Source organism: Larus michahellis, chromosome 6, assembly GCF_964199755.1.
Source record: "Larus michahellis chromosome 6, bLarMic1.1, whole genome shotgun sequence".
Taxonomy (NCBI): Eukaryota; Metazoa; Chordata; class Aves; order Charadriiformes; family Laridae; genus Larus; species Larus michahellis.
Window position 1 is genome coordinate 28,497,531 of NC_133901.1, and position 237,732 is coordinate 28,735,262.

General features: G+C 45.0%; 3 protein-coding genes and 1 non-coding gene across 14 annotated transcripts; 2 read left to right on the plus strand and 2 right to left on the minus strand.

The window, feature by feature from the left end:
- Positions 1 to 265: 265 nt before the first annotated feature.
- On the plus strand, positions 266 to 10,307 carry UTS2B (urotensin 2B). Of its 2 annotated transcripts, none has more exons than XM_074591932.1 (5): positions 266 to 556; positions 2,847 to 2,948; positions 6,473 to 6,510; positions 7,826 to 7,919; positions 9,673 to 10,307. In XM_074591932.1, the coding sequence occupies exons 1-5, from the start codon at positions 433 to 435 to the stop codon at positions 9,696 to 9,698; spliced, it is 384 nt and encodes a 127-aa protein (XP_074448033.1). In that variant the 5' UTR covers positions 266 to 432; the 3' UTR covers positions 9,699 to 10,307. The 2 variants fall into 2 exon arrangements, with proteins under 2 accessions (XP_074448033.1, XP_074448032.1); XM_074591931.1 differs by having other exon boundaries at positions 406 to 586; positions 9,673 to 10,305.
- A 1,872-nt stretch (positions 10,308 to 12,179) lies between these two features.
- Positions 12,180 to 116,589, minus strand: OSTN (osteocrin). Of its 5 annotated transcripts, none has more exons than XM_074591248.1 (5): positions 116,430 to 116,589; positions 21,778 to 21,876; positions 18,740 to 18,957; positions 15,010 to 15,089; positions 12,180 to 14,691 (listed from the first exon to the last, which is right to left on the minus strand). In XM_074591248.1, exons 1-5 carry the CDS (start codon positions 116,496 to 116,498, stop codon positions 14,669 to 14,671), a joined length of 489 nt encoding a protein of 162 aa, XP_074447349.1. In that variant the 5' UTR covers positions 116,499 to 116,589; the 3' UTR covers positions 12,180 to 14,668. The 5 variants fall into 5 exon arrangements, with proteins under 5 accessions (XP_074447349.1, XP_074447348.1, XP_074447352.1 ...); XM_074591247.1 differs by lacking the exon at positions 116,430 to 116,589 and adding an exon at positions 66,476 to 66,789; XM_074591251.1 differs by lacking the exon at positions 116,430 to 116,589 and adding an exon at positions 66,476 to 66,661 and having other exon boundaries at positions 14,993 to 15,089.
- TRNAV-AAC (transfer RNA valine (anticodon AAC)) lies at positions 69,671 to 69,743 on the plus strand. The gene has a single exon. It is a non-coding gene; the product is annotated as a tRNA-Val (tRNA).
- A 56,739-nt stretch (positions 116,590 to 173,328) lies between the features above and the next one.
- IL1RAP (interleukin 1 receptor accessory protein) lies at positions 173,329 to 223,509 on the minus strand. Of its 6 annotated transcripts, none has more exons than XM_074591889.1 (11): positions 223,397 to 223,509; positions 207,024 to 207,091; positions 193,865 to 194,150; positions 192,913 to 193,105; positions 190,933 to 191,098; positions 189,884 to 189,955; positions 188,599 to 188,728; positions 187,499 to 187,647; positions 185,016 to 185,165; positions 183,916 to 184,059; positions 173,329 to 174,625 (listed from the first exon to the last, which is right to left on the minus strand). In XM_074591889.1, the coding sequence occupies exons 2-11, from the start codon at positions 207,088 to 207,090 to the stop codon at positions 173,901 to 173,903; spliced, it is 2,082 nt and encodes a 693-aa protein (XP_074447990.1). In that variant the 5' UTR covers position 207,091; positions 223,397 to 223,509; the 3' UTR covers positions 173,329 to 173,900. The 6 variants fall into 6 exon arrangements, with proteins under 6 accessions (XP_074447990.1, XP_074447988.1, XP_074447993.1 ...); XM_074591887.1 differs by lacking the exon at positions 223,397 to 223,509 and adding an exon at positions 223,015 to 223,172; XM_074591892.1 differs by lacking the exon at positions 173,329 to 174,625 and adding an exon at positions 177,601 to 181,248 and having other exon boundaries at positions 223,397 to 223,507.
- Between the last annotated feature and the right edge of the window lie 14,223 nt (positions 223,510 to 237,732).

Sequence of the window (237,732 nt, forward strand, 5' to 3'; positions counted from 1 at the left end):
ATTAACCTGATTCTGTCCAAACTGGTGACATACAGCAACTGGTACGTTAGACAAATCTTCCTCGCTAATGTGGGAGTCCTCATGTCTGAACTCTGTTAAAGCAGTAGCCCCCAAAAAAATATTTTTAATGTACGTAGGTATGGAACGTATATCCGTGTGCATGGATCGTGCGTGCCTGTGGGAACATCAGAATTCATTAAATCAGTCTGATATGAGATATATTGAACAGGTTCCATCTGACGTCTGTTACTGGGTTGTTCTGTCCACTCCCAAAGGAGTGAATCATATTGACAGGTTGAATTATATCTCAAGAGATATTTTTCTCCCCTCCTCCAAAGGCCATTTGCAATCACGGCACATCCACTGCCTCTTAAAAGTGAGCTCATCTGGCACTGGGTTGCATTGAAGTCCTCCACTGTGCCTGAAGGAAGAATGCTTTTGGGTGGTGGGAACATGGAGAAGATGTGGTCTGTCCAGCTGTCCCTTGGAGTGCTAACCATCTTGACCATGACTGCGTATCTCCCATCTACACATGGGGAGCCTTTTTTACTACAAGGTAAGCTGGAATACAGACTAGATGACACAGGTAGGTGGTTATCTTTTTGCTTTGCTTTGCTGCTTGTCATGGCCATGCAACACTTGCTTATCCATAAAAGAAAAGAAAATGAGCTATACTAAACAATCAATTAACTTGGGTACTACCCAGAGACTGGTTCATATTAGCATGAGCTAAAGCTGTCCTTCTGGTCTGCAGCTGGTCGTATGACACATTCTGCTAATCAGTAAAAATATCAGATCTGGTGAAATCTGGTAAGGGTAGCTCTTTCTTTCCCAAAAGAAAATTTCCAAGGAAAAACATTAAAATATCAGAGAGTAGCAATTCCAGTATGCACCATATGAGATTTGACAGCTCATAAATGTCAGTAGTAGGGTGCTGCTGAACTTTTTTTATTCACAAAACTTCTTTTTATATGTTCTTCTCCCATAATTTAAATTAATCTTAGCTTGAACTTATTCTGCAGGGAAATGTCAATCATTAATCTTCTTTCTTAAAGAGACTTGGCAGTACAAAAAAAAAAAAGGAGCAGCTAAATATAGGCTTGAAAATAACATTGCTTTTCAAATGATTTTTCCCGTTATATCACCTATTTATTTTCATAATGACAACCAAAACATTCCTGAGGCCACTCTATCTAAATACTGCTTCTGTTTAGTTTTTACTAGAGTGTTTATGGGGTGTTTTTTTTTTTCTGTAGCAAATCCCCCAAATGACTAAAAGTAGCTATTTTAAAATCATAACTGTCTTCCAGACTTAGGAATGAGGTTTACAGCACTCCACGCTAACTGCAAGTTTTACATAGTGTGTAGCTCTGCTAATTCCCTCAGGTTTATTTCCAGAGATCGCAATCAGGATCAGCGGCTTCAGCCGCAGCGTGAGGCAGGGTTGAGGCTGGGCAAATTCTTGGAGCATCACTTTGGCCAGAGCCCCTCCGCTTCTGCAGATTTATGTGACTTTAGCTAACGGAGCTGATTATGTGACTTTAGCTAACGGAGCTGATTCCCACATACTCTTGAGCATCCTTAAAACTCATCTGGTACAATGTTTTGTCTCAAGTGTACCAAAAATAATTGCATCCATCCCGTCACAGCTATGTAGGGCTGATGGCTATACGAGACCATTTTCTCCTTTTTCACCTCCTTGAAGGGAGTGAGAGGAAGCCCTAAAGATCCTGGAAGAAGACAAAATAAGCCTTTCTGCATAATTTCCTCGTTTTTTCCATGGATTCCGTTGGCATCTTCTAGGGCTTTGTAGCGTAGGAGTGTTCAGACCAAAGATTTTGGGGAATGGTCGTTCTCTCTGTAAAGTGTGGCTCCCATTCTGTCATTCTCAAAATTGAATGCAATACTCAAGTTTCAGATAATTCTGGAAATCTGTTCAGCAGAGCTGGGTGGGTCTCAGAGCCTTCGGAGCTCTGATTAGTCCCATCCCCTGTGTCCGTTGGTTTCTGCTGAACCCTTGACCTTCACAACCATTCATTTGAGGGCATAGCCACAACCACTAAAGCAAAACCACTGAGAAAGCTCCCTAAAGGGGCCTCATAGAGAGGTCCAAATTGCTTTAGGACAGCAGCTTGGGGAGGTTTTTCCTGGAAAACAGAAAAATTCTGCGTGGCCTACAGCTACTGTAAGAGGCTTCCTTGGGGATAAAGATGCTCGCTTTAAACTCCTCCACACTTTGGCTCTGTTCAGGAAGAATCCTTTAATACCACTGGCAATCAGATATAGCAGCCCCAAGGCTGAGTAAGTGCGAGAATAGACTGTGGGGCTGTAGGGCTTTTCAGCTGTGGTACCCACGCATCAGCCCTCATGAGGAGCGAGTTCCCACCTCTGTTGGCCCCGGGAAGGTGGATGGTCTGAGTCGGGGGAACATTTGCGGTTTTGAGAAGAGGATCTTGTGGGTCGCTGTCTGGCTTTGCAGAGGCATCAGCTACATCTGCCTTGCAGAAGAAGTCAGGACTCTCTAAATCAAGGTGATGTCTCCGTCTCTCTGCAGCCAGCCATGTTGATGAGGCTGCAGTGAGACTGGCCAGCAGCCCAGAGCTGGCAGGGATGGCCGCCCCATCCTGCAGCCTTTCACTGCGCAGCCCTCACTGCCTGGACATTTCATTCTGTTCTCACACATCTTCCTCTTCCCCCAGACTCCTTCCACCCTGACAAAGGGCTGACAGGAGACTTTTCCCTTCCACTTCTTCGCCTTCTTCATTATTGTTTTAATGCTGGGGGCTGGAGGGTGCACCCTTTTTTTTTCATTGGAGATTGAGAAAGGTGTGTTTTATGTGCCGCAGAGAACCGAGTGCTTCCGGAGAGAGAAGACACAAATCATGAGGACACACTGCTGACTCTGCTTCTTAATAAGAAACTCGCATGGCGGAGACCGGAAAATATTGGTAAGAGAAGGGGATGGGAGATTTCAGCTTCTTGAATCTGTGTTTGCATGAATGCAAGGAACCCGCTCCTCAGGTTCCTCAGAAATACCAGCTGCTCAGAAAGTGGAAGCATCCAGCATGGTGCCTACACATGATTAATGTCAGATGTTCTCCATCACGAGGATCCTGGACCTGCCTTTACAATGCCACGTAAAACTGCCCAAAACCATGTACCTTAGATCCTCAGACACTCAGCACTGAACTGGGAAGGGAACCGAGCTGGGAAGGGAGCATGTTTGTGCACAGAATAGCAAGAAGAGATGCTGCTGAGTCCCTGTGCCTCTGCTACCCCTGAGACGTTTTATGCTATGCCTGGGGCATGGGTCAGCCTTGGGAGTCACCTCTCCACCCACACCCAGTACAGCCCCACGCGCCTTTGAGACACAGCTCAGTGTCTTGCTGGTAAAACCAGCAGCATCTTGTGAGCACACAGGGCAGTGCGGCGGCATCAAGATTTTGCAGAGATCATATGGCTGAGATCCCTTGGGGTCAGGTGTAAGTTGGGACAAGGGTGGTGGCAGCTCCTGTCTGAGCCAGAGCCTCCGCTACTGCTGGAAGAAGTTGAGACAACGGGCTTTTCCCACACAGCCAAGAGGAGGAGGCTTTTCCTGTCTGTGGTCTGTGAACAGACACCAAATTTAAAGCCACTCACACGTGGCTAAACTCAGACCCGCTGAAGAGAAATTTGGGCTTTCCATGACACTACGCACAGCCATCACAAGCACCATGTGGATTACAGGGGTCAGCTATTCCCACGGCCACCACAGCCTGGGGAGGGTTTGGACCATATGTGGTGGTCTCAGAGCGGGAAGCTGCTCTTTCCTGTGAAAACAGTCGAGAATAGGGCTCGGCAAAAATTTTATTATGAAAATCCATTCATCAAAATCACTCAGTGCTCTTCTCCAGCCCCTTGTTAATGCAGTGAGGCAGTGGTTGGACAATCCTGGGACAAATAAACAAACACAAATAAATCAAGTCCTTATACTAACAAAGGCATTCTTCTTGCAAAGGGGATGCATTCAAAAAATAACATTTTTATGATTGGTTTATGGATTATTGCACTTATTACTCCTAGAGGAAAGGCTGCATTTTATGCCAGACAATTGAATATAATGAATCTCTGAGCAGAGCACAGACAGAGGATTTACAGCAGGCAGTTTCTCAAGGCTTCATCCATAAATTAACTTCCTTCTCCCTGCCTGAGATAATCTGTTCCAAATTTTGACCGCTGATCATTTCCTATTCATAGCAGTCATTGGCGAAGCTTATGGTTTGTGGAAAGCTGAGCCAAAATCGGCACTTGAAACTCTGAAAGAGGTAAAAATGTGTAGAATAATAATAATAATAATAATAATAATAATAATAATAATAATAATAATAATAATAATAATAATAATAATAATCTCTTAAGCAGCACTTTTCACTTGCAGATACGCAGGCCTGGCTGCCTCTGTCTTACGGATATGTAAAGACATGCTTAAAAGGAATCTGCCTGAGGTCATTGCTGGCAGTGCCAGGAACAGAGCCCCCACCTCCTGACTCCCAGCCCATCCCCGTCCCCGTCCTGTCTCTCAAACCGAGCCCTGATGCAATAGATTTGTTTAGGAACTGCTACTTTTTCTGTTGGATTAATATCTGTCAGAAAATACTCAGGATTTTTCAACTGAGACGGAGGCAGCTCTTTCTTGGCACCCTCCTGCTCAGTTTCAAACATTAAAAAAAAAAAAAGCCCAAGTCTGGCAATGTGTCAGTGTGCTGCGGTCTTATCTGAAACCTATCTTATCTGAAATCTTATCTGAAATCAAGGGGAATTATATCCTAAATCCCCTCGGAGATGCAGACCAACGCCTGCTGCCACGTTAAGAGCAGACAAAGGAGGCAGCTCCAGGGCTGTTTTTTGGCTTTCTTGTGGGGCCCAGCAGAGACATTCTTTAGCTCTTTTCTGGCTCTTCTACTTATTTTAGTGCATTTTTTTCTCAAACTGGCACTTAAAGCCAGCTGATCACTTTGCGTTCCCCTCCCAGGAGAACTGCTGTAGTCCAGTCACTCAGTTTTGACTGAGCTCATTTTGCCACGGTGCTTTCCATTGTTTCATCTATCTTATTAAAAAAAAAAAATACCTGTTTTTGACATCAATTTGAATCTGGAATAAGGTCCCCCAGTCCTCAAGAGGAGTGAGACTGAAATCCCCCCATCCCTTCCTGCAGCCTTCCCTATTGCTAGTCCAATTCAGCCAGAGGTTTTAGATCCCATTCACAGGCACCTAACTCTCCCCTTGTCCTGGATGGGATATCTCAGGGCAGTTTGTTCATCCATCTGCACAGTTTTTTGACAATCGTCTAGTATAGTACTGCTCCACCTTGAGATCTCTAAGTCTGATCTATGAAGCTGGTCCCCAGGCCCCCGTGCTCCCCTAACATTTAGAAGTGTGGAGTCGGTGCACTCACTGCTATGTTACTTTTCCTGTTGTTCCACTCTGCCAACCCTGATGTTTGCTTACTTATAAAGCAATAAGTTATGCTAGGCTAAATCTGTGTCTTCTGACTTCTGACTGCGTGGGTGACGTGAGGATAAACAAGTCTTAAAGGAAGCAATGGGAGTTCATATAAATGGGAGTTCTGGGCTCCCCGGTTCAAGAGGGACAGGGAACTGCTGGAGAGGGTGCAGCAAAGGGCTACCAAGATGATTAGGGCACTGAACACCTCTCTTATGAAGAAAGGCTGAGGGATTTGGGTCTCTTCAGTCTGGAAAAAAGATGACTGAGGAGGGATCTTATCAACACTTATGAATACTTTAAGGGTGGGTGTCAGGAGGATGGGGCCAGGCTCTTTTCAGTGGTGCCCAGCGACAGGACAAGAGGGAATGGGCACAAACTTGAGCACAGGAAGTACCACCTAAACATGAGAAGGAACTTGTTTACTTTGAGGGTGGCAGAGCACTGGAACAGGCTGCCCAGAGAGGTGGTGGAGTCTCTGGAGATGTTCCAAACCCGCCTGGACACGTTCCTGTGTGACCTGCTCTGGGTGACCCTGCTCTGGCAGGGGGGTTGGAGCAGATGATCTCCAGAGGTCCCTTCCAACCCTGTGGTTCTATGTTTCTATGATATAAAAGGCCAGTGACAGAAAAGCCAGCATTAGGGATTTGCTGTTACCAAGATAAAAATCAAAAAGCAGCAGAGAGGTTCACCTGAGCTGGTATCACACAGTATGTGACCTTGTTGGGCCAACTCCCCTAGAGCCTGGGCAATGATGAAGAAGCCTCCCTTGTAATGGAGAATTAGGATAAAGTCCCATAGAATTCAGTAGAAAAAGCACACTATTCTGCCACTGTTTCTGCTACCATAGATTTGGAGATCACCATCAGGAAATAAATGGTAACTAGGTCTTTTTTTGTCAACAACTGAAGAGCTTAAATGAAGAAACTGTTTTGGATTTGAACCTTGGGAAGCAATGCAGATGCTGATGTTACTCTCTCCCTTCTTGCAGACTGGGAGCTGGCAAAGAAGTTTGAAGAGCTTGAACAGGTGAGAGGAGCAAATGCAGAGACACATATATACATACTGTTGCATGAATAGCTAAACAACTGTGCATGTTGTCTTTATGCCCTATTCTTCTGTCTTTACATCCTGCTGCTCTTCACTCTGCAGCTATAATGTAAGCGTGTATCACACAAAGGGAAAAGCAGAACTTGGGCTAAATAGTTGTGCAAGCTGGAAAAGATAAGAAGCAAGTAAGGCTATAGACCAGTGCAATAAAGGCTGAGGCAGCTCTTGCCTCTGCCACCAGTGAAAGGCTAGCAAAGGCCAAGACAGGAAAAAAAGAGATGCCAAAGGAAGTCTCCATGGAAGAAAAGAGAGGGAGAAGGGGAGGCCTTGCTGCCTTCCTAGGCGTTGCAGCAGCTGGATGCATCTGATAACGGGCTGAAGTTAGAGGGATAGCCACTGCACACTCCATCCAGACTGATTTTCATTTGGGCTCTTCACTAGTAAGGGAGGCGCTGCCCGGGGTCAGAGCCCTGTGGTGCTGTGTGGAGTGTGCACAGACACAGATAGCAAGAGGATGCCCCATCCCACACCGCGTTCACAGGAACAGGGAAAGGTGCGCAGCAACCTTGATACGGGCCCCACCGTGCCCCAAACCCCGCAGGCAGTGGAAACCTTTTTTCCCCTTTGTCAAGCTAGGTCCAGCTGTTTGCGTGGATCCTGAAGGTCCTGCTGGGTTCCACTTGGCACTTTTCACTTCAAACTGAAAATCCACAGTGCGGCATGCCAGACGGAAGGCTGCCAGCTCCTACCCTAGCCCCTTGCTCCAGTGCTGAGGCTGTGGCTTCCTGGCAGAAATGCTGCCAGAGCAGAAGTCTAGATGATGGCCACAGATGCTCCCAGTCTACTAGAAAAGAGTAGCTACAGATAGAGAAGAAATACTGTGGACTTTCCGCATTATAACCCAGGGAAGTTAGCGAGGGCTGGGGGGAAGGAAGGGGAGGGACAACCCAGAGCAGTGGAGAAGCGATGCTGTCTGCTGCAGTGGGTGGATACCTGGAGACCTCCTGCCCCAGCACTGACTCGACTCTTACTAGTGCAATATCCTTCTACACAGCCTCTTCTCCACAGGGGTTTGCACCCTGGGGTGGAGGGGAAGAGGAATGGGTGCCTACACCCTGTGGTGCTGCCACAAAACAAGTGGCTCAGTGAAGGAGCACGTGCTCCACGGCAGATCCTCCTGGAATGATCCTGCTCCACGGAAAATCCTGTCCCTTGTGGTGCTGCTGGCAGCCAGGCTGCCTGTACCTCCTGCATGATGGGGCATTTGTTTACTGCTGTGTTTGTTTTTAAACAGCTGGAGAAATTGAAGGATCAGCTCTCAACTGAGGAAGGGTCAGAGGTGGCCTACGCCTTGGAAAGTCTCTCCGCATCCCAGCCCAAAAAACGCGGTACGTTTTGGGTTAGAGCCCTGCAGCCACCCTGTCCAGCTCTCATCTCCAGGGCTTCCTTTGTGCAACAAAGACAGGGACAGTAAACATGCCCCAAATATGCTGAAAAAACAGGTTGGCAGCTTTTCTAGCAGTCCTGACCCTCTCTTATTAATGGCTGGCTGGTTTAGCAGCTGGTGAGGAGGACTGTGTACCCAGCCCTGCCCGCTGTCAGGGCAGATCCACCGGGTCTGCTCACCAAGGACCCCACTGGAGGCAGTCAGCGTTGCATCCCCCCGTTCACAGCGGAACATGGGGCTATACGGGCAACTAGTGCCTGTCCTGGAGGAGGTGAGTTCTGTAGGAACACGTCCCCGCAGTGGAATCCTCACTTCGCTCTGGGCACAAAGCTAGTCCTGCAGGCATAATGAGGCATGTGGAGTGCATGCATTCCCCGCTGCCAAGGTCACTGCCTTCCTACAGACTGAAAAGGAGAGCTTGTTTGTGCTGCTGAAAAGCAGCTAAAAAGGATGTGGAAATCAACCAAGAATGCAGGGAGCTAAGATCTGCTAGGTCCCCCAGTTGGTCTCCAAGCTTTGTCCAGCCTGTATCCAGCAACTCAGGGGCATATTGCACCAGTGCTCCTGCAAGGCTGCTCCTGACAAGCGCATGGACAACGCCATTCACGCTGGCTATCAGTGGATTCCTCCACAAAGCACTGGCAGCTGTAAACCAGAAGTCACTGATGACGGATCTCGCCTAAAAACAAAAGAGCTCGTTCTGCCCTTACCCCACACGCTCTGTGCATGTGCAAGCTGACAACCTGCCAGACAGCCAAGAGAAAATCCCTTTGTGCGAGGCTTGCTTAAGTGCTGAGGTGATCCTTGGGCAATCTGCAATTTATAAGCAAGCCTGGAGGCTGTCATTAATTTGGCTAATCTAATTCATGCCCCCACCAGTCTGAAAGGTTCAAACATAGATAAAACAACTTCCCTCTGCCAGGTTTAAATCATTCTGCCAGAAATTAAAGCAGAGAACCTTCGCCTTCATCTGAAGTCCTTCCATTGTGGCAGGAGCTCGTGTCTCAGCATGAGCACTGCTGATTCAGTAGAAGCTTCCTCCCAAGATCCCGCTTTCAAAAATCAGGCAGAAATCTCTTCTCATACTCGACAACAGGAGACCCACACAGGATTCAAAGAACAGGGAATGCTGCTGGTACAGCTGTTTTTTCCAGCACCAAAATGTGTATCCTTCCCCTATCTGTTCTTCTTAGAAGATCCCACAGAGATGAGTGTTGTTTGGATGACAGTTAGCGGCAGAACGATAGAGTGACTGGGTTTTTAAAAAAAAAAATTGTAAGGACCAGATCCTGTCTCTCCAAGTCAGTATCCTGCTCTTCCAGTCAGCCACAGGTGAAAAACCCTGCACGCATCTCTGAGGCAGCAACGCTGCTGGCCAGTAGACAGGAAAGGAAAAGCTGATTCCTGATATTGCTGAAGTAAAGCAAAAAGAGGAGCAAATCCTTGTAAATCAAGCAACACGGAAACAACTTTTAGACCCCTTCTTTACACTTTAAGCAGCTAAAAGAAACACCCTCTAAAAGTGTTATATGAAGTCAAAGCTGGTGATTGAGATGTGCCCAGAAGCCACAATGCTGGCTTCACGCCCCAGCTCTCTCAAGACACGGGGCTTTTGAAACCCACTGCAGGGCTAGAGCGGGAAGCTGGAAAAAGTCCCTTGGATGCTAACATCCTTCTCTTGTATCCTTTCCCAGCCTGCTTTTGGAAATACTGCATATGAAGGCTTGCCAGGACCAGAGGATGAAGATGAGCCCTTCCCCAAACTGTCTTGCTGTGTTAAGAGTTTGTTCTGTTCTCTCATTGTGCTGCTAACTCAGATGCCATCCTCCACCATCACACCACAGCCAAATATTACAAGGATGGTGGCAGGTAGCCCGCTACCACTCTCCAGCTTTCCTCCCTTCCAGGTTTAACCTGCCATGATCTTCTACTTGGAACATGCTTCCCAACTCTCCTTGCTGTCCTGCGTGTGCCATTCAGTCTGCTGCCACTGTACATTCTTCCCCTTCTCACCAGGTGCCCACAGGCACCAAACACTCAGTTCCCTGGAGCTTGGGCCTCTGCCCACATCTGCAGACGTTGCTCATGGTCGTGTCTGGGCTTCCCGTCGCCTCCTACGAGCAGGTCTGTGATGACCTAAGGCCCGCTGTTGGGACAGGAAGACAGACTGGGTGTAATGGGAAGGGCAAAGGGCTGCCTGCCTCGGCTTGCTGAGCCACAGCTGTTCCCCGTTGTGTCCTGTCAGCATATACAGTAGGTTTGTGGGAAGACAGGCACGGAAGTCTGGATCCTTTGGATATCTTTCCAATAAAGATTTTCTGTTGCACAGAAGCATGTGCTGTTTTCTTTCTCACCTCTTGCAGAGGCCCAAGGGGCAGCCGCGTTTCCCTTGATGTAGGGTCTTGTTACCCAATGGTTCATGAGAAGTTTACAATGGAAAAAAGGCTCCCATTAAACACCTAGCTATAACAACACAGGCCTGTTTTAACGTGCCTGAGGAAAAGGCACTTCCTTCTGACCAGAACTAGGAATGAGAGTTTGGTCTTCCCCATGGATATGTGTGGGCTGCTGTCCTCGTAGGACTGGGGCAGACCCACTGATTTCTACCTACTCACCCAAAGAGATGCTTTGAGAAGAGTTTTTTGGCTCGCCTGGCTGCTCAGAGCAGATGCTAGCTGGCTTTTTCTACTGCAGAATTACGTCTGCACCGGTCCAAAAGGGAGATTACAATCCATTAGTGGTTCCCACGTATGTTCATCTTAAGTCACGTTGCCTACATTTATTTGCAAAAATAACAAACCATGTTCCCAAAGGTGTAAATTCAGAATAAATCTAAAGGCCACTGATGGTAACTTTGGGGTTTCCAGTGGTGTAAATGAGAGCAGAATCCGGTAGCCACTGTGAATGTGTGGGCTGATTTTGACTGGATTTGAACTGTCTCTCCAGCCCTGTTGAGCTATTTAACTGTAGCCTGCATACTACATATTCTTCAAAACTTTACCTCTCCCAAAGGTGTAATTACCATGTTACATTAATTGCCTTGGGCTCCGGCAAGATGTGCATACACCACAGCAGTACCTTGTATGTACTTCATTAACAGGAGATCTGTTCATCCTATTACAGGCCAAAGCTGGCATCTATGGAGTAAAACCAGCTTGATTATATCAGTGAGGTCTCATGACATGCAAAATACAGTTTGCTGTTAACATTAATTCTTTGCTATTTCCAAAACACATTTCCCATTTTCTGTTGCTTTTGTGGAAGTGAAAAGGTATGCGGGAGCATAATTTCACATATCCTCTCAACAGCACCAAATTCAGGGAAAATTATAGCCTATTGCCAAGAGAAGGGTCTCTCTTTCTTTAAGATTTTGGTGCTGCAGCCGAAAGGGAGGTGTGTTACAAAAGCTGTGTTGAGTGCCCCAAGCTGGTGTTCAGCTCAGATTCTTTCGGCTTGCAGGAAATCCCAGCGCAATGAAAGGCTCCATCTGTCACCTGCTAGCTGTAGCCATGCCTTCCTGACCTGGTGTGACAACTCATCAGTGAGTCAGGAAAAGGAATATGTGGTCTGTGGCTATATAACAGCTTGCTCTGATCCTGAACACAGGAATTCCCTGGAGTGATATGCACCATGCTGCTTAGCAGTGATTTTTATCTCACATGGTGTGCTATGTCCTATCAGCAGTTATTTAAGAGCTTATGGTACCCAAACTACCTGGCTATTTCCTCACAGTCACTATATGCTGCTGTGTTAGCTGCTTCTGCTGGAGTGATGAATGGGTGTTGAATGCAATTCATTTATTAATTCGGAGCAAAGGCGGGGATGCGCTCTCTAGTCTCACTCTCAGCATGTCACTGGAGGGGTCCTGTCCTTTCTCCTAAACACACAGAACAGAAACTCTTCCTCAGGTGCCACCTCCACATCATGGCTGCTCACACCTCACCCATGCTTGGGCAGTCACTCTTGCTAAAGTTAATGACCCACAGGCAATAATTAAAGGGATTTCCCTTAGACATTCTAGTAGACCATGTTGATTTATTAGCATAAAATCCTCACAGGCATCTGAATGGATTTGCAAACAGCCAGCACAGGGCAAATCTAGCGTGCAACGGATGCTGGAGTATATCCTCATTTCACATTTGTTGACTTTCATGCTATGCATGCTGACTGAAGCTATCATCTATGAAAACAAATTGTGGGTTTCAGCCTTTCAGACACCATCATATTTTAAAGAGCATCTGCCACTTTATGGATTTTAAAGAGCTCTTTTTGAGCCACAGGAGGTCTCAGTGTGCTCTGTGGCGGATGGAGCAGAGGAACAGAAAGGCTGCTGCTTTCTCCCAAGTAATCCATGCCGTGAGGTGGGAGCCAAGAGCAGGACTGACGCTTCCATCTCCCAGTCCCAAGCGAAACCATCACAGACACCTCTGTCCTGCTTTGCTTTCACATCACCCTTCAGATGGAGGGCATTTCTGCACGCAACTACAGGCTTTAAAACCCAACTTTATTTGGAAGCCCAGGCTAACACCTGCCAACTGTTACAATACTTTTATGATCCAGCAATGCCTTTGCAAAGCTGCTGTGTCAACATTGGATTCCTCTGATCTGAGTCTCCCCAAATATGTCAGGCAATGAATCTGTCCGTGCTGCTTTTGACAGACAGCTGTATAAATGGCCAGGTCTACAACACTTCCATAATCTGCCCTTGCCCCATACATATGGCTGCTTTACAAGCAGATTATTTTCAGACTAGCTGGATGAGCTCAGTGCAATGAGATAACTGTTTACTAAACCGCAGGGCGGGCTCGGCATAGGTGGTGGCAGTGCACTGCAGAGGACAGGGTCTGGGCTTGTCTGCATTTGCCAATTTGCTTCTAGCATGGACAGAAAATCTTGTCTCGCATCAGCCAGTCTACACGCACCCACTCAATCCAGCTCTCAGAGCCTTCACCTGCAAGTTTAAAGGCAGAAAACGAGCAGTGGGACCAGCGGAAAAGCAGGGAGCAAAACCTCAAGATGACCATGGACTTACAGCTCTTCTTTCTTTCTACGGCTTTCAAGATCTTGGTCTGGAAAGCATCTGCAGTGCTTCCCCTCACGGCAAGCATGACAATTCACCTAACTCAGCTAGAGAGTGCTCTGTTTGATGGGATTCACTGGTTTGTGAAGCTGCTGTCAGCAGCATTAGCCTATATCGGAGATGTCAAGAAAAGCAAAGTTTTTTGCAAAGTTTCTCTGGCTGGGCCAGTCCTGGTCTCAGGGCAGGGCTCTAAGCAAGAGGGAAAATGGGAAAGGTCCCTGCTATGGCTGAGCACTGCCCCTCTCAGACATGTATTGGATGCTACCTGCCCTTCTGAGAGGGATCCTCACCTCCCACCATGGCCTGAACAGGAGCAATTGCTCCAAAGTCCTACTCCTCAGAGCAACTTTAACTTCAAAGACTCATTGAATTCCCAACTCCTTTTCTGTAGCTGACTGAGAAGCTGACTGTATTTTTCACCCATTTTGCTAGCCAACAGCCAGGTGCTTTGTGCTTCACAGAAGATCAGGAAATTAACACTTACGTCCTATCTTCAGCCTTACTGGCTGCCTAACTCAGGGTGCTTGGCAAGAATCTTTTTTTTTTTTCTTAGTGCCGCATAATCCCTTTCTCAATGGATCTTCTTTGGTAATTCTAAGGTTGATTTATACCTAAGAATAGCAATCCAAGGAATTTAGCTGACATCGATCAAAGCCCAAGAAGAAGCATGTGAGGTTTAGAAAATGTCAGCTAGGAATCTGAGCATTGAGATGTCAGCAAACAGCTCTTTTCAGCTATATTTTATAATCTGGAAAGAAGTGAAAAGCATGAAACAGGATTTAAGATAACCTGTTTTACTCTGAAGTGGAGAGGACATGTTTACATTTTACCAGAGTGAGAAATTCTTGAACTTTAAGAGTTGGACGTCTGATTGTGCCCCATGCGCTCATCAAGAGGCTAAAATAAGGCATATGATGCAGATGGCTTAGGAAGTAGATGACTTCATATTTGGATGCTATCCTGTGTTATGCCTAGGGAGGAGTGAAATGTATTCGTCAGCTTAGAGGAGGAAACTAGAAGTCTCACCACATTTCAGGATCTGCCATACGATGAAAACATGTCTAAATATGGCGCAGAGATAAGGGAAAGACTACTAAATCACGAGGACAAATACTAAGGTATTGTCATAGTTCTTATTCAAACTCCTAGTGAAGTCAGTAGACATCTTCTCCCAAACAGCAGTTCAAATAATTCTAGGTTTGTCCCATAACTGTTAAATCCTCCCTTCATCTACCACACAAACACCTTCTTGAAAGAAACGTGCAAAGCAAACTGTCTGCTTTTCATGGACTGCTGTTGGCATCTCCGGAAGTTTTATTTTCAATCCAAAAAATCTAACAGTCCTTGCTAGGATAATGAACTTCTGCTAGTTTAAGAAATAAATGCCATGCAACTAAACTATATACATATTTTCTGTTCCCTCCTATCAGTGGCACAGTGCACAACTGTCAGAGCATTCTGACCTGATGAACTGAATTTGTTATTATTTGTAAAATGCAACGTGAAACAGATTTTGCAGGACGTCAGTTCCTTGCGTGTTGAATCTTTAGTCAATGACAAGACATGCTGTGATGCATCTTCTGTATTCCTGAAATGTTTCCAATACAGCATCAATCATTCCGAGCAGAAGTACCTGTAGGCAGAAAAGCAGTAAACATTACATTTTCCCATACCAGAAATGCAAGGCTTGGATAAAACACACTGTAAGGTGATCTACGGGAGATGGAAAATGTTAGAAATACTTGTTTTCTTGCAGGGGGTTTCTAATTTAGGGCATTCAAACTAAATTGACGGTCACAATCCACATTGTAAGAAGCCGTCATTCCCCAAACCATCTTTTCCAAGACCTACTGGCATGACTTGAGTACCTCCACATAACTGAGAAGGGGGGGAGGTTCTCTGAGCCTGCCCACACCGGGAGTACTTTGGCTTACTTGCAGGAACTGCTAACCCTTGGTGTTGCCGAGACGGCTCACTCCGATTCGGTCGAGAGGAACTCCAAACCGTCTCTTAGGCAGCTCAACCGCTTTCCTGCATGGGTTAAAAAAGGAAAGAAGGAGGGAAAGAATGGGGGAAAGACATCATAGGAATAATCAAAATGTTACTACATCTGTGATTCCTCCATTCACCCCACTAAAAACTTTATTGTTGAGGCAGAACAGCTGTGTAGGAGCAGCCAGAGATGCGAGTGTTTAAAAATAAGATGCTTCACATGTCTTACAAAAGAGTAGGCAAGATTGCACCCATTTTACAGACTGGCTGACATTGATCCACTATCCCTGTTTTTATTTGGCAGCAAACAATTCTCAGGTTAACTGCTGTTCATAAAAGAAAGGAGATACACCGCATGTATAAAGAGGAATTGTTTTGTGCGTAGCATCATATAGTTCAAGTGACCCATTAGCGTGGGTCTTCGAAATCTCCAGGGCCAACTGAGGCCAAGGTAAGCAGGGAGGTAGAAAGTGTCGCACAGTAACCGAGGGGACACGTCGGAGGAGCCCTAGCAGGATTTTCCTATGGGGTCTCCTGAAATGCACTGTTCTCAAAATTGTATAGTAGCAACCCTTCGATGAGACAGAAAATGGGAGGGTTTGTTTTGGTTTTTTTTTCCTCCATATGGTACACTTCCTGATGATTTGATGAATGAGGGCATGAGGAAAGTGTGAAAGAAGTTCTCTGCAGGAATATTTTGTTATGATTTCTTTTTAATACAAAAAAGAAGTTTTCCCATCTTAATTCAGGATTTTTGAGCATTTTTTCCACCAGCAGAAGTTTTATTTTAATTAATTGTGAAAACGGTGAGATTTTCTGCAGCTGAGAATAACCTCAACTTTTGCCCTTGGAAATACTTGCCAGAAAAAACGCAGGTCCAAGAGAAACCCTGGAAAACGAACTCTGTTCTCTATCAGCCCTTGTCAAGGAAAATAAATAAGAAATTTTGTTCTTTAAGTTTGCAAACACAAAGTAACTACCAGGAGAGCGTGCTATGGTGCACTTGAGTCCAACTTTAACTGCTAGCACTCCCGTGCTCACTCAGCCTGTGGCTTTGGAGGCTCTGCACACCCTTCACAGGACTATCCGTCTAGTCCATGGTCTCCTCCGAGCAGTCTCCTTCCCTCACACCTCTCGGGCATGGGCCCAGAAGCATCGTTCCAGCATCAGCAGCCCATTTCACGCTGCCCCTTTTCTAGCTACTTTCAGATGAGGTGAAGAAACAGGAACTGACAGTGTAGCACGTACGCAGGGAGCACCACAGGGGTCATGGTGGAGCAGCTGCAGAACATCGCAGATGAAGGGGAGACATTTCTGTAGCCCTCACTGTCCCTTCCTCAAACATCTATGTATCATCCAGCACTGTTGCGCTAAGCAAAGGGCAAGCAAAGGGCAAGCAAGCAACAGGCTGATCCCTGATCCTCAGTCTGTTCCCTCCAGGCCAGCGCTCTTACTCCCCACCCAGGTGTAGGCACAAGCTGGTGGGGGGCAGGTGGGGACAGGCTGCTGGACTCATACTGAGCCTGACTTGATATACAGGGGAATTAATTTCCCAGATTGGATCGGGGGTGGGTTCCGCATCATTAGTTGTAGCATCGCCGTGCTCTGTAGTTAAACAGAGACAGAAATTGTAACCCTGTGCCAAGGGGAAAGGCTGAGCAGGCAGGTTGTGCAGCGGAGCTTCCCCTCTTGCGGCCATCCCGAGCCACGACAGGACAGTCACCGCTCCCTCCCATCTTCCAAACCAGACTGTGCCTATTTCAGCACTTACTGGCGACAGAGTGATGTTTTCTATTTAAAACATCCTTTTCTAAGATTCCCAGAATCTCTTCCTTTCCGTCTGTCTATGGATCTTTCTACATCTTCTGAAGACTTGTGTGTTCTTGCATGCTTTTCCCATGCTTTCAAAGCTTTATAAATCAACGTTGATGAGCAAGATTAGGATCTGGACCCTCCTGTAACTGCTGGGTACCACAACGATGTGTTAAGTGAACTTATATTTCAACTGTACTTTTCCAAAAGTTTCTGCTGTGTTGCCAGGCACCACACACGCTGTATTAATCCAGGGGGCTGAATCTATTTAACAGCTTTCACACTTCAAAAGTCATTTTCTGGTCTCTAAAGGTAACCCTCTCAGCTGGTACAGGAACGGGCCGTTATATACTGTGTGCACGACAGTGACGGGGTGCTCAGTCCTCTGCTTTCCTCCCCTAAGGGCAGCAGCCTCTGCCTGTTTCCACCAAAAGGCAGAGCCTTTCCACTGCTTCGCAGCGCTCATCTGATCTGCGGCCCGTGCTGATGGTAGTGTCTGACTACCAGTGCGGTGATCAAGGCAGCTCAGGTGGTTCTAACAGATGAGTCAACCCCAAACTCCAAAGCTAATCAGCTCCCCCAAAGTGACAATCTCAACTGTGCTGATGAAGCTGGGAAAGGAGGAATTTTGTGCAGTGTGTCGCTCATTTGCATGAGGCTCATTGTTCAGAGAGAAGCTGTTAGAAAACTTAGACAATTTTCGCCACAATTTCCCTTTTCCGTGTTTTTTTTTTTTCTTGTACTGCACGTAGAATGAAACAAGATTTCCACCCAAAAAGCGTGACACAAAGGGGGAATACCACGTACTTTTGCAAAAAAGGCACTGCAGCTTCAAAAATGACCTTGTATTTCTTCCCCTGAAAAGGGAAAACATGCTAAAAAGCAAACAGAGAATGAGCTGATCCTGATCTCTTGAAGACATATACAGAACAGAATAGTTCTACCCAAGGTTTTAAGAATTTCGTGTTTTATCACTTTTTGGCTGCAGTCAAAAAGTCCTAGTAGCAGACCGGGTGGATAAATGGAAAAACAACAAGAAAATATTGCAAAACTCTGCCTGAAAAAAAATACTTGTAACGTTGACTGGCTCTTGTGAATACTTTCCACTTCCAGATTAAGCTTTAAGCATGTTATTAAATACTTTGCGGCATTGGGGATTCCATCCAAAAGAAGACAGTTACCAGAAGAAGGGAACAAGACAGTTAAGCTCTTTCAGATATAGCAAATGGCCCCTTGAGCTTTACCCCAAGCTCACTGGTTCTCCCCAGCCATATCAAGTGTCATTGCTCAGCCCTGTTATAAACATGCTTATTTTCAAACCTGTACTCTGACGGTATTGCTGTACTGCTGTATTGATCAAACCCTGGCTTATCATAAATTGACCAAGGTCTTGAAGCCCATTGTATTAACCGTCTGCCCATTTTCACAGTGTGTTCTTCATCTTGCTATTCAAGACGTGCACACCGTACCTGTTCTTCACCCCAGCCTCGGGAACACCTAGCCCTGCCCCTCTGCTTTTGAACCTCAGGCATATTTTTGCTTGAAATAATCTCATGATCAAAAAGGCCGTTTTGAACTGAATGTTAGCTCACATCAGTGGAAAGAAATGCACTAAAAATGCCTATGCTTGAATGTCCTTTGTTAGCTGTATGGCACTGTAGGGATAAATGAACAAGTGCATGTATTATTCATCACAGCTGAAGGATTACACACCACGCAACCAGAATGGCTTCTGTAGAGAATCTGGTACGCTGATAAGAGGCACCTCACAACAACAGTAAATGTGCTGGTGGCTAAAGCTAACCCATATGTCTCCAGGACACCTACCAACGGCCTTCTGCCAACTTTATCACTGGTAGGAGCACCTAAGAACTTACCTCTGTTTGCCTTTAGCATCCACAGAGGTTGAAGAAATCCTGTCAATCGGGGAGCCAAATCCTGGGAAACTTCTTTTCTTCTTGGTCTCGGTCACCTCATTCTCCAGAGACACCAGCTCATCAAGAAGGAATAGTTTGGCTGCCAGGTTGGTGGCTGACTTCTCTTCACTGGCAGTGGGATGTGCTCCCATGCCTGGAGCAGCAGAAGGTTCCAAAGGCTGCAAAAGAAAGGGGAGGTGTTTGCTTGTTGCCCAAGTTCCAGAAAAACCATTTGAACCAGTGTCACAGCAGCAGTCCTATAAATACAGAATCACTAGGATACTAAACCTGGGCCAATGCTTTAAAACAAAGTTCCTTCTGTGAAACGTGGCCATTTTCCACTCACAGGAGTTTGCCATAAAAGGTTGTGATATTTTTTTGATAGAATTACACTCATCTTCATTATTATTACAAGAATTATCAAAACGTATTGCTTCACAAAGCCTGTTTTTGTAGACCAGCCCACTATCCCTCTCTCAGCAGTGTGATGAGTATCAGTTATAGCATGAGCTGAGTAATTTAATCCTTTTTAAAAATGCAGTCACCATTACCAGACTCCAATATCCGTCCTGATATTTTTCAGAAAACTGATTTTCACTTTTTAATGCTAGTAAACAGTAATGAAAACTTACACAGAACTTTCCATACAAAGCTGACAAATTAATGAATTGTTATGCAAAAAATATCCCAAGATAAACTTACTCAGCACTGACATTTAAAGAATTTATGCAGTAACACTATGGGGGGAGGAGGAAAGGAAAAAACAGTATGTTGGTTTAACACAGAATTTTGAACCTTGGTTATGACATTAGGCTTAACACCTTTTCAAAACTAAACTAGATTTCGCTATCCAGAATAGCTGAGAATATTGGAGTCTATCAAGAGAGAAATGGAACAAGTCAAAGTGAAATATTTGCTTTGCAAATGACAGAAAAATATAGGGCAGCAGCTAGTCTATGAAAGCAGGCGTCAAGCTCAAATCATTCTCTCTTCAGACGAAATGTTTGCTGTCTTGCTCCACTTCATCTTCATGGAAATAGAGAAAAATTTCTAATCAAAACTTTTATTGTATGCCTTGAAGCACGTTTTCCTCTATCTTTAGAAGCACACCACTAACTTTCTTATTCATACACAGTGAGTTCAGTACAAATGTAAAGCAAGCCATTGCACGGGTGATGTAATATGCCTGTATCTACTGGGTCCATACCATAGTTGTGGTGACGACATTTCCCACTACTGATGGGTGGCATAACTGGTGGTGGAGCGTATAAAACTGTGATCTTTACGTAAGGAAGAGCATATGCCCACGATGATCATACAAATGATGTCGCACTGTTAGTGCTTTTGTACAGAATCTCATATTGTCGTCTGACTTTACTTTTTACGAGCCTCAAGTGCACTGAACAATCCTTTCTGTTCCCTTTCAGGGTTATAAAACTTTCATAGAGGTTTGCAACAAAATTATGCCTTTAAAAAAGGCTGAACTCTCCCCTCTGGTTAGTGGGGATAAATATCTACAATAACACTTGAAACTATAAGGTAAAAAATAGCCTCTGCTCTTGAGTACTTTGTGCAGTCCCGCTTACTTTGTCTTAAAAAGGATATAAGAGAATTATAAAGATACAGTTAAAATGACAATCAGAAGTAGACAACAGTTTTCCCATGGTGAACCACTGAAGAAAGCACGACTTCACAGACAAGCAGAGAGATGAGTGTGGGGCGCAGGGGATAAAGTGGAGGGTTTGTAAACTTACAAACAACAGAGGTGAATAAAGACTAGTAATTTTTTCCTGAAGAAAAAGAGCTCCCCAGTCCACCCAGTGAAGTCACCAGATGGTGGATTTAAAATAAATATAAGGAGCTACATTTAAACACAGCACATGGTGTTTGCCAAAGGACGTCATGGATACCGAGATTTTTAACTGTTTCAAAGACAAATTCAGGCCCATCAGCAGCTAAAACATGCCCTGGTCCAGTGCATGTCTCTGGATCAGGAAGTTTCTGAAGATGTTCTTGTATTTTTTTCACAAAAACCTGTCACTGATAGAGACAGGATACCAGACCCCTGTGGCACCGGAACAGCAGCCGCTGCAGCACTGCTGTGGGGAGTGGTTCCCCCAAGCCCTATTTTCTATAACAAGTATTATTTTGTACAATTAGGGCATGCTCACTTGAAGACAGAGAGCAAGGCAGAAGGATCCATCAGTATTCTTCAGTATGCATTTAACTTTAAGCTGATATTAAAAACCTATGTAAAGACCCTTCAGCCAAACAGTCCTACTTTGGTAAAACTTTTAAATTCCTGATATTTTTATGGCATGAAACCGTTACATAAATACCTTTCCTGTCAGACCTGCTTTATGTCAAGATGACATGAAAAAAGAAAATGCATTAGAAGCCTTTTCAGGTGCAACATCTGCATATCATATTGGATGAAACGTGAGACAGTTCTTCCATTTCATCTGCCGCTTTCCTTCAAAGTTTAGGCAAGTTATTTTGCACCTTCCCTTTCCTGGTCTATTCTGTCTCCTTTAATTTGTAACTTTAGTGTAGGTGGTCTTCTCTCAGGGATCTCCTCATGGCTTCTGAAAGCTGCAGACTTCTCCTGCTATTATTTATCTTTAAGAAAAATGAAACCTTCCTTTCAGTGTTAGAAGAGTTTGCTTCCCCCCTCCATCACCTCCTTCCCCTCTTTGGGAAGTTTTCTATCCAAAGTCACTGGACAATGTTTTAACACACAGAAAATCCCACGGTGCTTCACGAGAGGTTGAGTGAATGTGAGTGAGACTTCCTTCTGTCTGTCCTCCCAGAGACATGCAATTTGCATCATTCTTTTCACTGGGGAAGTTGTCCTGCTCCTGCTTTGCCCTCACTGAGTCAATACTGACCATTCACCTTGCGGCACAGTTTGGAGACCATGGTGTCTTCCACACTCTGTGGCCAAGAATAACCAGTGGAAGAGCAGCCTTATGTGACAACAACCAGAAACATTCACCTACCTCTGGCGCTGCCTCCGCGAGGAGCACTGAGCTAGAGTGCCACTGCAGCAGGGTAATCACAAGGGCCAAATGCACCACGACAAGCTGGAACTGCAGCATCTGCAAAAGAGAACAATCTATTAATGGTTTCACAGATGCATTCCCAACTTCCCGGAGAAACCTTCTTCCAAAGGTCTTTAAGAAGTGCAAGCAAAGGGACATTCTGTTCCCATGGCTGTTAATATGCTTTATTTTACAGAGCCACTCCGTAAATCCCAGATAGTGCCAGTTGAGAGCCCTTCACCTCTGGGTGCAGAATCAGCTCCCTCCTCTTTGCTCTCTTACAGCCCTGTGAATCTTTTCATTCCTTTTCTGCACAACGGCCCAGTCCTTGCAGTGGTAAGAGTGATGAATGCAAACATGCGTTAAAAGCAGATGAACCAGACACTTGCCTGTAAGCAGGGGACTTTGGCTTGTAGCCACCCGGGTTGACCCTGACCTCCTCGCGTGCTCGACAGGTGCCTGAAGCTGTTACAGAAATCACGCACCTCCCCAGCAACATTTTGAAAGCAAGGCTACATTTCACCAGTTCTCAACGTGAGTTAATGGTATCCACAACTTCCAGGATTTTCTTGGGATCCTGGGGTAAAGTGATTCAGCTCCCACACCTGGGAAAAACTGACACAGGGATCCATTGCTTGGACTGGTGGTGTTCTGACCACCTCCCACAGCTGTAGAACTGATGTCAGTGAGAACTGGGCTGGGACCTCTAGTGCCAAAGGCATCTGCTAATTTGCTGATTACTCTTTCTCCAGGTCCTGCCCCAGATTATAATTCAAGCCTGATCATGCTGACTCTCTCCTTGGCAAAAGCAGAGATAGAGAGAGTGTATAAATACATTTCTGTGATGTATGATAGTTGTTTTACCCTCTGCATAGAAAATTTCCCATTCGATCAGGTAGAAAACACATGGTAAAAAACATTTGGCTTTGTACTTTTTCCCCACACTGCAAAGGAGAAAAGCCACAAAAGTGTTTGGAGTCCAGTTTTAAAAAGTGAAGATATGACATTTGTAGTGTTGTTTCTTGAAACTCCGTTTCTTGCTTGGCTTTTAAAATACATTTTACATGTGTTTCTGTTATTTGGTTACCCCGTTATAGATTTTTTTTTTTCCCTCAATATTGTCCATGAGGGATCAGCAGCGAGGAAGAAAGCTGCTGGTTATTCTGTAGGGGCGAAGCAGACACAGTTCACTGGAATCAAAGGACAAAGACAAAGCAGTAAGCCAGGTGGTACTGCTGTCTCTCAGTCCGATGGCAACAGCCATTAACATCAGACAAGGGTCTGTGTGGATGTTTTTAAAGCTGAAACCCTCTACAATGTATATTTTTGTATGTGGGTGTGCATTGAAATTTGAAGTAGTCGTCTACTACCTTCACAGGTAACCACATCCTGATTATCTGGATACAGAGACATAAAAATAAATGGCAAGGTTAAAAACACATGTTTCTTATGATTTAAGGTCTATGCTGGTATTCATTCAACCCAAAGACCAAAGAGATAAAAATAGCAACTGGTACACTAATCAAAATAAACATTAAGGCACCTGCAACACAAAAGACATTTGATTAACTGGTCAGAACTTGACGCCAGCGAAATTAGAAGCAGAGGAAATTGCAAGGACTTGAAGCTTGGCTCTAGTTCCCATGGAAATAAGTAGCTAAGAAGCAATGTCACTGGTTTAAAAGGGAGCAAAACTTAAGTCCAGCAAGATCCTGTTGTGCTGATTTTCACATGGTACTGCGACCAAGGTGGGAGAAAGAAGCAGGTTTGGTCTAGTGCAGCAGTTTAGCTCTAGAAAAGCATTTGCAAAACTAAGAGTGCAATGAGGACTATGTAAACACACGTCTTCTGCCAGTCTGTCACTTTGCTTTCCACCTTCAGCCATGTCATAGGCTCTTTGTTGTTCCAACCAGTCGTTGCTTTTTCTCCTTGGGCTCATCTGTTGCAATTGGGTAAGCAGAGCCCTCCTGCCAAAAGGGGCCTTCCCAGCCATGCCCTGGTTATTGCTTCACCCCATCCGCGTTTTACCTTGCCCCATTCCAAGAGAGACCTACAGCAAAGCTTGGCAGTATTTGTTACTGAAGGAGAACAACCAAAGCTCTGACAGCCACCTTCTTTCTTGAGAAACCTTGAATTTCCAGCTTTCTTCTGAAAAACTCTTCATCACAAATTTCACAGAGCTAGGTCAAGGGATGGGGGTATAATTCCATGTCTTTCATATCTCAGGGTCTGTTGTTATCTGACATAAAATATGGTTTACCCTTCACTAAATGCAACTGCAAGTCTGAGATTCAGACATATTTATGTGGTTTAGTGATATTTGAGCTTGAAATGTGTCAAAACTAAAATTCCTCATATAATTAGGTATCTTTGTTGCAAGTCCAATTAAAATAAAATTAAAGATAAAAGAGAGAACATTATTCTACCTTATCAAAGCAGGATAAACATTCAAAACTTTTTCTTAGGAATCTATGCAGAGCCATTTTCCAAGAAAAGATCACAAGAAAGCAAAATTCTTTACTAAACAGAAACTGTTAAGTGCCCAACATCAAACCAAAGGACTTAAAAGATGTTTTTCTTTAAAAGAAAAAAAAAAAACAACAACAAAACCCAAAATGACATCCTGAAGATAAGTGGGCTGAACAAACCCCAGACAGCGTGCAATTCATCACCAAGCTCCAAACCCATTGCCTGTCAAAAATGGTAACAGCTGTCATTGTTCTTACCCATTTGAACTATCATATTTCACATTACTGTGGAGATTACTCCGCAAGTATAAATCACAAGAGCTTTATTTTTCTTGCTGGCCTGTTAGCAAGAGAGCCGAGGCAAGACATCATGCCTTGCACTGTAATCTTTCACTTCAGCTGCTGCTCTGTATTGATGACTCTGCTCGGCTTGTTGCAACACCAGCAGGGGACATGCCGGAGCTCACCTGCAAATGAGGACCTTGTTCTTGCAATAAGCACGTTGTGGCTGAGCCTAGAAACCCTTGGGTTTTTGTGCTGCGTGCTCTGATACTGACCCGATGCAGAGCCAAGGCATGACTGTCCCATAGGCACTGGGAAGCTCCTGGCAGCGCTCATTAGGACTCCAGTCCTTCTGCTATATGAGCACTGGGATGGTACTGGCGAGCCTCCATCACCTGGTAGCCATGAGGGTTTCTCACACCACACAGATTCCAGCCAGCTGGGGGAAATCACGGCTGTGTCTGCGAGCCCATTTCTGAGATATTCTGTTGCTGCTTCAAAGCCACAAAATAGAATATTAACTGCTGCTACCTATCTTAATCAAAGGCACCACTGAGTCATAACTGGCCTCACCAGGCTTGGATTGGACACCTGATGGGACTCTACTTTAGGGCAAATAAAATTATGATGGATGAGTATCTTACCAAAAGAATAATTTATAAATAGCTTGTACAAAGCTCTGAGAATAAGTCCGCTCTGGCTGAAACAATTTTTTTCCACTTTTAAAAGTTGTAGCATGGATACTCTGAGCGTATTCGTTACCACAAAGCTGAAAATATACGCATACCAGCAGTCTTGGTGATTTCAGAAGCTCTTAAGGGACCCTGTATATCTCAAGTATCATTTTCTAGTCATGTAAATATCAAAGGGAGAAAAATCAAAACAAATCCCACCCTTAGAAATAAAAAAGCAGAGTCCAAAAATAGGTTAGAGTGGTGTTTTTGCTCTCATCCCACAGACGAGATATGGAACGCTTTTTACACAGTGCTTTCTAAAAAGATACTGAAGCAAGACATTGAAGCATGGGACTTAGTGACAAAATGAAATGTAAGCAGTGTCACACACTCTGTGTTATTAATAATGTGTTTTCTGGAGTAGGTGTAGATTTTTAAACAATGCCATATATTTTATTAGATGTATGGTACCATGTATTTTATGAGATATATGGTACTGACACTGTCAACTTCTACAATATAAACTTCCCTCTATTTTCATTTTCCTGACTATGTAGATAAATAGATGCAGGTAGGTTTCATCGGATGTAAACAGAGGGAACTTAGAATTCATGAAGTTATGCAAGAGGCATAAGACTAGTGATTTTGAGAAAATGTCTAGGTATTTCTGTGTCCCACGTTAAACATTTTGTCTGAGAGTATTTCAAGGCCAAGGATGTTCCACTTTCTGAAATGAAGCTCCCATAAGATTTCTCAGGAAGGCACTTCAGATTAGTCATTGCTTTTCAAAGCTTTCATTTCAATAACTGTGTTCACTGTAACGATATAATTTCCAGTGTTTGGTGATATGAAAATATGTTAGGACCACGACAGTCATCTTTGCCCGTATTTTACTGAAGTATCTACTGTAAATGCTGACTCAGCTGTTGATAGCTGCACCTTTTGTAGACGCAAATGCGGTCAGAGGATGCTCAAGTATGCAACTGTTCCTACCATCTGTGCTCAGATAAAACAGATTCAACGATGGCTTAGTCCCTGCAGGGCTTGACTAGAGTCAAGACCCTGCCCATGGAAGGAGCAAAGGTTGCGGGAGCAGCACACAGATCGCACGGCTTGTGCGAAGAAATGCTGAAAGTGTGGCACTCGAGTTCCCATGCAGAGTACAGAAACTGTACAAAGGAACACAGACCTACTGGGACGCATTCTTTTAACAGACACAAGCATGAATCAAGAAACAATTAACTGTCACACGTGCACCAACACTTGTGGAAGACTAGTCAGTCACTGTCCTCATCTCATTTGAATAAAGAGCATGAAACCAAATGGACATGCAGAACAAATAAGGAAGCTTCTCTTTAGAATGGGCAGGAAGGAGACAAGTTGGACACCTTGCAAAACCGACTACACTGTCTAATAAAACCATTTTTAGTTACAGATTTTAGAAATTTAAAACCCCAAACTCACTTCAATGCCATAAAAGTAGGAAACCATGAAGCAGGAGACACAAACAGAAGTGGTAAAACCCATCTAGAAGCCTAGGAACTATTGAATTAGGACACGATAAAGTGTATGGAAAACAAAACATTATTAGACTATTTTTCATTGCCAACAGACTCTCAACCCTATACTATTTATGTATATACACTGACTGAACATGACAACTTTTCTTAACATTTCTAACAACTTTACATTTAGCTTCCTTCCTTCATCTTTAGCATGAGAACTAAAAACTATTCATTGTTAGAGTGCCATCTTCAGCATTTAAAGTAAAAATAAGAAACCTTTCTATCAATAAAAATCAAGAAATATATTGTGTTTTTCTATATTAGAAAAATCATCTCCTTTCCCAACAGCATTGGAGTGATACGTGGAAGTTCTTCATACCTGGTATGAAGAGTGTATTATCAGAATATGTTATCTATATAAATACATAGCCCATTTAAAGGCCAGTTAAAATAGCCTTCAAGATATGCCTTCAAGATAAGCTCTTAGGAGACAAGAATGGCATTGGAATTTCTTAACAAGAGAATCAAACACCGATGCAGATTTACTGGATAAACACTTAAATGTTCTGATCAAGGATATCAACTGAAGAAGCAAAGTCAATTGCTTGGTGAAGATGCATTGCAAATGGAAATTAGGGAGTAATCTGTTTCTCTGGGCTGACTAAGATGAAAAGGAAAGCTGCAATCACTTGCAATCTTTGGCAGGGTCAATCAAGACACCTCTTACAACTGTTGTATGGTTCAAATTTTTAAATTTGCTGTTTAAGAAGCCCAGGGAAGTATAGTTGTCATTCACTCAAAGAGTGAAAATGCAGCCCTAATCTGCTGAAATCAGCGCAGCAGGTATTTGTAAATAATGAAGAACACCTGGTCCAGCCAGATATATTTTGCTGCTTTCCCATCATTAACACCATAGATTTCCGTGGTTGTTTGGGTTTTTTCTCCCTGATATTCAAAGTATTTTACAAGGAAAGTAAGTTGAGCTGCATTTTGAATACAGGTGGGCAGAGACAGATAAATGTAATAATTTGCTCCAGGCTTCCTGAGTGAATCAGTTGGTAGGGGCACAAAATGTCCCTGCGGTTCCTCTGCTTCCAGCTCTGCACTCCCCAGGAGAGGACAGCCATTCCGAATTGAAAAGCCACGTAAGGAAAGCTAAAGGCACTGTGAGCTTGTACTTCAAAAATTAGTGGATTCTGAACTTTATTGTAGCCTCTGGACATCTAAACCAAAGGTTATTCACATGTATTTACTTGTACATCTCCAGTCTGGGAGGCAAAAAATCCCCACTGAAATAGTTTTGAACTCCAAATGGAGAAATTACAATGATTATCACTGAATCAGAATCTGCCTTCATCTACAGTGGTACAAAGCTGAAGTAGTCAGATCACTGGATAATGATAATTACTCTGTTAGTGTAGGAATGTTTTTGCAGGGTTATTCTATTATTGTAGGAACGTGGCAGAATCTGGATCTACACTTATCTAATAAAACCCTTTTGCAGAACCATAAATTATTTTCCTAAATGGTTTATCTTGTGCTTTAAAATATATTATATGCAGCCAACTTGTCTACCACATATGGTATTTAGTAATGCAAAGGAACTACTCTGTCATAGTTCTTCAACTTATTTTAAGAAGTAATATGCATTTGACAATAACATATACAGAGGAAAATCCATAACAATACATACAGACAGCACAACAGTTTACTACAAAGCACTGCAAAAGCATGAAACTAACTAGTCACCGTGGTAAAAAGCACTAACACATCTTGTTCAAATATTGGCTGATTAACTGAAGGAAATAAGTTTCCACTGAATATTATTAGTTCAGTTTTAGTAGCAAAAATACTAGGTGATAGGCATCTTATTATCTTAATCTCAAACTGGAAAAAGAAGCTGTGCTTTTCCCGTCAGACATGGGCATGTGTATACCTTGTGCATGCCTGTTAATGCAAAAAAACTTGAAAAAAAAAAAAATAAAAGGAAGAAAGCACAGAAGGGAAGAAAGCTTCTGTAAACAGAGCAGAAGACACAAAACATCCCCAACCCATCTCTGTCCTCACTCCTCTTACCTTGCATTGGATACAAGCAATTCCAACCTTAATAGTCCTGCTATGTTCTTCCCCCTAACTTATCCCTAATGTTCAGCTTGCTTTCAGAGTTTTTATAGTCTCTGCTGTAGGCTACAAACTCCAATCCCTGCCTTTGCTTTCTCTTACATCATTTCTAAAGATTTTCCACTGATCCTTGCCCTAAACCTTTCTCTGTCCTGCACTCTCACACACATACTTGCCTCACATTTGTTATATTTATTGCTCTGATCAAGATGATTAGGTTAAAATTAAAGGTCTAGGGTTTTGTGTTGGTTTTTGTTGTTTTTTTTTTCTTTTTTCTTTCAAGATTCAGACAGTCATGGGAGTAGAAAGATTTTCAGCAGCATCACCATTCCTCTAACCTCTCACTTTTGCAAACTGTAATACAGAAACTTGATGTCCTGATTTATTATTTTTTTGAGCTTTATTTCTTTGGGACAACAGGAATAATTTTAGAAGGACGGCATTAACATCAGGAAGAAATTAATTAGTGCATTTTTACTAGACCAACACTATTGTGAGATAAGCATTAGAAAAGGAGTGTGTTTTGTAAAGCAAGCCACAAGAACTTAAGTCTTTCAGACACTTCATTTCAGTTACTGAAATGATTGTAAAGTGAGCTATGAAGCTGCCTATCTTCTCTTCCCTGGCGGTACCAGAAGACCTATTTCTTCCCCTGTTTGCCTCACTAGGATATGTCTATCTTCTCTCTTGCCTTCTTTTTTTTTTAATCTCAGTTTTTAATTGATTCACACAGCAATTGTAGATCCATTTGGGGGTCTAAAATTCCGACCTGTGCAGGCTCCTTAACAGTTAATTCATAGTGACTTTATTCTCTCAACAGATAGGCACAGTACTGTCAAAATAGTTTTCACTCCAACTTGCCAAAAGCTCTTCCTACAAGCAACTGACAGTAAAAGCAAATTTCAAATGCAGCTTTGCAATAAGTGGGAAAAATTTGCCAGCCAAGGAGCAAATGCTTTGATTTCAACATCTGTCTTGATCAGAGTGATTAGAGAAAGACAAGAGTTTAATCATATTATCACACAGCTCATTTCCCAGATGAAGATGGCCACAGAATTTTGCAGAGCTGACTTCAAGTGCCAAATCAGGAAAGTTCATTGCAAAGCATGTTTTTGCCACACTCCCTGACTGAGGTATCAGAGATGGGGGGGGTGGGGAAAGTCAACGGAGAATGAGAGCCTGGTTTTGATCATGAGCACAACACAGATGTACAGTCCCAGAGAACAAGGAGAGGCAAAGCAAGTAATTCTACAGCATCTCAGTGCAGGCAGGTGTAGGACTATGGCCTAGCGTAGCGCCGCAGAAACACGCATTAGCCACGTGCGCACCCACCTCAGGCTGGAGCAGGCAGGATGGGACTGTTGTCCACTGCAGGGCAAAACAGGACAGGGATGGCAGCTGTAGAGGTCCAAATGGGCTCTGTGGACACTACAGCCGCAGCAGAACCAAAAGAGCAGAGCTAAACAATGCCAGACGGCTGAAACACAGCTAAAAACTCTACCACTGGAGGAGAACTGGACTATGCTCCATTTTACAGTGCTGCCTCTGTTTAAACGGAGGCTTCTTGCTAGAAGTCCAAGGACACAGCAGTACTTGCCTGATCTGTATAAAACATGTGAGCAGGATCTCAGGAAAAAAGAGAACTATGATCTAACTACAAGATATTATTAGATTTATGGGGTACTTCTGCCACATACGACCAGGAGGTGTTGCTGACCAGCCACTGCAGTTCTGCGTGCTCAGTTTCTTTTTTTTTCTTTTTTTGTGTTGGAAAGACACAAGGCAGAACTCGCAGGCATCTACTCCTGTTGGGAGGTTTTTCCAAGTCCTACCTCAAGCTCTTTAGAGCAGGACCTCTGTAAGGCTCCATTCTGCCACCACATTTAGCGTTGATGAAGCTGGTAGGAGGCATGGCCTGTGCCACAGTGAGTAAGCTGATGACAGACAACCAAATGCTGGTAAAGTAGGCATTTCAGTATTTCACAATGCAGGGTGAAGCCTGGAGGATGGCCAAGACTCAGCCAACTGAAGCTTAGCGCCTCACAAGAGTGAGTGTGGTGGTGGGCTGCAGAAAAAGCAGGAAGAGAAATGCAGACATATTGTCATCTCCTTTGACTCAAAGAGGATGTCTAAGACCTGGTGCTAAAATTCGCTTTTAGGCCCTCCAATGATTGGTGATCCTATAACAAAGCTCCAGCCACTTTTGTACCACCTGGACCTACTGTGAGGTTGTAGTTTTTCCTGTTAGGTAAGTAATACAGACTTTTTCTATTTCCAAATGAATTTATCACCGTTCTCTTCCTACAAAATCATACAATCTAAAGGATTTCAGAAGTGGATGCTGATAGACACAACTATCATCATCTCTGACTAGGTGTGAAAGACTCGTATCTGAATAATAAGCCATCTTCATGGACTGCTACTTGACCTTAGAATAGAACATATGTTACCAGCACACTGTTTTTTTATGAAAAAAAAAAAAAAAAAGAATAGAGTGTTAGTGTTAACATTTAATTTCTTGCTCTGCATTGACTTAGATTTAGCAAGAACTTATAGATAACTTTTGGACAACTTCTAGAGAAGGCTGATAAGGAAGCTTCCCAGATAATGAAAAAAGTATATGGTGGTTACTTAGCTGGCAGAGTGCACAAGGAACAGACATCCTCAACGCTACTGTGGTTTAATTATACTTACAATATAACTAAATTAGGGCAACCAAGAGTTTGGAAGGAATCTTTATTGTCTCAACCATAAATGAATAAACAAACATAATGTGATTTTCTCAACTATGAAGACAAAACCAAAGAAAGCAGAGGAGGTAAGGATACAAGCCATGATGCTCTTTTTGTTACCATCCAAGAGAAAGACAAGCTTGCCTCCCTGCCACCCTCATGCTCTTGCAATTATTTTCTGTAATTCTTTCAATATTTTTGCAAATCAATTGAGTTAGCTCAATGTTTTCCTTAATTCCTTTCATAGACAAGTTCTTATTCAGAGAGCAGGAGTTAGCAAGGGTTCACTTGTGTAAGTGTTGAGCAATCTTGCTCTTCGTCAGCCTTGCCTCTGGAAACTATATTTGGGTTTGTCACACCTCGTCTTTAAAACCTTAGGAATAACACAGGAATATGGTGACACGCGCTTGCTAGTTTTGCTGCACCATACTTTTAATCTTTTTCTTCCACTAAAACATGTACCAGTACTGTTACGTCACTGTGGTCTCAGTCACAGAAGTCAACCCCTTCTGTCTCTAAGTTGTCCCAAGGCAACTCCACCTTCCAGCCTCTTCAAATTACATCACCCTTTCCACTGATCACTGATTGCTCACACAAGGTTGCATATTTGTCATTTATAAATCAACAAGAATAGTGCGGGGTCCAGAAAGCATCGTGGACAAAGTAGTAGACCTCTCATCATGAATTTTAAATTGAGCTGGCATGGAGTAAAGGCGTGTGACTTGATAACGTTCTGATTGCTACGATTATTCAGAGTTTCAGTGCATCATTAGAAATAGTTTAGTACTGGGTTTAGCATGGGAAATAAAGCCAACATTGCAGCTAGAAAAAGTGGATTTTTTGTTTAAGTTTTGAAAGTTTTGCCCCCAAATTCCACGAAATAATCCAAGAAGTGTTTTCTTTTCAAATGAAAACCCTAATTTATTTTTATTTTTTTATAAAGAGCTGATCTCCACAAGTCAGGTGCTCAGCTGATACTGATTCATGTGGCTCTGAGATAAACAACTGACATATTTCAAATTATGATGCCTTCAATCTATTTTTATTTCTTGAGACAATAAACTCTCCTGATAAAATTGGCCCAATTCTAACACCAGTCTGAAAGTGGATTACTGTTCCACCAGCCTAACCAATACCCAGCATTTTATAGCTCCGTCACTGGTTCAGGGAGAACGTCCAACATCACTTTTGTGCACGTATGCTCATATCTTGTCTAAAGAAGGGGAAACATTTTAAAATAACCACCACAAATTTTTAGTCAATATATAAGAGGGAATTTCAGAAACCAAGCTGATTCCCACCTATTTTCATATAGATATAGAGAGCCAGAGAGCAGATGACTCACTGTAAGACAGAACTACGGAAAAGAGACCCTGCATTAACAATGTGCACACAGGTTTTCCAATTAAAGGTACGTTCTACCTTGGAAGGAAAAACTATGTTAAGACAGTTATTTTAAAATCTGCAAGCTATCAAAGTAGCTTTTGCTGTGTCACTTCCATTTAAGATGACTCCTTGCAGCTACATAGATTTTGAGAAGCAAAACCCACTAAGTGAAGGTAGCATATAAAACTGAAGACAGTAACATTCTTCAGGAATGTTAGGCTTCCTACTAGCAGTTTCTATATATGTACTTTTAAAAAGTCCTTTGTGCTAGAATTAAGTGCTTGTGATAGGAGCTGGGTCATGACATCTAAGAATCCATAAAAAGCACTCGCAAAACAAAGCAAAAATCCCAAATAAGGACGGTTTATTGAAATGCAAGCTTTTTTTTTGTAACAGTCACGCTATGATGCAGAAGGATGTGTTTGGAAATGAAAAGGACAGTTTATCTTTTGTGCCATGCCATTGGCTTCCAGCCCAAGATGGCTGTGAGGAGTGAAGATGGCCAAGAAGAGTGACAGGGCCTTTTGTGCTATGGATACAGTGGTCCACAGGCTAATGGACGAGAGGCAATGAAACCATACAAAGGGGTCTCAAAGTACTAAGCAAATAGTAATAATTCTGGGCCAATATGAGCCTGATCCTAATTCAGACTGGCAACACATCAATTAAAATCAGTGGATTGTGTTTCCATCCCCTCTAGCTACGCTACTTGGAGTCAATGCTAAATATAAAGATAACAAACTGAGAACCAGCCCCATCTTTCTGTGCCAAGAGGGAAGCGAGGGAGAGGTGCTGGTGTTTTCACACTGCCTCCCTTGTCAAAGACACATATCCTGATGTCGCCTGTCACTGAAATAAACTCTTTTTGACCCATGAACCCTTGTAGCATGGCACATAAAGCACAGAGCAGCAAAATGTGCATCTTGGCTGCGGAGCACATATTTCAGCTCCAGAGCTAATTACCAATGTGGTAACGTAGCACAGCACTGAATGCACAGCAGCAACTTAAATTCAAAGACATGCTCACAAGAAGAAAAAATGTGTCTGTCCTGAAACTCTGTCCTGACTTCACACTTTTTTTTCACACAACCGATCACCGTTTTCTGTGCGGAGCTGAGAAGTAAATGGGAGTCTGGTTCATTGGCAGCAGGGGAAAGGCTATGGAAGAATTAAAGAAAGCAGCTAGGCAGCAAAATGATGACAATGGTCTGGGGGAAAAGGAGAAGGTGAGTGACATTCTTCAGACAGAAACCAGTGGTGTGGGAGCTGGGCAGGGCCACGCATGGACCGCTCACAACTTCAGAGGGTGCTGCAGGAAATGTTGCTGCTGGTTTCTTACCTGAGATGCAGGTAGAGGAAGATGAAGTCATGTGAAAGGTGAGGCTGGGCAGCTGTTTCTCCCTGGAAGCAATTCCTGCACTAAATTATGTTAATAAGAAAGGTACCATCCCCCCATTCCTGGCAAGCCCATCTCTGGGATGGGACCATTCTGTGCTGGAAGCCAACCAGAGCAAGCTGCTAGTGTAAACCTGGGAGGTTAGAGCAATTGATGCTGACTGACTTGATTTCCTTAATATGTACTTAATGTACTTAAATGTACTTATGGATTGGTTCCTGCAAGGAACAGCCCAAACAACTGCTGTTCTAGAAACGATCTCTGGTATTTCTAAGAATTAAAGATCTCATGACAGTTTGTAAATTCATTCTAATGCTTGGGCCAAATTCTGCTACATTACTTGGCCACGTTTCCTCTATCACTTCAACTGGACAGAAGTCTTTCCTTGGTAGACTCTGCACCTTTCTGCAACAAAGCTGTAGTTTGCTAAAAAGCTGCAGCATCGCAACTGGATTAATCCAGGATAAACCAGTAATCATCTTCAATTACAGCACAAGCATTAATCAGTCAATCACCGCCCTCTAGAGGTGGCCACTTTGCGGGTAGAGCTGCTTTGGGTTTGCTGCAAATGAATCATCTGACAGACCGAGCACTTCTGTATGCGGCAGGAGGAAGGTATTTGCTGATTAGGGTCGATCCGCGTACCGTTACAGGAACAAATTACTGAGCGCTGATCGTCAGATGCTCGATTATTCCTTCCCTCTCTTCCCTGGGAGGTCACCCAACTTGCAGCATTTTGCATTCGTGTATTTTGCAGTCATGGTACTGCAGAGAGGAGTGAAACAGACAGAGAGCTAGCTAGCTATATGACATAGCTGTAATAGAAAAGCAGTAAAAATAACCCCCAGGCTAACTTCTCTTTTCTTACAGCTTATTTTTCTCAAGCAGTGTGCATAAACTAAACCAGTGGCACAATTGCATGAATTAATTGTGTCCACACAAGCTGGATGTGTTGGTGTGACAAAAGCAGCAAGCCTTTATGTATAAACGCAACTACGCATTCTCATTTCTTTCCCTTGACTGGAATAGCCAAGAAGTTTTAAAGGGAAGATTATAAAGAGTGATGAATAGCAAGTAACGCACTATATAATCAAGTGATTAATATACCATTTTTGGTGTGCAAAGACCTCGTTTGAATAGGTGAGTATTTATTTTAGGAGAAACTTTACAGTACAGGGACTTAGCGCAAGATCCTGTAGGCAGGAATAGCTTATGGCCAGGTTTCCCCAGACACGTCCTCTTTTCCAGCTGGAAATTCTGTCTAGGTGGAATTCAGCAATTTTTCACATTTTCTTCTGGCAGGCTGTCCAGATGCGCTGGCTTGCCTGCATATGGAGGGATTCTCCAGGTATCCACACACACGCACAGACCATCTGCACGTGTGTAGCCCAATACCTGAACATATATTTCCATTGGCAACATCTAATCAAAATAGAGCAGATGTCCAGGATCCCAGTCACCATTTTATTGCAAACATTACCCTGGGATTCAGGAGAGCTGTGTTCTGTTACAGAATTGCAGCACAGGGGAGGCTGGAAGGGACCACTGGAGATAGCCTAGTCCAACACCCCTGCTCAAAGCAGGGTCAACTACAGCAGCTTGGTCAGGGCTTTCCCCACTCAAGTTTTGAATACCTCCAAGGATGGAGACCCCACAACGTCTCTAGGCAGCCTGTTCATTGTTCAGCCACTGCCACAGTCAAAAAAAAAAAAAAAATTTCTGATGTTTAAATGGAATTTCTTGCATTCAGTGCTCATTGCCTCTCGTACTTTTACTGGGCACTACTGAAAAGAGTCTGGCTCCATCTTCTTTACTCACCCATTAGGTATTTATACGCATTGATAAGATCACCCCTGCTATGCAATCCCAGCTCTCTCACCCTCTGCTCATATACCAGATGCTCCAAGATGTGGTCCTTCCAGTAGGTCCACACCTCTCTTTTTCTGGGAAGCTCAACACTCCAGGTGCACGCACACATTAGCAGCCTGGGATGCTGTTTGTTGCAAGAGCACTACTGGCTCATGGACAACTCGTCCACCAGGATCTTCAGATCTCTTCTAAAAGCTGCTTTCCTATGTAGGTGCATGGTGTTAGTCTCAGCTTCGCTTCTGCCTTGACTAGATGACCTTAGATTCAGTTCTCTGGACCCTACTGTCCACAGTGTTGATGTAGCATTGTGGCCTCCTTTGTAAAGAGATTTCAAACTTTGGTTACCTGAGGTGTTACTTTCATTTGTCCTTCATAAGTAACTATCTTAACCTCTGGCAGCACATGGTCACTCATATTGACAATGTTCACTTCCATGTGGGTTCACTTCCACTTATAGAAATCACTGTCCTGCTGCCCAGGTGCCTCATATTTTATTTAATTTACTTTCTCTGCTGCAGTGTCCTTCCTTCAGGAGCTTACACACACATACACATTATTCTACTACACTACAGGTCTAGAAACGGAGACAGAACACTGAGCACTGTGTAGTATCCTATTGCCAGGGGCTATAAAGTCCTGTTCAGAACATTATGACATGGAAAATGCCCTTTCATCTTACCAGCTTTTTTCCTTCTGTGCCTGCTGTATCCTAGCCTAGCCAAGAAGCCAGGAGGAAAGCCTGATTTTGCTCCCGTAGGGAGCGCAGGGCAGTGAACGTTATCCAGTCCCTTCTGCATGGAACTGAACAATTTGTGCTTGATTAAAACTGAGAGACTGCCAACTTCAGAAAGCTCAAGCTCCTAACATTGCCTGCTTATTCTTGCTGTATGTTTCCTTGTCCTTCTCTGCATCGTGCCAGCCACACGGCCAGATCCTTCCCCTCTGCAGGCCAAGGTTTGTCTTTGATGAGGATCTCTGCTCTGAGGCAAACTGGATTCCTGCATGTTTATTTTTCTATCCCATTTGAAGTTACAGTGTCCAAGCACTTTGGAAATAAACAATGATTCATATATTTTCACCACACTTTCAGGGGCAAAGAAGTACAATTATCCCCTGCCAAATTTCAAAGCCTAGCTCTAAAAGTGCAGGTTTGTCACAGCTTCGCAACATAACTCTTTCTCTAATCATACGCCGCAGAAAGCAGGCTTGTACCATGCACAGCTTTAAGTCACTTTAACTATAGGCATTGCTGCTGGCATACTAATGAAGCTGTATAAATCATTATTGATTCATGTGAGCAATGTAATCCTCTGGGCTTCAGTTACTCACACCAAGCTGGGCTATGTCCAAAACCCACGTGCTGCCCTCCCTAGGACGTGGCTGCTCTCCGGAGCCTGCTCAGCGCCTCTCCCTACCTGTCCCCTTGTCTTCACCTCCACAGAGGGCCTCCGCATCTTACACAACGAGCTTAGAAGAAGGGACAAAACCACCTTCCTTCCACTTGGGCGGCCCCAGGTGCGAACCAACTGGATCGTGTGTGGGAGGAGGTTGGCCCTCTACCTCCGTAAGGGCAGACATACTGGATTTGTGCTTACTTTACAATTAGACTTGGAACCCAGGAGCAAGAACGTAATATAGTTTCTTATGTAACCATATATTTATTTTGGTTACGTGCGGCTTCAAGACAAATCTAAAATGGTGCTGGACCGTGCTGCTGCCCTCAAAAGAAGTTTGTCAGCAGAGTAACAATAATGTTCTGCTTCTGAAAATGATGTGCTGGGCTTTATGGTCAGCTTTTAGGTTTGAATGCTTTTTTTCCACTTTGATATTTGAGCCCTCCCCTCAAAGCAAATCCTTCGAGTGTGTACATGGCTCTCCAAGCAATGGTCATGGGAGGACATAGACAAGCACAAAAAAAAAGATGCTGACGGCATCTGAAAATGATTTGCAATCTCTCAGCCGCATGAGCTCAGCCGCATTAACATAGTGATTTAAATACCGTGGATGGCTTTTCTGATGTTCTTTTAGAAATTTCTTATTGGAATTATTAGGCATCCAAAATATATTTAAAACCAACCAACCAACCAACCAGTGGAATGAAACGGAGCAGATAATACTGACTAAGCACTCCAAGCCCCATCTTGCAGCCCCAAATCAAGCACGTTGCCACCAAGCACAAAACTCCAGTGACCAGACAGGAGAGGATCTGGATCTGGGCTACTGTCACAAAGATGGGACATTGCGTCACAATAGGATCCTTCATGGGTCTGAAGCATCTACACTCCCCACAGCCCAGCCTCACCATAGCAAAGCCTAGTTGTCTTTGGGAAAAAAATGACATTGTGAGGTTTTCAGTGCCTTGCACATCAGATGTGCTCAAGGCAAACACAGAAGGAGTGGCTGACTTTTTTTGTAAATACTCTAATAAAATTACAAATAGTAACAATACATGATAAATAACGCAAGGAACGTTTTGAACACAAAAAAGAGGTGGGTTGCTAAGGCTGCCGCTAAAAAGAGCCACAGACGCTGCACGCTGCCACAGATACCTTGGTTCTGCTCACCCAGTGGGGCAGAAAACCTGCCCTTGGTGGTGCCGTGCCATGGCTCCATAGGGCTGGAGCATGCCAGGCTGCTGAGCAGCACGGGACTGGTTACACACAGACACTACTGGGCACATAGCAATGCCACTGGTGTAAATCCCACAAAATGCTTGGAGACCTCCAATGCTGTCAGGAGCAGGGAGCGCCCGTTTCATTGAGAGATGAATTTTGTTCTCACTAGACCGAATAGAGATCCAACAATGGGAAAACATCCAGCTACCAGCCATTCCTGGTCTTCCCATCCCAGATAGAGGACTGGCTTCTATTCAGCCAGGTTATAAGTGGAAAAACTGCTCTCAAGTCAGCAGCCCTGATAGCAGAGAGTGCTGTCATTGCACTGAAGTCAGTGGAGCTGTCTGTGATTTACAACAGCACAAAAGAAACCGAAGCCTGGCTGCACAGGCAGAACGGAGAGAAAAATCAGACCCTTCTTCTTCAAGGCATTTATCACAGGCAACCACGACCTGAAGCACCTCAATCCTGCCCTTCTTCCATCCCTTTTTTCCACCTGGTCCTGTAAGTTCCTCAGACCAAAGGCTTTCTTTTATTATTCAGTGATTCCCCCCCCCCCCCGCCCCGACTCCATCTCAAGCAAGTCCCTTGCTCTGCTGCCACTCGGACAACGCAATGTAAGCAGCACCCCCTCGGGAGCAGCCAGGGTTAACGAACAGCACTTGACACTGAACTGCAAACATCTCCCTTCGCCTGTTGTCTGCACAGGCTCTCAAGGCTTCAGGCAGCTGGACACACCAACCAGAGACTCTCCCAGGTTGTTTTCTGGGGGCTCTGGGAAATTCCCGGTGTCAGAAAAAGGAGTTTAAGCTAAGCGTACAGCCACATGTTTAGAAAGCAGGGAAACCTCAGCCCGGAGCTGACAGTGACTGACGACTGTAGGTGCTGCGCGTATTCGCTGCTCCTCATGTTACCCAAATGTAAGGGTTTTAAAGTGATGTTATTAAAGCACCACAGGAGTGCAAAGATATGTGTAAACTGAGAGGATAATCACCATGCAAGCAGAGCATGAGCTGTTTGACTGTGTTGAAATTATGTTAGTTGGTATCCCTCTAATTTGTCACATGACTTGATACACTAAAAAAAAAAAAAAAAAATCATGTTTTTATGCTCTGGATCCATGACAATTGCTTTTCCTGCAGCAGACAATGATTTGTAAAGTGACTTTTCTTATTCCCAAACCACTCAAAATTTTGCAAATTGGTTTCCACGAACTAGAAGTGGTTTAGAAATAGCCTTGGCTTGAGGACTGGCTCTATTATGGGGCTGTTGCTGCCATGACAGCTAGCTGGAGGAAGATAGTTATTTCTAAATTACTCTATTTTTACATTAATATTTCTTTTAGAGCAAAACAGCAGTAGAAGCAGCATTATTTCCGCTGCTTGCTCTGAAACAGGACTGGTTCCACTGTAGCAGCAGCACTGTTCCTGGCAGCCACAGGAACCACAACTTTTCATCATCCGATGACCCTAAGCATCCCTGGTCATTTCATATGGAAGTATTTCTACTGCCTCCCCAGTCCCAAGCCCTGGGCTCACTGGGGGGTGCAGGGAACAACCCCTTTTCTCCCCTGTGCTAGGAACTGGCAGCAGAAATATAACACATTTTACAACAGACAGCCTTGCATGGTCAAAACTCTACAGCCCGATATCATAGAATGGTTTGGGTTGGAAAGGACTCAACCCCCTAGTTCCAACCCCCTTGCCATAGGTAGATGAAAGGGGAGAACCCATCCTGGGCTGGGCTTAAATCAACAACCTTTTGATTAACAGCCAAATGCGCTGACCAATTGCGCCACAGAGACTTCATAGTTATAATTATCTTTGTAACAAAAAATCATTTCCTTCTGAAAATAAAAGACCAGGGTGGCCTTTTTCACGACATTAGCAATGCTTCAAAAAGATCAGGCTAGGAGTTCTCATTTCCCAGCACCCATCAGCTGGCTATGAAATGGTGATCACTGGTGCTCGCCATAGCTTGGGGCTAGATTTGAATCCACAATGCAGAATTTCAAATTGCAATACTTGACTCGCATATCTAAGTCAGGAGCAGTGATACTCAAACCACAGGTGTCCAAGCTCAGAGGGGTTGAAGAACGTTTTTGTGTGAAGCTCTACAACACAGATTGATCCAGACCTGTCCTGTCCCTCTCCAGTTCAGCCACATTCTGTTTTGAAGGGTACGGAAACCCTGAACAGAAACGCCTGAAGGAAGGTCCCCTTGGCCACTATCGTGGTCCCTTTGCTCCTCTTCTTCTCTTTGGACTGCTCACTGCCTGCTACAGTCAGAGCTTGACTTTGCAGCACACTAGAGATGGCAGCAACAGGGAAAGCCAGGAGGTGCTGCCCATCCTATACCCATCCAGGGTGTGACACCCCACTGTGTGCTGAGCACTTCCCCACCTGCAAACAGACCAGTTTAGACTGACAGCTGTGACACCTCTGGATTAAGGATTAGATCTGATATTTTCAAGGCTCTTGTTGCAGTAGCAGGGACCCAAATTCAGTGTCTTCTGAGTGCTCTGAGGACGCAAGCACTAAAATGTCTTGGTCATTTCACTGGGATCGTCACACTTCAGGAGATGGAATGTGCAATTTTAAGGTTTTTAGAGAAATCGCAAAAGTGATTTAATAGCTCACTTATAAAATTTAAAATATTTGTCATGAAAAGAGAAATCCAACGGCTTACTGGGGGGGAAGCAGGAAGAGGGGAAGTGAAAAGGTAAATAAATCAGGAGAGGCACAAGACCAAACTGTATTCCAAGCACACACAGTGGAAAATGCAGGCCAGTGCCAGCAGCCTGATAATCCAAATTCTCTTTCTACACACCGACCTCTTTTGAGAAAAGGAAAGAATTTAAAGGAGCATAAATGATAACTGTACACATTCTGGAAGCAAACCTAAAAGCGCTGCCAGGAAAAATCACCCTTCTAGTTACAGAGCCATTAACACATTCCCTTCCCCTTCCGCCCGGGCAGCAGAGCTCACACCTACTGCGGGAGGGAGGGAACGCTCCTTGCCCTGCACTGCAGTCAGTCCTCAGCACAGCAGAAGGATGGACGCTAAATCTGAGGGGCAAACATGGATTACAGGACTGGCAGGATAGAGGTACAGGACTGGGAAAAGCCACTGTAACACACTGAAAGTCAGCAGCTTTCCGGAGAGCACGCCAACAGGGCGAGCATCTCAGCGCGGGAGTTCCCAGCAGACAAGGTGCAGGTTACTTGCTCCTTCCCCTCCCACAATGAACAACAAGCACTGCTTTAGGGACTGCCCTCCAAAGAGCTAGGAACTAAGGAAATTCTCCTAAATGCTTTTTAAAAATCACAAGCTTCACCCCTTTTGCATGCTCCAGATGGCTGTGGTAGCAACAACAGATTCACCACAATACCGACAGCTAGATCCACAGATAACATAAATCTGCGCAGGATTTATTTTCCCTTGTTCTTCATACAGCTACATCCCCACACACGTACCCTGCATTACGCTTCTCCTTTTATGCTGTTCAGTACCTCCCACTGGCACCAACGAAATGAAAGTCATGTTTATTTTGCACACCCACGTGTTCAGACACTTTTTTTGGCCAGCTTACACACTGATTAGGTCTGATTTGCACAGGTAAACAGGACTGCAAAATCTGTCCCCAAAATTTCCAATGGAGGATATTCTTGCCTCCCCCAACTTTGTATTTGGCCTATTTGCCGTAGTTCTTGCAGGGCTGAGGTAGTGTCAGCATCATGAGCAATGAACTAAAAGTTCTTTAGTGCTGATGAAAAGCCTGAGAAATTAACTAAAAAAAAAAAATCAATGGAGATATTCCAGATGAGGGAGGTGTATGGCTCAACAAAAATAATGGAACAAAAAACACCCACGGATGCAGGAGAAGATGTTGTCCAGATGGTTAAGCTAGCCTGGGGTCTGTCACGAACACATCCCTTAACACCCATGTGAAAACCTTTTGCACTGCGGCTTTAGCCCGTGACACTTATCTTCCCTGTCACTGGCCCAAAAGCGCTGACTTTGTTGGCTCATGCCAACTTTCACCGGGTGAAAGCTTAACCACTGGATTTTACCTAGAAAACGTGCTTGGGGGGATGTTCTGCACGGCTACCCTGAGTACCACTGCTAGCAAGCTCCAGAGCGAACCCCGCCGGCAGGGTCAGAGGGCTGACTACAGGGGGGAGGCTCGGGGCAGGAAAACTGGGGCTGATCCCGCTCCACGGGGACAGGGTGATGGACACACAAGCACAGGGTGAAGGATAAAGTCACAAAAACAAGTAAAAGGTTTCTTTTATCTCACAGGATTATTTCGGTGTTAATAGCTTCTCTGTCCTCAGTATCATTTACTTTGGTGTAACTGAAATGAAGATATGGTCCAGGAGAATTACAGGACTCTGAGAGCAGCCGAAATCAGAGGAAACACCACTTTACTCCACCAGCTTAAGCAAGTTTCCAGTGGGGGAAGTGAGCACGAATACCCCGAAAGTGGAAACAAATCACTGTACAGAGCTGCACAGATTTTCACAATGACTTTAAATCAACTAAACTTTCCAGCAGCTGAGAGTTTGGCCAATAACCTCAGCTGGAAGCCAAGCCAACCTATGTCAGGCTGGGATCCTGCCTTACAAGTTCTCTACAAGTCCTGCACAGAGCGCTAGACCCACCTGGGCCAAGTGTGACAGGTACGCTGCTGTCGGGATGGAGTCTATAGCCAAGCCAATAGCTCCGAAGAGAAAAGAGAGATTTGGCTGCAGCTGCAAAAGGAAGGATACACCGAGTTGGGCGTTTAACCATCAGCCTTCTTTGGACAAGTGCACCTGGACTGGAGAGGGTAGCTGGTGGGCTCTCCCATTTCCGCGGCGAGCAAACATCTGCATTTAATGAGCACACTTTGCTCAGATTTGTCTCTCAGAACATTAATCCAGCACAACAAACAAATGAAAAGCCCAAGTTACCAGCCGTGGGCCTGCTGAAACCAGGCCCTTTGGCTACTTCAGGGGGTTTACTAGGTGCGTATAAATAAACATGGAAGACTCCAATACTGCAGCAGTTTAACAAAGTGCTAGAATCCCTTCTGAAATGTTTATGAGGTGAAAATAAGTAAGCAACCTCTGCAAAACCAACTGACATTTTTCAATTTATGAGGCTTCCCATCTCGCAACGTCTATTATTTTACATGAGGATTTTAATTTAAAAGCTGCCTTTCTGAGCTATGCTGAGATGGGAAGGCTGCTGGGATTCTGGGCTGACGTCCCAGGAACCGCAATAGATTGCCTGGTATTCACAGTCGAGTTTTCTAATAAGGCGGTGCACATTTCCAAAATGTCACTGCACAAGTGGCCATTGGTGGAGTTATTTTAAGGCAGTGGTTCAGGAAGGCGCTTAGACGACTTGTGCCTGTTCCTGAATCGACAGACACGCATTCCTTAAACTTTCTTAAGACCCTGCTGCGAAGAAAGACTTTAATGGCAAAGACAGCTCCACGATCGCTTACTGGAAGAGATTTTTATCACTTGATTTTCTCCCCTTTGTACTGGTGTCAATTAGAAAAAAAAAAAAAAATACTGAAATTCAAGGAGTTAGTCCTGGATGAAAGCAGACTGAAGCCTGAACTAAGCCATATAAAGCAGCTTCTGCCTTACAGCAGTGGCATTTTCCACTGATAATCCACACAAGAATAGAGGGAAACAACGAGGTGTACCACCTCTATCTGTGAAAGTTCCTTCATCTCCCTTTCAAACACCACACACTCAGGGACAGCTTTGAGATAGACCCATTACAAGCGCAGTCAGCCAGGCTGGTGGGTGCCATGAACAGTGTTTATACCGTCAGGCGCTTCTGAAAGGCGTTTCCAAAGAATCTCTCCTGCTCCTTGCTTTGAGGCTCTGAAAGGCACATACCTTCATTCCACCATCCCTCAGCTCCTCTCTGTGGGAATCGGACTTGTTTTTTGCCTTGATTTCTCTTCCCTGAGCGCTTTTAAAGTTAGATTTAATGCTTATGGAAGTTGCTACTGTAGGGGATTGATTTCCTTTTCACTACCAGGGCTGTGCAAGATCCTTCACACACTGCTGCTAAGTCTTTGACACAGATGCTCAAGAAGGTCAAAATGTTTATGTTCCCTATGTGTGAGGTCAGAAATCTGAGGAACCTCCATTTATTTCCACACCTCTGGCTAAATAGGTGGTCACACTGCTGCTGCCTGCACGGCTTTATGCCCAAAACAGATAGCAGGGCTGAGCAAGCCAGGGCAGAAATGAGAATGGTATGTCCTTGCTCACACATAGTTTTGTGATTCTGGGGGGCAGCTAAAGCCCCAATGAACGCATCACCCAGGTCCTGCAGTTTGCAGGCAGGAGTCGCAAGCACTGAGGCACGGAAGAAAGCAAAATACCCTAACGGCCGTAACCAAGGGATGATCGGAGCGTGCTGCAGTACAAAGGCAAAACCCAACCAAATAAAAATTGTTTCTGAAGGGAACGGGTCCACACCCTTCGCCGGCAGAAAGCTAATTGACTTCAGTTATGTGAGCATGCTCTGAACGAGGGCTGGTGGTGTTCCAAATGAGACACTGCCTCTCCTGAACCTCCAGCAAGTGTCAGCAGTGGCACCACAGCTCCTTCACACAGGGTGGCTGCACAAGGAACATGGACGGTGCCAGCATGGACCTGGCTGTCAGGAGCACTGTAGTCCCTGCGGAAGGGATTTCGTGGGTTCCAAAGGGCTCTACGAAGAAAGCCTAATCTTCTGAGACTCATGTTACTAAGTGACTTAAGAGAACAGAGCTTAGAACACACTGCCCAGCAGAGATCCTGTGCGTGCTGGTATATCGTGAGACACTACCGACACAAGGCTGAGGAATTTCTTTTTTCTTACAACTAAATCTTCTCCAATTATTTCCACTGCCTACTGCCTATTTTTGCATTACTTTGGTACTTCAGAACCTTGTCCCTGAATTGAGACCCCATTGAGTTGGGCCCCTCTGAAATTAGTCATAGTTTTCCCTAGCTGTGACTAACCCAAATAAAATAAAGTTAAATCTGCAAAACTCTGCAAGCTTCCTATTTGTCCAGTCTCACAAGAACTTAATATGTTAAATTTTAGTACTGAATCTTGAGGTATCCGTTGTCCCTGAAGACACATTGAAAATAATTTTATTTCTTTTTTTGTCCATTACCCAGTATTTTATCATTCCTTCCTGACTACTCAGCTTCAGTAAGAACATTTTGTGACTGACTTTGTCATAGGACTAAGGGTGCTGTAAACAAATCAGATCAGCTAGGCCTCTTTTAATTATTATTTTCCAACAAAGAAAAGGTAATTCATTGTCATTTATGGAAGAAAGTGCTTTACAATGTGCTCTGGTGCCTTTCTCATCTGTGTAAGGGTAAACCTTGATTGTCCTCTACTGAAGATGACAAGAAGTCAGAAACAGTGAAAGTGTAGCTTGTTATGTGTTCTCCATTCTCATGGAAATGGCTACAAGAGATGCGTGCTTTGGAGATTGAAGACCCATGTCCCATCTGCACTCGAATTCTGCGTGTGCAGAGTCACAATCAGTATCGAAAGGACGCAGCAGCAGTAGAGGAGCAAAACCCCTTCAGGACTTCCCTCACACCCCCTGCCTGTGCCTTGCCACCCTACACATTTCTTCTCGGGTAATTTATATTCTGCTTCTTTTATCCCACGTAAAACAAGCTTCCTGCCTCCCCTTATCCCTGTTTCTACTGAACTTCAGTGAAATTTGTCTCTCTTCTGTTCTCCCAAGAAATTTAACAGAAAGAGACTGATGAGTGGAGGGCAAAAATGACACACTGAAAGGCGAAACGATAGCTGCTGGGACTGTAAAAGGAGACCCTTCGGACTATTTTCATTCCTTTTCTAATAACTGGAATCTCCTACTTCTGTTATTATTGGTTTTTGTTTTAAGTTGGTGAAAAATTATCATCTGAAGGAACAATGCCTCCTGGCACACTTCAGAATTCCCTCTTACTGGCAGCCTAGGATTGAAGTGTCCGAGTGAAAGCTGCTGAGAGCTGACAGTTGCCTCTTAGGAACTTCTGAGAATCCCATCTCTAACAAAGATATCCACTACCTTTGCAGCTGGAAAGGTTAAACTGACTCAGCAAAGGAGCTATTATTCTGGAACAGATTTAACACAGGATCGGAGAAGAGGAGGCTCAGTTATCACCGCTAGGGCAGAAGGTGGTGGGTGTGCTGCCGTGCAGTCCCTCCTCCTTTATCCAGGTGTTGCTACTTCTGCCTGACAATCCTACACAGGCAAGCCAAGTGCCACAGAAGCCACTGGGATCCTTTCATGTCGGACTATCTGGAACAAGGAATTTCTGATCTGTCAGAAATTCCAACATTTTGAAATTTGTTTTTCTTCCAAATATAAATGAGAAGCCAAAATTCCATGGGCTGTGTGGAACAGATCTCCTGGAGAGGAACAGGGGGAAGGAATGGAGAAGATTAAGAAACTTTATTTTGAAAGAAAAAAAAGAAAAAAGTTCCTGCTGATACTCTTTTTTGATGAGCTTTGCCACTTATTAACTTCAGTGGGGAACAAACCGGAGCCCAGAGAAGACCCACAAAATTCTGCAGCTCACTGGGAATCTGGGAGAGATGTACGAAAAAGAAGTAAACAACTAACTATCAGTCAAGGTTGACAGCCAGAAGCACACTGATAAATAGGTTATTTTCAAATTGGTCATACATTTCAAACAATTCACGTATATTCAATATTTACAGACAGCTATATAACTTCTCAAGGGGTCCAGCAAAGCACGCAAGTACGGTTTTCAATTTCAGAATATGTATCCCCGCTGAAAATATTTACTCAAGCATGTACAGTTAGACATTCACTTAATTGCATTCCTGGACTAATTTCTATTCATTCTTAATCCAGGAACATCATTTTTACATCTGATACAAGACCCTACTGATTTCTAAGCAAGTCTCACTCGCAGTTTCAGTCAGTGGTGGGTCTGCTCTTTAATTCTTCAGCCAAAATCTGCTGACTCTTGGTATCTAAAGTCAGCCCTTTAAATAAAGGAGAAACTTTAAAGGTGAAACTGAACGTCCCCAGTTTCCTTAATTGTTGTTGAGCATCTGCTAAGTTCCCTTTTACACGGCCCATGAAATTTTGGGATGCTCATGGGCATAGCAATACACAATTTCCTGACAATCTTGACTCCCACTTCCTCTTTTTTATTATATGGAGTGGCTAGAGCTGCTCAAAGAAAACTGTTAAAATTGCTAACTGGAGAAAAATAAGCTTTATGCAGTCATCTAGAAAAGAAAGACCATAGTGACAAAACAGTTTGCTACCAATAATCAGATATGCAAAGTATTAAGGAATGATTATGGAAAATTTCAGATGAAGGTGACAAGATGGAGTGTCTGGCCAGAAAAAGGGCAGATGACACTGACTGTCAATAAATGCAAAGTAATGCACATGGGAAGAAACAATCTTAAATACTTCTAATTTGCCTACATAGCAAGGGGCTCTGAGCTGACTGTTTGTATTCCAAAATGCGGACCAAGAGGGGTTTGGCAGAAGCTGGCCTTCAAAATGATTGCTTCCAATATAACAGCTTGGGATCTTCAATTGCAAAAGACAGGAAATAGGCTCAAAAACCAGAAAGGACCTCTTTTCAGCCAGTGTGTATTTAAACAGTGGAACTCCTCACCAAATTACATTCTAGATGCCAAAAGCTTACACAGATACAAAAACAAAGTCACCAAAGGAAAATCCCTTAAGGACTATTAGGTACAAAATATTGTGTCTGCTTCTAAAATCCCTCAGCCACAAATTGTTGGAGGCTGGGAGAATATTTGAAGGAAGTGTCAAATATGCTCGCAGTACTGGCCACTGTCAGAGCGAGTATCCTGAGCTAGACAGACGGCTGGTCTGACCTGGTATGACTGTTCTTGCACTTTTATATCACATTTTCCTTTCCTAAAAAAATTCGCTGAAATCATCATAACATTTACATACACATATCATATTGTGTCCGACAGACAGAGTTGGCACGGGCAAAAATTTATAAGCAACCAAAAATAGGTAAATGCTAAATGTTTACAACTTTAATAAGAGACGGAGCTACCATCTCTACCTTTAATTCAAAAAATATATTTGGAGTTCAAGTAGACCGTACATATCAGCAATTTAGGGTAATATACAATACAGCGATTATACAACTATCCCTGAAGTGAGCTTTTTATACTAAAGGGATTTAGAGCTCATCTTAAAGTCCAAAGAAACTCAAATATGCTGAGATACAAAAACACATACATATTATGCATCCAGACATAGTGTGGTAACATTCGCAATGTTTCCCACAGTCTAAAAGACTCTAGTGGTTTTAGAGATATTCTTTACAGTTAAAATACAGAATCCTAGTAAACCTGATAACATTCATCAGTTTAGTTGGAATTTCTCATGCGCACACATACGTGCAATATCTTTGTTTGAGAGGTCGGCATCAATTAAATTTAACTGCTTCCCCTGTGGACTTAAATCAAGGCTGGATACTAAATTAATATTTTACTATATATAGTCTGTTTATAAGTCATTCTTGTTTAGCAGTTGCACCTTTTCCATGCAGTTTAGAATAGAAGCTGCCCTTGTTCTCTAGCACAACCTCTACCATGAAAGCATCAGAAGAAAGTAATTACATTTAACAGGCACCGCCCTTGTTTAATGGTGTATAAATATCCCGGTGCCAGTCCTGTGCTTGGCATACAAGGAAAGGTTAAATACATTAAACATCTGCAGCTCAACTAAACACCAGTGAAATGCTGGAGGGGACAGGATAACTGTAGACAAGTACAGAAGAAATGGAAGCCCTAATGATGGGAGAGCATTGTTCAGGATAATATCTAGTCACAGAATGATGCTTTAAAAATAAGCACAGGGAAAATGATATTGGAAACATTTCCAAACGGGGAGACCTAATAGGCTGTAGAGTAATCACCCAAGGGAGACGGAGGAAGTCCTTTTGACTGAGTCATTTCTTTCTGGACTGGGCAAAGTGTTAAGCACACCGCAGGGAAAAAATGTGCTGGCAGATGGAAAGACTACCAGGTCTACTGCTCAGAAGCCTAAGACATTTCTGTTCTCAACAGTAGCAGTTTTGTTCAAAACAAACCCAAAGTAATCAAAAGCCTTTTTAATTGTGCGTGAAGAGATGGGCGACTTCTGTAGCCTCTTCCACGTCTTTCTCAAATTTAATACAGCTACGTGTATTTATGACTCCTCCTTAAATTACATTTCCAGAACAGAGTTTTCCCCTTGTGTGTTCCCAGATCTGCAGTCACGTATTGCCTTTGCCCATCTGATGCTGTGTGGCAAGAACGGATGCAGCTTTATCGGAAACTTGTCCTGAACAGGCTCTTGCCAAGCGTGACTAGTTTAATGTGACAGATTATAAAATGAAAGGAGAGTGAAAAGGGAGGAATAACAAGTGCCAGGGAAAGATTAGATCCTCCACACATTTCTGCATTTATTGACCTTTTCTTCTTCGATATACCATTAGTTACCCAGATTTACAGCTCGAGATGGCAGGCAAGCTGTCAGGTGCACTGTTTAGGTCATTGATGATGTTATGAACTCTACTGGAAACTGATTTAATTAAAAAAAGTATGTGACTTGACGTTTGACATAGCAAATATCTAACTAACATTTTTAATTGGTCCTTGTACAATTCCTTTGCAACTATTGTGATCTTTTTAATAACTTCTTAGGGGCTTAAAAATTAAAATATGTCTGAGAAAATTGCATACGGGGTACCAACAGCCAGTATATAGCATCCACGCTGAAGAGTCATTATATGCAAGTGCAGTTTGGCATCAGCGTACATAAATCTATAGATCAATCTGCACAGAAGCAATGTTTCATCCTGAAGTTTCTTGAAGACTCAACCTGGATGGTTTTCTTTCAGCAAGCTCTACATCAAATTTTTAGTCGTAAATTGGACTTAAGTTGCAATTTACTCATTAATAAAATACTACCTCTTGGACTTGATCCAGAGAATCTAATTACTGCTGGCCAGCAGTAATTAGTAGTAGCAGTACTGTAAAGAACCTAATTACTGCTGGCCAGCAGAAACACAGTTCAACACACAAGACGCTGGTCTGAGCAAAGTTCTGCTTTGGGTTCTGATTAGTTCATGAACAGTAAGAACTGCTGCAATTGTCTACAATAGCGCAAGCGAGATTTGATAACCTTCAGACCTGTGTTTCTGAAGGCAAAAGCTATACTACACTTAAAATAATGGAGCAATGGAGGTCCATATCTTCATTCTAAGGTCTGAACTCAGGCTCTCACAGTGCATTCGCTTTACTCATTACATTAGTTGAAGCAATGTAATCCCAAGGATACACAAGATCCCCACCACTGGAACTGGGGTAGGAGTTTGATCACAGTCCATAGCATGTTGGAGTTGTCAACACATTTATCTTTTTAAAACATGGTCAGGCTACAGCAACTGTCTCCTAAGAAACTCCTCTTGCCACCTGGTAATGCTTTACAAACACAAGCACTTAGAGGAAAATAATTGTCATGCCTGTTCATGGCATAAATCCATCATGCAGTGTCGTGACCTCAGTGCAAACAGGGAATAACATCATGAGAATCAATCCAGCAACTTTGACTGAGGTAAAGCTGATCTGAATGAGATCAGGCTGCCCCGGTTTATCTCCCTTCTGTCAGCTAGACGCAAAGACTTTGATAGACATCAAATCCAGACTGGTCCCTCATTCCATAGGAACAGGGACTCATCCCAAGAGAAAGTGGGTTATGGAAGGCTGCCCCTTTTTGCACTGAGTTAGCAGCTCGGTGCAGCTACAGCTGTAGAGGAATCTTATCCATCGGGGCTGCAGAAGGGACCCTCTGCACCAGCCACCCCTGTCCCTGGAAGGGATGGCTTGTTGGTGCCTACCAGGCTCTAGCAAGAGGCGTGCAAGTGTCGTTTACAATCTTCAAAGAGTTAAGCACAATGATCAGCCACCAGCTCCGCACTCAAGTCTGTTCAACTTCAATCTCTGCGGCTGTGTAATGTGGCCTGTCATCGGTTTTAGCACAGCGAGAAGAGCTAAGCCTAAACTCTAGGACTGTTGTTGCTGATGACAGTTCCATGCAGCCCTTGTTTTCCTCACGCTTATAGACCTGGCGGGCTTTGGCACATCCTGCCTAACGGCTGCTGAGTGATGAGGAAATATTTGCCTTGAGCCGGAGCACTAAACACCTCCTCTGTGGTTAGGAGAGATGTAGCTTTCTCCATGGTGGGGTGGTGATTAGATTGAACCGTTACCTCCATTTTCCACCTTTGCCGCAGTAATTGCTTTCCCTTGTGCCCCTCACTGGACAAACGAGCTAAGGAAATATTCTGGGAACAGCAAGGAGTTTTGAACACCGTGTAATGTGAGCACACTGTCTTTTGGAAAAAGGGGTTGGCTCTGTGTATGTGTGAGTGCAGGAAGTCTGCTATTCCACCCTGAGGCAATAAATTAATTACTATGACTGTGCCCCCTCTTTGCCATGTATTCAGCTGGCAAGCCCTAGCCCATGACCACTGTGTGGGGTCGCCATCTGATTCTGGGCTTGTTTATGCCCTGTTCTTCACACTAGTGCTCCTGTACTCCAAAGGAATGTAACTTGCAGGGCAGAATAGGTTCCTCTGCCTCCACAAAAGAACATGGGCTTTAATGGGCAACATGGATGTAACTTCTCTGTGCAGAAAACTGAAGGTGACAAGCCAATCTTGCCTGCATGACAGATGCAGAAGAGCAAGGTGCTCATTAGAAGCTAAGCTCTGCTCCACCTCCATGGCAGGGGAATGAAGATGGTTTGTTGCACCTCTTTGTTGGTCTGTGTTTGTCCATGGCCATGTGCACCTTGGGAAAGCCTTAGCATCTGAAGTGATATACCAACAAGGTAGGAAACCCCGTGTAATCAGGCTTACAGGGACTCACGAAATCCAAAGAAGATGGACCATGAGGTATTTTATTATCCCTAGCTTCTGAGCTTCAGAGAAATACTGCACCTGAGCTGAGATGGGCTGCAGTTTTAAGCAAAACACAGGATTAGATTATCACTCACTGTGGTCCCACGTACAGGTCACAAACCTGCCGTAACAGGAGCTGTATAAACAGAAGAGAAAGGCCCTCTCCTGTCTTTTGACAGCCTTACAGTCAAAGGATTTGGGTATAGTTAAGTTAACCCTACATTAAGCTGACTGTGGTATTTCTTGTTTGCGCACTCTTAGTTTACAACAGGGTGACCTGGTTCAGTTTAACCTTCCTCCATTGCAGACTAAGCTGAGCTGGGCTGCCTCCCTGCAGCCCCGGGCTTGGAGTGCACTGGGCAGACAGCATGTGGGAACGTGTTGAATTCTGGAAGGCAGACGCACGTCTGGGTACCTACACGTACAGACAGACAATAATACACACAGGATGTGAATGTTACAGGAGAGACATCGCCCATGTGGCAGAAAGCAAACAGAAAGCCAGGGAAGTGTCTGAAGCTGGCACACTGGCTGCCACCCCGTTCAGGAGCAATGAAGGCATGACTTATGCTTCCTGGTTTACCAGAGCTTGAGCCTCACCAGTTCCAGGACTGGTTCCCAGTTCCAGGATGAAAAGCTGATGTGGTGATTTGCCTTTTGTACTTGGCAAAGGGACAGTCTTTCCTCGCTGCTGATGATGGAGACAAGGCTTCTGAAGAAAGGAAGGAAACATTACATTCCCTCTCTATAGGGACAGAAGCATCCAGTCTGCATGACTCCTCTGGATCCAGAAGACAACATGGCATTTGAGTTAGGAGTTCTGCTAACTACAGCACCCACAAGACCGAGGAACTGAGCTGCACTTATCTTTTTACGACACCGCATGTGCCTTCCAATGGATAACCCTCTTGCCATACCCACACGTTACAGATGGAAAAGACCTCTGATTTAAGATTCCTGCTCCAACTCGGAATGCCGCACGACTTTGAATTTGCTCAGATCTTCAGCCAGTGTGAATCAGCATAGGTCTACTGAAGCCTGACTCATCAACACTCTGTCTGTTACCTTCGCAGAAGAAAGCTGATACATAGGCCACAATGATGCCAGCAGCAGAAAAAGACATACATTTTACATTTTGAACAAAGTTAAATAAATTATTTCAGAGGGAGTTACTGCATATCTTAGTTGCACAAATCCTTCACGTGCGGCACTCCCTCAGTGATACACTCCAAAGTGTTTAACTGGAGTTATACAAAGAAATGCTGCAATCTCAGGATAAACTGGGGTTGATATAAAAGCAAAGACTGAGAGAATGAGTCCAAGGAATGCTTAAAGCAACTGAAGGGAAAAGTAAATTGGAAGTTAAAGTTGTAATCTGCTGTGGCAGGCAAATAGCCCTATCATTGAAAAGGCTCACAGGATTTTTAGTAGCCTAATAATTTTGATAACTTCCTCAAATTGCGATTATTTTTAATGGAAAAGAAATGCAAGTTCCAAATTTTGGAAATAATGCAAAGTTTTCTGCAATGATTTAAAATGCACTTTCCCTTCCTCTGTGGAAACAAACTTACTTATTTTCACATTAATCAGCTTTAAGATCTGAAAAATTTAACCCAGCTCTTACTGTATTTAATTTTCATATACCACACAAAGAAAGAACCAAACTAAACCCAACAAGTTATGTCTACGGAAACCTCACAACGTTTGCTTGGATGTCAACAGGAAAATGCCTGTACATTACTGAAGGTGGAGAGAAACTTCTGAAGAATTAAGAGACTCCTAGAGCATCAGACCACCAGATCGCAAGCTGATCTCCACGGGTAATGTTTACATTTTGCTAGGTCAGCATCCATTAACTTGTGCTAGGCTAAAGCAGAAGCATCCATTTTGAACACATAAAGAGAAAGAATCCAGCACTTCCCTTGACAGGAAACCAAGGAAATTATAAGAAACCTACTTTGTGCAGCTGCAATATCAGTCTCATGTAAGAGTCGATTATTAATGTGATTTACATGACTTGCACATTTGCCTTTTTATAATCAGATAGTAATTCCAGCAACCTGCAGGGGAAGACAGGAACTTCAGTTTCTGGTTTTCAATGTTCCTTCCTTCTCTGTGAGGACTCTGACCTAAAGACCTAACCAAGAGAGGATTTATACTGGATTTTTAGTGACTTCGAATGGCCCATGGATGGAAAAACCTTCATCCCAACGTTCTAGGTTCTGAGGGCAGCTCACTCAAGGCATATCACTGATGAAGAGCAATGTTTTCAGGGGAAGAGGGAGAGGGCAGGAATGGGAGAGCGCCAGGCAACAAATCCATACTGTGGAAAATTCTCACCCTTTTTTTGAAGCAGATGGTGAAAAGAGAGCAGGACATTTACAGAGGGAATTAATATAAAGAGGGAGCATGAACTGCCCTAGGACTTAATCAACATCACCAGACAGCTGCCTGTTTATTTGGTGAAAGAATGCTACTGCCAGCTGAGAGGGAAGAAGGTGTAGATGGCAGAAAATGTAGAGATATTAGGAAGCAGAAAGAGAGAGGACTTTTGAATCTCAAGGCTGGGCAGAGGTAGTGGTTAACAGCTGTGGTACCACGCTCCATAATTTTGTTAGCTTCTCTCATATCGCCACATTCAGTGTCTCTTTCCCAGGCTAAAGTGTCCCAGTCTGTCCCATCAGCCCTCATAAAGGAGCCACTCTGTTCATCTGGTCATCTTCAGTACTCTTCTCTAAGCTTACGGTGGTTGTGAGGAGCACCCACACACCTTGGAGTAACAGGGTGCCTGCAGACAGCTGTTCTACTGTTTTAGTATTGCTGTCAGGTACGTGCGGAGGGTCTGAGGGAGAGGTGGTATCCACAAGTATGCACTATGAATGCACTGGAGGCACCATTAAGACTTCCAGCAAGGAGACAGATGGAGTGCACTACCCCACATGGTAGCTGAGGTACACGTACAAGTGCCTTGGTTGCCTGTGGAACTATCTCCTTACTAAAGTGGCCATAGCATGCTTCCTGAATGGGGATGGAAGAGAGGAAGGTAACACCTCTCGCCACACACACACGTAAGAAAAACCCTTCAATCGAAGCATTCTGTTAGAGGGAGGAAACTCCAAATATAGGTAACATCAGGATTCCTTTCTAGGCAGAGTTCAGATTTGTTTAAGATTGGTTTTGCCTGCATATCACTGAACTTTCAAGAAACCTGCCAGAGCTGTAAAGGGAAAATATAGCTTACAGTACCAGAGGAGTATCATTCTCTGTGTTGTCTTCCAGAAGCTGAAGGGCTATGATTTTATTAGAACACTGCTGTTGCAAGACCACAGAGTAATATGCTGACATTTTGAGCTGCATTTAAACCCGATATGTATTTTTAAAACTACATTTATATTCCATCATAAACTGACACTGGACAGAACAAGTCACTGCTGCCACTGTGACTGCACTTGAACTTCAAATGGAAAAGGCTCTGCTATGCGGAGCATTGCAAAAAGCCCTTTTTCTATGTCAGGGTCTACCTAGGGTTTTGCAACAGCGCCAGTCTCTCTAGTTTCAGACCACCTCCCTCTAAATTAGACTACAAAGCAAGCAGCCAGTAGAGCTTCCGGAAGCTTCAGCATCTTTCCTTTCTCCAGTTGTAGGGACTAGTGAATTCTCTAGTTACAGGGAGAGGACATGCAACATTAGGGACTGCAGTGCAAGGAGAAACCCAGCCCTTATTCAGATGCCTTGTCAAAAAAGGAAGCTCCTGCTGCATTTCATAAGGGTGGTCAGATTCTCTATTGGCCTTGTATAGCAGTTCTCCATCCCCAGGAGTGCTTCAGTTATGTTCTCATCTGCCTTGTCTGTAGCTGCCAGGGCAGTCTGGTGGTGTGGTACCCAATGGGAACTCACATGGTCAGAACAGGAAGAACAGAAAAAAAGTTTGTTAGAAATGAGATCATGCAGAACTGAGAAGACTTTCTATTTCTGGTATCGAAAAGCCACAGAGACACACCTTTCTTCTTTGCTCCATATTTCAGGGTGCCCTCTATATGCTTCCTCACACATGGATTTCAAGGTGCATATTCTTAGCAATATTACTTATTCATCCTGCATTAAAAGCATGAGAACTAAGCCAGGAATCACGTTCAGTCTCCTAAGTTCTCTACAGATACATACCAAAAAATCGGTTGATGCCCAAAGCAGCCTGCACTGTTGCACATACTTACTTTGGGGAACTACACAGTCAGGCTGGTATGAGTCCTCCCTCCCTTTGTGTGGAGTCAAGCAGGTACATGATCTCTTGGATCAGACACTGTCTTCTGGTTGTGCAACTAAACAATGAGATCTCAACGGACAAGGAGGGTGCTGGGACAATACAGCAATTTAAGTACATCAATAACTACAAACTAGATGCCCAAGACAACGTAACAATTGTGTATACAATTAAAAAAGAAGACCTAACATCTTGTTAAACTTCCTATGCCTTCTTGCTGAAGCGTTCATCCTGAAGTGATAAAGTATACGTTCCTAATTGAGACAGAAAATACATAATAAAATACAATATCATGGCCACTTTCATCATATGCAGAAAGGAACAACACAAACTTAGAAGAGGGCTGAAAATCAGATCAAAGTACTATTTCTAAAGAAATTGGAAGTGTTCTCAGGATTGCCGTCTTTCCTATTAACATTTTCTGACATTCATATTTCAGTCCTCCCAACAATTTCATCCAGGGAACAGGATTGCACTGAACAATGTGTACGCGCACCTATCAAAGTAAGATAGTCCTTGGACATCAACCTTATCCTCTTGACAGAGTATTTATTGCTGCTAATTGCTTCCTCCCTTTACCTGCCAAATAAGACAAATAATCACACTATCCACCACAAAGCCAAAAAGATGACAAGAAAAATGTTTTAAAAAAAATAAGTATCTTATAGCATAAACCTGGAAAAGGAAGAAACCTCACAAGGAGAAACGAACCATGCAGCAGATACATGACCTAACAGAAGAACAAATTTGTCACATGAATAAGTGTGGTGTGTTCCAAAAAAACCCCAATCAGAAAAGAGCAATATCCTCTTCATGGCTCACTGGTACTCCCTGAGGAATTTTGGAAAACATTCTAGTAAGACATGCTTTGGCTGATAGTATCATCGGGTTGCTGGGATTTGATTTGATGTTTTCATTCTTTTTTCTTTTTGGTTTCTGTTGTTTTGATTTGTGAGAATGAACACTTGTCTCAAAAACAGGATCTTGGTTACTGAGGAATCTGTTTATTTCGGGCCCTTTTTCCTAACTTGGTATCAGTTGGAACCACTCACTGCTCTTGGTATTTTAGGGACCTAATTTTAGGCCCTGGTTTTTCAGATGTTGGCCAGAGGCCCCACTCAGTGCATCTATGTAGAAAAAGTATATTGAAAGATTTGCTTTTATCTCTTGTGAGGATCCAAAGCTTCTGAAGACATATGGATTTTTCCCCCATTGAGTTCAACAGCTCTAGGTCTGGCCTTTCATTTGTGATGCCAGTTGGTTTGAACATCTGTGAAGGACATGAGATGGACATCTGACCTTGGATTTGATTCACTTTGCATGGGGCACTTGCGAAGTGAAGAGCTGCCTCTGGTTAGCTGCAATAAATCTAGTGTCTGTGGCTGCATAAGCTGGGACAAGGCAATTCCACTGCCATCAGGACCCAACATCCCAGGACCCACACAACACAAAGAGCCAACACAACACAGAGAAAAGACAAGAGAGTGAACCTCCATCCTCTCCTGATAGACTTGGCATGAAGTCTGTGTGAGTTCTCTGCATGACAATTTAGCTCCATACCACCACTGGTAGCAAGAAACTTCGTAGGGATTAGCTTTGCATAAAAGGGTCTGCTTTCTGACAAGAACAACAAAACTTGCCCATAACAAGCAGACATCATCTTAGATATCAGTGGCAAGTCCTGCTTCCCAGGAAAAGACATCAGGACTGGCTTCTCATCTGAAAGCCAGATCTTTAAACAACCATATCTCCCCAAAGCACTGATATTCTGCTGGTACTTCTCTACTGTTTCATCCTCCACGCTGTCTCTCAAGCTACACAGCAGCACGGGTCAGCGCCCCCCGGGGCACGGCTATGCTTTCTCCTCTCACCAGAACATTTCACAAGGTGGAAGATCTCATGAGGCAAATTGTGAGTCTCTCAGGGCTTTCCCCATGCACTAGCAGCACTCGCTAGTGAGGGTTGGGCTTGGTTTGGGTTTGCCGCACAGAAGCTGAGGGCTGTTGACAAGCATAACCACCTGCTCAGGGGTGCTCACTAAGCAGCACACATATGCTAAAGATGGGATTACGCTAAGGCAGGAAGAAAAGACACATTTGGAATGCAACTGCGTTGTAACTAATTTACCTGCTGCTATTTTCCTTTGTAATTGCAACCATCACATCTCTGAGATATCGTCTGTCAGGTTACTCATATGCCATAACTACTTCCCCCCCCCGCCCCAAACAAGAGGCATATGGACCACTGATAACTAACAAGTGCTGAGAAGGAAAATACCAAAGGCCCCACTTATAACCAGAGGAGAAGGGGTGGTAGCGAGGATTATTTGCACAGAATTCAGCTTGGGTTTTCAAACCAGTATTTATAGGTTTGGAAAGAGCCAAGAACAAAAACTTTAAAATAGTTATTAGGGGTTTTATGGAAACTGGATGAATGGATGGTTTCAATGGGAAGCCAAAAAAATATAAAAAAGATAATTTAAGCCTGGCAGGAGACTTTAGGATCTTGAAATAATAAAGCTAAAAAAATAAGAAAATAAAGCTTTTGAAAAGTGACACAAAGCCTCTGGAGTCCAGAACAAACCCTTCTATCTTCACAGTAGAGACGCTGTGCCTGAATCAAGGGACAACAATTGTTACCATACCGGCCTCTTATTTATTATTATTAACACAAACGATGCTGTCCTATGCATTGCACTCTAACCATGGCAATACAGTCAGATAAACCATCCACTAAGCACAAAGATGGCATTTGAGAAAGAAGCTAGGATCATCCAAAAATAACACCAAGTTATATCCACCGAGTGGCTTCTCCCACTTCGCTTTATCTAGTAAGCCACGCGTATGCATTTAAGTCCTTAGATGGTCACAATGGTGCCTGTCCTAACCACAGTAAAATCCCTGCAGTGGTGACCCCGTCTTATTTGGAGCTGTGTCTGCAGCGCTTCTGTAGCTGGACACCTCTCAAAACCAACCTACAATCCATGGGGGAAATGAAAAGCTCCTTGCTTTCATCCCTTTTCTAGAAAAATCAAACATCGATTCAAAGCAGTCACTGTGGCTTCTTTGTACCTAGACGCCTACAGTTTAAATGATGCCACGGTCCCTTTATAAACACAACTGTTGGGAATGAGCAGAGAGACTCATAGACAGAGTTGATAATCCTTATGATACAAATAGGTTTTATGCCAGCAAAAGTGCACCTCTAGTGAAGTTTCAAAAGCCTCTTACAAAATCAGTAGTTGATGCAGGGTGAGTTTTATTACTTTAATTAACTTAATAATTAAGACATCCTCAGTCTATTATGCACTGATAAATAAGGGAAACTGAGGCAGAGAACAGTGAAGAAATTGTCCAAACAGTGGGAACAGCAGGAACCAACCCAGAACATTTGACTCATGTGCTAGTGCTCATTTGGCTAATGCTCCTTTCATGTAAGCCAAATCCTGGTTCTGGTCTCATTGAAGCCAACGGTAAAACTTCCATATATGTGAATGGAGCAAAGATTTGAGACTTCAGTCTGTCATCTGCACTTTATAGGTCTGTGCCTTTATAGATGGGGCAGATATTTCATTCTGCTCTGTGGTTCAGCCAGCTGGACAGTACTATGTATATTTAGGGCACAATGAGAAAACTAAATAGCAATTAAAAACAAAACAAAACAAAACCTCTTTCTTCCATATGGAAGATTTTAGTATTTTTAATAGCAAAATTACTCTTCTTCATTTATGGCACTTCCACAGAGAGATCAGTTGCTTGTAACCATTAGCAGCAACAAAGGCTGAACTCGTTCTCCTAGAGGTCTGCTACAGCACCCCAGCAGCTCCCCACGGCCTTGGGAGACAACTGTTTGTCCCCATCCGTACCACCCACAAGGGACTCCGCTGTGCTCAGTTATCTCTTCTGTCATCTTCCAATCTGACAGACGAGCCGACAGCATCCCGCAGCACACAGCAGCTAAGCAGGGATGAGGTCAGGAGGCAGGGCAAGGTTTTCAGCACTAAGACGGCACATTAAAGACCTGCTCACCTTGCTCTCACGTGATGCTGAAGTGAGCACCACGAGGGAAATACTCCCTTCCTGAGAGACACAAAACTAATCCTGACCATTTGGTAGGTAGCTGTCTGACTTACAGTCTGTACACTGGGGTTCCCAGTGCACATCTTTGCTGTCTGTTCCATGACCTGCTCCAAGGTCGACCCAGATGTGACGTGCCAGCACTATGTAACCTCTAGGGCAATGGTCTGGGAGCTATACCTCACTGGAGCAGAGAGCATGGCCCCTCTGCAGGAAGGGTTACAGCTACTCACTCTCCTCCCTGCCCTTTGATATCTGAGTACTCCTCATAAAGAATGAGACTGCAGCTTTGGCCATCTCCCCTTCAGGGAGCAGGGAAATGGGGAGCTCAGGCTGTAGCTGTATTCCCTAAGATCTAGCCTTGCTTGGGCTTTTGTCAGCCATTATGTGCTGTAAGGCTTTTCTAAACTACCAGCAGGTGACTACTATTACCATCGAAAAGAAAGAAGCAAGAAAGTTTTAAAGCTCATACAAGCAAGAGATGAAAGAATTGAAGATCTGGTCCCATCTATACATCACCTGCAATGAAGGAAAGAGGAACTGTGTATTTGATAGAACTTAGCTCTTCTCCAGTCCCTTCACTCCATCGGTGCAGAAACACTGATGGTTCAGTCAGGGGTTAGCTGCACAGTGCTCTACCTTCCCAAAGAATGCTCGACTATTTTATTCCAGCGTATACACCAGTCAGCACCACTACCACTTGGCCACGGAACACGGAGAATAAAGAGTTTATTGTGAGCAAACCCCGACAGACTGAAAACCAATGTCCATTGTAATAATCCTGCATTGTGATGATAGTTTCTGAAACTTTCCTTTTTAGGGTAGAAGTTTGCTGTACCTTGTCACTCCTCAGAGATGGTTTCTGTCTCCTTTCTTTTGGAAAGACTCCCTTGAAAATCCTTCCTTAGTCAGTTTTAGGAGGATGAGTAAGGCATGAGGCTTCATCCAGTGATAAGAAAGCAATTGTTAAACTGGGAGAAAACTATCATAAATAAGACAGTTCAGTTTTTTTAAAGTGTATTAGCTGATACTTCTTAATTAGCTAGTTACAAACTGTCAGGTGCTGTCTGATGTAGATTCAGTGTATCTGCAACAGTTGAATTAATTCAAAAGAGTCAGTACAGAAGAATTAGCTGTATCTGCTGTACTCTCAATACCTTTCCAAAGAAGCCGAAAAGATAACTGCTGAACTAGACATATTCTTCCTGAATAAGGTATGCAGAGGAGGGATGGCAGGCTGCTGCCAGGGAAGACCAGGTTTGGAATACTTTGTTTGAAATCAATGCTAGAGAAGTCTAAGGGGAATTCTCTCCTTAACATGGGAGGGAGAGGAAGTGATTTTGTCCCATATCATCATTTTAATTTCTGCATACTTAATTTGCCCCATCCTAAACTCTAATCAGCTAAGGTTATAATGGGCAGCCTTCAACTCAACCATTTTGGAGTGACCCTTCTTGAAACACAACAATCACAACAGCATCACATTCCACTGTGTTGGGAAGTCCTGGGCCTCCCAAAGAGAAGGGACACATCTGTTACTTGCTTGGACAGTCCGTTCTAGGCACCTTCTGGAAACCTAAAGGTGAGAGCAAACTCAGTGTAACTGCTTACCCCGTCCAGTCTGGAAAGGATGGGGAGGCAGGGGCAAGACTGCTTTGTGTATAATGGATGCAAATGGAACGGAGAAGGAACAGATCCTTACTGCAGACGAGACTCGGTCACCAACAGATCACATCAACAGTCCTGTTGTGCATGCTGTCTCCTATTTTCATAGGTGAGGCTCCGGTAAGCGTATTGCCCAGGTTTGGTCCAAAAATTAAGATACATACAGACACAGGTCTCCCCATTACTTCTCTGCTCCTAGATACAGAACATTTGAGGCAACCACAAGTAACTTCCCTCGGGTCAAACTATGTCATGATGTGAAGCTGAACATAACGCACATTTTATTCCCCCCTTCAGAGGAACCACCAGCTTTGTACCAGAACCCTGCAGGTCAGCAGGGGGGAGCTGGCACAAAGCAAGGGGGAGCTGGCTCAAAGCAAGGGGAGAGACTTGTCACCTGAGCTGTCCTCCCCCAAAACGCACCATTTCATCCCACCAGTTCCCAGACCCTCAGAGTGAGGAGATGTAGGTGAGAGTACCCTTCCTCAGCCCCAGGGCAGATGGTTTCAGTAATTGAACAGTTCAGACTTCAACAAAACAGAGTGCGTATGTGCAAACACACTCACACAACACTAACCTCCAAAGACTCCCAAACCCAAATGACATCAAGATTTTCTCTAATTATTGTATTTTTAAACCCTTGATTTTCTTGTGGTGGGGGCCTCAGAACCATTGGAGACCTTGGGGGGTGGAGGGGTGCCAAAGACAATTGTGGCCTGGGAATATTTGCCAGCTGGACTATGAGATTTATTTTTGGTTCTCAATTCTTTTTTTCTGTTCTCCTTGCAGATCCTGCTTTCTGGCTTGCTAGGATCTGCAAATGCCCAGGCCTTATGAACTGCAGACCTAGACTGTGCTGGGGTGTCCGTCCCCGAAACCGAGAGGGCTAACGCAACAGCGAGCAGCAGTTTGATATATCAGGAAGCCTGCGTTTTCACAAACTGCACTCACTAGCCACAATTCCTATTGAACTTTGAAGGACGAGTTTTGCTCCTGTTTACACCCATTCAGCTTTAACAGCTACTGCTGATTTACATGAGGAATTCGGTTTGGAATCTGGGATTCATTTCCTATTCTAAAGAAAGAAAAAAAAAAAAAAAAAAGAAAAACACACTTTGAATCCAGCTATCTTGCAGGCCGAAATTCTGCTCTGCATTTTTTCCTTTCAATGCCGCAGCCTCCTGTGCTCTTTCTGCCTACTTCCCATTTTCAGATGAACTGCTGAGATACTGAAATTCAAACTACGTGAATACACATCGTATAAAACAATCACAAAGACTGTGTTGTTCAGTATCTTCCTACCTATCCTTCAAAACAAAATCCTCTGATTGCCTGACACAGCGAAGAGTATCTTGCAAATACAACTGGAATTCTGCCCAGAAGTGGGTAAGCTCTGCAGGAGCCTGAGACTGCTGCCTACCATGAAGATGTGCAAGACTGTCTTGAACTCAGTCCCCAGCTGAAATGCCAGCACAAAGCACCAAGAACCACCCTTTGAAAACAGCTGAGAATATGTTGTGTGATGTGAAAGGTGCCGATCTCCTCCACCTGGCAAAGGCAGCACTATCTACCAGCTGCATACAGAAAGGGGAACCAGGAGAATATTTCGGATCACACAGGCTCTCACCATGGAGAAGAGTAGAGAACACAACCCTTTTATGTAACAATCATGAGGCACCATCAGCAGCAGAGGTTTGAAAAGAATGGCTAAAGCAAAAGGAGGACATTATAGGTGCTAATAGGTAGTAATCACATAAAGGTTCAGGAGAAACCGAAGCTGAAGGAGATGAGTTCCTAAATGGAATGTCATTAACCTGAGCTACCTCACAAGGGACTGAAAAGAAACACACAGCCCTCATGTTCTCAGCGCAAGACATGAGATAGCATAGGAGGACTGTCTGAAAATTCCCATATCCTTGCAAAAGACTGTCTAAGTCCACTTTGTAATCAATCACCTGCCATGTCCTTTCTTAACTCTTCCATACTTTCCCCATGAGTTAGCTCCTGCAGTACCCAAAGCAAAACAGATCCACCATTCAGATAAGACAGATATTGCCCTATACACGGCTTTTATCTTTAGTAACCAGAGCTGGCCAGATAGCTAAAAACCAGATGGATTTTCACAGTCCTGTTAGAGAGCAGGAAGGTAACGACTTACTGGAAGACAAAGTCTAGATAAGCGTTGCATAGCACAGCATGTGCATCTTTCCCCCACCCGCCGTTGTCCCCAGTGACTTTTCAGATCTTGATCTATTAACAGGACACAGCAGGCAAAACGCTTGGAACCCGTGGTCTTCTTTGGAGACTTTGTCTTATTCTTCATCCAAATTAACATGTTCTTCTGTAAGTCTTACTGACAGTGCCCCAGTTTCACAACACTTCAGTCACTTCTTCCAGAAAGAAGGAAAATACTCTATCATCTGGATATGCTACAAACATCAAACGAGGAACAGCTTGCACGAACAAAAGCAGAAGCATGCTACATATGTGCTTGTCCAAATTATTTGGCAAACAACAAGCATACTAGGAAAGAACAGATAGATGAGGAAAAATAGAGAAGTTATTTCCTCACGAACATTATTCTTAATAAATAACTGGACTCACTTTGCTAAGAATAATTTAACTGGAACATGATTCTATGGAACTTAAACTGTTTAAAACTTCTATTTTTTAATTGCTCTTGAAGCACAGTTTTTGTCAGAAATTAATTTGTTTTACCAGATTAGGGAACCAGAATTATACTTTAGCATTGCACTAGCAAGCAGCAAACCTCCTCTTTGCTCACTGTTCATCTTGTGTGCCTCCTCTTTGTTTTAGATTTCTTCGCTGGTATGTAACGTATTTCTGTCCACGCTGAAAGCCTAAACTGCAACCGTAGGATAAGATACAAAATGCCCTACGTGGATAACCAGGACATGAACAACCACAGCAGAAGTTGCTTGCTCGCCTCCTACCACTCAACATGAGAGGTGAGCTCAAAAAAAGGCATCCCCTCATTTTTCCTTTTCCTCCACTCTACACAGCGTCAGCGCACACAGTTTGATTTGCAGAAGTTTTTAGCTCATCCGTCTGGGTCACACATCTATGGATGATACCAGTAGAGGACTAAATACCCTAGCAAGAATCAGCGGGGGCGGGGGTTGCACTGCATGCCTCTTCAGAGCAAAGCACCTAATGGCAAGGCTAAGGCTTAAGCACACGAGCAGGATTTGGACATGCAGGCTCCATCAGCAGCCAGCACACCCTGTGTATAGCTGCTACTTAGAAAGCAGATTTCCCTACCATCTTCTGGGTCTTTTTCTCTTCATCCCCTGAGATCTGTTGTCAGAGGAAGGGAGTTCAGAGCTTCTTTCTCTCTAACAGCAGGTCGGTTTCACTCTGTTACATTAATGGGAATTGCAGGTGGACTTCAGCCCAAATGTTAATTTCTTCAAACGGCAGAGAAAAGGCTACATGCACTTGGGGAGGAAGAACACACATCCGTTTGTGCAATCTTAGCTTTCAAGGGGAAATGTGCAGTGGAAAAAGAAGGAATGATAGAGGAAATTAAATTAAAATGCAGGAAAAAGAATATTAGTAACAGAAGGGAACTTTTACCTGTGGTTCTGGCCAAAATGCTTTCAAGATGCTCAGTGAGAATACACGGGTGTACAGGAAGCCCAGCAGACTATCTAAATATGATGCTGGGTTGCAGGGTTCTGGGGAAATTGTCCTGTTTCTACAGTCTAAGAGAACGTAGCTGCTCTGCCCAGCTCTGACCGTGGTGGCTCTCTCATCCCTTGTTTCTCTGGGTTGGCAGGAGCTCATCACAGAGGCATTCCTGCAGTATCTCTCAGGTCTTCTGCCAAAAGGTCTGGGGCATGTTCAAAGGCACCACAAGTGAAGAGGGGAAGCAGAGCAGCACCCTGAATGACATGGCATGAGTGTGTTCTGGTAAGATTTTCTTAGATACTGTGTGACAAAGAACATGGGAGGTTGTTTCCACTTATAGTCCAAGCTGTTTGCTCAGACCTACAGAACTGACCTCGCCGAGCCCAAACAGACCTCTACTAGCCTCAGAGAGGACACTCACTCTGTACAGGCTGTCATCTCTAAAGCAGGCTGACTGAGAACTGCACACCTCCTATTTTTGTTCCCATCTTCTTGGCCTATCCAAGGCTGACTTCCCACTTTGGTCAAGGGAATGATATTTATCATAGCGCCACAAAGAGAACACAGGATGGAGAAACCCAACCTGAAAAATGCCTTTTGACACTAAGAAAGTTATTAATCATTAATGATTTACACCACAGGGATCTCAAACATGCTTCCAACTCCTTCTGCCCCTGTAATGATGCTCTTCTATACCCTCTCAGAGTCTTACCTTTACCTGGGTTCTGGCCCAATCTCTGTTCCTCAAGCTCTTCACCACAGGGTCAGTCTTCTCATCCAGCCTACTCTGCCTAGTTGGTCGCTCAAGAAGATTGATCAGATCAAGTGGAGGAGCTGTTGTCCCAACTGGCCACTGTACCCGGCCAGCATCAGTTCTCAGTCTGCCCCAGGTTCCTCTTGAGATCTGTCTTCCTTCGTTATCCTTTCCTGTCCCAGTAATTCCCCATCCCAAACACTGCCAGCCTGCACTCAAATAACTTCCAGAGCCTTTCTGCTGTGCACTGCAGCCCCATTTCCAGATATCATTTACTACCAGTACCTTGTACAGCAGCATTAAAACATCCCTATGTTTTAGGTCAGGTCACCCGCCTAATACACCTGGGCTGTATTTGCATTGCCAGAGTACAGCTACCCTATAATCACCAATGTTTGAACATCCAAGGCTGCACTGTTGATATTTCAGTTCATTTAAAAAAAAAAAGAGAATTAGCTAAAAACCCAGCCACACATAAATGACTGCATAAAAATTCTTTTCGCCCCTCCTTTTTCATTACTTCCCATAAGTGCATTAGGGTGGCAAGATTTCTGATAGGAACACCAACCCTTTGAATAAAACTTGGCAGGTTTCACACCACTCATTTCTCTCGGGCCAGCACAGGGCTGCATGACATTAACAGCTTCCAGCCAGACCACTGACAGGAGGAAAATAATTCCTTCTGTTAGCAATGACCTTCCAAACTAATGTGCTTGCAAAGCATACTAAGCACTAGCAGCTTTTCTTTACTTCATTGGTTTTCCCAAATCTTTGTTAGAATTTCAGTAATAGGTTCACTAGTCTTACAACAAAGAGATGATGAACGTTATCCACCAAGAAGAAAACGTGAGGAACAGCAAAGAACTCAAAGAACACGGAAGCAGTGTGATATAAATGATAGATCAGCTTGGGGCACAGTGGTGCTGCACAGCTGCACACCTCTCCCCTCTGTGCTGTTATAAACTGGGATGCAATCAGGCTCACTCTGATCTGACCTACGGACACTGCCCATCTTGGGGCTCTGCACACAGGATCTCTTCTTGAAGATCCCAGAGTTTTATCACTTGGCTCTGCATAATTCATCTCATCACAAGCTGCTTGCTTCTACCCAATCAAGCGCTATTACTTTTATTCTCCACACTCATCTCTACTGATCAGCACCGTCTTTAGCACCACTCATTCACATCAGAGAGAAAAATGCTCTGGCATACTGAGGGCACACCCATGCGGGGCTACACAGTCCCACAGTGGATGCCCCTGAATCTGGAATAACACATCAGTGCTCTATTCCGCTTGGGCATTATCTGAAGTCACTGTTTTAACATTTTTATCAACTCCATGCCATTCCCCCCCATCCGTAAGTGGCTATACTAGCAGAAAATAAATGCCTCTTGATCAATATAGTTGCTTATCATACAAAACAGTAAAAGCACACATTCATAGAAATTATGTCTTACATTCTCAAGTAAAGAGAGGAAACTTTGACTACAGTTTACTGCCAACAAAAACTGGTACAAATAGTACTATAACAACAATTGCTCACATCACTGTATTGTAACCTCTTTAAGACCTAGATTGTTTAATAGTGGAATTTGTATGGCACCAACCACATTAGCCATGCTTCATTTCTTGCAGATTTCGTGTTTCATTCTCCCATTCCCCTTTTCATTCTCCCTTCATTTTCCCTACTGGAAAGTTTCAAAAGTATTATTTATCCATTTCTCTTATGTGATAGTAGCAAACGCAAATCACAACAAACTCTGCTGTTTATCTCAAAATCCAGAAGAGACAGGAGTATGTCCAGAGTAAGAGGCCCCAAGCCCAGGGGATTCAGCAGTAGCTAGGACCATCTGTGCTACTCTCTTCTCATGGTCATGTTTAATGCTTTTCTGAAACTACACCTGCATGCCAAACTGGACAGATTCACATCCTCATGACCGGAGAGAAGCACAGGTTTAACACTCTCGTGCAATCTTCTCTGGCTTGCTTTTGCTATTTGTAGTATCACTAAGGAAACCAAATGGGAGACTGGTGATCTTTATTCAACACGTGCATTTCCCAGACGTGATCTCAGCTAACTTATGTATCATTTAGCTCCATCCCATTCTTTCCTATGCAAACACCCATGAAATACATTGAAATGGAAGATAAGCAATGATAGTTGTGATTCTGAGTAGCTTTTTATGTGCAGTACACGAAGAGCTACAGTGACCTCTAATGGCAGCCTGCCAAGCCTTTGGAATCACAGTACCTGTGATGCTAAGCAACGTGTGCTGTATATTTGTTATAAAGATAATGAATCACACCTAACACTCACAGTCTCACAGCGCTTTACAGCAGTGGCATGTAATTACCCACGGGACACAGACACACCATGGCGCCAGGGCGTTTCCGTAGTGTAGTGGTTATCACGTTCGCCTAACACGCGAAAGGTCCCCGGTTCGAAACCGGGCGGAAACACCACGTGCCAGGTTGACGTTTTTTTGAGGGAGCTGGACGTATTTAGCTTGGACAAGAGGAGACTGAGGGGAGACCTCATTGCCCTCTACAACTACATGAAAGGAGGTTGGAGAGAGGTGGGTGTTGGCCTCTTCTCCCAGGTGAATAATGACAGGACCAGAGGAAATGGTCTGAAGTTGTGGCAGGGGAGGGTTAGATTAGACATTAGGAAGAATTACTTTACTGAAAGAGTGGTCAGGCACTGGAACAGCCTGCCCAGGGAGGGGGTTGAGTCACCATCCCTAGAGGTGTTTTAAGAAATGTCTAGATGTGGCACTTCAGGGCATCCTCTAGTGGCAGAGATTGTAGGTTGTTTGTTGGTGTTTTTTTTTGGTGTGTATATGGTTGGACTCAATGATCTCAAAGGTCCTTTCCAACCATGAAGATTCTATGATTCTATTCTATGATTCTATGTGATTCACCTAAGATCAGGTACCTGGTCTGGAACAGCCAATAAATGTGTCATGGTTTGGGCCAGGTTGGCCAATGACAAGATGATAGATGCTCTCCTCCACCTCTCGCTCCAAGGAGGAAGAAGAGAAATAGAGTTATGAGTTTAGAAAAAACTAGACTACTTTAATGAATTATTAATAATAATTAAAAAAAAGGAAATAATGCAATAGATACAATACATACAAATATACACAAAGCCACATCAAGCTCCCAGGGAGATGCCACCGGCAGGCACTGGGGAAGTTCCACACTGGACTCAGTGACAAAAGGGAACTGGAACACACTGACCGGGATCAAAAGGCAGATGAGCTGACGGGGTCCTCCTCAAATGTCAGTCACTGAAGAAAGAGAGCCACTGAACCAGCAGCCCGTTGAAGAAGAGCCACTGGAGAAGAGCCCACCTTTCGGTCCCTCAGCTTTTATACTGAGCATGGCGGACGGGATGGAGCACCCCATTGGTCAGTTTGGGTCACCTGACCTGTCCCCGCCTCCCAACCAGGTCAGCTGACCCTGGTTGCCACAGCGACGAGTGTGGGCCAGGGCCTCCCACTGAGCAGAGTTGGCTCTGCCTCCCCCCAAACCAGGGCGTTCCGCCCCTTATTCCATACCATTTGCATCATGCTCAGGTCACTAATACTTCTTATCTGTCAAATATATACAAATACATGTACAGATATATACACAGATCAGTTATTTATGATTTATCTTTATATGCAAAAGTTCATTAAGTCCATTTAGTTTGTAATTACAGAATTTCATCTATTATAGCAGATTCAGGATTGAGCATTCTCACCAAGGGTTAAATTTCCTTGAGGTAGACATTGAATTTCTTTATTCTGCAGCATCGCCCACCAAGTACATCCAGGTCCTTGAGCAAAAACAGTCCCACGAATGAGTTTGCCTTTGCCTGAGTCAGGAAAAACCCTAACAGTTTTCCCTAGCGTATGCCTTTCAGGCACCACAGGGACTTTATCCCCTCTACAGTATGTAAAAGGTCTGACTGAGCAGGACCAGCTCGATTGATGGATCCCCTGGTGTTAATGAAGCAGTTCAGGGCTTTTGTGTCCCAATCCAATGCTTTCTCCAAGTGAACATGACAATAAAACACACTGGACTAGATACAAACACAGCCAATTCTGTCTTAAATCCAGGTTCTGCTCTTCCCTTCCATGGCAGCTGGTGCTCTCTTTTCAAAGCATTCACCTTCATTTCTGAATAAAATGATCTCTGTGTGCCAATGCTTGGTGCTGGTTAGTGGCTGTGGAAAGTCAGAGTTTTAGTGTGGAAAATCAGAGGAAAAAACCAAAACTCTCTACTTTTGATCCAAACTTCTCCAGGAGTGACTCCTGCCTGCTCTTTAGCCTATAAGCTAACATGGGCATGGCATGAATTTTTCATGGCAATACCAACAGAGTACTTTTAGCAGTTCTCTGATCTTGACGTTTTATGCGCTTATCCTCACAATTCAGCTGTTTGCTGGGGATATGTGACCTTCCCCAAGTTAGAGGTGGAAAACCAAAGAAAGGATTCACACTCAAGGCCAAGCTGCGATCAGCCACACAGCTACAACTCATGCTCTGGGTGCAGTTTGAAGTTCAACTGATTCACGTGGACAGAGAAACACAAGGCACACAGGGCACAACCTTGCCTTATATTCAGGCTGGCGCTCCACTGCATCTGGCTCCAGCCACATGGCATAGCAAACGTGAACTCATGCTCAAAATACATTTCACACAGAGAGACCAGAGGCACCAGTAAGCTACCATGCAGCACCCGGTTTGGGTGAGCCACCTCTATGAAAGCTCTCGCCTCTCAGCCAATTCGAAGTAGTAATATTTAGCTTAGCACGCAATAAAGGAAGCTTCACTAAGGCAGCATGGCCTTACATAAAGAGAGCGCTGAGCACCTGCATCGAGACAACGACCACGACTCAGATGACATGCAGTAATTTCTTGAGCCACAGCAATGCGAGCATTTATCCAAATCCAAGCAATTTTCCCATAACCACAAAAGAAGCCCAAAGCACAAGAGAGTGCAGAATTTAACTTTTTCCCAGAACCTCAAATACTAAGCCCACATTCCCCTTTCTCATTTGATAATGAAAAATAACATTCAGGTGTATCCTTTTATCAGAAAACTATTTCTCTAATTGTTCCAACATGAGATTTTTTTAAGGTATCCTTCATTTAAACATCTCCTGAAAGCATTGAATCTGTTCTAATGAAGATTAATAGAAGATTTGCATTAACAAACCTTGGAAAGGATACTTTTTGGAAATTAACATCATAACACAAATAAGTTTTCAGCTGTGTATAGCTAATTCCATGGTTGTTCACTACAGGGTTTCTTGGACTTCAAAGATAAACATATTGCAGGCCATGGACTAGACAGGACTAGATGGGACCTCAATCTGACAGTTCCTCTGCAAGACAAAACTTCTGTCATTGGATTTTCCATTATATCAAAGTACTTGTGCAATACCTTGAAAGGGAAATATAGGAGAGCTTCACATAACTGAGAATCATTATTCCACCTTGCACTATAAAGCTCCTCTGCACAGGTAAGTCATCAATGGGAAGAAAGCAAGCCTGAGATTTCTGGTGAGATTTGGGTTCATAATGCTCATTCTGTAGCATATGCACATCTAAGCGTAGCTCAGACTTACAATCTCCTCTATCAAGCACTAAGAGAACTGTGATTTATATCAGTCAGAAGTCAGATGCTTTTATCACAACACAAAGTTATATGAGGCCATGAATTGTCTGGTGCTGTGAATTGTCTGGTGCCAGTATTTAGAGCATATTCTAAATGGTATGTGACACCTCATTATTTACGTATATTCCTTAATGTTTGCAGGAACTTAGCACCTGAGAGCTCCCTGTGAAATCCAGCCCTACTATACAGAGTGTGCCTGCCCCTCCTATGAGTCAATGGCCTGCTCAAAGGTGCATTTTAGACAATGTTTTCTCAACCAAAATACAGCCATCGCTTTTGAATCTCCAAAAATTTGAACTTGGAAGTTTCAACAGATCTTGCAGAAAGTAAAAAGTGATGGTAGCACTCCTAGAAGTTGCTAGTTCCAGCATGAATCCATACTGCGCTCTCTCCAGTTTACTCTAGCCCAGCAAATGGGCGTACAGTGCAGTCTGGTTTGAGCCAGTTCTCAGCCTCTGTTAGGAAGGGGCAGCAACACTAACAAAATAACATTCTTCAGGCAACTTCAGGACACTCTTCAGTTGCAGGTTCAGTCTTACTTTGACTGTATGCAAAGATGGTGGGTCTTGTAGCAAACTGTTACCCTGAAGAGCAGGCAGTGAGTGGCTGGCAGGACACAGTGGAATCAGTGTAAATTTCTAGAGAATATGACTCTCTGTAGTTTTCTGTGCACCTAGGTATGGCATAATTTAATCCCCAGGAAGCTCTGCCACGCAACTTCAGGTAGTGAACCCTACATCACTGAGAAGGGACCCGTGACAGCAACACAAGGGAATGGGGCAACTCGAACAAGTGCCTATTCCACTGTGCACTGCACGCCCTGAGCAGCTACTGCATGTATGAGTCCATGATCATGTGGCCACATAGTGAAAGATGACAACACTCAGAGAAGCCTACCTCTGTGTTTCAAATCTGCTCTAACTGCAGAGATCCTACACAAAGCAACACCTGCCCAGTTGACATTTACCCTTTCCGGTATTCTGCCCAAGAAATATAGGTACAAATTATGGGATACGGCCTGGAAAAACAAAATACCTCTAGATAGTAAGGTAGAAGCTGATTTCCCTCTGTTTCTCTTGTTACAGAGGACAACTCCACCTGATTTCTCCCACATCTTGTTCAGCGGGTCTGGCTGACACTTGCATCACTCGGCAGGTACCTGCAGCCAAAGAAGCGCATCAGATTTGTATTCTTCCATGGAAGATACCCATGGAAGCCATAGGCATATAACCATTTTCACAACAGTGAGGTTGACTAAATGACCTCGCTAACTTTTAATTTACATGTGAGTTGATGGAACTCTTACACTTTCAGGCGATATTAAATACCTCATAGAATTGGGCCAATAGCCAGGTCACAGATCTGGCACATGGAAAATAATAAGCAGAATATGTCCTTGTTACCACAGCAACTTGAAAAACACAGTGAAAACAGCGCATATCCCTGAAGAATTACTGAGGATGAACAGACACGCACTTTTGAAATACTGAAACAAATATTATAACGATGCTCCTGAATTGCAGAATAAATCCTACTTCATGCAGACGTGAATGTCAGAAAGCCAGATGTTGTCTATCGATACTGAAACTTCCTATAATCCCCTAAAATCTGTTGGATAACATACAAGGAACTGATTGTACCAAAGCTTAAAGGAACAAGAACAGCCCTGACAGTTACACAACTAAACATGGAGAAATACCGATTGTATTTCGCAACTTATTCTTCAATCAAGCTTTTGTTAATTTTTTTTTTAATAGGCATATTTATTTACTTCTGTGGATTGTGTGGCAGACACCTCATCTTGCCATCTTGGTGGTCTTGATTCAAAGATTGTTAAGCCAAGTGAAAGAACTCCATTAACCTTGCTGAACTCTGGCTCAAGGCTTCAGACAGGACCGTGGTTGAGCCAAGGGAGTCAATGAATCCCTTCTAGCTGAAGTTAAAAGAGGATCAAAGACAGTAGTTTGATAATCTCTTCAAATGCACGATTCAGACTGAGGGGACACTACCCCTGGTGGAAGACCAGGGTCTTCAGCCTCTACGGTCATATGAGATATTACACAAACTCGTGTAGGATCTAGTGGGTTTTCTAGTGTTGATATCCATTTTCTCTCTTATTATAAGATATTATAGAAGTAATTTGTTTATAGATAAAATTACTTTTCCTTCAAATAAAAATTCTTTTTATGCTTTATGATAAAACAAACATTCTGGGCTAGTATTGTAGATCTCCCTCTGATGCCTACCATGGGAAACCAAGGATTCAGATTCTTAGTTAAGAATGCTTTTTATTTTTCCCTTTGGTCTTGCAGTACCAGCCCCAGTCCCTGGCATTTAGCAATAATCAGAAAAGGCTATTTAACAAGGCATCACATTCCTCAGTTTAAAAATAAAAAAAGGATAATTACTTATAGAGAAAACTTCTTAAAACTAGAGATGCATTTTATTAATATTGACACAGTATCATAGTAGATTTTCCTGCATTACAGAGGTACAAGAAAATATTTGAAGATTATAAACAAGAACAGGCTAAGTTTATACAACTCCATATTATTATTTAAGGAACAAAAAGTTCCTAATTTCTTGGTGTGAAGATGTTATTATCCACTCTCCAAACATGTCATCCCCCCCTTATTCACATTACTAGAGTTTCCACTAAGATAGATATAGCTTTGTAATATAATGCCAAGACAGAAAGGTAGTTGAGTGTCTTTGAGATAGCAGCTCTGATGCAGAAAATCTGAAATCAATATGGACTTCAGCAAGTTCATCACAATGACTACAAAGCAGAAACTATAAACTAACTCTTGGAGATAAAAAAAAAAACATAATCGTAGTAAAAAATAAAATAAGAACAAGAGTGTGTGTGGTCAGAACCAAAGTGACAATGGATAGTGCAAGACCCTCTTGGGTCTTGCTGATTTACAGCCTTTCGTGTTGTCTCTACCCAATCATGAGGCCAACTTTAATTATTTTCCGAATCAATCAGATACTACAGCAATAATGAATTTATTCTACCAAAAATTACCCACTGAGACTATCTGATTTTTACGTCACAATCAGGGTGGGAGCGCATTCAGTTAGAAAGAAGACAGAGCCGAATCATTATCCAAAACTTGAACCAAAGCTTTGGGAGTTCGTGGACTGTTCATTAATATTTTCTTCCCCAATGGCTGAAATCACTGTTTGCATTTCACTGCCTTCACGTATTGTTGTTCTTAAAGGTAGATATTACCCCAAATCCAGGATATGAATAATATCAAGCTGTGAAGAAGTTTGTGGCAGTACAGAGTTCTTAAATCTGTGGCTATCCCCAGTGACTGAAAGGAAGAGTTTCAAATAAGCATAAAAAATTAATGATAGTAAATAACCTGTGACAAGTTCAGTTTCCAAGAAGAAAGCCCAGTATGTCAAGGCAATCCATTTATGAACTGCTTCATGGTAACGGTAAGAGAACCCGGGGGCATGGCATCATTATGCTCATCACTATTACTCTTGGTTTCGCAGAATCCAAGATTAAACAAGCACCAGGAGGAATCCCAGGAGGTCAATCCCATCCAAACACATGCACTGCTGCAGATACCAGACCTTTCTTTGTTAACCCATACCTGGTCTTTGCTGCCTTTCTGTAAGAAATCTTTGCTGGGAATTGCAGTTAGACACAAGACAGCTATTTGCACATACTCTTTGCTGTTTCACACTGGTGAATCCACTCCAGCCTCCCCAGATCCTCCACAGAAGCTAACAAAACAGTACAGAGATCCCTGCTTTATGGGAAGAGGACCACTAAGAGATCAAGTGAGGTGCCCAAAAGCAAACACACAGTCTGCAGCAGAGCCAGAGAGAGTCATTGAAACTAAGTGTTGTCAGGTGTATATTGAGAAACTGCAGTTGTGTTTCCCACTGGAGAGCTTCTGATCATAAACCAGTGATCTAAGAGGAACATAAATGCCACAAGCTGTTAACAAGGTCTGTTCCCATCATAAACATACATTTATCTAATCACCCTCACTCTCAGACCTGGATTTTTTCACTATAAGTCACTAACATGTCACAACAATTACCTGAATTGATGCCAAAGAAAGTGTTGCTTGTGATTGCTTTGAATAGCTCAAAGCTCTGCCTTGCTTTTTTTTTTTTTTTTTTTTTAAATAAATATCCTTTGCCAGGTAGCTTTTACCTTCGACTTAGCGGTTCAGTAAGAAAATACACTCAAAAGAGGGGGGTGGGGGGGACGGGATGGAACGACACAAAATGAATAAGACAGCCCCCCACAACAGCTCATTTACTTTCTAGATAAAATGATACTATGAACCCAGTAATGACTACCCAGTAATTTAGAATAAACTACATTAGAGAGACCTAGTAATGGTCACCTAACCAGGTGGTAAAACAACAGAAAAAGAGCATTGTAGTGAGTCAGCTGAAAAAAATTCCTAACGCGTGGAAAGCTGAAACTGTGCAGTTAGGGGAAAAATGCCTCCAAATGTACCTCTGGTCCCACATTAGATTACATGGCAACAGAATTGTCATTTTTCCTTTTATTGATGCTGTCATTGAAAAGGCTTGTGGATCGAGGGAGAACTGACTAGTCAAATTTTGGAAACAAAATTGGGTTGAGGCAAATAGACCACAGAGATGGCAAAGAGTCAGTGAGGCTTAAAGAAAAAAAGCAAAAGGAGTTTATTTTAGTAATACACATTAGGAATGTTAATATAGATATATATCTCCAAACTAATATATATAATGATTTTTCATGTTGACAGCATCTGTTTAAAGATGACTTCATGGCTGCTAGCCAAAGGTTTGAAGAAGTGTTATTTGGCCCTGTAAGTCACTATTACGGAAACAAACCACGCTCTCTTGGGTTATTTGGTGTACATGACAGCACAGATACGATTTTTGCAAGGCTGGCTCTGTCTTTCTAATTAACTCCACTCCAATGCAAAGTCGATATCTACCAGTGCTCCTTTATTTTGGTCAAATCCCTCTCAGAGTTGATGTTGGCAAGCAGCAAATTTTCATCTTGCTGCTCCCCCCATAAAGCATTTCTTTCCTCTGTTTTTCACCTATGAGCAAAGGGGGAAACCTGAACCTTTCATCTGCCTTAATCTTCCTGATCTGGTGAAGCGCTCCATCACTCCCAAGCACTAGCGGATCTAATAAGCTAAGCAATGCCAGCCCTCTGGTGTGATAGTAACCCTTCCCACATAAACATTTTCCAACACTGATTTTTCCATTAGGTTCTTGATCCCTTTGTCATGAATTGTTCTGACTTACATAAAATGAAATGCGAAGCACACCACCTCTTACGGAAGATTTTGCGTGTGCAAAACAAAGCATTATTGTTGCAAAGGGATGGTGTTGGTATATGCATGTATCCATATGCACATATGTGCACCACCTCCCTCTGCCAGATGGCAGCAGGAACATCCAGCAAGGAGCCATATGTCAGAGATCCCAATGTAGCAAAGAAAAACATCCAAGCTATCTAGGCACTTTCTGCACCTGAAGAACCTGTATTTCACTCTTGGTCTCCACTTTGAAAGTTTTAGGTGTTATACCTGCATGCCCAGACGTGCAGAAGTAAAGGTAGCTCTTTGAGCCGGAGTAGCAGCTTTGGGAAGATGACCATGAAGGACTGTCCCAGATTTCTGTAGGGTGGGACATGGTGGTCATCTGGGAACTCTCAAGTGCATTCCCGCTATCTGGATATGGTGAGGACGGGGTTGCAAGCAGGAAGAGAGAGAGGTAAAGAGAGCAGGAATTGACAGATCTGATCAGTTCAAGGCTAATTTCAACCACGACCAGCAAGCTGGGTCGGGGCCTCCATTGTAGACAGCAAATCACTAACCAGACTAGAGCTATTTCTTCCCATTAGTTAAAGGAAAGCCTGAAGAACAAGAGTTTATTCCCCTTCTGTTTTTCATTTTCTCTTTGTGGTTAGCCTTGAAAAAACTAATAAACATTTAGCATGTCTACCACATAATTCTATGTTTGCCTGCATGTATTTTAACAGTAGGGAGCAAACACTATCACTCCCAACAACAGACCTTAAATCAAATAGACAGTTCTCTGTCTGCGCTAAAGAAATCACTTTTTCCTTTGGTGCCAACAGAACAGAAGAGTATATGTCTGCTTATATACGCAGATTCAATACAGGGTGAAAATCTTTCCACAAGTAAGTCATTACAGATGTTCTTCAGTTTTTAAGAATATCCTGCATCCTCTCCTCCTGCAGCAAGTCCAGCCATGCAGCAGAAGGCTCCTGAAATTATACCAGCCTATTTCTGATCGCTTCACACATATTGATTCTGATACTCTCTTAAATTATTAAGATGCTCCTATTTTTAAGTAGCCTATAGGTCTAACGCCAGCCTAACAGCCTGCCATTCAAATGATCTATGCTTAAGCCCATTACCGGCCAAAAGCCCAGGACATGGTTTCCCTTGGCTTAATACCCTTTCTCATTTCCAGAACTTCTCTTCCTCCATCACTCATGAGCCTAAATAACATACGACAGTTCAGATTAAGCTGCCTTTGTGTGACAGTCCTGAGATGATTTGTCAAAGAGCTGCGACTCCCTTTGCGCAGCAGGTTCTTAATGAGCTTTAGGAAGGGCTTTATAACCGCTCAGAATCCATATGACCCCTTATAAACACTCCCCAGTGACCTGCTTTTCAAATAAATGCTTGTGCTTTTTTGGTTAGGAAGATACGGGTCTGTCTCGGTTATCTAAGCAGGTGTCGCAGAGAGGAGGGCATGTAAACACTGTCCCAGCCTGAGCTGGCAGCTGTGCTTCCCAAAAGGAACACCAGGCAAACCACGGAGCGTGGTACAGAGGGCTCCGTAGGATACAGAAGCCTGAAGGACAGGCCCAGTGCAAAGGGATGTCACTCAGCCAAGATGTTGCCGTTATCTCCAGTTTCTAGGAAAGATATGCTGCGTACACATGGGTTGCAGAATATCCTGAGGTTCTGCCATGTGCTGCGCAGGGAGAGGGGCTGGCGCGGGAGGTGAGTAATGGGATACAGAACAATTTGTTCTAGAGTCCTGGTTTGTGTCCATCGCATCTCGTTAGGGACCTTCGGTGAAATTACTGCCTTGCTGACGTCAATGGCAGAACTCCCGCTATTGTTAGCCCGGGCCAGGAATCCCCCACAAGTGTTTCTGGCGCCTGAGAAAGACTTAATAACCACACAGGTGGGTCTCCCCTCTGACTTGCGGCAGACAGTTCACTGTCATACCCAGTGTGACATAACCCATTGCTAACTGCTGTATGTGCGAGAGGCGGAGGTGTGTGGCTAAACGACACGATAGTGTATCAGAAGGGACAGACCCTGGTTAAGTACATATGCACAAAAAAAATTGTGCTGTTGCTGAAATTGGGGGGATGGGCTCTAGAGCTGGTTAGGGCAGAAAGCTGAACAAATCCCAGTGCCAGCTGAAAGAAAAGTCACACCAAAAGCAGCTTGTTTGAATAAATATTAAATGAGCATCAGAGTTTCACTAAGCATGTGCAAAAGATTGTTTTAAAAACAAAACCAAACCCAGTCAGTATTCTCTGTGTTTCCTGCACTTGGAAGAACCAGCATCCAAACAATTCCCCAGTAAATGTGCTGCCCCCCTCTGCTGAGCAATGCTGACCCTCTAAAGCCCTTAAGCACGTACATGCCTTTGTCTGGCTTTGCGCACGCCTGCAAACATCAAGGACAGATGCCAAAGTAACAAACCTGCATGGTCCTACACTGTGCAGTGCTGCGCTGCTGTTTTTCTTTGCTCTCGTGGAAGGGAGAGGTGCCCAGTGGAAAACTGGCTGGTTCCTGGCCAGATAAAGAAGTAGTGAACATAAATACCCATGCTTTAAGATCTTAGGTCTTGGCTTACTTAAAGAGCACTACCAGAAAAAAAAAAAAAAAAAAACAGACAAACAAACACACAACCAAACCCAAACTATGAGACCAAGTTTCTCTTCCTTCTGTAGTGAGCAGCACAGGGATGCTGCATGCAAACTGGGGCATGTAACTGGTGGCTGAGCTAAGAGAGTTTCTACCACCACCAGGAGCAACAGCAGAAGTGGGGCAGCAGAGACACACCAGGGTTTATGGTTTATTTGCCCCAGCACAGCACTGTGACAGTCTGGCCGTTCATCTTTCAGACTTCGGCTGTATCTCCGCACATCGCTGGTTTGGGTGGCTGAAGGCACTAATGAGGATGTTTCTGTTCCATGAGCCATGGTAGAGTGCAGACATCTTCCTTTTACAAGTGAGACCAACATCAAGCAATCTTGAAAACAAACCTGTGGTGCTTCAGTTTCCCCCACTGTAACATTAACAGCATTTGTCTGCTACTTTGTGTTTCAAAATCTAAGGTATCGATCAAAAATGCAACGTGACTGTTAACACCCATTTGCAATACTTGACCAGACTTACAGTAAGTCACTGTAACAACCTAAATATAATTACAGCGCTAGAAGACAGTGGTTGCAAATAGTGTTGGGCATTCATCAACTAAGTATGCAATAAAGCATCTGCACCCAGCCCCAGAGCTCATACCCCGTCATTCCCCAGAGCTGGATGGAGGCAAAGTCTTAATTACCGTGTTAGATTAGAAGGTCTGCCGGTGCCTAACTGGCCAAGAAAGCATTATGCTTTGTGTTACTGAAACTGATACAAGTGACACATGTTACAATAGACTATTGCCACACAGAGAAAAGGCCAATTAACTCACAGCTGTAACTACTATTCCATTCTGGAGTAGGCTGTCTAGCAAGGAAGCAGAAAAATAGGGCTGGATACTTGACCAGTCCCCAGTTGGACGTATCTACGAGGTAAAACATCCAAAATGTTGTTTGCAGGGTTAAAGCTGCAGTGTCCTTCCCATGGCTAATGCAGACCATTGCTCTGCCTTAGCACACAACGGACTTATGCCCCTGCCTCAGTATCCCTCATGCGAGAGGGCTAATAATAACTGAAGCTTGTTATTGACAAAATAACAGCACCTGTATTAAGCTACTCCCTGATTTTTGTGCAGGATTTAACCCTGACTGCGTGTAAAGGCTGCATCTGAAATCAGTCCCCAAAACAAACCTGTGTGTTTATACTGCACGTGATTCCTCACTGCCTGGAATTTTGCTTTAGCAGTTATACGTATGCAAAATGAGCCCATAATTTGGGAAGTGCTGTTAAACTCTAATACAGTTTGATCTATATTTTAATATATGTTATTTTCGCAGCTATGTAAGTGTAAGGCAAAATGAATATGCTTTTCCTACAGAAGATACAGAACAGTGAATCAGGTTTGAGTACTGATCACTTTTTTTTTTTTTTTAAAAAAAAACACAATTTAAACCTATGTTTACCCTAGCCAGATCTCAGTGGACAGCTGAGCAGCGAAAGCCGCACAGGATTCTCTCCCCACCCCTTTCACACACACATATACTTTACCGTGGAACTGCACAGCAGATTTCACCCCCTGGATTTCCACTTGCAGAGTTATAATCTGAGATCACGTTAGTAAAATATACAGAGGAATTAAACTCTAGACTTAGTGGTCTGCGCCAGGAATATTTATTTCCTGACAGCTTCCTGCAAAGTAATTGAAAACCCAGGATAACTGTGTCTTGTATTGTCACGCTTGGATGTGCCAGATTTAAGTATTACTGCACATGGCCCCATCGCCGGGGGATGGCGGATCCTGGGGCACTGGGTTTGGATTCTGATGGTCAAGTACACCTGAACTCGTTTGCTTGTAGCAAAGTCTCTACAACCTCTTTGGGATTACACAGCTCCTGCACTCCTGATTCCCAAATGACATCAATTGCCAATACGTGGAACTTGGTACTCTGCTGCCATCAGAAGGAACACAGCAAGGGCAATCATCAGGGGCTGGGCAGAGCAGGGGGGTCTTCCCCCTCCATCATTCTCCCACTAAACAGGTATCTTACTCCACTGCAGCTCCGCCACTCTGAAAGCCCTGGTGATGTGTTAAAAAGTAGTCAAAAGTAATTTAAAAGAACAGGCAAAAATGAATGCAATAAGCATGCTTGATAAATAGCACACTAAGGTGAGAACAGCAGGAAAAAGGGTCTACATCAATTAGACTTCCAGCTTCTAAAAACAGTTACTCTGCCCTACTAGATTAAACAATTACATTTTGTAGCACTCCAGGAAGAAGGCTTCAGTTTTCCAAAATTGTTACCATGTCCGCTAACACTCACATGTGGTATTTCAGTCATTTCTGTTGATACTTAAGGATCCAGCATCACACAGACTGCTTCCAGGAAACATGTGTTTCTGTCTCCCTAACTGTCCACAAATTAAAATGGGGTCCCAGAATAAAAGAAACCTGATCCGTGAGGAAATTCAGACCCGGATTTGGATTCAGGTCCAAACATCACATCTGGTCGAAAAAATAAAATAAAATAATTTTTTAAAAAAATCACACACACATTACACACAGAGATCTGCACTCCCCTGGGGTTCTACACCACTGGCTAGAATGTATTTTACCTTTAGCTGATAGTCTTCCTGGATAATGTATTTTCTATTCCTTCCTTTCTTTCCTCGCAATCCTTTTAAAGAAAGTGGGATGTGTGTTACTGGGGGAACCAGGAAAAAGCCACGGGAGCATTTATACGCTATATTAAGGAGTTCCTCCCCCTCCACCATGTGCTGCTGCAGGGGTCCAAGCCTGTGCCTTCAGAGCCGTTGAAGGGGTTTCTCTCCCCAGGACTGCCAGGCTTGATCATTCTTCCTAAGGCCACAGAAGAGACAAAGATTGTCCTCTTGAAACCCACTCACTCCTGGAAATGACCCGCGGGCGACTGTGGCTGGCAAGCTCCGCGCGGGGCGAGCTCAGGTCGTGCCGCAAGATGGGGCTGTCGGCGCACGGACTGGGAAGCCACAGGGACAGCAAGAAGCTTTCCCAAGGGACACACCGATGCCGGTGACGAGGCATAACAGCGCTGAGGGTCACGTCCCACCTACACAGGCAGACTGCCCTGAGGCACCTTCAAAACTGCCTGAGGAAGCAAAGAGAAGGCATTGCTCTGTGCATGCCAACTGCGTGGTCTCGCTGCCCGAGAAATAAGAATCCAGTTTTCCTGCGGAAGTTGTAACCGGGAAGGTAAGGTTCACCTAGGAGGAGAAGCAGATGGGAGCTGGCTGCTGATGCTGAGGCCTTCCAGCTGAGTCCCTGGCAGGAGATGGGATGCTGAGCAGGCAGAGGTGTCCGAGGGGTGTGCCAAAGCATAAAGCCAAAGCATAAAGCTGAGGGTGAACCTTGCCTGGGTGTGTTTTGAAACAAAAAAAGAGCATCTGTCTTTAGAAACAAACGAGCACATTCACCAGCAGAGAACCTTGCAGACAGAACCTCTGGCTGGGTCAGACGCAGCAGAGAGACGTGGGGCTTGGGACCTCCAAGGGGAACCGTGGGCCTTGCCCAGCTGGAAAGCAGCCCGACCTAAAAGCTGCTTTTTGCATAAAGGAGGGAGCAGGATATGCGTAATGCTCTTTCCTATTTTAAAAGGTCTTGAAAGAGCTGGGAGGATACATAAAGAGGAAAAATAAAATGCTGCTAAACCCAGAAGGCTACAGATGCACTTTTCTTTGGGTGTCCTTGGGGGCTTGTGTACAGGACAGTTGTCCTGTAGAAAAGAAATATGAGCAAAATGCACGGAAATAGCTCCAAGACCAGAGGAGATGTCTCCTGGCTCTTAAACAGGCTCCTGTGGCAGAGGCAGGGCCACAAGCAGCCCCCTTGTAAAGCAGACACTTAAACTCCCTTCTGAAGTCTGCTGTGGATAGTGCCCTGCAACCTGCTTCCTCCTGGGTGCGCCACTGGCTCTTCTCTTGATGACTGCTCACATTCCTGGCACCTGCACGGAAGGAAGAGCTGAGCCCAGATGATCTGCTACCGGACTGAGCCGTGGTGCACCCAGCCCAGCACGTGCTCCTGCCCCGCTGGAGCAAGCATGGCTCTTCCAGGCAGCGCTCAGCCCGAGCATCTGCAGGCACACAACCCGGGCTTGTAGTTTACTGACCACGTAAACATCCAAACAGCCCAGACATCCAGGACTGCTCACAGAATGTGGAGTCCCACCTGGATTTGGATACTACACATTGGTGATTTCATGTGAGGGGTCTGGTCTACATAGAAGAGCTCCCCATTGACAGCAGTGCACAGGTGAGGCTTTAGAAGGCATCTACCTACACACCGTGATTCTGCACTGCTAAGCAGACTGGAGAAGGCGTCCTTAGCAATCTCAGAGTTGCCTACAGATGTATGCATCCACCTTTGAGAGCCAGTGAGGGTGCAGCTGGAGTAAAACGGGACAGAGACCAAAGATCCCTGCGAGAAACAGGAGCACAAAAGAAGATTCAGCAGTGAGAGACAGTATTTCCTCTCAGACCAAGGTTGAGCCAGTAGGTGCCTCCTAAGGAGAGAGGGGAGGACCGGTCAGGGTGCTCCTTTCCCTTGGCAGCCAAGCAAGTGCATCTGCTGATGAATAGGACTCTTAGAAAAGGCAAGGAATTTTTTCCTCCCTACAGACATTCAGAGAGGCAGAGGGTTTTTTTGTTGTTTTTTCTTCTCCCCCCCCTCTTCAGGATTCTTTCATTTGTGATTTCTAATCATCATTCCACTCTTCTTTCCCTGCTTTTCTTCACTCCCCATTCGGTAGCCGCCCCCTGGGTTTGGCACCGCTCCAGACCCAATGAACTCCAGGAAGGTGGGTTTTTTTTTTCCCCTCTCCTTTCCCCACCACCACCACCTTCTCCTCCCTTTTCAAACTGAACTTGTGGATAAAATAAACGCTGGCACTAGGTCATTGTCCTTCCCCTCCCCATCAGAGGATTAAACTAATCTCATACATTGACTCACTCCCGGGTGCTGGCCTGGACTCCTGCCATGCAACGAGATGGCATAGAGGGCAACGTCTCGGCAACATGTTTCTGCAGTAACGTCCTATGCAAAGGCAGCGAAAGGACCCCATACAGGAGCGGGTGGTTCTATATTGTGCAATGTCAACACAGTCACCACATTTAACACATTGCCTTGATTTAAAAGGAAAAAAGAAAAAAAAAAAAAGAGCCTAGAAGCCTCAAGGGAATGGACAGTCAACCCAAGCCAATCATTTAAGTGCTTCTGGATTGGCTCATTTGTTAATTAATACTTAAGCAAAGAGTACCAGAAGTTGTGTTGTGATGAGAGGGTGGCTACGGGGAGTGAGACTGCCTGGGATTTCTTGGACTCTCCTCCCATCTCCGATACACACAGATGGTCAGTCCCGCAGCGACCTCCTGGGAGCCGACAGTGCCTGCCTGCAGAGAGCCCGGCATCAGCAGATTCCGAGGGCTTCGCAGAGGAAGACAACCATCGCTACTGGCATTCAGCAGGTGGGGAAACTGAGGCACTGCAAGATACAGTGCCTCCCATGAGCCCTCACTACTAAACAAAAGGGTTACTTTGGTGCTTTAGTTGCTGAAAATACCAGCTCACTGCTGACACCTCCAAAGAGATACTGCTAAGGCTCATCTGCTTGGATAGCTCTAATGAAATAAAGCTGCTGAGCTGCATGTGCAGCTCCATCATCCTTCACTGCCTTGCACAAAGCTGCTCCTGGCCAAGGATGACGTTCAGTAGATATCAAGGCCCCAGCTCAGCAGAATGCTGAAACATGTCTTTGAGTCCTACGAGACAACATGACTTGACTTTGATGCAGCAAATTTTTTAAGTGCCAGTGGTTTTTAACTGGTAAAATTAACCCAACCTCAAGACTTCCAGAGGTAGGTAAGAATTATAGACAGAAATGCACAGATGATTGAGGATCATAGTTTGCCGTCGATGGGGAGTATACGTAACATATTTCTGGCATACAGTGACATTCATGCAAGGCTTGGAACACCAAGGTGCATGGATATACATGAGCTATCATCAAATAGCTACAGTGGATGCGGTAACAGCGTGCTCCATAGGGGCACAGACTGGGAGCAAGCCTGTGGAGCTGTGGCAGGTAGGCTGTGCTGCTGCAGAGCTAGTGTAAAGCTCATCTGCACGGTCAAGTCATCCTGGTGGCTCCAAGTCAGAAACTGTGGCTATTCCTTGACCTGTCACAGATTATCTCTGCATCCTTCAGCAAGACATTTAACCTCTCCATGCTACAGCTTCTCATTTCCAGGTGAAGCTAATATAGCCAAGTACATCTTCATATCCCGTTCACCACCACCCTTTACGAGCAAGCTGGCAGAAGGGGAAAGGTTGCTGGGAAGAAATAACTGGAGAAAAATGTAAGAGGCAAGACATGACCAGAGGGTAAACCCCTTCCTGACCCATCTCAGACAGCAAGTGCTAAGGGAACAAATTCTCATTCCCACCTCAGACTCTCAGTTGATGACTGAACAGCTCTGAAACAATACACAGATAGCAAACAATTCCAGTCACAAACACCCAGGCACAAATGTCTAGGTAGTTTGTCAGTGAGCAATTAAATCCTTTGCTGAATAAAAATGTTAAAAATGCATCACATTGTGGCTTTAAATAGCCTCTTGTTGGAGAGATTGGTCTCACTGCCAACTCGCGCTTGGGTAAACTCTGTTTTTGCCACTGCTGGGATTCTCTGAATGTCCATCAGGCAGTTGCATCACACACTGAATAGTTTGGCATTACCTCATGCCTTAAGGGAAAGGCAGAAGAAAATGAACTAGCAGCCTGTTTTCTCTGTCTACTTATTTATTTACTTTGGTGAGGGGCTTTTTTATTTGCTTTTGTTTGTGAGGTATTTTTTTTTTTGGTCCTTTTTGCTCCTGAGCTAAGGGTAACTTGAGTGCACGGTAATAAAAAAAGGTGGTGAGGAAAGTACTTTGGGAAGTGTAAGTGGGGATGTGGAAGGCAGGGGAGAGAAGGAAAAACGTGAGTCAAAGGATTAAATCCAAATTCCAGTCTGGGACTTTTTAACGAAGACGGAATACTGACTAGTTGAGCAAATTAAGCTTTTTCAAGGGGGTCTGGGGAAGCGATTGGTTTCTATCCAAGCAGAAAATGTCATTCTTCCCCATCGGTACCAGTGAAAATAAGAGAGACAAAACACCCCCAACCCCGCTCTGAGAAATCTGAAAGGATGGGAGAATAGACAAGGACAAACAAGCAATTAAAAAGAAATTGCTTCTCCCTCCCCCCCAACCTTTTCTTTCTTTCCAAATGAAAGTGGAAAAAATTGATTAGGGGGGTCAAAAAGAGGAAGGACCGAAGAACTGCATCATGTGCAGCGCCACGTGAAATGGCCACTCTGCTCCACCAGAGCGCGGGCAAAAACGTGCTGCAGCGATGGGGCTGAAGACCCACAGGAAAGGGCAAAACTCATTTCTCGACCCGTTTTGGTTGAACCTTCTTCTTACAGTTTCTCTGCCCAAATCAACCACATGAAGTCACTGAAAACTTAAAATATTTTCATGTATGTTGTTACTATCTCATCAAGCCACCAGGCAAGCATTTTATTCTTCCTTCTCTACCATCTTGCTCACTGTGGTTTCCCAGAGGGCAGCCGGTGTCCCGGCAGAGCTAGTACACACTGACCAGTAGCTACTCAGGTCTTCTGCTGGAAGACACTGCCTGCATAGCAGGTCAGCAAAGGGGAAACGCGCCCTCATCTCTGTCACTGCAATAGGTAGTCATGTATCCTACTCAAATCTGATTTAATCAATGGATTAACTAATATTAGGCTGGCAACGGGACTAAAAGAAATGCTCAATATTTGTTATTTGCTGCCCTTCTAGGGCACAGTAGCTTTGTTAACTGTTGCTGTAGGATTCACGCAGAGACTTACCTTGGAGCCCAAAGCATAGCAGCCACACAGGAGAGGTGGCATAATTCATGGGACACTAAGTATTTATTTTTTTTGCACTAATAAGTACTTTTTGAGGAAGCAAAAACTTCCCATCAAATATAGATTCACTTGTATGTCCAATGGTCTGCAGCTTCAAAGGATTCATTCAGCTCTAGATGGAAATATTCCAAGCCATACCCAAATCATCTGAAAATTCAGTATTCACTATAACTAGACTATAAAGCTATGAGAAAAATAGGTTAATAGAAAGAAGTTTTATATAAAATCTATTAGTGTTTGTTGCATTGTATCAGAGTGAATACCTACCTAAGCAAGCAACCCAGCCTCACCAGTGACCACAACAGTTGCTAGACAGAGCACACATGTATGATACTTCTCCCTTAAATTCCTCCAGTCTCCAATTATTTTCATCCCAGGAACTTGCGGAGTCAGAGGGGCATTTTGTATGATTAGTAACCCTTGATATATTTGTCTTCCATTGAACACATGTAAAAGTTTAGCCTCTACAACATCTTTTGGCAAGGAGACCCTCAGTCTCTAACATGGAAGGTCCTTCAGGTGCTATTTATAATACCAGGTAGTGATGCACATAATCATTTGGCGGTTTGGACGGCCAACAAAATTCTCAGCTCATCTCTGCTGAATATAGTCCTTAACACTTCACATGTGGGGAAATGCAGGAGAGATGGTTCCGATATCCAAACTTTCTCATACCATGAACCGTGGCAACACATATTAGGCAGCTCAGCTAAGCAAAACAGAACACCAGAGCTCACAGAGTGGATTTTGCTGGAGGAGATGGTAATCCTCTCCAGACATCCGCTAATTCCACTTTTCACTAAAATATATACCTAAGCAGAACCTGGATGATGATATCCATACAACCAAGACAACTGTGAAATTTTCATCAAAATACTAGGAGAAATCATATCAAACCCACCAGACTTCTTGAGAAGCTTGAAGTCAGCGCGTTTATAAGTGTTTGCTAGAGGTCAGCACTTTTCCAAGGAAACCTGGAAGTATCATTGATTTGAAATACAACCACTCAGAATTTCGATGAAAGTGAGAAATTTAAGACATTTTGTCGAGCTTCACTTCAATATTTCAAACTCATGTGTGAATCCAAAAACAAAGTGACAAATCCATTGTGAGAAACACACGGGTAACGCAGAGGGAAGAGCCAGATGAATTTTTACAAAGTGTGAAGGATGTGGATGTTTCCCAGCATGTCTCCTGTTTGACACGCATAACCAGAAAAGCTTTCTATAGTAAATTAAACTGAGCCAGAAGACCTACGGCCAGCAGCAGGGCCCCAATCCTCCTGACCCTCGTTTCACCACACACTCTCTACACGCTCTGGTGCTGGAAGATTTATCCTGGGAAATTCCTCAGACATAAGACATTACTGACACCAAATGTTTAGAGGAGTTCTTGCACACAGTAAAATGTGAATGTATTTTTATATTAGACAAAACAAACACTTAAAAAGGCCTAACTGCCTGCGTATGAGAGAACAGGCTGAGCTCTCATTACCTCCAACTGAAATTTCTCTTGAGGATGATTGAGACCATATTGGGGTTTTTTTGCATTCTTAATTGAAACATTTGTTATTGATCTTTGCTGGAGCTGACACTTTTATCTACCGGAGATATTTACCCTGTACATTTTTGATTTATAAAATTAAGTGATGTCATTATATACAAGTAGCTTCCTAATCCATTTGCAACTGCCATGCAGACGTTCCCGGCAGGTTTGAGGAGAGGTAGGGCAGTCAGTCTGCACTTGGCTTTCATTTTGCCCTGCGAGCCTTCCACTCAGACAGGCCAGTTTCAGTAACCCAGAGGTCCTGGGTAACCCAGAAAAATGATGCCTCACTCGTATGTCCCAGGCTTTGGCTGGTACTACGGCAACAGCTAAGCCTGGCTGGGACATTTTCATTATACTCTCAGTGCTTGAAAACAAACAAATTTGTGCAACGCACACAAACAGCCTTTTCTAATCTCTTTTAATGGCACTCTGAAGACCAGACCGTCAATTGTCCACTGTGTTCTCAACAATTTGCTAATGATAATTAAAGATGCCCAAAGTTTGCCAACTATTTCAGCACTCTATTTAACCAAGAAGATAAGAGTTCAGAAGGAAAGCAAACAAAATGAACTTGATCCAAGAAGGAGGTGTTACCTACAGAGGGCATAAAGGTAGCAAAGGCAGAGTAAAATGTTCTCTGAACTGCACAACAGACACACAGAGAGATGATGCCAAAATCCTGGAACGAGATTACAAAAGCAGGAGAGTGAGTGGATTCTTTTTTCCTTTCTCTCTATAGGATTCCAACAAAAAGAAGTTGCTTAGACAACGGCAACCCCCTACCATGCAATCTGTGTACGAGGAAAAACAAATCCGTGCTGTAGTAAAACAGGAAGATCAAAACCTGTTTTTTTTTCCACCAGCTGAGAGAGATGAAATACTCCTTGAGTGCGCATTTCTGCGGGAAAGGACCATATTTCCTCCATGGGCTGTGAGATATTGAACATGCAACACCCAGGAAACAGAGAGGAAGAGAAAAGGAAGAGCAGGCAGCAGTAACCGGAAGGACAACTTCTGCTATTCTGAAGTTCTGCTGAATTAAGAGTCCTGTATAAAGCCTCGATTCCAGAGAATCATGCAAGATCATTCAGTTGACCACTAAAGCTATGATTCTGCATAGTTATTTTTAATAAGTTCTACTGTGTCAATATAAAAAAGCTGATGGACACCAAATCTATGGTGCATTTTCCCTACGTAGCACATGTAGCAGGTAACCAAGTGCACGCCTGTCCCTTTGCAAGACTGAACTCATTGTCTTATGGGAAACATATCTTTCCTTTCTGAAGGTCACCATCCCTTGCAGAAGTCCCTCTGCCATGATCCAGTGTGATCACATGCCTGCTCCCAAAACTTTCATGGAGTTTCATCAAATTCATACTTTCTGCAGGCTCCATACATGCAAAGTTGTAGCTGTGACCATTTGGTACCCTTCAGCATTAGCTTCTTGGTATTTCTATTTTCTTGTTGCATTATTTTTTCAAACCTGTTTACTATCTGAGTGCACCTGAGGTTCTTTAGAGCAGCACACCGATGTCCCTGAATAATATGGAGAACCACCTTGGAACCAAAGGTAAGCAAGTCCTTATCATGAAGAACAGTCTTGCCTCATGCTTTAAGGAGCTTCACCTGTCCATCCATTTTCTAAGCATATCACATTCAACTTCTGCTTATTTCAATAAGTTCCAATGACTTCAGCACCACCCACTTGGTATGTTTACAACGCCTTTCTGTGAGCAAAATAGTAATGGCTTTTTCAGTAGATTGCCCTCCATGTCATTCTCAATTAGAAACTCGGGGAAAACACCATGTTGATTCACTGCCATTTTTCACCCAGTATGAATGGTCAACATCAGCCAAACAAACAGCTGCATCTGAAGTTTCCCAAGTCTATAACAGAATAACATGCAAGCAGAAAGGGCTTCTCCATACAGCAAGAACCAATAAAGCAATAAAAATTGTTCTCACAAGTTACAAAGTTCCTCCTATATAAATAGGTGCATTTTTTGCTTATATTATGTTTCACTCATGCTCAGAATGAGCTGCTCGGCAGGGAAAGCGAAGGCCAAATAAACTCACATCTGAGTGTGCATCTATATGCGCTATCCAGCGACGCATTAGAAAACTGAAAAAAACCATGCTGGTCAGTTGTGATTCTGCACCTAAAAAAAAGGTAGGAAGGGAAAAAATGATCCTTGAGACGGAAAACAAAACCAAACCAAACATACAAGGGAAAAAAAACAAAACCAAAAACAACAACCCAACAACAAACCCAAACCCACAAAGCTCTCCTGGCTGTCAAACAGATGGGTGACTGTCTGCAGCTGGCTCTCTGGAGGACGTGCAAGAGGAAGGGGATGCCTACCCTCAGTCCTAGTCACTGGTAAAGTCAGATCCAAAGCCTATTTGAGTTAGTTGGTGTTTCCACCTCTTTGATTGGTATGGATGGAGCCATAGACCAATTTGCCACCCACAAGTCCCCAAATTCTTTTCGCACAGGCGGAAACACACATGGTTAGAGAAATACTACAAAGGTGTATTCCAGACTTAGAAGACAGCAACCACTAAGATCACATACTGACTGCATGTTTGTAACCCCAAGCTGCTAATGATATGTTTACCTAAATCACACTAATTTACAACTTAATTAATTCTTTACTCTAAAGGCTAGTAAATCCAGAATATTTACCAATTTTCTTTAATGCTTCACTTCAGAGCCAATCAGATGTTAGTGCTTTGGGACTGAATTGTCTTCTTTTTTTTCCTTGCTTTCTTTGATGCTGCCAAACTCATCCAAAGTAGGAGCCAAATCTCTACCAACACACCAAGCATTTCACATTCAGCTCATATTCTTTCTGATCAAGCGGAAGTGACTCCAGAAAGCAAGGGGAACTCAGTCCACAGCACTCCTTGCTCATAATGCATTTGACTTGAACCAAATATCAGGCTCGGCAGTGACAATTCAGGACATAAGGTGGCATTATTTCCCTTCCTTAACTGTCTGCAGGGCTGGAGTCCAGATCTGCAAGTCAATAGTTCTACAACTTTGCTACAAACAAGCTGTTTGGTATTCCAGAAACAAAACAAACAAACAAAAAAAACACTACCAAGAAGAAAATCAAGTCTGTACCAAGCTGCATTCAGAATACTGCACAAAGCCAAACCCCGACTCCTCCCCAACTTAAAATTTTCCCTGAATGCTGTGTGTGTAAAGTGGTCTGACTGAAAGCATCATTATTAGGCTTATAGTGCATTAACTGTAGAGTACTTCTAAAATAACATTTTGAAAATCTGGCTGTATCCTTGACTCAGTGTTCAGCTGCTACTACCCACAGCAGGAACTCCTATCAGGTTTAGAGAGATCCTTGGAAAAAGAAATGAGAAAACAGTTGCAAAGGATACAGAAACTTGGTTTGCATGTTCATTTACTTTCAGTTCACACAGAGGATTTGAAACTTTTTTTTTTTTTAAAAAGAGAGCTTATAGATGTACATTTCAGGTACAGGCTTGAAACTACAAAACAGGGAACCAGCTTTTCCTTCATCTTGCCCAACATTTCTTCACATTTCATCACATTCTGTGATTTGTAGTGTATTTGGATTGAGAATCATCTTTTTTTGTGTAATATCAGTCTTCTAGTACAACTTGACTAAGTTCAAACCTAGAAACCAGAGGAATAAGCCTAGAAGAGATATAAGAAGGCAAAAGGCAGTTCAAATGCTGAGCGCTGGGTTTGCAAAGAACACACCATCTCAAGATCTGGCAACGTGGACTGACTTACTTGAGAATATCCTAGCATCCTGCAGAGCTCAGTATTGGCCCAATGCATCTCAGCATTTTTATCAATAACCTGGTAATAAACATAAAAGCTCTGATACTGAAATGTTACAGATCTCTCCGAGTAACAAACATCAGAAAGTGGTCTAAACCCCTCTGGGAGCCGGGCCCGTTCAAACAGAATTCATCTTACTACCTGCGTAGGCAAAATTGAGGGAGAGTACAATACTCTGGTCCTTAGATGGAATTGGAGAACACAGTAGGCAAGAAACTCAACATGAATTCCTCCCGCGCTCTTGGGACAAAAGGGAAAAAAGTTAACGTTAAAGATGTTTGCAGAGAAGGAGGGTGTTCTGTGTAAAAACAGGGGGGCTGGGGTTCAGTCTACCAAAAAAGAAGACTGGGATGAGACCAACAGCCACGTGTGAGCATGTTTCCAGTTCCAGGTACATACAACATTTCATTCAACAGCTGGAAGCTACTGCTAACAATGGAAAGAAGGTGAAAACTTTAACTGCTGCTGTTATTTAAACACCGGGACTGTCTCTCACACAGCGACCCCCTCCCCTAGTAACTCAAACCCAAGACGGTGCTTTTTGGGAGAGGCTGTTTTAATCGCATACAAAACCTCAGTGTAGAGAGAACAAAGAAGAAAACTGACAGAGCTACATGCTGTCCAAGGCAAGGTGGTCCCTTTTGGGTTTCAAGCTCTGTAAACATGATTCTACAAAGCACAAAATTCATTGCAATATCCCCAAGTATCCAGATGCATTCATTCATTTCTCCTGATAAAACACTCTCATGTTTAAGTTTTTTATCATGCATTTGGCATGAAACTCACAAATGTAAGGTCCATGTCTGTATGAATAGAGGCTTAAAGAGGAAGAGCTTAGCAGGTGTAATGCAAACAGCATTCTCTTCTGCAAATCTTGTGCCACTTGAACACTGAGCCATGGGGTCCAGAAATAAGCAAAAGTGGGAAGCATCTAGTGAAAAACCATCAGAAATTCAAGACAGCTCTGCAAAGGGTTTGTTTGTGTTCGGTTACCGTGGAGGTGGCAGTTGGGGTAAGCTCTAATTGCATCTGACCCATTTCACCACTTTACTGAAAGGGGCTCATCACAGGCCAAGAGATGCCAAGCACAAAGGCAAATTTAAATAAACACCTATCTCTGGTTCCATTAATCATGAGCTCCTGACAACTTTTGGATCCTACTCTCCTCTTCCCTCATCTCGCTGCAACTCTGAAGGGCCTCTTTTATCAGGTCCATTCAGCCAGGACCACCATCTCCATGAAAGCACCCTGTGTGGCGCTGGCTCACTGTCAGACATGGCTCAATTTCATCTCATTCCATCACCAAGAGTCCCCTGACATGGTTATTAATCATGGCCTCACTGACAGGCCGCTGAACTGTCCGGAGATGAAACTTCACATTCCCATCCAGGGCTCCCCAGGTTGGACATGGAATTTGTTTCATCTCTGCATAATCAAGAAATGGAGCACATTAGGGGAGTGAATTAACCCCAACTTCAGGTTCATAAAGGTGTCCCTGCTCTGTTTAATTAAATCTGTCTTAAAACCTCCTAATCCCAAACTAAAGACTTAATAATGTTCAGGAACTTCTTTTTCCTTACACTATATTGCTATAAGCTCCTGACAGCTTAATACTGAAATAAACATGCTGCTCCTCTACCTGACCTGGCCAGTACAAAGACCAAAACCCACATGACTAAGACCAGCTTCTCCTAGAATGGCAAGCGCACAGTACACCAAGGATGCAATTAGTCTAAAAAGCTTTTAATTTAATGCCACAAAGTAAGTGTCAAAGACTGTACGCAACATAGAAAAGGAAGAGATTAAAAAAATAATTAAGCAAAAAAATCAGAAGTGGAAGTAAAACCAAGGTACGAACGTTTGATTCTTTCTCTGAAGATGCAGAGGTCTGTCTTTTTAGATTGAAGATGGCAAACCCTTACCCGTGGGTTCTGTGTATCACACATTCCTTTGAAAGTCTTGAGGCACCGAATACCACCCCGGGACTGTGTTTCATGGTGGCCAGAGAGCAGCTCTGCTCAGGCTCTTCAAATTTGGTAGGAAATCAGGTTTTGTAACTCCTTCTTAAAAAAAGCGCAGAAGATTTGTTTCAGATTATCACCAGCAAAATTCAGACCCAGATCAGGGCATCCTTCTCTGCATTGAAACACAGGTGGCAGGATTCGGGATTTTGGTACCAGAACTGAAGTATCCTGGAATATCAATCTCAGCATCTGTTTAGTCCCAAGACGTACCAAACCATCAGCAGAGCTTTAGAAGACAGCTTGTAGAAAGCAGAGTGACTCTACATGAGATCTTTCAGGAGGCAACCATATCAAGAGAAAAGCAGTGTGAATCAGCATTGGAGAAGAAAGAAAGAAGGAATAAAGCAGAGATGTAAGAACAGAGGCAGCAAGGCAGGCTGTTGGGACTGCCAGGCCATACTCAAAGTGATTCACGGGAGACAGACCAACTTCTATTACTCTCTTTCCCATATCCATGGTTACATCCAGGTCCAAATGAGGAAGGCTACAACTTTCAGTGCTTCTCCCTTCCTAAGATCTCCTGCCATGCCTCAGACAGAGAAGACAGGGAGAAACACAGAAGACTCGGACACAGCAAACGCTGCATCCAAAGAGAACATGCAGCAGATGGAAACGCTTTCTACTCTTTCTTTCCTTAAGAGGATTATTTCAGCAGGGCCTGGCTGGCGTCTGCACCAGAGCTAAGCGCCAGTGACCACGCCAGCCAGCCTTACCCTCCTGTCAAAGGGTTTCATTAAGACCTTGGTTCCCTGTTGCTCTCATGGCGGCTTGCACGTGCTCACTAAATATCCTGCATCCACTCCCAAGGTATTTGCTGATACAAAAAAATCTCTTCCATCCCCCTTGCCTGCCCCCCCACCCCACCCCCAAGGACCTGGGGCCACAGTCCAAGTCACCATCCTGCTGAGAAATTTTCATTACCCAAGGATGGGACAGAGGACTCAAGCTGAACGTGTATTATCAGAGAGGCAAGGACCTTACAACTGTACATCATGTCCCCTCCTCTGACCACGCCATCAGTCATCTAAGAGTGCATGTAAGCCAGGCAGAACACAGCAGAGAGCAACGTGCCCCTTCTCTTCACACACCGCTCTCACGCGGGGTAACCAGATGCACACCTGCTCCCACCAGCTCTGGGGGCTGCTGCACTGGCTGCAGAGCCACACCATGGGCTGGTACCCTGGGGCCACTGTCTGGGTTTCCCTCCTTGCTGAAGAGGTATTTCAAACCTTAGAACTAAATAAAAAAATCACATATCCCAAAGACTAAAGACAGACATTTCTATCCCCTCTTTCGCAACCTATCTTGCCCCCAGGTCCGCCTCTGCCCTTCTTCCTCAACCAGACAGAACAGCCGTGCAGACCCAAGGGGGTGAGATGCATTCGGCTCAAGACAGGGAAGTCAAAGGACAGCCCCACTCGTGTTAAATAACACCACAAATGTTTAATCTAGTTTTGAGATGAAAATGAGGGATTTACATCATTAAGATCAAAGGCAGAAAAGTCAGGATCCTTCTCTACAGTCACACGTGTAAGTCCATCCAGCTGCACAGAATGACATACAGGGGTGACAGAATCTGCAGGTGGGGAGGATGATGTCCCCAGATATTTAGTTCCCCAGCATCCCAGGAACGAGGGATAGCTCTACCCATCTCTATTCAGGTAAGACTCAGCATCAATACTTCCAGCAGAACCACTCAGTGATTCTACCTGGGAACCAGCTCATTCCTTTAACCTCATTTCTCTGTTAACAACTTGCACACAACCAGAAGACAGACTTGTCTCTGACTTCAAGGCACTTACATTACAAGATCTAGTCTATAAGAACGGATATACTCTTTCAGAACAATCGTCACTTCTCAAAAATCACTTCTAAATCCCCTTGAATTAAAATTGAAGCCAGAATCCACATGTTTATGTTACTAGTTTCTGGAGAAACAACTACAACTCGGGCCAGGAACTGAAGCATCAGACAAGTCGAGTACGCCATCTGAGGTGAAATTCTCAACTTTTTTTTTTTTTCCTTTAGTATTTCTCACACATGATGCCTGCCTCTTTTCTGGATGTTCATTAACAGAGCTCAAAAAGTAATCACAAGTTGTGATATTTGGAAAGAGTTTTGTTTCTAAAAAGAAATACTAGAAGTCTTTTGATGAAAAACCCTCAATCATTTGGAAAATAAGAACTATCTATAATTTAGTCTCTGCGTTTTCTTTTATTCTACGCCAATTTGCATTCTGTCATTGGAGAAGCTATACTTTGATGCTCTTTATTTTGGGAACATTCTTTTTTTTTCCCTGTTTTTCCACATCCCCAAAGACTGAAAAAATTCAGAGAACCCAAAAACATTAGCAAAACTTAACTTTTCGGAGGGATGACAAAAAATGGTAGCCTGCAAAGGGCTGGATGAGGTCCAAAAGGAGAATTTGAATTTCTATAGTCCAATACACAAGAGAAAGTCAGAGAGATTGTAAAATTATTTATATTCCCTATTCAGAGGTCAGAGAACATTGCAAAAACAAAAAAAACCCCACCTATTTCCATTTTAAACAGTTTAAATTGTATTTTTCACTTGATTCTTCCTACAGCTTTAAATTTCTTATTTGCCAAAAATATTCAAAGGACAAACCACTCCAGAAGTACTTAGGAAAATAAACACCCGTAAACCCAGCACTGCTGGAACTTGCACAGCAGTTACGCAAATTGTATCACTGCACATCAGCGCGCTAACTTAAGTCCTCCTCGTTTTCATAACCATTCAGTCCTTTAGCAAAGGAACATAAAGACTACGTAAGCTAACGCTTGCAAGCTAGGATGCATGGTAAATCTTAACTCTAGGGATAAATTAAGGACCCAACTTTTAGCAAAAACAAGTAGCCAAGCAATAGTAATAAATATGATAATCTGACACATCTATATGTATCAGATTACCTGTACGCGAACACACATACTGTGGATAAACACATGCTACAAACTGGAGATATAATCTGTAATTCACAAGAGACCGGAGGTAGCGTGCCTGTAATCGAAGTCTTAAATACAAGAGTGCCTCAGTGACAGAAGGATATTTCATGAGTCGTGATTGCCTGAGGTGGCTTAAGGCATATTTCACCTGCATCTCAGACAGCACGCCGCATTTTTGAGAGCACAGACTAATGCTACCATCTCTTTTGGATGTCCACACCTGCCCCGGACGGCAAGAAGCCCAAGCAGAGTCAATCAGGACTCATCCCTGATGCGCGCTCAGCCTGGACAGGATCCATAACCACAAGAGGGGCAGAGCACATCACCGACACTTGCTGACGCTGGCCCTGAGCGCTTCTGAGACTCAGCCCAGTAATTCCTGAGCAGCCTGGCTCCCCATCTCTGAAACACAGACAGTAAATAATATTTAGAAAGGACACCCTGAAGTCAGCGCTTGGCATTAGAGCTCAGGTTTCTGATAAAATCTTGAGAGGCAACACTAGTAATGTAATGCAGACCTCCTTCTAGCCCTCTCCTTCCTTACGTCACAGCATCTTAACCTCCTGAAAATCTCTGTTTTTATGGCCTCACAGACACCCTTCCCCAAACATGTATCTTGTAAACTCACCATGAAAATCACCTTGAAACATGGCCTGCCAGTCTAATAACACTTAAGGTGATGTAGCTTTCAAGGACCAGTGCCCAGGCCAGAGACGGCAGCAGAGAAAGCAACCAATGACAATACCAGAGTCACTACTGATTAAAGCCTTAGGGGATCTTTTTAAGAATTTAAGGTTGTACGTGGTTATGTGTGTGCAATATATGCATAATGCCTTTGTCTAATTCCATTGTGTTGTAAACAAGTACATATGCCATACGGGAAAGTCACCAATGCGAACCCGCCTCGCACACAGCACCATATTCTGCTTTATGTGCACAAATCCCAGAGCAAAGGCAGATGGAGGGGCCAGTTGTGTGAAGCCCAGGTGATTATGTCACCAGGTTTGGGGTTTTGTTTTACATTTTCTTTACCAGCAAACTGTCCATTAACTTTTCTGAGAGCAGAAAGCAAAAGGAGAGGAATTTGTGAAGTCGGTAGCCCATATGGCTGGTAGTGAGTTAATCTGCATCTAAGCAGCAGGTAGCACGAGCCAGGCTGTCTGTTGGGGTTGTTAGTAACCTAGGGGCAGATCATGGAACAGCAGGGAAGAGGATAAACTCAGCCTACAAATACAGTCAGGAATGCGGCAGGAAATTATTTTTGAAAACATACTCTGAAGCATAATGGCAACCACCAGACAGTCAGATTGTGTGTATGAAACCTATCTGGACTCAGGGCACACAACAGGAGTGCACACAAGTGTGTGATAAAACAGCACGGGTATATGCACGCATGTGTCCATATATATATTTAAAACATAGACCGTTCAAATAAAAAGTACGCGCCCATCAGAGTATACGTAGACAAACATTGCTCTCCCCTACAATTCTAAGCAAAACAAGAATAATTTATTTGCTTATGCTTCATGCAAACCATCTGCCAAATTGCTTTATAAAATTATTAATTATGCCAACACCGAAGAACAGAAGGTAGAACAGCAGAAACTAAGAGGCTCAGGTAACGAAAGAATTTTTTTTCAAGGGAAAAAATAACGAGGAAACAAGCCCCAGGTGATAAGCACAGCACAGGAAAGAGCCTTTGGAGCCCCAGTAGACTGTGACACTGGGCAGGGAGTAACAAGTGACAGATAGCCAAGAACCAGGCGGCAGATAGGGACACAACCTAAGACACCCTGGAGCTGATCTGTAGGGTGGACCAAATCAAGAAGCAAGTCTAATTACATTTTCTAATTTTTTGAAATTAGATTTTGAAAATGTCACTCCATTAGAATTTTGATGTTTTATGTTTTTTCCCCATTCAAGATAACAATAAGACTGTGACCAATTGTCTAGGCCAGAACATTTTATTTTAGTCACCTTTCCTAACTCATTGCTGGGAAAACCCCAGATCACACCAACCCTCCAGCTACCACCACCTTTAGGATGGGAAGTGTCAAACATTGGACAAATTAAGCAAGATGACACCACACAGCTGGATAATCTGTGCTTATTTTGAGGAGAAGGGGGTGAAAGTTAATCAATCTTTATGAATATGTAGATACAACAGCACCAATGGACCATTTAGCTCTAAAACCTGTTGTCTTCTGCAGCCGGTAGAGGATGCCCAGGAAAGAACGCAAGAGCAGGGCGATACTTCAGCCATATAATTTCCTAGCTGTGAGGAATTTGCAGCTCAGGAACTTCTAGAAGTGCTGCCTTTGCGTTTAGTACCAGCAATTAGTGCATTAGTAGGACTTCTATTTCAGCCTCAGCAAAGAACAGCCCTCTTTAGTGACCATAACAAATTGCAAGACAGTTCAACGCAGAGGGAGACACTCAAAACTTCCCATCGCAAGTGAGAGCTATTCTTCCCCGAACTTAAGCACCAGAACAAATCAAACATGACAGATGTCATTTGTATTACATATTAGCGCCCTACAGGAAAGCCAGAGCCGCTAGTAATGTGTGCTTTATAAAAACTTCCGGCACAGACTGCATAGTTAATAGGAAAGAAAGGAAGCAACAAGGAATTATTGTCATCCAGTGATTCTGATCTTGTGTGCAGCCACTTGGATATACAGAATTTTTCTGCAAGCAGGAAAATTTTGAAACCTGGGTGCAAAAGAAGGATGCTCTTTAAAATAGGAAACATAGCATCACCTTATCTAGGAGGTACCTGATGCCGAAAACAGATACTTCTGTCTCAGGTGAGCACAACGCTGTTCGGGTCCACACACAATGTCAGGCAGTGGGGAATTTTTGGCAGAGATAAGATTCATTGTGATTAATGCCTATCCCCAAAATTGCACAATGACAGCAAAAGGGGACAGAGAAGACCTTCCCTTGAGAATACATATGGGCTTTGGAGGGGCATTAGGCGTAAGCCAAATCTTAATGGAAAAAACGTATCAACCTAAGTGTGAAATAATCTCAAAAGAGTTTTTCCCGTGAGAGACCTGCAGATAGAAATTGACTGTATTTTACTTCCAGCAAATGGGAATAAAGAGTCAGTAGCTGGCCAGTACTACGTCCTACTCTCTGGATGATCTCTGTATCTGGCTACCAAGTTTCAGAAATGCTTGTCCTAGTACAGAAAGACCCTGTCAGGCATTTTACTGCATCTCAGCCATCTCTCCTTTCTTAAGAGGGGCAGTTCTGCTTCGTAGGAAAGAATCTTATCACAGGTATCCTAGTGAAATGCAAGAGGAGAAATCAGCCTTTAGTGGAGGAAGAGAGCAGACCTGAGGTCTGTATCCCTTAAACTCTACCAACTACAGGGCACTGCCACGTCCTTGGCTGCCACAGGGCTGTGCGCGCTGCCAGCCCTGTCCCAAAGACTAGTGCCCAGCGGCACTAGTGATGCAAGTCTCATGAGTAGAGTATGGCAGTAGCTAATTAGCACTGCTACACAATGTCTGAACTGCAGGTGAACACGAATCTTTTTCCCCATCATTAACCATCAGACTCCACCTTAGTCACATAGATAATTTGCCCTCAAAAGACCACGTGTTAAGTGTCATCTGAATTTTAAGCTGCATGTGGGACTCAAAGCAAATAAACTGCTCTTGAACATTCTTTGCCCCCAAAGGGCTTTCCATTAGTCCCCAAGTTCTACTTTTCTCCCCTTCTTCAGGTTCAGATGTCCTACATAGATCTGTGCCTTCACACAACCTCTGCAGTTTGTTACCTTTAATTTGTACAATCCTTCTCCAGCTCTGCCCTAGACCTGCAGAGCGATCTCGAAGATGCCAGCGCTCACAGATCACAAATACTGACATATTGGTCTTCAGTTCAATGCACGATTTCTTATACTTTAGCTCACGTATGAGAAAAATTCCTTCCCTTCTGCTGCATTTGCTCCTCTCCTTTAACTCTCAGCTCCTGCAACAGGTCAAAACATTTCTCTGCACTGAGATCCACTTCTTTCAGGTGAGCAAGGAGGAGAAAAAGGAGGTGCAGCTTTTCAGAGGGCTGGTTGCAACTCTGTGTGCCAGTCCTGGTGTCACTCAGGCGTGCAGAGGCAGTGTGGGGGCAGAGTTTGACCTCGTAGGTAAATGGTTTTGTCAGGTATCTCAGCTGAGCACTGACACTGAGCTGGCACTGCCCAAGTTGCCCAAAGGGAGACAAGGTTAAGATCCCTGACACCTCCGTGCTGACTGCACAGCTCCCATCTCTGATGGGGAGAGTGCTTTGCACTGCTCAATTATTTAAAGAACAAATGGAAAACTGTCGAGTTAATGGGGAGGTTTTGTGCGTGCTAATTATAGCACACAAAACCCCATTGTCTGTGTCCAAGGCTGGGTCACACACTGTTGTTACAAAGCTTTTGTAACTCTACTAATGCCTTTAATATAAGCTCCTATTAATTGTATATTCAACTTAATTCCTAAACTCAGTGCTACTGGATTGCACTATGCCAGACTGTAATTACAGTGTGCTTATAGTGTGCTTAACCCGCATTTATAAAGCATGTTAATTCTCATGATTCTGTTTTAATTTGGTGCAGGATTGACAGCCTTTCGATTTTGCTCCACGGATCAGATCTAACACGAGCAGCAGCCAGGTAAATACACTGCGCCATCCAGCTAACGTGACTCTCTTGCTCTGGAAGGAGGTGACACAGTGCTTCATCCTCCCTTGGGTACCTGGAACTGCACTATCTCTCCAGCTCTCTGCAAGCTGTCTTTTTTCTTGTACATACGCGTTCATTAGAAAACTTTATCTCTAAAGCAACCACTTTGCTAAAAGGCATAAACAGTAGTCCAGGGCAAACAGGAGCTCCAATGATTGGCACAGCCACCGAGTCACCTACAGCCTTCAAAACAGAGTTTCTCTACCCATGAAGTCCCGTAGTTCCAGGCCACTATGCAATACTTCAGCAATTCCAGAAACTAGACGAAGTATTTCCTCAACTGTTTCAGAACAGTCTTGGACCATATCTAGAGAGGACTGTAGATCAAGGGAAACGCCACTTTGCCTATTTGCTTTTTTGCCTATACTGAAAACCTCAGAGCAGCACTGATAAAATCCAGCACGTTGCATAAATCTGGAGAGAAGCCAACACCTCATTTACTCAGCTGGCTGTCAGCCCGTATGAATTGCCATTTTTGAATGACTTAAGAGCACTGAGGCATACAGGTCTTCCTGGTGCTACTGCCATGAGTTATAATAGGATCAGGGTGCACACTACTTATGGGCTACAGAGGACAAGACGAGGGTGGGCCACAGAGGACTGAAAGTGTTGAAGCTTTAAGGATGACAATTGCGGCTTGGCTGTATCCAGCACCATCTCCACTTCTCCGATGCTCCAATGAGCAGTAGCTCCTGCCTACAACGTTCTCCTGGCTAACAAATTGTCTTTGAGCGGGTCTTGTTTTGCCTTCCCTGCCTTCTCCTGGTTGCTCAGGAAATAATAAATAGCAACTAGAGAAAGTTCTGTGGGGATATTCTAGAAAGACAAATGATTTAGATAGCATGAAAGAGAAGGAAAATAATTCGTTGTTTGCTCTGAAGAAAATTTAAGGAAGGTATCAACTATGGAAGAGGCTGATGAAAGGGAAAAGGGAATTAGTTTTGTGTCCAAGGAGTGCAGGACATGAAGCAATGGACATAAATTCCTACAAGCATGGCTTAAGTTAAACATCAAGAAAAATCTCCACAGTAAAAACAGTGGTTTACTGGAATTGATTGGGAAGGAATATTCTAATCTTCTCTTTTTTTAAGTGCTGGCAAACACCCACCAAGCACAGTTTAGGTAAAGAACAGATCATTTTAGAGCATGCAGATAGGCCTAATGATTTCCCAGGATTTCTTACTGCCATCTTTTGTATGATTCTTTTAACCTCTATATTACCTTTTTGTGTGCGTGTGTGGTGGACAATTTCTGTCTCATTACTCCTTCCTTTGGCAAAATGGTTTTAAATGGTAACATATGCTCTTATTATACAAGTTAATGCCAATATCCAATCTTTCTCTCTCACTCATGTTTTCCCTCTTGAATAAGATGTAAATAAAAGTCCCGCTATTTATTCATGTAACAACACTGATAAATATTGCCAATCATTATGTTATTTGAAATAAAATTGATTTATGCCAAATTAATTTACACCAAATTAATTTACCAAAAAAAATGGTAACAAAAACCCATATATTTTTTAAAAGGTTAGGTTTTCAATGAAAGCCTCGTCATTTTAGAAGACAGTTTTCAGCAAAATGGACTTAATCTTTGACTCTTCACAAGACAAGAGTAACTTCCTAACCTGAAGTAATGATTGCAACGTTCCTTTTATTGTTTCTTTTTGCCATTTATTGTATTAAACGCCCCATTAGCATATCATTTTGATTTCTTTACTTTTAAAGGATTATTATGTATTTTTCAGAAAACAAAGGCAACCAGAATATATGTTGTATACTAGACCATTGCCCAGGCATACGAGCACATGTTTAAGCACATGCGCCAGCAATAACATCTCAATTTTACAAATTCAGAACCTGCTTAATCTCTATTTAACAAAACCCAAACAGGGAAGCCCTCTGTCCCCAAATGCTGCTCTGCCTTCATCCCAACAGGCGGGCCCTGGGCTCCTCTGTAGATGTGATTATTGCTGTCCAATTCTTTGCCTTTCTCTCAGGGCCATTCCCTTTATGCAGGATGACTCATTAGCCTCCATCCCCAGCAGGGAGCTGACATCCAATTAACTAGCTGACAGTCCTCTAGTGGCTCCCACTACTCCTCTAAGGCTCTGTTTACAAACACAGGCTGTTGCGCCCATAAGGGAGGGGAAGTTGAAAGTCCCCCTGCCAGGCCAGTTTGTTCAAAATCTTCAGAGCCCTTTAAACAATACCTCTGTAGGGTAAAGATCGGACATATTGCTTGCAGCAGGATGCAAGTCACCCTAATGGCTATATTTGGCGGGAAAGGGAGCAGCAATTGGTATCGAAATAAGAGCGTTGTGACACGGATCTGGGTTTCAGCTGGGAAGCCAAAGGAAATTAGCAGATGGGGAAATACTGTTGAATTCTGAGTGGGAATGCACCTAAAGAGTTTGTCCACAGTGATGTAAAGCGCTCTCAAAGAAATAGGTCTTTGAGTGTAAAATTACAGGTGTAGCAACGTTTGTGCAACATCTGCACCAGGAGACAAGTCATTTTATTTGCTCACATAGCAAAGAAGCTTCAAGGCCCCCACACGATCGAGCAGAAACACGGTGTTACTTGCAGAGAACACAGGTTTTCACTTTGAAGGGACTGACTACAGAGCATCTCTACCTTTGATATGTATGTGCTGGTCCCATTTGTTGGCACTAGGAGTTCTGCTTAGATTTTTTTTCCCTTTTGACCAACATCAGAGGAAATAAGGTGCCCAGAAAACTATGATCACTGCTACTCAATTTCCATTTGGCACCAGCTAAACCAAATCACTGTTCCCACTCAGATACAGGCCTGCCCTGGAGTAACAACTTCAAACGAAAGTCAGAAAAATCTCCTCCTAACTTGGCAGCTGGGACATCTCCCTGGCAGCAAGTCTGAAATCGGACTTCAAATTCGCATGTTCCTGACTATTTACAGGATTTTTGGGTTGTGATCTAAATCCTAATCTTCACCCTCAGAGCCCTTTCTGAGTTAGGTACAAAATCACTGACTGATCCAAACCTTTCAAACCTGAGCCCAATTCCTTTGGATTTTCATGAACATGGTCTCATCTTTTGAGATAACCTGCACTTGCTACAAACCAAAGCAGCGGCTGTTTTTTGCAGTGAGGAATGCTGACACTGCCTTGAGAAGGTTTCCACTGTTCTTTGCTGCTTTCCTGGGTAAAACACAGAGAGGGGACTGATCCTGAGAGAAACAGGGACGCACCAAATCCCAGTTTTTATTGCCTCGAAAGCTGCTTTGCACCACGCAGACACGCCAATAATGTGTTATGCTGGGTTTAAGTGCTGCTTCCTTCAGACGATTAGAGTGATACAAGTGAGAATTTATTGAGAATTTAAGCCTGAACATTTAGTCTCGGTTCTTTGTCTAACATATATATCACAACAGAGATGCTGACATACGTATCTCAATGAGAAATAAGCATTCCTATTTGGTTACAAAAGCAGGCAAAGCTTTCAGACAGAGAAGGCAAACACAAAGCAAGGCTTTGGTCAGAAATTCACTGTACAAGCAACTTCAATATCCTGAGAATTTATTCCTCCAGCTCCTCTAGATGACTGTCAACTATAGATTAACACGTCTATATCATGAACTGTAAGCACAGGTTACATGAGTGCTTCCAGCCTGCAGCAGTGCAGTCAGCCAGGTCAGCTCCAACCACCTTCAGCAGCGGCATGAGATCTCACAGGGGCCTTTCACATTCTGGTCCCCAGCTCAGCTGCAGCATCCTCTCACAGGAGGTGATAAGAAACAGCAGAGGGACAGGTATTTACTTAGCCCCAAAAGTCGTTCCTGCTCTGACCAGCTAACCGCAGCTTAAAGCACAGCCTCCGCTAAGAAAAGCTATTGCTTATATTTGAATTTTATTCCAAACTGTTGTGTACAGGTTTACTCTACCCACTAATTAACCGTTCTACCTCATTACTTTATAGGAATGACAATGATAATTGCTGTGTGCATCGTGGTACGACATCGGAGCAGAGAGCTAGCCAGCACAGCGGTGCATGACAGAACGTGAGCCACGTCACTCTGTCCCAGGCCCTGGGCTGTGCTCCAGCTGCAGCCTGGCCATAGAAAAACTAAGGGTCCTTTTCAAATTTAGATCATGCTGCCCAGGACCTGGCCCAGGCAAGTTATGAAAACCTCCAGGAAGGGCGATTCCACCCCCTCTCTAGCTTATCATGTTTGAGTTTTATTCTGTCCCTCATACCTAGTTGGAATATAACTCATCCCAGCTTTTGACTACTCCTTGTCCTTTCACTGTGCATGTCTGAAAAGAATTGGCCTCTGCCTTCTCTATACTCCCCCACAGCAGTGGAAAATTGCCATCAGACTCCCTTAGCCCTCTGCTCCAAGCTGAGCAAACCCAGCTCCCTCGCACCCATGTGCTCCAGCCTCCTGACCAGCTTAGTTGCCCTCTTGCTAGATTCTCCAGTTTGTCAACATCTTCCTTGCGCTGCGAAGACTAAAACTAGATGTAGTACTTCACCAGTGCCTAGTAGAGGTCACTAACCATCTCTCTCAACCTGCTGACAGTGGCCCTACAATTGCATCCCAGTATACAAATAGCCTTCTCTGACCACTTTTGCTTTGTCTAGATAGTCATAAAATAACCTGTTTGTTGGCTGCGTCAAATCAGTCATCCTTGGAGTTCTTTCTGCTGCCTATTATTAAAATTGCCATCTTTCCATGCTCAGCATTTCCACTTAAGCAAACTGTAAGAACCCTAAAATTGTTTTAAAAGTTAGACAGCAATAAGCCACTCTTCCTGGAGACGATGTATGCCCATGAAAAAAAACAAATAGCCTCTAACTACACTGTTTTGAATCCTGTGGCATAGCCCAATTCCCTTATGAAAGACCAACAGATGGACAGAAAGAGACACCCTCCTCCCCCCTTTAGCTGGTATCAATTCCCATTAAATACTCTCCCGCGTCCAGACTACACATGCTGACCACTCAATGCAGACAGAATTGCAATCCACCTTGATGAACTTCCTAACAAGTTCTCTGTGTCTCTCTCCTTGTTCCTCTACCAGTCACACTCACTCTCTAAATTTTCCTCTAATTAATTCCATATTAAGCACTGAAAATCTGCGGGGTCCTCTCAGACATCCCTTGTCCCTTTCTGTAGGGACGTTCCGGATCCCCAGTGGTAAGCCCACTGGTGAAAAGCCGACATCTGTGCGGCAGCTCACAGGCTGCAATTTCAGGTATAGCATGTGTTGCACCTTGAACTACCGTCTCATTTCAGACCCCACCATTGAGACCAATTAAGTACAGAGCGTGCAAGGAGCCAACCGAGTGTCGCGTGCTGGCTATAACCACAAGGACTTAGAGGCCACAAATCTGTTATTACCAAGCTGTTCCTGACAGCAGCATGCTGCCTCCTAACAAAAAGAATAGATTAGGATCAATCAAGTTCCCCTCTGGCTTGTCAGTGGGACTTTGGACCACACCTTCCACCCAAAACTTTCCTCTTCTCCTGCTTCTGAACACCTAGCCAGCTCCAGGCTAACAAGGTGGCTGCTGAGTCAAGCATGAGCTGAACCATATGTTCATAATTAGTTAACTTCTTGCTTTGTCGCTAGAGGCACTATCAATAAATCAGCGACAGCCCGTAGTGGCCTTAGGAGATGCAACGAGCCACCCCCAGCCAGCACAGAGCCCTCCCCTCCACACGGGCGACTGGCCGTATTTCATTCCAGCTGCCGCATTGTGCGGCGAATTAACTTTATCCTCAATTTAAAAAGCCAGCATGAAATCAAAAGAGACTCGAGAAAAAGAATAAAGAGAAAGAAAGAAAGAGAAGAGGAAAGGGTGGGAGGAGAGGGGAAAAAACCTAGCAGGTCAACTCAAAAAAAATGTCTGGTGAGTGACAGTCTACAGGGATGTCCCCGCTTAACCCTTTGCTGCAAGGCTGGTTGTTGGCAGCATGTTAACTTTCAAAGCCATTCTGCCTCTTATTCCCCAGCGCTGTGGTGGAAGGTTTCTTGTTACACGCTGAAGGGGGGACTGAGTGATATAATTGTTTTTAAACCAGTCAAACACATTGTTAAGTAACAGCCTGGTTAGTGGGTGAAGCGGAGCAAGAGCCAGCAGCGCCAGGGTGAGACAGGCTGGCTGGAAACACCCTCCCCAGGCGAGCGTGCTGCACATCGCACTGCGTTCAGCTGCCTACTTCAGCAAATACCGGCGCGACCGGGTACATCTTGCAAACAACTCAATCTCCAGCAGAGTACACGGTGGTCATCTCTGCTCCACTCTGAACCTCAGAAGACACAGTTATAAAAAAATACCCATTTGGGGTTTCTTTTGGGCTGTGGTTGTTTTGGGGTTTTTTTAATATACATGATTGAAGAGCGCAAGTTACAATAGATCCAGTGATGGTCCAGACCTGCCACACTAAAAACACTCCTGTGTTTTCAGTTTGTTGATACCAGACTGAGATTAGATATTCCCCCTGATTTGGGAAAGCACATGGCAATAGTCACCCTGACTGGTATTAAGCCAGACTCCCTACAGGCAATGGAGAGTGCTGGAGACTTCTAGAAAAGCAATTCACAACAGCTGAATCCAGAGCCTGCCTATCCTAAGGTCCTCGCACCTCCATGGACTACGGTTACTCAGGCAACCTGAATATCACCCACAACTACATGCTGAAATGCCTGTAGTTAACTGCTAGCGCAATCACTCCACCTGCCTGGAGGCTTAACTGAAACAAATTCTGTTTGCAGTGCTCCCGTTGGCAACATTTCTTTGCTTACAGACACACTTGAAAAGGCTGTTGCCGCAAGGTGGAGGAAGTGCTATTGTCCTCCCAGGGCTGATGGAGCCTGTGAAGATGCAGCTGTATAAGAATTCCTTTCCCTTGTTTTTTTGCTCTTTCCACACCAGCCCCTCGTCTCTCCAGTACTGGCCCTCCAGGATTCTTCCCAGGCTGCTGTGCTTATCCCACCTGCTTTCTTGCTGCCTCCCATAACTGCTCCCTCCTCTGAGAAAACCTGCTGTTGCCCTGGCCCCTCTAGTCTGCTTTGCAGGAGAAAGTGGCTGCTCTTGCTCGCAGGCCTCTCTCTTCTCAGCCTACTCTCCATCACTGCAGAAGCATTTTGCCACCTCCTCCTCTGCAACGGAGTTGCTCGCATTTGCCTCTTCATTTCTCTACTGGGTATGTGCACACACAGATCCTAGGAAATCAAAACATCCCTGAGGGGCAACTGAGGCTCAAGCAAACCCCAGAGAAGCCTGTATAAAAGATGCAATGACAAGTCCAGCCTGTTCTTGTGAAAAGTCTCGGAAGCTACTGCCCAATCTCGGAAATGCTCAACTCCACAACCACCTTTTCAGGATTCGGGAGTGCTCCTAGCCACAGACATACCTCAAAATCTCTTGCAGATGATGTGGAGATGATTTGCTCCAGTGAGGGCAAATACAGAGATTTATGTCACTAGACAAAATTAAGCAATTCTTTTAGATTTATAGAACGCTGGTGAAAGAATATAAGCAGTGGGGAGAAAAAAAAAAAAAAAAAAGAAAAAACCGTACAGACCTGGACTTATTTAGGGAAATAATCTAGTGAATAACTGTGCTCAGTTAATAAGTGGAAGATAATTTCTTGCTGCCCCCAGGCTGTCTCAGAAACAAACCAGCTTTTCTCCCAGCTTTAGTATTTGGGAATATCAGAATTTTCTTAACACAGTGCCATCTGAGACGGAGGGTGAGCAGAGCCTTATGCCTCTATATCGCTCAGTTAACCCCCTCAAAACTTAAATGCAATTATAAGAACCTGAATGAAGGCTCCCTGATTTACTCTGCTGAACAGCCGTCTTGATCTGCGCTGGTGGGACCAGACGGAGGGATGCTAGCAAGCCCTCTAGTGTCCACCTTTGCATGCTTCTACAAAACACACCAACATCCAGGAATGCATGAAAACTAAAACGTTTTCAGCAATAAGCTATCCCTCCAAATTCATGGTACCAAACCACATCTTTGAAAGAATAAATTTTATAATCAGTGTTAGTCTTGAAAATAAAAAGGCCAGCAAGTACAGAGGGCTATTCCTCAGTAAGAACATCTAATGTAGTATCTTCCTCATCACATATTTGGGGTAAACAAAGAGATAAGAGCAAATTATTGGAGGAGACTTTGCAGGTCAGCAGCCAACCCAGAAACGAGCACTGTAGAGCCTTCCAGTTTCCCAGTGAAGTATTTCATTCCGCAGGGCCACAGCTCCTTTGTGCCTGTGGCACCAGGCGTGCTTGCCCAGAGTCTTCCTTGTAGATTTGTATCTCTTGGGCGCTGGAGATTACAGAGAGGTCTAAAGGCCTATCACCGAACACAAACTCCCTTGAAACGTGAGGCATCACGAAACAACATCCACCAGCTAACAGTAGCATCCCAGATTAAATTAATTCACTTCAGATGAACCTGCTGCTTTTCAAACAGTACACCTTTCCACCTCTAGGAGGGAAGTCAATGAATGCTGACCTGAGTCAGCAAGGGTCCCAACGTGCATATCAGGAGGCTGCTGAGCTTCAGTGCTAGCCATGGATGACAGAGCAGTCACTGGGAGTTCTGTGGATGGCAAATGGTCTCATTTCTGCCTTACTAGAGAGAAAAGGTGAAACGGAACCCAAGGGAGCTTCTGGGCAGCTCAACAGCTGCCATTTAAGTCTCTGTTCCAGTCACATTAGGAGACTAAGACACAAGAACCTTGAGCCAAGAGGAAAAAGTCTCCTCTCTGAAGCTCTGTTGCCCTGTACTGACTTCTTCCTTCTTCCTCTGTTGTACTATTACAATTTGCAATGGAATTGTAAAATTACAGTAAGGCATCGATGAATCCTGCTCTCTCATCCAGAGGCAGTTAAAACCCACAGATTTCTCTTGTTTCTTATTCACTCTGAGGCCTTTTTACACTGCTTTGGCACAGCACGAGGCTGCCAAGTGGATGCAAACCTCCCCCCCCAGCCCCTTTCACCTCCAGGATAGCATAAAGTATAACTGGACCAAAAAAAAATTCTGTTTGCAGTTATTCTCCACTGCACATCATTGCTGCAAGGGAACTTACACTGCCATTGAAGTGTGTAAACTTTTGCTTAAAATTAAATTTCAGCAAAAATTCAGGGGAGAAAACAGCTCTGATGTGTTTTGAATGGAATTCTTCTTTTTAAAAGGCTTTGGGATTTGGAAGACATTTACTCTTTTAATCCATTATATCAAAATCATTGACAAAATCACAATGAAACATTTTGTTCCTTCCTAAAAACAAAAACCAAAGAGGGAAAAAAAAATCTCTCACAGAGAATTAAAAAGCATTCAGGTTTCATTCCAACGAGCTGGGCGTCAGGACCTCAGCATTCTTTGAGAAAAGAGATTATTGTCTCCAGCCAGCTCTGGTGTAAGCCTGTAAAATCCTCTGCCAATCTTTTAGATGAATTACCAGCCAACTAATTCCTTTTCATCACCAGTTCATCGAACACTACCTGCATGGACTAGGAGCTGGAAATTTTATGTATACAGACAGAGCTGTTTTACTAGAATATCTCCCTAGTGACTTACTGTTTTAACTCAGCCTTTGAATAGCGTGCACAAAAAAACCTGACATCTTTCTCAGCTCATGACAACAACATCCTTCACCTTCTGACCCCCAACACATTTCCACACATCCTAGGATTCTTCTTTCATTATTGATTAGAGAAGGCAATGCCATACAGCTCTGCAAGGAAGAGATGCCCTCACATATATTTACTCAGATCAGAGATCTCTGCCAAACCTCCCAACTGCCAGCCAAGAATGGAAAGTGCCCAGCTCTACACCCAAGGAGAGATGGAGAGGAGCCAGACTGCCAACTCCTGAGCACCAGCCAAGAGGAAAAGCACTATTAAATAGGTGAAGCCCAGTACATAGGTATTGGCAGCACGGTCTGCACCGGAGGAGCTCACAGGCCAGGTTACGACGCAGGCAGATGCACACATCAGTGGCCGATTAGACATGGGGCTCTGCATCTGGTCCCATGAAAATTCATCCTAATTTGGATGAAATACGTAAGCTAAACTTTTCTGGCAGGTCTCCCTGCAAAATAGTTTGACTTCAATAGAAAACACCATGGAGAAAAACATGGTTTTTCAGCACACCGGTCTTTCTCTCATAGACTCAGCAATTTCCCCCCAAACCGTGACAGTCAACACTCATAACATAGTCAAGAGAAACTGTTTCTATCGTGTTATTTAACCATGGAACTACCTCAGACCATTTGTTTACGCTGCTGAATCACTCTTCTGGATGAAAATGTTACTTAGCTGCAGCATGACAGTGGTTACCTCTGGATGGAGGAACATCAACACAGAAGTAGCGAGCTGCTGATGCCAGACCAAGATTAGGCTTGGGCTGCAAAACTACATCATGGTTTATGTTAAAACTCCCATCCAATTAGCCCCCACAACTTGGGGAAAAAAAGTTTTCTGTTCACAATTAATATTGGTCTTCTGAAGCCTAGTGGTCACAGCCAAGAACAAGGGCCTCATTTGGCCAGGGGCTACATACGTACATTTCTGATTTGAGAGCTGTAAAATCTAATCAGACACACCATTCCTCATCGACAGGAGAGCTGAAACACAAAGATACAGAGACTGACTTGGGTCCATACAGTCAGCAGGTGATGTTCTGAGGTTTCAGACCTCACATTTAAGTGCTGTTATAAAACTGTGTAACATCAGACCCAGGAACGGAACATATTTCTCTTCCATACACCAATCAGATTGGCAACAGTAACAGATTCCCACCTGTAGTTTTCAGGAGAACCCATTAGCTTGTCAAAAGCCAGACCCAAGATTGGTATCTTTTTAGGACCTCATTTTTTATGATACAATTCCAGCCACTCAAAAGGAAAGGGCAAGACACAGGGAATACATAAGGACTGGGACGCTTTCTGAGTTAACATGCCCATGGGACACCAAACCAGAGAAATAAGTGTCATCTTCAGACAGAAGATTAATAAACCCAGTAGAATTAATGAAAATATTCAAAAGAAGACTCCACAATGATAAAAGCATAGTCTGCGCTACAGAAAACCAGCAGTTTTTCCATTTCAGGAAATGATTCCTCCATTCCTGTATCTGGGGGTGTAATGAACTGCAATCTAGAGGACCACAGGAAAAAAAAGTGTTCACCTGCACTGATGAAAGATGAGGTCTATCTACTAGAGGTGTGTTAAGGGCCTCACAGGTGGCCCAGAAAATAGGAAAAAGATTACACAAAACCAGCATAAATTGCTGTTTACAAGCACATCAAAATGGCAAGCACATGGGATGAAAAAGAAAAAGCTAACGTTCCAAAATGGCACAAGAGCCACAAATCTCCATGAATAAATTTAGATCAGACATTAGAGTAATATTTTGAATAGTCAAGTAGTAAAAAGCAGTACCAGTGTCACAAGAGAATGCATTTGCAGGCTGGCACCGAAGCCTTATGAACCGACAGCCTAGGTAAAGCAGGAGAAGGGACAACACAACCCAGAAGTCTCTTCTAGTCCTAGATCTTCCTGGGTAGTTAGCTGTGCTTTACCTAATAGATCTCTCTTCGAAGCAGGGATCTTCCGTCCCTTGGGAAACAACGGTCACAGGAGAGAACCAAGATTAGCTGTTAACAGAACAGGGGTGATGACAGATGGGTGAGCACTTGTGCACACAACACATGGTACACATACATGCCACACACATTATTCAAACATACTCCTTACATATTTCATCTGCAAGGATATTCTATACATAAAAGGGTCACGTATAAAAACTTTGACTTTTTCAGATAAATCTAAAGCACAGCCGCACGTCCATGGAATCCCATTTTTACGAGAAAATGTAATTGCAATATGATTTTCCAGTTCAAAATTTGTCATGTCCAATAAAGAATCAAAAAACTTAATGTCTGCATAGGGAGATAATGAGCTCCTTGCACAGTTACTACTCAGAGAATAAACGTGGAAGGTGAACTGCAAATCTGAAGGATTATAAATTCTCAGCACCTTGAGCACCTTAAGACACTTTCTAAAAGTCCACAAATAGTTTCAAAGCAATTCAATATTACCTGAATATGACAGATATTCATTTGGATTTTCATTATTTAATTTAAGCCTACATAGTACCACACACATACAAATCCACCAGATAATATCCATTACTCAAATTAAGTTTCTCGATCACTATAAAGCGTTATCCTTTTCCATACTGCTGCTGAAATGCAACTTGCTTCCTTGAAAAAAACAACCCTTTTCTGAACACAGACACGATTAGGCACTAGTAACACCAAATTCCATTTTAGGGATCCATCAGAGACAAGTGTCACACAGTGCATACCAGAAAACACAGAAACAAAATCACATATACCTAAACGCCCCGTGTACCTTCATTTCAAACCAGAAGACACGACTGAAGCCACCACAAGAGTTGTGCCCAGGTGACAGAGCCTATATGTATTGACTCACCACTCTCGTTGTGAAAAACCGCAGGTAAACCCAGAAAGGTCTATTACAGCTTCTCCATCCTGAAGTCATATTTTTAATTTGTTTGCTCCTAAATACTTTTGAAACTTCCCAGCACTAGACAGTATCAGCACAGGAGAGCTGGAGCCCAACAGCACTAAAGACTCAGTTCAACTAACCACATTTTACTACAAGTGAAGTCCACAGGTGTATTTATTGCCAGCTGACAACTATTTCAAAACTAGGAACTGGTGTGAGAGAGTGATGGAAAAGGTACATATTACCATAAAATGCACCAGGAAGAGATAAAAGACATAAAAGATTTGCTGATGCTTTTCTCTAAAACATTGGTGCGTTACACAGCAGACTGAGTAATTTTGGTCATCCATCTGAAAAACAGGTTAATGTCAGCTGGAATATTCTCTGAGATGGGTTCCCGCGGTGTTTATGTTAGGGGAAGATTGTAAAAGAACCTGCCTTATTTGTCCTAAAAAGCAAAGGAAAAGATAATACGTGACAACGCTTTGCAAAGACATCAAGGCTAAACCCTACAGAGGGAGAAGTGTCTAAACTAAACCAAGATGTTGGCACGAGGACAAAAGGGATTATACCTGCTATGAATACATTCCGACTGGAAGCTAGAAAGTGTCTAGCCCTCAGAGCTCAGAGTATGGTGTAGCCTCACAGTGGGAATAACATAAGGAAAATAACCTAATTAGTTTTAAGAGGGAGATTGAAAAGTTTAAGAATGTCTCAACAGCAGGGGACTGGATTTGGGAAGTGCCTTTTAGTCCTGCGTTCAAGGAGGAAGACTGATCGGAGAACAACCAGAACCTGTATCTGCAGAAACTTCCAGTCAGAAGCAGTCTTGTAAATTAGTCTCATCAGGTTTAACTAATCACACCATTAGTTCACAAACATCATCAGAGATTCATGCAAGCACCGGATACCTGTGTGTGCCTGACTACAGGTTAGTATGTGGATTTATTAAGCGAGCCTCTATTTTGCCACTGATACAGTAACCATTCTTATGGGGGATAAGAAGCAGTGTAGCAGCAACGTGGCAGAATAAGCGAAGAGGATTTGGGGTGGGTCTGGACACCTGTGCAGGTGTTAGCATGAAAAGCAACACACACTGTAGTCAGTCCAGTAAAAAAGTTGAATTAAATTATTTGTAAACATTATTATTTTTCTTCTGTGTACCATGTCTTCTGAGAACCAGTTCACAATCGTACAAACACAACTTTAAGGTCATTTCTACACAAAAATGTAAAATCCAAGTTTGTCAATTTTGGGGTTTTGTTTTTGTTTTTAGTCTGAAGGATTAGCTTCATCACTGTCATTTAAACAAGAAAAATCATTGAAATTACAGAAGAAATTATAGGTTCAAAGAACAGATGGGAATTAACACACCACAGTACATCTGTGTTCTCAAAACTTTGGAAAAGAGCCGCTGTAACACTTAAAGTGAAATCCAATCTCCACTGAAGCAATACTGTAGTCTTGATAAGCATTTCATCCCTGAACTTTATTTCCAGTTAAAGAAGTGCATCATTAACTACAAAAAGCAGTAAGAGCTCTGAGAGAGGCTGCCTCAGGCAAACAGGAAAAGAATCAGCAGATGACTGTTACTTGGTTTTGGTTTACACTATACATTAATGTGTAATTGCTACCACGACTTGATGCTCTTGAATCACTATGTGTGACATACATGGACAATTTTGCAAAACTAGTTATTTCTTTCTTATACCATTTTGTCTTTCCTTGACAGAGTCACCCAAAGTTATCTCCCCAAACCTACGAGGCTCTCTGATTTGGTGGTACCATCTTCCATTCCCCAGCACAGAAACCATGGTACTGTGAGTTGGTGTGAATTCTTTGAGCTTAGAATACAAAGCATTGTCAAAACCCAAAACGAAATGATACCAGCTGTGCGGAAGAAACAATGGAGTGACCATGGGGTTTCTCCATACCTGCTTTTCACTCCACGAATCTGCCCATACTCCTCCCACCACTTCTCTGAGACAAATAACGTGCCTGAGCATGCAAAGCTCTGCCAAGAGGAAGCAGAGAGCGAACCACCAGCATTGTGCCAGGTGAAGGACCCTGTCTAGGAGCAGCTGTGAGCCAGCAATGCTTCTCCCCACACCCACATCCACACAAAGTGGGAAGGAAACTTTGCCCACTCATTGTCCCTCCCTAGCCATGCTTCTAGATGCTCAACTCCCCTCTCTCTATGGCTGCCCTCTGTCCCCTGAGAGCCGAGCTAGGAGGCGACCCAGGGGCAGCCTGGCAGCCCCTGCACAGGGCATCCCTTCCCTTCACCCACCAAGGCCTCCCCGCTGCAGCCTTCTCTGCACCTGCCTCCACCCTACCCAGGGACAGCCAGGCACCTCCCCAGCCTGCCTGGAGACGCCAAGAGAGGGGCCATGTGGACGGGGAGAAAGGTACAGGGCAGCCCCGGCCCCCAGCAGGAAGGAGGCACGAAACTAACACCCCCCCACCGCCATTTCCCCCCCACAGCGGGTACTGGCGCGGGGTGATGACGTCGCCGGGGCCGCTCGCCTCCCCCAATGGCCGGGCCCGGCGCTCCCGCGCCTCCGAGGCAGCCCCAAGATGGCCGCTGTCTCGGGCTGCCCTAGGCCGAGGCCGCGGCGTCCGGAGCGGCTTCCGGGGCTGGGCGAGCTCCTTGAGCCCTTCGCTCCTCGCAGGGGGTTGCTCCGGGGCCCGAGGGCTCCTCCAGCCTGTCCTGGCGTTGCCTGCCTCGCCACCCGGCCCTGCAGAGGCCGTCCGGCCGCCTGCCCGGCCCTGAGCCTCTCCTGCCAGGTGCCAGCAGCCTCGGGGCTGCGGCCTGTCCCGCCTTTACCCGCCTCCCCCGGGCTCTTCCACGGTGTGTTACCGGGCTGCTGGGCCCCAGGGTGGCAGTCCTGGCCTGGGGTGTGTGCCTGGGGTGAGGGAGCCACCGGTGCCACCACACCCTGGGAAGCACCTCGAGGCAACCCAGTAAAGGGCAAAGGGACTAAACCAAACCAAGGAGGGCTGCGCTGGGCCTTGGTGCTCCTTGGAAGTGTTTCATAGACCTTGTGTTTCGTGTTAGCCAAGAGATGTCACCCCCAGCTCCATGCAGGAGAAGGGTTGGCACCTGGGGAGTGGGTTATCGCAGCCATGATCAAATGTACTGTGCAGAGCTGGGGTTTAGGAAAGCCAAAGGGTGACCCAAGGCTGGGTGTGGTGTGGATTTGAAGCATGAGCCCTTTTCAAAATATCTCTGTTGGAAAACACATAATGAAGGTGGGAGATGGCAGTGACATAATTTGGCATAGCTGCCAGTTCACCTTGGGCAGCAACCTAGGGAAATATGCGAGTAATAAAAGAATGGAAGGCAACTGGCCCTCTTGGTTTGTATTGTCCCTGAGCCTTGCTAATGGGGTAACGGCACTGAGCATCCTCCAGGGGAGAAATGAAAGACCATCCCATATGCCAGCCTGGCCTGCCTTCGGCCCAGCCTCACCCTCCGCTGGCTGCAGGTTGTGTCCGTGGGCAGGTCGGGTTACCTCCCTGAATAGCCCTCACCATGGCAGGAGGCAGGATACTGACTGAACAACTGCTCTGCTATAAGCTTTATTCCCACCATACCCTACACTATTCAAAGGCAGACCCTCAGCAGAGTTGTTTGTTTTATTTTTTTTTTTCTGGGAAAAACTCAAGCTTATCCATGGATTTTAATTGCTGTGGAAATCTAATGTGAATTAGAGGTGACTATATGCCAACAATCTCTGTGTTTCACACACCTGCACGTGGCTTTTGCAACATTTACCCTGCAAATCTTATACCACTGTCAACAGCATTTATATCCTGAGATCTCCTGGAAGCCTGGGGCTTGTCAGAAAACTAGTTCCCAATATAGTGAGACGTTTGCAGGAGCTTGTCATTGCAGACTGTATTGTTCTGAAATCTGCACTTTCTTCCTCAGAACTGTCCACAGAAGTGGACATATTTGCTCTACACACTTGTTCCTATTTGCTTCTACACACCCCTGGGAAGCTGCAGGAAACCCACTCCCTCAGCCAGGCATGTTGGACAAACTTGTTTCTTCCTGCTGGATTTTACAACTGCAAACAAAGCTTGAAAAGAAAACAAAATAAAACAGAAAAAAACCCCTCACCAGCAACACCAGCAGCCCTGCTCTGAACATGTGGGATGCTTCCCTGGATCACTGCTCATTTCCTGGAGTGAAACTCAGACACACCAGTTCGGTGCTGTCCTGAAGTGTGTGGAGGCTTTTTTTTCCCTCTCTCTCCTTCTTTTCTTTTCCCTCCTTCCTTGTGTTGATTTGTGGGGCCAGAATGACTTTGATTTCAGCAAGTTTGCTGTTTATTCACGTCACAAGTTTGACAGCTTTACACCAAATCAGATTGCTGGGTTTCAGGAGAGCTCTGAGGCGTCACTGGGAGCTCCTTTAGATTAAACTCGCCTCCCCGGTCTCCCCCCTCTCCCCCTCCTTCAGAGCCATTTAAACCTCGCTGGGGCTTTAACAGAAACGTGCTCCCAAGACCTGCATTTCATCCTGCCACTAACATGGTAAGTGCTCTGTGCATTTCTCTCGACCTGGAGGCAGGAAAGGAGAAGCTGGTCTCTTTGCCTTGGGGGCTTGCAGTAGGTTTTGTATCCTCTTTAAGATGGGAAGGAAGAGGGCTCTCCTCTACCTGCAGAACAGTCTCTGCTCCTGTGCCTTCCCGTGGGCGAGCAGATTCCCTGCTTGAGGCTCCAAGCCCTGCAGAGATTCAGAGCTGCTGCAGATAGGGCTTATTTGGAGGAGGGAAAAGGGGTGAATCCAGAGACAACCCCAGGCTTTGCTGATGTGCAGTCTGGGACTCCTGCGGAACTGCAGGGGCAGAAGAGAGTGCGAGCAGCCTGGAGGTGACTCTGCTGGCTTTGTGCAGCTTTAAAGCTAAATCAAGCCCCCAAGGTGGGAGGAAGGGACTGGCCAAGGACAGCCTGGGTCCTCCCTTCACCTTAAACCCACTCAGGACCCTAGTATTTCCCAAGGGCTTGCAGGAAACTCAGCCGCCTTCCTGGCATACCTCTGCTCGGAGCCCCTCTGCTCCGGGGGGGCTGCGCTCCCCAGCAGAGGTAGCCGGGCGGTGCGGCGCCACCGGGCGGGTTGAGGCGGGGAGCGGACCCCCGGATAAGGGCTGGGAACTCTCTCGGGGGCAGGCGGCGGGGCTGCGGGGCTCCCCTGCGACAGGTACCTGAGCACACCCCGGGCGGGACAGGGGCGGGAGGGGAGCGCTTCCCCGCGGAGCAGGGACCAGCCCGTAGCGCTGGGATGCGGCGGGGCCGGAGCAGAGCTGACATCGCAGCCCGGGGGCCGCGAGGGGAGGGAAGGAGTTGGCGGGGAGGGAAACACCATCCGCCGAGGGCCCCATCGCCACGGCCGCTTCCCTCCGCAGAGCACCGGCCGGCCGTGCCCGGAGCCGGACTTCGCCGGGGTCCCGGGCTGCGCCTGCCCCTGGTCCGCCCCCGCCGGGGTTTCCAAGGAGACTTGGGCTGCCGTCTGCGCCGCGGAGCCGCCGCTGCACGGCCAGGGCCGGCGGGAGCCTCGGCCTCCGGGTAAGTGCTCTCCCACCGCCGCCACCGACGGGGAACCGGGGACTACCCGGCCGCGGTCCCGCAGCCGGGCTGGGCGAGGAATCGGGAGCGGGCTAACCCCTGGGGTCTGCTCCCCCCCAGGCCAGTTCTGCAGCCCGCAGCTCGGTGGCCAGGACGCGGCGTGGCAGGGAGACCAGCTGTCCTCCCAGCTCTACAGAAACAAGCAGGTAAAGGCACAGCGCATCCCCCCAGCAACCTCAGTTTCTTCCCCCGAGGTTCCCGAACTTTGTATCACGTATCACACCTTCTAGGTTGGTTTATGGCACGTCTCCCTCCCACTGGCTCAGATGTGGGAAATGGTGGCAAACCACTTTGTTTGGATGGTTTTTCTTCCTTGCTTGAGGTATTTGTCTCCCCTGTGTTGTCCCATGAAGCTGGAACAACTGTTGTGGGGTTCCCTATTCATCTCTCCCTCTTACCACATATTGCACCAGCTGCCTTGGTGCTGGAGAAGACCAGGGGCATGGCCAGGGAGTCCCTCAGGTTCTGATGATGCAGAGCCCCAGGCTGTTGACTAAAAATACATAGTGTGTGTCCTCCTGAGTCCTCCAGGATTAACTTCATGAGAAATGAGTCCACCAGAATTATCTACTTACATAGAGAATTAACCATTTTGACCAACAAGCATTTCCTTGTTACTTTATTTTCTCTTCTTTCCTTTTTTATAAATCCCTGAAGAGTCCTAGATGAAGGAACTCCAGAGAGATCACTCTGATAAAATCCTTGGAGTGTTATTTTGACACAATGAAGTCAAGGGAAACATTTACTAACTTTAAGGTCCCTGGAATCAAACCCTAGTTCCAGACATCAGTGTACCTCTTTGTTTGGCTCTACCTCACTCATTTAAACCAGTGGTTTTCAGCCTGTGGTCACTGGATGCCACAGGTCCTCAGCAGAAGACCCTTTGTCCTCCCCCTAAGGGAGTTTCCAGAGCTATGATCAAGAGGCAAACGTCTCTACAAATACCCATGCTTCCCATGGAAAAGTATTAGATGTCTGCAAATCAAACATACCTGTTCAGCTCTTGGGATAAGGACTTAGCTCTGTATATGCACTGGGACTGGCACAGTAGGGTTCAGGATTGGGCGTCACTGAGTACTACTCTACCATAAAGAACAGCAGCTGCGTCTTCCTTTTGCACTCTACCCCCATAAATTGTTAGTCTGCAGCTCCTCCTCCTTTTCCCCACCAGCCAACTATAAATGAGAATGAGATGGGTGCAAAAGGATACTTACTGCCACTCAGGAGGAGATCTGGCAGCTGCTGTCATGCCCATGACGGTTTCTGGCTGTTCAAAGGGTTACCTGTATTTCTTTTCTGTTATTATGCCATGCTTAAAGATTTTTTTCAGACTAATCTTCTCAAACACTTGCTAAAGAACAAAGGAAGTCAAAAGTGAAAACTAAACAGTCATGCAACTTAGATTTACAGAGACAAGAGGCTGGAGAGGGTGGGTTGAGTTCACAAAGCAAACACACAGATCATCAAATCCAAGCAGCGTGTACCATAGGGTGATTGCTATTAAGTTACAGAGTCAACATCTATTCATCAATATCTCTATTCCACAGCTTCAAGATACTTTGCTTCAGAAGGAAGAGGAACTTGCTAGGTTACACGAAGAAAATAATAACCTCCGACAATACCTGAATTCTGCCCTGATTAAGTGTTTAGAAGAAAAAGCCAAGGTATTGTGTTCAAACCTGTTGTATAGACGTGTGCAGAAAAAATGGATTGAATAGGTACACGCCATTAAAATATGTGGAAAGTCTAAAAAGGCAGACAGCCTTCAGTGTGAGATCTATTTAACTTCACAGAGCTGCCAAATTGCTGGTCATGGGTCTAAGGTGACAGTTTCCCCCAGGAATGACATCCTATCACGTTCTGACTGTGGAGACAGGGTAGCCTATGGCATAATTAAGTTTAGTTTATATGTAAGTTGAGTTTATAAGCAAGGTAAAATTATTCCAGCTAAAGCTTTTTTCAGTGAAAAGCTCAAATTTGAACATACACATCTTCAATGTGCCTGTTTTGCCAATTATACCTTTTGATAAGGATTAAATTTTCCTTTTTTATGTTTTGAGTGCTTTCTGGTTTATGTTTTGTCATCTTCCAATGGTATGTTTTATTCGTTTACACTAGAATACTGATCTTCTAATTTTTTTTCAAATTTATTCATTAAAAATTTGTGTGCTATTTTTAAAGGTGAAATATAAATTAAAGAGTTCAAGTTTGATGAAACATGCTGTTAAACTAAATGTGAAGGGTTTTTTTTAAATTAAATGTTTTGATTCCCTGTCTCTATTCCAAAAGAAAGTAAAGATACTTGGTTCTTGTCAACTTAAAGATACTTTTTACTATTCTGGACTTGCCCATGAAATGAAACTATTAATTATTTGCTCAGCTCTGTGGGTTGGGCATGAGGTAAAAAGGCCTGTAAAAAATAGCAGACTTGCCACACCATCAACTCGGAATAGGATGTGAAAAGCATGTCCCCCCTCCCATGCCAAGACCTGGCTCCTTACAGTAGAAGATCTCCTTCACTGGGCACAGCAGGGAGACATGGCCACCCATCTGTGTCACATGGAGGAGAGTCCGGTGTGAAACTGCCACGGCAGGTGGGCTGAGCAGTGAATTCATGACATGGTAGGGAGCTTCCTTGTTATTCCCGCCTTTCTTTGAGCATCCCTGGATGCCTGAAGGGCCCTTGTCCTGGGATAATGGCAACTGAGGTGGATTAACGAGCTCAAAGCCGCCCAGTCTGCTGCTCTGAGGACCCCCTGGCCAGGATCTCACCTGCCCCAGGATGACTTACCCGCACATCCTCCTGCTTTGTCAGGCTGCCACATTTCCCCCCATACCCCGCTCACCTGCCAAATGATGCTGGCAGCCACAGCACAGAGGAGCGCCGTACAGACAGGAGGGAGCTCTCATTTCACACTGTGCTGCGTGAGAATGTGGTCAAAGCACAGGCCTTATTGACATGGTCAAATTCTTCTCTTTCAGGGACTGGGTTGTTGTGGAGATTGTAAAGGCACAAAATAGTCACATCCATATGTTTAAGCACAAGGTGGAAGATAAAGTATCTTTTATAAGGACAGTAGTAACCATCTTGACCACCTACGATTTGAGATCAGAAACGTGTTCTTTCCAGGTAACTAGAAATTCAGATTTTAATCTTGTCTCTCCACCTCTTTCTTTTTTCTTTTTTTTTTTTAATAGAAACTGCTATCCTGCCATGGCCAAAAAAACTGTGCTATTCTCAAAAGCACCAAGAGGAGATTAAAAGAGGACCACTGCTTTGTTCCTCAAGAAACTCCACACGCTTCCAAAGCTAGAAGGAACCTCTTTAATGAATTCACTGCCTGTGAAGAACAAGCCAGCCCTGGTGTGGACAGCTGGGTCTTGAAGACTTTGGGATTAAAAGATGTCAACACCATTGATGAAACTTCAGCTAACTACAGTGCCCTGTCCTCAGACCTTGGAAAAAACACGTACTGCCTGAGCCCTGGTGAAGTAATAGACTACGACCAGTGTGATGGAGCAGCAGCAGTGTATAGCTGCAGCTACATGCCTCCAACTAAGAGCAGTACCCATCCATGCAGCGAGGACTCTTCCTTCCTTCCTCAGATTTCTTCAGCACCATGTGTCTCCTCATCAATGCCAAGTGTTTCCTCCCTCCCAGCCTATGGTTTGCCCTATTTGACTGGCAATTTGTCACCCAACAAAACAGAAGTGGCCTTCACAACATCCCTAAGTCCTCACCGCAACGTGAGAACGCACACCTTTCACCAAGGACAAGCCTTCGTGCGCAGGGATGATGATGGAGGATGGAGATTCACCTGGGTGCCCAAGCAGGCTGAATAACGCACCTACATCAAGGGTTAGCCATAGGGGATGTAGGAGACAGACATCTCATCTTGTGCTTGAGACTGGTTCAGGCATCAAAAATGAGCCCTTCTGGGCTCTGTGAAATGCTACTCTGTCACTTACCCACTCCTCATTCTCTCCCAGGTTTTCAAAGATGTGGCTCCAGATTGCACGTGGACCATTATCTGCCCCGGGCCAAATGTACACATTGGTTCCACTTCTCTTGTGCCTTTGTCGAGATACCTGCTTTCACTTTCTTCATAGTTTTTCGATCATCAGCTATTCCTTGTTAACTAGTAGTTTCCAGGCTGGAGTGCTTTCAGTTTTGATGATCACTCCCCCATGTACCAAGCTGGAAAGCATTTTGGAAATACAGTTTGGAAATATCACCTCTCTCACAGATATCCACAAATGACAAAAGAGGCGTAGGTTGAAGGCGGAGAATCAGCAGTGTCCAAGTGATTTGTGTCTCTCTGCTACACATATTGCCTTGGATTAAGGCAACCATGGGTATTTGTTAGTGTGCTACACTAGGCTGACCTACCTGCAATCACATGGTGCTGTCATATTCTGCCTCAAAATAAACAGGATTTGCTTAAGTAGCCTGGAGGCTACTTAGTTACAAGTGATTCAGCAAGTTCAGGGGATTTTGTTCTGCTGTGATTAAGAGACTAATGTGTTTACTACATTGTGTTTTAAAGGTATTTTATCTGACAGATAAAATGAATTTGAAAAGTTCAAGCCCTGCAACAGGAACTAGAATTGGAGATGCTGTAATGACACTGCCATCACTAAACAAGGCCCTGGCCAAGTGGATTAGTGGCAGAAATTTTCTCATCTGCAGGTAACATACACTCAGAGCACTTCTTTCTTCTCCAAAGGAGGCATTCCCCTTGCCTGCAGCATCCCACTAGTCTTTTGATGGATTTTCTTCCATGTTTACCTGCCTGATGTTGGAAGCCTTTGTAAAAAGGAGCTACTCCTGGCTTCACAAGCCATTTCTGTGGCTTCAATGGGGCTTTTTTGCAACATCAAGAGCTGCACTTGTAAAATTGGAGATTTTATTTCTAGGGAACAACTTCTTGACCTCTTTTCTCTTGATCTCTAAGAGCACACAGATTTATCTGCAATCAACATCAGCCCAGAGTCAGGGCTGCTTCCTCTTTCTTCTGCAACCCCATCCTTCCTATGCGAAATGTTTCTCCAGGGCTGGGGACGCATCATCACTTAGGGGGTTAAAGTGAGTTTTTGGGAACCACAACCTTCAGCATCAGCTCTTGCCTCTCCATGTCTCTGTCAGGCAGCGGTGAGCTGAAGCTATGGTCATCACTACCTTGAGAATGCTTTAAAAATCTCTGGAAAGAAGGTGCTCTAGCACTGCACAGGACTTTTAGTAACACTACTGATGACATGAAGTCAACTGACCTGAAGTAAGCTCACCAGTAATGTTTTGTGTTACCTTTGTTTTCTGATTTACAGTAGTGTAATGCCTAAGTATAGGAAATAGAGTGATTTGGTTATTCTTGCTTTCAGAATGGTCCCAGTGACATTAAGGAAGTACTTAACTAAAAATAACCATAATTGAGGACTTCCTTTCCGTGGCTTATTTTCCTGTAGAAAATTGGATATTCCTTTATTTTTAGAGGATAAAAATATCTCCTAAATAGCCTCTCGTTCCTTAGAATTGCAGTATTTGGGATTCTCCATCAGGAGCAATAGTGATTTCCCAAAAGATTTTTAAGTAAACAAACGTTGTATTTCTGGGTAGTTACTTTAAAGTCAGTGATGTGGCAGACTTACAGAACAGGGAATCTGAAAAAAATCGATTGTAGACATTCTTGCACTGGATTTAAAACAATGACCCAAACAAAAAATCCACATAGAATAAATAGAAGTATTTGGGGGGTTTGTTGTAGTCAGTAAAAATGTGGCCAGTGGATGAAGACAGGTCAGACAAGACCACCGTTTCTGTAACACTTTTCTGCTTTTCAATGAAAGAAGAAAAATCCTGTTCTACAAACAACTCATTTCTTTTCTATTAGTCTCCTGTTGCCCTACTGTGTAAGGTAGCATTGAAGAAAATACTCCTGTCACTGGAGCTCTTATTCATGCGTGTGATAGTTTAGAAAATGCCTGACCTTAACATGAGTATGTGATGGGAGATCCTGGTATGTGTGGTGAGGGGGATGGACAGCACGCAGGGAACAGACAGTGGGGCCAGAGGATTGCAACCAATGCAGCTGTTGATGCCACATCTTTCAAAGCAGCTGTAAAACATAAGTAGGGAAAGATCTGTTTTCTAATACTATAGAATGCTTTTACTTATGTATTTCCATGCTAGGGAATCAGCAGCAGTAATAAGTATATTTGTCCTGTTAGCAAATATTAAATCAGGGTAGTTTTGGGGGTTTTTTTGGTTTTGTTTGTTTGTTTCTCTAAAGAAAGAAAAAGCTTTCCACTTGTTTGACATTTCCTTTCCACTTTTTTGTATCACTGCACGCGAGAACTACTCCCGCAGAGCGCCAGAACAAAAATGTCAGGTCTTTGGTACAAAGTAGGGTTTCAGTAGGAACAAACTGATGCTTGAACCTTTTCCAGCCTTTTGTAAAGGGGTGACTGGCACCTTGTCTCACAGCAAATAAATTATAGATGTAAGTGAATAGCTCGATGAATAATTTACCTGAATGAATCCCCTTCTTTTCCTGTGGGTTCCTCAATTTTACTCAGCATGAAAATGTTGAGTCCTGTGGCAGGGATTTCTGTCTGAGCCTGGCTTACTGGAGCTCGTTTGGGCAGAGGGCCCCATGGTGCTCCTCCTGTCAGCTGATGGGTGCTCCTGACCTGCACATGCAAGCTTAAAACTCTGGTTTAGACAACTGCTTGAGCAAAGGTCTCTCTGTTAATAATGCTGCTGATCACCATAGTGTAAATAACCATTTTGTATTAACATTTGTTTTATTTTTTTATTTGAAGATTGTTTGCTATATTATGTGAATGTAACATGTGCAGCTGCACACTTTAAAACAATCCATGTTTTTAGAAAGGTATTCTAATAGAAATGGAACTTAATTTAACACTTAATATGTTGAAGGTCATGATTTTTGTGATTGAAAAAGGCCGTGATTTTATGTAAATGTCAATTATACCAGTGTCATTAAGTTATGTCTAATAAAACTTAACATCTAATTGATGCAATTCTTTCTGCCCCCTTCAGCCTCTATTAAACAATGTGGCTGTTGCTCACACTGCACAGCACCGCACCCGGCACCTACACACCTCTCTGGAGGACTGAAAGTGATCTTCATTCCCCACAAGCACAAGTGGCTACACAAGGAGGTGCAATTTGTGATCATCATACAACAGAGTTAAAGACGTAACAGCCATAGGTATGCCCATTTCAGCCTCGGCTTGCACAGCATATTGCAGTGATCTGTTATTGTTTTGACCCAGAAATAGATTCCATGCTACAAAGTGACTGGAACATAGGGAAGCATTGTGCTTTTTTTCCCTCTTATTTTTGCAGCATCAGGCTCTCTCACTTAATAGACTCATACCTTCTTTCTTAGGTAGCTGAACATCCTGATCCAGGGCAACCTGATTCATCACAGTACCCTGGGTACTCCTGATGTTGACTCCAAAATGATGAATTGTAAAATGGCACTGCGATGTCATATAAAGAGACTGAAGATGAGAGAAAAAAAAACATGAGTAAAGAATTAAAACTTCTATTTAGTCAGCTATACTTGACACCAAAAGTAAAGCTGTATTATTTATTAACTTCCCTTTCTGATCATGGGCAGTTTTATAAGTAACCATAAGCTGGGACCAGAGAGATCTATTTTTTCATTGGAATGTGAGTTTGTTTATTGCTTCTGAAAAGATACAAAGTGAGCCTTCCTTAATCTCTTTTGCCCTCCTGTAGAAGCCACAATAAGTCTACTAGATGATTCACAAATGCTCTGGCTTGTTGCCAGGTAGCTGACATCCCATCATAAAGAGAGAGCAGTCTATAAATAATTTGTGGAATGAGCTGTGATTCACCTAAAATGCCATCTCTCCAGTCATTCCTGTGCTTCATTAGTCATGCATCATTGAATTATTTCAAGGCTAAATATTTACATGCAGTGCAGCCCAAGGAAATCAGTATAATAATGGTGCACAAACAACAGATTATAAAAATCAGTAGGGGCATAAAGATCTGGGAGGTCTGAGCTCCCTATTCCCCCCCCCCCCCCGATTTATTAAAAAATCCCACTCAAACTGTAGCTGTAGTATTGGTACCGTTAGCTCAAAGTCCCAACAACTGTCTCAGAAGCTGTTATTAGCCAAAGAACGCTCTCTAAGTAATTATTTATTAAACAATGTTTCCGTGTATAACATCTTTCACTACCACATTATTCCCTGTTAATGATCAGAGAAGAGGTCAGGAATCGGGAGTGTGGGAGACATACAACAATTTCAGGGGCACAAAATATGTCATTAGAGGAGCTGTAATGCAGGCCAGGAATCCTAGCCTCCAGCTGTGCAGATTGAGGGTCTAGCAGCACATTTGAGAGCCCGCACGTGCTGCCAGCGTCCCAGAGGTGCCACCAAAACCCCAGGGGTGCAGCTGCACACCCAGATGTGCAACCGAGGGCAGTTGATTCCCACTCCTGTGGCTGAGGCCCCAGGCTTACACAGCTGCGGGCTTCAGCCGTGGGTGTTGCGTTCCACAGCCGTGAGGTGTAGGAGCCAACCGAGCGCACGGCAGACCAGCCGTGTCCCCTTGTCCCCTGAGCCCCCGGCGAGCACCGGCCCGCAGCCCCGGCGCCTCTGGCCAGGGTGCTGAAACGGACGCGCCGCTCCCGCCGCCGCCGGGCCCCGGCTCCTCCGCGCCGTGGGGGTGCGGAGGTGCGAGAGCATCGGGGCGAGCAAGCAAATATTCCCCCGCTAGAGAGAGATCCCGCAATATCAGACCCAGACGTTGTGCAATCTATGCGAGCTAAGGTGGGAGGGACACCCCTGTCCAGGTACCAGCAGCTACCAGTGCTCAAAGGACCCTCTCACATATGATGGCCTTTGAAGAATGACCTTTCTTTAATCTCGAAGTAAGCTCTGCCTGATGACGTAACTGGGGTTAAGGAACCAGGGAAAAATACTGTGTGCATAGGGCTGCATCCATGGTAAACACAACTGACATAGTTTACAGGTACAAACGTTGCTGGGCTCCTCTGCCCGTGCTGTGGGGTAGCTGAGTAACAGGCAGGCTCATTCCAGAGGCTACAGGCACAGCCAAGTATTCTACTATCACTGCATGTAGAGAAAGTGTCAACTGGAAAGCTCCCATACTAATGTTAAGAACTGCGGTTTACTCTGGATACAGAAGGAAGAGATCAACTGCCTCCCAACAACGACAAAGAAACAAAGAAATCCCCGTGAGAAGTAGCATCCTTTGTAACCTCTGAAGCATTGCATGTTCTACTGAGTATCAAGCTCCAAGTATAAACCTAGATACTACAGAAAGAATTGTTACTAGAGAATTAAAATGATCATTACTCTGTTTATGTTATAGGATTATGTAGACTATCCAGATAGGAATATGGGCTCTATTATATAGAAAATGGTATTCAAAGTCTTAGGCATTGTAGTGAATTCTGTTCTCATTTCCACCAAGTAGGATCCCAAATAGCCTCTCCTCTTTTCTAAAAGGTTTTTCTAAGTTACACTATTATAAGTGGGACCTGAAATATGTATAGTGTTTCTCTGCTTTTTCCCAACATCACTCTGGAGTTACATGACAGACAGCTGCTAAAATGATTTTCAATAATCAAGAGACAGAAAATAATACCTTGCTGCTGCTCTAGTATTCTTTGTCCATCTAGTGCCATTTGAAATCCAGCAGCACAAAATTGTCCAACAATTTAAAGAAATTTGTTAGTTAGTTAAATAGTTAAAAAAAGGAAAAGGGAAAATCTATGTAGATCAAAAGCTTCTATGCAAATTTGAATTTTAAGAAATGTTGACATATCTTTTTGATTATAAAACCACACAGTTCCAAAACACAAGTAACTCCTCTTTTTAAGAAATACACACTCCTGGGCAGGCCTAGACAAAATCCTTAACTGTCAATAGTGTGACCCAGGTCAGCTCAGTTAAGAGCTCTGAATATTACTGTACAACAAGAACTCAGCTCAGCAGTATTCATGCTCAGTTATAACTGTTGTGCCTACTTTGAATTCCAATTACATCATTTGGACAAAGAATTAAACAGAACAAGTAGGAATGACAGGATCCCTTCTTGCTTCAGGAAACAGGGCTAATTTTGATTACCTATGGGTCATGAAATATTTAATGATACCTTTCTGCAAGTGAATGGAGAAGTCCTGATTTAATGCTGGTATTGTTTAAGCCTGCAGCTTCAGTTTCCTTCAAAGATTGATATTATCCTAGTGTTTTTTTCTTTCCTTCTTACCTAAAGCAAGCAGCAATACTGCTGTATGAAAGATGTCGTGTTCCTCCACAACAATTGGTTCATTTCAACAAAAGTATTTTTCTGAAGTAAATGGGTCATTTTTGCAATCTGTAAAAATTGAACTAACCCATTGAAATCAGCATGAGTTAGTACTACCCCTGAGAACAAAATGGAGCTGAACAAGCTTTAAGTTTCTTCTTACTAAAAGACCTTTTATCAGAATGAAATATCATTACCTCAATGGCCCTGTGGCCATTTCAGAGGTATATAAACATTTGCTACCTATCTGTTAGCCATTCAATTACTAAGATCTTGATACTGTGTAAATATTTAACTACAATAGAGGATATAAATCAGAGAAAGTGATTCTGTTTCATTCCACTGGTGGCAGTAAATCACAGGCTATTCAGACTACTGGGCTACACCCAAAGAAATGACTGAGCTGTGAACACAGGCAGACATTATCTAAAATTTCCTGTAAAGCAAGTCCTAATTTAATTCAGAATTCATAAGGGGAAGACTAGAAGTATACCACAACTCCAGAAACCAGGAGCACTTCCAGACAGTTTCACTATATCAGTCAGGAAGGGAGAAGGTACAGGCACTCAACCTTTGGACGAGTTCTCCAGAAGATGTGACCAGAACACATGAGAAAGCTGGGAGAGCAGGTGCTATTGAGTTTGAGCTCCTGGAGACTAATTACACAGGCAGCAGAGAAAAGGGAGCAGATAGTAAATTCTGGTCTCATTCATTTTCTGGAGTAGGCAACCAGATAGGTCTGAGTATAATTAGAGGCAGCAGCATGATGAAACACAAGACCAGTCAGCCCATACGATCTAGGTTTCTGTGCTGTAACAAAGGTCCAGGAGCTGCCACAGGAGCAGCCATTCTGTGTGCTGCTACTCCAGAGATGTAATGCTGGGCTCCCCATCACACCAGGAACAGGATTTTTGTTGCACCTTATGCTCTACGCGCATTGCAAATTGAAAGTCAAAGCCTCCAAGGACAAGCCAATGTCCAAGGACATTTTTCTATAAGAATAACAACCACAGATACATGGGCTCATGCTCAGCTTTAGCAATAATCACCAGGGACTGAGTCACTGTCACCATTCTCCAGTGACCTGCCCCTGCAATACCTTCTCTTTGGCTCTCTGATGTACAAGTCTTGGTGCCAGCAGTGGAGCCAGGATGATGGGTTACGCTTCCCCATTTCTAAGAGATACCTAATACTACTGCTGGCTGGTTTCTTTGCTGGGGACTTGTTTCTCGGGACTTGTTTATTCTCACATCCTTGTTTCTGCCTGTGCCATCCTCTGCCATCAAAACATTTCAGCCAGAGGAGCAATTAGTGTCACCTCAGTAGCTTACAGAGCCCTGCTGCAATCTTGAAAGGGACACCAAGGAGCCGATGGACCAGCCATCTTCAGAAAATAGAGTAGGAGTGGGATGCTCCTACCAGAAAAGTGTGTACAACCCCACCACCAACATACCATTGTCCTTGGGAACCTCACTCAGGGCCTCTGCTTACCCTTTGCTTTGCAATGGGTGCTTTAGCAGAGTGAAAAGCAAGGCTTGTTCAACAAAAAAAAGTGAGAAATGGGTTTATTTCCATACTTTTATGGCTTGGGGTTTATTTTCCCTGCTTGCAGGAGACTTCATCTCGCCAGTGCCACCTGGTGGGCCCTAAATCTACAGGCCTGCACCCACGAGGAGGAAGAGGAGGGTGCAGTCAGAGGGCCTGTAACAGTCAAAGTCTTCTGCAAGATAGCATGATTGTAGAGAAAGAAGGCATAAAACCACACACACTTTTCTCAAAAACTTTTCTAAACTGCATGGCCTCACTTGGGACTGGTGACAGTGGAAGTTAATCAGCCTTTGCAAGGGCTGATTAGATAGAAAATTCCCTTTGCCTGCCCTTCTTTTCCACTTGGCCCACGTGCAGGTACAAGTTTAGCAAGTGCCTGCAAGCCCCAGTGCATACAAACAAGCCTTGTGCAGCATTATATTTTGGTTTTCTCTACCCCCCTTATGGCCTCCCCTGGCTAAAGTCAAAGAAACACTGAAGCATCCAAGTAAATCAGCCTATTGCATTTTCTCATCAGCTTAAAATGCTCTCCTTGGTGCCAAAAAAATGACAATTCTCTGCAGAACCAGGCTTGCAGGATGGTTGTATTGAAGCTATTTCTTTTTGCTTTGCCCTCTTGAAAGGCATGTTGGCAGGAGAAAATGTCTCCAGATTCAAGTCCAGTGCGCTGTAATGAGCACACAAAAATATATGCATGGCTCTGACAGAGCACAAAGGGTGTCCCAGCATGAGTCTGCTCCATGAGCACTTGCCTCCTATCATGGTCATCCTAAGACAGGTCAAATTGCACCATAGCTAACTGCTGCTAAATAAAATCCTGTCAGAAGACAGGAGCCCAAACGTGCTTGTGTGTTAACCACCCTGAGGGACAGGCTTGAACACCGTTAACCACCCTGAGCCAGGGACCTTTAGGGCTGAGTGTGTGAGTCACGGCAGCAAGAGCCTCCAGCCGACAGTAGTGACAGCCCTTGTGTGGCTTGAGCAGAGGGCAGAGATGAACAGAGAGGCTGGGGCAGGAGTTCCTAGGATGGCACAGCTTCCCCTTAGCACACGATGCAGGTGATTTATTAATAAAGAAGCAAATCCATTATCCCCAACAGTCATGCTCTGCAACACTACACAGTCCTCTGTCCTGCATCTGAGCAGTTAAAACCTTCACAACTACTTCTGTCACTAGAAAAAGCTCAGGCTGCCTATGACGAACTGCAGCACTTCACCCTTCTCTCCTCTTCCACAGCAGCATGCACACGCACAGCAAGAGGGAAGAGAGACACAGAACCCCAGAGGAAAAAAAGAGGGTGAGAAAAGTGTGTTATCCGGTGATGGAAACAACCAACACTTACCATAATCATTATTTGTAATATATTATTTGAACTGGTCAAACCCTCCTGTAAAAAGCAAAAGGCAGAGGATGAACATCAGATTAGAGGAAGGAATTAATTGGTAAATTGCTTGGGAATGGTTCAGAAACACCTGTTTTACAGCCGTTTGGGGAAGTTTTAGAAGGATAGAGCAGAAATAAAAATATAACCTTGTTCCGACTGTTGCCTGAGTCCAAGTCAAGAGAGATAACACGCGCAAAGGGAAGCGGCAGTCAAAGCTGGAGTAAAAGGGAGCATTACTTGTACGTATTTCTTTTTTTATTGATTTAATTTTCAGCCCACTCTGGAATTGGCTGTTCATTTCAGCATGGATGCACTCAGCAGTTTGTGACACACTGTGCTGTTTTGCTCTACCGGCTGTTATGCCTGCCAACATTTGTTGGGAAATAACAGGAGGTCACACATGGTGTCAAAAAAAAATACCTCTGGCACAGTATATAGAAAAAGGCATTGTATTAGTGGCAATGAATTCAGACCTACTGATGGTGGAATTAATGAAATCCATGGCTGGCACTCTCTTTGCATCCCAACAGAGGCTACAACGAACAAAGCAAATGTACTGGCCACTAGCCCGTAGGATCGGCAAACCATGCTTGTCCAAGGCAGCTGGAAGCCCATTGCCTTCCCTGGCAGGCCCTGAAGTGGAGAAGGGAATTGCAGTGCTCACCCAAGATCTCTCCTCTCTGACTCTAAGGCAACAGGAAACCAAGAGACAGGGAAGCAAGCAGGTGAGTAATGCTCATGGAGGAAAGAGGGCAATGAATGCTGAGGAGCATTTGATGATTATTTTACTTTGGCTTTCTCGATTTCTTAAGCTCTTTTTGATCTAGCTATAACGGAGGAACATCTTTCCCTTCAGTTCTTATTTGCCCTGAAGCTAAAGCATATCTCCTGAGCGCCATTCACTCAGTCTTCTTTCCTCTCCTGAGTGTTTTCCAGTCCCTTTTAGGAAAACCTCAGAAATATTTATTTCCAAAAATATTTATTTCCAATATTTCCATAAAGCCCTTCTTTCCATTATCTTTATGTTAAGCAGAGACAACTAAGGATACATATATTTCTAGATAAGGACAAAATTCCTCACAATAAAAGCAAGTAAAGCGAGGACTCAGGTAGGTGTTTTCCACCTTTGGAGATAGTCGGAAGGTGGCTGGACAAGGCCCTGAGCAACCTGAGTCAACTTTGAAGTTACTCCTGCTTTGAACTGGAAGTTGGACCAGAAAACCTCTGTAAGTCTCTCTCTACCTCAGATTTCCAATATTTTAGTGATTCTAAGTTCACACTTGACCAGCCATCTCTTCAAGCACTAGCTACCTGCAGGTAAAACCGAGTCAGCACTTACCTGCCTTGGACTAGCCATCATTACCTAGAGCATGATCCATCACTTTCTTTTCTCCCCTTAAAATATATGGTTATGGATTTTCCCTTAAAACCTCACACTTTTTTCCTTCTGTCCAAATGTATCTGTGAGCAGAATCCAGAAATTGTAGCTATCTACTCTAACCCTTCCCCTAGGCATCTCAAAGGAGAGCCATTTGTGGTGGTTTCTATATAAACCCCAGCTGCGTGTTCATTCCCTTTCAAAAGGGTAATTCAACCCCTATTGTTGTTTAAAATATAACTGGGTGCACTAAGTCAGACACATGTCAGGGTCAAATCTTCTAGAAGAAATACCCACAGATCAAAAAGACTAAGATAATTCCTTTCTCCTAGGGCATTTTAATGCAATTCTTTCATGTTTAATGTTTAATATGAATGGAATAATTGTTTGTCTCTTGCTATCCCCCATGAACACAGATCAGAAGCACCAGCTGCTTAGATTCCACTTAATACTTCCCAGTTGGTCACCCAAGCAATAGATCCAACACTGGAAAAAGCCTGTGCAAGTGGAAGCCGCTCCTCTCACTGTTTCTAACAGATCACTAGCTAAGCATGGATGCAAGCCCCTCTTGAGATTGCATCACGGTTCAGAGCCCCAGGCAGGAGTTTTCTCTCTCTAGGCAGTGGTCATCCCTCTGTAAAATGTTTGTATAAAGACTCTATATTGCAGCAACATTTACAACAATGTGAAATGTCATTTGGTCCAGGCCATACGTTGTGCTTTTGCTCTGGAGCAGGAGTCCCGTCAGGATGTTATGCCCATGCTTGCCTTCTGCAAAGCAGGCTAAGTCCTTCATGAACTTACACCATTGCACTTCAGCGGAGAAATTCCAAGTGAAAGCCTAAGGAGAGAAACAGCTCGACACTGGGGCTCAGCTGCATGAGCACAAGCACCGCTTTGAACGCAAGCATCCGTCTTTCCCAGACCTGCAGTCTTGAGGAGACAGTGCTCAGATTGCTGCTGCAACAGAGGTGGCAAGTTTTCCTTAGCAGGGAATAAAGTGTGAGGGAGACAGGACACAACCAGTATTTCACACATCACCTTTCATTCATTACACTTATTAATAGAATCAAGCTGTTTAATACTGGCAAATAGCTATTCCAACACCACCACCATTATTCACTCCCACCCTCACAGTTACATGACCATTCAAGGGCTGGGACACCGGCTCCAGCTCTTTACTCAGAAGTGGAAAGTTACGTTCAGGCTGACTAAAAGCAGTTTTACATCCTAATTTGAAATCTGATTAAAAATCAGCTGTAAGAGATGGCTTAATTCTGTAATTCATTCCTTATGTCAACCTGAGAATTCTGATAATAACAATCTTTACAACTACAGTTTGGCTGGTGCTCCCTAAAGCTAAGCTGAAAACTAGTGATTCTATTTTGTTGAGCACTGGCATTATAGGCTTTGGTTTCGCTTTGAGAAAACACTGGACAAGGAAAATAACGAAGTTTTCTGTCAAAGAATTTGAAGTAGAACATATTTGGGATGCATTTTCTGCCTTAAGTGGAAATCTCCTCAAAATCAGTAGTATTTCTTGAAGTATTTTCATTTTTTGAGAACTGCGTTTTCTGATGGAAAACAGTTCTGTTTTTTTTTTTGTTTTGTTTTGTTTTTTGTTTTTGTTTTTTTTTTTTAAGAAAGATTTCCTCAGCTTTGAAGATGGAACAGGCAAAACAGAACCCTCAATTGCAAATTCTCTCATGCAGGAGGATCAAGCTGCCCACAGACAGAGGCCCTGGCACAATCACTTTTGCACCAAAACTATGCTTAAGCTGAACAAGGAGATAGACAGGGTGACAATAATTAGTGATTTATTCAGCTGTTCAGCTCTTCCTCTATGCTCATAACCAGCTTGCAGCAGGGAAGCATTACTCATCAGTTCCAAGCAAGCCAGTTGTCTGTTATTGACAAATGAAGAGATATTTGCCAGATTGTACCAATAGTTTGATCTGGGGGTCGCAGCAGCTTTTTGAAAATGGAGAAGGCAACCATGATGTGTGCTGATAAAGCCAACAGATTTGGGACCAGGCCTTTTGTTTTCTTTCCCCTGATGCCAAGGAGAGGAGCATGCCTGAGTCTGCACAGAGTGTTCCCACCGAACAATGTCAGACACACGCCAATTTGGAGGTCTGCCAGTCCAGGGCCACCTCAGTGAACTCCTACTGCAAGGCAGAAGGATTACACAAAGACCAGGCCTAGGTTATCACAGTCTTCCCAGAGAAGGCCAAAGCAACCATTTGTCATCATTATGTTCATTCCCTATTCTTATTTCTGTGCTCCCTAGAAAATAAAGTAATGCTTACTAAAAAATAAAAGGAGGGAAAGAACAACTTGAATACCTGAGACTGGCTAAACTGATGGAGAAGATAATGAATAACCAGCATGGCTGGCATAACTCCTATTCTTCCTTTATGACTGTTGTACAACCTACTGCTTAAAGTATCAGAGCCTTGATTTATTACTTGCCATGGTGTAAAATGGTTTTGATTGCTTGGCACCACTCTTCTGTCAAAAAAAACTGAAGAGAGCATCCACCCATGATGCTTCTCTGTGCATGTCTTGTACAGCCCAATGCCCAGGCGCTCACTTTTGCAGACTCAGCTTTAAGCAACCCAGCAGTCCCAGCAAGCATCTTGCTAGACTGAGACTAATGTCGAGTGGGAGTCTCTACGTCTACTGCCAAAACACATTTTGCATGTGAAAGGCTGGAATGAAGGATATAAACACAAGAGAAGCAGACACTAGATAAAAAGACCAAAAAAAGGCAAAAAATGAGATGAGAAGGCAGAACCAATATTATTTTACTTTTCTATGGTATTTTCCTATCAAAGAACCTTTGGGTACTGCATTCTGCACTTATCTCTCATTTTGCTCACTTCTCTTTAGCACAGAAATTCCGTGATCAGATTTACCTCCTCACTGTAGCCTCAAATACACTAGGAAAGAAACAGCCCATTGGTACACAGCCTACAGCTGAAACGTGCCAACAAGTTCAAAGATTAGGGACAATCCTTGTCTTCACAGAATGACAAAGGATCTTGAACAGACACATATTAAAACACATAACCCCCTCCTTTTACATTTTCATCCAACTGTTACCGCACTCCAACCACAGAGCTCTGTGGGGCTCGAGGACAGGCAGGGATGATGGTCATCCTTCCCTCTGACACAGAGAGCCCAGGTATTGCAGCAAAAGTTCAGCTTCTGCTCTGCATCCATCACCCTGCTGGCTGAGACCCCACCACAATCAATGATTGTGTGTTGGCCCTACAGTTCTGGTCTTGTAATCCTAGCACACATTGAGCAATAACCGAGTGACAGAATAATTACCCCAAATCAGCATTTAACCTGGAGTGACAGAGGAGAATGAACCCATTCATGCTGCATCCTGCCATGTGCCACTGCAGTCAAACCCACTTGAGCATGAAAGAAACAAACCATCTTGGACTATTTAACTAAGTTTTCCCACTGGGGACATAGCCTCTGCAGACTGTCCCTAAAAAAAGCCAATTCACAGCTCTGGCAAATCATAGAATGGTTAGAGTTGGAAGGGACCTTAAAGATCACCTGCTTCCAACCCCCCTGCCATGGGCAGGGACACCTCCCACTAGACCAGGTTGCTCAAAGCCCCATCCAGCCTGGCCTTGAACGCCTCCAGGGATGGGGCATCCACAACTTCCCTGGGCAACCTGGGACAGTGTCTCACCACCCACACAGTCAAGAATTTCTTCCTAATATCTCATCTAAATTGCCCCTCTTTCAGTTTAAAACCGTTACCCCTCATCCTGTTGCTCCACTCCCTGATAAAGAGTCCCTCCCCAGCTTTCCTGGAGGCCCCTCTAGGTACTGGAAGGGGCTCTAAGGTATCCCCTTTTCTTGTCCAGGCTGAACAACCCCAACTCTCTCAGTCTGTCTTCATACGAGAGGTGCTCCAGCCCTCTGATCATCTTCATGGCCCCCCTCTGGACTCATTCCAACAGGTCCATGTCCTTCTTATGTTGGGGGCCCCAGAGCTAGACCCAGAAACGACAAGAGCAAGTCGAGAAAATTACGTACCCAGATACTTCCACATATGCAGTCTCATGAAGTGATAGAGTTGTGACCATCAACCCATGGAGAAGGAGGATGACAGTGCTAGGTTAATGCAAAACCAAGGAAAGACCAACAGAGTGGGCAAGGGGCACTTGTGGAGGCATGTGCATTAGTTGCGTTATCTTGGATCTGATCATTTATGCCTTGATTAGCTGCTTCCTTGTTGACACTAGGTTTGGTTGAGTTGTTAAAGAACAGCAGAGGATACTGGAGATTCTTCATTTTAACAGCTGAAATGAGTACAAACAAGGAAGCTATAATAAATCACTGGCACACCTGTATGTGTGCACAACATACACCACAGACTTGCCCCTTAGCCTACATGGAGGGCCTCAAATACTGTCCTCCCCTCAAAAGGGGGTGCAGAATAGCAGGTTCAGAAGCTACAGTCAGCTTGTGTATGTCAGGAAGAACCAAAGAACAGCCTCAGCAGGACGTGAAATGATGGGGTATGAGCTCTTTATCTCAAAAGACATCACCTGAGCATGGATTAGGCAATAAGGCAAGCCCTCAGCCTGGCTCTGACACTAACTTCTGACCTTCTCCTCTTGGTGGCTTTACTTCTGTCCTACTGTCTGATCCCTTCAGTGTTCAGGCTGTCTCCTGCTGTCCACTTTCCTGCTGGAACCAGGATCCTGCCTGGGGATCAGCAAAAGAAACTTTGCAAAGATTCCAAACACTTTATTTTCACTGTCTTTGCTTCCTGTTTGAGGGGAAAGTTTGAAAGAACTGATAATTCACTCGGGTCAGAGCAACTTCTCAGTCTTATGTTATTCCCCACTAGTGAGCCGCACATGGCATATCTATGTATAGGATACATACCATTTGCAGTCAAGCATGGAAATACTGAAGGAGGAGAGAGTTTTCCTCTTCTGCCACTATGAGTATGCCTCTGCTAACTCCACTGTGCTGCTCCTGATGTATATTAGGAGCTAGTGTGATAAAAACACTAGCAAGAGCTTAGTGAGAAATGGTTTTGAAGATTCTCAGAAGTTTCCCGTCTGTGCCGAGAATCAAGGTCTTTCCAGAGGTCAGAGTGAAAACAAAAGAAATGCAGCACAGAGTGATCTGGGAGTTACAAGTAGTGATGGAGTCAGAGCTGCCAAGCCAAGTTCAGACCCACACAGGGAGCAACACCCTCATGCCCCCGGGGTAGTTGAGCAGCAGGTCTCCCAGCTCCTGAAGGGTGACCACACACCTTCGCTTTCACTTGTGCTGAGGAACCTCTGACAGTGAGCCTTGTTAGAACTGCTACATTCCTACTGAATGTGAGAAACAAACAATTTCTAACAACTCCCCCTGCACTATTATCCTGGGAAGCCAGCCAGGTGAAGCCCTGAGTGGGTAGTTACACTGGGACCCCGGCGCTCAAATGAAGCTTCACCTGTCAGGTCTTCCTAAGGTCCTTCAAACTCAACTGCTGAACATTTCTGGGCATTTCTGCACTGTGCAGTCTATGGAAGCCAGCTATGAAAAAACAGTTATAGGAAAGTGGATTTTTAAAATCCCAGCCTGCATTCCCTGCTGCTGGATGTCCTCAGACACAGGCCATTGATAGCTCATCTCTGTAGAGGTCAAGCTGTTTCTTTAATTATTCAAAAAGATCTGTCTGGAAGGCTTTGGCATATAAACTGTGATAAGCTTGAAGCATCACTGTGCCACGCTTGGTAAAGAAATAAAGTTAAGTATGAAGTTTAAAACCTCATTTCTCATTGCCATCTTCTGGTCAGAATTGTGTAGTGTGTTTTCTTGCTAAAACAAGCTGCAAAATAGGGCAGAGATACAAGATAGGGCACAAGTACAACCCTGGTTTGGCTGCAGGGATGGGCTAATGTGCAGGACAGGTAGAAACGCAGCTGTCCTGGGTTCATCGCCCATCTGTAACAGCTGCTCAAAAAGCCATTCTGTAAAAATCATACATTTGAAGGTATTTGAAAGCAAAGCTCACAGAAACCTTTTTCTTAAGTGGCATTTATACTCCAAGTTTTTTTCCCCATACTTTACCGTTTAACCTTTTATTTAACCATTAAAATGTTTATCAATCATTTCAGCGCCCCCATGATGCTTAATAAAGGAAAAACAGCCTTTAAAAAAATGACTCTACGGTTACAGCCTGATCTCTTCCAGACCAATATCCTCAAGCAAACTTTAATATTTGGGTCCAGGCTAATACACACTGAAAAATCTATATTCAATGAACAATACTCGCATTAATACACCAGTTCCTCTGATCTGGATGCAAACTAGGCTTGAGATATATGCACCACACGGCTTGCAGTGATCTGATTGTGTACCTGCTGCCCCAATATTAAGAGTTGCAGCCCTGGTCAACCTGGAAATTTATGTTTATGCACCAAATAAGCACAGATAGTGAACACAACTCCTCCTATCAGTCTGACCCTGACACCTGGATGGGAGCTAACCATCCTTGGTCCTTTCTGCTTTTAGAATCATCCGCAAAGTAAGGTTCTTTTATCTAATCCGAGGACAGTTTTTTTCTGCATCACTGTGGAAGAACATTGCTCAAAGTCAGCTTTCCTGGTATTTACTCCATCTTGAATACAGCATCCCAAGCAGCTTCACCTCAAGCTCATTAAACACACACAAAAATTCCTCCAGATTTCCAGAAAATGAGTCAGCCTGCAGAGCTTTTGCCCAGCTCTCCCTGCAGACAGGAGGACAAAGAAGCCTGGATGCCCTATGCTTACCTGCACCTTTGTTGGTGAGCACCTGCCCTGTGGCCATGAGTCACACCACAATAGGGAAGCAGTTGAATATTTACACACGTCACACCTCTTGAATCTATAATTTTGACAATTTTTGGCCAATCCCCAAGCTCCGCACTCTTTAGCCTTTAGTTAAACAAGCTGGAGGGTTTAACTGTGAATTTAAAACAAAACAACAAGAAAAGTGCAATGAACATAAATAAGTTTAGCCAAAGAGAATAAAATACAGTAGGATAAAGGAAGAAAACCACAAACATCATAGCAGTAGGTATTTGCAATAACCAAGCTCCCTGCTCCTCTTGCAGAAATACACCTGGGTCAAGGAGTGGGACAGTGCCAGAGCTGCTCCAGGTGCACTGGGATGGTCTGTAATTCCTCTCCAGAGGAAGGAACACAACATGGGCATTTTGCTCATGCTTTTCCAGGCACTATTCACACTGCCCAGTTTTCCCTGTGCTCTCTGGAGATGGTTCAAGAGAGTCAATCCTCTGGAGAACCATCACATGCAGGCAGTGAGAGGGCTGCTCATGCAGGTCTTCTCCAGCCGCTGGGTTACTCATCATCTGTTCCAGTCACAGTGCCGATAGGCTTTGACAGTCTCAGCCTGGCTGCCCTTTTCCCAGTTCTGTTGGTAATCTGAACTGGAGACAGTTTCTCTTCACTTCTTTTTTGTAGTAGCATCAGCATGTAACTCGGTTAAAACCAGGATTACAAGGTCTGTTACCATGATTTATTTTCAAATACTCATTTGTTTTCTGAGGCTTGGATTTGAGAGATAACCAATTGTATATTTCTGCTTTACAAGCAAGCAGCTTGATAAACCCCTACTCCCTTTGGATTCCTACTTAATTGTTTAAACTGTTTAGCAAAGAGGTAGATTATCCAAATATACAGTTATATTTGTTTATAGAATCTATCTATTGTACTCAATAACTATTTTAGAATACCATTAGGGTGTTGTGACCAGGTGGCATCCACAATCCAATTAGGCCTGTCTCTGGATATGTTTATACAGACATCAGTCTTCAGTTAAACTTCTTTTGGCCCGCTAGTGGCCCTGCTTTTCTGGATAAGCATTGGTATCCAAGTCCCATAAAACAAATACTTGTGCTGAGATTCACGCTGTTAAAACTCACTTACCCAGAGGGTGGAAACACGCAGCATTTCCTTCACATGTATCTCAAGAAAAGACTGTGTCTGGATTTGGCTGGAAGTGACCCCACCTTCCAAGTGGATCAGCTCTGTTATGATTGATGCCATTGTTTGTGTCTCAGAGGCAGCGTCACTGGTTAAAGCATTCAAACTACATCTTAGCCATCACCGTAATATGTTTTTACACCCAGAAAAAGCTGGTGGTTTGGACCTTGAATCACATGCGCTAGAGAGAAGGAACAGATAGTAGCACCTGTGTGCTCCTTGTACAAGCCATACAGCCCATTGAGCCTGAAAGCCAATAAAGAGCGATAAGAAGAGTGTCTGAAGAGACTAAGTAGCAGTGGAGACCCAGATGAGAGTTATGCTGGCTTTTTCCTTGAGCAAGTGAAATATTTTTTTTTCCTGTTCAACTCCGGTAAGCTAGTTAATGGATCATTCAAAATGAAACCATCATTAGCAACAATTAATAAAGGGGAAACGGCTTGCATAACAGTATACACAGGAGAACATCTTGCCAGGACACTGCTTATGAAACACCACTTAGTGGCACTATAATTGTCACTATCTGCTACTTGCATTGTATTTGCAAGTTTAGGCTCCACTGCATAAGTTCTGTACAGAATTGCTGTAAGTCCAAAGTCCAAGCACTTAATGCCTAAAATTTTTGGATCTGTCCCGCTGGTAACATTTTGTACCATTGGATGCTACTGCATGTGCTTGGTGAAGAGCAACATATGGAACCAAAGACCTGTGCCCTACAGACAGCGGTGGGTGCCGGCAAAATTGCAGCGCAAACCAGCAGGTTGAGGTGGTTGAGATTAACCCAGTGGAACAGCTGCAGCTTTGAGGAAGTCTAGGAGACTCCTCTGAATTTGTGGAAATAAACAACATTTACAGGAAGGAAAGGAATCACACCGAACAATTTAGGGTTTTCACCATGTCTTAGCAGCAGCCTGACCCTCCTATCTTAAGTTTGTGGTTGCAGAGCATTTACACTGAGGTTGTCAACCGTACAATTCATGGGCTGTGTAGAGGTCACTGGATACGTGCAGATGGCCTGTGTTAAGTACCCATATGCTGCACAATTTCAGCTTTCAGGTTGTAAAAAAGTGTTCAAGGGAAAAACGAGTATTAGGCAGGGAAAGTGGAGGGGGAAAAAAAGCCAGAAGTCAGAGGAAGAGGAAACAGGAGGAAATCAGGAAAGAGAGACATAAGGCATCAGCTCATGAAGAAGTGGCTTCCCTTACAAAGCAACTTGGTCAGACACTACAGATTTAGCTATTGGGCTGTTTGATGCTGAATCAAAGACTGGAATCCCCCGAGATGCCTGTGCAAGCACCGCCTGAAGGAGCACACTGAGGAGTGCTATAATCCCCACACATGCGGGCTGGTACCAAAGACAACAGGACACACTGAAACCCAGCATTCGTCCCTCTCCCTTGAGGGCTGCAGTCCTCAGCCTTGGTCTCTGATCTTGGACCATTTTAACCAGCTTATTCTGGACACTCAAACATGAGGATTCAGATTCCAGTCAAGCAGCATAAGAAGAACATGGACTATTGCAGCTGAGGCAAGGGAGATGCTGGCACTGCAGCCTCTATTGTTTGCACGGCAAAGGCTCTGGTTTCATCTCAAAACACAATAGGCTAATTAGAAGGAATTTTCCCTTGAAACAACTCATCTAAATCATATGACAAAATAGATTTTCAAACAAAAACTGGTTTTCCAAACCCTACAGCTCTTCAAGAACTAGAAACTTAGCCAACTTGCCCTGCAATCACTGGGTTCTGTTCCTACTCCACCACTACACTTCGCCCACTGGAATTAATGCAAATGCTAAAGACATCTTCAAATAAGACACAAAGTCCACTTCTACTGGGGTTTCTGGAGAAAGGTTTTCTTGGCTGATATAGAAGTGTCACAGGTAGGTTTTTGGATTCAGAATTCCTTATAGCATTCATTGCTCACAGTTTCTAATCCTGGGAGGCTGTGATTAAGACCATGACAGCTTCACTTCTTCCCCATAACACATGGGTTGCTCTTATCAGAGGAAAATTTTGATCCCTATATTTCTGATTGAGACTGATAGCAAAAACTAGTACATACCCATACTTCTGTACATATATATATACACACACAGAGTATTTGATCTTACAAACACTTACTAATCTGAACAGTGCCATTTACATCAATAGGAAAACATCTGTAACAAGAGTAAGCACACTTACAGGGTCCTATCTATGTATATGTTGTAACGAGTACGTATAGACTAGAATACAAATAAATGATTTCAAATAAATTATTTTTATTCTATTAATAAGTGAAAGATATTTGACAGCATGTATGTAAACAGAGCTGGAACTCCTTTCTACATGATAACATATTGAGCACTGTTTAAACAGCACAGGTAATTGTGCTTCTACGAAGTACCTGTTACTTTATCTGCTTACACATCAAATCGATCTGAGGCTTTAGTCAGGGAACAGATTTCCACTTCAAAACCCAAGTGTCAGAGCCGTCCATTTTCAGCTGCACCAGTGATACATTACTAATGCTGAGCAGCCTCAAAAGACTGTCTGCCACGTTGAATAGTTGCAGAGAAATTGTACTAGAAAGAGGCAGGAAGAAAAGGACACTGCTTTCTCTCCAGAGCCAGATAAGTTTTTAGTTCTGAGATGAAAACTGGGAGTTGCAAAGAAAAACAAAGTCACCTGGGGTTGACTTTCCTTGTCTCAGAGCTTGCTGTTAGAAAAGCTTGCAACACAGAAGTGATGACGTTTTAGTGCTGGACACAGGCAGCTGCTGGGGGATTGTGCTAATATTGCCTGCGGTCAGGCCTACGCCATGTCAGGTGAGGTCATGGCCCTACTGTCCCAGGTACTCTCTAAATCTTTCATCAGGGATGGTGACTATCATAGTCCCTACTGGCAGCCTTGCTGGCAGTATTAATTCACTGAATTTGATAGACCTGAAACTATTTTTTGGGGATTGTGGTTTGCTTCAAATTCACCAGGTCCCCTCACCCTCCCAGCACTAGTCATGAAAACAGATTCCCCAAACCCACCAAATATCACCAACATTAGTTTGCTCTACCTAGCCAGATAAAGGCTAGGTTTGAAAAATATTAATAACAACAGTGAAGAGAGCAAGACCCTCTTTGAACTAATGAATAGTTCTCAGTATTTTCAACAAGCAGAACAGGTACAGTGGGTTAAACAATTCTCAAGGCATTCACAGAAGCAACCCTAGCTATTTATTCCCAAGAGCAACCATGGCTGCCAACATACCTCACCCACCTTTACATACTGCCAGTGACAACGGCATCACCTTTAGAAGAGGGTCTATTATTGGTAACTCCTGAATTCCAGCCCTCTCTGGTATGTGAGCTTATGAAAAACAAAACAAAGGCATCTGGAGCTTGGATATTACTCTACTAAGTGTTTACATTACAGTAGCACCTGGAAACGTGACCAAGACCACACAAAGGTAGGTGCTCCAAGTGTGCTAAAAAGATAGTCCTTGCCAAAAAGTTCACAGTTTTGGCATAATATGGGATCTTGGTTAAGCCTGTTCATGTACTACAGACACCTCCAAGGGTCACAGACCTGATTGTCCCTCTACCAAGGCTTGCTTCAGTGAATGGAGAGTCCTGTCAAAGGCCAGATTCCTGCACTGCAGGCAGCTAAGGGTCATGTGGAAGAGGTAGTGGCTGAGAACAGACTGCTGCAACTATTCCTTCTCCAAGCAAGGTCTGCATAGAGTGCAGGAGTGGTATAGGCCTTAACCCACTTTCATCACAACAGAGACGAAACCTTGAAAGTAAAGGCGCATCTTTAATACACTTACTCATTTTGAAGACTGCCTGGACAATTCCGCAGCTAAAACGGTAGATGTAAGAACTTCAGCTACTGCATAGAGATCTTCTGCATCCAAGTTATCCAACATCCTTGCAAGGACCGACAGGCAGCACAGGAGCCCCACCAACCAGAACGCCATCCACAACACCCAAGCAAGGCAGGCTAATGAACGCAGCCAGATTCAGCTGAGAATCCTGATCACTAGAGAAATTCATGGTGATGAGGCAGGTTTGAAGTCAAACCAAGAAGCCAATCCATGGGCCAGATCCACTGATGGCCAGGCAGGTCCACAGTAGCAAGACATAGCCAGGGTCAGGCCAGGAATTCAGTGCATGCATCAGGGTCTACATCAATGAGGTTCATTCAGGAGCAAGCATAGCCAAGCTGCAGCACAGCACCCACACACAGCACAAACCAAAACTCAACATCTGGCCTGAGCTTAAATAGCATCCCTGGGCCAATAAGCAAGGGCTGTTGCTGGAGGTCCCAGATGAGACTGATCAGGGCAATTAAGAGCTATTAGTGCCGCCAGGGCCCCAACCCACGTGTAGAAGCACCATCTTAAAGGCTGTGATTGCGCATTTGTCAGCAGTGCCATTAGCTACTTGAAGGAAGTGATGAAATGTCTCTGGGGTCCTTAAGAGTTTCTGCCGCCTCCTCCTTCCTTGTTACATGTCCCTTAGGATATTAATCTGTCCTAGAGAGAGGTTTATGCAGCTGTGGCTTCAACAAGTAAGCAGTTGCCTCTGTAAGACAAGTAGAAAGCTCAAAGAAATTAATAGAAAGCTCCTTTCTCATGATTTGAGTGGACTTTGAATCATCATTCAACAGCACATCAACACTTACTGCGCTGGGAGCCACAGCGACACTGTGTGCTGAAGAAATCATTCCCACCACTCATCTCACTGCTGGGTTAAAGGTTTATTTTGCCACTGCTTTTCTCTCCAGAGTCCCCGTTTGAGCAGTTACGCCCATGTTGCCTGTTAGCCCCATCACTAGCACTGCTCTAGCTGTCTCAGTTGGTGACATATGGGAAAACAGCTCTGACTAATTTTATTTACACATCATTTATCCATACTATTATTTATCCATATATCTATATTATTATCATTGATTTCAGCAGGAATGCATTCATACGTTTCAACGCAAAATGAGATTAGAGGTCAATGTTCTGACTTGTTGATGAAGTGCCGCATAGAGATGCACTGGGTACAAAAGTCACTCTGTCTTCATTTCAGTTAGATATTGTTTGAGAGATGAAATTTGCATTCAGGTAAAGGCAAGACACGTTTGTTTTGAAACAAAACAGTGTTCTTGATTCTGGAAATTAAAAGAAATGTTGGAACCTAAGGGAAGAATCTTCATGATAGCACTGCCATAACAAAGTAGAACTGACTCTGCAAGCAAAGAAGAAATCTTCAGCAACACTCTCAGCTTTTGGGAAATCTACTCCACAGGTCAGCTTTCAAGTGGGACAGGATCTTTACCTCCACCAGCTTGAGACATATAGAGACAGCAATGACACATTCCTGGTGTGCTGGCACAAATTTCTGAGTGCGTTTGTGTATGTGCGTACACAACAATTCAGATATCCATGATATTCTGATTGTGCTCCCTTTTCCTCCAGTAAAACATCTCTCTCTGGCATATCCCAAAATAACTTAAAAAACAGAAAAAGGAGGAAGAAATGCCTGGCAAAGCAACTAAAAGCCTTTTCACATCAGACATGCAGGGCAGAATATAAACCTGGATTGCAGAAGATGATTTCCATTGTTTAATTTTTATTTTCTTACTAAAAGAAACACTGAGAATTTTTAGTCTGGTGTTTCTTGTTTCCCCTTGGAAAAAGAGTTTCTCTGATCCTTAGTATACTTATATCACTAATTTTTTTAATACTCTAAATGGATGATGCATCTAAGGGATGATGACTTTCACTTGACCTCCTATCTTACCAGCCAAAAATCCAAGTCAGAACCCTGGTGTATTTGATGCAAAATAACCAGTGAACATACTCCAAGAGCTGTAAATGCTAAAAGAGGTGAAGCATGTGAAGAAATGGCTTATAGGAGAATTCAGAGGGAAGGTAACATACAGTGTATTTCCTATTGGTAAATGGGATTTTGGTATACAACAACCTGAGGGCTGACAGCTGATCTCCTGGGACCATTGGCTCTCAGAGAGATTGATCCTATTTAATTGTGTTCCTTTTGCTTGTTGTTTTGTCTGTATTCGTCTTCCAGGGCTTCTCCAGTGTGTATCTTTTCGTTACGTGTACAGAGAGCTCGTAATAGAGTGGGACTGAGTTTCTCAGAGAGGGTCCGGTTTGCTTGACTCACCACATCACCACGCTCATACCAGTAGTCTCCACTCTTGCTCATTAGCAAGAGAAAATGTGTGGGAGAAATGCCGTGGAGGGCCTAGGTCAGAGAAGGAAAGCGATATTAGAAGCATTTGGAGAATGAGGACATGGAAAATAGCCATCAACAATTTCCAGAAATGTCCCAGGAGATCATTGCCTTATTCAATGCCACTCATTTCTGCCAGACTATTTTTGTCTCAGCGCTGAATGTGTCCATCTCACTGTATGCAGCTTACTTGGTAATTTTTAACTCATGGCACTAATTGAATTGTTATTGAATGTGATTAATTAGAACTGGAACAAGGCTCTAACAAAGAATTTATCAGATCCTTTTCTGCTCCCTCCGCTGACTCACAGCTTCCCAATGGCTTTGAAACTTGCAACTTGGACATGTTCATACAATCCTTGGCAAGTCCCAGGCACCTGAACTCCACTGGAACCTGCTGCCTTTTGGGCATGATGCCAGCACAGGCAGCCTGGCCCTCCTCCACCTAAATACGAGCCACCGGGTGGGCCAGGTTTTTTGCTTACACGTTTTCATCTCTGAGAGCACAGAGACTGGCTCAGCAGACCACTGCTTGGAGCTGCAGCACTCAGGTCAGATTAACTGAGCTGGAATAACAGCAGGACAGCAGAAGGATTTGGAAACCAGCCTATCTAGGCTCCTAGACTTCAATGAGAACTTAGATCCTAAGTACAGAGTAAGGTCTAAATATCTTTGTGGCACAAACAAGGTAGCAGAAGGTTTAATATTACAAGGAAATATATTAGAATGATAACTCTGGAGGTATGTGTGTATGTACACAGAGTTACATATATGTTCATCTCAAGTCCAAGACTTTTTATGCATCTTATGATATCCTTGGCCACAACGATGTCAAATAACACTGAATTCCCAGCCTCATTGTACCCAGAATGGAGAATATGGTTTTACTTGGTTTTGAACTTGTCATTTTTTTATTTCATTGGCCATCTCTTCCCCTATTTATTCCCCATAATAGGTAACGAATACCTTACCTCAGAGGTCCCTGGGCAGAAAACCTGCTATCCTTGTGTCAGCTGGCAGCTCTTAGTAATGGGTGCCAAAGAAAGGAGCAATTTGATGTCAGGAGCTGCACATCTTTCAGAGTACGGATCCAGGACACAGGCTCTGCTTGCCCACATCAAGATAGTGGTTTTGATCTTTTTCCTGTAGCTTCTGCTGAGCATGTCTTGTACAGGAGAGGAGCATGAAGACAGCTAGAAGGGAAAGTTTAACTGAACGGCTTGTCAACCAAAACATTGTTTTCATCTAAATGAAAAAGCAGTGTAGTAAAGCTAAAAGTAAAATGTTTTTCTGAACTATTAAAACACTTTTAAAAATGAACACGTACAATTTTTATTTCAAGTGATCTTTCAAAATGAAATAATAATTGGGTTTTTTTAGTTGTTTCAAAGGAAATCACCTTTGTTTTCAGTCTGGAATTAAAAATATGTTGAAATTATAACTTCTCCTGAAAAGTTCAGTTCTGCTGTGGCACAGCTTCAGGCCACAATCAGTCAAAAACTGGAGAACTTTCAGACTGTTCTACACAGAAAGTCACACAAATCAAGAGAAATTAGCATTCCCATCTGCCAAATTAGCATTCCCTGGAAATTATTTCAAGGGCTAACTGAGGTACCTCTGCATGCGTAGAATTAATCTTTTTTTAGGGGGTTGCATGAAACTGGGGCTTCAAATAAACTTAGGGAAGGTCTTTCATCTTCTCTGAATGTAGACAGAAGAATTTGAGTCCTAGCTTGAGTAAAACCCCATTTATTAAACAAAGTCCAAAATATGCCCAGGCAGTTGCTAACTCACAGAGAATTATGGCAATTTAGAAATTAAAAAACAAAACAAAACAAAAAACCCACAAAAACATGACAAAGCTTTCCTGTTGGTCTGTTTAGTGCCCAAGCGAGATGCCAAATCCAGATGCGTTTCACCCCTGTCCCAGACATGAAGTGGCAGAGCGCTGGGTGAGTGCAGCATTGAAGCTTTGGACCAGACTTAAGTGCCCATCCTGTTCTCCGTAGCTGAGTACGTGCTGCTTAGGTATCTTGAGAGAAGAGAGATGCAGCCTGGCATCAGCTCAGCTCAAGTGTTATTTTAAAACGCAAGACATAGCACACTTAGACAATTGCACTGAAAAACAAACAAAAGTAGGTTGATAGCTGTTTACACTAGACTTAGAGTTCCCCTTTATATGATGTCTCAACTTACAAAAAATACACGTATTTAATTCTAATTTTCCAAGACCTTCGTATATTCATCATCATGGTAACGTACTTTGGCACGCGAGACCAAATGAAAAGAAATGAGGACAGAACAAATATATACTAGGAAAGTTCAGTCCTACCCACTTATTTGAGCTAATCATCTCATCTGTACGCTGCTCAGCAAACAAAAGGTGATCCAAATCCACTGTCCTCCCTGATTTGCCTGGGAAACGTAGAGCAGGCAGAGCGTGTCACCTGGAGGTGTGAGTTCATCATTTCTCCTGCCAGCTCACCAGAAGTCCTGTTTTGGAAGCATTGGGCTCAAGTAGGGAACCAAGGAAAAAAAAAAAAAGGTGACAATATCAAGTTGCGAAGCTTGGAATGAAAAAAACCCTCTCGTTCTTTCATCAGTGGTAACTTCAGTGGATGTTGTGGAGCAACTTGTAACACAAACTGGCAGCAATATTTGAGCAGTCTCCAATTCTCTCTGTCTGGGCCTTGGGTCCCCATCTGTACACATAGGATACTAGGACTTTTCTGACTCACAGTGGTTTTGAGAGGATAAAGAGGTCAAAGCAAGGGGAACAGGAAGAGGATGTTATCAGATAACATAAGATATTTTTGCTGCTGCCCCACATGTAGCTACAGCACACTTCAAACCAGCTAGCAACAGCCTCACCAGCAGTACGGCTGTACCACAGGGAGCTCAGGACTCTGTCCAGGGACAGATGCTGAGGTTATCAGTCCTCATCGTCATCTCCGTGGCATCGTCACACTCACAACTGTGAACTTACCCATCTCTGGATGTGTGTCTGACAGGTCTTGGGGGTGTTTGAGTTTGCAACGCCCTGTCAAGAGCTCCAACTTTTTCTAAGGTTGGAAGATGCAACTCCTGTCCTTACTTTCAATGAGTTTTGACCAGGCAGTGGTGCAACATTCGCTTGCTACCAGCTACTTAAATTCCTTTTTCCTTTCCACCCAACAAATATTTCTCCAAGCCAAACACAAAGAGTTATATTGTACACAGTCTTTGAAATGTACACTTAATTTTCAAGGAGGGCAGCATACTTGTAGGTATTTTGAACTAGCAAAAGAAAGGGAAAAAGATAATGCAACGGTGGAGAATTGAAGCATGACTTTTCTGATGTTTGTTTTTTTTCTGTGCCAGAAAAGATTCAATAGTGCAGAGGATTTGTCTGCAAAGTCATTCTTTGCCCTCCTTCCCTTTCTCTCCATTTCACCCTGCCTCAGCTGTGGCAGGTCTTTATTCTCATGATGGTTCATGAAATGCCTCATTTGCAAAATAGAGTATCAGCAGCACCTGTTAGGTAGAGGAAATCGTGGCCTGCGTGGTGCTGTAACCTCTCTACAGGACAAAAACAGATCAGCGAGGCCCTCAGGTGGGAAACCCCATTTGGAAACTACCCAGGCTGCAGAAGCTGTGGGTTGCAAGACGTATTTCTCCTTTCAGTCAATTATAAACCACCGTGTTTGCAGAAGCAGTACATAAGCTGCAAAACAGACGCTGTGACTATTCATATTCACTGAGTTGCTTATTTTTGTTAAGTTCAAATATGACCTTAAATCCCAAAGCTGTACATTGAGTTTCAAGGTTTGTGCTTGTAAGGAATTTCCATGTGCAGATCTCATGTCTGTAAGGAAGGTTGGTTGATTAATTCTCTCTGCGTCAGTTTTCCTTCCATGAAATCTGTGTCCACAAAGGCCTGAGAAAAGGAGGGGCAAGAAGAGGACAAGACTTCTAGTGAGATTGTCTGGAAAAGGATAGATCTGCAAAGTCAGATGTCTGCCAAAAAGCAACTGCAGTTACGTGCATTGACCTCCGCAGATTACATCAAGAGACGGCAGGGCATGGGTTTCTTAGGTGCTGATGGCACAGCACTTCAGTGTATCAGGCCTCACAGATTTAAAAATGAAACAGAACAAGGTAGATCCAGTAAGCTATTATTTTGTCGGAGTTGTTAACAATCCTTTACATTTTAATTGCCCATAAATTCCTCGAAAGTCCTACAGAAAGAACGTTTAAAAATTTGGGTTATTGAAGAACATATGTTAATTGAAAGCAAACTTTCAGCCAAAGAGGTTTTTGGAAAAAAAATAAGAGCTATTGACCTTTTCCAGAACTTACTTCATTTTTTTTAATTAGACAATATTTTAACAAAAAACTGTATAGCAGAGCTAGACATCAAATTCTTTTCTGATTTTCAGCACCATCGTGAACCTCCTTCTAACCTCTGCGTTACTTATGGGTAAAAAATTAAGAATAAAAGGATTCTCTCTTATTACTTAAACGGTGTCTGACATCAGGTGGGCTGTTAGCACCTCTCTCTCAGAGAGAGAAAGAGAAAGAAGCTTGCATTCAGTGTTTTTATGGAAAGTCCCAAGGAATAAACCAAGAAATCTTTCACAATTTGCCACTGTAAATCAGATATCTTGCCAAAGCTTGAACAAAATGATCCCCAAGCTCGCTTCTGGAGGGTATTTAATCATTGTGGGTAGCAAGGTGGCAGAGGTAGCATATCTTTCTTACCTCCACATCCTCTGACTCAGCTCGGAGCGGGACACGCTGCTTGGCAGTCTCTACCTGTCCACCAGCCTGCACAGCAGCTTTGTGAGGATCAGACGTGTGTCAGCTCATCACACTTGCTTTCTCTTCTCTTTCCTTCTCAAAAGAATCGGTCTCAGTTGATTTGACTTGATTTCTTTGACACCAGAAAAAAGCAAAGGGTGTACACTCAGGTGGGAGTGCGAGGCTGGTGCACAGATGCCCAGGTGCGATGGAGAGGAACCCTTCATCCCACTCCCAACAGTGCAGCCCCCCTCATGCTGCACCCCTCTGCCCCCATAACGCTGCAGTCACTGTACCTTAGGCAGCTCTGATGAATGAAGGATTTAATTACAGTCATCTGAAGGGGCAGTGGAGGCGAGGAAACATGGGGATTTGCACTCGTGTGATGCTTGGTGGGTTGTTGGCCCCAAGGCTGAAGGACAAGCCATCGGCAGAGCTGGGATGCTGGTGCTGCAGGTGGGCAGGATTGTACCCTAAAGAATAAATGTCTTCATGATAAATGGTTTTCTGGATGTGCGGAAGATGTTTTAGCATGAAATTCCATACAATGCAAAGCTGCTGTTGAAGTCCTGTGGCACGTACAGGTCCATCAGAGGAAACCCAGGTTTTCTCCGTTTTCAAGAAGGGTTTCCCAGTCCCAACAATTCAGCATATTGTACAAATAAGAATTTTATTTACATGGAAATAATAAAAAAAAAAAATAAACAATCCCGCTCTGTCACAACAATAAAAGTTGCATTTCACATGTCTTGCATGCAGACAGGTGACACACAACACACCTGGTCTCTGACTCATTTAATTTCTTACTGTTACTTTGTGCTTTATGCTGAATTGCTTAGCCATGAAGCCTTCAAATTCACTGAGGATCATCTCTTGATTTTCTAAGACTATGTCTGTATTAGCAAGTAGGATGGGTTAAGAGAAGCAGATCCATGGACCAGGAAAATTTTTGCTAAGGACTTGACATCCACAGCAAATGCATTTCATGATTGGTCTGTTTTGGTTTGGTTGTTTTTTTTCCTTCTTTTTAATTCAGGCCGTCCACAGTCAGGTCCTGGGGATTGATTTCCCAGTGGCGACTGGAATGGATTAGGCGAGCAAGTATTATAGATAAGTTTCCTCCAAAAGGACACTAATTCAAGCATCCTTAAGATGGCACCACAACGCAGACTAATCTTCTTCCAAAATGAGCTCCTGATCTGAACTGAAACACTAATGTAGACACACACTTAGGTCTTCACAACAGTTTTAATTAATGAATCTGTAATCTCTGTCCAGATTTAGGAAGAAAATCACAGTTAGCAGTGCTAAGAGAAAAAAAATAAGGACTCAGTATTCTTCAAGTATTTGTATTCTCTACAATCACACCAGATGAGGCATTAATGTTAATAAGGATATGAGACAAATAAGGTTTGCTCTGCCTTGATCTCCAAGGTTGTTGATTTATGAGTTTTATCACCCCTCCAGCGGCATATAAAGCTAATATAAGAAACTTCCTATCTCACTGAATAGGGGATGGGCCTATTTCTCCTTCTGCAAATCTCACCTGACCTCGGAGGGAGTGGAAGAAAAGCAGGGGGAGGACTAAGAAAAGAAAAATAAACAAGAAATTAAGCATGGGATAAGATCAACACTACTATTCATTTGTCGTAAGTGTGTGAGATAAATTAAAGAATAGAGATCTCTATCTGGGCAATATGTGCATCCAGTACCCTTCTTCCCCTCCACTGAAGTAGGAAATATGTAGTTTATGACCAGCTGGGACAATCTCTACTGAATGGCTTTGAGGCAATAAATCACAGAAGCTGGTTTGTCCACATTTCTTTCTTTTCTTCAGTCTGTTTGGCTAAATCTCCCACAGAGAAAGTTACGCCATGCAGGGGATTCAGCAAAATGCATGAAAAATGTACTCAGGTCACCTACAAATTCTTCAGCTCTGGCCAAGGTCCAGTTGTGGCTTTATTATAAGACAATGCCTTACTGCTCTCCTTCCCCAAATCCTGAGGGCAGCTGTTTAAACATTTATCATTAAATGTTTCAAAAAATAGTTCACCGTAGTACAATGATGCTATTTGAGCTCTCCGTTTTGTTTCCGGGACCTACAGAACACACGCGGGTTTAGGTGGGGTCATCCCATAGTCCCACTGTTGGCTTAATTTGCTGACATTCATGCTAAATACCTCACTAATATTTTTTTTCTGTATGTTCCTGATTCTTCCCAAACTGGTTCAACAAATCCAAAGCTGTGGCAAAGACTCAGCATATTGGGAAAAGGCCTCCTTACAGCTGTATCAAGGAGAAATAGAACCAGAAGAGAGCTGGCTTGCTTTCTCGTGCTGCTTCCAACTGTTCCTCGTATCCCCTCTCTAATTTACTTCTCATTTTCATTCCGCTTATCCCCATCAAAGGATGCTGTGGATGCTTCAGGTCTACATGAGACCAAGGAGGACTGAGAAACTTCCTGAGAGAGAAATTCATTGAGTTACTAAAGACAGAGAAACACCTTCTGGCTCCGGCAGTTCCTAAGCAGCAAATAGTTGGATTTGTGAGAGTCATATGTCCTTGCCACGCTCTTACATGCTTTCCTTTCCTGTGGATTGCTTTTGTCACTGATGGAGACAGCACACCAGGATAGATGGACCTTTGGGCTGAGGCATTCTTGTGTTCAAAGGAGACCACTTATGTGGGGAACCTGGGTCCTCCTCTGGACAGACAAGCTCCAAAAGGGACAACAATCAGCTCATTTCACAGCAGGATACCAAGAGCCGCTGTTTGAATGACCTTACAGCCTGAACCAGGCTGTAGTCAACAATCTAAAAATTTAAAACTCTGTTTGCCACTTTCAGAGATTCTGTGGATCTCCTCTGTGTTCTGGAAACAGGGTTTCAGGAAAGGTTTGATTCTCCCTGAGAAGGTGGATTATTAAATGCCAGTATGGACTTCATGGCACGTGTTTGAAGGCTCCCAGGTTGCCTGTGCAGTTGCAGTACAGCAGGAAACAGCAGCACGGCCAGTGCTAATCTGTGCCTCTGTTTGCCTTTCAACAGACAAATTTCTTCAGCCTGGGTGGCTGAAATGAGACAGCTAATGCTATACTTAATGACCTATTTAATGGCCCATTTTCCAGAAGTGATGAGAACTTACAATTATCCCTGTGCTTACTGTGAACTGTGGCCGCTTAGCAATCACGAAGTCCAGACTAGGCATTCAGATGCTTCCTTTTAAATGGGTATAAGTGACAAGATGTAGCCTTAGATCTTTGTCCTTCCTGCAGCAAGGTCAAATGTAGATACATCAAAATAAAATACATCCTCCTAATGACTTTCATGGGACTCTCAGTGAGAGTTGGTCTTTCATAAAAGCAGAGTAGCTCCAGCTAGTGGCTCAGCAACTGCTGTATGCTCTGGCCCTGCTCGGCATCGTGTAGGCTGCCCAGAGACAGTCTGTCAGTCTCTGCTGAGTGCAAATTTGCACTGGATGCCTGCTGGTGCAAATCCATGATCCCCTTGACTGGAAAGTCCTGGCCTTTCCAACCTCCTCTGGGTCGCCATAAACCTCCCTGTCCGTTACACGCGCCCTGCTCATTTCTGGGATTTCAAGGTAATAAAAGATCTTGGCTAAATGGCTCTATGTGGGACATTAGCACAACTCAAAAAGCAATTACCATTTCTGAGCAGCAAGGCCTGAGCACAGGCTTTGTTGATTTTGGCTCAGGGTTGGGTGTACTGACTTGCCTGAGGTGCTATTTATGAGCTGACTCACCATCTCAAGGTAAAGCCCTATGGACTGAAATGCCTTTCCTGTGCAGGAAAAATACGCTGGCACTCTGGAAAGGGAAGCTCTGCTGCTCATATGAAACCCCTTGTCAGCCCAGAGCAGGCCCTTTCCATCTGGAGCTCAATCCACCTCCACGGCACCAGGTACACCTGCCGACAACCAAACCCTTTCTGCCATGTAAGCTGGACCATAGTGACCTCCACTACCCGTGTGAGCAGGACTTAGTAAGTGGCAGAGTATGGAGTGATGGAGACAGACTGACTGCAGACATTGATTTGAATCCTGGTACTCAAAAACTTCTATCAGAGCTGGTGGAAGAATAGTTTTTCAGGTCTGTGAAGGACAGAGGACTTAAAGTGTTTCACCCAACATTAAACACTTTAAATTGAAGTCTCTTTTGGTCGGCAGATATTGAAATCCACCATTTATTTTGGAAACAATGAAACATTTCTGCTCTTAGTTTTGGGAGCCTTAATATTCACAAAGATGTTGAGAATTGGGAAGTTCAGTAGCACAGCTCTCAGGTTTGGAGAGTCAGGGCTTCATGCTGCCTAAGAACTCTCCAAAGGCATTTAAGTGCACACTGATGTGAAAGTAGCTTAATTTGGGGACAGTATCAACAGAATAAACTCCTACACATGTGATATTTAAGGTTTCTTTAGCATCTTATATTATTCTGGCTTAGGTGGGTTCTCAATATGTTGAGGACACAGCCATGCCAAGAAAAACATTCTATTGCTCTGGAGCTGTCATCTCCAGGTTTCACTCTCCCGGTGTCCTCCTCTGCTGTCTCAGCTGACTTTCCCCTGGTTAGCTTCACGCTGACTTCAAGAGGTGGCTCTTGATATGCCATGCAGGATTAACGACTTAGTGAGTGTCCAAACCACTACATACACTAGGGATTTTCATCCCAGAAGAGAAACAAATAGGTGAGAACATGGCAGAGCTTGCTGAGGGTGAGAAGGTGGCTTCAGCTTGCTGCCTCATACATCAACACAGGGGGGGATATGGTATGAAGCAACCAGGCAGCATGTTCAAGAGAGGCAAAAGGAGGTACTTTTTTCACACAATGCCCAGGTAAACTCTGGGCCTTCAGTGCAAGAGCACTACAGATCCCTAGGGGCTACTGGGGTGCAAAGAGCAATCAGAGAAATTAAAGAAAAGACTACATGTTATCTACAAAGGTCCAGCTCTGCCTCTTGAATTATCTGAGCTGCAGGACACAGTTGTCTGGGAATATATTCTGAGAAAAACAGCTCAATGGATTTTTCCCTTTGGCTTCTCCTGTTAGTGAGATGCATGGCTAGATGGTCACTGGGCCACAAGGAACCTTGCCCTGACCTTATAAGATGCCCTTACACAAGCAAAACAAGAACAAGGATGCCAAAACTCCCTTCCAAAACCAGAAATACACAAGAAGCGCTGTCTATGGGTAAACTTTATGTCCCAAACCAGGTAAACCTGGGGCAACCCAGTAGCTCCCCGAGCCAAACGAAGTTCAGCAGTCAGGCTGGGACTGTCTAGCTCTGTTCCTGCAGACAGGACCCCACACCAGAACCTCATGAGCCAAAGGCAAGAGCCAGACAACCTCCCTTTGGGCTGCAGGAGTGCCTTACGGAGACCTGCTTTGCCCTCTAGCGACTATTAAGCATAAAACAGGGAATTTTGTACCATCTATTCCGCTTAATCGGGTCCTCCCTCCTACATCTGCTGGCTGGCAGACAAGCAGCGGGGTTGTTCTGACTTTATTTGGCCTAATTGAGAATATCCCTCTCCCAAGGCAGCCTGGTCACCCCTCTGTCTGGGAGGCACGCGGGATGGAGCAAGGGAAAGAGATGCCGTTCTGAAAAGTTGAGAAGAGACACCCTAAATTGGGGAATGAATGTCCAAGTGAATTGTAAAGGAAAATCCTCCAGGGCTGAAGCTATTTCTAGTCCGCACAGGCCTTGGAACTGAAAAGAGGCTATTTGGGGGAAAAAGGAATGGATGAATAATGGAAGCAAAAATAGTCGCTCCACATTCCTTTCCAGACCCATATTGCCTACAAACCCTTTGGAAACAACTGACGATTCATCAGAACATGAGCTCATATTTTGTGATCTATGGGGCCATAGACTTTGTGAACTATGGTCTGTGTAAGTGACTATTAAAAGAGCTTTTAGTTGGAAAAATAATGACACTGATCTTTGTTTAAAAAGCAGCAAGGGAAGAGAGGGATTAGAGTAGATTTCTAGATAGCTGCGGTGGCTGAGCTGTATGGAAAGCAAGCTCTTTAAAACCACTGTATAGAAACAAAGTCTTTTCCTTTAAACATAAAAATAAATACTAATATTTTAGATTTTGAAAGTGCCAGTCTGTCTTTGCTTTCTTGGGTTATCTGTAGCAAAAGTCTCTCTAAATTATCAAATATAGTTAGATTCCTTAGTATCACAGAAATGCAAAGAAATCAAATTTCCATTTGGAAATTCTCATACAAATTCTTGTGGTCAGAAAACAGGGTTATGATCATGCAATGAAAAATACCTTTTTGTGTGGTTTTATATATAAAACAGCAATTTTATTGAAGCATACTCAATCTAGAGATTTTGTTCAGTAAATATTTGTGTTTTCTCAAATTCTCAGACAAGAACATTAAAAAAAAAAAAGACACTTTGAATACTAATGTTCTCTAAACCAAAAACCACTTGGTTTAGTGGCCTTAAATGAATTTTAATGGAAAACTTCAGCCCAGAAATAGTCATGAATTTTGTGCAAAGATTAACAGGGATATTCCAGGGAGGCTAGAAGCCATTCTCTCACACCATTCACTAGACTCAGTAAAAATCAGTGTCTCTCTCAACTAATTCATGAATAAAAGAAGAGAGGCTTCCTAAATGACTTGCTCAGTTGTCTATTTCGAAGCATATTTTTCATTTGGGTATTACAGCACCTACAATTGCACCTAAGAACTTAGTCTTAATTAGGATTTTCTGCAGATCTGTGTCATCCACTGGGATACTGTTAGTAGAGGAGAAATGTTTGGCTCCACTTGCTCAATCCGTTAGACCTACTGCAGAAGGATTTGGAAGAAACTGGGAAAGACTCACACAAAGTCTCTAACCGTGTTTGAAACTGCCACCTGGCTATCATCTCCGTATCCATGCTGGATACACAGAGCTTCACATCAACATCTGTTGGTTTTGGTTTTTTCTAAAGGATGCTCCTTTTCTGTGTTTTTCTACACAGAATTCACTTCCACAGATTGTTTCCTAATGGGCTTTCCTAGCGAGGGCCCAGTTTGGGCATCACCCTGCTCTTGGCTAAGTTAGCTTTAAAAATGGGTAGATGCAGCCAGAAGTTATCTGTACGATATGAGTAAATTCTGTTTACCTGCATTCACTGTCAACTACAGTGCACGCGGGTGCCCATCCACACTTAGCTTTGCCATCCCCAAGGACTATAAAGTAATGCAGACAGTCCTTCCAAAAAATCAGATCAGCCTGAAAATGTTGATTGGCTAAAGCAATGATTTTGAGGCTTTTAAAACTTTCTTCCTGTTTTTTTTGACCCTTTGGAGACATCAGAGTGATTGTTCCCCGACCCATAACCAAGTGTTCGAGATCTTGCTTCTGATAATAACCAAGTGCTTCACAGGAAGGAAAACCACAGCAGCGGATGTTTGATAGTCTCTTGCACGTTAGTTGTTTGTTATTGCACATTAGTTTAGTACTGATCTTAGTAGCTCATAACTGATTTAAACCTAGAAAATTAGAACAAAGTCACTTGATTTTCCATGGATCATTTTCCTTAGCTCTTCTTGAGAGCTGCAAGAGGTAGAAAAGCATCATGAAAAGACATTTGATGTTCTTTTCTGAACAGTGTCAGCTGGAGCCATCCCACAGAGCAACTCAGGAATACCAGGAAGAAATAGAAAGGGTTGATCAGAAGCAGTTCTCCTCTGAGTTTCCATATATGTATCTAAATGAGCCGGTTTCATGCCCATTTCATGTAAAGATGTTTCCTCAGTGGCAAAAACATGCGTACGGCTGGGCAGTTCCAGCTCTGCAGAGCAGGCTTGGACACAGCTGAGGCAGCATGAGGCTGCTCTGGCTCCATGGTGGGAGCTCCAAGGATGCCATTCTCCTCAACCTGGGGAACTCAGATAACACACAGAACCATCTACAAGAAGGGAGGTGGAGCTACAAGGGAAAGAGCAACAGGCTCTGACAAAAGATACTACCAGCCCATTACTAAGTGGGGAAAAAGAGCAGACAGGAGAAAAAGCACGTCAAAGCTGAAGTATTCAAAATTAATCTTGTTCTGTTTTTCACAAACGAGTAAATTCTAACCAAGCAATTAAGATGATTAATTGTATTAAGGGAATAGGTTACTCTGAAGGAGCATAGTGGAAGAATGACTTACTTAAAGAAATAACCAGACTTAAAAAAAAAAAAAACAAACAAAGAAAACAACAAAAAACCAACCACCAACCCATGTATTCAAGCTGGCAAGGGCTGCCGAAATTCCCCCTAGAGTGCTTAAAGAATTAGCTGAACTAAACCTCTGTACCATTAGTGATTGCATTCGAGGAGGCAAAGATGACAGCAGAGGTCCCAAAGGAGCAGAAAAGGGCAAGTGCAATACTTGCCTTAAAAAGAGGGCAGAGAGGGGCTCTGGGGATTAGCCTTTCCAGGAGCCAGGACACGCGAGTGATTACTGAGTCATTAGTACCGAATGGATAATGAGATGATAAGGACCTGCCACCAGGGATTTGATGAGAGTGAGCCTGTGAAACCAATCTGAATTCCTTGAGAAGGCGAGTGACCTGATGGAGAAGGGGAAACTGATGCGTGCAACCCTAGCTTGAGAGCAGTAAGGATTTCAATGCTTTTTCCCTCTGCCATCTCGTAAGTGAGCTGAGGAATTAGGCTTTAACCACCGCTGACTCATGGGCACTGGTACTGAGCAGCTGGGCAGGGAAGTGCTAATATTCCTGTCATTCCTCTAATACATTTTCATCCCACCAGTGTCACTATATCAAGAGTATCTTCTGCTTTCTTACCTGCGTAAGCTCATTTCTCATGTTCTCACCATAACAGATGAGGCTGGAAGTTTTTGGTACAGACCTTTAAAGATCAGCACCTGTGAGGCCACTGCAGACCATAAATGTAATCAGAAGAGTTACATGAAGGTTGAGATAGTGCTGAACAAAAGGCTGGATCTCTCTTGCACTGAATTTTGTATCTTTTTTGTTCTTCAAACATAGACATCGATTAAAAAAATAATGGTTTTATAAAATCCCCATAGCTTTATTAGTGTTTGAGCCAAAAGCCATCTAGGCTAGATATGCAGTCTAACGGCGAAGTACGTTGTGAGCCAGATCTGATTTCTGTGCCCAGTGTCAGCGGAGGGATAAGTCTCCTTCCCCTTCTGTAGGCTATTGCTGCTTGCTGCAACGTTGAGAGAGAGAATATAATCATAATCTTGAACTACACTCCAGCTGGGGAGACATTCTTTGCCTATCCCCACTTTTTTCAGGGAAAGGTCCCATTCCTCAGAGTGGTGCAGCATATTCTGATCCTCTCTACCAGAGCTCCCTTCGAATTGGGAGGCATTAGAAAGCAGCTTGGCAGAGCCTGCTTGACAAGATTTGACATCTAAATTGAACGTCCAGGCCTCAAATTCCTAGGATATGATTGAAAAGCCAGTAGGATTGCCTCTTGGTAACTTGTAGGCTGTAAAACTGGCTGTGTGCTCCTCCAGATAAGGGCTTCTTTGTGCGGCATTGTGTAACGGCTGCCACAGGGTTGATGTGGGCCAGGCCATAAATAACTTCAGCATAAATATTTTTAGCAAATACTTTCTGCTCTCTTGAGATACGCTGGACAGCTTGAAGTGTGTGTATCTGGGTGTGAAGTAGGTGGGAGAAGCTAGAAGAGCTCCCATCCTGAGCGCAGAGCAAATATCACAGCACTCCTGATACGCACGTTAACGCAATAGGAACTGACGCCTCCATGCAAGAGTGTCCAGAACAAGCAAGATGTCTCAAAAGAGCTGCCTCATCGGAGTGGCAAGGTGTGTAGTCCTGTGGTAGAAATGCAAATGAACCCAGTGCCCACAAGAGGTGGATGCCAGCACAAGTGCTCTGAGCAGGGCGATCCACAGCCAAGCCCCCTGCTGCCATCCTCTCCGAGGGGCCCCTGCCAGCCATCTACTGGCCTTTCTGGTGTGCGCTTAACGCAGAGGGAAGCACAAACTGCTGGTTGCATTTCCTATGAGGATAACCTGCCTTTTCGGCTGCACCTGAAGGCCACTGTCTGGCTCCATCTATAGAAAACACCACTAATCTCTGCAGATGATTGTCCACGGAAACACAGCAGAGGTTAACAGGGAAGCACAGCTGCTAGAATGCTCCAGCTACAAGGAAAAAAGTGAACCCTTCACACTTGTATACAAAGCCATGTATTAGAAGTCCAAACACCTCTAAAAATGCAGATCGGGACAAAATAACCTACTCGCATTTCACCCACACACACTCCACAGGCCCTTCAGAAAGGTGCGATACAGTCCCAGTGTGTTAGTCAGCCTGTACTAGCTACAGCTGATGGCACAGTGGGAAAGGTACAAACTAGTTATGGATTTCACACGTATTTATCATTGCTGATTATCTGACTACTGGGCAGAGCAAGTCATGGACAGAATGTCAGGTTTTCCCAAGATTCTGTGTGTGTCTCTTCAAATGAATGCACCAGCAGAGAAGGAGCAATAACTAGTCGGGGGCGGGGTGGGGTGGAGGAATCAGGAGGAAAAAAAAAAACATGCTTCAGGTTAATCCAGACTGGGATTGCTTAGAATAGGCTGTGCATTGCAACAACTAGTCTAGGGGAACTTGATTAAAAGGGCTAACTTGACAAAAACATGAAGAGGGGTAGAGAGCACTAAAGACCATTAAGTTCACTATTTAAAACATCCATTTGGCAAGTAACAGAACGTAAGGATACATAGAAGAGAGCAATCTTGTCTAGTCAGCTCTAGAAGTAGTGGGAATCTGGACGCACAAAACTCAAAGGAGTTCATTTTGAAAGTAGCAGGGAAGCACCAGCACGTTTGCCTTCAGTATTTCTATGGAGACAATGCAGAAGCTGTATTTCAACTGAACGAGCTAAGCTTAATAGACGCAAAGTTAATCTCTCGACTCTACAATGAAGCCTCTACGTAACCACAGGGACTTATCTAGAGTAAGGTACCCGGAAGTCCTCAGATATCCACCTCTCAGTGTTTTGTCTTAAGGGAGATAAGAAGTTATACTTTACCATTGTGAGCTGTAGGAAAAGTGATCTCTAGGGACTCCCACTTCCCCCTCGAGATTCCAAAGCAGGCATAGAGTAGCATACCTAAACAAAGCCCTGCTTCTCAGTCATTTTTGTAAGGGCTAGCTTGCCTAGCTATATTCCTCAGATACAGCTGATGTAATTAATAAGCATTGACTGATTAGTTAATGGGGTGACCCTTAAGGGAGTTGCTTGAGGCAGTAAAGGAGTTGCAGCAGGTGGAACTTGTTGCAAGGATTCTCCCTGCCACTTGCTAGAAAAGTTACTTAATTATTTGGTGCTCTCTATCTTTCAAAAATGAAGGAAAATATTAATGTAACTACTGTCTAGTATTAATCCTGTCTGCTCAGCTTTTGCAGCCAGGCATGAGAGGTAGCAAGAACTTCTAACTATCCCTAGTAATAAGGGGAGGGAGGTTACAGCATATGGTATTTAAAAAGACAGGCCAAATGCCAACCCGAGAGGAAAGCAGTGAAAATCAAATAATGCAGTAGTTATTCCAATTGAGCCATAAAGGTGACAGCAGCTAATGGGGAATGCTGCTAAGGTGCCAGCCAGGCAGCTGTGACTTCTCAACAATAGCCCCAGAGCTTGCTTTTGGACAAGTTGCTCTTCTTATTCTAGTATTTCAGTAAAAGCATTGGCTAAACAGAGAATAATAAAGGTTACCTTTATTCCGTGAAGTGAGCGGACACAGATTCACTTTGTAGTGTTACAATGGAGAGCTGCTATTTGCCTACCAAATGTTGTATTTCAAAAAAAAAAACCAACCCACAAACCCACTAACTCTACCATAAATAAAAGTACAACCGAAAATGCCAGGACGAGTAAATTTTTTTAATTGGAATGATGTGACCTATTTTCTCTGCCACATCTTTCCTTGTTCCATCTCCTTTCATAACATCACCTACTAGAGACTAAATGTAAGCTACCCACCAAACTGAAACAGCCGGTGACAGGAGGTGACACCCTGCAGGCTGTTCGGATCTGGATGCTCCGGCATTACGCTAGTAACTGGCAGACAGACGTCTGCACGCAGATTTGGAACACGCTTGCTGATGAAGTCACTGCTCAAAAGCATCTGTTGTGTTGACCTCTTTGCTGTGTGCAGGGCCAAACCGGGGAGACTTAGTGCACCTTCAGGAAGTTTACCGCCAGGCTATGTATGGCAGCTGGGATTGCACAAAATAAGAGCAGAGCCTCTTTAGAGCAGGAGGTGTCCCCTGACATCTGTGTAGCATCTGGTACACACTTCCTTACCCGTGGAGGATGGAGAGAAAGAGCATGCTAGAGACTGAATTGTCCAGATACTGTTATAGCAGGGGTGTAAGGGCAGGAGGCAAGCTGCTGTATTTCAGTGAGGAATAAGTGAGAGGAAGAAAGCAGGCAGGTAGGCTGGAGTACAGCCAGACAGTGAGTCCCAGCCACCTGCTAAATCTGTCTCCCTCCACTAGTCAGGCTGGTGTGCAGAGCAGCTGGAAATATTTGGATGCTGCTCGTGTGCATGACAGTGGTTATCAGGAAGCTTCAGATACAGACAGGCAAGAAAGATAGGTAACTAAATTAGAAATGAGGATGGGAAGGCAAATCATCTTGATCTAGTTTACGAGGTGGCGACCTTGGGTCACCCCTTGGCCTAAAATTCATGTAAGAGGAGTTGCGTGCACTTGAGCTGGACTGAGCAAAGTGTTAGGTTTGGAGTGAGCTCTGAGCATCTTTTCCATGGTGTCTGTGCGTAGGAGCTTGGCAGGGTGAGAGGGGGCGTGTGGGAGAGGTCTGGCTCACTGATAAGAACAAAGCAAAACAGACGTGCAAGGTGTCCCCAGGGAAAAGGATAACTCAGCTTGGTTAATTTTCCAGTGTCTATTTCCATATTTCCCAAAAGAAGCAATAACAAATGCTTAAAATTAGAGCGATATGAATGGATTCTGGCTGAAACCATTGGCATTTATTAAACTGTATCCTTGAAGACCTCACGGGAAATGGGAGCCAGGCAAGAAGAAAACTAGCACCCAGCATTACTAGAGCAGCCCCGTATGGGGTCTGGTGGTTATTTGAGAAGCTGGGTGGTAGGTGTCGACATAGCCCAGGTGCTCTCACTTTTCTCCATTCAGGTCCAGCTTTGTGCCAAATGCTGAGCAAAAGTAGACCAAACTGAGCATTTACTGCTGTTTGTGTGAACCAGGACTCTGGCGGGATTGTGCTGCTAGAGGGCATGAAACCAGCTAAAATAGATGCAGATATTAGGGGACAATAGCCAGATGTTTGATTTTTATTTTTTTCATGTGTGCAAATCTGAAGGGTGTAGTGAGTGAGTTTGAAATGCTGTCCGACGCCGTCAGGACATTAAATGCGGGTAAACGAACACGTGTCAGCGAGGCTGATACTGAATGGGAGCAAACAGGCTGCTCTCTCGTGCACCACCGCAAGGGGAGGAGATGCTTTTGAGGCAGAGGTGTGAAAAAAAAAATGATAGATGTTACTCTTGCCTGCCTCCAGAAAGGAGCATGCAATTTATACGTAAGCATGAATGGATCAGAATTTTCTTTCACTGGCAACAGCGTGCATTGAAAGAGTGCGAGCAAAGCAGAAGGCATGGATTGCTGTCTTCAGAGACATCTCCATTTGTGTTGGCAGTATATAGGAGGAAAGAGGTAGTGAGGCATTATCCACAGCCAAGTTCTTGGACCTGATACACAAACATGAGTGAGATCTGAGGAGCTGATACGATCTGGTATGCAAACATGTTGATTTTTTCCAGCTAGCTGTAAGAATACAGTTGGAGGCTTTTCAATTGCTAGAGGGTTGGTTGAGGAGCTCATGGCATCACTGACCTAATTCTTTAATAAATCTTAGAAGACTGGGAAACTGAAAATACCGAAAACTGAGAATGCTGGGCTAATATGCAGAAAAGGGCAAGTTTGATAACCAATGCAGATCTGATGGTGTGTTTATAATGGAAGCCAATTTTCAAAGGAAAACACTGTTTTCATTTAAGTTGAAATGTTTTAAAAGGGACTAGTCTTAACAAAACATGCTGCAAGCAAAACAGAATTGAAATACCAACATGTTTTTGACACTCTCGGCATAGCACATTTTGGGATTTGTTTAAAAAACTTTTCAAAACATGCTTATGTTAAAGAAAATAGAGATTAAAATGTGAATCAAATATTTTCCATTTGCTATAGATATAGATTGCCAAGAAAATTTTCTGGAAAAATTTTATGTCATCTTGTGCTATTTGTGCTCTTTTTGATGACAGGAGAGGAGACAAAAAAAAACCCTAAACAATGGGATTTCCTGTGAACAGCAAACTCAAATTCTTTGCAAATCTGTATGGGCCACTGCAGGCTCATTCGCAGACTAGTCAATATGGAATTGCCCACATATGGAATTTCAAGGTGTCAGTGTAATTAATTAGTAGCGAGTGGTCATGGCTCTATGGGAGCAGATATTCCCAAATGACCTTTTTTCATCACTGGTATTTCCAGCTTAGCTGGTAACTGTGGGTACATAGGTGTGGTAGGGTTTTGTAAGCGCCACTCTGCGCACATTAACAGCGGGTTTCTGGTCCTTCATCCATTAACCTACAGATCTCAAAAGATGAGAACTTGTCATTGAGCGTGTTTCTAATGGGAGTCAGTGGCTTCATGGATGATCTGGAGATAAATAAAACATCATTTGCTAATAACCGTGGCAGATGGCACAAAGATTGTCTGTCATCGTTATTTCCCGCTTCACCAAGCACGCAACGTGATCTGGCTTGCCTGATGAACTGGCCCCAAGCAGATACAGTGCAGCATAACAAAAAAATTCATCTAAGATCATGCCGGTGGAGTGCCGGAGGGGGGCACCTCAGCCATAACACCTCCTTGGAAAAGGTGTTGGAGTGGATGAGCGATGAAGTCTGGTTTCCCACTGAGATGTGGTGGAAAAGGAAGGATGTGAAGGAAAGAGTCAGTGGGAAGCGGTGAATAACCGCGGGTCAGGAACTTCACCTCCTTGCGCAGCCCAAGCAACAGGAGAGATGTCTCTGTAACCCATGGTCTGAAAATGATTAAACAACAAAGAAAAGGTAGAAAACCTTTTGGAAAACTTGAGAACAAAACTCTCACGGGCAATGGATTGCCACATAATTTGGCAACGGTGTGCAAATACCCCCATGGACAGAAAAATCCCTGAGAATCTGCTGCAGCAGATTAAGGTAGAACAAGGACCCTGCCTGGAAGCAAAACCCAGGCAAAACAACAATCAGGCATGATATTAAGTGTGAGGCTGATTATTCACTTGAACAAATACTGATGAGTTGGAAAACTCTTTGATGTTTTCGAGCCAAATGACTTTGTGGCCCATACGTTTTAGTAAAGTAAAAATCATTAGCCTGATTACAGGCATAACAGTGTAAATGTTGTGTACCCTGTGTCTGGCCATTACCGTGTCTGGTATTATGAAGAATTAAAGTCATATTCTTCTACAAACCATTCTGCAACATTTATGTGTCTCATTAACATCTTTACAAAAGGGGCCTGAGAGGTGCATTTATTATTTCTTTTTAAGCAGCAACGTCTCCACAGCACGACCAGTGCTTGCACTGATGCTTGGGAGTACTTCCAAGCAACAGACCTCGGTATTTCCAATGCAACAAGCAACAGATACAACCGAAATTGGTTCTAGGGTTTAGTCTCTGTGTCCTTGCTGAGACACCCCATCCACCACATCATGCCTTCAGGCTCTGGGAGCCTGGCCTCAGGGGGCAAAGGCTCTGCACGCACTGAAATCCACCACGGCTCAGTATTGGTTACAAGAGCAACCAAAACCCTGGGTTTGGTGGGTAGTAACCAAAAATTGCACCAGCTCTGTGGAAGCAACAGGACAAGCAACGGTCCTTACTGATTTGCAGTTGTTTTTTTGTGAAGAGGTGACGGTTTGCCCAAAAAGGGCTGGAGCTGGCCATTTTGTACATCTGCTAAAAGCCCCAGCTGTGGTTTCTTGCATCTTTGGATTGCTGTATTTGACTGAGAGAACACCACGGTCAAATAAGGGCAAAGTCTCTAAATAAAAGCTGTTTAAATTCCAACAAATAACAAATATGCTGACTCTGGAGGTTGACTGATTGCAAATTATTTGTATTTTGTAGCTTGTGTTTTCAGCTCTACCAAACTCATAGACAGTACCATCCCACACCTAGTTGTAAGCAACTGGAACCATTTAACCATTTAATGGTATTTTGATTGCTTCTCACAAAGCATTTTGCAATTTATCAATCAGCTTGCTTTCCAAATATCTCATTCCTGCTCTTCCTCTTTGATCACTGAGAATGGCCGTGTATGGATAAAACTTTTCTGAGACATTTACAATGTATCTGCTTGAAATTACAGAGAAATTAATGCTTGGAGAGTTCTCTGGAGTCTGAATTTCTAATTCCCGTGAGCTGGTAGGGGGTATTTTTGCCCTTATTTTATTTAGATTGACTCAGCACCAGGTTTTTTCGTTTCTATTTTCTCGGTCTGTTGCAGCAGGGTTGTTAGGATTCAGCTCACAGAGACTTGTAACAGGAGAGCCATCAGCTGTGCTCGATCTCAGAAGGAGAGGATCAAAAAAGTCAGGGCAATACTGGGGAAGAGGAGCCGCTGAGGCAAGAAAAGCGATGTGTGAATTATAACTGGGCTTCCGCATTCTTAAAATGGGGGAGATGTGGCCCCTTCCTCCCTCACAGGGCTGCACCTGGAGGACATCAGATAAGGGTCTGTCCCAGGCCACAGACCCTCTACCTCAAGGGCTCAGTTATATTTCCAAGGCAGAAGAAAAATAATTACTTGCCAAACAGAGAGGTAACAACTAGACTGACCAGAGTGGTGAACCACCAGTGGGGTTTTTTTTTGTCTCAGGCAAAGAAGACAAATGCCGTGTATCACCCAGTCGCTAAGAGCGAGCTGCCGACTCCCAAGCTTAGCACCCAGCACACTTCCTCAGCGGGGAAAGGAGTCGTTACACAAGACGGAATGAGGCAAATGAAGTTTTCGTTGTGGATGAAGAGCGAGAAAATCTACTGACAGCCAGCTCAACGGGCTGATGAAACAGCAGCCCCAGGGAGACTCTTCAAAGGTTCTTTCGGTTATCTAATGAAGTGTGGTTGAGTTTTGACCCCTCAGCTTCAGTGCCTGAGGTTTTCTGTGAGTGTTTCAGGTCTCGCTCCTATCCCTGAGCTCATTGACTACTCAGAGAATTTTTTAAATCATATTTCCCTAGATTTGTAATGGTTTTCTTTCTCGCTGTGTGAAAGGCCACGCAACTGACAGAACAAATTCATCATATGGTGAAGCTGGGAGACGAACCAAGCCCAGGAGCCCACTGGAAGCACCGGGAACAGGAGGGGACCTCAGCCAGCTTGAGCAAACCACATCCCCAGGCACCGCTTGGTGAACAAGGCTCTGGCATTTACCAGTTCCCACGGCACTTGTAACAACAGCAGGTTAAAGAAATCAGTTTTATTTAGAGAGAAGGGACTTCTCTTAAAACTTTTGACTGAGTTCTTTTAAACCACAGTGGATAACGCACCATACTGCACGGCATGTTGCTGCACTGGCCAGGGCTCCCGTTGCCCTCATTAGCAAAGTTTTACCCTTTGCAAAATGCAGGTTTGCTCCCCCTTCTCCAGAGGTTACTGCCAGGAGCACGGCTTCTCCCCCCTCCCTCCCTCCTGACCCCCATCTGGGGACCTGCCCTCCCGCACCCGACCCCAGCAGCAGCCCTGAGACCACAGCTGGGGAAAAGCAATGACAGAGAAATGCATTTTTGGCTCCACTTCGCAATTTAAATTAAGGAGAAGGACCCGGGCAGGCAGCCCCCAGCCGCTGCTCTGCGTGTGGCTGCAGGTCCCTGGCTCAGATCACCGACACCGGTGGTATTGCTGCAGTCCTCCGTGCTGGCACGGGACTGACGGCAAACGACACTGCGTCAGCCTGCGATATCATAAAAACACCTTAGCTGAGGCTGCAGTGAGTTTATTTGGCCGGCCCAGCACCCACGGTGCCGTCAGCCTCTTGGCTAGAGCACGTAGAAGTCGTTGTTGTTGGACAGGTCGCTGTAATGGCAGAGGGCGAGAGCGGGAGCCTGTGCCGGCGGGGGCTCGGGTCGACTTCTGCCCTGAACCCCCTGCGCCGCAGGCCTGCCCGAGCCCGGCTTGCAGAGATGAGTGTCCCACCTGGGCTCGGCCACAGCCTGGTGCTTGCGCTTGAGTCTACTGCTGCCATTGCAATAGGTCCCACAACACCGGCACGTCAAGAAGTGCTTGGCTCGGTGTTTGGCCTTTGACTCAGGGGTCGAGGCTGTCCCCCCGGGAGTGAGAGTCCCCGCCGTGGTGCCCCGTGGGTCGGGCTGCCCTTTCAACCGGCTCCTTCTCCTCTGGACAGGGTCCAGGCTGATGTCCGACTGGGAGGAGCAGCTCTCGTTCCAGCCGGAGCCGGCGCTGAGGCTGCGCAGCGGCAGGGCGAGCCGCAACGCCTTCCAGAACTGGGAGCCGGAGCGCTTGGACTTCTCCCCCTTCCAGGTGACGAAGGAGACGGACTCCTTCAGCTGGAGGATGCTGGGGTGAGTGCACTGCAGCGGCCTGTACTCCACCACAATGAGCTTGGTGGCGATGGCGTTCTGGCACATGATGCCCAGCTTGAACTCCAGCAGGCTGATGCTCTTCTCCGTCAAGTAATCGGGACTCAGGACAACGATCATCCTGCGACTCCTCTGGATGAAGTCGAACACGGCTTCAGTGGTATCTAAGAGTGTAAGAGCAGAGGAATTGGGGTGCACAAGGGGGAGGGAGCGGGGAGAGAAAAGCTGAAGGAAGCTGTTTGGTGGCATACCTGCACAGATCCCCCCTCCCACAGAGGGAAACCTGGCACAAGCCCAGTGACTTTCAACTTGCCCACGCTCCTGCTGGCAGGGACTACAGGAGCAATAGCAGCATTTTTGCTTTGCAGTGGGTTTTTGAGAAGGCTGAAGTGGTAAACGAGAAGCCAGGATGGCAGGATAAGCCAAGACCGTACTCTGACTTCTGCACTGCATGGCATCACTCCTGCCCAGGGAAGCGCAGGCGTTTGGGAAAGGGCAGGTTGTGTTCAGGAACCACCTGCCCACAGCTCTGGCAGCCTTTTGCTTGGGGTGAACAAAGTGAAGTCATCACATCATCATGCCACAGCTCACACTGCCGAGGCTAAGATCCACCTCCCTCCCTCTCATCTAGCAATGGAAGCCTCCAAACCTAGAAAGCAAAAATGTCAGCCGTAAACCTCTCCATCAATTCCCCTAGCCATGACGGGGGGCGGCGGAGGGGAATACTGTCCTTCAAAGCATTTCTTGGGATTAATTTCAGTTTGTAAAGCTCAGCAAGATGCTTAGCTGGAAGGGTGCCAGGCAAGGGCAGCATCTCTTTTATTATGAATGTTGAAAAGCAGCAAACCTGAAGGATGTCCTTGGACTTCTATCCATGGCTTGGGATACAGTAAGCATATTGAAGGCGTCATGGCTAATGGGTGAGCAGTGGAAAGGATGGGAATTAATAGGGCTGTGTCACTTAGCAAATTAACCCAAGCTGATTAATAGAACTGTAAAAACTTTAAAAAAAAACACTCACTCACTGAGTACTGATGCCTGAGATGGGGGGGACCTGAGGACAATGTGGTGTTCAAGCAGAGCAGGGATCATTGGAGCAAGAACTCTTGCATACTCAGAGAGAAAAACCTCCCTGTTCTGAGGAGAGGAGCTACCTGCTGCTTCCATCGCCTTTCACGCAGCTAAAGCCTTGATTCCTCAGTCTGGAGACTCCCCTCCCTCCCTGTCAGTGTGACAATGGTCTTTTATATAAAATATATAAAAATATTTAATATAAAAATACTGTACCTTCCCTGCAATGGCAATGCCTCTTATTCTCCCAGCACCTGGCTGTCTCTTTCCTTATCTCACAGCAGAAGGTGCACCGTGTTGCACCTGGATGCATCGTATTTTAATATTGTACAGAGCAACACTTTTTTTTTTCAAAGATACGTGACTAGCTCTAAAACTCATTGTCACTAGATTAGATGGAGACCAAGAACTTGTGATCAGAAAAAGGATTGAACAATAATCTCCTAAGAGAGAACATAAGGCACTGTTTGGTTCTTTAATGTAATACTGGAATTTAAAACAAACTATTTGCAGTATTTTTTTCTTGTATACAAGGTTTGGGGGGATTTCCTCCCTCCCCCCCCCCCGAAACACACAGGAAAACATGGACTCACTGAAAGCAAAAGCAGATGATAAAGTCAGTCCTGTCAGAATTGCCACTTAACGCCATGAAACGTTCTTACCACCCTATTTCAAAGGCACAAAGAATTGGCAGCAATCTCCCAATTTGCTGAGTCCAGACCTCATTCAAACCTTTCTATAACCAATTGAGATCTATTTTGAAATCAGCCAAGCTTCAACTTTTTGTGTAAGAAAAAGCTCCTTTGCTGGTTTGAAAGGTCTTTCTTTTTGAAACTGGAATCACGGCATCACAGCGAAACGTAGGCAGGAGCAGCCCCTGGGAGGTCACCTTTTCTACCTGCCTGCTCGAAAAGCACAGGTTCAATTAATGTGAATGATTCCAACACTGCTGAAATGAAATGTTTTGATTGAGCTGACAGCGATGGTTTTCTTTTATCAATTTTAAACACTTTCTGAGACGCGACATTTTTTTGGCAGGGAAAATGCTCAAATTCCCAAAGATAGATTTTGTTTCTGAGAACGGGAGACATTTAGACTTGGCTGGCCAGGATACCTTGGGATGTTCAGTTTACAACGTAATCCCAGCTCACGAAAAATCCCGAGCGGCCACTTCACAGTGTGCGGGCAGGATGGTCCTTTCCAGTGACACCAACGGCACAGGATGGGACAGGCAGCAATAAGGCTGCAGGGTTTGGGTACCAACAGAGCTGGGAATTTGATACTCTCGGATAACTGCTTTATACTAAAAAAAACTTCCATCTTTACTACACAATTATGAAGGAGCCCGCATATTTTTGTTGGTTTACTTGTGTCTCCCCTAACGCACCCTAGAGATATAACAGTGTTATGAGAGCCATACGTTCGTCTCAGCATAATAAAAGCTGGGGAGGGGCATAGATCCCATACCCCATAGACCCTAAATCCACACATTGTCACAAGTATTCATTTTGCTAGTGGTGTGGAAGTGCTAGGCTCCCTCTCGACTTACCTGCTAGCATGCAAACAAGGGAAAAAGCCAATAAAATGGCTTGGATGAGAAAATAGGAAGCTGAATGAACCTTTTCTACCCAACTACCTGGAAGGTGATGGGCAAAGCAGCCTAAAAGTCAGTTTTATTTCTGTGGTTTGGGCAGATTTCCAAGATTTCTGTTCGACATTCTGGCTCGGTCTCTCAAGGTAAGGGATGGTGTTTCCTTCCCATCCTTCTATCGTGTGATTGACGAGTGAGTACTCTTCAGGTCAGAGACTTTGCGTGTGTGCATGTCTGCTGCTGGGTGACATCTGAATGCTGCATGTCACTGCGTTTCTGCTTTCATGGCCCTGGTGGCAGTGATGGTACCCTGGGATCTCTGCAGGCACACCATAAAACTGCCAGGAAAAAGCCCCCCTCTAAGGATGTATCCCCCAAAGATCCTGAGGCTTGGACTGCACACAGTCGTCTTTCTTTAACAGCCTTTCGCAGACGTAATGGGGAGGAAAATGACACTTATGAGAAATGCACAAGGACTGAAATGCAAAAGTGAAAATGTTTTATTGAAAAGCAAAATAAAATAATACTGACGCTTCACAGACCAAATAACACAAAGGCAAAAACATACAGAAAAGAGAAGGGAAAACTCTGGAACAGCTGTACACCATCAAATGGCACAGGGGGGGAAGACATTTTTTTCCAATTTGTGCCACGCTGTTTCCCCATGAAATAACAATGAGGAACTCCGTAGGAGCTGCATATTGGTAAATGTTAGGTTAGAACACAGAAACCCAAATGAATCAACTGAACTAGACAGACGCTGTGACAGAATCCCGTAATGGAAACCACGTGTGGCATAGGATGGAATGGCAGGCGTATCTGAGGTGCTTTGCAGATCTGCATTACAGCTGGGACTGGGCTTTACCCCTGGCCTGACAGCTCCCAGCAGCGCCAGTGGTAAAGCTCCAGGAAGGAACGGAGCCTGCTCCAGTGCTATCCCTTCCCATGCTGGACCCCTTCAGACCATCGCACCTCCTGCCTTGTGGGTGCTCTGCTGATGTCTCTCAGTAATCCTGTTCTGGGGTCGCAATGGCGCCAAGGGCCACTGCGATGTAACGCCAGAGAAAGTCCTGGTCTGTTGTTTATTTGGAAAACTCTTTGAATAAAACCAGCACAATAAATGAGGTGGATTTAACTTCTGAAAATAATCAGACTAAAACATCAGCAGAAGTTCTCTTGGTACTTCAGCCAAAAGTGAGATGGGATGTGGTGAGGTCTGGGATGTTAATTGAATTTATGCGTATTTTTGAGACAATTTTTTAGAAATTAAATTGGAATCTAACACAGTTCTGCTTTGGCCTCAGGGCCTTCCCTCTGCCTGCAGATCTGGCAGCCGATTACAGGGATGCTGAAAACACAAACAAAAAGGTGAAGCTGGGCAAAATGATGGGGTTGCAATAGCTTTGCGTGAAGCTGAGCATGGTTTTGGGTGCTATCTCATACAAACGAAGCTTTCTGGAGTGTGGGAAGGACCTCTGCCCCTCCACAGACAGCCACAGTAGAAAAGCTTGTAGCAGCAAAGCTTTCAAGCCCCTCTGAGCCACTGAGGAGCTCCACTGCCTTCAGTGAAGCGGACTGCAATTTTACCTGCTTAAAGCAGAGTTTACCTGGGGGGAGGGAGAACGAAGAGGAAGGTGAGAAAGTAGTTCTATTTGTTCTACTTTTGTACAGTACCTGCCCAATGGCACGGGTGTCTGCAGCTCCCCGCTGCCCTGGAATAACATTTATTAATCGTAAGATGCTAAGAGCCAGGGGCTTTGCCGGCGCCGGGAGTCATCCCCACACCTTTAAGGCTGGGCTGGTTACTGGGACGCCCTCGAACCTCCCCGCTCAGCTGGGCGAATAGTGCATAGACTCCAAATTGTAGTGCTTTTTTAACGCCATTATGAATGGCTCTGCTTCGCCCGCTGGACACCAACCGAGCGAAAGAATGAGTCAGAGCTGACTCAGGAGCAACCATTATCGAGAAAAAAGAAGCACGTACTTAGTGTGCGTAATACTGAATTCCACAATTAAGTGGCAGGCCCTCGCACTGGGAGCTACAGGAGCATGGGCACACCCCCAGAGCTTCTAGTTCCACGTGAAAACATTGTGAACAACAGTACCAATCAATGCCAGGGTCCCGCTGTGCTTTGGTCTGTCCTACAAGGGAAGGGACACTCCCCTTCTCAGTCTGAAAAGCCTGTCTACTTGGGGGTTAACTCACCAGGGTCCTCCCCTGCGCCTACTGCCTCCCATTGAAGCAAGGACTGGTACTCAGTGGTTTTTTTATACTTCCGATATGCGCGATGGTTGCAGAAGCTGAGATACATCCTCTGTTCTGCAACTCTGGGCTGGAAACATGATGGGTGGAGGCTTGCTTTGGAAAGCCAAGGCTAGTTTAAACCTGAGCCCTGAATTACAAATGTGATGTTGTTCATAGCCAGGCAGAGAACACTGCACCTTCATAAAATCATAGAACAATTTGGGTTGGAAGGGATCTTTAAAGATCATCTAGTCCAACCCCCCTGCAATGAGCAGGGACACCTTCAACTAGGTCAGGTTGCTCAGAGCCCCGTCCAACCTGACCTTGAATGTTTCCAGGGATGGGGCATCTACCACCTCTCCGGGCAACCTGGGCCAGTGTTTCACCACCCTCATCGTAAAAAATTTCTTCCTTTAATCTAGTCTGAATCTACCTTCTTTTAGTTTAAAAACATTCCCCGTTGTCCTATTGCAACAGGCCCTACTAAAAGCTGAACAACCCCATCTCTCCCAGCCTTTCCCCCCAGTCTTACCCAGCTGGACAGAGCCAGTAGTTTTTAGTAAGTTCAAATAAGTTTGTAGGGTCTCCTGGGGATCTGGACATAAATCCAGTGTCATCCCAGAGACCTTGGCAGCACCTTACATGATGCTTTTCCCCAGCCAGCAGCACAGACACAGTAGGTGGGTTCAGTAGTAAATTGGGGTTCCTTGCAGTGCTTGTGAAGTCCCTGAGTTTAGTCTACAAAGAAGCATCTCTCAGACATGCTCCATGGCCTGTACGAATGAGAGATTTCCCCTGGATTATGAGCATTACAGCCCTGAAGGATCTGGGGTACTCGGGAGACTGCAGAGTCCCAGACACCGATCACTTATTAGTAGAAATGCTACAATACAGTATCACCTAGCAGAATTTAAAAAATAGAAAATAAAAAATGCTTTTGTACCAGCCATTTCACATTGCCAAGCTATCTGAATGTACCTGTTCCTACAGAAATGTGGGGAGCAAAGATGAGGAACCTCAAGAGACTATGCTCCCCCCAGTGAAGCAGAAATCTGTGATCCCACAGGATGAGGACACGTATGAAAGGCTCTATACTGGAGCCACCTTTCAAACTGTTCCCCAGTCTCTGCAACAGGGACCAATGGCCAGGACGGAGGAAGGCGCTTAGGAGAGGAAAGGAGCTCTGTCCTGGATGCTAACACAGGTCCCATAGCACCTAGGTCTAGGAGTACCGGCCTATACAAATAACACACCATCACAAGGTGATGGCTGCATTCCCACCTGGATAGCCCAAATTTATAGACCTCAAGCCCAGAGCTTGTGTGGTCGACGATAAGGATGTGCACTTGCAGAGAGGAGGTGTATGCATCTTTGGTCTCTCTACTGCCAGGGCAGTAGAAAAGCTGCAGGGAGGCACGACTGAAATGCTTAGGACACAGTCCTTCATGGCAAAAACCCTGAGTTCCTTCCTACTCCTTGGCCTAACTTGTGGCTTTGGGGGGATTTGTTTTCTGATGGTGTCAAACATTTTTCAGGGATACGTATGAGCCCGTCGAGGCTCAAACTCCTGCTGATTTTTTTCACTGGCATTTCCACCTGCAGCTGCTTCCAGAACCTGCCCTTTGGGAACTTGGATTTCTCGCCTTTCCATTTAATGACAGTCAAGGCCGCCTTGGCCTGCTTCAGCTCCTTCACTTTGCTCTTCTTGATGGCTTTGTACTGCACTAGAATGACTTTGATGTTGCCCTTGGAGGCCATATTCTCTAGACCAGCCTTGAGCTCCAGCAGGGCCTGTGTCCCCTGCAAGACGTAGTTGGGGCTCAGTACAACAAGTAGACGTCGGCTTTTCTGGATGAAGCTCAGGGTTTCGTCTGTGACAACTGGGAGAAAGAAACATTGAGGTGGTTAGTGATGGCCAAGAACATGCTGCTGATCTGCTAGTGAGACACCAAGTGTCTCTTGAAGGGGACAACAAAATCCCTTGAAGGCCTTCTCTAGAGACTACACTGGTGCTTCCCAACCATGTAGGGCCTCCTACACCCTGGATGGTACCCACTGCCCCATACACTGACATCTACTCCCAGCCCCAGGCTGCCTACAGATGTGTTTCCTCCTCCCCACGCTACACAGAGATGCCTGAGGTCTGTACATCTAAAAGGCACTGTACCATGTGGCAGTGACACCACCCAATGCTATGAGGATGCCATGTGGTCAAGAGGGCTGCTCTGGTAGGCTTGGATTTAGCTTTCTTCTAGTGAGAGCGGAAAAAGAGACTCTCTGGAGCAAAGCAGGAAAACTGCCAGCTGGACAACACAAGACCTCAAGGAAAAGACTCAGAGGCGCAGGGAAGCCTGAATGCATACACTTACATCCTCCTCTGGCAGATGTCCGGAATGACTCTAGGTAATCCCTTCACTCCTCTTGCCCCAGGTTCCCCCCACCAAATACACACAATAGGTACCTACACCCTCCCTGAGTGTCCTCATGGGCTAATCTGCTTTGGAAATACTACCATCCTAATTCCTGTTACTCATCCAGCTGTTCCTGGTGTTGTCATCGATAAAAGTGGATTTGAGTGTTTCTAGAAGTGACAAGTAAACTGCTCTGAGGGCTTTTAATGAAGTGTCCCAAAAGTGGCACCCTTTGAGCTAGAGACATGTCATGGTAACTGTGGATCCTCTTTGATTTTCTAACATCTGCAGGTAGACTGTCCTTAAGCAACTTTCTGTAATTAATGTGAAAATTCCTTGTAAGTGTGAATCCCGGTGCTTGCACTCTCTGCTGCAGGATCTCCCATACTTCATTGACAAGGGAACGCTCTTGACTGGTCAGAAAATACAACGGAGAATAAAATAACGCTGACAGGCAACTTCATTTAGCTGTCACGCACGTTTGATTAGTTCCTGTCAGCAGACTCACAGGATAATCCATCTCCCACTGTTTCTTCATCAAGGACAACATAACTCTCTACCCGTGACACAGATGCACATTCTGGAAGCATGACACCAGCTGCCAAAAAGCTATTTCCTGGCCTGCTGTGCCTCCCCAAGAAGAAGATTAGTCAAATCCCAGCTAAGAAGCAACAGGGAAGCCCCAGCAGTGTTGCCAACGGCAGTGCAATGAGGAGCCACCCCAGCAGCGGTGAGGGCTGGCGCTGGATTGAGGCCTGCAGTGACTGCCAGGGTGAGCAGGGACGGGAGCGCTTCGGGTGAAGGGCAGGGAGCCCAGGAGAGCCACGCTGCGAACAAAATGAGACCCTCCAAAGGGAAAGGATGGCAAGAAGCAGCAGAGGGAACAGGAGGGAGATGCATGTCTTGAGGAATAACTGATGAGAACAGCTCAGAGCAAACCTGCTCTGAGCCTGGCACTGCCTTCAAGCAAATAAAGCCGGGGGGGTGCCCTGCCATGTCATGCAGGCTCTCTCTCTAGAAGAAACAGAACCAGGATTGCAGCTGTCTCTCTGTCCCCTCAGACACATATATTCATTTGCCCTCAAACTTAGAGGTGCTGTGTCCTGACAACAATTTAGGAGATAAATATCTCAGACTGATTCTGCTCCCTCTGTCACACAGCTGGGCTGGGACTCCAGCAGTCCCTCCTGTCCTACCTGAAAGGGACCCCAATGGTCTTTATCAGCACAGGTCCTGCCATCAGTGGGCTCCCAACCCAAAGCCCATGAATCCCAAGTGGGGTGGTTTGGACTAGCAGAAGTTCAGGCTTTGAACTTTCAGTAGGCATCAGGGATCATCGAGCCAACTCAGCCCCCAGGACACTGGAAACAGAGTGTTGGCTAGATTTGTGCCCTTGCTGTGGCACCTGTGTGACTCTATACCTATCTGCAGAGTTTCACAAACTCTGTTCTTGGTGATTCCCTGCATCCCTCCAGTGGACACTGTGTCCAGAATCTTGCATGATTTAACTTGAAACTAAAAAAAAAAAAAAAATCTACATCTTAGCGAAGAGATGAGTCTCACTACCTGCAACAAAGTACTCTTGATCATAACAACTTAATTGTATGCCGTGTTAGACACGGGCTTTCTAATTAATGAGGGTGAGTGGGAGGCCTTCTGGGAGGGCACGTTATCTTCTCACTGATGTTGGTATGGTGGTCTCCTCACCTCCCTGAAGCAGACACTCACCATTACCCTCTGTGAGCTACCAATCTGGTCCAGTACCACACTCCCCGCGTCTCTTTTCTTTCTAGCCTTGACTTTATCCCCATTTTTAAGACAGCTCAGAGGGTTTGCAGGAAGGTCAGTGATCCGACTCCCTCATGTTGATAGATTAATCGCTCCTGGGGAGAGTAACTGAAATGACCAACAACCACCACTTGCCCACAGCAGCTATTTGGTGGCCCGGACCATCTGCGACATTGTCACGTGAAGCAAAAACATTAGAAGATACCAACAAGAGATCATTAATGGAGACAGGGAAAAAAATAAAGGATAAAGTTAATCTGGATAGGCCAGCGCCTATCCATTATCAGCACCTCAAAGAACAATAAACAGAGGATGCGCATGGAGCACAGCCCCCTGTGAAATACTCACTCCCCCCGGGGAGGCTGTCTCGGTCGAAGATACACAGCTTGTACCCAAACTCATTCTCCAAGACTCCCCGCAGCGTCAGCAGCACAAACTCCTCCTCCTCCGCGTTGCGCGCGTAAGACACGTACACATCATACTCCTTCCCGTCTGTGCGTTGGGAGCATAGAGAAACACAAACGGCAGAAGAGACACTTGTGATACTGCACATGCTGAGCCTTTGACTTGCTTCATGGGAAAAGCAGGAACGAAGGCTTGCTTTCAGCCCGGACACCGCAGGTTAAGGCACATTGATTTCCATAGTTACAAGACAGCAGCGCTGCCTCTCTGATTACCCAGCCTGAGCGTGCAGGTATTCAGACACTGCTGGGTTGCTGAGGCCATGAGACCACAGCAGGCCATGAGACCAACCCTTTCTGTCTAGGGTCCTTTTGACATCTCTGATGTTGCTGCCTCTCATTGCTGTCTATCTGCATGAGCAGTCCCACCAGACAGAGACTTGCACCCTGCCTACACCCTCTGAGAGCCGTCGCACCCCCTCGGCAGGTTCACACCACAAGCTGCGAGGGCTCGAACACCCTCCTCATCTTGCAGAGGAAGAAATCTCAGCTCCAAGTCCCAAGAGGCAAACTCCCAGTAACACAGGGAAGCTGTGGAAGAACTGAGGACAGAAGGGTGATTTCCAGACCCATCCTTTTGGACGCCTTCCCACATTTTAAAGCAAATCACCCTGGATTCCTGAATCCTTAACATAGAGTCACCAGAGAAACCAGGGACATACTGAAACTTGCTGACTTATCTTGACCACCTAGATCAGATGAAACAGCCAGCCATCAGCAGGGCAGTGCCGCAGGGAGCCTGACACATCCATGCTTCACCTCTGCAGAGAATAAAGAAGACTTCTCTCTCCTTTCCCCTCACCCAAGCCTGACTCCTCTTGCTCTAAAATGACCCACATGACTGAATGCGTGCATAGAAATGGAAGGTCAAAATGTCATTATGCTGTGAAGAGGGTTAAAAATAGGTTATATGAAAATTCACATTAAAAAAATGAAGGGTCTGTCCCACAGCAGGATAAAATAAATGTAAGCCCTTTGACTACTTACCTAGAATGGTTTCATCTGTTCCAAAATGAGCCCGATAGAAGAGGACCATTTCAAGCCAATAAACATGATAGACGACTATCAGCACCACAACGAGCAGGATGGTTGCTCCCAGTCCACAGGCCAGCTCCACGGTGTACTTCGGTGCTACAACTGGGTTCAAAAAGAAAGAGGAGGTCTGGTTTACAGAAGAGTTTGAGCCTTCAGCTAAGCAGAAACAAACTTGTGTCAAACACCACGTAGGAACAGCCAAGAGCCAAGCTGGCTTTCTTTTCAGAGGAAGGTGGCCAAGCCAAGGCTTTTCTGGCAGGACGCATGATGGCTGGTGACTCTGGAGTCCCCATTCTGGGTTACTAGGTCTGGTTGAGCTGGCAGAGGAAGTCAAAGCACAGGCTGGACTTCTGTCTCTGAGCGAGACCCTGGGAGTAACCAGATGGTAGAATGACTTGTTGATGGAAACCACCCACACGATCCAAAGCCAGCTCATGAATGTGACCTTCTCAGCAGTATACACAAACTCTGGGGACAACACAACAGCACTTACTTCTACTAGAGCCAGCCAAAGCTCACCTGCAGCAAAATAGAGGCATTGGCCACCATTTTCCCTCCCCATTAAACACATACAGTTCTTGTGGCTTGTCCCAGACTGACAGCATGGATGTAACTAGCCATTGTTTTGTGATTGTTTTCTACCAGGAAAGAAGAATCACAGTTCATCACAGAAAAGCTGAAGTGCTTGCAAACAAACAGGACAACCTGTAGAGATCAAGCCAGAACATCACAGGCCCCCCTCCAGCTCATACAGTGTCTGTCACACCACTGCTGCTTCTTTGTACTAAGGACAGAAAATAACTGTTTTAACTGTATCCCTGGGCAGCTCCATTTTTATGGCGATTCCGGTGGCAGCTGACATGCACACTGGCAAACTGCACGATGAAAGAACACCAGTGAGTGGAAACATCAACAATTTCCAAAATTTAACAAGTTTTATTAGAAACTTAATTACAAAAAAGAAAATGGAAGAAACTTAACAACTTTCACTAGGTGTTGGTCAGCGGAAGTACACGAGGAGGACAGGGAAATCATCCAGAAAAAGCAGGAAACATACATAACCTAATGTAACGAAAGAGTTGGAGCCAAAATACATAGCTACTTGCTAAAAACTGGAAGACCAGTGCTGAGGGGTTTGGTTCTGGCATGCTTGATGTTCCTATGTGCAGTGGGATGGCCTGCAGTGAGCTTCGCTTAAGTTTTGCTCTGCCAGCAGTGGCTGGGGGTGGTTCTTGGGTTTCGCTGTGGAACAGAGCAGAAAGCAGGGGTGGTGAGCAACCAGGTCTGCAGAGCAAACCCACTCAACTGCCCAGGAGCAGATGGGGGAGGAAGAAAGAGTATAGGACAGATCAGTCCACTAGAGAACAGCATTTGCCCACCACTGTATAGAGAAAGGATCTGGACATTTTAGATTCGCTTCTGCTATGTGTACAAACATTATAATTCCAGAAGCATTATGTATGTAGGATGAACACACTGGCAGATGGTTTCAAGCCTTTCTCAGTTGTGTGTTTGGTCTATCGTTCCTTCCTAATGATGCAGAAAAGCTTCATCTCAAAGGAACGGGACTAAAAGGAAGGAGAACAAGTACCAAGAAGGAAGAGAAAGAACTCTTCCAGTAAAGACCTCTGTGAGCCATGCTAATAGGGCAGAGTGAGGGGAAGAAGGTGTCTGGCATGAGCTACACAAGGCAGGGCAACATCCCTTATGGGAAAGGGCAGGTCCAACCTACAGCAAGCAGGCGTTGAAGCTCTGGATGAGGTTGATAAGGAGGCAGAAATATACACCTTAACCAGGAAATCTCACATACCTATAGCGAACGCTCAATTCTTGTTACTGAGAAGTCTGGGAAACAAGAACAAAATCTTGGAAGAAAGAAAGATGTAAGGAAAAAAACCCCACTAAACAGAGCTGGATCAGCCCATACTATCCTTGCCGAGATGGCTCTATCTAGACTGGAGCATCACCACAGCAAGGAGTAAAACCACAGAGTGTTGTGGTTAGACTGTCTCGCTCCCTGAACAAGGTCAAGGAGCGCAGTCTGCCTTCTGGAGGACGCCAACTGGTAGCTATTGCATCACACAAAACCCTCATACAACCAAGTAACCTGAAATCATTTCAAGCAGCCCATCCCCTCAGGTCTGCTTCAGTTGTGGTACATGGATGGGATGAGAACAACAGGTCTATCCACCCCTCTTCTCTCCGCAGTCACTTGACTGTGGCAAGGTATATGTGACATTTTTGCTCCCTGTCTCCAAGAAGCGTTGCAGTATGACAGCAATAATACAGTGGTGCATACAGAAGAGCGTGTGTTGGGGAAAAGCTCAATGGAATTATTTGTTCCCCTACTGTTTTGCAGGGCAAGGCTCAAGGCAGGACCGTCAGCCCTCTCCGAGCATGCCTCATTTCTCACCCGTGCTCTGCAAGTATTTTACCTTTCATGCGCACTATGGCCTGGCTACGGTCCTCGCCTTTGGCATTTCTGGCATAGCACGTGTAATTCCGTTTCAAGTCCTCTGGTGTGGCTTTTGCAACTGTTAGAGTCCTTATGACAGTTTTGTCTTCAAAATCTCTAGTAATTTCACTGTAAGAGAAAAAAAAAATAGAGCGTTACATATGTGAAACTGGAGCCAGTTCTTAGTGACAAATACTCCTTTCCCTGACATAACCAAACCCTTTCTTTTAAAAAAAAAAAAAACCAACACCTAAACTGATATTTATAAATTGATACACACTTCAGTTTTTCATACAGCTGCAGCTGCTCCTTTATCTGATTTTCCTTAATATTTATTTTGCCACTCATAATTTTCTCATTGCAGCCGTGTCACATTGTATTTTAGAGGCAAAGGAAGTTCTTGCCTACAAAGCAACGAGATCTTATGAACTCAGGATTCAGAGCCCACGTCACATTCTCTGTGCAATCCTGGGTGAGTCACTTAGTCTCTCTGTGCCCGAGTTGATCATCTACAAAATGGAACAGTATTTCCTTTTGCCTTTCCTTTTTCCATGTAGGTTTGCAAACCAACTGGGGCAGCGACTGCCTTCCACGTGTAACTCAGCACTGAGCAAACTCAACCTCATTTGGGTTCTTAATGTAACTGAATCTCTGTTCCTCCTAATCAATACTATGTATAATACTACTTTTTCATTTTCAGCCTCTTTTTTAAACGTTTTTATCACTCATGCTATTTAGGAACATTCCTCTAAACAAAATTGTGTCTGCCCCTGTTTTAGAAGTCCCACAATAGCACCAGCTGTTGGCACGACTACCAGGACCTGAAGAAGTGATGATGTGAACTAGTAAACAAAGCTCACTCAAATCCTTCTGACAAGACACTGTCCAGGTCTGGAGGCCTCCTCCCTGGAGCTCATCGCAGCATGGTGCAGACACCAGGGTTTCTGATTAACAGGAAAGTGGGGGACTCCACACTCCCTTCCCAGGGAAAGCAGGACGGTTGCATGTCTGTAACCCACACCTCTCTGCAAGACCCAAGAGAGAATTAGATGCAAATTAAGGTTCACATTACAATGTTACCTTTGTGTGACTTTTATCTTGGGGTCCATGATGTCATCTGTGTTTTTCCCATCGATGGTCCACCACACCTCGGTCCGTGAGTCCTTCAAGAAGGTGAAGAAGACCTCACAGGACAGAACAAGGTCATCTCCTGGGAAGAAAGGACCACAGTGAGGTATCGCAAAGCGGAAACAGCATCACCCTGACTTTTGTGCTTTCCAGTGATCATACCAGCCTAAGCTCTGCCTCCCTTCAGGAGGGAATGAGGCCAGCATCTGCCTTCAGACATCTGGTAAGAGTTTAACACCCCGGACAGGTTGATTTATGACAGACAAATAAATAGGAAAAAATATCCTGGCTTCTCAAATGTATTACAAATTCCTTGACTGCACCAAATGACCCATCCAAAGGGAGATGCTCCATGCCGACCACTTCCCTGGAAAGCTGGGAAGTGTTAATCATCCCCACTGCACAGGATATACATGCCATAAAGCAAAGGATCCAGCTCCACAAAAGCATTTTGGTGTGGGAACACTTGTTCAGGCATCTAACTTCCCCTCAAGATCAGGCTTGGGAGTGTGAATATCTTTGTGATCAGCCCGTAAGTGATTTTATCTTATAGAGTAACTATGGAAGAAGCCTGACCTTCTAAGCCAAAAAAAATGCTGTGCTTTAAAGTGAAGACTCTGCTGTTAATCCTCATCATTGGCATCACATTTATCGCAGCAATGTAATGGGACACGATCCATTCAATATAGGGAATTGCTCCAAAGAGCTATCAGTCTAAACAGATGGGGTGGGGGAAGGGGCGTGGTACCCCACTACACAGTGCTGTAAGGCCAGCAAAAGAAGAGCTGTCATTAATTAGGAAGTAATCAGCCAAAAAGGAAGAGGAGATGAGCAAGAAGTGGCCAGAAGGCTGAAGCTACCAAGGGGCTGAATGAGGGAGGGTTGGAGCAAACCACAGCCAGGGACAGGGCTGAGGCAAGGTCCTACAGCAATTTCTCTAAGCAGCTGAGGGTCTCCGTTTCCTCCTCTTCTGCAGCTGCAGTCCTGCATCCCCGGGGCTGAACATCTATCTTTACTTGTGCTTGCAAAAACAAACTTTTAAAGCTGCGCTCTCTTATTCTGGCATGGAGAACTGGCACCCCACGCAGTCTGCCAGGCAACTTGTGGCAGCTCGTGTGCTCTGTGAGGGAAAGCACCGGAGATGCAGTGGGAGAACTTCTGAGCCTGGTTGGGTCCTCCTGTCCCGGCCGGCAGGCTGCCAGGGCAGCAACAGCAGGCAGCGAGTGTTGCAATTTACCTGCTTCCACTTCATAGACAACTTTCTCATTTGGAGAGGTGAACTGTGGTGGCAAGGCCTTGTTAGGAGATCCTGCAGGAGAAAACAGAGAGCCCCCCGTGGGGACGTGGGCTTCAGGAGAACCTGGGGTCCTTGCAGCCTCGCTCATGATGCCCTCACCCCCCACTGCACATGCCCCAATCTAACTTGTGATACAGTCCTGCTGCAGGGTCCCATGCAAAGAGAAAATCTAATCCTAGTCCCCAAACTCAGGGCCAGACCCAGATTTTGATGCTTCTCCAAAGTTTAGGTAAATATAGGTACAAGTTTTTGGGCCTCTCACATCAGAACAACTCCTTATCCCTCTCATCTCCTACTCAACATCTCCCACAGGGCACAACCTGTACCAGGTTTTTTTTATTGCTGCTTCTAAAAAACAAAATAAAACATCGTTTCCCCTTGCAAGTATTTAATTCCATTCTTAAAGCAGCAGTTGCCATGGGACTCAGCATGTGCTCTACTGTTCACTAGTTTTTTAAGGTCTGTCTACAATTCCCTGGCAGGTAGACTGAGCCCTTGTGACTGTGACGGACCTGTCCAAGCACTAGGCTGTGTAACTGGAGCCCTGCCTGGCTGATTAACAGTCTCAGCCTCAGCACGCAGGGCTTTGAGATTGCAAGAAGACCAAGGTAAATTGGCTATAACGGGACAATCCTACAAATAATGACCAGCAAAGGGCACTGGAGACAAAAATAAGAGTGACAGGGTTATGCATTCACATGCCAGCAGAGGGTACCCCTGGCCATCTCATGGGCTGTACCTGACCAGCCTAAGCCTGGTCACCCTTGTGGTGTTTGGGGCATTTAACATGGCAGTGGGTAGGACCTCCAGTGGAACATGTCCTGGGCAGTCATGCGAGGCTGACCCCAGCAAGCAAAAATATACCAGGTCAGTTGGGTAACGTAGATTGAGCACAACCACAGATGGATCCTGTGACAGACTCTTCTAGCTGTTTTCACCATTTCTGCAACTATCCACCTGCATTTTACACATTTTAAAGTCATTCTTACCCACCACCTTCATCTTTATGGTTCTGGTGAGATTATAGGTTCTTCCATGGTCCTTGAATGTCACAATACAGGTGTAATTCCCTTTATACGCACTGCGGACAATGCCGATGACAAGCCTGGGCCCTTGGGGGTACCGCTCATAGAAGCCATTGATCAAGTTGCAGTCCTGGAGTCAGGCAGAAAAACAAGTGAGTTTTGTGATTCAAAAGTAAAGATACTGGTTTAAACGCTACTTCAAAGATGTGTTTTTCAATTATGAATATGATACTTGGGATTGTGATGTAGGTCAGACCTAAACATCATGAACTTTGAGCATGTTGGAATAGAAACTGGTATGTTCACCTTGAAAATGAGGTGATGAAGCAGATGACCCTAAGTTTTATCCCACCTTAAATACAGACAATTTTATAAAAGAGAGATCTCTGATCCAGAAGTACATTTGCAATCAAGGTGAGCACCTCAGCAGAGCGAAGAATGAAAGTAAAAAGAGACAGGAAGGAAGAAAATGATGATGTATTCACAAATGGATACTAAGACTAAAGGACATGTCCCCTGTTGATGTCAGCATGTCTAACTCTTGCGGGACTAATCAAAGTACCCTGACTGACTTCATCTGAGGATAAGGCCCCAAAATTGGCAACTGGCAAATGAGAATCTGTAGTACAGAAACCTTAATAACTCTTCTCTTTCTGTCAGGCGAGGCAGGAAACCTCTGCCAAGTACCAAGCTAGAGATCCCTTTTCAGAAAGGGGTTATGCAGATGACATCTTGATTGTCATAAAACCTAGAGATGTGCACATTTTCTAAGAGATTATTTCTGAATGGTACATTTCCAAATCAGATACATCCTAATGGGGCAGTTTAAGACAGGGGTCATATACCATTTTTAATGATTTTTATTAGGCATGGGATGACTTGCTGCCTGAAAAATTACTTCCATGGGGCTTTTTGTTTCATTCTCCTAATTGATTGTTGAGATGTGAATTTCAATGAATGGTACAAGTAAAGCATTTCAACTCTTGGAGTGAAACTGCTCCTCTTGGATACGAAAGTAAATTTTCCTGAAGGGTTTTAGAGTCAGGGTTTTTTTGGGGGGATTTTTTTTTAATTTTTTTTTTTTTTTTTAAATCAGCAGATACATTTGTTACCAACTTACTTTATTATTAAATTCACTCATACAGAACCTTCTATCTAGAAATCCAAAAGCACTTTATAAGCAGTTAGAGAACTCAGTCCCATAACCCTCCCGGCTGCACATCCCCTGAGAATTCTTATTCTCTCTTGACTAAAGGCATCCACCTAGAGAAAACACTGAGGTCAAAATTTAATAAAATTGAGAATAATTCTTTAGGCAAAAGCCTGAGGATGACTGGAGCCAGCCTAATTATCAGAGCAGTATGGAGGGTGGGGTAGGGATGTCTGAATCTTCAGAAAAGAGGTTTGCTAAATTGCGTCACACAGGGCACCCATGGTTCTTGCAGGGGCCTGATGTACAACTTCATTTCCTGACCTCAAAGGATTTTGGAAAGGATGCTATTTTCATTAGCAGTGGTTTGGGATTTGTTTTGGGTTTTGGGTTTGTTTTTTTTTGTGTTTGGTTGGGTTTTTTTCCCCCACAGAAGAGGGAATATGAATCACAGGTTCCTTTACAGACGCAGTGACTGGCTCACCCAGCAGGTCAGGTATACTGCCCGCAGCTGAACTGAGGCTCCTAAATCCCTGCTAGAGTATTCTCCACTTGATTTGACCTCCATTTGACAATGCCGGTCAAAAAAGTTTCAGTGTTAGCTTTCAATTCCCTTCCAAGAGCAGTTTTACCCTCGAACTCAATGGAAACAAAACTCTTAAAATTAGTAAAGCTTCATTAACACCTTCATCACGGGGAAGACTCTGAAACATAGCTCCACGATTCTCATGCCAACCATTGCTTTTTCAGATACAACACTGTATTCCCTCACTGCCCAAGTAAGTCCTTCTTACCAAGTACCACTTGATGGTTGGTGTTACACTAGCAGGGTAAAATCCATCGATATCTGGACATACGATCTTCTCATTGGCATGCTCCAAATAGAACATCTCCTCAACAGGTTTCATTGAATGGCTCACACAAGAGTGTTGGTCTTTTGGAACAACCTCCAAGGGAAACGCAACTTTGCTGCAGTAGGTTGTATTTCTAAGGACACAGGAGGATAGAGCTGATTAGTTGAAACTTGTTTACTCCTATAGCAGCGGAATGAAATAAAAATCACATCTGCAATAACGAGCATCATAGCGCTGATGAGGTACATACAGCCTTAGTTGACTCATTTATAAATGGGAAAGAAAACACCATCAGAGATGGCCACACTAGCTCAGAAAAGCCTATAAAGATGACTAACAAGCAACATCCACTCCCCTGCTGGTAAAGCAGATAATAGGGTCAAAGACACGGTGAACAAGAGACAATGCGAGGAAGGTCAAAAAGAGCTCATATGCTCAGTGCATAGCAGATGCTATGTTCATTTTATACCACACTCAGAGGCACTTTTAATTTCCTAGAAGTCTGAATCTCATGAATCTTTGCCAAATTAGCATGCAGCCAAAACATTACCCCTGCATCCACAGCTATTTTTACTCTAGACATACAGATCACTTCTTAATGGTGAGTGCCTGCGGATTTTGCCATGGGCACAGCAATAATATTTTCATGGACACTTACAGCTAGAAAGGAGAGGCATGTTCATTAATGTTTCCAAGGCTCCGAGCATTATTACAATGTAAATTGGCTCAGCACTGAGCAGTCTTATAATTGTAACATCCTTTTCCCATTAATGCTTATGTAAATGGTCTCCTCCCTTCAGAAAGATCTGGTGCTAACAGCATAATTTTCCCGCTTCCATGAAAGTCCTTCGATTACGCTGAAGACATAGAGAAGCTGCACCACACAACCTACCTGAGCATGCAGGTATAATTCCCAGTGTCATTGAGAAGAGCAGGCCAGAACCAAAGGGTGTCTTTCTCCTTACTGATGTGATTGTCAGGGAGACGAAAATTAATGGGCTCCTCCAGATCCCGGTCCTGCCCGATCCTGTACCAGATGAGGGTTAAGCCAGCAGAATGGGCTGTGCTGTAGTTGTACTTCAAGAAGGTCTCGAAAAGCGGGCATTTGATCTTGGCAGGCTCCCCATCGTAAATCTGGATCTGCTTCATGGTGTCCACACCCCAGTCATCGCAGCGTTCTGCAGCCAGGAAGAACAAGGTACCTTAGCTTGCAAGTCCGCAGCAGAAACACAGTTCTGCCCACATTCCCCACAGCCCTCGGTCTTGTCCCCGTTAAAATAAGAGGGAAAAATATAGCGTTTTCAGTAGAAGCAAACTAGGCTTTCATAAAGCAGAGCACAAATACCGTGTTCATTTCTAGAGAACCTTAAAAACTCTGCTTTCATTTGTACATCTCCTTTCAAGTTATTTATCCCTCATCAGGACAATACAATAGGATAAGATATTCCTGCCTAACACCAGGCTTCCTAGAGAGCTCCAAGAAAATTCAACCCTAAAAATAACCAGTATGGAAAGATAAAATTTGGATGAAAACAATGCCAGAGGTGTGTGTGCATCCACGCACAGTGATAGGGAGGATGGAAATAGAGGTGCTGGAAGAAGGGGGGAAAAAAACAAACAAACAAAACAACAACAAACCAAGACTGCAAACATCAACCTTCCCCTAGAGCTATGCACCATTGTCCCTGCCAGAAGCAGCTGGACTGTGGGTCCTAGTAACAAGGACTGTCTTTCCTGTGATGGATTCACACAACGCCTGTGCATGCTATGATAACACAGAGTACAAACGACATGTGGCGACTGTTTATAGCGAACTTTGGGAAGGGAGGCTGAGGAGCAAAAGAAAGAGCACGGAGGAGGTGGCAGCATGTTATCTTGGGGACCCCCAGGCAGCCCTCAGGTGCATTCCTCAAGCGCAATCCAAAGGCTCAGCATGGCTCACTGTAGACTCAGGCTGACATAGAAACGGGGCAGCATGAAAAAAAGCTGTTCAGTACCTCCTTTTTTTTTTTTTTATTTTATACTTGTCATTAGTGAAGAGTTTCTGAACAAACAGCACAGTCAAAACCTGTTTCTCTTCCGAGAGCTCCTTTCCACTCCATTCCTCCCACCCATCAGGATGCCCAGTCATGAAGGGACTCGGTGCAAGCAAAGCACGGCACCAAGGTGTCAGCAAACCTGAGAGCAACCTGCACCAGCCAAGACACAGGGAGAAGCTGCTGTCACTGCATCTCCTGCCTCCCCGTGCCGACGGGGCAGAGTGTGGCGGGGCACGCTTCCCAACGCATCCCTTCTAGCTGCTGGGAGGCATCTGCTAGGGCAGCCTGACATCTGAGAGCCCAAAATGAGTGGGATAGGGGTGTGCTGCCCGCAGCGGTCCCCGGGAGCGATGTCTCAGCGTATCACAGGCACACCAGAGACGACACTGCAAAGCCTCTCTGGTTTGCAGATATTAGAAGAGCTCGAACCGAGAGGAAAAAACAGAATACAATATGCTCTTTGAGCCCAGTTCTTCTGAACTGACTTCACAGGCCCAGAGCAGGAGTTCTCGCATTTTATCTTCCTTAAATAGACAGTGGGATGTAGCTTGGCCCCAAATTCATACTTAATTAAAAAAAGCAAAAAGATAAACCTTTGAGAAGACAGGCCCAGAGCGCTTAAAGGCAGCAGTGCTAACTCCTGTGGCTCAGCAATGGTTAGTCACAGTGAGGAGGAATCTGGGCCAGTAAGAATAGAAATGTTTTCTGGTGGGTTTACACATAAATGTAAGTGCAAACTGCACTGCTCCTCCTGTGGGATACCAAACACCTGTATGAGAGGATGCTACTTATGGAGGAAGAGAGTGAACTGGGCTAGGAAGAGGCAGTGTAGCTACCCAGAGTACAAGTATTTACTAGTAGGAACCCCAAACCCAAATGGCTGGACAGTGCCATCACTCGTCGTCTAAGAAACATGTAGGTATTTCTTTCAAAACTGCACAGCATCATCCGGTATGGCTACTACCGTAGCCAGCGCCAAGGCTCATTTTGAAAGACCAAACCACTATTGGAAGCCATATACCACGGGAAGGTGCACGGTCACCACTGTGGTCAAGGCCAAGTGGAACCAGTATGCTCCTTTATGCTGGTGGGGTCGAGCTACTGGATTAGGCACGGTCAAGTTTCCACAGAGGAGTAAATGAGACAAATGAGCCTGCCAGAGACTGCCTGCTAATTGCATGATAAAGCACTGATTACTATTCCTGGAGGGGAGGCATTTGTTTTTATAAAGAAAGGCTTTCCCTCTGAAAGGGGCAGACCTGGGTCTGTACATCAAGACACACAGGTTCTTTTCCCAGCACCTGACTTTGCTGTCTCCTTTTGGGCTGCATAAAGGCAAATTGTCCTTATTACTTCAAATGGCAGGAGTGGAGAGGAAGAAAACTATATAAAACATTACAGTACTGAAATTGTTGGAGTCAGGATCAATGAAATTTGCAATCATGAACAGCTCTTGCATTTTGCAACAGCTCATAAATCCGCATTGTAAAACTACTTACCCGTTCTACCTGAATGAGTTATTGAAAAGAAATGCAACTATTTTATTTTTTTCTTCCTAGATTACTCAAAAGCCTTCTCTTCTTGTCTGGGAAGATGCAACTGTTATTGTTCTTTAGTATAGGAGCTGTAGCTGGAGATTTTGTCTCAGAGCTGGCTAATTCGAACACTGTCACACCGAACGGCTTGTCCTAAGGCTCCCCACGTGCGTCCTGCCTTGGGGTACTGCGTGCTCCGAGCTGGACCCCGAACACAGGACGTCACCGTGCTGGTAACCAGCAGCTACGCCAGAGGCCACAGGAGCGGCCGTGCAGCTTGAGACTGCAGGCTGTGCTCGCCACCCTGCTGGCAAGGACTCCTGGCTGCCAGGGCAAAGCCAGCCCAGCACGGCCCCCAGGGCTCAGGGGGCAGAGCCACAGCCCATCGCCCACAGCAGGGATGGCAGAAACACCACGGGCTGGAGCGAGACCTCCTTCACGCATAAAACACTGAGGACAGTTGTGGCACTTCGCGCAACTTCCCTCCTCCCCGTGCCACGCCGACCACAGTACTGCTATTTTGATTTTTTGGGGTGTTTTCATGCCTGAGATAAGCTGGGGTTTGCCTGACATGGCATGTGAGGGGACCGCAGGGCATCCCTCATACACACCTTCGTGAGCCTCTTCCTCCTCGGCTGTGAGGTGGCCAAGCCACAACACCCTTTGCCACGGTGGCACTTTGGCAGCAGACCCCAGTGGGTGGGTCGAGCCCAGACAGCCGGCTGCATTCCTCACACACGCATAAAGCGGAGGGGGATGCCCCTAGAGGTATTTAAGAAACGTGTAGATTTGGCACTTCAGGGCACGCTCTAGTGACAGAGATTGTAGGGGGTTTCTTTGTGTGCATATAGTTGGACTCGATGACCTCAAAGGTCCTTTCCAACCACGAAGATTATATGATTCTATTATTAGTGTTATGATTTCATTTGCATCCAACAGCTCCCTGCAACATTTTGTACCCCTTCTGCTATTTTAAAAGTTGTGGGATATTTAGAGCCTATTTGCTGCTAACACCAGTATGCAGCTACTTGGGTGTCAGCACAAACTGGAGACAGGCTGGAAAAATGGCATGCCTTCGCACTTGATCCTCACTGGCATAAAGCAGCTCCCAGTATGAAAAAAAAAAAAAATACATATATACACACAGACACACACACATACGTTGATATATCCTTACTCTTGTAACAATATTTGAGGGGGCATTGCAGAAAGGAGATGCAAGAACCCAGTTCTAATTGTGAGAAACAGCACTAACTTGTAAAGTGCTGTGCCCATTTGCAGCAACTCGCACCTGTTTCCACTTGCTAAGCCTAGGAAGTGAGTTTCTTCTCTCTTGAAACATTTCCTGCACAAAACAGCCGTTGGAATTAAGCGCAGCTTCTGATTAAATTGAGTGGGATCAGCATTCATGCTCTGACTTCCGTGGCTCGGTAACAAACGGACACCAGTCAAGAGATGGGGGAGCGATACGCTACTCCATGGTCCCTTCCACGCCGCAGCAAACAGAGCACTACACACGTAACTGAGGGATACAATAAGATTCTCTAAAAACCCACCATCCCACAAACGCATCTTCCCAGAAACGCCTCTGTGGAACACTTTTGAAAGAAGCCATTTTTTCCTCATTACCGATGAGGGGTACTGCAGGTGCCTCAAGCTGACCTGTCTTACTGCCGGGTGCTCTGTAATCACACAGCAGGGCAGTCGGTGACCCATAATACCTACCTGTGACCGACAATGCAGGAGGAAAAAAGGCAAAAAAACGGCCCTGCTTGGGAAAAAGGGAGGAGGATTATGCAGGCTGGAGGGAGGCTGCATGGTAGAAGGAAACAGCCACCTCCAGCATTGGAAGAGAAAGCACAAGACAGAAAGGTCAGGGCGAGGATGCTCATCTTGATTTCATGTGCCTTGAGATAAAGATAAGAGCGGGCTGCTGCACTGCTGCTCCTCCCCGGTGCACGGTCAGAACTGGGTGAACTGGCAAAGTTAACTCCAAATGCTTGGACTGTATGTTGCAATCCGTGTTCGTAGGGATCTCTACTACTGATACAAGGGACAGAAACCTCTCCTGTTATAGAAATAGTCAGATCTGTCCCATTTCTGATTCTGAATCTACAACACCCTTATAACACCAGGTATCCCAAAAACAGGCTCCTCAGGAGCCAAACAAAGCTGAAGAAAGCGGTTTCTCCAGATGCAAAGTAGAAAATTAAGGGAGAGGAAAAAAAATAATAATGGCATTGTTCAGCTACATAAAGGTGAAAACAGACATTTCTGGAAACCTTTCCCAGCCTTTCACTTATTGCACTGATTTACCCCCATGGGAACAGAGCTCTGAGTACACACACCTGAAATGCTCCCTGAGATGCATCTGCAGCACCCATTACAAGCACCCACACAGCCAAAACAGGAATGAAATTGGTGCAATTATTTTGGATTTTTCAAGAAGAGACAAACTGCTTAACCCATGGATCAAAAAAGAAAAACACAGTAAGGCCACATCAAGAAATGCTGTCCCATTTTGTCCACAGATTGGCATTTCTATGCAGTCATGGTACCTCCATTTAAAAAATGGTACCTCCATTTTAAAAAAAAAAAAAAAAATCTCAACCACCAAAACCCTACCAGCTCCATACCACTTCCACCTCTTGCCTCCCCTGGGGCTACAACCAAGGGCTTCCCCTAGCTAAAAGTTCTGTGAAGAAATAACGAAGAGCCATCCTCACGAGAGGCCGTCTATCATGCCAGCACAAATTACCCTGCCATTTGCCAAATCGATGCGCCCGTCTTAATCATCTCTCATTTTGGGAGGGGGCCTGTCTCGCATGCAGACTAGGACTGTGCAGCGGCGGCAGGACCCGAAGCCACCGCATGGATGACATGGCATGTGTCCCCACGCCGTTTCAGCGGCAGCAGCAGCAGACGGGTCTGCACTATCTCAACAGCTTCCTACTTTCTTCGGCCACCCTGGCTGCATTATCTTAAAGCAGATATGTATATGTATAAAGCTGATACGAGTCAACCTCCACCCAGGGAGCGCGGCCAGGCCAGCGGTCAGTTTGAGGCAAGAATCAGCATCAATAAGGCAGAAAAAAGCTGGTCACACAAAATGATTAAGTGAGAATTAATCATTACTACCTTAAAAAAAAAAAAAAATTTCCCCACCCTCTTTCAAAGTCGGAGCAGTCAGTGAGAAGGACGCAGAGGAAGGTGGGCGGAATGGCGGAGTTGTGAGCATAGGAGGTACCAGCTGTGGCCAGCAGCCACGCGTGGGTGAGCTTCCCATTTACGCTGGTGCCAGGAGCACCCACTCTCCCACCACGCCTGCGTTTTCCCTTTCACGCGCGCACCCAGCACAAGACCACCCCATGCTCCCTTGCTCTGTACTTTGCTCAGCAACAGAGCAATTAGGCTGCGTGGTAGGGCAGTGCTTCCCAAGCCATCTGTATCCCATCTGACCGTACAACACGGAAAAAAACCAAACGAGAACACCTTCCCTGGACTGAGAGAAAAGGCGCAGACGCAAACACGCTGAAATTGGTGGGAATGACAGAGAACTTGGATTAGCCCTAGCCGAGATCAGCTGGCTCTCACCAGGACAAGAGGTAATGGGCACAAAGTTGAGCATAGGAAGTTCCATCTCAACATGAGGAGGAACTTCTTTACCCTGAGGGTGGCAGAGCCCTGGCACAGGCTGCCCAGAGATGTGGTGGAGTCTCAGTCTCTGGAGACATTCAAAACCCGCCTGGACACGTTCCTGTGTGACCTGCTCTGGGTGACCCTGCTCTGGCAGGGGATTGGACTAGATGAATCTCCAGAGGTCCCTTCCAACCCCTACCATTCTGTGATTTGCTCCCACTACCTCCACAGTAGTGATAGTGGTCAGAGGATGCTGAAAAACTGGTCGCAGCTCAATGCTGCCTTGGAGGCTCAGCCTGGAAGCTGCATGAACTCTGACTTCCAGTCATCAAAAGGGCCTGTCACAACCTCATTGCCTTCCTCCCACAGCCCCTCCACCAGAGCAAATAAGTGGAAGTGGTCCTGGCACAGACCTCCCCGTGACCGGCTCCGATGCACAGCACACAGCCCAGCCCGATCCACAGGGTTCTGCTGCCATGGCACCGGCGATGTGGTTTTATGCTTCTCCCAAGTCTCACCATATTCTTCCTGTGTTGCCACCAAGCTGCAATGGAAGCAGCTCCACTAGATGCTGCACATGAGGATAGAGATCCCTCCCCAACCACTTTTATCATTTGAATAGATAGGAAAGCTGAGAAAGGAAGAAGGAAAAGGACTTTCTGTTGCAGAGCAGTTCATCATTTCCAAAAGCACTCACGCATTGTGGTTGTTTAACTTAGATCCTGAAAGTCTAGTTTAAACAGGTGTGACGGTCTGCCTCTGACAAATTCACAAAAGCCAAGCTGACTGCTTAAACTTCTGTTGGCTTCAGATGAAGCAGCCAAGGTACAACATCCAAAAAACAATGATTCTGTAAGGGAGCCCATAGCTCCTGACTCAGAGTTTCCTTACCTAAGCAAGCACAGCCTGTAACATGGAGAGGGGTAGTTGTTGTTTGTGTCTTTTAAAACTCCTCCACGGTGAGGTCCATGCCTTCACTCTCTACCTGCGCGCAAAGCCTGTGTTTACTGCATGTGGCAAAGAGTATTTTGGTTACCTCCAGCAACTGGGCCAAAAAAAAAAAAAAAACAACCCCAAAATATCCGGTTTTCTCTAGCAAGCTTGACGTGTTTTCCTGGAGGCTTTTTTAAAAATTGAGATCAAAACGATAAAGGTAGGGGTATGAACTGCTTCAAAGCCTGAAGGAGAAAAAGAGCAAATGGCTACTTTCTGTCCCACTTCATTGAGGAAATCGCTGCGTGGAGCGAAGCAGAGCAGCACGGGAGGAGGAGAGACACAGAGAGGAAACAGAGCAGCCCATTGCAAAATCAGCTGTAGGAGAGACAGCATGAAAGGGAGATTTACCCGAATAGCACCAGCCTAGAGCTGTGCTTAAGCTGGCAGGGGCTCTTCTGTGCGCTCGGGACATCGCAGTGCCACGGGCTGGCTTAGTTAAAGCCATGCAGCCTCCTTATGCACGTAGCCAGGGTCTCTGTTGCCTGCTTTAAAATACAGTCCACGGTTCTGCACTGCCCACCAGACCTCCGCGGGGATGTCTGCATTAAATAAATAAATAAATAAAATGCTACAGCAGTTGTCCTCGGATGAGCATGGGAACTGAAAAAATGCAGCAGGCAGTAAAATGCACCGAAAGGGTCTATGAGCCTGGCAGAAATCACTTGTGTGCAATAAAGCGTATGAGACTGAGCGCACAACTGTGTGGCTGCAGCAGGCAGACGCGGTGGATAAGGAGGGTAGGAGACAGGTCCTCAGTGTCCCCCAACGCCCTATTTGATACACACAGGGGAGCCAAAGCGACAGTCCGATATCCCATCAGCAGCACGCCCAAAACGGGCTGCTTTCCTCCACGCGTTTCTGCGCTTCAACGCAGACGAGTCACATCGCATTGACGCCCTGCACAAGGCTCGCCCCTCACAACCTATTTCCTCAGCTGACAAGAAGCAGACGCAAGGGCCGATCTCGCCGGCGGGCACGACTCCAGCTGGTGCAGAGGGCGGCCGCGTCTCTGCGTCCGCAGCCAGGCCAGCTCCGCTCTGCGGGTTTTATCTCCATCCACTTCAGGGCTGTGCGCCTCTCAACCACCCTCGGTGTCGAATAACTTCACATGCCCCCAAGCGCCATAAACTTCTACAACCACAATAACTCACAGATGGGTATGGATGGTTATAAAATCACTTCCTAAATTAGGACGGCAAGAAGCTGAGATTGGAAGAGTAGGAGGAAGTCAGGAAATCCCAAGAGAAGATGATGGGGGAGGGATTTAGTCTCTTTAGAAAACAATAATGCAGTTTAATCTATTTTTCTTTTGACTTTACACACTAAAATAAGCTTCTCAGCTTCTGGGCCTGTCTCAAATCATAAGGCAAATAAGGCCACTGGAACCCTATCAGTAGAATAAGAGCTATATAGTAATAATCCTGAGGAGCTGCACAGGGCTTTCCATCTTCAAAGTGTTTTACAGACAGTAATTTATTAATCTGCAAATTTCCCCTAGCCATAAGTAACTACTCTGCCTCTCCGCTAAGTGAGAGAGACACATGCAGCGCAGATCAGCACTCAGAAGAGACGGTGCAGGCAGCAGCTCTGACGGCCAGACCCCACCGCCGTGTCTGCCTCGCCACGGTCAGAACTTCACTGCCTCAGCCACCACCTGAATCCAGAAGCACTGGTGACGTCTGACTTCAGAGGGGACAAAACCAGTGCCTGAGAACCGCCGGTATGGGAGAGCGTAAAATGCACGCTCACAATCCAGCAAATAACAGCAAAGCCCGAAATAAAACTCCTAGGACAGAGGCTCCTGGCTGCCTCACAACCACTGCCTGCCATGCTGGGGTGTCACTCCAGGCAGAAGCTGGCCCCAGTCCTGGGCTCATCCCACCACGCAGCCTGTCTGATAGCCCCCAGGGGAGCTGTCAGAGCAGTTTCTTAGGCAAACACGATATTTCCTCCCACCAAATGGCTATTTATGCTCAGCAACTACCTGTTCACACTAGGCGGGTCTTCTAGATAACCGGCGTGAGGCTGCTCCTCCTCCCCTGGCAGCAATATCCTCCTGCTTTTCTAATGCTCCAAGACAATACTCCTAACCCCGATCCTCCCCGCAGCCCTCGCCTCATGAAATCTGGGAGCTCTTGGAGAATGAGAGAGCAGCCTGGTTAGCAGAGAGACAAAAACGGAACAAGGAGCACAGCTACAACTGCATCTTTAAATAAGTTGGTATCTAACATGGGTCAGGTTTGTTTGGAAACAAGAAGATAACATTATTCAGTATTCACACTGGCTGTTATGTTCTTTGTCCGACTGTTTTTTCATCTCTTTTAATCCAGTGTATATTTATATGACCTCAGTAGTGCCAAAGAAATCATTGTAAGACCAAAACTGGGTTCATTGGTTTTTGCTATCCTTCTCTGGATATCAGAGCATCTGGGTTCATTAAGCATCCTACAACACAAGCGCAGAGATCTAAGGATGCCTCGCTGGGGCAAGGAAAGCGGAAGACCCCAAATACCATTGCAAACAATGTCCCAAAGGTCACGAGCAAGGAATTCAAACCCAGGCACTACACATCATGTATATTCTCAAGACCAGAAGAGATTTGCCCACGCACACGGCATGAGCGAGTAGCAGACTCAGGCACAAATTCAGTCTCAGACTCCAAGTCTTTTACTCTACGCTACTCAGATCACATTTCTTTCCTCTTCCAGCTCGCAGCTCCCCTTCAGCAAATGATTTTGTTCCAGCACCAGCCTTCATACACAGCAGAAACAGCAGAGCCCAAAGAACAGATGTTTAGAGCCACATTGCTCTTGGCAAAATTTGGGAAAAGAGTAAGACAGACATAGGGAGAAGCACAATGCTGAAGCTTTCTGACACACCACCAGGGAGAGTGTCAGCCATAATGGCTGAACTGGATGGAAAGGCCGAAGCAGTGCTGGTGTTTTATACCTGAAATTTAATAAGTGTTGTCTCCTCATCCCCTCTATAAGCCCAGAGAGCTTGGGACTCAGCAGAGCCGGTACCCCTGGCTGGGGCAGTCCCGGTCGGGGTTGCTGACCATGCTGCTCCCCCGGGAAGGGCTGCAGGAGCAGGCAGGAAAAGCAGCAGCAAACCACAACAGGACTCCTGCCTCCAGCCTTCCCAGCCCCCTGTCAGCCTGGGCTGGAGAGAGAGCTGGTCCCGACAATACAGCATTACATGACTATTATAGCAAAACACAGAAAAAGATCCAGCTGAAGCGACAAATCCCAAGTTACCCATCTTAAATATCCCAGAAGCCAGGTTGCCCTCCCCAGTGAGAGCTACCCGTCTCCATGGCCTCGCTTGGTGTCAGGAGACCAGTGGGGCAGCTGCAGACTGTGCGCAGCCCTTCTGCGTTTGCTCCGGATAACCTCTCCTCTGTTCCCCCCACCTACGCTCCCCACTCTGAGGAGAAGAAGAAGAAGAAGAAGAAAAAAAAAAAAAAAAGAAAAAAAAAAGCAAGGCCAAATGCTGTAACATTAGGAGAGCATGTTCGGTCTCCCACACTGCTCTGTATTTACGACTTTGCAAGGGTGAAACGAGCTCCAGTTGCCTCTTGGTGCCAGTCTCAAGAAACCCCGCAGTGTAACAGAGGGCTGCACAGACGGCTGCCCCTCCATCCAAGTACAAACAGCCATCCAAGCCCGTCATAAATAACAAAAGACGTTTTGACAGCCCAAAGTGGTTTATGATGTCCATGGAACAAAAACGGAGCTCTGAACTGAAGGGCGAGTCTGGCACCCACGGACCCGCAGAAAATTAAACGCATACGCTACAGTGGATTTGCAGAAGAAATATTTTTTAACTGATCATGTGTCCCATGCATCACCCTTTGACAATTATGTTCTTGCAGCACTCTACAAGGGCTCTAACCACCCCGTAGAGAAAACCTCTGCTAAAGGAGGAATATTTAAAAAGCACTAAATACCTCGCAGAAATGCCTGGAGGGTTCTGCCAGATCAATTGGCAGGAGGCTGTGTGACCCAAACGCCAGGGTGCTCATTTCACGGCTCCCAGCTGGCAGCCTCAGCGTTCAGAGTTGCTCTAACATTTCCCGGGCAATCCTGATTCAACTGCACCTCCCTCCCATTTCTGAAAAAGCCCGAGATGACTGCACGTGGGGTGTCGTAAGGCTGCCTCAGCAGGAGGAGGATGTTGCGTTGGTGGAGAGCAGAACAGCACGTCCAGAAGCGCACGCAAAGCAGGGATTTTCCCAGCGAGCAGCAGCAACTCATGCCGCTGGGTCCCTCCTTCCCCAAGCACTCCTAATACCTACCACTTAGCCAAGAAGACCTGAGACATATATTCTTCCATGGAATCATAGAATGTGTTGGGTTGGAAGGGACCTCGAAAGGCCATCTAGTCCAACCCCCCTGCAGTAAGCAGGGACATCTTCAACTAGATCAGGTTGCTCAGAGCCTCATCAAGCCTGGCCTTGAATGTCTCCAGGGATGGGGCCTCCACCACCTCTCTGAGCAACCTGTGCCAGTGTCTCACCACCTTCATTGTAAAGAACTTCTTCCTAATGTCTAATCTAAACCTGCCCTGCTCTAGTTTAAAACCATTGCGCCTTGTCCTATCGCTACATGCTTTTGCAAACAGCCCCTCCCCAGGGACCCCCTACCTTTTCAGGTACTAGAAGGCTGCTATAAGGTCTCCCCAGAGCTGTCTCTTCTCCAGGCTGAACCACCACAGCTGTCATAGGAGAGGTGCTCCAGCCCTCTGATCATCATTTTTCTCCTTTACTGTTTCCCCATTGCTCACCGGTTCCACCGGGCCTCCGTTAGCCAGGATGGGACATCCCCTACTGAAGGCTACACCCTACTGTGAATGTCTGCAGCCCTTGGGCAACCCAAGGAGAAAAGCCTCCCAAACTTTTGGCCTCTGCGATGAGTCCTGCACTGAGATGAACCTTGCCGAGGTGTGAGTTGTGAACCTGGCCCAGATAATTCAGCATGGTCCAAGAGACAACAAAACAAGAACTGTTCATCTGCCCAGGGTATTATAACCACTTGTTTGCCAGCGCTGCAGAGGGGCGAGGGCTCATGGGCAGGGGAGGGATTTGCTCGATCCCCTGCACAGCCTTTATTTCTGAATATTTCCCCCTATAAAGCCAGTGCCTGTTCTTTCCTCCCTCCCCCTCTCCACTCGCCTCCTGCAAATCATGCTGTCTCCCTTCCACCCCCAAATAGGAAGTCCGGAGCCGAGACGCACACAATCTGCCTCTTCACCAGAGCCGGGCTGAACGCGTGCCAGAGGAGCTGCGAGCATGACAACATATTTCCTGTCAGGAAAGTGACTCAGTGAGATGGGTATGAGAGCTCCTCTTACTCGAGAAGTTCCCCTCTCCCCTTGCGTTGCTGAGGCATGAGTCAGAATCCGAGAGGCACAATTTCAACCCCCTCCGGATCCAACCGGGAATAGCAGAGTTCAGGTTCAAGCCCGGGTCCTGCTTGCAACGCGGTAACAAGCCAGCGCCACGTGCCGAGCCCTGATGTCACCCCTCGTAGAAGGGGAATAACAAAATTGACCAAGTGGGCAGCTTGAATTTACAAAGCACTTTTAGGTTGAGATGGTGCTTATTGTTATTGGCTTAAGCACCCATTTGCACAATGCTGGTAGCCTCTATAGGTGAACGTTACACAATACCCACCCAGAGCTAACACCGTGCTCGTGCGTTTTGCTCAAGTATTATAAACATGGCCATTTCATCCAGGAATACTGTAAAAGCTTAAAATCACTGCAGCCAGTTTTCTTCCTCCGGCTTCAGATCAGCTCTCCCCCGATAACCGGGCAGACCCATCGCGTGCTACGTCCTTACCAGAGCCGCTGCCGAGGGCGACCGTGCACAGCCAGAGCGTAATCAGCAGGGCACCCACCATCTTCATCCTGCAGAGACAAAGCACACACAGACCTTATGGTTATTTTACAAGATTTCATCACTGCAGACAACTGTTTAACTCTGAGTATATGTGTTTATTCCTCTGCCCACCCAACGATCCTTTTATTCTGGTATGTTCTTTTTTTTATTTCATTAAGATGCTGTGAGAAAAGCATCTGTATGGCAGCATTGTCCTGCCCGCAGGCAGCTGCGTGAGCTCTCCAAGCCTGGGAGGTGATGGCTCAGAAGACAACAGCCAAGCCTATTGACTTAAGTCACTGAAATAGTCTATGTCCACGAGCACAAGGAGTAAGGTAGATGCTTGCAAGCTAGAAATCCCAAGCTTTGACTCCCAAAACACAAAAGGTCCTTTGCCAAGACCTCATTCTGCCAGCACACATGCTCGTTTCTAAGAACGAGAGCAGAAAGCACTGGCAATGGTGAGCGGTGGCTGAGGCACATTTGCACTGAACACGCGTCTGACAGTTTGGCATGACAACGACACCGGTGCAGTCCAGATTTGCAAGGTCTGCCAGCTGGTGACCTGCGAAGAGGCCGGCTGCCAGTCCCGACTGCTTCACCCCATTCCTGCAGGAAGGTTAAGGCAGGACAAAGCTCCAAGCTTTTTCCAGTCAAACCCTCCTTGGAACGGCCACCTCACAAGAGTAAACAAGTGCCAGGTTTGGACACTTTTCGAAAGTGATCTGAACAAAGGTTTATACTTTCAAAGCAGCACTTTGATAGGCAGAAAACAATCCCAGACTTCTCCGTTCCTGCTGTGGAGCACAATTTCCTGTAATTTGAGATAAATGTACACTGCCAGAGTTTCACTTGCTGCCCGCTCCAGTATCTGGCATTCGGCTTTCAGAGCTGCTCACACAATAGAATTAAATTTTCCTGTGTTCCTAAGGTTTTCCAGGATGCAACTTATAAGCTGGTAGTCACGAAAGCTGACATTTACTAGATGCTCTCATTAATGGGGCGAAGGTTGCATTTGATATTCCTGGGTGCTGTCAGATCACAAAGGGAGAAGAGATGGTTAAAAGGCTGAAACTTCATCAAAGCATCTCGGCTCTGCCGGGCAGACGCAGTAATGAGCATGGTGATACTGTCAGGAGCGCGCTCGTGAGATGACAGGGAAACCAGCTCCATCAGGGTGGGCTAAAAGGGTGGGGAGAGAAGACACAGAGCTCCCTTAAACATGTCCCTCATAAACCCATCCATGATACACACATTATGCAGACGGGCCTTAAGCATAAACAGAGAGCACCTGAGATTGCACAGATTGCAGAGATTAACAAGAATGGGATGCATGAATTGTACTACTCAAAATCCAGCAGCGGATATTGAATCCTTCCTTTTCAATGCTTGCATCTGAAAAGCCTTTGTACGATGCGTTCCCTCTGCTGGGCTGATCTCGAAGAGACAAAGGAAATCCAGAGCAAGCCTGCTCTTCCCCGCACGGTCCGTGCAAAGAGCTGCAGACTGCCTCAGAAGCCTGCAGAAATGGGCAAGCAGCCAGGAAGAAGGTGAGTTTTCTTCCCTGGGGTCCAGCTGAGAGGGCTGGTTGTCCCCTGCCACCCTCATCCAAACAGAAATGCCAGCTGCTAATCAAATCCTTCTCTACTGCCATCTACAACCATCTTCCAGTGTCACTTAAGAAGACTCCATAGGGAGCAAAACAAAATTAAGTACTCCTACCCTCTGGAAGCGCTGAATAAAGATAAAACGTCTTTATGCCATCAGATTGCACAGACAGAACCAACATGCTGCACTTTGGGGGGGAATTTAGGAACTTCTGGGAATTCAGATGCTGGAAGAGAGGGAGCGTAAACAAGTGAGGGGGATCATTCCCATAACAAAGACCTCTCGCGGTTCCCTCTCCATTTGTCATTAGATAAATGCACAGTGTGTCCTAACTCACCCTTATTTTCCAGTGATTCTTTCCTGCATTTTGCACAAATCAGACTGAATTCAGCCCTGGAGCAAGCAGGAACAACTACTGACTTTGGATGAGTTTCCCTCCTTTAGAGCAAGGCCATTTACGTGGCCCGAGGCCAAAATAAACTACTACGTTTCACTCAGTGATACATGAGCCCTGCAGCGAGCTAATATTTACATCCATTAACTATGCTCATAGGAACATGCTCCTTTCAACTGTCTCAAAGAGCCACCAGGTCTCTGTTCCCCCACAAGCAAGGTATCTAAAATTTCCATGCTCTGCCTGCTAGTAGGAAAATTCTGATTTTATAGGTGGGGAGAGCAAGAAACAAGAAGCCCTGCCCAGCATGATTTACTTCTGGTTCATTCCAGGCTCTCCAGAGATCTTATCGGCGGAGACAGACGGACCCAGAGCCCGTCAGATTAAACTACACCAATTTCTCCATTACGGGAACAGGACTCAGTTGACCACAGTCCTGGCTGCTCTCGCACTACACAAAATACAAGGGGCCGTGGAAGACACGTGAATTGAGTCACTGGTCGAGGGGAGTCATCACGGCCTCCTGGATGCCCTGACCACAGCCAGCTTTTGCCAGCTGAGATGAAAGGAGAGGATTCTCCCCCTTTAATAAAGAAATGGAGAGCTCACACACACAATGAAGAAGATAAAGGGGACCATAGGGCAGGATGGCTTCTGTGGGCCAGCTCCGTTCCTGTGGCACATGATTATTAAAATTAAAAAAAAAACCAAACAACAACAAAAAAAAAAGTAATTAATGCTACAGGATCTGATGGTTTGTACTACTAACACAGCGCAGGGACCAATTCTTGTGTACCAGTGCTGCTAGCACTGCGATGCTTTGCTCTAAATGGCCCTAAATCTGTGATATACCCCAAAGAGAAAGGTCTTCCCCTAGCAGCTGTGTGGTCACGCAATGCCATCATTTCCCCCCATTTCGGGGAGGATAATGTGATTCCACCAGCGATGCCAGGAAAAGAACATTGCACCCAGTCAGCCGCTGGGAGAGAGGGTGGGTTTTGCAATGCTGTAATAACCTGACGCCAGAGGACTACAACCCACCAGGGTCTTGCCAGGCACAGAAGAGGTTTCTCAGCCTTTTCCAGCAACTTGTTTCGTGGCATCAGAATGCGTGTTGCCATTTTGCCTGTGTATGATGCAATTCCAGCGGTGCCTAATGAACTTCTTGCACAATTTGGTGCCACTGCCCTGAAACGCCGGCATCTCCGGTGGCAACCAAAGGAGCAGAACCGAAGGTCAGGGAGTGCAAACCCCAGGCTGCAGCGGAGGGATTCACCCAAAAAGGTCACCAACCTCACCTTTCGTACACAAGCAAATAAAATAAAAAGCAAACGCTACAGGGAGCCAGGAGTAAAACCTGCGAGCAGAAGGGCATAGCAGCTCGGAAGTCACACCGCAGCTAGGAAGCGGGCAATCAGAGCAGCCAGAAGAAGGCTGGAGAGCTCTGATACATCCTCCGCGCTCCAGGAACGTCTCACAAGGCCAGCATACTCTGAGGTGTTCTTAACGTCTCCATAAACTAACGTTTTGATAATAATAATTCATAGAGCAGTTGGAGAAAAATAATCCATCACTGCTGTTGCTAGAATTATATTATTTTTTTTTTTTAAAGGAACTTACTTGAAATGTTCATTTTGTTTCAAACCAAAAAGCATTTCCTTTTCGTTCCTGAGCATTTTCTTCTTCAAACTTTCACCTTCTTTGTAGCGGGGAGCACAGAAGAGCCGGGGGGGGGGAGGGGGGCGGGGATGGGACACAGCCATGGAGGTGTCTCCTGCTCTTAAAAGCAGAGGTGGCAGAAAGGTTTAGTTTTTCATTTGATGCTGGCCTTTATGTCAGAAAAAAACATGAATATTTTCAGAGAAAACACCCTTCCCAAACAGACCTAGTTCACTCCTGCCTTTAGCAGCATGGACCCTGCAAAGCCTACGCGTTTTCCAAATGATTATAAAACCCAAGACAGATGTCAAATAATTAACGAAGAGAGCTGCACTCAAAGCAACTACTGCACACCTATTCTCAAAGACATTGTACCAATTCTACAGAACAATGCTGCATTTTCCAAGAAAATGCCTTTGTCCCTCCTAACCAGAGACACCCAGGGAGAGCTGACAGGTTTTTTGCTTTTGACTGAGAAACCACACTACAGCACACAGAACAAAAGCACCCTTCAAAACTTTGCCACTAAGTGCTCTGGTTGAAAGGGCATTGCAAATAAAGCCGTTTCAGAAAGAAGCAAAAAATAACACCGGCCAGAGCAGGTTTTACATATTATTTTCTTTCTGTAATTCTGTCCTAAATCCCTCCGAGTCAAAAAGCATGTGAAAGCACAGGACTGGCCCCAGGAAAAGGGATGCAGGCATAGGAAGGCTAGCAAAAACCAGGGTGGGCTAGCTTGGGAAATGCTTTGCTTCAACACCTCGTGGACTTGGGGCCGAAGGCTGATGGGCTGCCGAGCAGGGCTGGCGCTTGGGAGTGGGGCACAGCCCCTCTGCTCCCACATTGACACGTATCCACAAGCCCTGGGTCCCAGCATCATCCCACAGCAGCACCGGAGAAGGCTGCTCGATGAGTTTGCTGGGTTTTCTTATGGGGAAAATGGATGTACAGTCCGAGTAAATTCAAAGAATCCAAAAGGCAGACAAAGGGCAGCCTGCAAAAGCAGCTGCAGAAAAGCAATAGCAAAAAACACTAATGGAAAGTGGGAAAAGGCTCTTCAGCCCTCCAGGAAACACTTTTGCTTTTCAGTATGTGCAGGAGTAAGTCAGACAAAGGGGGGGAATTACTGTAGCATAAACCATCTGGGTGCCACTTAGCCGGGATTTGCACGGCGTCTCTCCGACCCTGCCTCTCCTCCGGAGGCCATTTGGGCACCGCGCGGCACCGCCCTTTGCCGCGGCATCAGCGTTTCCACTCCTGTCCCTGCCCGAAGCAGAGCCACCCCTGCCGCGAGCCGGCCCGTCCTGCGGGCAGCCCTCCCCAGCAACACAGCCTTACACCAAAATCTCCGGGGACCCAGGCAGAAAGACAGGCGATGGGTTTGGGAAGCCCAGCCTTTTCTCCCCAGGAGGAACCGGCACGTTCATTAAAATTTTCCTTCCCAGACAGCTTCCAGGAACAGAACGGGAAGGAAACAAGCAGCAATTTGATGATGAACCGCCATAAGCGGCTCAGAGCACTCTCCTTGCTCTTGTGCCCGCTACGCCACACTCATCACTCCAAATGCAGGCACACTGACTGACCAAAGGACCCCAACGCTGCCCCCCGGGAAAACATTCGCTTCTCTCCTAAGGGCAGGGAGCACAATTTGTCTTGGCGGCAGCATCTCCTTAACAGCCAGGCACATTTCAGCAGGAATCAGCCAGGGCCGAAGCCCGGCCCGCAGTCAGGGATACCGTGGAGCGGTCAGTGTGACCCACTCGGCACATCTAATGGTGACATCCATTGCAGGGACCTGCGAGATCGATGCTGAAGTCTCACTTTTCCCAGGGTAGCTTCACCCACCAGGCTACCACTTGCCTGACAACAGAGTGGGCTGAACAGATTTTGTTCTGGAATGTTGCTATTATAAAAACAATTTATATCATCAGAACCAAAGGAAACATTTAGATTTGAGCAGAGTGAAACTTTTTCACCAGCTTGAATCACAGCAAATATTAAACCCCTGCTTTTGCAGAGGTGGTGGTGGGGGGAAGTAACTATTGGTTGTTAGGTGGAAACCTGCCCTGGTGAGAGGTCTCCTTCGTCTCTGGCACAAAGTATCTTCTGTCTTCCTTGGCCAGAGCTGGCCACTGTCACACAGGACCTGGAAGCATTGGCTCTCGGCATTGCGGAGCTACAGTGCTCACACGCAGCTTTACACCCAGGTTCTACCAAGTACCCAGAAGAATTAAAAATAAAATAAAATTAAAAAAAAAGAAAGAAAAATATGGAAAGAGTCTTCTCAGTCAGCGGCTCAGGCAGCCCTTTGCCAGCTGAGGACATGACACCAAACATCCAAGGTGGCTTCATTGCCCATCACCTGCCACTGCCTCTCCCTGGCTTCCGGCACTGCACATCCAGGCCAAGGGCTGCAGTCTGTTGGCTTTTTAATAATTACTTTTTACTAAATCCCCAACACAGGGATGAACACTGTGGGGTCACGCCAGGCGGTGGTCCCAAGCTATTTCTCCTTGAACGCCGCAGCGCACATGGCAGGAGCAAGGCTGACCTTCACAGAGCACCAAGAGCTCCCGTGGGCAGAGCAGGCAGCAGCCCGAGCTCAGAGGCTTGGGGAAAAGCGGGGAGACGTTCATTAACAGTGAGTCATTTCTGGGAGCTTCCTTGGTAGTGCAAAATTTGCCTCTGCCAGTGCCAATGTTTGGGACACGGAGGCGAATGCCAGGCGGGGAATTTGTGATCCGCTACTGGCATTTAGATACCATCTCCTGGTGTCCTTTTGGCTCAACAGATTTAACACTAATAATCAGAATTCAGAGGAAGAAGCTATTTCTCCCCTTCTCAGGAGAAAAGGAAAAAAGTGCAATACAGAACACATGGAAAGAAGTGTGGCAGGCTTGAAAATACATCTGAAGAAAGTCAGCATCCCCTCCTTTCTTTTTTCAGTTCTCCTGGGGTCCTCTCAGGACTTGGCAAAGCACAAATGCTACAGATCTCGCACACTGCTCTGCTGGAGCCCAGGGTGCCACAGATTCTACTCTGGCAGCTGTTTAGCAGGCAGAGCATGCTGCATTTCATACATTTAAAATAAACCAGCTCAACAAGCCGTCACCTCTCCAAAATATATGCACACCTGGACACGACAAATAAACAGCTGGGACTATCATGCAGAGATCTGCGGAGTGGGCTGAAGAGGGGCAGGTTGAGCCGCAGTTCTGAAGTCAAACAGCATGGATTGCAAATGCATACACGCTGGCCAGCAAGCGGTTCAAACACCAATCTACAAGAGCACTTCTGCGCTCAAGCAAAAGATATCCAGCCAAGATAGTCTATTTTTTAAGTCTGAATAGCCAGGGAATGAAAAGCTTCCAACAGAGCTTCAAAGAGCGCTCAGACCTTCCATGAAGCCAGACACAATGCTTCTATTTTGGACGGTGATGTTATAGTGAAAGGAGAGCTCTGAGAAATACCCACATATCGCACTACCAGAAAGTAAACTGACAAACTAATCTTTGCACCGGGAAAAAAAAAACAACAACAACAAAAAAAAAAAGAAATCTGCAACCAGCATGGCACAAAGACCTGAGGAGACTTAAGGAATACAGAGTTGAGATTCCTCCCTCGCTGGAAAAGTCCTGATTAGGTCTTGTGGAACACCTGGAGACATCTGAGAATGAACATTTGATTTATATGTTCTGCCTCCTGACCTTTTTAATGGCTTTTAGATGTAAGCAACTCCACTGCCTTCCCTAAGAGGTTATCCCACTGTCCCGGTAGACGTAACAGCACGTCCACACCGTGCAACTGATTGCACAGCAGCAATACCAAGGCAGCTCAACCTCAATCTCTAAACCCAGAGAACACGATACCGACTCGAGCAGATTTATCAGCTCGGATTACTGCCTTTCACAGGACTCCTGAAGCCCAGAGCAGCTTTCCCAGGCGAGGTGTCTCCTGGCAAGCCCAGCCCGGCACAGCCAGTGCTCTGCAGCCCCACTGCACATCCCCATCCTCACAGCCAGGGCTGCAACCGGCTCTGCCGGGCACTGGCTGCAACAGGTTCTCGATCTCAAAAATTGCTCCAGGAGTTTCTTTTCTTAAATTCAAGCCCTTGCTGCCAGCTACATACCTGCTCTTTCACCTCATCTCCTCTCCTTATAGCCCTCAGTGCTTGCAGACCAGACTCCCAGGATGGCTGCTCCGTATTCAACCAACATCTTCCCCTTCTTCTTCCCCCAAAGAGGGACACAGCAAGCCTCCAAGCACCACCGTGCTCTGGAGCACAACATCACCGTGTTTCACTCCCCTTTCCAAGTATCTCTTTCCCCGTGCCATTGCCACAATATCCCCAGGCAGACTGCGATGTCTCCAGCACCGCCGGCAGTTTTACCCATGCTGCTGCCAGTGGTGAAGACCCCGTCTCCAACTCTCCCTGCAGTGTAAAAAGAGGACTTCCTCATGCGACTCTAGGTATCCTGGGATGAGCAACATATTCAAGGGTAAAAGCAAATCAGCTGAGTTTTTCCTTTTTCATGTTTGGGCCACACAGTGTTTCCACACCTGGCACTTACATTAATCACATTAGTGTAATTGCACTTAGCCTTGTAAGAAAAAACAGCAAACTAGAATAAGGTGTGAAGATGCTTCATCCCTTCTCCTCCAGCTCAGACAGGCTGCTCTGTAAGTGTGTTTTACACACCAATCCGGGGCAGAATTTAAAACACTAGAAAAAGGAACAGCAAAGGCACTGAAAGCCCAGGAGCTACCTGCCTCTCCCAGGACAACACCCCACTCACAAGCAGTTCTCCAGAGGTCCTTCCAGCCCTCACACAGGCTTCCGTGTCCCCATCCCACCCACTTGGTCCTCCTGGTGACTATCACAGCAACTTCTGCCCACCTGCCCCTTTCTGATCAGCACACCACAGCGGCACTCTGCAAACGGGACTAGAAAAATCTGGGCACAGACAGAAACAAAGGAGGAAAAGAGAAGCAGAACGAGACAATCCTCCCTATGCCATGTGTATCACATTTGCTCCCCATGTCTCTAACATGTCCTTCTGCAAATATGAGGTTGCACCACCACACGGAACTTGCTCGGGCTCTGACTGCACCAACCCCATCAGCCCAGCTCTAAATTCAACCTTCAAACAATGGCACCCTGAATTTTCAAGTCCAGGAGCCTCCTGCGAGAAGGTCCGATCTGTGACCCGCAGCACCTACACAGCAGGAAGGCTGAGAGGGAGCTGCAGGCAGCAGTATGCTGTGATTGTCATCAATATTAATTATTTGGGGAGAACATGATTGATCTCACGAGGGCAATGAATTCCTTTCTCCTGCTGAATGACAAACAAAAGGCAATATATGCACCGCTGACATTTCCAAAGGCTACAAGGAACAGTGACAGGAGGAAATACCACTATGTGTTAAAACCCTGCTGCCAAGGGCCAAAAATCTGAAAAGTCTCCAAAATGTTCATTTCTGAGCACTTTCAATGCCAGGAAGCGGATGCCTTGGTATTCTCAAATCTGCACTGACCCTAGCCCTGGGATGTCTCACCTCTTGGCATGGAGAGGAAGCAATCACTGATCATCTTTGGAAAGTTGGGTTGAGTTTCCTTCTTGCTCTTTGACACTTCTTGTCAACAACTACAGTGTCATTGCACTGGCAGACAAGGCGGGGGGGAAGCTTAGAAAGGGTAAAACATTGCCTTCCTGCGTAGCCACAACCCAGGCCTGAAAAGCCAAGATGCAGCTCTCCTGTGCAATGGGAGAAGAGAAGGACACAATAAATCTGGAGAAAAGCATTTCTGCCTCTCTGTGGCCTTGGGTCGGGGGTGTATGTGTGTGTGCAACCTCCCAGGGAGCCAGAATTAAACAAAGTCTCCCTAAAGCCCACATGGAAACATGAGAGAGAACGAGGAAGGTGGAGAAAGGTAAATGCGCTGAGTCTGCACTTATTTCTGTGGGAAAAAGGTCGAGAGGGAAAGACAACCCAGTCCATGGCGATGTTACTCCAGTGGAATCTGAGCTTTGCCACGTCCTTCAGTCACCCCAACCCATCAGCCCTGTCCCGTTCGACTGCATCCAGAACAATTTGCTGGAGCAACACGTTTTGGGATGCAGCAGCACATCTGTGCTCACTCAAAGACGTTGGGTGCCCAACAAGCCCTTCATAGCCTGCCAACGTTACCACGCTGGGCAGCAACACATACATCCTCCTCCCATTAGCCGGATCCCTCCTTACAAACAAGGGCTGGGAGTTGTCTGTGCTTGAAGGAAGAGGGGGGAGGCAGCTATTTCTCAACAGAACAAATCCAATTATTTATATTAGGGTGAATTTGTACAGCTCTTACTGTCAGAATAACTATTCTCTACAGATCCCAGAGCCTTGAATCAACAGATTGCTGATAAATTTATGTAGGTGGGGCCCTGGTTGTTACTATGGTGGGATGGAGGTGAGGTTGTTTTACTTTTGGTTCCTTGCGAGATTTGCTTTTTGCAACAGGGCTAAGCTCAGAAAAAAAAATAACTAGAAATATGGGCTCCTGCTGCTGCCATTTACTATGCTCCCGTAAGTGTCTAAGGTTGAAGATTTCAAAACAGTCAACTAGTTTAGGGTAGCAATATGAGTTTCTGGTTAATCTACACGAAGCCTACAGAGACATCAATCACCAACTGTAGCGCATGAAAAATCGCAGTGCCTCCCTGATAATCAGGCATCAGAGAGCTTATGAACGGCTGTCCCCTGAACCGCGAGCATTAGCAGAAGCTTCTGAAATCTGTGCCTCTGTTTCCCCAGCCACTTTTATAACAGCCCTCTCCCCACCTCACACCACAGCTGTGCATCTTAATGTCTCTAAAGTGCTTAGAGATGCTGAGATGAAAGATAACGCGTGAGTGCAAAGTATAGATTAATTCCCTGAGCTCAGCAGTCACTGGAGCTGATGGGGCTAAATGTATCACATAACCACCACGGAAAACTTGGGTTTTGAGCCTGTCTTAAATAGTAACTACTTAAGCAGCAGTTCCCTTGGAACGAGTCATTTTGGGGCTGATTGGTTGGGCGCATGAAGCCCCAGCAGGCAGGAAACACAGAAACGCAATATAACACTATGAAAAATAGATGCTTATCCAGAGTAAGGTCTCAGACCTGTTCCTATAGAATTTGGTAGTGGGATTTCTACTCATTTCGTTAGGAATATGACAGAGCTCTTCAGGTTTTAGCAACCAGCACATTAAGAACATGGCCAAACATAATTTGAAAAGCTATTTCCATTTCTGTTTGTTTTTTAAATGATTAAAAATCCAGTTTAAATATTGCAAGGAAAACTTTAAATTGAGCAAGATAAGTTTTGGCTTCCTTCCGAGGAGGAAGCAAACCCCAAAACGCTACTGAAAATCTAACAGATGGGAGTTATTTTTCACTCTTTAAAAATTTCATTCCCTTGCACTGAGATTAACCGTAATTAGCTCTTTATTTACATCTAGGACAAAAGGTAAAACGATAAAGAAAGGCAACTATAACCACAAATCACAGGCGGAAAAAGGCAAAAAGAGCAAAAATTCCCTCTGAGAAGAAAACGTCACGTCTTTCTTGCCAAGCAGCATAATTGTTATAAATACATAGTTAAACAGCTCCACAGCATCCTGTCAGCGCTAAGGATAAACATTTAGGTCACAGTTTTGCAAGCTTTTACACACAAGTCGATCGACTATGTAAGAATCATCCTCTGAGCAGCTGAAAATATCACATCCCTGTGAGTGGCCAGGATCGGGCCTAAGAGAGTCACGACAGTTTGCTACACTTTTGTCTCAGTCATGCAAGGAATTAAGCAAAACCAGGAGAAAAAAAAAAAATCCACAAAAAATACACAGAGCTCTTCTAGTTAAAGACACAGAGAGGTATTAAAACTTATTTTTTTTCTTTTTTTAAAGTCCTCTTCTAATTCTAATAACACCTCGGCTTAGTAGAGCTAAAGAGGCTTCTAAAGTATTTGTGCAAGTGTGTGATTCGTGGTGTATCTTTGCCTTTCAGTTGCACAACAAAACTGCCCAGGGAGCTTCACACCAAGCTACCAACCAGCCTTTTACCGTGGTACTTCCAGGCTGTAACACGGAGCTCCCGGCTTGTGCCCACGCAACCCGCTGACCCACAGCTCGGGGTGACCCCGCTCTGGGTGGCATTGCCAAGGTAATGGTGTTCCCAGGAGAAGGAGCCACCCGCCACTCCCCTCGCCCAGCCCCGGCGCTCACGGCAATCTCTAATTCTCTGCCTTGAACAGACCTTTTAAGTTAACGATCCTTTTTGTTAACACATGCAAATCTAAAAAGACTCCATAGGAATCAATGTTTTTTCATATAAATATTTAGGGAGATGGACTCGATGATCCCTATGGGTCCCTTCCAACTCAAGATACTCTGTGATTCTAGGAAATATAGAATCAGCACATAAGAAAAAAGAGAGAGAAGTAGAAGGAAAGCAAGCAGGAAGGAAAGCAAGCAGGTCCAGCCCCGACACCAGGAACTGTGACTGCACTCACCACAAAAGTTAAGGACTGGCATAATTCTCTGCGTTTTACTCACACGAGAAAGCGAAGCTCTCGCTCTCTCACGCTTTTTCCTTCTCTTTTCCTAACACTCTCAGAGACTTCTATCTTTAGTTATCCTGCTGTAATTTTCTTTAAATTGTAGTTGGATAATCATCCGGACTCAGGGGAAACCTATGTCAAAGGAATTCCTGGGGATACAGTCCCCATTTGATGAGACTGAGAGTTGCTAAATTAACAAAGGACTGACTAAAGATATGATTCTTCCCTTGTAGAAGAAATCCTGTTTTACCAGCAACTATTTTTAAGGAACCCTATAATAAAATATGTATGCTTGCACATTCCTGTTCCTCTATTTTATTTTCTGTCACATAAGACTCTGAATTTATTAATATCCTGTGTCTCATTGGGACCTCTGAGGTTGAAAGTAGCAAATGCACTGGCTAAGGTCAAAATTCCCAAAAGTGTAGGCTTTTGGGAATTGAACTAATTGAACTGATTTCCCTGAATCCGTTTCCTTTTTGCACTCTCTCCGAGAGTACATGTGGCTCAGCCGCATGCAAAAGCCCTACATGTAACAAAACTGTGGCTGAGAAACGTGAGATTAGCCTTCTGCTTTGCAAAAACACTGAGAGAGGGGGGAGAAATCCTAAAATACCTCCCCAAAAGAAGTTGTTTTGTTCCAGTTTAGCAGCGACCAAATCTCTGCCGTACATTTTGCTGATGGCGGAGCAGAACAAAATGGTTACAAACCGTGGAGGGCAAGAAGCCCACCTGCACTTGGGCCCCCGAGCTCCACTTGGGCTGCAGAGCTGGCACCAGCGAAGGGGTCAGCTCAAGCGTGGCAAACGGGACAGCCAGCTTTGCCGTCCTTCTGCTCTGCATCCGGACCACCTCCCGCAGACGGAGGACCAGCTCTCACCTCCCGGGTACAGAGATGCTACCGGCCGGGCTGCGTCCGCCCGGCAGCAGAGAGGAGACGGCTCTTGGCTCTGCTTACGGGGGCAGTGAAATCCAGGAGCTGCGTCAAGAGAAAGGCAGGGGAGGAAAGAGGAGAGCAGGCAATGTCTGAACTGCGAGCTCCGCTGTAGAAAGTGTTTCAGTTCCCAGATAACGTGGCGCTGTTCACAGATTTCAGCTTATATAGGCTTTTCCATACATCTATTTTTATTCCCAAAGCATTCCCTGTTGCTGTACGATGAAAAGAAAGACCGGACAGCACGGATGCTCACACACATGTGAACGCATTCACATGCTGGTTATAATCTTCCTAACCGTCCACCTTGCTAGTGCAACCTGTGCTTTGAGAGCCAAGCCGGGACACCTCCTCTCCCACACCGCCAGCTGCAAAGGGTTATCTTCGTGGCAAGTTTTTGCAAGCCAGAGTCTTGCTGAAATGGGAGGACATTTGACAACAGTGGGGGACCCAGGACAGATGGGGAAAGGAAGATGAATCATATAGCTGCCAAAATAACCAACACAAAAATCCAAACATAACAATAAGTGAGAAGAAGGAATAAAAGAACACGTTCTGGCCTCTTATTCTGAAGGAATGAAATGCTTCTTCCCCAGTCCTGGCATCTGGCACATGCAGGTCTTGAAGGAATAGAGCTGGGACAAACTCTCTCTGCCTCCCTCCTATATGCATATTTCAGAGATTAAAATTACAGCATTGGGACCAAGAAGGAGGCACTTCCCTTATCCCCGGGTATCCTGGCACCATCCAACACGCTGCCACACGGCTCTCACAACCCTCTGAAGCCTCTCTTACCCACGTGTTCCCGCCACGCACTTTGGGGTAGCGCTACCTGACTCAGGGAATGAGCCTGCTTAAGCCCGGACCAGCGCAGTACTCGTCCCGGCTGCACACTTGTTAATGCTCAGATGCAGGATACCTGCGCAGAGCCCTGGAGGTCTGGAAGAAAAGAGCCCAGAGGTGTGTAATGCACAAGCTTTCCTTCGCGGACTCTGGAGGGACCAGGCATGGGCAGACTCGAGCAAGCACAGCTCTTCCTATGTAATACATAGACACTTCAAACTCAAGCTACATATCCGGAGACATGGAAAGAAAGTCACAGGGCTGTGTGCATGTAGACCTGCCCTCTGCCTCGCACAGAGCATTGCGTTACAAACCTAACCTCTCACCCCACAGCTCCCTGCTCCACCTCCATGCAGCGGCTCCCACCTTAATGTTTCCTGATCGTTTCAGTGCCCTGCGGGCTTCTACCACCCCAAGTCCTCACAGCCCTACTCTCCACATCCCTTGTTATCCTGCATCCTTATCTGCTCCTACAGAGAAGGTGCTCCCAATGACAGCAACAACCCTGTACCTACTTCCAGGGAAGGAAAGTATCCGGGTGTTAGAGCTTAATCCTCTCCACTTGCCCTCCCCTGCTCACCACAGGCAGGCAATGGAGGCAGAAAACAGGACCCTTCCCAGCAGCCAGCCCTCCCACCAGAAAGCCGTTGGGCTGGAGTGATGCTCTCCATGCAAACAGGAGAGGCTTTTCCTGCGAGGAATGCAAGACAGCAAGTAAATCTTCTGGAGCTGCCAAAAGCAACCTGTTATAAATCGCCCTCTAAGTTATGAGATATGGACTCTCCACAGCACAGTTAATAAATAATACCCCACAATCCTTCTATGTATGGAAGTGCGAGTTCAGTGACAGTTCTGCTTACCCAAGAGGGGCCACAGTTAAAAATGGAGTGGCAGGAAAATAGTACTTTTTAATTATATAGCAAATAATTTTTTTAAAATGATAAGGAGCTTGCTGCGATCTCCCAATAAACAGCCTTTCCTAGGACAACAAAACTAAATACATAGAACAAAAGCCATCATTTTACAGGAAAATAAGATCTGTAAAGAAAACCAGAATTTTATCCAGGCATTATAACCAGTTATTCACAAAGCAAAGGCTAGCACGGAAAGAGAGAGTGTGCATGTGAAAGAGTATTTATAAACCAGTTTACAGTGACATCCTGAGGCCCCGAGATCAGGATCCCGTTGTGCCAAGCACCGTACAGACACACTCCGAGAAACCAGCCCAGGCTGAGGGCCAAGCACTGCCACTGTAACGAAGGGAAGTGACACCAGCACAGAAAAGGGCCACCTGAAGCACTGGAACCCTGACGGTCTCTTCCCACACCACCCTTTCCTTTTCAGGAAGGCGTTGCCATCATCCAGCTTCCATCCAGATACCTCCCCAAAATGCTTCGCATAAGGGGGCAGCTGTCCCCAGCAAAAGGCATCTTGCTGCCAGCATCTAATCGCTTTCAGGCTGTTTTCTTGGACGCATCTCTTCCACTTTATTTTCCGGCTGCGGCTTAAGTCTGACCCCTTCCTCCCCCCCTTCCATTTCAAAGATCTGTTTGACAGCAGAAGAGAACAGGTACCAGAGGCTCACGCATTTGCAACGCCGATGAAAATTAAAGTTGCATTCGCCAGTGCACGTAGAGCTCCAGGCCAGGAATATCCCAATTTCCCTGGCCCAAAAGGAGGGAATTTCGGCAAACCACTCCGCATTTCGGCTACCGGCGGCGCGGCCGCAGCACCGGCGGGGACACGCACCCGCGGTCCCGCAGCTCGGCTCGCACTTGCCTTCGCACCAGCCGCGTCCTTTCCCGGGGGACAGCGGAGGGACTCCCCCGGCTCCGGCAGCCGCCGCAGCCCCCGCTCGCCGCCCCCCCGTCCCGTCCCTCGGCTCCCGGTACCCCCCGGCCCGGCGGGGCTGGACGCGGCCGCGCACCTTCGCTCTCACAGTCTCCGTTCAGGGGACGCCGGGGGCTGCTGCTGCCGCCGCGGCGGCTCCTCGGGCTCTCCCGAGCGGTTCTGCTTCTTCCTCTCCTTTCTCTCCCCGCCGGCCGACGAGCGGGGGCTGCTGCCGGCTGCGCGCCGCCACCGCCCGCCTCCCGTTTCCCCCCCCTGCCCCGGCCCGGCCCCAGCACCGCCCGAAACCCGCCTCCTCCACCAGAAACTTTCCCTCCGAGTGCGGGGAAGTTCAGGGCCGGGGCGGGCCGGACCTCCCCCCTGCCCCTTCCCCCGCCCCGCGGGGATGCGCCTCCCTCCCGCCGCCCACGCTGACAGAAACACGCGTATACCCCGCACACCCCTTACCCAGCCGGGCTCACCGGAGGGCGTGCTCAGCCACGTCCTGCGCGCCGCGCTCTCCTCCTCCTCTTCCTCCACGTCCCCGATCCTCGCCCCCCTCTCCCCGGCTCCGCCCCGCCGACCGGGGGCGGGGGGGTCACTCCCGGGAGCCGGGCGGGGGGAAGAAATCCGAGGGGGAGGCGGGTTTGCGAGGTGGGAGGCTGCCGCGGGGTCCCTCCGGCAGGTTGCGGGGTCCTGCTGGGAGGAGGCGGGCCACGGCTCCCTCTCCTGGCCGGAGCGGTCCTGCCGGCTGGAAGCTGCTGGCGGGGGGGGGGGGGTGGGCAGGCAGCTGCCCCAAGTCAGCGAGCCGTCCCCCGGCCAGCCGAGGGACACGTAAAGCCTTTGGAGTCAGCCCGCTTTGCCGAACCAGACAGCGGGCCGGCTGCTGCAGCTCCCTCCGCTCTCTGCAGGTCGCTTGCCCCCCTCCGCGGAAAGCAGAGTTTCCCCTTCTCCCCTCCGAGGTGTGCTGGGAGGGAAGGGCTCGGTGGCGAGAGCACTGCGCAGCGTCCCCTGCACTGGCGATGCCACCTCGGCCGGGAGAAGTGGCACCTTTTTGTTGCGTCGCTGCCACGGATGAGCCCAGAGGAGGCCAAATTTGTTGACGGACAAGGAGTGGATGCCTGAAACGGACTCCAAGGGAAATGAGGGTGAGGCAGAGGAGCAGAAGAAGATTCTGCAAAAATTTAGGCTGTCACATTCTCCTGGAGAATGTGGCCAGCGATAATGAGCGCAGTCCCTAGTGCAGGAACGTCCTTGCCCCGGTTGGAGAGGAAAGATCTCTCCCCTCTCAGGTTGACCATGAGGTTCTTCCATAGTGGAGGTGAGTGACCTGGCCTTATTCATGCTTTTGTCACCTCTTGGTGACAGCAGCTTGACAGCAAAGCAGTATGTCTGGACACAAGGCCTTAAGCAGTAAGGAAACTCCTATCGGTTCAAAGTGCTGCAGCACTTCTTACGCTATTGGTTACAACACTTGGACTGAGTTCAATATTTCAGTCATTATCCCCAGGAGGTGGCTCCAGGATATCTAGGAGACCAAAGTTCACTCCACCTCATGAAGCTCCTCTGCAACAAAGCTGTCCTAGAGAGCAGGGCACCTGGCGCAACCTCTCACAGCCACCGCTAGCCCACATCTCCCCATCCTCTCTGCAGGGCCATGTGAGGCACCACTGCACACCCATTGCTACTGCTGGGAAAGGGGGTCCTTGCCCTTGTCAGCCCACCCCAGCTTATCAAGGTGGGCACACCTGAAGTTCCCCCCCCCCCCCCCCCCCCCGAAGAAGAGCAGCTGTGGCCTGGCTGTGCCACAGGGTGTGAAGAAGCTGCGATGGGAGGCCAGCACTGTTCCTGCTGCTCTGTCAGGAATAACTCTTCCTCCTGCACCTCTCTTCCCTTCCCTTCCCAGGGCTCTGGCACAGCAAAATTAGGCAGAAAGTTATTATCTCAGCAGCTTTTATGTCCTGGTGGTGAATGCCCTTGAAAATCTGCCTACTTGGCTCGTGGTTAGAGTCAGCTCTACTCAAGCCATTTCTAACACAAATCCATCCAAGTATTAAAGTAACTTGTTAAGGCAGAGCTCTGTGTAGACTAATTTACCCCACTCTTAGGGCAAATGAGTCCGTGTTTTGCTCCACGCTACCTGCACATGTCCAGGATCCAAACTATCTTGTCTGGAGCTACTTTAGGTATCCGTATACTCGTCTGCATCGCTGAATATAGGCAAAACGGGATAGCAAGGCACATCTTGTGAGCTGTAGTTTCCAGCATACTTAAAGAGAAGTATGTGCTTAAAATCTGCTGTTGAAACACGACAGTCCACTTTTCTCATAGAAGACGAAATAACAAAAGGATTGCATATTTTAGTCGTGATATTTAATGCAGCTGTGGGAGTAGCTCAGCTGCTCTGGTGATTGTTACAAGAATTAAATAATAATAATAATGATACCTTGTTCTACGTAATATCTGCCATCCATAGATACAGATCGGGGATAGGACATGTCATTATCCTTGTTTGGGAGGATCCAGGCACTGTTGCAATACTGGTAATGCAGGTTAACAGTCATCGACACACACACCCTGGGAAATTCACACCGTTCCAAAATCCTAGCCTGCCACTACAAATTAGGGTCTTTAGGCCAGTGTCATTAATTTTCTCTGATTTTGCCAGAAAGCCAGAATTCAACTTGAGACTTCATTGAAAGGCTCATGAATTAAGGTTCAAGACTAAGTTTCCAGAGATTGTTCTAAGGCTACAGCTGATAGCAAGGCCCCAAACCACACCTGCTTATTGTGTTTTCATGGGAAAGGTTTCAAACCCTTTTTGCTTACAGATGAAAAGAATCAGCAATTCCCTACTGTAAAATAAGGGTAATATTGCTCACTTGGGCTCAGTGCTGTCATAAGGATTATTTTTGTGTTGCTATTTTTTCTCCCATCCTCTCTCCACACTTGCACATGCTATTTCTGTGCAGGTTAAAATGCAACACAGTTACGCCCTAGAGTGAATTATACTACAGTTTGAAGAGCAGTTCAGTAAATAGAAAACATTTTTTAAGCACAAAAAAGCAGCATTGTGCCACAATTTTTGGGCAGGGAGCAAAGAGTAGCATTACTAAGTGAAACCACGGGGGGGACTTAAATAGCAGAGGAATGTGTTGGTGTTCAGCCAGGACACCGGAGCTGCTGGCACCGCGACTGCTGCAAAAATATTCCACAGAGCTCCAGTAACAAGTGGCCAAAGGCCTTCGTTTGCTGCTCTTCTGTTCCCGTTAGGCAATTTAGAGCTAGAAGCGCAGGAGGAGCCTGGATCGTACAGCCCAGTTCTCTGCCATGTCAGGCACAGTGTTGCTTATGGTCCTTTTCATGAAAGGACCACGCTCCAACTTAAAACAAGTTTGTATTTTCTGCCTGTTGCTCCTTCTGGGAGATTCTCCTTGACTGTCCATGTCCCTGGTGGTCAGGAGCCTTGGTGTCATTTCCATCACCAGTTTATTCGTCACCACATGTTCTGGCGCCAGCATTGTCTCTCATTTCGGTAGCTGTTTCGCTCACCGCTCATTCCTCAGGTATTTCTGTGGAGATGGTTTTTGCCTCCTCTCCCCCCTGAGCTACACAGGGCTGGCTTTTCAATCTTCTCTCCTAAATGACTCTCAATTCACCTCAGACCTCTTCCCTCCAGCTGCTCCGGTTTCAATTAATCTTGAAGTGCATATGGATAGCCAAAAGTAGTTATAGTATTAAATGGGACGAGGTCGCGCTGATACTTCATACAATGACATTAAAGTCCCCGTTTCTCACTGAAATATCTCACCTGGTAATCCCAATATTGCATTTATCTTTCTGCAGCTAAGCTGTAGTGGTGACCTCATATTTCTCCTCCATTTTTGCTTGCAATGGTAAGTTCCCAGGCTGGATGAGAAACTTGCTACTATTCCCTCATCAGTTCCCAATACTCTTGTATTTGTCCCAACTCTCAGCCTGCACGAGCTTTTCTGATTTGTTTGTTCTTAGCCAGCATTTCCGATACTGGGAGATCAAGATGGTTTCGTAACCTCTAAAAGACATGTTCCTGCTTGTTACTTTACTCACACCCACCTAACCCATTTTTCTTCCTTCCTAGTTCAGGAAATAAGCCCTAGACTACATATAATTATAGTCTGTGTAGTTATAAATGAACGTGCCTTCTGTGTTTTACACCTACGTTTTAACTGGCATTGAGAAGAGCACGCCTGATAACCTAAGATACAGGACACGGAATAAATGGGAGAATGACAGACATTTCTAACATAGCAGCACATGGACGTCCCATCTGCTTCTGTCAAGGAAGCTGAGGTTACCCACTCACGGGTGTAAGGGCTGAATATTCCCTGCTGAGACCATTTTCCAGTGAGGATCCTGTGCCTGGATGTGCTTTCAGACAGGTACACACTGCTCATTCACCAAAATGCACGAGGAGTTGCAATTGCACCTGTGTCAGGTGAGCTTGACCAGCACAGATCGTGTCTTCTTTGCCACGTTGACTATGTCCAAAAGTAGATCTCAAATCATCTCACTCCCCGGTGCGGCATGTTGTGTGAACCTCTATAAAAACCCTGCAGAACGAGGAGGGATTGGGAGCACAGCTTCGTTGTGAGTGCATCTACGTTTATTCCTGAGGATGCAGCAAATAGCTGTTGTCCATGTTCATGTGCTAAATATCGTTAATGTCTCTTCCTCCGTGTTACCGTGGTGGTAGGGCTGCTAATGCAAACAGTTCTCAAATGGAAACTTGACCTTACATGACTTGCACCTAAGTCTATTCAAATCTCTGTCACAAAGGTTTTGATACAGCCTAAGGCTGGAGATATTTTCCAGTCCTATGAGTTTGTGTTTCATAAAAGCTGAAACTATTTCAAATCGGCGATGGAGAGGAATGGCTTCCCATCCTGCTAAAGGCTTCGACTTTTGGCAGGTATCTGACCCACAAGTACACACAGGTTGGACACGGGTTGCGTTTAGGATGCCTGAACATCCTTCTGCACAGCACATTCCAACAAACCGAATTTGTATAAACTGCCTGACCGTGGGGCTTGCTGGGACGCTCAAATTGGGTTGGCGTTCAGGTTGGGCAAGACCAGCATCTGTCTCAAACAGTCTTTGAAGAAAGCATCTAGCCTGGGCATTAATTAGCTGCAGCGTACCTCGCTTGCTCACTGATGCCAGTGAGAAGCGGCAGGCTGTCAGCGGATTAATAAAGCCGGATAGTCTGAGTACAGCCTTGGTCACCCAGGCAATTCCCTTCTGCGGGGTATTTCTACACGGAGTGGTCTCTGGAGTTGTTTTCAGACACTTTGCCTCTCCGGCTGATGGTTCACTGACACCATTGCAAAAGGGAAAAGGCACCGAAGTAACACACTGTCTTTCCTGGGTAAATGAAGGCAATTAGAAGATCTTAAGGAAGTAGGAAAAGCCTTAACACATCATGGTTTTATTCTAGCTAATTATAAGAGCTCTCCCTGTCTTGACATAAGTTTATACAGGTGTTGTGATGCTTTAATAGTCTTTTCAATAGTCTTTTTTTCTGAAAAAAATCCAGCTTTTCTGAGTATCTCTCCAATGATGAACTGCAATAGTTGTGGAGAAGAGAGAACATCAGGTCCGTTGAACAAAAAGAATTCCATTAGCACATTCCGAAAGCTTATTGCTCTAATCGATAACAGTTTACTTTTTCCCCAAAAGTGCAGGATCATTCTGCAGAATGGTCTTTTAAATCTTTGATTTCACTTCATCAGTGATGAAGCAACATTAACCTTTAGACTCTCGGTTTATCTGTGCATAAGTTAAGGATTTCTTAAGGAAAACAATCCTTTTGTGTAACTCTTAGAAAGGTTACACAAGCAACAGAAGATTTTAGGAGCAAACTCAAGAAACTGCAGAAAGCCTTACACAATCCTTGGAGAGGGCAGCTGTAGGTTAGCAAGGCCTTGATGTAGGGAGATGCTGTTTCTTGCCAAAATCGGGAATTCCTCTGGAACAGGCTGGTGTGTTTTAATGAAAGGGATGGACCTTCTGCTCCTGTTAATCAGCGCTGCTGATGGAGCTGTCGCAGTTCGCGCTGATGGAGCTGAAGCAGTTTGCGCTGGTGGAGGTTTTTGGCAATATGTCGAGCGCTGTGGTTAGGCAGAACACCCATCTGCACAAGGAGGGATTCCTGGCATCCTTGCAGCTCATTTCCCAGGTTAGTGTATTTCCAGGCATTTGAAAGTTCCTTTCTCTCAATAGCTGCTATCCATCATTATAAAAATGAGCATAACAGAGAAAGCAGAATGGCCGGCTTTGCTCTAACTCCATTGACCTCACTGGATTTACATCAGAGAAGACTTTGGAGTAATAAATTTGCATCTGCCCAATTACTAGGAACCTGCTCTAATTCCTCCCACCCCGACTGCTATTGATTTCCCGGGTGCCGGAGCAGCGCAAGGCAGCCCCGTGCAGCTGCGGTGGTCCAGCTCCTGTGGCAGGAGCACGGGGATGTGCTGGCCTTGCTGGCACTCTGTGGCAGCAGAGGTGCTCCTTGGATGAGGGTGACTTCTGCTAAAGGTCCACCCCACCCCGTTATCGTTATCTCCTGAAGAACCAGGGAGGAAAGTTCCTGGAGCAGCCTCCTGACAGATGCAGGAAGGGTGAAATAGCCTAACAGATCGATCAGTTTTTACATGGAAATCAGTATGATTATAAATGTCATTGTTTATACGAGTTCTGTGAAAGCAGAGGGCAGGACTCAGGGATGTTCCTGGTAGCATCTAGTCCCGGGTTTCCACATCTATCTTAAAGGGAAAATCAGAAGCCCTTAAGACTATTTTCTTTCCTGTAGCAGGAAGAGGGATCGAGCCAAAATTTGCAAAGGTGCAATAAATTTTATTGGCCTCCTAGAGCATAACAAGCTTGGACAAAGGTTTTTGAAGGAATGAGTGAGCCACAGGAATATTTCATTAATTGCGGTTGGTATTCGGAGAACAGCTGTAAAGCTCGGCAGAGGAAGTATTCAATTTGTATGAAGAATGATGAAAGGATGCTGCCTGCGTGTGTGGGTACAACAACCCACAGCTCTCACCAGAATGTGGGCACCTTGAGGAAAACACTTTGGTTAGGGCAGTTAATTACTGCCATGTAGTTTGACAAAAAAAGACTGAATTAAGTCAGCGGAAATTGGGTAGATGTATAGGCAGCCTTAAGACACAAGCCAAGCTTATGGAAACTCTTTTTTTTTTGGAAGCAGATCACCCACCTGCCTCTTCCTTATGAAATGAGAGATCTTAAAGATCACTGAAGAGGAGGGAATCAAGAGCAACACATTTGTTAGCAAGTCATAAATTTGCAAGGAGAAAGCGAGGGGAGCAGAAAAAGAATGAACTTGAATTTCACAAGGGCGAGAGGCACCCTCGAACCCCGGCAGTTGCTCGGCTCGTGGCAGAGAGCCATCAACTGGGAGATGCAAAGTCGCAAAGCAGCATCTGACAATGAAGTTCACAAGCCGTTAACCAGCAATGTAAAGATGTGCTCGACAGGCTGCAAGTTAAACGACCTCCCAGGTTTAACACTTAGTCTTCGTAATATGCCAGGGAAACTTCTGAAGAGAGTAATTGGCCAAAAGGAAATGAACAATAAACCCTATGATGGAAGTCAATGCTCCTGGGAACTTTTATTGTTTTTTTCAGTTAAATTTCTCTGTATTATTATTTCTCTGTGTATAGCATGGATGAAAGATCCTGGGTGAACTGAAGTCTTCTGCCCATCCTCAGAAGGCTGAAGTTAGAGGACGATTCAAAGCAAGGTTGCTCATCCTGGGAAACATAAAATCTTCATCTGATCTGGAACAAAAGGTGTCCTTTCATCTTTAAGCCACTCAACTTTTTAAAAAAACATTTAAAATACTTTAAATTGCTTTTTTTTTTCCTTTAAGATTTGACTTCTATTTCAAGCACATTAAAATTCTCCCCTCCACTCCTTTTTAGTCAAAACTCTTCACTGAATTCTTCTTCAGTTTATAAATAGTTTTGGTCCCTCTAAAGCATCATTTTTATGACTTTCATATATCTGGAAAAAAAGCAGTGCTATTATTAGTCACCTACAGTCTTCAAGTTAGCACCCAAAGTATTGTCAAACAACTTCTGTTCCACTATTACTGGGAGGGCACCCTATTAAATGGATGTTTTTTCTTTGACCACTCACTTCAGACAGGTTTCTCAACCTACAGTTGTGCAATCACTTAGCAAATTATTTTGAGGTTGAAAGTACCCTTAGAGGAAATTTCCAGTGTGTTCTCACATGGTTTTGTGCTCCCAGTCGCATTTATCTCAGCTGAGCCCAAATCACCATGTCTGGGTTCCCCAAGAATGATGCCGGTCCATAGGACGGGGGATATGTGTGAGATCCCACCCTAACAGAGAAGTGCATTGAGTTGGGCCATACTAAGTCAGGAAAAAGTCGTGCACCTGGTGCTACAGTATAACACGGGGAATTTCATGTTTCTGATGCAAACGTGGGTTTATGGGGAGGGAGCTGTTTGGACAAAAGCTGTGATTCCCTGTCACTTTCCAGATGTATCTCTGCATAATCTCTGTCTGGTGCCTCCCGTTAGCTCCACTTTCCTGCTCTTGCCACACCTGAGATATAATTCCAACCTATTTCATCTGTACTTACGTCAGGTTTAGAGTATAATTTTTAGCACGGCCAAGATCTAAATAGAAGTTCCCCCATGCAATACTAGAAAAGGTAGCAGAAAACAAATGTCTCCTAGCAAGCCAGTTAAATCACTTGCAATCTGGACGTCCTCGTGAGGATAAATATGGGGCTGCAACTCTTCCCTTCCCATGAACGTTCTGCTCTGCTGGTGGAAAGAGATTTCCTTAAGGTTTCTATCCGGTGAAATCACCTAACCTATCATTTTCGGGCATGGAATTTTTCTGCTCGCACATGCTGTCAGTTGTTCTGTGGGGTTATTTCTCATGCAAACCAAAATAGTTCCTGATTTAAAATGTTCCTCAACCTGACTGTTCACATGATAAATGACATAATGGAGTCGCATTCGTTAGCACCAGAAGCAAACTCCAAAATAGAACCAGACAATTACTAAACAAACATTCTGTAATTATCTTTTCTTTCCTGACCAGCTGAACGATGAAGAAAGCGGCAATGTGTGCAGCTCGTGATTAGAGCTGGTCATTTAGGCAAGAAAAAATATCGGATTCAAGTGTATTTCATCAATCAGAGTGTGGAGGGAGCTGGTTTCAGCCGATGCGACCAATATTGTGGCGGATGTTGATTGTTTTCACGGTCCTGACTCCCACTGACTTCCCTTTTTATACTTTTAATCTGTCTCCTTCATGCAGCCTTCTCTGGCTTATTTTCTTCTATCTTGCATTAATAATTCTACTGCTTTTAGGCATGCCCTTGTACTTCATCCATTACCAACACCTTGATATACATCTTTGAACATGTCATGCTATATATCACATTATACATGTTTGAATACTACATGGAGGTGTTTGCAAGTAGGCATCTCCTCATAACAGCTGCTTTTACAGACCTCTGTTAGACCTTCTTTGGAGCTCATTAGTCCATTATCTGTCAACATAATAGCCTTATTCTGAGGCACACCATTATTTCAATTACAGAATGATCATAATTAGGCTCTCTGCTCATTAGGACTTCATTGCTTAGTCTACAGATAGGAACCTGTATAAATCTTAATTAAAAGAAAAAAAAAATTACTTGTTTAAACATGAGCTTAACCTTAAATACTATCCTACAAATTAAGGACAAGCTTAAGTGCTCTTTTACATATAGCGAAGGTAACACCTATTTGATTACCCGCCCAAGCAAAAAAAATGTTCCAGATGTTCCAGGCAAAACAGCTCAGAGGTGTTGCATCTGCTCATGAAAGAATTCGTGGGGTTTGGACTCTAAGTGACTCCCAGCAGATACCTCTGCCCTGTGTATCTCAGGTCCAGTCCCCGAGGGCCATGGCTACCTCAGAGATGTTGACTCTAAAGGTATTTGCTGGCGATGCAGGTGAGGAGCACACGGCGAGGAGGGCTCAGGGGAGTTTCTGTATGATGCACTGATGGCTGAGCAGCCGCAGGGTCCCTTCCGTAGGCCAGAAAAGCCGGGTCCTGCCTGGTGGTAGAGGGGCAGGGATTTTGGTGTCTTAATACGCCAATCTGGCAAACATTTCATTTGCTGAATGATTTCAACGTGAAGCACAAATTGTCACCAGGGAATATCCTGAAGGGAAGAGTCTGAAGTTTAAGAATTATTTGTTCAAAACATGCAGCATGTATTGACAAACAGCGAGGCACAGCTAACAACTCAACAACAGGAATGCAGGGTGAGGTTCTGTCATTCCTGAAAGTATTTATGGCAGATATTTTCCTTAGTTTAACTCCTGGTGAGCCCTAACAAGGGAGCTTTTTGGCACCGTGAAGTTTTGCGGCTCTGTGGAACAGGGTCTCTGGAACAGCCGTCGCCTGAGTCCTCGCTGGGGCTTGTCCTAGACCTTGAAAAGCCAAGCAAGGGGGATTGGTAGAGACTTGCCCAGAGCAGCAGTGTGTGCACCCAGTGTAGCAGAGCTGGGGGATCCCACAGGCCTCCTCCTGTGCCTGCCTGCAGAGGAAAGGAGCTGTTGCAAATCCCCAGGGAGCAGCTCTCCATTTCTCTCTCCGGCTGTAGCCAGGTGTGCTTGTACTTCTGGAAGCAGCTAGGCGAGTCCTTCGCATTTCAGTTATATATCCAAAGGGCATGCGCTTTTGTTATTGCTGGTAGCATCTGCCATCTCTTCCTGAAACAACTCTCCAGGCATGAGGTAGATAAAATTTGGTGGCTCTATGGATAAAATCAAATCCTGCTAGTTTCTGCAACAAAATAAGGAACACCCAAGCCTTGTATTCAACACAAGAAAGAAGGTTTAATGTGCAAACCAATAATTCACGAGGAATCTGTTGTCCTCTTCCCATTAACCTTTAAGATTATGCTAGAGAAATGTGGAAGATCAGTTCTCTTCTCCTCCTATCGATACTTGGTAAAGTGCTACCAGGCAAAGATAGGTCTATCTTATGTTGCTTTGTAATAAACAGTGGATTAAGGATACAAGCACAGCTACTTCATCACCACGACCTACTGACATTCAGTAAATACGAGTGCTTTGAACTGCTTTGATTCCAAGAGCAGGTGGAGCAGTGATTGATTAAATCTTCAGCGTTTAAGATCACAAATAAAATCAAAGGGATGCTGCTAAAGGCCAGGAAAACTGCAGGAAATATTGATTGAAAGTCACTTCAAGCGTTAGGGAGCATCTCATCCTCCCAATGCCCAAGGAAAACGTCTAATTTTTTAATAACTTTTTTTTTAATAACTTTTTTTTTAATCAGTCAGTATCATCAAACTCATTGCACTGGTGGACGTTCTTCTGGCCTTCTAGATTTTTATACGCTCAGCAGATTATGCAGTATCAGATCAAATATTATTGCTCAAGGATTCATGCCTTGTGGTTTGAAGATGCAACACACAAGTAGAAGTGCCGGGGCAAAAGTGGAAGCGCCTGTGTCCACCATGACCAGTGGTGAGAGCCCAGAATGGCAGGAGCAAGCAGAGCTGCTGGCTCATGGCCCACCTGCCCAGTGAGACACACGAGGGTGCCTGGGAAAACTGGGAATTTTTTGGCTTTGAAGATGAATCAAAATGTGGAAGCATTGGTCTAAGCCCCCTTAAAATTAAATTTGGGGAGTTTTGCCTTTTTTCTGGTGAGTAACCCCCATCCGTGTTTCATGCTGAACCATTCCCGGTGCAATGCACAATCAGTTTTTTAGAAGCCTTATGCAAGGGTTGAATTGGTCAGGTCTTAAGAATAGTATTATGAAATTATAACTTATGAAATTGAAAATATAAAAATCAATTGGCTTTTTTTCCCGTTACTTTTTGAATATATTTCTTTCACTATTTTTTTAGAAAAAATTACTGAGTATGGCCCACATTAATTTGGGGGTGTTTTTTGGCCAAAAAGTATTATCTTAGTAAAAACCAGAAAATTATGTGTATCTCTGCATACAAATGAATGCTTTCAGCTGTGATTTTCTAACTCCCAAGGGAATTTGTGAGTAAAGAAAAGCTCTTCATAACGCATGTGTATATTTGTCTATGTCTGTATATAGATATTATATTGCTTAAATATATATTATTTATGTCGCAGGAGCTTATTCAAAACACCACTCTATCTTTTTCTTTGAAAATACCCTTCTAGAAAAATTACTGACCTGTCTCTCTGTCTTGTCCCTTTCAGTGACAGCTCAGGTCCCTTTTTGTGACCCCACGGTGGGCTTCAGGGCAATGCCCCAGCCTCTGCCATGGATGGGCTGGGAGCTGGAAGCACCGATTCATTCTCGTGGTTTCCAGTCGCTGGTACATCTGAGACCTGCTGTACGACACCGGATAAGTCATTTCATTCCTTGTGTCTGCTTAGCCCTCCCCTGCAGTGATGGCAGTGAGGAGAGGTGCTTGGACACACGTGGGAGGCGGTCCATGGCCCCCGCGGAGGCAGAGCTGCCTGCGTGCTGCACCGGCACCGCGCTGCCCCGAGGAAAGCTTCCATCACTCCCCGGGGAGCTGGGACCTGAGATTTCAGCATCCTGCTGGCAATGCCGGTCTTCTGAGGTAGCAAGACACAGAGGACTCTTTTGATTAACAATAGGTCAAGATTTAATTGAAATGAAGATACATTTTGGAATGCGCAGAAATTTGAACCAGCATCGAACCTTCCTTTTTTTCCCCCCATTTGCTGCTCATTATTTGAAAGATGTGCGAAATTTCTGGATTTATGGAGTTGATGGTGACCCAATAATGTCATACAGTTTTCCCCTCACTGCCCTCTCCCAAAAAAATTTCCTGAAGTTTTATTCATCATTTCACACATCACTAAGCAAACCTCCCCCTTCCCATCACTGGCGTGATGGAGACTTACTCCATTCCTGCGTGAAGCAGAAGGATCATGGTATGAGATGCAACACAGAGGCATAGGCAAATTTTGGTATCCTTGAGGTATCTCTGCCAGGAGCACGGAAAGCAGTTCAATTTCAGGCATAATGAGATTAATTTGCAAGTCACTTTTATTGAACCTATTGTGATTTTGCTATTCTCTCCAACAATTACAAGTCTTGACTAATACATAGTGTTATTATTTATAATGGGGAACCTCTCCATGTCTCTGTGTGCAGTGTGGCTGGAGAAGATAGACTTCAGCTTGACTTTTTGAATATTTTCCAATTAGATGACCAGGCATTAGTGTTCAAACCTGTTTGGTGCAGGTTTCCAATCATGGCTCCTTAGCAACTGAAGTAATGTTAAATTAAATTGATAAATGACGCTCTAAAAAAAATGAAGAACTCCAGTAGAGTGATTAATTTGTGATGCCCTTTTAGGAAAGATTTACGGGATGTGATGTGCATTTGCTATCTGCCAAGTGCAATTCTTCATCACCTGAGTACACAAGCTTTGCAAAACTGTTTTCTAATGAAGTGTAAAGTTGGATCTACTCACCCTTCCCAGCTGGTGAGGAAAGATTTACCCCTTCATTAAAGCTCTTCCTCTCACCCTGGCTGCAGCTCTGGGGAGTCCTGGCCAGCGTGGGAGGTGGCAAGGCTGTTGCTTGAGGCACTGGCCAGCTCTTGGGCACTGGGACATCGTCTCCTAATGCCCTGATGCTATGGACCAACACTCTCCAGCACCGGTTTCTGCCGTGCTGTTCCACTTCTCTTCACTCATGAGATACCGAACGTGGTTCAAAACCACACAAAACCACAGCCTTGACACCCCAAACCCTATTTTATCATTCCTCCTCTATCCTTTCCTCCCCAGTTTAATTAAAACCACAGTTTGAATCCAGCATGTGGAAGACTATGAGATCAAGCCTATTCATTTTTGGATGATGAGAGCAGTCCTGCTCTCTCCACTAATAGGGGCTAGGCAGCATGTTCCTGCCTCCTACGAGCTGGTCCCCCAGAGTGTTTCATGTAGGGCAACACTGAGACAGACCAGTGAGGGGCAGGGATGGTAGGAATGAGGTTTGGGGTGGACCTTGTGTGCACAGTGAGGTGATGCTGTGCCTACTTTTCCGAGCCTACCCTGGGAGCCTGCCTTTGTATACCTGGAAAAGGGGATCAACGCTCAGGCCAACGCAAGGCTGCAGGTGCTTTTTCTGGACTGAGCTCCACAACCATTTCCATGGCTTTCCTCTGGACTCTCCTGGCATGTGCCACTGCCCTGCTGTGACTTCCAGCCCCTTCACAGTGAAGTCGCTAGTAAAAAGCTACTTGTTTTATACCCTCCAGTTCCCCTTTCCTTTTCACTGATTGCTTTATGTTGCAGGCAGTCCTTCTGACATGTGCACTTAATCAGTTTGTGACAGGAAGATGGGTCAATGGGCGAGCTCTGAATAAACAGCAAAAGCTCAGCATTGGAAATAGGGGTTGTTCTGCAGAGCACATTTCTGGTGTCCTGGCTCACACAACGGCCAGAGGAAAGTAAGAGAGTAATTATGGGTTGTGTTTCCTTTGCACCTCTGCTAGCGTGAATCTAGTTTATGCATCAAAATGGAAAGGCTTTCAAAAAACCACTCCATTGTTCTGCAAATTCTCCTTTTCCATGCTGATGTCGAATTTCTTTCTGAATTGTGCTTGGCTCTTGTCCTCAATAATTTCCAGCAGCCTCGTATTTCATGGGGCATTTATATACTGGCTGTAAAATCTTTTGATGGGCTTTAAAATGTTGGATTAAAGGATTTGACACC

Coding starts and splice junctions, on each gene's coding strand:
- UTS2B (XM_074591931.1), top strand. CDS start 433: ATGCTTTTGGGTGGTGGGAACATGGAGAAGATGTGGTCTGTCCAGCTG. Junction 6,511..7,825: donor AGTTTGAAGAGCTTGAACAG/GTGAGAGGAGCA, acceptor GTTTTTAAACAG/CTGGAGAAATTGAAGGATCA. Junction 7,920..9,672: donor ATCCCAGCCCAAAAAACGCG/GTACGTTTTGGG, acceptor ATCCTTTCCCAG/CCTGCTTTTGGAAATACTGC.
- OSTN (XM_074591247.1), bottom strand. CDS start 66,685: ATGAGCTCCTGCCAACCCAGAGAAACAAGGGATGAGAGAGCCACCACG. Junction 15,090..18,739: donor GATGCTAAAGGCAAACAGAG/GTAAGTTCTTAG, acceptor TAACCCATGCAG/GAAAGCGGTTGAGCTGCCTA. Junction 14,692..15,009: donor CCGTCTCGGCAACACCAAGG/GTTAGCAGTTCC, acceptor TTCTGCCTACAG/GTACTTCTGCTCGGAATGAT.
- IL1RAP (XM_074591889.1), bottom strand. CDS start 207,090: ATGAAGATGGTGGGTGCCCTGCTGATTACGCTCTGGCTGTGCACGGTC. Junction 191,099..192,912: donor CAACCATCAAGTGGTACTTG/GTAAGAAGGACT, acceptor GCCTGACTCCAG/GACTGCAACTTGATCAATGG. Junction 174,626..183,915: donor AGACAGCCTCCCCGGGGGGA/GTGAGTATTTCA, acceptor TTACACTCTTAG/ATACCACTGAAGCCGTGTTC.